The 281,945-nt window shown below is 46.4% G+C and overlaps 106 non-coding genes and 7 pseudogenes across 106 annotated transcripts; all 113 read right to left on the reverse strand.

Moving 5' to 3' along the window:
* Nucleotides 1-5,795: 5,795 nt before the first annotated feature.
* LOC130326860 (U2 spliceosomal RNA) lies at nt 5,796-5,986 on the reverse strand. The gene has a single exon (XR_008871395.1). It is a non-coding gene; the product is annotated as a U2 spliceosomal RNA (small nuclear RNA).
* A 2,090-nt stretch (nt 5,987-8,076) lies between these two features.
* Nucleotides 8,077-8,260, reverse strand: LOC130326927 (U2 spliceosomal RNA). Its single transcript, XR_008871454.1, has one exon. It is a non-coding gene; the product is annotated as a U2 spliceosomal RNA (small nuclear RNA).
* Nucleotides 8,261-9,018: 758 nt separating this feature from the next.
* On the reverse strand, nt 9,019-9,123 carry LOC130326937 (U2 spliceosomal RNA; annotated as a pseudogene).
* Nucleotides 9,124-11,213: 2,090 nt separating this feature from the next.
* LOC130326894 (U2 spliceosomal RNA) lies at nt 11,214-11,404 on the reverse strand. The gene has a single exon (XR_008871426.1). It is a non-coding gene; the product is annotated as a U2 spliceosomal RNA (small nuclear RNA).
* A 2,083-nt stretch (nt 11,405-13,487) lies between these two features.
* Nucleotides 13,488-13,678, reverse strand: LOC130326872 (U2 spliceosomal RNA). The gene has a single exon (XR_008871406.1). It is a non-coding gene; the product is annotated as a U2 spliceosomal RNA (small nuclear RNA).
* A 2,086-nt stretch (nt 13,679-15,764) lies between these two features.
* On the reverse strand, nt 15,765-15,952 carry LOC130326928 (U2 spliceosomal RNA). The gene has a single exon (XR_008871455.1). It is a non-coding gene; the product is annotated as a U2 spliceosomal RNA (small nuclear RNA).
* A 693-nt stretch (nt 15,953-16,645) lies between these two features.
* LOC130326936 (U2 spliceosomal RNA) lies at nt 16,646-16,806 on the reverse strand (annotated as a pseudogene).
* A 2,092-nt stretch (nt 16,807-18,898) lies between these two features.
* Nucleotides 18,899-19,089, reverse strand: LOC130326884 (U2 spliceosomal RNA). Its single transcript, XR_008871417.1, has one exon. It is a non-coding gene; the product is annotated as a U2 spliceosomal RNA (small nuclear RNA).
* Nucleotides 19,090-21,182: 2,093 nt separating this feature from the next.
* LOC130326904 (U2 spliceosomal RNA) lies at nt 21,183-21,373 on the reverse strand. Its single transcript, XR_008871435.1, has one exon. It is a non-coding gene; the product is annotated as a U2 spliceosomal RNA (small nuclear RNA).
* Nucleotides 21,374-23,467: 2,094 nt separating this feature from the next.
* On the reverse strand, nt 23,468-23,658 carry LOC130326896 (U2 spliceosomal RNA). Its single transcript, XR_008871428.1, has one exon. It is a non-coding gene; the product is annotated as a U2 spliceosomal RNA (small nuclear RNA).
* Nucleotides 23,659-25,741: 2,083 nt separating this feature from the next.
* Nucleotides 25,742-25,923, reverse strand: LOC130326926 (U2 spliceosomal RNA). Its single transcript, XR_008871453.1, has one exon. It is a non-coding gene; the product is annotated as a U2 spliceosomal RNA (small nuclear RNA).
* Nucleotides 25,924-26,609: 686 nt separating this feature from the next.
* LOC130326941 (U2 spliceosomal RNA) lies at nt 26,610-26,797 on the reverse strand. The gene has a single exon (XR_008871464.1). It is a non-coding gene; the product is annotated as a U2 spliceosomal RNA (small nuclear RNA).
* A 2,083-nt stretch (nt 26,798-28,880) lies between these two features.
* Nucleotides 28,881-29,071, reverse strand: LOC130326946 (U2 spliceosomal RNA). The gene has a single exon (XR_008871466.1). It is a non-coding gene; the product is annotated as a U2 spliceosomal RNA (small nuclear RNA).
* Nucleotides 29,072-31,176: 2,105 nt separating this feature from the next.
* LOC130326908 (U2 spliceosomal RNA) lies at nt 31,177-31,367 on the reverse strand. The gene has a single exon (XR_008871439.1). It is a non-coding gene; the product is annotated as a U2 spliceosomal RNA (small nuclear RNA).
* A 2,091-nt stretch (nt 31,368-33,458) lies between these two features.
* Nucleotides 33,459-33,649, reverse strand: LOC130326920 (U2 spliceosomal RNA). The gene has a single exon (XR_008871450.1). It is a non-coding gene; the product is annotated as a U2 spliceosomal RNA (small nuclear RNA).
* Nucleotides 33,650-35,731: 2,082 nt separating this feature from the next.
* LOC130326932 (U2 spliceosomal RNA) lies at nt 35,732-35,922 on the reverse strand. The gene has a single exon (XR_008871459.1). It is a non-coding gene; the product is annotated as a U2 spliceosomal RNA (small nuclear RNA).
* A 2,078-nt stretch (nt 35,923-38,000) lies between these two features.
* Nucleotides 38,001-38,191, reverse strand: LOC130326945 (U2 spliceosomal RNA). The gene has a single exon (XR_008871465.1). It is a non-coding gene; the product is annotated as a U2 spliceosomal RNA (small nuclear RNA).
* A 2,103-nt stretch (nt 38,192-40,294) lies between these two features.
* LOC130326947 (U2 spliceosomal RNA) lies at nt 40,295-40,485 on the reverse strand. Its single transcript, XR_008871467.1, has one exon. It is a non-coding gene; the product is annotated as a U2 spliceosomal RNA (small nuclear RNA).
* Nucleotides 40,486-42,569: 2,084 nt separating this feature from the next.
* On the reverse strand, nt 42,570-42,760 carry LOC130326948 (U2 spliceosomal RNA). The gene has a single exon (XR_008871468.1). It is a non-coding gene; the product is annotated as a U2 spliceosomal RNA (small nuclear RNA).
* Nucleotides 42,761-50,607: 7,847 nt separating this feature from the next.
* LOC130326949 (U2 spliceosomal RNA) lies at nt 50,608-50,798 on the reverse strand. Its single transcript, XR_008871469.1, has one exon. It is a non-coding gene; the product is annotated as a U2 spliceosomal RNA (small nuclear RNA).
* Nucleotides 50,799-52,892: 2,094 nt separating this feature from the next.
* Nucleotides 52,893-53,083, reverse strand: LOC130326950 (U2 spliceosomal RNA). The gene has a single exon (XR_008871470.1). It is a non-coding gene; the product is annotated as a U2 spliceosomal RNA (small nuclear RNA).
* Nucleotides 53,084-55,174: 2,091 nt separating this feature from the next.
* LOC130326951 (U2 spliceosomal RNA) lies at nt 55,175-55,365 on the reverse strand. Its single transcript, XR_008871471.1, has one exon. It is a non-coding gene; the product is annotated as a U2 spliceosomal RNA (small nuclear RNA).
* Nucleotides 55,366-57,454: 2,089 nt separating this feature from the next.
* Nucleotides 57,455-57,645, reverse strand: LOC130326829 (U2 spliceosomal RNA). Its single transcript, XR_008871367.1, has one exon. It is a non-coding gene; the product is annotated as a U2 spliceosomal RNA (small nuclear RNA).
* Nucleotides 57,646-59,747: 2,102 nt separating this feature from the next.
* LOC130326903 (U2 spliceosomal RNA) lies at nt 59,748-59,938 on the reverse strand. Its single transcript, XR_008871434.1, has one exon. It is a non-coding gene; the product is annotated as a U2 spliceosomal RNA (small nuclear RNA).
* A 2,074-nt stretch (nt 59,939-62,012) lies between these two features.
* LOC130326958 (U2 spliceosomal RNA) lies at nt 62,013-62,203 on the reverse strand. The gene has a single exon (XR_008871477.1). It is a non-coding gene; the product is annotated as a U2 spliceosomal RNA (small nuclear RNA).
* Nucleotides 62,204-64,302: 2,099 nt separating this feature from the next.
* LOC130326952 (U2 spliceosomal RNA) lies at nt 64,303-64,493 on the reverse strand. Its single transcript, XR_008871472.1, has one exon. It is a non-coding gene; the product is annotated as a U2 spliceosomal RNA (small nuclear RNA).
* Nucleotides 64,494-66,576: 2,083 nt separating this feature from the next.
* LOC130326898 (U2 spliceosomal RNA) lies at nt 66,577-66,767 on the reverse strand. Its single transcript, XR_008871430.1, has one exon. It is a non-coding gene; the product is annotated as a U2 spliceosomal RNA (small nuclear RNA).
* A 2,100-nt stretch (nt 66,768-68,867) lies between these two features.
* On the reverse strand, nt 68,868-69,043 carry LOC130326921 (U2 spliceosomal RNA; annotated as a pseudogene).
* A 6,662-nt stretch (nt 69,044-75,705) lies between these two features.
* On the reverse strand, nt 75,706-75,865 carry LOC130326934 (U2 spliceosomal RNA; annotated as a pseudogene).
* A 2,081-nt stretch (nt 75,866-77,946) lies between these two features.
* On the reverse strand, nt 77,947-78,136 carry LOC130326929 (U2 spliceosomal RNA). Its single transcript, XR_008871456.1, has one exon. It is a non-coding gene; the product is annotated as a U2 spliceosomal RNA (small nuclear RNA).
* Nucleotides 78,137-78,829: 693 nt separating this feature from the next.
* LOC130326938 (U2 spliceosomal RNA) lies at nt 78,830-79,017 on the reverse strand. The gene has a single exon (XR_008871460.1). It is a non-coding gene; the product is annotated as a U2 spliceosomal RNA (small nuclear RNA).
* A 2,091-nt stretch (nt 79,018-81,108) lies between these two features.
* LOC130326953 (U2 spliceosomal RNA) lies at nt 81,109-81,299 on the reverse strand. The gene has a single exon (XR_008871473.1). It is a non-coding gene; the product is annotated as a U2 spliceosomal RNA (small nuclear RNA).
* A 2,096-nt stretch (nt 81,300-83,395) lies between these two features.
* LOC130326930 (U2 spliceosomal RNA) lies at nt 83,396-83,585 on the reverse strand. The gene has a single exon (XR_008871457.1). It is a non-coding gene; the product is annotated as a U2 spliceosomal RNA (small nuclear RNA).
* A 693-nt stretch (nt 83,586-84,278) lies between these two features.
* Nucleotides 84,279-84,466, reverse strand: LOC130326939 (U2 spliceosomal RNA). The gene has a single exon (XR_008871462.1). It is a non-coding gene; the product is annotated as a U2 spliceosomal RNA (small nuclear RNA).
* Nucleotides 84,467-86,557: 2,091 nt separating this feature from the next.
* LOC130326954 (U2 spliceosomal RNA) lies at nt 86,558-86,748 on the reverse strand. Its single transcript, XR_008871474.1, has one exon. It is a non-coding gene; the product is annotated as a U2 spliceosomal RNA (small nuclear RNA).
* Nucleotides 86,749-88,830: 2,082 nt separating this feature from the next.
* Nucleotides 88,831-89,021, reverse strand: LOC130326956 (U2 spliceosomal RNA). The gene has a single exon (XR_008871475.1). It is a non-coding gene; the product is annotated as a U2 spliceosomal RNA (small nuclear RNA).
* A 2,087-nt stretch (nt 89,022-91,108) lies between these two features.
* On the reverse strand, nt 91,109-91,301 carry LOC130326931 (U2 spliceosomal RNA). Its single transcript, XR_008871458.1, has one exon. It is a non-coding gene; the product is annotated as a U2 spliceosomal RNA (small nuclear RNA).
* A 6,944-nt stretch (nt 91,302-98,245) lies between these two features.
* On the reverse strand, nt 98,246-98,436 carry LOC130326957 (U2 spliceosomal RNA). Its single transcript, XR_008871476.1, has one exon. It is a non-coding gene; the product is annotated as a U2 spliceosomal RNA (small nuclear RNA).
* Nucleotides 98,437-100,515: 2,079 nt separating this feature from the next.
* Nucleotides 100,516-100,706, reverse strand: LOC130326959 (U2 spliceosomal RNA). Its single transcript, XR_008871478.1, has one exon. It is a non-coding gene; the product is annotated as a U2 spliceosomal RNA (small nuclear RNA).
* Nucleotides 100,707-102,798: 2,092 nt separating this feature from the next.
* Nucleotides 102,799-102,989, reverse strand: LOC130326902 (U2 spliceosomal RNA). The gene has a single exon (XR_008871433.1). It is a non-coding gene; the product is annotated as a U2 spliceosomal RNA (small nuclear RNA).
* A 2,087-nt stretch (nt 102,990-105,076) lies between these two features.
* LOC130326960 (U2 spliceosomal RNA) lies at nt 105,077-105,267 on the reverse strand. Its single transcript, XR_008871479.1, has one exon. It is a non-coding gene; the product is annotated as a U2 spliceosomal RNA (small nuclear RNA).
* Nucleotides 105,268-107,357: 2,090 nt separating this feature from the next.
* LOC130326961 (U2 spliceosomal RNA) lies at nt 107,358-107,548 on the reverse strand. The gene has a single exon (XR_008871480.1). It is a non-coding gene; the product is annotated as a U2 spliceosomal RNA (small nuclear RNA).
* Nucleotides 107,549-109,642: 2,094 nt separating this feature from the next.
* LOC130326982 (U2 spliceosomal RNA) lies at nt 109,643-109,833 on the reverse strand. The gene has a single exon (XR_008871499.1). It is a non-coding gene; the product is annotated as a U2 spliceosomal RNA (small nuclear RNA).
* Nucleotides 109,834-111,931: 2,098 nt separating this feature from the next.
* On the reverse strand, nt 111,932-112,122 carry LOC130326962 (U2 spliceosomal RNA). The gene has a single exon (XR_008871481.1). It is a non-coding gene; the product is annotated as a U2 spliceosomal RNA (small nuclear RNA).
* Nucleotides 112,123-114,214: 2,092 nt separating this feature from the next.
* On the reverse strand, nt 114,215-114,405 carry LOC130326963 (U2 spliceosomal RNA). The gene has a single exon (XR_008871482.1). It is a non-coding gene; the product is annotated as a U2 spliceosomal RNA (small nuclear RNA).
* A 2,097-nt stretch (nt 114,406-116,502) lies between these two features.
* On the reverse strand, nt 116,503-116,678 carry LOC130326923 (U2 spliceosomal RNA; annotated as a pseudogene).
* A 6,662-nt stretch (nt 116,679-123,340) lies between these two features.
* On the reverse strand, nt 123,341-123,500 carry LOC130326935 (U2 spliceosomal RNA; annotated as a pseudogene).
* A 2,081-nt stretch (nt 123,501-125,581) lies between these two features.
* LOC130326964 (U2 spliceosomal RNA) lies at nt 125,582-125,772 on the reverse strand. The gene has a single exon (XR_008871483.1). It is a non-coding gene; the product is annotated as a U2 spliceosomal RNA (small nuclear RNA).
* Nucleotides 125,773-127,856: 2,084 nt separating this feature from the next.
* LOC130326965 (U2 spliceosomal RNA) lies at nt 127,857-128,047 on the reverse strand. The gene has a single exon (XR_008871484.1). It is a non-coding gene; the product is annotated as a U2 spliceosomal RNA (small nuclear RNA).
* A 2,090-nt stretch (nt 128,048-130,137) lies between these two features.
* On the reverse strand, nt 130,138-130,328 carry LOC130326967 (U2 spliceosomal RNA). Its single transcript, XR_008871485.1, has one exon. It is a non-coding gene; the product is annotated as a U2 spliceosomal RNA (small nuclear RNA).
* Nucleotides 130,329-132,407: 2,079 nt separating this feature from the next.
* On the reverse strand, nt 132,408-132,598 carry LOC130326968 (U2 spliceosomal RNA). Its single transcript, XR_008871486.1, has one exon. It is a non-coding gene; the product is annotated as a U2 spliceosomal RNA (small nuclear RNA).
* Nucleotides 132,599-134,689: 2,091 nt separating this feature from the next.
* Nucleotides 134,690-134,880, reverse strand: LOC130326969 (U2 spliceosomal RNA). Its single transcript, XR_008871487.1, has one exon. It is a non-coding gene; the product is annotated as a U2 spliceosomal RNA (small nuclear RNA).
* Nucleotides 134,881-136,990: 2,110 nt separating this feature from the next.
* Nucleotides 136,991-137,181, reverse strand: LOC130326971 (U2 spliceosomal RNA). The gene has a single exon (XR_008871489.1). It is a non-coding gene; the product is annotated as a U2 spliceosomal RNA (small nuclear RNA).
* Nucleotides 137,182-139,255: 2,074 nt separating this feature from the next.
* On the reverse strand, nt 139,256-139,446 carry LOC130326899 (U2 spliceosomal RNA). Its single transcript, XR_008871431.1, has one exon. It is a non-coding gene; the product is annotated as a U2 spliceosomal RNA (small nuclear RNA).
* Nucleotides 139,447-141,541: 2,095 nt separating this feature from the next.
* On the reverse strand, nt 141,542-141,723 carry LOC130326924 (U2 spliceosomal RNA). The gene has a single exon (XR_008871451.1). It is a non-coding gene; the product is annotated as a U2 spliceosomal RNA (small nuclear RNA).
* A 686-nt stretch (nt 141,724-142,409) lies between these two features.
* On the reverse strand, nt 142,410-142,597 carry LOC130326940 (U2 spliceosomal RNA). Its single transcript, XR_008871463.1, has one exon. It is a non-coding gene; the product is annotated as a U2 spliceosomal RNA (small nuclear RNA).
* A 2,096-nt stretch (nt 142,598-144,693) lies between these two features.
* Nucleotides 144,694-144,884, reverse strand: LOC130326972 (U2 spliceosomal RNA). Its single transcript, XR_008871490.1, has one exon. It is a non-coding gene; the product is annotated as a U2 spliceosomal RNA (small nuclear RNA).
* Nucleotides 144,885-146,975: 2,091 nt separating this feature from the next.
* Nucleotides 146,976-147,166, reverse strand: LOC130326973 (U2 spliceosomal RNA). The gene has a single exon (XR_008871491.1). It is a non-coding gene; the product is annotated as a U2 spliceosomal RNA (small nuclear RNA).
* A 2,091-nt stretch (nt 147,167-149,257) lies between these two features.
* Nucleotides 149,258-149,448, reverse strand: LOC130326909 (U2 spliceosomal RNA). Its single transcript, XR_008871440.1, has one exon. It is a non-coding gene; the product is annotated as a U2 spliceosomal RNA (small nuclear RNA).
* Nucleotides 149,449-151,528: 2,080 nt separating this feature from the next.
* On the reverse strand, nt 151,529-151,719 carry LOC130326925 (U2 spliceosomal RNA). Its single transcript, XR_008871452.1, has one exon. It is a non-coding gene; the product is annotated as a U2 spliceosomal RNA (small nuclear RNA).
* Nucleotides 151,720-155,355: 3,636 nt separating this feature from the next.
* On the reverse strand, nt 155,356-155,546 carry LOC130326974 (U2 spliceosomal RNA). Its single transcript, XR_008871492.1, has one exon. It is a non-coding gene; the product is annotated as a U2 spliceosomal RNA (small nuclear RNA).
* A 2,092-nt stretch (nt 155,547-157,638) lies between these two features.
* Nucleotides 157,639-157,829, reverse strand: LOC130326975 (U2 spliceosomal RNA). The gene has a single exon (XR_008871493.1). It is a non-coding gene; the product is annotated as a U2 spliceosomal RNA (small nuclear RNA).
* Nucleotides 157,830-159,921: 2,092 nt separating this feature from the next.
* Nucleotides 159,922-160,112, reverse strand: LOC130326976 (U2 spliceosomal RNA). The gene has a single exon (XR_008871494.1). It is a non-coding gene; the product is annotated as a U2 spliceosomal RNA (small nuclear RNA).
* Nucleotides 160,113-162,214: 2,102 nt separating this feature from the next.
* LOC130326978 (U2 spliceosomal RNA) lies at nt 162,215-162,405 on the reverse strand. Its single transcript, XR_008871495.1, has one exon. It is a non-coding gene; the product is annotated as a U2 spliceosomal RNA (small nuclear RNA).
* Nucleotides 162,406-164,493: 2,088 nt separating this feature from the next.
* On the reverse strand, nt 164,494-164,684 carry LOC130326910 (U2 spliceosomal RNA). The gene has a single exon (XR_008871441.1). It is a non-coding gene; the product is annotated as a U2 spliceosomal RNA (small nuclear RNA).
* A 2,090-nt stretch (nt 164,685-166,774) lies between these two features.
* Nucleotides 166,775-166,965, reverse strand: LOC130326979 (U2 spliceosomal RNA). Its single transcript, XR_008871496.1, has one exon. It is a non-coding gene; the product is annotated as a U2 spliceosomal RNA (small nuclear RNA).
* A 2,080-nt stretch (nt 166,966-169,045) lies between these two features.
* Nucleotides 169,046-169,236, reverse strand: LOC130326980 (U2 spliceosomal RNA). Its single transcript, XR_008871497.1, has one exon. It is a non-coding gene; the product is annotated as a U2 spliceosomal RNA (small nuclear RNA).
* Nucleotides 169,237-171,324: 2,088 nt separating this feature from the next.
* On the reverse strand, nt 171,325-171,515 carry LOC130326981 (U2 spliceosomal RNA). The gene has a single exon (XR_008871498.1). It is a non-coding gene; the product is annotated as a U2 spliceosomal RNA (small nuclear RNA).
* A 2,085-nt stretch (nt 171,516-173,600) lies between these two features.
* LOC130326983 (U2 spliceosomal RNA) lies at nt 173,601-173,791 on the reverse strand. Its single transcript, XR_008871500.1, has one exon. It is a non-coding gene; the product is annotated as a U2 spliceosomal RNA (small nuclear RNA).
* A 2,090-nt stretch (nt 173,792-175,881) lies between these two features.
* Nucleotides 175,882-176,072, reverse strand: LOC130326984 (U2 spliceosomal RNA). Its single transcript, XR_008871501.1, has one exon. It is a non-coding gene; the product is annotated as a U2 spliceosomal RNA (small nuclear RNA).
* Nucleotides 176,073-178,157: 2,085 nt separating this feature from the next.
* LOC130326985 (U2 spliceosomal RNA) lies at nt 178,158-178,348 on the reverse strand. Its single transcript, XR_008871502.1, has one exon. It is a non-coding gene; the product is annotated as a U2 spliceosomal RNA (small nuclear RNA).
* A 2,090-nt stretch (nt 178,349-180,438) lies between these two features.
* On the reverse strand, nt 180,439-180,629 carry LOC130326986 (U2 spliceosomal RNA). The gene has a single exon (XR_008871503.1). It is a non-coding gene; the product is annotated as a U2 spliceosomal RNA (small nuclear RNA).
* Nucleotides 180,630-182,710: 2,081 nt separating this feature from the next.
* Nucleotides 182,711-182,901, reverse strand: LOC130326987 (U2 spliceosomal RNA). Its single transcript, XR_008871504.1, has one exon. It is a non-coding gene; the product is annotated as a U2 spliceosomal RNA (small nuclear RNA).
* Nucleotides 182,902-184,997: 2,096 nt separating this feature from the next.
* LOC130326830 (U2 spliceosomal RNA) lies at nt 184,998-185,188 on the reverse strand. Its single transcript, XR_008871368.1, has one exon. It is a non-coding gene; the product is annotated as a U2 spliceosomal RNA (small nuclear RNA).
* Nucleotides 185,189-187,276: 2,088 nt separating this feature from the next.
* On the reverse strand, nt 187,277-187,467 carry LOC130326831 (U2 spliceosomal RNA). Its single transcript, XR_008871369.1, has one exon. It is a non-coding gene; the product is annotated as a U2 spliceosomal RNA (small nuclear RNA).
* Nucleotides 187,468-192,591: 5,124 nt separating this feature from the next.
* LOC130326832 (U2 spliceosomal RNA) lies at nt 192,592-192,782 on the reverse strand. Its single transcript, XR_008871370.1, has one exon. It is a non-coding gene; the product is annotated as a U2 spliceosomal RNA (small nuclear RNA).
* Nucleotides 192,783-194,885: 2,103 nt separating this feature from the next.
* Nucleotides 194,886-195,076, reverse strand: LOC130326833 (U2 spliceosomal RNA). Its single transcript, XR_008871371.1, has one exon. It is a non-coding gene; the product is annotated as a U2 spliceosomal RNA (small nuclear RNA).
* A 2,093-nt stretch (nt 195,077-197,169) lies between these two features.
* Nucleotides 197,170-197,360, reverse strand: LOC130326835 (U2 spliceosomal RNA). The gene has a single exon (XR_008871372.1). It is a non-coding gene; the product is annotated as a U2 spliceosomal RNA (small nuclear RNA).
* A 2,092-nt stretch (nt 197,361-199,452) lies between these two features.
* On the reverse strand, nt 199,453-199,643 carry LOC130326837 (U2 spliceosomal RNA). Its single transcript, XR_008871374.1, has one exon. It is a non-coding gene; the product is annotated as a U2 spliceosomal RNA (small nuclear RNA).
* A 2,096-nt stretch (nt 199,644-201,739) lies between these two features.
* Nucleotides 201,740-201,930, reverse strand: LOC130326838 (U2 spliceosomal RNA). The gene has a single exon (XR_008871375.1). It is a non-coding gene; the product is annotated as a U2 spliceosomal RNA (small nuclear RNA).
* A 2,094-nt stretch (nt 201,931-204,024) lies between these two features.
* Nucleotides 204,025-204,215, reverse strand: LOC130326839 (U2 spliceosomal RNA). The gene has a single exon (XR_008871376.1). It is a non-coding gene; the product is annotated as a U2 spliceosomal RNA (small nuclear RNA).
* A 2,095-nt stretch (nt 204,216-206,310) lies between these two features.
* On the reverse strand, nt 206,311-206,501 carry LOC130326840 (U2 spliceosomal RNA). The gene has a single exon (XR_008871377.1). It is a non-coding gene; the product is annotated as a U2 spliceosomal RNA (small nuclear RNA).
* A 2,096-nt stretch (nt 206,502-208,597) lies between these two features.
* LOC130326841 (U2 spliceosomal RNA) lies at nt 208,598-208,788 on the reverse strand. The gene has a single exon (XR_008871378.1). It is a non-coding gene; the product is annotated as a U2 spliceosomal RNA (small nuclear RNA).
* A 2,093-nt stretch (nt 208,789-210,881) lies between these two features.
* LOC130326842 (U2 spliceosomal RNA) lies at nt 210,882-211,072 on the reverse strand. Its single transcript, XR_008871379.1, has one exon. It is a non-coding gene; the product is annotated as a U2 spliceosomal RNA (small nuclear RNA).
* Nucleotides 211,073-213,153: 2,081 nt separating this feature from the next.
* On the reverse strand, nt 213,154-213,344 carry LOC130326843 (U2 spliceosomal RNA). The gene has a single exon (XR_008871380.1). It is a non-coding gene; the product is annotated as a U2 spliceosomal RNA (small nuclear RNA).
* A 2,090-nt stretch (nt 213,345-215,434) lies between these two features.
* On the reverse strand, nt 215,435-215,625 carry LOC130326844 (U2 spliceosomal RNA). The gene has a single exon (XR_008871381.1). It is a non-coding gene; the product is annotated as a U2 spliceosomal RNA (small nuclear RNA).
* A 2,084-nt stretch (nt 215,626-217,709) lies between these two features.
* LOC130326846 (U2 spliceosomal RNA) lies at nt 217,710-217,900 on the reverse strand. Its single transcript, XR_008871382.1, has one exon. It is a non-coding gene; the product is annotated as a U2 spliceosomal RNA (small nuclear RNA).
* Nucleotides 217,901-220,003: 2,103 nt separating this feature from the next.
* On the reverse strand, nt 220,004-220,194 carry LOC130326847 (U2 spliceosomal RNA). The gene has a single exon (XR_008871383.1). It is a non-coding gene; the product is annotated as a U2 spliceosomal RNA (small nuclear RNA).
* Nucleotides 220,195-222,274: 2,080 nt separating this feature from the next.
* Nucleotides 222,275-222,465, reverse strand: LOC130326849 (U2 spliceosomal RNA). The gene has a single exon (XR_008871385.1). It is a non-coding gene; the product is annotated as a U2 spliceosomal RNA (small nuclear RNA).
* Nucleotides 222,466-224,558: 2,093 nt separating this feature from the next.
* Nucleotides 224,559-224,744, reverse strand: LOC130326918 (U2 spliceosomal RNA). The gene has a single exon (XR_008871448.1). It is a non-coding gene; the product is annotated as a U2 spliceosomal RNA (small nuclear RNA).
* Nucleotides 224,745-230,223: 5,479 nt separating this feature from the next.
* On the reverse strand, nt 230,224-230,353 carry LOC130326942 (U2 spliceosomal RNA; annotated as a pseudogene).
* Nucleotides 230,354-232,438: 2,085 nt separating this feature from the next.
* On the reverse strand, nt 232,439-232,629 carry LOC130326970 (U2 spliceosomal RNA). The gene has a single exon (XR_008871488.1). It is a non-coding gene; the product is annotated as a U2 spliceosomal RNA (small nuclear RNA).
* A 2,083-nt stretch (nt 232,630-234,712) lies between these two features.
* LOC130326850 (U2 spliceosomal RNA) lies at nt 234,713-234,903 on the reverse strand. The gene has a single exon (XR_008871386.1). It is a non-coding gene; the product is annotated as a U2 spliceosomal RNA (small nuclear RNA).
* Nucleotides 234,904-237,003: 2,100 nt separating this feature from the next.
* LOC130326851 (U2 spliceosomal RNA) lies at nt 237,004-237,194 on the reverse strand. Its single transcript, XR_008871387.1, has one exon. It is a non-coding gene; the product is annotated as a U2 spliceosomal RNA (small nuclear RNA).
* A 2,085-nt stretch (nt 237,195-239,279) lies between these two features.
* On the reverse strand, nt 239,280-239,470 carry LOC130326852 (U2 spliceosomal RNA). The gene has a single exon (XR_008871388.1). It is a non-coding gene; the product is annotated as a U2 spliceosomal RNA (small nuclear RNA).
* Nucleotides 239,471-241,559: 2,089 nt separating this feature from the next.
* Nucleotides 241,560-241,750, reverse strand: LOC130326853 (U2 spliceosomal RNA). Its single transcript, XR_008871389.1, has one exon. It is a non-coding gene; the product is annotated as a U2 spliceosomal RNA (small nuclear RNA).
* A 2,085-nt stretch (nt 241,751-243,835) lies between these two features.
* Nucleotides 243,836-244,026, reverse strand: LOC130326854 (U2 spliceosomal RNA). Its single transcript, XR_008871390.1, has one exon. It is a non-coding gene; the product is annotated as a U2 spliceosomal RNA (small nuclear RNA).
* A 2,086-nt stretch (nt 244,027-246,112) lies between these two features.
* On the reverse strand, nt 246,113-246,303 carry LOC130326855 (U2 spliceosomal RNA). Its single transcript, XR_008871391.1, has one exon. It is a non-coding gene; the product is annotated as a U2 spliceosomal RNA (small nuclear RNA).
* Nucleotides 246,304-248,383: 2,080 nt separating this feature from the next.
* Nucleotides 248,384-248,574, reverse strand: LOC130326857 (U2 spliceosomal RNA). Its single transcript, XR_008871392.1, has one exon. It is a non-coding gene; the product is annotated as a U2 spliceosomal RNA (small nuclear RNA).
* A 2,097-nt stretch (nt 248,575-250,671) lies between these two features.
* Nucleotides 250,672-250,863, reverse strand: LOC130326913 (U2 spliceosomal RNA). The gene has a single exon (XR_008871443.1). It is a non-coding gene; the product is annotated as a U2 spliceosomal RNA (small nuclear RNA).
* A 2,086-nt stretch (nt 250,864-252,949) lies between these two features.
* Nucleotides 252,950-253,141, reverse strand: LOC130326907 (U2 spliceosomal RNA). The gene has a single exon (XR_008871438.1). It is a non-coding gene; the product is annotated as a U2 spliceosomal RNA (small nuclear RNA).
* A 2,092-nt stretch (nt 253,142-255,233) lies between these two features.
* Nucleotides 255,234-255,424, reverse strand: LOC130326858 (U2 spliceosomal RNA). The gene has a single exon (XR_008871393.1). It is a non-coding gene; the product is annotated as a U2 spliceosomal RNA (small nuclear RNA).
* Nucleotides 255,425-257,508: 2,084 nt separating this feature from the next.
* On the reverse strand, nt 257,509-257,699 carry LOC130326836 (U2 spliceosomal RNA). The gene has a single exon (XR_008871373.1). It is a non-coding gene; the product is annotated as a U2 spliceosomal RNA (small nuclear RNA).
* Nucleotides 257,700-259,783: 2,084 nt separating this feature from the next.
* LOC130326915 (U2 spliceosomal RNA) lies at nt 259,784-259,974 on the reverse strand. Its single transcript, XR_008871445.1, has one exon. It is a non-coding gene; the product is annotated as a U2 spliceosomal RNA (small nuclear RNA).
* A 2,101-nt stretch (nt 259,975-262,075) lies between these two features.
* Nucleotides 262,076-262,266, reverse strand: LOC130326859 (U2 spliceosomal RNA). The gene has a single exon (XR_008871394.1). It is a non-coding gene; the product is annotated as a U2 spliceosomal RNA (small nuclear RNA).
* A 2,096-nt stretch (nt 262,267-264,362) lies between these two features.
* LOC130326861 (U2 spliceosomal RNA) lies at nt 264,363-264,553 on the reverse strand. The gene has a single exon (XR_008871396.1). It is a non-coding gene; the product is annotated as a U2 spliceosomal RNA (small nuclear RNA).
* A 2,097-nt stretch (nt 264,554-266,650) lies between these two features.
* On the reverse strand, nt 266,651-266,841 carry LOC130326862 (U2 spliceosomal RNA). Its single transcript, XR_008871397.1, has one exon. It is a non-coding gene; the product is annotated as a U2 spliceosomal RNA (small nuclear RNA).
* A 2,094-nt stretch (nt 266,842-268,935) lies between these two features.
* Nucleotides 268,936-269,126, reverse strand: LOC130326863 (U2 spliceosomal RNA). The gene has a single exon (XR_008871398.1). It is a non-coding gene; the product is annotated as a U2 spliceosomal RNA (small nuclear RNA).
* A 2,070-nt stretch (nt 269,127-271,196) lies between these two features.
* On the reverse strand, nt 271,197-271,387 carry LOC130326848 (U2 spliceosomal RNA). The gene has a single exon (XR_008871384.1). It is a non-coding gene; the product is annotated as a U2 spliceosomal RNA (small nuclear RNA).
* Nucleotides 271,388-273,464: 2,077 nt separating this feature from the next.
* On the reverse strand, nt 273,465-273,655 carry LOC130326864 (U2 spliceosomal RNA). Its single transcript, XR_008871399.1, has one exon. It is a non-coding gene; the product is annotated as a U2 spliceosomal RNA (small nuclear RNA).
* A 2,088-nt stretch (nt 273,656-275,743) lies between these two features.
* On the reverse strand, nt 275,744-275,934 carry LOC130326865 (U2 spliceosomal RNA). Its single transcript, XR_008871400.1, has one exon. It is a non-coding gene; the product is annotated as a U2 spliceosomal RNA (small nuclear RNA).
* Nucleotides 275,935-278,025: 2,091 nt separating this feature from the next.
* LOC130326866 (U2 spliceosomal RNA) lies at nt 278,026-278,216 on the reverse strand. The gene has a single exon (XR_008871401.1). It is a non-coding gene; the product is annotated as a U2 spliceosomal RNA (small nuclear RNA).
* A 2,090-nt stretch (nt 278,217-280,306) lies between these two features.
* LOC130326868 (U2 spliceosomal RNA) lies at nt 280,307-280,497 on the reverse strand. The gene has a single exon (XR_008871402.1). It is a non-coding gene; the product is annotated as a U2 spliceosomal RNA (small nuclear RNA).
* Nucleotides 280,498-281,945: the final 1,448 nt, after the last annotated feature.

Raw genomic sequence — 281,945 nt, forward strand, 5'->3', positions numbered from 1 at the left:
TCCACACCCCCCTCTCTCACAGGCCACTCGCACAACCCACTCTCTCCCCACCCCTCAAAAAATTTACAACCACTCTTCCCAACATTAAGCTTAAACCCACTCATTAAACAGAAACACTCAATCAATAACTTAGCACGCCTTACCCCTGCCATTGACTTACATACAACAGTAACATCATCCATGTAACCAATCACTCGCATATCCTTCCCATGACTACCAGGTATTTCTATACCCCGCATCACCTTATCTCTCCTAATCATCCCCAACAAAGGCTCAATCATACAAATAAAAAGAATTGGCGACAGGGGACACCCCTGCCGCACTCCAGATTTTATACTCACCTCCCTACTCAGAAAACCATTGACCTGAATCTTACTATAAATGTCCCTATACAAACATTCAATCCACTTCACCATTCTGTCCGGCACATTCATCCTCCTCAAAACCCTAAACAATAAATCATGCACCACCCTATCATACGCTTTTTCAAAATCCACCGTAACAACAGCCACACCTTGCTTCCTAGTTTTACAGTCCCACAATACATCCCTCAGACCTAACAGACATTCAGAAATCCTACGATCAGGCACTGCACACATTTGCTCCTCACCTACCATACAATCAATCACATCCTTTAACCTATTCGCAATAACTTTAGCAATAATTTTGTAATCACAATTCAAGAGCGCTATAGGCCTCCAATTTTTAAGATCCCTCTTATCCCCTTTTTTAAACAATAACACAGTCACACTCTCACTCATACTTTTAGATAACTTCCCTCTCCTAAGTACTTCCTTACACACCTCCCATACATAATCCCCTAACATATCCCAAAACACAAGATAAAATTCCACAGGCAAACCATCACTCCCTGCCACCTTTCCTTTCTTCATCCCATTCACAGCATCCTCCACCTCACTCTTCCTCACATCCTCTTCCATAAAGAACCCATCAATTTCATCCAAACGCTTATCCACATATCCCAAACATTCCTCCTCTAGAGTCACGTCCCGCTCCTTCTCCGTGAATAAATCAGAATAAAACTTCCACACTTCCTCTAACACCTCATCCTTACCAAAGACCTCTACCCCATCATTCGTAAAAACACTCATCATCTCAGTTTTTTTACTGAATGCCTTTTTAAAGAAAAATTTGCTACATTTCTCATCCTTCTCTTTCACTTCAACCCTAGCCTGTGCAATAATCTTCCTTCCATTCCTCTCCAGACACTCATTCACACTTCCACGAGCTTCCTCAATCTCCTTCTCAACACTCATCCCCAAACGCCTCAATTCATACAAATACTCTAACCTTCTTTGCCATCTCTCATACTCTTCTCTATCTTTCCTCCCTTTCTCACACCCTTTTTTAATAAAAAACCTTTTAGTCTCTAACTTCACCCACTCCCACCACTCAACCACACTATAAAATGCATCCTTCCTCAACACCCATCCATCAAAACGCTCCCTATATTCTTGTAATACACATTCATTATCCAATAAAGACACATTCAACTTCCAAACACCCTTTCCATACTCACTTAGACCACCACCTTTTACCACACACTCAATCCAGGCATGATCCGTGAACGGTAACCTCCTCCGTCTGAAATTAGAAACAGACATTAGTTTTGAGACAAAAATGAAATCAATACGCGAACTTGTATTGTTAGAAAAATATGTATAACCGATAGTACCATCATTATGGGCAACAAAGGAATCCTTTAACCCAAATAAATTTACAATCTCTTTAAGCTGCTTACTAGTACTGTCTAAACCAGACCCACCACCCACCGTAGTACTACTCCTATCCCCCTCTGTTATTATACAATTGAAATCCCCTATAAGGAACACATCATCCCTCCCACTCAAAAAGAAATATAATTTCTCAAACACCTCCCCTCTTTCCTTCCTCCCAGTTGGAGCATAAACATTAATTACTTTATATGTGAAACCCCTGAAAATAAAATGCACTAATAATACCCTACCCGGAACAATATGGACAACTTTTTTAACAACAAACTCATTACTTTTGAACAAAATCCCCACCCCCGAATTACGTTCCATTGAACCAGACCATACCGATTGCCCATAAGGCCAGGAGATATTTGGCTCCCCATCCAAGCAGCACTCCTGGAGACCTAGAACATCAAAAGAATATCTAGAAAGTAAATCAAAAATGGCGGATCTCCTTTCTAAAGATCTAATACTGCGGACATTTAGAGAACCAATTGTTAAACTCATTCAAACATTTGAAGGAAAAAAAGGAAATACAAAATCAAGCATTATCAAAAGGAGGCCTAGCCTTTCCCCGACCTCTACCCTTATTTTTTGCCTCCCCTTCCTTAAACTTAAGAGTCTTTGTCAATTTTTTGACTGAACATTCCTCCAAATAACCTGTGCCCAGGGAGGATAAAGAGGAGTCAGAATCAATCTGACATGACGACCCTCCACCTGCCTCCTCCCTTCCCGGGCTAGGAAAGTCCTCAATCCTTTGACTCTGAGGAGTCGGACAGTCATCCTCCGATTCTTCCACCGGCATCTTTCTCTTCAAGGATTCTTTGTCCACAGTCATCTCCTCTGGGGGATCAGAGGCCTCCGAAACAGATGCCCCCGAAACAGACTCCGCCTTCTCCCCCTCTGCCACCAAAGCATCCGGAACAGACCTAGAAATGGAAGGAAAAACAGGGGCAGACTCTGCTTCACTGGTCAGCACGCTAACCTCTGCATCGCCTGCCCTGGCAGCATTGGAGTCCTCAGGAACTGTCCCACCTCGAAGAGCCATTGCATATGATCGGGGTGCCCCGGACTGGTAAGTGGGGCAACTCCTAGCCAGGTGATCCGAAGAACCACAGAAATGACACTTGCGTTTCTCGGGACAGTCTGCAGTGCGGTGATCAGGCTTGTGGCAGTTCCTGCAAACCTGCCCGGTTGTACAGTTCTCTCTGGTATGACCAAAGCAAAAACAGTCCCGGCAAAAACTTGGCATCCCCGGGTAGTGCAGAAACCCCCTGTTGTTCCCTATCGCAAAGTTCTGCGGGGGGTGACAAAAACCTTCAGCACCACCCTCGGGGGCAGGCCTAAACTCCACCCAAAAACGTCTCATGCCTGTGAAAGTCCCCAGGATGTTATTTTTCCTCTCCGCACCAGAAACAGACACACAATACCTTCTTAGAAAGGTCTGGATCTCCTCATCCCGCACAAAAGGGTTGTACATATGCACTACCACTGGAACTTTCTTAGGCCGAGCCTCGCAGGAAATGAATCGGATCCCTTGTAGGTCAGGGTGAGAAGCATTCTCCTTACTCCGGTAGAGACAGGTACGGAGATCATCCAGGTTGTAGAAGGTCACGTCAAAGAATCCTTGGCTGGGAAAGACCTGGACACAGAAGATGGAAGCATGCGGCATCCTCAGCACTCCCTCCACGACCTTCTGCTGGACATGCAAAATCCCGTAGGCACTCCTCTTTTCCTCCTCGATAAACAGCCGTACTGTATTAGGAGCGTTCGGCGCATTAGCCATCCTCTCCGGCAGACCCGTCCTCCGATGATCACCTTCCCGTTATCCTGGGACTAAGCCCTCTCCCCAATAGCAGCAGGTGGGTGAAGCCCAGGCAATAAACCTGGGCGATCCCACAAGGCCGAGGAGAGGGGTACCCGAATACCTTAGGGCAAGACACTTGATCTTAGCCAAAAGGCCGAGAAGCGATAACCGTGAAAGGGGCGGGCCCAACAAGGTGCCCTTCATGGGCACTATCACTGCTTGCTGTCAGGGAGGCTGCCAGACAATTTTCCATGCACACTCTGGGCTGGGGGGCAGTCAACCACCAGTACACACAGCAGAACCTAAACCCATACCATTATTGCTAAGCAGCAAGACAGGGGCCCATTGCACTCCCACGGGGCCTTTTTAAATGCAATCCATAACCCGGATTTGCCAGGAACCCTTCTTACTCCTCCTACTTGCATGTGACACTGGGCTTAGGATCTGCATAGGAAACACACACACAAGCACACACCTACCTTTGTTGCCTGCAGATGCCTCCTTGGCTGTCCCCAAACGGTATCAAACCAACACCCACGGGAAGCTGTAAGCATAGAGGACATGCCTGCACCCCATTGGACTTACCTGTGTGGGTTAAACCCGGGTTATTTGACAACCTATGGCGGTGATGGTTCTGCTCAGGCAGAGCAGTGCTGATGCTCCTCATAAAGCTGTCGCTGCTGTGAAGGTTCTAGGTGACATCACAAATCCCTATGGTTACATACACAACAAAGCTGGGTTGTTGTTGTTTACACTCTGCAAGGCCTGTGGAAGTGAGTGACATCATAGCACTGTAGTTCTGAGGGTTCTAGATGGATGCAACAATCTCCTGTTGCTTCTATGAAGGCCATAATAGACGACATCACCAAACAGCTCCATAGTCACATACACAGCAAAGGAGAGATGTTGTTTACACCTAGTGATGTCAGTGGTATTGAGTGACATCACAGCACAGTGCTAAGGCTCCTGGGCCTGGACACAGCAGCGGCTGCAATATCTCAACGGAGAATACGTTTATATATATGTGTGTGTGTGCGCGTATATATATATATATATATATATATATATATATATATATATTTCTCCGCCGAAATCACTTTTAAACCCATTTCCACCTTTTTTTCCCTTCTCTTCCTCTTACTTTTTTTTCACGTTTTTTTACGTTTTTCTCCTTTTCGCCTCTTTTCTGGGCGTATTATTCTTCTTTTTCTTCTTTTTTTTCGTCTAATGCATACCCCATCAGTGCAGCAATGCTTATTCAATACCGCCAGCAGATGGAGACACTGGGGGATAATTTTCTAAGGATTTATACTGATTTTTCCTGTCTGAATTTGTCGCACAGAAAGTTGCAGGCCAAATATGTGTGACATTTCTGCGACTTTAGCTTCTAGAGCATTTTTACAACATTATACATAGGTGCTGAATACATAAAAAGCGACTGTTCAGCGACAGACAAGTCGCATCGGCTGAAAGTAGGCCAGAATGTCAGTCCATGTTGGAGCAGGTTTAGATACAGTCTAAAGTATAGATCTCAAAGTCTGTGCACAGAATTTAGCAAGGGCCTCGCACCTTCTGATGCATCAGGTAGGTGCACAATAGCATAGCCTAACCCTCTGTACTTTGGTCTATATTGATGCGGGACATAGACAGCCAGCTGATGACCAATCCATTAGTGCAATGGATGGCTGGAAGCATTTGTCTTTGCCTTTGCAATACCACAGAAGCAATGCATGGTCAATGTACAGCAATGACACACCTGTGTGAACAGCCAGGAGACCCCCCCCCCCCCATGTTATGTTACATAGTTACATAGTTAGTACGGTCGAAAAAAGACATATGTCCATCAAGTTCAACCAGGGAATTAAGGGGTAGGGGTGTGGCGCGATATTGGGGAAGGGATGAGATTTTATATTTCTTCATAAGCATTAATCTTATTTTGTCAATTAGGAACATTCAGCACCCACCCGCTATCAAGGCAGCTGCCTATCATGTCATGCCCTACCTGCACAGGTGTGCTGGCTACTCAAATGATCCAATTAAGGAGGCCATTTAGTCAGCAGCAGCAGAAGTCCTGTGCCTGGACGCTCCAACAGCGGCCAGACACAAGCAGAAGCAGAAGCAGCAGAAGCAGCAGCAGCACCACCTTTTGTTTTTTGGCTGCAGCAGCAGCAAGGCCCACAGGGCTGGCTAGCTGGCTAGCCAGCAAGCAGGTAGCAATGAAAGTAGGAATCTTTCTTTTTAACCCTGTAAGGGGGTGGTGCACTGTACCCGAAGATACTGCCATATCGGGTCAATGCATAGGGCGACGGAAGCAAGCTTCGAAATCGGCCCCCGTTCTCAAAAATCCATTTAATATATGGTCCCCAGATAGGGGACGTATCAGATATTAAACTGATAAGAACAGATACTACACTTGATCTTAGCCAAAAGGCCGAGAAGCGATAACCGTGAAAGGGGCGGGCCCAACAAGGTGCCCTTCATGGGCACTATCACTGCTTGCTGTCAGGGAGGCTGCCAGACAATTTTCCATGCACACTCTGGGCTGGGGGGCAGTCAACCACCAGTACACACAGCAGAACCTAAACCCATACCATTATTGCTAAGCAGCAAGACAGGGGCCCATTGCACTCCCACGGGGCCTTTTTAAATGCAATCCATAACCCGGATTTGCCAGGAACCCTTCTTACTCCTCCTACTTGCATGTGACACTGGGCTTAGGATCTGCATAGGAAACACACACACAAGCACACACCTACCTTTGTTGCCTGCAGATGCCTCCTTGGCTGTCCCCAAACGGTATCAAACCAACACCCACGGGAAGCTGTAAGCATAGAGGACATGCCTGCACCCCATTGGACTTACCTGTGTGGGTTAAACCCGGGTTATTTGACAACCTATGGCGGTGATGGTTCTGCTCAGGCAGAGCAGTGCTGATGCTCCTCATAAAGCTGTCGCTGCTGTGAAGGTTCTAGGTGACATCACAAATCCCTATGGTTACATACACAACAAAGCTGGGTTGTTGTTGTTTACACTCTGCAAGGCCTGTGGAAGTGAGTGACATCATAGCACTGTAGTTCTGAGGGTTCTAGATGGATGCAACAATCTCCTGTTGCTTCTATGAAGGCCATAATAGACGACATCACCAAACAGCTCCATAGTCACATACACAGCAAAGGAGAGATGTTGTTTACACCTAGTGATGTCAGTGGTATTGAGTGACATCACAGCACAGTGCTAAGGCTCCTGGGCCTGGACACAGCAGCGGCTGCAATATCTCAACGGAGAATACGTTTATATATATGTGTGTGTGTGCGCGTATATATATATATATATATATATATATATATATATATATATATTTCTCCGCCGAAATCACTTTTAAACCCATTTCCACCTTTTTTTCCCTTCTCTTCCTCTTACTTTTTTTTCACGTTTTTTTACGTTTTTCTCCTTTTCGCCTCTTTTCTGGGCGTATTATTCTTCTTTTTCTTCTTTTTTTTCGTCTAATGCATACCCCATCAGTGCAGCAATGCTTATTCAATACCGCCAGCAGATGGAGACACTGGGGGATAATTTTCTAAGGATTTATACTGATTTTTCCTGTCTGAATTTGTCGCACAGAAAGTTGCAGGCCAAATATGTGTGACATTTCTGCGACTTTAGCTTCTAGAGCATTTTTACAACATTATACATAGGTGCTGAATACATAAAAAGCGACTGTTCAGCGACAGACAAGTCGCATCGGCTGAAAGTAGGCCAGAATGTCAGTCCATGTTGGAGCAGGTTTAGATACAGTCTAAAGTATAGATCTCAAAGTCTGTGCACAGAATTTAGCAAGGGCCTCGCACCTTCTGATGCATCAGGTAGGTGCACAATAGCATAGCCTAACCCTCTGTACTTTGGTCTATATTGATGCGGGACATAGACAGCCAGCTGATGACCAATCCATTAGTGCAATGGATGGCTGGAAGCATTTGTCTTTGCCTTTGCAATACCACAGAAGCAATGCATGGTCAATGTACAGCAATGACACACCTGTGTGAACAGCCAGGAGACACCCCCCCCCCCCCATGTTATGTTACATAGTTACATAGTTAGTACGGTCGAAAAAAGACATATGTCCATCAAGTTCAACCAGGGAATTAAGGGGTAGGGGTGTGGCGCGATATTGGGGAAGGGATGAGATTTTATATTTCTTCATAAGCATTAATCTTATTTTGTCAATTAGGAACATTCAGCACCCACCCGCTATCAAGGCAGCTGCCTATCATGTCATGCCCTACCTGCACAGGTGTGCTGGCTACTCAAATGATCCAATTAAGGAGGCCATTTAGTCAGCAGCAGCAGAAGTCCTGTGCCTGGACGCTCCAACAGCGGCCAGACACAAGCAGAAGCAGAAGCAGCAGAAGCAGCAGCAGCACCACCTTTTGTTTTTTGGCTGCAGCAGCAGCAAGGCCCACAGGGCTGGCTAGCTGGCTAGCCAGCAAGCAGGTAGCAATGAAAGTAGGAATCTTTCTTTTTAACCCTGTAAGGGGGTGGTGCACTGTACCCGAAGATACTGCCATATCGGGTCAATGCATAGGGCGACGGAAGCAAGCTTCGAAATCGGCCCCCGTTCTCAAAAATCCATTTAATATATGGTCCCCAGATAGGGGACGTATCAGATATTAAACTGATAAGAACAGATTTTTTTTTTTTTTTTTTTTTTAAAGCCGAGGAACGTGCTTTCGATTCACCCAAAGTGCAAGAAAAAGTGCAAACGTGTTACACTAAAAAAACGTGCACAAAGGATGCGGTCTATCGCAAGCCCTTCTCCGATAGGAGAGAGGCCCCCCAACAAACCTTACCCTTCGCCTCCGGACCAAAAGGTACCTGCGAGGTTCCAGGTTCGATGTCCCTTTTCGCCGAAGCTACTAGGGGACCACAAATGCTCCCGGCATCCCCCTTGGCGTTAGCCAAGGTATCTGCCCGCAGAGCCGATTACGGTAGGTACCCTGCCAAAGCAGGAGTACCCGGGGTGTTTGCAGGGAGGTGCGGAACCTAATGGCCACACACACCTCCCCTAGACCGCCAGGAGGGACACCCAGAAGGGCTACCGCATCCTGACCAATCCTGTGAACACACAACACGCAAAAAGTGACACAGTGAGACAAAAAAGAAATAAATAAGTGAATGTGTGCAGATATACTGCCCGGACATCCGGCCGGATCTATAAAAATTTCTCTGATCCTAGCCAGAAGGCCGGGAATCAAGAGGTGAGTGCCACAAGGTGAAGAGATTATGGTGCCCGTGCTTCAACTCAGTGAGTCTATCCTCCCAGTGAGTTTCGGCACCTCGGGGTCACCACTCCCCGAGGCACAAAAGTACCTCGGCTCTAGACCCTCTCAGCCTCATGGCGAGACCCGGAGGGAACAGGTCACATCGGGGCAGCCGTCGAGCTGATTCCTCAGAACCAGCCCCGGAAAGCCCTGGTACACCTGGTACACCTGCATCCTCCATGCACCACCCATCCCCACCAGCATGAAAAACTGATAAGAACAGATACTACACTTGATCTTAGCCAAAAGGCCGAGAAGCGATAACCGTGAAAGGGGCGGGCCCAACAAGGTGCCCTTCATGGGCACTATCACTGCTTGCTGTCAGGGAGGCTGCCAGACAATTTTCCATGCACACTCTGGGCTGGGGGGCAGTCAACCACCAGTACACACAGCAGAACCTAAACCCATACCATTATTGCTAAGCAGCAAGACAGGGGCCCATTGCACTCCCACGGGGCCTTTTTAAATGCAATCCATAACCCGGATTTGCCAGGAACCCTTCTTACTCCTCCTACTTGCATGTGACACTGGGCTTAGGATCTGCATAGGAAACACACACACAAGCACACACCTACCTTTGTTGCCTGCAGATGCCTCCTTGGCTGTCCCCAAACGGTATCAAACCAACACCCACGGGAAGCTGTAAGCATAGAGGACATGCCTGCACCCCATTGGACTTACCTGTGTGGGTTAAACCCGGGTTATTTGACAACCTATGGCGGTGATGGTTCTGCTCAGGCAGAGCAGTGCTGATGCTCCTCATAAAGCTGTCGCTGCTGTGAAGGTTCTAGGTGACATCACAAATCCCTATGGTTACATACACAACAAAGCTGGGTTGTTGTTGTTTACACTCTGCAAGGCCTGTGGAAGTGAGTGACATCATAGCACTGTAGTTCTGAGGGTTCTAGATGGATGCAACAATCTCCTGTTGCTTCTATGAAGGCCATAATAGACGACATCACCAAACAGCTCCATAGTCACATACACAGCAAAGGAGAGATGTTGTTTACACCTAGTGATGTCAGTGGTATTGAGTGACATCACAGCACAGTGCTAAGGCTCCTGGGCCTGGACACAGCAGCGGCTGCAATATCTCAACGGAGAATACGTTTATATATATGTGTGTGTGTGCGCGTATATATATATATATATATATATATATATATATATATATATATATTTCTCCGCCGAAATCACTTTTAAACCCATTTCCACCTTTTTTTCCCTTCTCTTCCTCTTACTTTTTTTTCACGTTTTTTTACGTTTTTCTCCTTTTCGCCTCTTTTCTGGGCGTATTATTCTTCTTTTTCTTCTTTTTTTTCGTCTAATGCATACCCCATCAGTGCAGCAATGCTTATTCAATACCGCCAGCAGATGGAGACACTGGGGGATAATTTTCTAAGGATTTATACTGATTTTTCCTGTCTGAATTTGTCGCACAGAAAGTTGCAGGCCAAATATGTGTGACATTTCTGCGACTTTAGCTTCTAGAGCATTTTTACAACATTATACATAGGTGCTGAATACATAAAAAGCGACTGTTCAGCGACAGACAAGTCGCATCGGCTGAAAGTAGGCCAGAATGTCAGTCCATGTTGGAGCAGGTTTAGATACAGTCTAAAGTATAGATCTCAAAGTCTGTGCACAGAATTTAGCAAGGGCCTCGCACCTTCTGATGCATCAGGTAGGTGCACAATAGCATAGCCTAACCCTCTGTACTTTGGTCTATATTGATGCGGGACATAGACAGCCAGCTGATGACCAATCCATTAGTGCAATGGATGGCTGGAAGCATTTGTCTTTGCCTTTGCAATACCACAGAAGCAATGCATGGTCAATGTACAGCAATGACACACCTGTGTGAACAGCCAGGAGACCCCCCCCCCCCCATGTTATGTTACATAGTTACATAGTTAGTACGGTCGAAAAAAGACATATGTCCATCAAGTTCAACCAGGGAATTAAGGGGTAGGGGTGTGGCGCGATATTGGGGAAGGGATGAGATTTTATATTTCTTCATAAGCATTAATCTTATTTTGTCAATTAGGAACATTCAGCACCCACCCGCTATCAAGGCAGCTGCCTATCATGTCATGCCCTACCTGCACAGGTGTGCTGGCTACTCAAATGATCCAATTAAGGAGGCCATTTAGTCAGCAGCAGCAGAAGTCCTGTGCCTGGACGCTCCAACAGCGGCCAGACACAAGCAGAAGCAGAAGCAGCAGAAGCAGCAGCAGCACCACCTTTTGTTTTTTGGCTGCAGCAGCAGCAAGGCCCACAGGGCTGGCTAGCTGGCTAGCCAGCAAGCAGGTAGCAATGAAAGTAGGAATCTTTCTTTTTAACCCTGCAAGGGGGTGGTGCACTGTACCCGAAGATACTGCCATATCGGGTCAATGCATAGGGCGACGGAAGCAAGCTTCGAAATCGGCCCCCGTTCTCAAAAATCCATTTAATATATGGTCCCCAGATAGGGGACGTATCAGATATTAAACTGATAAGAACAGATACTACACTTGATCTTAGCCAAAAGGCCGAGAAGCGATAACCGTGAAAGGGGCGGGCCCAACAAGGTGCCCTTCATGGGCACTATCACTGCTTGCTGTCAGGGAGGCTGCCAGACAATTTTCCATGCACACTCTGGGCTGGGGGGCAGTCAACCACCAGTACACACAGCAGAACCTAAACCCATACCATTATTGCTAAGCAGCAAGACAGGGGCCCATTGCACTCCCACGGGGCCTTTTTAAATGCAATCCATAACCCGGATTTGCCAGGAACCCTTCTTACTCCTCCTACTTGCATGTGACACTGGGCTTAGGATCTGCATAGGAAACACACACACAAGCACACACCTACCTTTGTTGCCTGCAGATGCCTCCTTGGCTGTCCCCAAACGGTATCAAACCAACACCCACGGGAAGCTGTAAGCATAGAGGACATGCCTGCACCCCATTGGACTTACCTGTGTGGGTTAAACCCGGGTTATTTGACAACCTATGGCGGTGATGGTTCTGCTCAGGCAGAGCAGTGCTGATGCTCCTCATAAAGCTGTCGCTGCTGTGAAGGTTCTAGGTGACATCACAAATCCCTATGGTTACATACACAACAAAGCTGGGTTGTTGTTGTTTACACTCTGCAAGGCCTGTGGAAGTGAGTGACATCATAGCACTGTAGTTCTGAGGGTTCTAGATGGATGCAACAATCTCCTGTTGCTTCTATGAAGGCCATAATAGACGACATCACCAAACAGCTCCATAGTCACATACACAGCAAAGGAGAGATGTTGTTTACACCTAGTGATGTCAGTGGTATTGAGTGACATCACAGCACAGTGCTAAGGCTCCTGGGCCTGGACACAGCAGCGGCTGCAATATCTCAACGGAGAATACGTTTATATATATGTGTGTGTGTGCGCGTATATATATATATATATATATATATATATATATATATATATATATTCTCCGCCAAAATCACTTTTAAACCCATTTCCACCTTTTTTTCCCTTCTCTTCCTCTTACTTTTTTTTCACGTTTTTTTACGTTTTTCTCCTTTTCGCCTCTTTTCTGGGCGTATTATTCTTCTTTTTCTTCTTTTTTTTCGTCTAATGCATACCCCATCAGTGCAGCAATGCTTATTCAATACCGCCAGCAGATGGAGACACTGGGGGATAATTTTCTAAGGATTTATACTGATTTTTCCTGTCTGAATTTGTCGCACAGAAAGTTGCAGGCCAAATATGTGTGACATTTCTGCGACTTTAGCTTCTAGAGCATTTTTACAACATTATACATAGGTGCTGAATACATAAAAAGCGACTGTTCAGCGACAGACAAGTCGCATCGGCTGAAAGTAGGCCAGAATGTCAGTCCATGTTGGAGCAGGTTTAGATACAGTCTAAAGTATAGATCTCAAAGTCTGTGCACAGAATTTAGCAAGGGCCTCGCACCTTCTGATGCATCAGGTAGGTGCACAATAGCATAGCCTAACCCTCTGTACTTTGGTCTATATTGATGCGGGACATAGACAGCCAGCTGATGACCAATCCATTAGTGCAATGGATGGCTGGAAGCATTTGTCTTTGCCTTTGCAATACCACAGAAGCAATGCATGGTCAATGTACAGCAATGACACACCTGTGTGAACAGCCAGGAGACCCCCCCATGTTATGTTACATAGTTACATAGTTAGTACGGTCGAAAAAAGACATATGTCCATCAAGTTCAACCAGGGAATTAAGGGGTAGGGGTGTGGCGCGATATTGGGGAAGGGATGAGATTTTATATTTCTTCATAAGCATTAATCTTATTTTGTCAATTAGGAACATTCAGCACCCACCCGCTATCAAGGCAGCTGCCTATCATGTCATGCCCTACCTGCACAGGTGTGCTGGCTACTCAAATGATCCAATTAAGGAGGCCATTTAGTCAGCAGCAGCAGAAGTCCTGTGCCTGGACGCTCCAACAGCGGCCAGACACAAGCAGAAGCAGAAGCAGCAGAAGCAGCAGCAGCACCACCTTTTGTTTTTTGGCTGCAGCAGCAGCAAGGCCCACAGGGCTGGCTAGCTGGCTAGCCAGCAAGCAGGTAGCAATGAAAGTAGGAATCTTTCTTTTTAACCATGTAAGGGGGTGGTGCACTGTACCCGAAGATACTGCCATATCGGGTCAATGCATAGGGCGACGGAAGCAAGCTTCGAAATCGGCCCCCGTTCTCAAAAATCCATTTAATATATGGTCCCCAGATAGGGGACGTATCAGATATTAAACTGATAAGAACAGATACTACACTTGATCTTAGCCAAAAGGCCGAGAAGCGATAACCGTGAAAGGGGCGGGCCCAACAAGGTGCCCTTCATGGGCACTATCACTGCTTGCTGTCAGGGAGGCTGCCAGACAATTTTCCATGCACACTCTGGGCTGGGGGGCAGTCAACCACCAGTACACACAGCAGAACCTAAACCCATACCATTATTGCTAAGCAGCAAGACAGGGGCCCATTGCACTCCCACGGGGCCTTTTTAAATGCAATCCATAACCCGGATTTGCCAGGAACCCTTCTTACTCCTCCTACTTGCATGTGACACTGGGCTTAGGATCTGCATAGGAAACACACACACAAGCACACACCTACCTTTGTTGCCTGCAGATGCCTCCTTGGCTGTCCCCAAACGGTATCAAACCAACACCCACGGGAAGCTGTAAGCATAGAGGACATGCCTGCACCCCATTGGACTTACCTGTGTGGGTTAAACCCGGGTTATTTGACAACCTATGGCGGTGATGGTTCTGCTCAGGCAGAGCAGTGCTGATGCTCCTCATAAAGCTGTCGCTGCTGTGAAGGTTCTAGGTGACATCACAAATCCCTATGGTTACATACACAACAAAGCTGGGTTGTTGTTGTTTACACTCTGCAAGGCCTGTGGAAGTGAGTGACATCATAGCACTGTAGTTCTGAGGGTTCTAGATGGATGCAACAATCTCCTGTTGCTTCTATGAAGGCCATAATAGACGACATCACCAAACAGCTCCATAGTCACATACACAGCAAAGGAGAGATGTTGTTTACACCTAGTGATGTCAGTGGTATTGAGTGACATCACAGCACAGTGCTAAGGCTCCTGGGCCTGGACACAGCAGCGGCTGCAATATCTCAACGGAGAATACGTTTATATATATGTGTGTGTGTGCGCGTATATATATATATATATATATATATATATATATATATATTTCTCCGCCGAAATCACTTTTAAACCCATTTCCACCTTTTTTTCCCTTCTCTTCCTCTTACTTTTTTTTCACGTTTTTTTACGTTTTTCTCCTTTTCGCCTCTTTTCTGGGCGTATTATTCTTCTTTTTCTTCTTTTTTTTCGTCTAATGCATACCCCATCAGTGCAGCAATGCTTATTCAATACCGCCAGCAGATGGAGACACTGGGGGATAATTTTCTAAGGATTTATACTGATTTTTCCTGTCTGAATTTGTCGCACAGAAAGTTGCAGGCCAAATATGTGTGACATTTCTGCGACTTTAGCTTCTAGAGCATTTTTACAACATTATACATAGGTGCTGAATACATAAAAAGCGACTGTTCAGCGACAGACAAGTCGCATCGGCTGAAAGTAGGCCAGAATGTCAGTCCATGTTGGAGCAGGTTTAGATACAGTCTAAAGTATAGATCTCAAAGTCTGTGCACAGAATTTAGCAAGGGCCTCGCACCTTCTGATGCATCAGGTAGGTGCACAATAGCATAGCCTAACCCTCTGTACTTTGGTCTATATTGATGCGGGACATAGACAGCCAGCTGATGACCAATCCATTAGTGCAATGGATGGCTGGAAGCATTTGTCTTTGCCTTTGCAATACCACAGAAGCAATGCATGGTCAATGTACAGCAATGACACACCTGTGTGAACAGCCAGGAGACACCCCCCCCCCCCCATGTTATGTTACATAGTTACATAGTTAGTACGGTCGAAAAAAGACATATGTCCATCAAGTTCAACCAGGGAATTAAGGGGTAGGGGTGTGGCGCGATATTGGGGAAGGGATGAGATTTTATATTTCTTCATAAGCATTAATCTTATTTTGTCAATTAGGAACATTCAGCACCCACCCGCTATCAAGGCAGCTGCCTATCATGTCATGCCCTACCTGCACAGGTGTGCTGGCTACTCAAATGATCCAATTAAGGAGGCCATTTAGTCAGCAGCAGCAGAAGTCCTGTGCCTGGACGCTCCAACAGCGGCCAGACACAAGCAGAAGCAGAAGCAGCAGAAGCAGCAGCAGCACCACCTTTTGTTTTTTGGCTGCAGCAGCAGCAAGGCCCACAGGGCTGGCTAGCTGGCTAGCCAGCAAGCAGGTAGCAATGAAAGTAGGAATCTTTCTTTTTAACCCTGTAAGGGGGTGGTGCACTGTACCCGAAGATACTGCCATATCGGGTCAATGCATAGGGCGACGGAAGCAAGCTTCGAAATAGGCCCCCGTTCTCAAAAATCCATTTAATATATGGTCCCCAGATAGGGGACGTATCAGATATTAAACTGATAAGAACAGATTTTTTTTTTTTTTTTTTTTTTATCTAAAGCCGAGGAACGTGCTTTCGATTCACCCAAAGTGCAAGAAAAAGTGCAAACGTGTTACACTAAAAAAACGTGCACAAAGGATGCAGTCTATCGCAAGCCCTTCTCCGATAGGAGAGAGGCCCCCCAACAAACCTTACCCTTCGCCTCCGGACCAAAAGGTACCTGCGAGGTTCCAGGTTCAATGTCCCTTTTCGCCGAAGCTACTAGGGGACCACAAATGCTCCCGGCATCCCCCTTGGCGTTAGCCAAGGTATCTGCCCGCAGAGCCGATTACGGTAGGTACCCTGCCAAAGCAGGAGTACCCGGGGTGTTTGCAGGGAGGTGCGGAACCTAATGGCCACACACACCTCCCCTAGACCGCCAGGAGGGACACCCAGAAGGGCTACCGCATCCTGACCAATCCTGTGAACACACAACACGCAAAAAGTGACACAGTGAGACAAAAAAGAAATAAATAAGTGAATGTGTGCAGATATACTGCCCGGACATCCGGCCGGATCTATAAAAATTTCTCTGATCCTAGCCAGAAGGCCGGGAATCAAGAGGTGAGTGCCACAAGGTGAAGAGATTATGGTGCCCGTGCTTCAACTCAGTGAGTCTATCCTCCCAGTGAGTTTCGGCACCTCGGGGTCACCACTCCCCGAGGCACAAAAGTACCTCGGCTCTAGACCCTCTCAGCCTCATGGCGAGACCCGGAGGGAACAGGTCACATCGGGGCAGCCGTCGAGCTGATTCCTCAGAACCAGCCCCGGAAAGCCCTGGTACACCTGCATCCTCCATGCACCACCCATCCCCACCAGCATGAAAAACTGATAAGAACAGATACTACACTTGATCTTAGCCAAAAGGCCGAGAAGCGATAACCGTGAAAGGGGCGGGCCCAACAAGGTGCCCTTCATGGGCACTATCACTGCTTGCTGTCAGGGAGGCTGCCAGACAATTTTCCATGCACACTCTGGGCTGGGGGGCAGTCAACCACCAGTACACACAGCAGAACCTAAACCCATACCATTATTGCTAAGCAGCAAGACAGGGGCCCATTGCACTCCCACGGGGCCTTTTTAAATGCAATCCATAACCCGGATTTGCCAGGAACCCTTCTTACTCCTCCTACTTGCATGTGACACTGGGCTTAGGATCTGCATAGGAAACACACACACAAGCACACACCTACCTTTGTTGCCTGCAGATGCCTCCTTGGCTGTCCCCAAACGGTATCAAACCAACACCCACGGGAAGCTGTAAGCATAGAGGACATGCCTGCACCCCATTGGACTTACCTGTGTGGGTTAAACCCGGGTTATTTGACAACCTATGGCGGTGATGGTTCTGCTCAGGCAGAGCAGTGCTGATGCTCCTCATAAAGCTGTCGCTGCTGTGAAGGTTCTAGGTGACATCACAAATCCCTATGGTTACATACACAACAAAGCTGGGTTGTTGTTGTTTACACTCTGCAAGGCCTGTGGAAGTGAGTGACATCATAGCACTGTAGTTCTGAGGGTTCTAGATGGATGCAACAATCTCCTGTTGCTTCTATGAAGGCCATAATAGACGACATCACCAAACAGCTCCATAGTCACATACACAGCAAAGGAGAGATGTTGTTTACACCTAGTGATGTCAGTGGTATTGAGTGACATCACAGCACAGTGCTAAGGCTCCTGGGCCTGGACACAGCAGCGGCTGCAATATCTCAACGGAGAATACGTTTATATATATGTGTGTGTGTGCGCGTATATATATATATATATATATATATATATATATATATATATATTTCTCCGCCGAAATCACTTTTAAACCCATTTCCACCTTTTTTTCCCTTCTCTTCCTCTTACTTTTTTTTCACGTTTTTTTACGTTTTTCTCCTTTTCGCCTCTTTTCTGGGCGTATTATTCTTCTTTTTCTTCTTTTTTTTCGTCTAATGCATACCCCATCAGTGCAGCAATGCTTATTCAATACCGCCAGCAGATGGAGACACTGGGGGATAATTTTCTAAGGATTTATACTGATTTTTCCTGTCTGAATTTGTCGCACAGAAAGTTGCAGGCCAAATATGTGTGACATTTCTGCGACTTTAGCTTCTAGAGCATTTTTACAACATTATACATAGGTGCTGAATACATAAAAAGCGACTGTTCAGCGACAGACAAGTCGCATCGGCTGAAAGTAGGCCAGAATGTCAGTCCATGTTGGAGCAGGTTTAGATACAGTCTAAAGTATAGATCTCAAAGTCTGTGCACAGAATTTAGCAAGGGCCTCGCACCTTCTGATGCATCAGGTAGGTGCACAATAGCATAGCCTAACCCTCTGTACTTTGGTCTATATTGATGCGGGACATAGACAGCCAGCTGATGACCAATCCATTAGTGCAATGGATGGCTGGAAGCATTTGTCTTTGCCTTTGCAATACCACAGAAGCAATGCATGGTCAATGTACAGCAATGACACACCTGTGTGAACAGCCAGGAGACCCCCCCCCCCCCCCCCATGTTATGTTACATAGTTACATAGTTAGTACGGTCGAAAAAAGACATATGTCCATCAAGTTCAACCAGGGAATTAAGGGGTAGGGGTGTGGCGCGATATTGGGGAAGGGATGAGATTTTATATTTCTTCATAAGCATTAATCTTATTTTGTCAATTAGGAACATTCAGCACCCACCCGCTATCAAGGCAGCTGCCTATCATGTCATGCCCTACCTGCACAGGTGTGCTGGCTACTCAAATGATCCAATTAAGGAGGCCATTTAGTCAGCAGCAGCAGAAGTCCTGTGCCTGGACGCTCCAACAGCGGCCAGACACAAGCAGAAGCAGAAGCAGCAGAAGCAGCAGCAGCACCACCTTTTGTTTTTTGGCTGCAGCAGCAGCAAGGCCCACAGGGCTGGCTAGCTGGCTAGCCAGCAAGCAGGTAGCAATGAAAGTAGGAATCTTTCTTTTTAACCCTGTAAGGGGGTGGTGCACTGTACCCGAAGATACTGCCATATCGGGTCAATGCATAGGGCGACGGAAGCAAGCTTCGAAATCGGCCCCCGTTCTCAAAAATCCATTTAATATATGGTCCCCAGATAGGGGACGTATCAGATATTAAACTGATAAGAACAGATACTACACTTGATCTTAGCCAAAAGGCCGAGAAGCGATAACCGTGAAAGGGGCGGGCCCAACAAGGTGCCCTTCATGGGCACTATCACTGCTTGCTGTCAGGGAGGCTGCCAGACAATTTTCCATGCACACTCTGGGCTGGGGGGCAGTCAACCACCAGTACACACAGCAGAACCTAAACCCATACCATTATTGCTAAGCAGCAAGACAGGGGCCCATTGCACTCCCACGGGGCCTTTTTAAATGCAATCCATAACCCGGATTTGCCAGGAACCCTTCTTACTCCTCCTACTTGCATGTGACACTGGGCTTAGGATCTGCATAGGAAACACACACACAAGCACACACCTACCTTTGTTGCCTGCAGATGCCTCCTTGGCTGTCCCCAAACGGTATCAAACCAACACCCACGGGAAGCTGTAAGCATAGAGGACATGCCTGCACCCCATTGGACTTACCTGTGTGGGTTAAACCCGGGTTATTTGACAACCTATGGCGGTGATGGTTCTGCTCAGGCAGAGCAGTGCTGATGCTCCTCATAAAGCTGTCGCTGCTGTGAAGGTTCTAGGTGACATCACAAATCCCTATGGTTACATACACAACAAAGCTGGGTTGTTGTTGTTTACACTCTGCAAGGCCTGTGGAAGTGAGTGACATCATAGCACTGTAGTTCTGAGGGTTCTAGATGGATGCAACAATCTCCTGTTGCTTCTATGAAGGCCATAATAGACGACATCACCAAACAGCTCCATAGTCACATACACAGCAAAGGAGAGATGTTGTTTACACCTAGTGATGTCAGTGGTATTGAGTGACATCACAGCACAGTGCTAAGGCTCCTGGGCCTGGACACAGCAGCGGCTGCAATATCTCAACGGAGAATACGTTTATATATATGTGTGTGTGTGCGCGTATATATATATATATATATATATATATATATATATATATATATATATTTCTCCGCCGAAATCACTTTTAAACCCATTTCCACCTTTTTTTCCCTTCTCTTCCTCTTACTTTTTTTTCACGTTTTTTTACGTTTTTCTCCTTTTCGCCTCTTTTCTGGGCGTATTATTCTTCTTTTTCTTCTTTTTTTTCGTCTAATGCATACCCCATCAGTGCAGCAATGCTTATTCAATACCGCCAGCAGATGGAGACACTGGGGGATAATTTTCTAAGGATTTATACTGATTTTTCCTGTCTGAATTTGTCGCACAGAAAGTTGCAGGCCAAATATGTGTGACATTTCTGCGACTTTAGCTTCTAGAGCATTTTTACAACATTATACATAGGTGCTGAATACATAAAAAGCGACTGTTCAGCGACAGACAAGTCGCATCGGCTGAAAGTAGGCCAGAATGTCAGTCCATGTTGGAGCAGGTTTAGATACAGTCTAAAGTATAGATCTCAAAGTCTGTGCACAGAATTTAGCAAGGGCCTCGCACCTTCTGATGCATCAGGTAGGTGCACAATAGCATAGCCTAACCCTCTGTACTTTGGTCTATATTGATGCGGGACATAGACAGCCAGCTGATGACCAATCCATTAGTGCAATGGATGGCTGGAAGCATTTGTCTTTGCCTTTGCAATACCACAGAAGCAATGCATGGTCAATGTACAGCAATGACACACCTGTGTGAACAGCCAGGAGACCCCCCCCCCCCCCATGTTATGTTACATAGTTACATAGTTAGTACGGTCGAAAAAAGACATATGTCCATCAAGTTCAACCAGGGAATTAAGGGGTAGGGGTGTGGCGCGATATTGGGGAAGGGATGAGATTTTATATTTCTTCATAAGCATTAATCTTATTTTGTCAATTAGGAACATTCAGCACCCACCCGCTATCAAGGCAGCTGCCTATCATGTCATGCCCTACCTGCACAGGTGTGCTGGCTACTCAAATGATCCAATTAAGGAGGCCATTTAGTCAGCAGCAGCAGAAGTCCTGTGCCTGGACGCTCCAACAGCGGCCAGACACAAGCAGAAGCAGAAGCAGCAGAAGCAGCAGCAGCACCACCTTTTGTTTTTTGGCTGCAGCAGCAGCAAGGCCCACAGGGCTGGCTAGCTGGCTAGCCAGCAAGCAGGTAGCAATGAAAGTAGGAATCTTTCTTTTTAACCCTGTAAGGGGGTGGTGCACTGTACCCGAAGATACTGCCATATCGGGTCAATACATAGGGCGACGGAAGCAAGCTTCGAAATCGGCCCCCGTTCTCAAAAATCCATTTAATATATGGTCCCCAGATAGGGGACGTATCAGATATTAAACTGATAAGAACAGATACTACACTTGATCTTAGCCAAAAGGCCGAGAAGCGATAACCGTGAAAGGGGCGGGCCCAACAAGGTGCCCTTCATGGGCACTATCACTGCTTGCTGTCAGGGAGGCTGCCAGACAATTTTCCATGCACACTCTGGGCTGGGGGGCAGTCAACCACCAGTACACACAGCAGAACCTAAACCCATACCATTATTGCTAAGCAGCAAGACAGGGGCCCATTGCACTCCCACGGGGCCTTTTTAAATGCAATCCATAACCCGGATTTGCCAGGAACCCTTCTTACTCCTCCTACTTGCATGTGACACTGGGCTTAGGATCTGCATAGGAAACACACACACAAGCACACACCTACCTTTGTTGCCTGCAGATGCCTCCTTGGCTGTCCCCAAACGGTATCAAACCAACACCCACGGGAAGCTGTAAGCATAGAGGACATGCCTGCACCCCATTGGACTTACCTGTGTGGGTTAAACCCGGGTTATTTGACAACCTATGGCGGTGATGGTTCTGCTCAGGCAGAGCAGTGCTGATGCTCCTCATAAAGCTGTCGCTGCTGTGAAGGTTCTAGGTGACATCACAAATCCCTATGGTTACATACACAACAAAGCTGGGTTGTTGTTGTTTACACTCTGCAAGGCCTGTGGAAGTGAGTGACATCATAGCACTGTAGTTCTGAGGGTTCTAGATGGATGCAACAATCTCCTGTTGCTTCTATGAAGGCCATAATAGACGACATCACCAAACAGCTCCATAGTCACATACACAGCAAAGGAGAGATGTTGTTTACACCTAGTGATGTCAGTGGTATTGAGTGACATCACAGCACAGTGCTAAGGCTCCTGGGCCTGGACACAGCAGCGGCTGCAATATCTCAACGGAGAATACGTTTATATATATGTGTGTGTGTGCGCGTATATATATATATATATATATATATATATATATATATATATATATTTCTCCGCCGAAATCACTTTTAAACCCATTTCCACCTTTTTTTCCCTTCTCTTCCTCTTACTTTTTTTTCAAGTTTTTTTACGTTTTTCTCCTTTTCGCCTCTTTTCTGGGCGTATTATTCTTCTTTTTCTTCTTTTTTTTCGTCTAATGCATACCCCATCAGTGCAGCAATGCTTATTCAATACCGCCAGCAGATGGAGACACTGGGGGATAATTTTCTAAGGATTTATACTGATTTTTCCTGTCTGAATTTGTCGCACAGAAAGTTGCAGGCCAAATATGTGTGACATTTCTGCGACTTTAGCTTCTAGAGCATTTTTACAACATTATACATAGGTGCTGAATACATAAAAAGCGACTGTTCAGCGACAGACAAGTCGCATCGGCTGAAAGTAGGCCAGAATGTCAGTCCATGTTGGAGCAGGTTTAGATACAGTCTAAAGTATAGATCTCAAAGTCTGTGCACAGAATTTAGCAAGGGCCTCGCACCTTCTGATGCATCAGGTAGGTGCACAATAGCATAGCCTAACCCTCTGTACTTTGGTCTATATTGATGCGGGACATAGACAGCCAGCTGATGACCAATCCATTAGTGCAATGGATGGCTGGAAGCATTTGTCTTTGCCTTTGCAATACCACAGAAGCAATGCATGGTCAATGTACAGCAATGACACACCTGTGTGAACAGCCAGGAGACCCCCCCCCCCCCCCCCATGTTATGTTACATAGTTACATAGTTAGTACGGTCGAAAAAAGACATATGTCCATCAAGTTCAACCAGGGAATTAAGGGGTAGGGGTGTGGCGCGATATTGGGGAAGGGATGAGATTTCGTATTTCTTCATAAGCATTAATCTTATTTTGTCAATTAGGAACATTCAGCACCCACCCGCTATCAAGGCAGCTGCCTATCATGTCATGCCCTACCTGCACAGGTGTGCTGGCTACTCAAATGATCCAATTAAGGAGGCCATTTAGTCAGCAGCAGCAGAAGTCCTGTGCCTGGACGCTCCAACAGCGGCCAGACACAAGCAGAAGCAGAAGCAGCAGAAGCAGCAGCAGCACCACCTTTTGTTTTTTGGCTGCAGCAGCAGCAAGGCCCACAGGGCTGGCTAGCTGGCTAGCCAGCAAGCAGGTAGCAATGAAAGTAGGAATCTTTCTTTTTAACCCTGTAAGGGGGTGGTGCACTGTACCCGAAGATACTGCCATATCGGGTCAATGCATAGGGCGACGGAAGCAAGCTTCGAAATCGGCCCCCGTTCTCAAAAATCCATTTAATATATGGTCCCCAGATAGGGGACGTATCAGATATTAAACTGATAAGAACAGATACTACACTTGATCTTAGCCAAAAGGCCGAGAAGCGATAACCGTGAAAGGGGCGGGCCCAACAAGGTGCCCTTCATGGGCACTATCACTGCTTGCTGTCAGGGAGGCTGCCAGACAATTTTCCATGCACACTCTGGGCTGGGGGGCAGTCAACCACCAGTACACACAGCAGAACCTAAACCCATACCATTATTGCTAAGCAGCAAGACAGGGGCCCATTGCACTCCCACGGGGCCTTTTTAAATGCAATCCATAACCCGGATTTGCCAGGAACCCTTCTTACTCCTCCTACTTGCATGTGACACTGGGCTTAGGATCTGCATAGGAAACACACACACAAGCACACACCTACCTTTGTTGCCTGCAGATGCCTCCTTGGCTGTCCCCAAACGGTATCAAACCAACACCCACGGGAAGCTGTAAGCATAGAGGACATGCCTGCACCCCATTGGACTTACCTGTGTGGGTTAAACCCGGGTTATTTGACAACCTATGGCGGTGATGGTTCTGCTCAGGCAGAGCAGTGCTGATGCTCCTCATAAAGCTGTCGCTGCTGTGAAGGTTCTAGGTGACATCACAAATCCCTATGGTTACATACACAACAAAGCTGGGTTGTTGTTGTTTACACTCTGCAAGGCCTGTGGAAGTGAGTGACATCATAGCACTGTAGTTCTGAGGGTTCTAGATGGATGCAACAATCTCCTGTTGCTTCTATGAAGGCCATAATAGACGACATCACCAAACAGCTCCATAGTCACATACACAGCAAAGGAGAGATGTTGTTTACACCTAGTGATGTCAGTGGTATTGAGTGACATCACAGCACAGTGCTAAGGCTCCTGGGCCTGGACACAGCAGCGGCTGCAATATCTCAACGGAGAATACGTTTATATATATGTGTGTGTGTGCGCGTATATATATATATATATATATATATATATATATATATATATATTTCTCCGCCGAAATCACTTTTAAACCCATTTCCACCTTTTTTTCCCTTCTCTTCCTCTTACTTTTTTTTCACGTTTTTTTACGTTTTTCTCCTTTTCGCCTCTTTTCTGGGCGTATTATTCTTCTTTTTCTTCTTTTTTTTCGTCTAATGCATACCCCATCAGTGCAGCAATGCTTATTCAATACCGCCAGCAGATGGAGACACTGGGGGATAATTTTCTAAGGATTTATACTGATTTTTCCTGTCTGAATTTGTCGCACAGAAAGTTGCAGGCCAAATATGTGTGACATTTCTGCGACTTTAGCTTCTAGAGCATTTTTACAACATTATACATAGGTGCTGAATACATAAAAAGCGACTGTTCAGCGACAGACAAGTCGCATCGGCTGAAAGTAGGCCAGAATGTCAGTCCATGTTGGAGCAGGTTTAGATACAGTCTAAAGTATAGATCTCAAAGTCTGTGCACAGAATTTAGCAAGGGCCTCGCACCTTCTGATGCATCAGGTAGGTGCACAATAGCATAGCCTAACCCTCTGTACTTTGGTCTATATTGATGCGGGACATAGACAGCCAGCTGATGACCAATCCATTAGTGCAATGGATGGCTGGAAGCATTTGTCTTTGCCTTTGCAATACCACAGAAGCAATGCATGGTCAATGTACAGCAATGACACACCTGTGTGAACAGCCAGGAGACCCCCCCCCCCCCCCCATGTTATGTTACATAGTTACATAGTTAGTACGGTCGAAAAAAGACATATGTCCATCAAGTTCAACCAGGGAATTAAGGGGTAGGGGTGTGGCGCGATATTGGGGAAGGGATGAGATTTCGTATTTCTTCATAAGCATTAATCTTATTTTGTCAATTAGGAACATTCAGCACCCACCCGCTATCAAGGCAGCTGCCTATCATGTCATGCCCTACCTGCACAGGTGTGCTGGCTACTCAAATGATCCAATTAAGGAGGCCATTTAGTCAGCAGCAGCAGAAGTCCTGTGCCTGGACGCTCCAACAGCGGCCAGACACAAGCAGAAGCAGAAGCAGCAGAAGCAGCAGCAGCACCACCTTTTGTTTTTTGGCTGCAGCAGCAGCAAGGCCCACAGGGCTGGCTAGCCAGCAAGCAGGTAGCAATGAAAGTAGGAATCTTTCTTTTTAACCCTGTAAGGGGGTGGTGCACTGTACCCGAAGATACTGCCATATCGGGTCAATGCATAGGGCGACGGAAGCAAGCTTCGAAATCGGCCCCCGTTCTCAAAAATCCATTTAATATATGGTCCCCAGATAGGGGACGTATCAGATATTAAACTGATAAGAACAGATTTTTTTTTTTTTTTTTTCTAAAGCCGAGGAACGTGCTTTCGATTCACCCAAAGTGCAAGAAAAAGTGCAAACGTGTTACACTAAAAAAAACGTGCACAAAGGATGCGGTCTATCGCAAGCCCTTCTCCGATAGGAGAGAGGCCCCCCAACAAACCTTACCCTTCGCCTCCGGACCAAAAGGTACCTGCGAGGTTCCAGGTTCGATGTCCCTTTTCGCCGAAGCTACTAGGGGACCACAAATGCTCCCGGCATCCCCCTTGGCGTTAGCCAAGGTATCTGCCCGCAGAGCCGATTACGGTAGGTACCCTGCCAAAGCAGGAGTACCCGGGGTGTTTGCAGGGAGGTGCGGAACCTAATGGCCACACACACCTCCCCTAGACCGCCAGGAGGGACACCCAGAAGGGCTACCGCATCCTGACCAATCCTGTGAACACACAACACGCAAAAAGTGACACAGTGAGACAAAAAAGAAATAAATAAGTGAATGTGTGCAGATATACTGCCCGGACATCCGGCCGGATCTATAAAAATTTCTCTGATCCTAGCCAGAAGGCCGGGAATCAAGAGGTGAGTGCCACAAGGTGAAGAGATTATGGTGCCCGTGCTTCAACTCAGTGAGCCTATCCTCCCAGTGAGTTTCGGCACCTCGGGGTCACCACTCCCCGAGGCACAAAAGTACCTCGGCTCTAGACCCTCTCAGCGAGACCCGGAGGGAACAGGTCACATCGGGGCAGCCGTCGAGCTGATTCCTCAGAACCAGCCCCGGAAAGCCCTGGTACACCTGCATCCTCCATGCAGCACCCATCCCCACCAGCCCCATACCGGCGTTACTGTCCACCGGCATGAAAAACTGATAAGAACAGATACTACACTTGATCTTAGCCAAAAGGCCGAGAAGCGATAACCGTGAAAGGGGCGGGCCCAACAAGGTGCCCTTCATGGGCACTATCACTGCTTGCTGTCAGGGAGGCTGCCAGACAATTTTCCATGCACACTCTGGGCTGGGGGGCAGTCAACCACCAGTACACACAGCAGAACCTAAACCCATACCATTATTGCTAAGCAGCAAGACAGGGGCCCATTGCACTCCCACGGGGCCTTTTTAAATGCAATCCATAACCCGGATTTGCCAGGAACCCTTCTTACTCCTCCTACTTGCATGTGACACTGGGCTTAGGATCTGCATAGGAAACACACACACAAGCACACACCTACCTTTGTTGCCTGCAGATGCCTCCTTGGCTGTCCCCAAACGGTATCAAACCAACACCCACGGGAAGCTGTAAGCATAGAGGACATGCCTGCACCCCATTGGACTTACCTGTGTGGGTTAAACCCGGGTTATTTGACAACCTATGGCGGTGATGGTTCTGCTCAGGCAGAGCAGTGCTGATGCTCCTCATAAAGCTGTCGCTGCTGTGAAGGTTCTAGGTGACATCACAAATCCCTATGGTTACATACACAACAAAGCTGGGTTGTTGTTGTTTACACTCTGCAAGGCCTGTGGAAGTGAGTGACATCATAGCACTGTAGTTCTGAGGGTTCTAGATGGATGCAACAATCTCCTGTTGCTTCTATGAAGGCCATAATAGACGACATCACCAAACAGCTCCATAGTCACATACACAGCAAAGGAGAGATGTTGTTTACACCTAGTGATGTCAGTGGTATTGAGTGACATCACAGCACAGTGCTAAGGCTCCTGGGCCTGGACACAGCAGCGGCTGCAATATCTCAACGGAGAATACGTTTATATATATGTGTGTGTGTGCGCGTATATATATATATATATATATATATATATATATATATATATATATTTCTCCGCCGAAATCACTTTTAAACCCATTTCCACCTTTTTTTCCCTTCTCTTCCTCTTACTTTTTTTTCACGTTTTTTTACGTTTTTCTCCTTTTCGCCTCTTTTCTGGGCGTATTATTCTTCTTTTTCTTCTTTTTTTTCGTCTAATGCATACCCCATCAGTGCAGCAATGCTTATTCAATACCGCCAGCAGATGGAGACACTGGGGGATAATTTTCTAAGGATTTATACTGATTTTTCCTGTCTGAATTTGTCGCACAGAAAGTTGCAGGCCAAATATGTGTGACATTTCTGCGACTTTAGCTTCTAGAGCATTTTTACAACATTATACATAGGTGCTGAATACATAAAAAGCGACTGTTCAGCGACAGACAAGTCGCATCGGCTGAAAGTAGGCCAGAATGTCAGTCCATGTTGGAGCAGGTTTAGATACAGTCTAAAGTATAGATCTCAAAGTCTGTGCACAGAATTTAGCAAGGGCCTCGCACCTTCTGATGCATCAGGTAGGTGCACAATAGCATAGCCTAACCCTCTGTACTTTGGTCTATATTGATGCGGGACATAGACAGCCAGCTGATGACCAATCCATTAGTGCAATGGGTGGCTGGAAGCATTTGTCTTTGCCTTTGCAATACCACAGAAGCAATGCATGGTCAATGTACAGCAATGACACACCTGTGTGAACAGCCAGGAGACCCCCCCCCCCCCCATGTTATGTTACATAGTTACATAGTTAGTACGGTCGAAAAAAGACATATGTCCATCAAGTTCAACCAGGGAATTAAGGGGTAGGGGTGTGGCGCGATATTGGGGAAGGGATGAGATTTTGTATTTCTTCATAAGCATTAATCTTATTTTGTCAATTAGGAACATTCAGCACCCACCCGCTATCAAGGCAGCTGCCTATCATGTCATGCCCTACCTGCACAGGTGTGCTGGCTACTCAAATGATCCAATTAAGGAGGCCATTTAGTCAGCAGCAGCAGAAGTCCTGTGCCTGGACGCTCCAACAGCGGCCAGACACAAGCAGAAGCAGAAGCAGCAGAAGCAGCAGCAGCACCACCTTTTGTTTTTTGGCTGCAGCAGCAGCAAGGCCCACAGGGCTGGCTAGCCAGCAAGCAGGTAGCAATGAAAGTAGGAATCTTTCTTTTTAACCCTGTAAGGGGGTGGTGCACTGTACCCGAAGATACTGCCATATCGGGTCAATGCATAGGGCGACAGAAGCAAGCTTCGAAATCGGCCCCCGTTCTCAAAAATCCATTTAATATATGGTCCCCAGATAGGGGACGTATCAGATATTAAACTGATAAGAACAGATACTACACTTGATCTTAGCCAAAAGGCCGAGAAGCGATAACCGTGAAAGGGGCGGGCCCAACAAGGTGCCCTTCATGGGCACTATCACTGCTTGCTGTCAGGGAGGCTGCCAGACAATTTTCCATGCACACTCTGGGCTGGGGGGCAGTCAACCACCAGTACACACAGCAGAACCTAAACCCATACCATTATTGCTAAGCAGCAAGACAGGGGCCCATTGCACTCCCACGGGGCCTTTTTAAATGCAATCCATAACCCGGATTTGCCAGGAACCCTTCTTACTCCTCCTACTTGCATGTGACATGGGCTTAGGATCTGCATAGGAAACACACACACAAGCACACACCTACCTTTGTTGCCTGCAGATGCCTCCTTGGCTGTCCCCAAACGGTATCAAACCAACACCCACGGGAAGCTGTAAGCATAGAGGACATGCCTGCACCCCATTGGACTTACCTGTGTGGGTTAAACCCGGGTTATTTGACAACCTATGGCGGTGATGGTTCTGCTCAGGCAGAGCAGTGCTGATGCTCCTCATAAAGCTGTCGCTGCTGTGAAGGTTCTAGGTGACATCACAAATCCCTATGGTTACATACACAACAAAGCTGGGTTGTTGTTGTTTACACTCTGCAAGGCCTGTGGAAGTGAGTGACATCATAGCACTGTAGTTCTGAGGGTTCTAGATGGATGCAACAATCTCCTGTTGCTTCTATGAAGGCCATAATAGACGACATCACCAAACAGCTCCATAGTCACATACACAGCAAAGGAGAGATGTTGTTTACACCTAGTGATGTCAGTGGTATTGAGTGACATCACAGCACAGTGCTAAGGCTCCTGGGCCTGGACACAGCAGCGGCTGCAATATCTCAACGGAGAATACGTTTATATATATGTGTGTGTGTGCGCGTATATATATATATATATATATATATATATATATATATATATATTTCTCCGCCGAAATCACTTTTAAACCCATTTCCACCTTTTTTTCCCTTCTCTTCCTCTTACTTTTTTTTCACGTTTTTTTACGTTTTTCTCCTTTTCGCCTCTTTTCTGGGCGTATTATTCTTCTTTTTCTTCTTTTTTTTCATCTAATTCTTTTTTTTCATCTAATGCATACCCCATCAGTGCAGCAATGCTTATTCAATACCGCCAGCAGATGGAGACACTGGGGGATAATTTTCTAAGGATTTATACTGATTTTTCCTGTCTGAATTTGTCGCACAGAAAGTTGCAGGCCAAATATGTGTGACATTTCTGCGACTTTAGCTTCTAGAGCATTTTTACAACATTATACATAGGTGCTGAATACATAAAAAGCGACTGTTCAGCGACAGACAAGTCGCATCGGCTGAAAGTAGGCCAGAATGTCAGTCCATGTTGGAGCAGGTTTAGATACAGTCTAAAGTATAGATCTCAAAGTCTGTGCACAGAATTTAGCAAGGGCCTCGCACCTTCTGATGCATCAGGTAGGTGCACAATAGCATAGCCTAACCCTCTGTACTTTGGTCTATATTGATGCGGGACATAGACAGCCAGCTGATGACCAATCCATTAGTGCAATGGATGGCTGGAAGCATTTGTCTTTGCCTTTGCAATACCACAGAAGCAATGCATGGTCAATGTACAGCAATGACACACCTGTGTGAACAGCCAGGAGACCCCCCCCCCCCCATGTTATGTTACATAGTTACATAGTTAGTACGGTCGAAAAAAGACATATGTCCATCAAGTTCAACCAGGGAATTAAGGGGTAGGGGTGTGGCGCGATATTGGGGAAGGGATGAGATTTTATATTTCTTCATAAGCATTAATCTTATTTTGTCAATTAGGAACATTCAGCACCCACCCGCTATCAAGGCAGCTGCCTATCATGTCATGCCCTACCTGCACAGGTGTGCTGGCTACTCAAATGATCCAATTAAGGAGGCCATTTAGTCAGCAGCAGCAGAAGTCCTGTGCCTGGACGCTCCAACAGCGGCCAGACACAAGCAGAAGCAGAAGCAGCAGAAGCAGCAGCAGCACCACCTTTTGTTTTTTGGCTGCAGCAGCAGCAAGGCCCACAGGGCTGGCTAGCTGGCTAGCCAGCAAGCAGGTAGCAATGAAAGTAGGAATCTTTCTTTTTAACCCTGTAAGGGGGTGGTGCACTGTACCCGAAGATACTGCCATATCGGGTCAATGCATAGGGCGACGGAAGCAAGCTTCGAAATCGGCCCCCGTTCTCAAAAATCCATTTAATATATGGTCCCCAGATAGGGGACGTATCAGATATTAAACTGATAAGAACAGATACTACACTTGATCTTAGCCAAAAGGCCGAGAAGCGATAACCGTGAAAGGGGCGGGCCCAACAAGGTGCCCTTCATGGGCACTATCACTGCTTGCTGTCAGGGAGGCTGCCAGACAATTTTCCATGCACACTCTGGGCTGGGGGGCAGTCAACCACCAGTACACACAGCAGAACCTAAACCCATACCATTATTGCTAAGCAGCAAGACAGGGGCCCATTGCACTCCCACGGGGCCTTTTTAAATGCAATCCATAACCCGGATTTGCCAGGAACCCTTCTTACTCCTCCTACTTGCATGTGACACTGGGCTTAGGATCTGCATAGGAAACACACACACAAGCACACACCTACCTTTGTTGCCTGCAGATGCCTCCTTGGCTGTCCCCAAACGGTATCAAACCAACACCCACGGGAAGCTGTAAGCATAGAGGACATGCCTGCACCCCATTGGACTTACCTGTGTGGGTTAAACCCGGGTTATTTGACAACCTATGGCGGTGATGGTTCTGCTCAGGCAGAGCAGTGCTGATGCTCCTCATAAAGCTGTCGCTGCTGTGAAGGTTCTAGGTGACATCACAAATCCCTATGGTTACATACACAACAAAGCTGGGTTGTTGTTGTTTACACTCTGCAAGGCCTGTGGAAGTGAGTGACATCATAGCACTGTAGTTCTGAGGGTTCTAGATGGATGCAACAATCTCCTGTTGCTTCTATGAAGGCCATAATAGACGACATCACCAAACAGCTCCATAGTCACATACACAGCAAAGGAGAGATGTTGTTTACACCTAGTGATGTCAGTGGTATTGAGTGACATCACAGCACAGTGCTAAGGCTCCTGGGCCTGGACACAGCAGCGGCTGCAATATCTCAACGGAGAATACGTTTATATATATGTGTGTGTGTGCGCGTATATATATATATATATATATATATATATATATATATATATATATTTCTCCGCCGAAATCACTTTTAAACCCATTTCCACCTTTTTTTCCCTTCTCTTCCTCTTACTTTTTTTTCACGTTTTTTTACGTTTTTCTCCTTTTCGCCTCTTTTCTGGGCGTATTATTCTTCTTTTTCTTCTTTTTTTTCGTCTAATGCATACCCCATCAGTGCAGCAATGCTTATTCAATACCGCCAGCAGATGGAGACACTGGGGGATAATTTTCTAAGGATTTATACTGATTTTTCCTGTCTGAATTTGTCGCACAGAAAGTTGCAGGCCAAATATGTGTGACATTTCTGCGACTTTAGCTTCTAGAGCATTTTTACAACATTATACATAGGTGCTGAATACATAAAAAGCGACTGTTCAGCGACAGACAAGTCGCATCGGCTGAAAGTAGGCCAGAATGTCAGTCCATGTTGGAGCAGGTTTAGATACAGTCTAAAGTATAGATCTCAAAGTCTGTGCACAGAATTTAGCAAGGGCCTCGCACCTTCTGATGCATCAGGTAGGTGCACAATAGCATAGCCTAACCCTCTGTACTTTGGTCTATATTGATGCGGGACATAGACAGCCAGCTGATGACCAATCCATTAGTGCAATGGATGGCTGGAAGCATTTGTCTTTGCCTTTGCAATACCACAGAAGCAATGCATGGTCAATGTACAGCAATGACACACCTGTGTGAACAGCCAGGAGACCCCCCCCCCCCCCATGTTATGTTACATAGTTACATAGTTAGTACGGTCGAAAAAAGACATATGTCCATCAAGTTCAACCAGGGAATTAAGGGGTAGGGGTGTGGCGCGATATTGGGGAAGGGATGAGATTTTATATTTCTTCATAAGCATTAATCTTATTTTGTCAATTAGGAACATTCAGCACCCACCCGCTATCAAGGCAGCTGCCTATCATGTCATGCCCTACCTGCACAGGTGTGCTGGCTACTCAAATGATCCAATTAAGGAGGCCATTTAGTCAGCAGCAGCAGAAGTCCTGTGCCTGGACGCTCCAACAGCGGCCAGACACAAGCAGAAGCAGAAGCAGCAGAAGCAGCAGCAGCACCACCTTTTGTTTTTTGGCTGCAGCAGCAGCAAGGCCCACAGGGCTGGCTAGCTGGCTAGCCAGCAAGCAGGTAGCAATGAAAGTAGGAATCTTTCTTTTTAACCCTGTAAGGGGGTGGTGCACTGTACCCGAAGATACTGCCATATCGGGTCAATGCATAGGGCGACGGAAGCAAGCTTCGAAATCGGCCCCCGTTCTCAAAAATCCATTTAATATATGGTCCCCAGATAGGGGACGTATCAGATATTAAACTGATAAGAACAGATACTACACTTGATCTTAGCCAAAAGGCCGAGAAGCGATAACCGTGAAAGGGGCGGGCCCAACAAGGTGCCCTTCATGGGCACTATCACTGCTTGCTGTCAGGGAGGCTGCCAGACAATTTTCCATGCACACTCTGGGCTGGGGGGCAGTCAACCACCAGTACACACAGCAGAACCTAAACCCATACCATTATTGCTAAGCAGCAAGACAGGGGCCCATTGCACTCCCACGGGGCCTTTTTAAATGCAATCCATAACCCGGATTTGCCAGGAACCCTTCTTACTCCTCCTACTTGCATGTGACACTGGGCTTAGGATCTGCATAGGAAACACACACACAAGCACACACCTACCTTTGTTGCCTGCAGATGCCTCCTTGGCTGTCCCCAAACGGTATCAAACCAACACCCACGGGAAGCTGTAAGCATAGAGGACATGCCTGCACCCCATTGGACTTACCTGTGTGGGTTAAACCCGGGTTATTTGACAACCTATGGCGGTGATGGTTCTGCTCAGGCAGAGCAGTGCTGATGCTCCTCATAAAGCTGTCGCTGCTGTGAAGGTTCTAGGTGACATCACAAATCCCTATGGTTACATACACAACAAAGCTGGGTTGTTGTTGTTTACACTCTGCAAGGCCTGTGGAAGTGAGTGACATCATAGCACTGTAGTTCTGAGGGTTCTAGATGGATGCAACAATCTCCTGTTGCTTCTATGAAGGCCATAATAGACGACATCACCAAACAGCTCCATAGTCACATACACAGCAAAGGAGAGATGTTGTTTACACCTAGTGATGTCAGTGGTATTGAGTGACATCACAGCACAGTGCTAAGGCTCCTGGGCCTGGACACAGCAGCGGCTGCAATATCTCAACGGAGAATACGTTTATATATATGTGTGTGTGTGCGCGTATATATATATATATATATATATATATATATATATATTTCTCCGCCGAAATCACTTTTAAACCCATTTCCACCTTTTTTTCCCTTCTCTTCCTCTTACTTTTTTTTCACGTTTTTTTACGTTTTTCTCCTTTTCGCCTCTTTTCTGGGCGTATTATTCTTCTTTTTCTTCTTTTTTTTCGTCTAATGCATACCCCATCAGTGCAGCAATGCTTATTCAATACCGCCAGCAGATGGAGACACTGGGGGATAATTTTCTAAGGATTTATACTGATTTTTCCTGTCTGAATTTGTCGCACAGAAAGTTGCAGGCCAAATATGTGTGACATTTCTGCGACTTTAGCTTCTAGAGCATTTTTACAACATTATACATAGGTGCTGAATACATAAAAAGCGACTGTTCAGCGACAGACAAGTCGCATCGGCTGAAAGTAGGCCAGAATGTCAGTCCATGTTGGAGCAGGTTTAGATACAGTCTAAAGTATAGATCTCAAAGTCTGTGCACAGAATTTAGCAAGGGCCTCGCACCTTCTGATGCATCAGGCAGGTGCACAATAGCATAGCCTAACCCTCTGTACTTTGGTCTATATTGATGCGGGACATAGACAGCCAGCTGATGACCAATCCATTAGTGCAATGGATGGCTGGAAGCATTTGTCTTTGCCTTTGCAATACCACAGAAGCAATGCATGGTCAATGTACAGCAATGACACACCTGTGTGAACAGCCAGGAGACCCCCCCCCCCCCATGTTATGTTACATAGTTACATAGTTAGTACGGTCGAAAAAAGACATATGTCCATCAAGTTCAACCAGGGAATTAAGGGGTAGGGGTGTGGCGCGATATTGGGGAAGGGATGAGATTTTATATTTCTTCATAAGCATTAATCTTATTTTGTCAATTAGGAACATTCAGCACCCACCCGCTATCAAGGCAGCTGCCTATCATGTCATGCCCTACCTGCACAGGTGTGCTGGCTACTCAAATGATCCAATTAAGGAGGCCATTTAGTCAGCAGCAGCAGAAGTCCTGTGCCTGGACGCTCCAACAGCGGCCAGACACAAGCAGAAGCAGAAGCAGCAGAAGCAGCAGCAGCACCACCTTTTGTTTTTTGGCTGCAGCAGCAGCAAGGCCCACAGGGCTGGCTAGCTGGCTAGCCAGCAAGCAGGTAGCAATGAAAGTAGGAATCTTTCTTTTTAACCCTGTAAGGGGGTGGTGCACTGTACCCGAAGATACTGCCATATCGGGTCAATGCATAGGGCGACGGAAGCAAGCTTCGAAATCGGCCCCCGTTCTCAAAAATCCATTTAATATATGGTCCCCAGATAGGGGACGTATCAGATATTAAACTGATAAGAACAGATACTACACTTGATCTTAGCCAAAAGGCCGAGAAGCGATAACCGTGAAAGGGGCGGGCCCAACAAGGTGCCCTTCATGGGCACTATCACTGCTTGCTGTCAGGGAGGCTGCCAGACAATTTTCCATGCACACTCTGGGCTGGGGGGCAGTCAACCACCAGTACACACAGCAGAACCTAAACCCATACCATTATTGCTAAGCAGCAAGACAGGGGCCCATTGCACTCCCACGGGGCCTTTTTAAATGCAATCCATAACCCGGATTTGCCAGGAACCCTTCTTACTCCTCCTACTTGCATGTGACACTGGGCTTAGGATCTGCATAGGAAACACACACACAAGCACACACCTACCTTTGTTGCCTGCAGATGCCTCCTTGGCTGTCCCCAAACGGTATCAAACCAACACCCACGGGAAGCTGTAAGCATAGAGGACATGCCTGCACCCCATTGGACTTACCTGTGTGGGTTAAACCCGGGTTATTTGACAACCTATGGCGGTGATGGTTCTGCTCAGGCAGAGCAGTGCTGATGCTCCTCATAAAGCTGTCGCTGCTGTGAAGGTTCTAGGTGACATCACAAATCCCTATGGTTACATACACAACAAAGCTGGGTTGTTGTTGTTTACACTCTGCAAGGCCTGTGGAAGTGAGTGACATCATAGCACTGTAGTTCTGAGGGTTCTAGATGGATGCAACAATCTCCTGTTGCTTCTATGAAGGCCATAATAGACGACATCACCAAACAGCTCCATAGTCACATACACAGCAAAGGAGAGATGTTGTTTACACCTAGTGATGTCAGTGGTATTGAGTGACATCACAGCACAGTGCTAAGGCTCCTGGGCCTGGACACAGCAGCGGCTGCAATATCTCAACGGAGAATACGTTTATATATATGTGTGTGTGTGCGCATATATATATATATATATATATATATATATATATATATATATATATTTCTCCGCCGAAATCACTTTTAAACCCATTTCCACCTTTTTTTCCCTTCTCTTCCTCTTACTTTTTTTTCACGTTTTTTTACGTTTTTCTCCTTTTCGCCTCTTTTCTGGGCGTATTATTCTTCTTTTTCTTCTTTTTTTTCGTCTAATGCATACCCCATCAGTGCAGCAATGCTTATTCAATACCGCCAGCAGATGGAGACACTGGGGGATAATTTTCTAAGGATTTATACTGATTTTTCCTGTCTGAATTTGTCGCACAGAAAGTTGCAGGCCAAATATGTGTGACATTTCTGCGACTTTAGCTTCTAGAGCATTTTTACAACATTATACATAGGTGCTGAATACATAAAAAGCGACTGTTCAGCGACAGACAAGTCGCATCGGCTGAAAGTAGGCCAGAATGTCAGTCCATGTTGGAGCAGGTTTAGATACAGTCTAAAGTATAGATCTCAAAGTCTGTGCACAGAATTTAGCAAGGGCCTCGCACCTTCTGATGCATCAGGTAGGTGCACAATAGCATAGCCTAACCCTCTGTACTTTGGTCTATATTGATGCGGGACATAGACAGCCAGCTGATGACCAATCCATTAGTGCAATGGATGGCTGGAAGCATTTGTCTTTGCCTTTGCAATACCACAGAAGCAATGCATGGTCAATGTACAGCAATGACACACCTGTGTGAACAGCCAGGAGACCCCCCCCCCATGTTATGTTACATAGTTACATAGTTAGTACGGTCGAAAAAAGACATATGTCCATCAAGTTCAACCAGGGAATTAAGGGGTAGGGGTGTGGTGCGATATTGGGGAAGGGATGAGATTTTATATTTCTTCATAAGCATTAATCTTATTTTGTCAATTAGGAACATTCAGCACCCACCCGCTATCAAGGCAGCTGCCTATCATGTCATGCCCTACCTGCACAGGTGTGCTGGCTACTCAAATGATCCAATTAAGGAGGCCATTTAGTCAGCAGCAGCAGAAGTCCTGTGCCTGGACGCTCCAACAGCGGCCAGACACAAGCAGAAGCAGAAGCAGCAGCAGCACCACCTTTTGTTTTTTGGCTGCAGCAGCAGCAAGGCCCACAGGGCTGGCTAGCTGGCTAGCCAGCAAGCAGGTAGCAATGAAAGTAGGAATCTTTCTTTTTAACCCTGTAAGGGGGTGGTGCACTGTACCCGAAGATACTGCCATATCGGGTCAATGCATAGGGCGACGGAAGCAAGCTTCGAAATCGGCCCCCGTTCTCAAAAATCCATTTAATATATGGTCCCCAGATAGGGGACGTATCAGATATTAAACTGATAAGAACAGATACTACACTTGATCTTAGCCAAAAGGCCGAGAAGCGATAACCGTGAAAGGGGCGGGCCCAACAAGGTGCCCTTCATGGGCACTATCACTGCTTGCTGTCAGGGAGGCTGCCAGACAATTTTCCATGCACACTCTGGGCTGGGGGGCAGTCAACCACCAGTACACACAGCAGAACCTAAACCCATACCATTATTGCTAAGCAGCAAGACAGGGGCCCATTGCACTCCCACGGGGCCTTTTTAAATGCAATCCATAACCCGGATTTGCCAGGAACCCTTCTTACTCCTCCTACTTGCATGTGACACTGGGCTTAGGATCTGCATAGGAAACACACACACAAGCACACACCTACCTTTGTTGCCTGCAGATGCCTCCTTGGCTGTCCCCAAACGGTATCAAACCAACACCCACGGGAAGCTGTAAGCATAGAGGACATGCCTGCACCCCATTGGACTTACCTGTGTGGGTTAAACCCGGGTTATTTGACAACCTATGGCGGTGATGGTTCTGCTCAGGCAGAGCAGTGCTGATGCTCCTCATAAAGCTGTCGCTGCTGTGAAGGTTCTAGGTGACATCACAAATCCCTATGGTTACATACACAACAAAGCTGGGTTGTTGTTGTTTACACTCTGCAAGGCCTGTGGAAGTGAGTGACATCATAGCACTGTAGTTCTGAGGGTTCTAGATGGATGCAACAATCTCCTGTTGCTTCTATGAAGGCCATAATAGACGACATCACCAAACAGCTCCATAGTCACATACACAGCAAAGGAGAGATGTTGTTTACACCTAGTGATGTCAGTGGTATTGAGTGACATCACAGCACAGTGCTAAGGCTCCTGGGCCTGGACACAGCAGCGGCTGCAATATCTCAACGGAGAATACGTTTATATATATGTGTGTGTGTGCGCGTATATATATATATATATATATATATATATATATATATATATATATATATATATATATTTCTCCGCCGAAATCACTTTTAAACCCATTTCCACCTTTTTTTCCCTTCTCTTCCTCTTACTTTTTTTTCACGTTTTTTTACGTTTTTCTCCTTTTCGCCTCTTTTCTGGGCGTATTATTCTTCTTTTTCTTCTTTTTTTTCGTCTAATGCATACCCCATCAGTGCAGCAATGCTTATTCAATACCGCCAGCAGATGGAGACACTGGGGGATAATTTTCTAAGGATTTATACTGATTTTTCCTGTCTGAATTTGTCGCACAGAAAGTTGCAGGCCAAATATGTGTGACATTTCTGCGACTTTAGCTTCTAGAGCATTTTTACAACATTATACATAGGTGCTGAATACATAAAAAGCGACTGTTCAGCGACAGACAAGTCGCATCGGCTGAAAGTAGGCCAGAATGTCAGTCCATGTTGGAGCAGGTTTAGATACAGTCTAAAGTATAGATCTCAAAGTCTGTGCACAGAATTTAGCAAGGGCCTCGCACCTTCTGATGCATCAGGTAGGTGCACAATAGCATAGCCTAACCCTCTGTACTTTGGTCTATATTGATGCGGGACATAGACAGCCAGCTGATGACCAATCCATTAGTGCAATGGATGGCTGGAAGCATTTGTCTTTGCCTTTGCAATACCACAGAAGCAATGCATGGTCAATGTACAGCAATGACACACCTGTGTGAACAGCCAGGAGACCCCCCCCCCCCCCATGTTATGTTACATAGTTACATAGTTAGTACGGTCGAAAAAAGACATATGTCCATCAAGTTCAACCAGGGAATTAAGGGGTAGGGGTGTGGCGCGATATTGGGGAAGGGATGAGATTTTATATTTCTTCATAAGCATTAATCTTATTTTGTCAATTAGGAACATTCAGCACCCACCCGCTATCAAGGCAGCTGCCTATCATGTCATGCCCTACCTGCACAGGTGTGCTGGCTACTCAAATGATCCAATTAAGGAGGCCATTTAGTCAGCAGCAGCAGAAGTCCTGTGCCTGGACGCTCCAACAGCGGCCAGACACAAGCAGAAGCAGAAGCAGCAGAAGCAGCAGCAGCACCACCTTTTGTTTTTTGGCTGCAGCAGCAGCAAGGCCCACAGGGCTGGCTAGCTGGCTAGCCAGCAAGCAGGTAGCAATGAAAGTAGGAATCTTTCTTTTTAACCCTGTAAGGGGGTGGTGCACTGTACCCGAAGATACTGCCATATCGGGTCAATGCATAGGGCGACGGAAGCAAGCTTCGAAATCGGCCCCCGTTCTCAAAAATCCATTTAATATATGGTCCCCAGATAGGGGACGTATCAGATATTAAACTGATAAGAACAGATACTACACTTGATCTTAGCCAAAAGGCCGAGAAGCGATAACCGTGAAAGGGGCGGGCCCAACAAGGTGCCCTTCATGGGCACTATCACTGCTTGCTGTCAGGGAGGCTGCCAGACAATTTTCCATGCACACTCTGGGCTGGGGGGCAGTCAACCACCAGTACACACAGCAGAACCTAAACCCATACCATTATTGCTAAGCAGCAAGACAGGGGCCCATTGCACTCCCACGGGGCCTTTTTAAATGCAATCCATAACCCGGATTTGCCAGGAACCCTTCTTACTCCTCCTACTTGCATGTGACACTGGGCTTAGGATCTGCATAGGAAACACACACACAAGCACACACCTACCTTTGTTGCCTGCAGATGCCTCCTTGGCTGTCCCCAAACGGTATCAAACCAACACCCACGGGAAGCTGTAAGCATAGAGGACATGCCTGCACCCCATTGGACTTACCTGTGTGGGTTAAACCCGGGTTATTTGACAACCTATGGCGGTGATGGTTCTGCTCAGGCAGAGCAGTGCTGATGCTCCTCATAAAGCTGTCGCTGCTGTGAAGGTTCTAGGTGACATCACAAATCCCTATGGTTACATACACAACAAAGCTGGGTTGTTGTTGTTTACACTCTGCAAGGCCTGTGGAAGTGAGTGACATCATAGCACTGTAGTTCTGAGGGTTCTAGATGGATGCAACAATCTCCTGTTGCTTCTATGAAGGCCATAATAGACGACATCACCAAACAGCTCCATAGTCACATACACAGCAAAGGAGAGATGTTGTTTACACCTAGTGATGTCAGTGGTATTGAGTGACATCACAGCACAGTGCTAAGGCTCCTGGGCCTGGACACAGCAGCGGCTGCAATATCTCAACGGAGAATACGTTTATATATATGTGTGTGTGTGCGCGTATATATATATATATATATATATATATATATATATATATATATTTCTCCGCCTAAATCACTTTTAAACCCATTTCCACCTTTTTTTCCCTTCTCTTCCTCTTACTTTTTTTTCACGTTTTTTTACGTTTTTCTCCTTTTCGCCTCTTTTCTGGGCGTATTATTCTTCTTTTTCTTCTTTTTTTTCGTCTAATGCATACCCCATCAGTGCAGCAATGCTTATTCAATACCGCCAGCAGATGGAGACACTGGGGGATAATTTTCTAAGGATTTATACTGATTTTTCCTGTCTGAATTTGTCGCACAGAAAGTTGCAGGCCAAATATGTGTGACATTTCTGCGACTTTAGCTTCTAGAGCATTTTTACAACATTATACATAGGTGCTGAATACATAAAAAGCGACTGTTCAGCGACAGACAAGTCGCATCGGCTGAAAGTAGGCCAGAATGTCAGTCCATGTTGGAGCAGGTTTAGATACAGTCTAAAGTATAGATCTCAAAGTCTGTGCACAGAATTTAGCAAGGGCCTCGCACCTTCTGATGCATCAGGTAGGTGCACAATAGCATAGCCTAACCCTCTGTACTTTGGTCTATATTGATGCGGGACATAGACAGCCAGCTGATGACCAATCCATTAGTGCAATGGATGGCTGGAAGCATTTGTCTTTGCCTTTGCAATACCACAGAAGCAATGCATGGTCAATGTACAGCAATGACACACCTGTGTGAACAGCCAGGAGACCCCCCCCCCCCCCCATGTTATGTTACATAGTTACATAGTTAGTACGGTCGAAAAAAGACATATGTCCATCAAGTTCAACCAGGGAATTAAGGGGTAGGGGTGTGGCGCGATATTGGGGAAGGGATGAGATTTTATATTTCTTCATAAGCATTAATCTTATTTTGTCAATTAGGAACATTCAGCACCCACCCGCTATCAAGGCAGCTGCCTAACATGTCATGCCCTACCTGCACAGGTGTGCTGGCTACTCAAATGATCCAATTAAGGAGGCCATTTAGTCAGCAGCAGCAGAAGTCCTGTGCCTGCACGCTCCAACAGCGGCCAGACACAAGCAGAAGCAGCAGAAGCAGCAGCAGCACCACCTTTTGTTTTTTGGCTGCAGCAGCAGCAAGGCCCACAGGGCTGGCTAGCTGGCTAGCCAGCAAGCAGGTAGCAATGAAAGTAGGAATCTTTCTTTTTAACCCTGTAAGGGGGTGGTGCACTGTACCCGAAGATACTGCCATATCGGGTCAATGCATAGGGCGACGGAAGCAAGCTTCGAAATCGGCCCCCGTTCTCAAAAATCCATTTAATATATGGTCCCCAGATAGGGGACGTATCAGATATTAAACTGATAAGAACAGATACTACACTTGATCTTAGCCAAAAGGCCGAGAAGCGATAACCGTGAAAGGGGCGGGCCCAACAAGGTGCCCTTCATGGGCACTATCACTGCTTGCTGTCAGGGAGGCTGCCAGACAATTTTCCATGCACACTCTGGGCTGGGGGGCAGTCAACCACCAGTACACACAGCAGAACCTAAACCCATACCATTATTGCTAAGCAGCAAGACAGGGGCCCATTGCACTCCCACGGGGCCTTTTTAAATGCAATCCATAACCCGGATTTGCCAGGAACCCTTCTTACTCCTCCTACTTGCATGTGACACTGGGCTTAGGATCTGCATAGGAAACACACACACAAGCACACACCTACCTTTGTTGCCTGCAGATGCCTCCTTGGCTGTCCCCAAACGGTATCAAACCAACACCCACGGGAAGCTGTAAGCATAGAGGACATGCCTGCACCCCATTGGACTTACCTGTGTGGGTTAAACCCGGGTTATTTGACAACCTATGGCGGTGATGGTTCTGCTCAGGCAGAGCAGTGCTGATGCTCCTCATAAAGCTGTCGCTGCTGTGAAGGTTCTAGGTGACATCACAAATCCCTATGGTTACATACACAACAAAGCTGGGTTGTTGTTGTTTACACTCTGCAAGGCCTGTGGAAGTGAGTGACATCATAGCACTGTAGTTCTGAGGGTTCTAGATGGATGCAACAATTGGGGATTTTCCTAGTATTATGACGGAAAATATGGATTTTATAAAAGACAGGAGGCGAGCATTATATGCATTGTTCTTCTTTACTGCAGACATATAGCAGCCCATAAACAGTTAAATTCCACAAGAAAAAACTTTACACACAATGTGAAACGTACAGGTGTGACCACCTAACTTGCTAGATAAATGTAACCAATGAGAATACAGGATCCCATATATAAGGTTCAGGTAAAGCATATTCTTCCTCTTCTTTGTGCGGATAGATAAGTTCAACATAAAGTCCAATAAGTAAGGTCCAACTGAAAAATTTTCTGTAACTTCGAAAAACTGTAGAATGACTGAATAGGGTTGTATACAATTTGGACTCCTTCAATGATGTAATTGGAGGAAAACTTGAGAGAGGAAAGAGGTCATCATCCAAAAGAATATAAATTGAAGAACGTAGGTCGACATCCCTGGTTGATTAATAAGCTGAAATATATCAAAATATAATAGTTAGAAGGGTGGTAGAGGGAGGGATAATGCTCGCCTCCTGTCTTTTATAAAATCCATATTTTCCGTCATAATACTAGGAAAATCCCCAATTTTATAACAAGACAGGAGGCTCGCATTATATGCATGTTTAAAGTTATCGAATTATATTCAACAAACAAAAAATAATAATCAATTATAGTAATGACATAGATATATGGGAATCAGGTCTATAATAAAAGGTTTTAAAAGTTGAATCTGAAGACCAATTAGCTGCCTTCAGAAGGTCTGATAAAGAGCCACCTGTTTGAATTATTTTAGTGGATACTGCTCCTCTAACAGAATGAGCCCCAAATACCGAAGTATCGATACCAGCCATACACATGACGTTTCTGACCCATCTAGCTAGAGTTGCAGAAGAAACAGGTAAATGAGGTTTACAGAAGGAAATGAGTAATTGAGAACAAGCAGAATGTCGAAGTGTTAAAGTTCTAGTCTCATATGCTTGAAGACATTTGACTACACAAAGTTTGTCGTTATGAGGAAAGGATGGATAAAACACCTGACGAATATTAGTTTTTGTCCTTTTATATATAAAGAAGATAACTCCTTGAGGGGAGAATTGTCTTTGAGATACATCAAGAATTCTGACATCAGAAATCCTTTTAATGGATATTAGACAGAGTAACGTAGTTAATTTAAAAGACAGAAGTTTTAACGAAAGAGTATCATTATCTTGCCACGAATTAAATAATTCTAAAATTAAATTGACATCCCAAGTAGATTGATATTTGGGAGTGGGTGGACGTTTAAAACGCATGCCTTTTAGAAGTTTACATACAATCGGATGTTTCCCAATGGGGAGAGTATTTACTGGAGAGTGATAGAAAGATATGGCTGATCGGTACAGGTTCAACGTACGATACGCTTTTCCTGAATCAAAAGAAGCCGATAGATAATTCAAGATACAGGGAATAGGTGCCGATATGGGATCCAGATCCCGTTGTAGGCACCAATCAGACCAAAGTCTCCAGGCTGATCTATAAGCGATCCTGGTGCCTGGAGCCCATGCTTCTGATAAAATGTCTCTAGTTGATTGAGAAAGTACGTACTCCGAGGGGATTGGCCTGAAATTAACCAAGCTACAAGTTGAAGTTGTTGCGACACAATCAGTGGATGTGGATTCCCTAGGGGGTCTAACAACAAATTGTTGAGATTGGGTAAGATCCTTGGATAATCTATTAACATCCCCAATATTTGGGGGAACCAAGGTTGTGATGGCCACCACGGAGTTATTAGTACTACCGAAGCTTTCTGAATTGAGATCTGGAAAAGTAACCTGGGGATCAGAATGAAGGGGGGAAACGCATATAGTCTCTGATTTGGCCAAATTTGTATGAGAGCATCTGTCCCTAATGATTCGGGATCCGGGCGCCAACTGAAGAATCTTTGAATCTGACGATTCAGTCTGGAAGCGAACAGGTCCAAGTATAGAGGACCCCACAAAAGATGAAGTTGGTGAAATATAGAAGGATCTAATCTCCAATCGCTGTAATCCTTGAGATAGCGGGAATTCCAATCGGCTATTATATTGGAAAGGCCCGGGATGTACTCTGCTTTGAGAATGATCTCCCTGTCCAAACAAAAATGCCATAGGTCTTTGGCAATGCTCGCCAACATAGGGGAATTCGTTCCTCCTAAACGATTGATATATTGGACCGCTGAAATATTGTCCATGCGTAAAAGTATACAACAATGGGTTCTGTCCCCCACAAAACTCTTGAGGGCAAAGAATCCGGCCATCAATTCCAGACAATTGATGTGGATTTGAGATTCCTGGATGGACCATTTGCCACCCGTGGATAGGTGGCCACAACGAGCTCCCCATCCAGTTAGGCTTGCGTCTGATTCCAGAATTAGATCTGGCAGGGGGTTGAAAATGGTCTTCCCATTCCATTCCTGGATATGGTGCAGCCACCAAATTAACTCTTCCTTCGCTTCTGAAGATAGTTGGATCTCGTCTGAGTATCCCAAGCCTTCTCTCAAGTGCTGAATTTTTAGACGTTGAAGAGCTCGATAGTGTAACGGGGCCGGAAAGATGGCCTGAATTGATGCAGATAAGAGACCCACAATTCAAGCTATGGCTCGAAGAGAAATTAGGTTTTTGTTGAGTAATGATCGAATTTCCCTGCGAATCGTCTTCAATTTCTTCAATGGAAGGCTCAATAGAGCCGTCTGAGAATTGATCAAGAAACCCAGAAATTCCATTTCCTGAGAAGGAACAAGAATGGATTTGTCTTGGTTTATTAAGAATCCGAGATTTGATAACAGATCCAGAGTCCAATTCATATGGAGAATGGCTAATTGGTATGAACTTGCCATAATGAGAATGTCGTCCAAATAAATTATGAGACGAACACCTCTGGATCGTAATAGTGCTATTATTGGTTTCATCAATTTGGTGAAACACCAAGGGGCCGATGAAAGGCCGAAGGGAAGACAAGTGAACTGCCATTTGTTCCCTTTCCAAACAAATTGAAGAAACGGTTGGGAAATAGGATGAATTGGTACCGTGAGGTAAGCATCTTTTAGATCGACTTTTATCATCCAATCGTTTTCCCATAACATGTCTCTTAGAAGATGGATGCCCTCCATCTTGAAATGGCGATATATTACTAAATTGTTTAATGTTTTTAAATTTATTACTGGGCGATAGCCAGCATCCTTCTTTTTCACTAGAAAAAGATTGCTTACATAACCTGGAAAATTTAGGGGTACCTGAATAATGGCTTGTTTGGTCAGAAGGTCTTTTATTTCCAATTCTATAAGATTTTGATCCTCCACAGAAAAATGAATGGGAGGAGGAGGAAGAGTTTGAGATGGAATAGTAATGAATTCTATCAGATAACCCTTTGTTGTATTGATAATCCATTGGTCGGAAGATATCCTTTCCCAAAAATGGGAAAAATGTAGGAGTCTTCCGCCCACTGGGGGAAGGAAAGAAGTTGTTAATTGTGCACTTACCTGTTGGTCTGGAACGGGTGTTGAATCTTTGTCCCCTTGGTCTCCATGTTCGACCTCGATAAGGGAAAAAGGGTTGGGGTTGAGGTTGTGGTTGGGGAGGGGGGATGGAATAGGCAGCTCTGTCTGTGTAAGCGGGGCCTCTATATTGTGCTCTGAATTGAGTGTGACGGCCGGGAAAACGACCCCTGTTTCTCCCGGCCCTTCCAAAAACCCTAGTGGGAAAGACTTTTTTCAATGACACCTGGGCTTTGTCCAGTGTGGAAAATAAGCCCACGTACTTAGAAATTTCTTTGATAAAATTGTCACCGAAAAGGTGATTATCCACATCCGTGGATGTAGGAGTGGGAGCCAAATAGGTTAGCTGTGGGTCTAATTTTAATAAAATAGATCGTCTTCTCTCTATACAGAAGGCCTCATTTATGCTACCGAACAAGCAAATAGTCCTTTGTATCCATCCCCTAAGGGAGTCATTGTTAATAGGGTTGCCAGTTTTAAATGCCTCTTCGGACATTTCCATAATACGAGTCAATGGGCCCAGTAAATCTAAGAACTTATCCTGACACAGTTTAAAACTGCGGTCAATTCCTTTAATAGGATTTTTTCCCGATTTTTGTATGAATCTAGATAAAATAGGATCAATATCGGGAGTAGCTGAGGAAGCTGTGGATAAAGTGGGACGTGGGCACTCGGCCCTAAGTTTATTCCTGGCTTTATTGTCCATGTTTTTACGTAGCCAAAGACAAATAAATTTGTCTACCTCAGCAGATGGGGTCCACTCTCCGGATCTGGGGTGAACTATTTGGGAGGGATCAAAGTAAGGAATGCCTTGACTATCTACCACCTTAGAACTAGAAGGTGTACTGTCATCACAATAAACATCACCCTCAATTTCAGTAGGTAAGTATGAGGGGTCATTTCCATCCGTAAAATCGGAGTCATCAACAAGTTCCCCATCATCTCGTTCTCCATTATAATATTCATAGGTTTCATCGTAAACATATTCCTCAGATATAGGTATATCAGATGTAATATTAACCCGTGTATCATTATACTCCTCCCGGGTAGAGGGTCCTGGATGTTGTGTGGTAACATCAGTATGACTGCACTTTTTAAGCAGATTATCATCATCATTTTGACCTTTTTCTTTGAAAATAGTTTTTCTATGTTTTTTAGGTAATAGGTCATCATGGGAAGAAAGTCTCTTTTTTGTATGACTATGGGAACTCAGGGATTGGTGTGCCAGTTGTGCTGAAGATTGAGATATCGCTCTGGCTACAGAGTCTGCAATGGTTTCTTGAACCGCTGCCATGGCATTATTAACGGCAGTGTGCACAGATCTAGAGACTGAATGGTCCACCAATAATTGTAGTTGGTCATTGATAATAATGTCAGAATTAGAGGACTTTTGCTGTTCAGTAGACATAGTGAAATAGTAGGGCACTTAGTATAATTATTTCCAAAATTAATATATGTTGAAATTAATATATGTGAATATCCAGGAAATAATTAATTAAATATATATAAGTAAATTGTAATACTGTAGTCCTAAAAAGGACAAGATAAGACAGAAACCCCCGAGAATAAAGTAAAAATTATTATTCTAAAGACAGTATATCACTATTGTGAGGAGAAGTGTCACAGGGAGGATTCCTGTCAGGCGAGCAGCGCGCGTCTGACAGGAAAGGCTCGAGCGCAGCAAGTGAGAACCACTTGCGCCGAGTTCTCGCGAGACTTAGAAGCAGTCTCGTACAGGGGAAACTGAGGAGGTGCGCGATGTATTAATGGCCGCCGGAGAGTAGCGGGACCACAAGAGCGCACGACAAAGGTAATGTATAGTCAAATTAACCGGAAAGTTAAGATAAAGAAAATAAAAATGAATGTTTAAATCTATACCCGCAGCCGGACAAGGGATAGTAATGGCGTAAGACAGGAAAGATAGATAGACAGAGAATACAGTAGTAATGGAAGGAAAATATCTACTAGAATATATAATTGTATGTTATAAAATTGAATGTACACAGTGATACTTATCTGGCTGCAAGCAGCAAAGAAGAGGAAGAATATGCTTTACCTGAACCTTATATATGGGATCCTGTATTCTCATTGGTTACATTTATCTAGCAAGTTAGGTGGTCACACCTGTACGTTTCACATTGTGTGTAAAGTTTTTTCTTGTGGAATTTAACTGTTTATGGGCTGCTATATGTCTGCAGTAAAGAAGAACAATGCATATAATGCGAGCCTCCTGTCTTGTTATAAAATCTCCTGTTGCTTCTATGAAGGCCATAATAGACGACATCACCAAACAGCTCCATAGTCACATACACAGCAAAGGAGAGATGTTGTTTACACCTAGTGATGTCAGTGGTATTGAGTGACATCACAGCACAGTGCTAAGGCTCCTGGGCCTGGACACAGCAGCGGCTGCAATATCTCAACGGAGAATACGTTTATATATATGTGTGTGTGTGCGCGTATATATATATATATATATATATATATATATATATATATATATATTTCTCCGCCGAAATCACTTTTAAACCCATTTCCACCTTTTTTTCCCTTCTCTTCCTCTTACTTTTTTTTCAAGTTTTTTTACGTTTTTCTCCTTTTCGCCTCTTTTCTGGGCGTATTATTCTTCTTTTTCTTCTTTTTTTTCGTCTAATGCATACCCCATCAGTGCAGCAATGCTTATTCAATACCGCCAGCAGATGGAGACACTGGGGGATAATTTTCTAAGGATTTATACTGATTTTTCCTGTCTGAATTTGTCGCACAGAAAGTTGCAGGCCAAATATGTGTGACATTTCTGCGACTTTAGCTTCTAGAGCATTTTTACAACATTATACATAGGTGCTGAATACATAAAAAGCGACTGTTCAGCGACAGACAAGTCGCATCGGCTGAAAGTAGGCCAGAATGTCAGTCCATGTTGGAGCAGGTTTAGATACAGTCTAAAGTATAGATCTCAAAGTCTGTGCACAGAATTTAGCAAGGGCCTCGCACCTTCTGATGCATCAGGTAGGTGCACAATAGCATAGCCTAACCCTCTGTACTTTGGTCTATATTGATGCGGGACATAGACAGCCAGCTGATGACCAATCCATTAGTGCAATGGATGGCTGGAAGCATTTGTCTTTGCCTTTGCAATACCACAGAAGCAATGCATGGTCAATGTACAGCAATGACACACCTGTGTGAACAGCCAGGAGACCCCCCCCCCCCCCCCATGTTATGTTACATAGTTACATAGTTAGTACGGTCGAAAAAAGACATATGTCCATCAAGTTCAACCAGGGAATTAAGGGGTAGGGGTGTGGCGCGATATTGGGGAAGGGATGAGATTTTATATTTCTTCATAAGCATTAATCTTATTTTGTCAATTAGGAACATTCAGCACCCACCCGCTATCAAGGCAGCTGCCTATCATGTCATGCCCTACCTGCACAGGTGTGCTGGCTACTCAAATGATCCAATTAAGGAGGCCATTTAGTCAGCAGCAGCAGAAGTCCTGTGCCTGGACGCTCCAACAGCGGCCAGACACAAGCAGAAGCAGAAGCAGCAGAAGTAGCAGCAGCACCACCTTTTGTTTTTTGGCTGCAGCAGCAGCAAGGCCCACAGGGCTGGCTAGCTGGCTAGCCAGCAAGCAGGTAGCAATGAAAGTAGGAATCTTTCTTTTTAACCCTGTAAGGGGGTGGTGCACTGTACCCGAAGATACTGCCATATCGGGTCAATGCATAGGGCGACGGAAGCAAGCTTCGAAATCGGCCCCCGTTCTCAAAAATCCATTTAATATATGGTCCCCAGATAGGGGACGTATCAGATATTAAACTGATAAGAACAGATACTACACTTGATCTTAGCCAAAAGGCCGAGAAGCGATAACCGTGAAAGGGGCGGGCCCAACAAGGTGCCCTTCATGGGCACTATCACTGCTTGCTGTCAGGGAGGCTGCCAGACAATTTTCCATGCACACTCTGGGCTGGGGGGCAGTCAACCACCAGTACACACAGCAGAACCTAAACCCATACCATTATTGCTAAGCAGCAAGACAGGGGCCCATTGCACTCCCACGGGGCCTTTTTAAATGCAATCCATAACCCGGATTTGCCAGGAACCCTTCTTACTCCTCCTACTTGCATGTGACACTGGGCTTAGGATCTGCATAGGAAACACACACACAAGCACACACCTACCTTTGTTGCCTGCAGATGCCTCCTTGGCTGTCCCCAAACGGTATCAAACCAACACCCACGGGAAGCTGTAAGCATAGAGGACATGCCTGCACCCCATTGGACTTACCTGTGTGGGTTAAACCCGGGTTATTTGACAACCTATGGCGGTGATGGTTCTGCTCAGGCAGAGCAGTGCTGATGCTCCTCATAAAGCTGTCGCTGCTGTGAAGGTTCTAGGTGACATCACAAATCCCTATGGTTACATACACAACAAAGCTGGGTTGTTGTTGTTTACACTCTGCAAGGCCTGTGGAAGTGAGTGACATCATAGCACTGTAGTTCTGAGGGTTCTAGATGGATGCTACAATCTCCTGTTGCTTCTATGAAGGCCATAATAGACGACATCACCAAACAGCTCCATAGTCACATACACAGCAAAGTAGAGATGTTGTTTACACCTAGTGATGTCAGTGGTATTGAGTGACATCACAGCACAGTGCTAAGGCTCCTGGGCCTGGACACAGCAGCGGCTGCAATATCTCAACGGAGAATACGTTTATATATATGTGTGTGTGTGCGCGTATATATATATATATATATATATATATATATATATATATATATATTTCTCCGCCGAAATCACTTTTAAACCCATTTCCACCTTTTTTTCCCTTCTCTTCCTCTTACTTTTTTTTCACTTTTTTTACGTTTTTCTCCTTTTCGCCTCTTTTCTGGGCGTATTATTCTTCTTTTTCTTCTTTTTTTTCGTCTAATGCATACCCCATCAGTGCAGCAATGCTTATTCAATACCGCCAGCAGATGGAGACACTGGGGGATAATTTTCTAAGGATTTATACTGATTTTTCCTGTCTGAATTTGTCGCACAGAAAGTTGCAGGCCAAATATGTGTGACATTTCTGCGACTTTAGCTTCTAGAGCATTTTTACAACATTATACATAGGTGCTGAATACATAAAAAGCGACTGTTCAGCGACAGACAAGTCGCATCGGCTGAAAGTAGGCCAGAATGTCAGTCCATGTTGGAGCAGGTTTAGATACAGTCTAAAGTATAGATCTCAAAGTCTGTGCACAGAATTTAGCAAGGGCCTCGCACCTTCTGATGCATCAGGTAGGTGCACAATAGCATAGCCTAACCCTCTGTACTTTGGTCTATATTGATGCGGGACATAGACAGCCAGCTGATGACCAATCCATTAGTGCAATGGATGGCTGGAAGCATTTGTCTTTGCCTTTGCAATACCACAGAAGCAATGCATGGTCAATGTACAGCAATGACACACCTGTGTGAACAGCCAGGAGACCCCCCCCCCCCCCCCCCATGTTATGTTACATAGTTACATAGTTAGTACGGTCGAAAAAAGACATATGTCCATCAAGTTCAACCAGGGAATTAAGGGGTAGGGGTGTGGCGCGATATTGGGGAAGGGATGAGATTTTATATTTCTTCATAAGCATTAATCTTATTTTGTCAATTAGGAACATTCAGCACCCACCCGCTATCAAGGCAGCTGCCTATCATGTCATGCCCTACCTGCACAGGTGTGCTGGCTACTCAAATGATCCAATTAAGGAGGCCATTTAGTCAGCAGCAGCAGAAGTCCTGTGCCTGGACGCTCCAACAGCGGCCAGACACAAGCAGAAGCAGAAGCAGCAGAAGCAGCAGCAGCACCACCTTTTGTTTTTTGGCTGCAGCAGCAGCAAGGCCCACAGGGCTGGCTAGCTGGCTAGCCAGCAAGCAGGTAGCAATGAAAGTAGGAATCTTTCTTTTTAACCCTGTAAGGGGGTGGTGCACTGTACCCGAAGATACTGCCATATCGGGTCAATGCATAGGGCGACGGAAGCAAGCTTCGAAATCGGCCCCCGTTCTCAAAAATCCATTTAATATATGGTCCCCAGATAGGGGACGTATCAGATATTAAACTGATAAGAACAGATACTACACTTGATCTTAGCCAAAAGGCCGAGAAGCGATAACCGTGAAAGGGGCGGGCCCAACAAGGTGCCCTTCATGGGCACTATCACTGCTTGCTGTCAGGGAGGCTGCCAGACAATTTTCCATGCACACTCTGGGCTGGGGGGCAGTCAACCACCAGTACACACAGCAGAACCTAAACCCATACCATTATTGCTAAGCAGCAAGACAGGGGCCCATTGCACTCCCACGGGGCCTTTTTAAATGCAATCCATAACCCGGATTTGCCAGGAACCCTTCTTACTCCTCCTACTTGCATGTGACACTGGGCTTAGGATCTGCATAGGAAACACACACACAAGCACACACCTACCTTTGTTGCCTGCAGATGCCTCCTTGGCTGTCCCCAAACGGTATCAAACCAACACCCACGGGAAGCTGTAAGCATAGAGGACATGCCTGCACCCCATTGGACTTACCTGTGTGGGTTAAACCCGGGTTATTTGACAACCTATGGCGGTGATGGTTCTGCTCAGGCAGAGCAGTGCTGATGCTCCTCATAAAGCTGTCGCTGCTGTGAAGGTTCTAGGTGACATCACAAATCCCTATGGTTACATACACAACAAAGCTGGGTTGTTGTTGTTTACACTCTGCAAGGCCTGTGGAAGTGAGTGACATCATAGCACTGTAGTTCTGAGGGTTCTAGATGGATGCAACAATCTCCTGTTGCTTCTATGAAGGCCATAATAGACGACATCACCAAACAGCTCCATAGTCACATACACAGCAAAGGAGAGATGTTGTTTACACCTAGTGATGTCAGTGGTATTGAGTGACATCACAGCACAGTGCTAAGGCTCCTGGGCCTGGACACAGCAGCGGCTGCAATATCTCAACGGAGAATACGTTTATATATATGTGTGTGTGTGTGCGCGTATATATATATATATATATATATATATATATATATATATATATATTTCTCCGCCGAAATCACTTTTAAACCCATTTCCACCTTTTTTTCCCTTCTCTTCCTCTTACTTTTTTTTCACGTTTTTTTACGTTTTTCTCCTTTTCGCCTCTTTTCTGGGCGTATTATTCTTCTTTTTCTTCTTTTTTTTCGTCTAATGCATACCCCATCAGTGCAGCAATGCTTATTCAATACCGCCAGCAGATGGAGACACTGGGGGATAATTTTCTAAGGATTTATACTGATTTTTCCTGTCTGAATTTGTCGCACAGAAAGTTGCAGGCCAAATATGTGTGACATTTCTGCGACTTTAGCTTCTAGAGCATTTTTACAACATTATACATAGGTGCTGAATACATAAAAAGCGACTGTTCAGCGACAGACAAGTCGCATCGGCTGAAAGTAGGCCAGAATGTCAGTCCATGTTGGAGCAGGTTTAGATACAGTCTAAAGTATAGATCTCAAAGTCTGTGCACAGAATTTAGCAAGGGCCTCGCACCTTCTGATGCATCAGGTAGGTGCACAATAGCATAGCCTAACCCTCTGTACTTTGGTCTATATTGATGCGGGACATAGACAGCCAGCTGATGACCAATCCATTAGTGCAATAGATGGCTGGAAGCATTTGTCTTTGCCTTTGCAATACCACAGAAGCAATGCATGGTCAATGTACAGCAATGACACACCTGTGTGAACAGCCAGGAGACCCCCCCCCCCCATGTTATGTTACATAGTTACATAGTTAGTACGGTCGAAAAAAGACATATGTCCATCAAGTTCAACCAGGGAATTAAGGGGTAGGGGTGTGGCGCGATATTGGGGAAGGGATGAGATTTTATATTTCTTCATAAGCATTAATCTTATTTTGTCAATTAGGAACATTCAGCACCCACCCGCTATCAAGGCAGCTGCCTATCATGTCATGCCCTACCTGCACAGGTGTGCTGGCTACTCAAATGATCCAATTAAGGAGGCCATTTAGTCAGCAGCAGCAGAAGTCCTGTGCCTGGACGCTCCAACAGCGGCCAGACACAAGCAGAAGCAGAAGCAGCAGAAGCAGCAGCAGCACCACCTTTTGTTTTTTGGCTGCAGCAGCAGCAAGGCCCACAGGGCTGGCTAGCTGGCTAGCCAGCAAGCAGGTAGCAATGAAAGTAGGAATCTTTCTTTTTAACCCTGTAAGGGGGTGGTGCACTGTACCCGAAGATACTGCCATATCGGGTCAATGCATAGGGCGACGGAAGCAAGCTTCGAAATCGGCCCCCGTTCTCAAAAATCCATTTAATATATGGTCCCCAGATAGGGGACGTATCAGATATTAAACTGATAAGAACAGATACTACACTTGATCTTAGCCAAAAGGCCGAGAAGCGATAACCGTGAAAGGGGCGGGCCCAACAAGGTGCCCTTCATGGGCACTATCACTGCTTGCTGTCAGGGAGGCTGCCAGACAATTTTCCATGCACACTCTGGGCTGGGGGGCAGTCAACCACCAGTACACACAGCAGAACCTAAACCCATACCATTATTGCTAAGCAGCAAGACAGGGGCCCATTGCACTCCCACGGGGCCTTTTTAAATGCAATCCATAACCCGGATTTGCCAGGAACCCTTCTTACTCCTCCTACTTGCATGTGACACTGGGCTTAGGATCTGCATAGGAAACACACACACAAGCACACACCTACCTTTGTTGCCTGCAGATGCCTCCTTGGCTGTCCCCAAACGGTATCAAACCAACACCCACGGGAAGCTGTAAGCATAGAGGACATGCCTGCACCCCATTGGACTTACCTGTGTGGGTTAAACCCGGGTTATTTGACAACCTATGGCGGTGATGGTTCTGCTCAGGCAGAGCAGTGCTGATGCTCCTCATAAAGCTGTCGCTGCTGTGAAGGTTCTAGGTGACATCACAAATCCCTATGGTTACATACACAACAAAGCTGGGTTGTTGTTGTTTACACTCTGCAAGGCCTGTGGAAGTGAGTGACATCATAGCACTGTAGTTCTGAGGGTTCTAGATGGATGCAACAATCTCCTGTTGCTTCTATGAAGGCCATAATAGACGACATCACCAAACAGCTCCATAGTCACATACACAGCAAAGGAGAGATGTTGTTTACACCTAGTGATGTCAGTGGTATTGAGTGACATCACAGCACAGTGCTAAGGCTCCTGGGCCTGGACACAGCAGCGGCTGCAATATCTCAACGGAGAATACGTTTATATATATATGTGTGTGTGTGCGCGTATATATATATATATATATATATATATATATATATATATATATATATATATATTTCTCCGCCGAAATCACTTTTAAACCCATTTCCACCTTTTTTTCCCTTCTCTTCCTCTTACTTTTTTTTCACGTTTTTTTACGTTTTTCTCCTTTTCACCTCTTTTCTGGGCGTATTATTCTTCTTTTTCTTCTTTTTTTTCGTCTAATGCATACCCCATCAGTGCAGCAATGCTTATTCAATACCGCCAGCAGATGGAGACACTGGGGGATAATTTTCTAAGGATTTATACTGATTTTTCCTGTCTGAATTTGTCGCACAGAAAGTTGCAGGCCAAATATGTGTGACATTTCTGCGACTTTAGCTTCTAGAGCATTTTTACAACATTATACATAGGTGCTGAATACATAAAAAGCGACTGTTCAGCGACAGACAAGTCGCATCGGCTGAAAGTAGGCCAGAATGTCAGTCCATGTTGGAGCAGGTTTAGATACAGTCTAAAGTATAGATCTCAAAGTCTGTGCACAGAATTTAGCAAGGGCCTCGCACCTTCTGATGCATCAGGTAGGTGCACAATAGCATAGCCTAACCCTCTGTACTTTGGTCTATATTGATGCGGGACATAGACAGACAGCTGATGACCAATCCATTAGTGCAATGGATGGCTGGAAGCATTTGCCTTTGCAATACCACAGAAGCAATGCATGGTCAATGTACAGCAATGACACACCTGTGTGAACAGCCAGGAGACCCCCCCCATGTTATGTTACATAGTTACATAGTTAGTACGGTCGAAAAAAGACATATGTCCATCAAGTTCAACCAGGGAATTAAGGGGTAGGGGTGTGGCGCGATATTAGGGAAGGGATGAGATTTTATATTTCTTCATAAGCATTAATCTTATTTTGTCAATTAGGAACATTCAGCACCCACCCGCTATCAAGGCAGCTGCCTATCATGTCATGCCCTACCTGCACAGGTGTGCTGGCTACTCAAATGATCCAATTAAGGAGGCCATTTAGTCAGCAGCAGCAGAAGTCCTGTGCCTGGACGCTCCAACAGCGGCCAGACACAAGCAGAAGCAGAAGCAGCAGAAGCAGCAGCAGCACCACCTTTTGTTTTTTGGCTGCAGCAGCAGCAAGGCCCACAGGGCTGGCTAGCTGGCTAGCCAGCAAGCAGGTAGCAATGAAAGTAGGAATCTTTCTTTTTAACCCTGTAAGGGGGTGGTGCACTGTACCCGAAGATACTGCCATATCGGGTCAATGCATAGGGCGACGGAAGCAAGCTTCGAAAACGGCCCCCGTTCTCAAAAATCCATTTAATATATGGTCCCCAGATAGGGGACGTATCAGATATTAAACTGATAAGAACAGATACTACACTTGATCTTAGCCAAAAGGCCGAGAAGCGATAACCGTGAAAGGGGCGGGCCCAACAAGGTGCCCTTCATGGGCACTATCACTGCTTGCTGTCAGGGAGGCTGCCAGACAATTTTCCATGCACACTCTGGGCTGGGGGGCAGTCAACCACCAGTACACACAGCAGAACCTAAACCCATACCATTATTGCTAAGCAGCAAGACAGGGGCCCATTGCACTCCCACGGGGCCTTTTTAAATGCAATCCATAACCCGGATTTGCCAGGAACCCTTCTTACTCCTCCTACTTGCATGTGACACTGGGCTTAGGATCTGCATAGGAAACACACACACAAGCACACACCTACCTTTGTTGCCTGCAGATGCCTCCTTGGCTGTCCCCAAACGGTATCAAACCAACACCCACGGGAAGCTGTAAGCATAGAGGACATGCCTGCACCCCATTGGACTTACCTGTGTGGGTTAAACCCGGGTTATTTGACAACCTATGGCGGTGATGGTTCTGCTCAGGCAGAGCAGTGCTGATGCTCCTCATAAAGCTGTCGCTGCTGTGAAGGTTCTAGGTGACATCACAAATCCCTATGGTTACATACACAACAAAGCTGGGTTGTTGTTGTTTACACTCTGCAAGGCCTGTGGAAGTGAGTGACATCATAGCACTGTAGTTCTGAGGGTTCTAGATGGATGCAACAATCTCCTGTTGCTTCTATGAAGGCCATAATAGACGACATCACCAAACAGCTCCATAGTCACATACACAGCAAAGGAGAGATGTTGTTTACACCTAGTGATGTCAGTGGTATTGAGTGACATCACAGCACAGTGCTAAGGCTCCTGGGCCTGGACACAGCAGCGGCTGCAATATCTCAACGGAGAATACGTTTATATATATGTGTGTGTGTGTGCGCGTATATATATATATATATATATATATATATATATATATATATATATATATATATTCTCCGCCGAAATCACTTTTAAACCCATTTCCACCTTTTTTTCCCTTCTCTTCCTCTTACTTTTTTTTCACGTTTTTTTACGTTTTTCTCCTTTTCGCCTCTTTTCTGGGCGTATTATTCTTCTTTTTCTTCTTTTTTTTCGTCTAATGCATACCCCATCAGTGCAGCAATGCTTATTCAATACCGCCAGCAGATGGAGACACTGGGGGATAATTTTCTAAGGATTTATACTGATTTTTCCTGTCTGAATTTGTCGCACAGAAAGTTGCAGGCCAAATATGTGTGACATTTCTGCGACTTTAGCTTCTAGAGCATTTTTACAACATTATACATAGGTGCTGAATACATAAAAAGCGACTGTTCAGCGACAGACAAGTCGCATCGGCTGAAAGTAGGCCAGAATGTCAGTCCATGTTGGAGCAGGTTTAGATACAGTCTAAAGTATAGATCTCAAAGTCTGTGCACAGAATTTAGCAAGGGCCTCGCACCTTCTGATGCATCAGGTAGGTGCACAATAGCATAGCCTAACCCTCTGTACTTTGGTCTATATTGATGCGGGACATAGACAGCCAGCTGATGACCAATCCATTAGTGCAATGGATGGCTGGAAGCATTTGTCTTTGCCTTTGCAATACCACAGAAGCAATGCATGGTCAATGTACAGCAATGACACACCTGTGTGAACAGCCAGGAGACCCCCCCCCCCCCCCCATGTTATGTTACATAGTTACATAGTTAGTACGGTCGAAAAAAGACATATGTCCATCAAGTTCAACCAGGGAATTAAGGGGTAGGGGTGTGGCGCGATATTGGGGAAGGGATGAGATTTTATATTTCTTCATAAGCATTAATCTTATTTTGTCAATTAGGAACATTCAGCACCCACCCGCTATCAAGGCAGCTGCCTATCATGTCATGCCCTACCTGCACAGGTGTGCTGGCTACTCAAATGATCCAATTAAGGAGGCCATTTAGTCAGCAGCAGCAGAAGTCCTGTGCCTGGACGCTCCAACAGCGGCCAGACACAAGCAGAAGCAGAAGCAGCAGAAGCAGCAGCAGCACCACCTTTTGTTTTTTGGCTGCAGCAGCAGCAAGGCCCACAGGGCTGGCTAGCTGGCTAGCCAGCAAGCAGGTAGCAATGAAAGTAGGAATCTTTCTTTTTAACCCTGTAAGGGGGTGGTGCACTGTACCCGAAGATACTGCCATATCGGGTCAATGCATAGGGCGACGGAAGCAAGCTTCGAAATCGGCCCACGTTCTCAAAAATCCATTTAATATATGGTCCCCAGATAGGGGACGTATCAGATATTAAACTGATAAGAACAGATACTACACTTGATCTTAGCCAAAAGGCCGAGAAGCGATAACCGTGAAAGGGGCGGGCCCAACAAGGTGCCCTTCATGGGCACTATCACTGCTTGCTGTCAGGGAGGCTGCCAGACAATTTTCCATGCACACTCTGGGCTGGGGGGCAGTCAACCACCAGTACACACAGCAGAACCTAAACCCATACCATTATTGCTAAGCAGCAAGACAGGGGCCCATTGCACTCCCACGGGGCCTTTTTAAATGCAATCCATAACCCGGATTTGCCAGGAACCCTTCTTACTCCTCCTACTTGCATGTGACACTGGGCTTAGGATCTGCATAGGAAACACACACACAAGCACACACCTACCTTTGTTGCCTGCAGATGCCTCCTTGGCTGTCCCCAAACGGTATCAAACCAACACCCACGGGAAGCTGTAAGCATAGAGGACATGCCTGCACCCCATTGGACTTACCTGTGTGGGTTAAACCCGGGTTATTTGACAACCTATGGCGGTGATGGTTCTGCTCAGGCAGAGCAGTGCTGATGCTCCTCATAAAGCTGTCGCTGCTGTGAAGGTTCTAGGTGACATCACAAATCCCTATGGTTACATACACAACAAAGCTGGGTTGTTGTTGTTTACACTCTGCAAGGCCTGTGGAAGTGAGTGACATCATAGCACTGTAGTTCTGAGGGTTCTAGATGGATGCAACAATCTCCTGTTGCTTCTATGAAGGCCATAATAGACGACATCACCAAACAGCTCCATAGTCACATACACAGCAAAGTAGAGATGTTGTTTACACCTAGTGATGTCAGTGGTATTGAGTGACATCACAGCACAGTGCTAAGGCTCCTGGGCCTGGACACAGCAGCGGCTGCAATATCTTAACGGAGAATACGTTTATATATATGTGTGTGTGTGCGCGTATATATATATATATATATATATATATATATATATATATATATATTCTCCGCCGAAATCACTTTTAAGCCCATTTCCACCTTTTTTTCCCTTCTCTTCCTCTTACTTTTTTTTTCACGTTTTTTTACGTTTTTCTCCTTTTCGCCTCTTTTCTGGGCGTATTATTCTTCTTTTTCTTCTTTTTTTTCGTCTAATGCATACCCCATCAGTGCAGCAATGCTTATTCAATACCGCCAGCAGATGGAGACACTGGGGGATAATTTTCTAAGGATTTATACTGATTTTTCCTGTCTGAATTTGTCGCACAGAAAGTTGCAGGCCAAATATGTGTGACATTTCTGCGACTTTAGCTTCTAGAGCATTTTTACAACATTATACATAGGTGCTGAATACATAAAAAGCGACTGTTCAGCGACAGACAAGTCGCATCGGCTGAAAGTAGGCCAGAATGTCAGTCCATGTTGGAGCAGGTTTAGATACAGTCTAAAGTATAGATCTCAAAGTCTGTGCACAGAATTTAGCAAGGGCCTCGCACCTTCTGATGCATCAGGTAGGTGCACAATAGCATAGCCTAACCCTCTGTACTTTGGTCTATATTGATGCGGGACATAGACAGCCAGCTGATGACCAATCCATTAGTGCAATGGATGGCTGGAAGCATTTGTCTTTGCCTTTGCAACACCACAGAAGCAATGCATGGTCAATGTACAGCAATGACACACCTGTGTGAACAGCCAGGAGACCCCCCCCCCCCATGTTATGTTACATAGTTACATAGTTAGTACGGTCGAAAAAAGACATATGTCCATCAAGTTCAACCAGGGAATTAAGGGGTAGGGGTGTGGCGCGATATTGGGGAAGGGATGAGATTTTATATTTCTTCATAAGCATTAATCTTATTTTGTCAATTAGGAACATTCAGCACCCACCCGCTATCAAGGCAGCTGCCTATCATGTCATGCCCTACCTGCACAGGTGTGCTGGCCACTCAAATGATCCAATTAAGGAGGCCATTTAGTCAGCAGCAGCAGAAGTCCTGTGCCTGGACGCTCCAACAGCGGCCAGACACAAGCAGAAGCAGCAGCAGCACCACCTTTTGTTTTTTGGCTGCAGCAGCAGCAAGGCCCACAGGGCTGGCTAGCTGGCTAGCCAGCAAGCAGGTAGCAATGAAAGTAGGAATCTTTCTTTTTAACCCTGTAAGGGGGTGGTGCACTGTACCCGAAGATACTGCCATATCGGGTCAATGCATAGGGCGACGGAAGCAAGCTTCAAAATCGGCCCCCGTTCTCAAAAATCCATTTAATATATGGTCCCCAGATAGGGGACGTATCAGATATTAAACTGATAAGAACAGATACTACACTTGATCTTAGCCAAAAGGCCGAGAAGCGATAACCGTGAAAGGGGCGGGCCCAACAAGGTGCCCTTCATGGGCACTATCACTGCTTGCTGTCAGGGAGGCTGCCAGACAATTTTCCATGCACACTCTGGGCTGGGGGGCAGTCAACCACCAGTACACACAGCAGAACCTAAACCCATACCATTATTGCTAAGCAGCAAGACAGGGGCCCATTGCACTCCCACGGGGCCTTTTTAAATGCAATCCATAACCCGGATTTGCCAGGAACCCTTCTTACTCCTCCTACTTGCATGTGACACTGGGCTTAGGATCTGCATAGGAAACACACACACAAGCACACACCTACCTTTGTTGCCTGCAGATGCCTCCTTGGCTGTCCCCAAACGGTATCAAACCAACACCCACGGGAAGCTGTAAGCATAGAGGACATGCCTGCACCCCATTGGACTTACCTGTGTGGGTTAAACCCGGGTTATTTGACAACCTATGGCGGTGATGGTTCTGCTCAGGCAGAGCAGTGCTGATGCTCCTCATAAAGCTGTCGCTGCTGTGAAGGTTCTAGGTGACATCACAAATCCCTATGGTTACATACACAACAAAGCTGGGTTGTTGTTGTTTACACTCTGCAAGGCCTGTGGAAGTGAGTGACATCATAGCACTGTAGTTCTGAGGGTTCTAGATGGATGCAACAATCTCCTGTTGCTTCTATGAAGGCCATAATAGACGACATCACCAAACAGCTCCATAGTCACATACACAGCAAAGGAGAGATGTTGTTTACACCTAGTGATGTCAGTGGTATTGAGTGACATCACAGCACAGTGCTAAGGCTCCTGGGCCTGGACACAGCAGCGGCTGCAATATCTCAACGGAGAATATGTTTATATATATGTGTGTGTGTGTGCGCGTATATATATATATATATATATATATATATATATATATATATATATATATATATTCTCCGCCGAAATCACTTTTAAACCCATTTCCACCTTTTTTTCCCTTCTCTTCCTCTTACTTTTTTTTCAAGTTTTTTTACGTTTTTCTCCTTTTTGCCTCTTTTCTGGGCGTATTATTCTTCTTTTTCTTCTTTTTTTTCGTCTAATGCATACCCCATCAGTGCAGCAATGCTTATTCAATACCGCCAGCAGATGGAGACACTGGGGGATAATTTTCTAAGGATTTATACTGATTTTTCCTGTCTGAATTTGTCGCACAGAAAGTTGCAGGCCAAATATGTGTGACATTTCTGCGACTTTAGCTTCTAGAGCATTTTTACAACATTATACATAGGTGCTGAATACATAAAAAGCGACTGTTCAGCGACAGACAAGTCGCATCGGCTGAAAGTAGGCCAGAATGTCAGTCCATGTTGGAGCAGGTTTAGATACAGTCTAAAGTATAGATCTCAAAGTCTGTGCACAGAATTTAGCAAGGGCCTCGCACCTTCTGATGCATCAGGTAGGTGCACAATAGCATAGCCTAACCCTCTGTACTTTGGTCTATATTGATGCGGGACATAGACAGCCAGCTGATGACCAATCCATTAGTGCAATGGATGGCTGGAAGCATTTGTCTTTGCCTTTGCAATACCACAGAAGCAATGCATGGTCAATGTACAGCAATGACACACCTGTGTGAACAGCCAGGAGACCCCCCCCCCCCCATGTTATGTTACATAGTTACATAGTTAGTACGGTCGAAAAAAGACATATGTCCATCAAGTTCAACCAGGGAATTAAGGGGTAGGGGTGTGGCGCGATATTGGGGAAGGGATGAGATTTTATATTTCTTCATAAGCATTAATCTTATTTTGTCAATTAGGAACATTCAGCACCCACCCGCTATCAAGGCAGCTGCCTATCATGTCATGCCCTACCTGCACAGGTGTGCTGGCTACTCAAATGATCCAATTAAGGAGGCCATTTAGTCAGCAGCAGCAGAAGTCCTGTGCCTGGACGCTCCAACAGCGGCCAGACACAAGCAGAAGCAGAAGCAGCAGAAGCAGCAGCAGCACCACCTTTTGTTTTTTGGCTGCAGCAGCAGCAAGGCCCACAGGGCTGGCTAGCTGGCTAGCCAGCAAGCAGGTAGCAATGAAAGTAGGAATCTTTCTTTTTAACCCTGTAAGGGGGTGGTGCACTGTACCCGAAGATACTGCCATATCGGGTCAATGCATAGGGCGACGGAAGCAAGCTTCGAAATCGGCCCCCGTTCTCAAAAATCCATTTAATATATGGTCCCCAGATAGGGGACGTATCAGATATTAAACTGATAAGAACAGATACTACACTTGATCTTAGCCAAAAGGCCGAGAAGCGATAACCGTGAAAGGGGCGGGCCCAACAAGGTGCCCTTCATGGGCACTATCACTGCTTGCTGTCAGGGAGGCTGCCAGACAATTTTCCATGCACACTCTGGGCTGGGGGGCAGTCAACCACCAGTACACACAGCAGAACCTAAACCCATACCATTATTGCTAAGCAGCAAGACAGGGGCCCATTGCACTCCCACGGGGCCTTTTTAAATGCAATCCATAACCCGGATTTGCCAGGAACCCTTCTTACTCCTCCTACTTGCATGTGACACTGGGCTTAGGATCTGCATAGGAAACACACACACAAGCACACACCTACCTTTGTTGCCTGCAGATGCCTCCTTGGCTGTCCCCAAACGGTATCAAACCAACACCCACGGGAAGCTGTAAGCATAGAGGACATGCCTGCACCCCATTGGACTTACCTGTGTGGGTTAAACCCGGGTTATTTGACAACCTATGGCGGTGATGGTTCTGCTCAGGCAGAGCAGTGCTGATGCTCCTCATAAAGCTGTCGCTGCTGTGAAGGTTCTAGGTGACATCACAAATCCCTATGGTTACATACACAACAAAGCTGGGTTGTTGTTGTTTACACTCTGCAAGGCCTGTGGAAGTGAGTGACATCATAGCACTGTAGTTCTGAGGGTTCTAGATGGATGCAACAATCTCCTGTTGCTTCTATGAAGGCCATAATAGACGACATCACCAAACAGCTCCATAGTCACATACACAGCAAAGTAGAGATGTTGTTTACACCTAGTGATGTCAGTGGTATTGAGTGACATCACAGCACAGTGCTAAGGCTCCTGGGCCTGGACACAGCAGCGGCTGCAATATCTCAACGGAGAATACGTTTATATATATGTGTGTGTGTGCGCGTATATATATATATATATATATATATATATATATATATTTCTCCGCCGAAATCACTTTTAAGCCCATTTCCACCTTTTTTTCCCTTCTCTTCCTCTTACTTTTTTTTTTCACGTTTTTTTAAGTTTTTCTCCTTTTCGCCTCTTTTCTGGGCGTATTATTCTTCTTTTTCTTCTTTTTTTTCGTCTAATGCATACCCCATCAGTGCAGCAATGCTTATTCATTACCGCCAGCAGATGGAGACACTGGGGGATAATTTTCTAAGGATTTATACTGATTTTTCCTGTCTGAATTTGTCGCACAGAAAGTTGCAGGCCAAATATGTGTGACATTTCTGCGACTTTAGCTTCTAGAGCATTTTTACAACATTATACATAGGTGCTGAATACATAAAAAGCGACTGTTCAGCGACAGACAAGTCGCATCGGCTGAAAGTAGGCCAGAATGTCAGTCCATGTTGGAGCAGGTTTAGATACAGTCTAAAGTATAGATCTCAAAGTCTGTGCACAGAATTTAGCAAGGGCCTCGCACCTTCTGATGCATCAGGTAGGTGCACAATAGCATAGCCTAACCCTCTGTACTTTGGTCTATATTGATGCGGGACATAGACAGCCAGCTGATGACCAATCCATTAGTGCAATGGATGGCTGGAAGCATTTGTCTTTGCCTTTGCAATACCACAGAAGCAATGCATGGTCAATGTACAGCAATGACACACCTGTGTGAACAGCCAGGAGACCCCCCCCCCCCATGTTATGTTACATAGTTACATAGTTAGTACGGTCGAAAAAAGACATATGTCCATCAAGTTCAACCAGGGAATTAAGGGGTAGGGGTGTGGCGCGATATTGGGGAAGGGATGAGATTTTATATTTCTTCATAAGCATTAATCTTATTTTGTCAATTAGGAACATTCAGCACCCACCCGCTATCAAGGCAGCTGCCTATCATGTCATGCCCTACCTGCACAGGTGTGCTGGCTACTCAAATGATCCAATTAAGGAGGCCATTTAGTCAGCAGCAGCAGAAGTCCTGTGCCTGGACGCTCCAACAGCGGCCAGACACAAGCAGAAGCAGAAGCAGCAGAAGCAGCAGCAGCACCACCTTTTGTTTTTTGGCTGCAGCAGCAGCAAGGCCCACAGGGCTGGCTAGCTGGCTAGCCAGCAAGCAGGTAGCAATGAAAGTAGGAATCTTTCTTTTTAACCCTGTAAGGGGGTGGTGCACTGTACCCGAAGATACTGCCATATCGGGTCAATGCATAGGGCGACGAAAGCAAGCTTCAAAATCGGCCCCCGTTCTCAAAAATCCATTTAATATATGGTCCCCAGATAGGGGACGTATCAGATATTAAACTGATAAGAACAGATACTACACTTGATCTTAGCCAAAAGGCCGAGAAGCGATAACCGTGAAAGGGGTGGGCCCAACAAGGTGCCCTTCATGGGCACTATCACTGCTTGCTGTCAGGGAGGCTGCCAGACAATTTTCCATGCACACTCTGGGCTGGGGGGCAGTCAACCACCAGTACACACAGCAGAACCTAAACCCATACCATTATTGCTAAGCAGCAAGACAGGGGCCCATTGCACTCCCACGGGGCCTTTTTAAATGCAATCCATAACCCGGATTTGCCAGGAACCCTTCTTACTACTCCTACTTGCATGTGACACTGGGCTTAGGATCTGCATAGGAAACACACACACAAGCACACACCTACCTTTGTTGCCTGCAGATGCCTCCTTGGCTGTCCCCAAACGGTATCAAACCAACACCCACGGGAAGCTGTAAGCATAGAGGACATGCCTGCACCCCATTGGACTTACCTGTGTGGGTTAAACCCGGGTTATTTGACAACCTATGGCGGTGATGGTTCTGCTCAGGCAGAGCAGTGCTGATGCTCCTCATAAAGCTGTCGCTGCTGTGAAGGTTCTAGGTGACATCACAAATCCCTATGGTTACATACACAACAAAGCTGGGTTGTTGTTGTTTACACTCTGCAAGGCCTGTGGAAGTGAGTGACATCATAGCACTGTAGTTCTGAGGGTTCTAGATGGATGCAACAATCTCCTGTTGCTTCTATGAAGGCCATAATAGACGACATCACCAAACAGCTCCATAGTCACATACACAGCAAAGGAGAGATGTTGTTTACACCTAGTGATGTCAGTGGTATTGAGTGACATCACAGCACAGTGCTAAGGCTCCTGGGCCTGGACACAGCAGCGGCTGCAATATCTCAACGGAGAATACGTTTATATATATGTGTGTGTGTGTGCGCGTATATATATATATATATATATATATATATATATATATATATTTCTCCGCCGAAATCACTTTTAAACCCATTTCCACCTTTTTTTCCCTTCTCTTCCTCTTACTTTTTTTTCACGTTTTTTTACGTTTTTCTCCTTTTCGCCTCTTTTCTGGGCGTATTATTCTTCTTTTTCTTCTTTTTTTTCGTCTAATGCATACCCCATCAGTGCAGCAATGCTTATTCAATACCGCCAGCAGATGGAGACACTGGGGGATAATTTTCTAAGGATTTATACTGATTTTTCCTGTCTGAATTTGTCGCACAGAAAGTTGCAGGCCAAATATGTGTGACATTTCTGCGACTTTAGCTTCTAGAGCATTTTTACAACATTATACATAGGTGCTGAATACATAAAAAGCGACTGTTCAGCGACAGACAAGTCGCATCGGCTGAAAGTAGGCCAGAATGTCAGTCCATGTTGGAGCAGGTTTAGATACAGTCTAAAGTATAGATCTCAAAGTCTGTGCACAGAATTTAGCAAGGGCCTCGCACCTTCTGATGCATCAGGTAGGTGCACAATAGCATAGCCTAACCCTCTGTACTTTGGTCTATATTGATGCGGGACATAGACAGCCAGCTGATGACCAATCCATTAGTGCAATGGATGGCTGGAAGCATTTGTCTTTGCCTTTGCAATACCACAGAAGCAATGCATGGTCAATGTACAGCAATGACACACCTGTGTGAACAGCCAGGAGACCCCCCCCCCCCCCCCATGTTATGTTACATAGTTACATAGTTAGTACGGTCGAAAAAAGACATATGTCCATCAAGTTCAACCAGGGAATTAAGGGGTAGGGGTGTGGCGCGATATTGGGGAAGGGATGAGATTTTATATTTCTTCATAAGCATTAATCTTATTTTGTCAATTAGGAACATTCAGCACCCACCCGCTATCAAGGTAGCTGCCTATCATGTCATGCCCTACCTGCACAGGTGTGCTGGCTACTCAAATGATCCAATTAAGGAGGCCATTTAGTCAGCAGCAGCAGAAGTCCTGTGTCTGGACGCTCCAACAGCGGCCAGACACAAGCAGAAGCAGAAGCAGCAGAAGCAGCAGAAGCAGCAGCAGCACCACCTTTTGTTTTTTGGCTGCAGCAGCAGCAAGGCCCACAGGGCTGGCTAGCTGGCTAGCCAGCAAGCAGGTAGCAATGAAAGTAGGAATCTTTCTTTTTAACCCTGTAAGGGGGTGGTGCACTGTACCCGAAGATACTGCCATATCGGGTCAATGCATAGGGCGACGGAAGCAAGCTTCGAAATCGGCCCCCGTTCTCAAAAATCCATTTAATATATGGTCCCCAGATAGGGGACGTATCAGATATTAAACTGATAAGAACAGATTTTTTTTGATTGAAAGAGCTTTATTTTCCGTTCAGTCATTACAAGTCGTACAATAAATTACAGTCACACAAAGCATGATAGTACAATACACAGCAAAGGTTCCCTAAGCTATACATCGCACACCATGCTACTCTAACATTCAGCTCAATCCTGCAATAGAAAAGCACAAGAGATCAAACAAAAACCAAATAATACAATCTGTGATCGGGGTAGGGGTGTGGGCGACTATGTGGGGGTAGGGAGGGGGCGGATCACAGGGCCAAACTGTTGGGCTGTATCTTCAGGGAGACATGGGAGAAGGAGAGGGGTCTTCACTCCTCTTCTTCCTCATCAACGGCCGAGCTGTCCAAGATGGAATAGTCTCTAAGCAGGTTCTTGATGAACCTGCGGCAGTCCCGGACGGACATGTTTTCCCTGTTGATCACGAGGCGGTTCCTGGAGAGCCACACTGCGTCCTTAAAACAGTTCATAAGGCGCCAGGCCTCCTGGATGGCCTCCACGTCGTGGGTCCCAGGGAACAGGCCGTAAAGCACCGAATGGTACGATAGGCAGCTCCTGGGCACTGAGTCTCTGAGTTCATGTTCTAGGGCGTCCAACAGACCCTGTGCAAAGGGGCACTGCCAAAACACGTGGAAAGATGTTTCCTCCACGTAGGGGCAACGGGGGCAGTACCGGGTCTTGCACAGGTTGCGGGCATGCATGAATGACCTGAGAGAGAGACCTCCCATGACGGCCATCCACGACAAGTCCTTGTGTCCATTGGTAAGCCGCTTTGAGGCCACATTGTTCCAAACTGTCTCTGCAGTGGCTGCGGGGAGTCCCGGAACCAGCTCGGTCGAGTCCTTAGCTCGGATGAGCTTGTGGATTGTCTTTGGCTTCCATAGGTCTGGTTTCAGTCCTTCCAGCTGGTGCTCCCTCACAAACCGGACAACATCCCCATAGAACCAGGGAGTGTTCCAGTTGTAAGGGATGGAGCTGTCCCACTTGTCCCAGCCCAGCTGTCTCCAGAGGGGCATGAGAAGCAAGCGAGACATGGACCTGCCCGCTGAGCCAGTCTTTTCTACAAGAGTCCGCTGCACCGTGACACATGCAAAGGAGGCCCTCAGCAGAGCGGGGATGTCGGGTATTCCCTTCCCACCCTTGCGGGGTTCCTTGTACATCACGGTCCTCTTGACTCTGTCCATTTTGCCCCAGACGAAGCCAAACACTGTCCGGGTGATGGCCTTGCAAACGGTGGTATGGGGAGGCCAGGCCTGTGCGGTATATTGGAGCACAGGCAAAACTTCACTCCGCAGGACAAGTGCCTTGCCTTCCATCGTGAGCTTTCTGGAGCTCCACAGTCCGATCTTTGAGTTTATCCTTCCTAGTCGGTCTTGCCAAGACTTAAGGGCCGCTCCTTCCTTCCCGAACCAGACTCCAAGAATTTGAATGAAGTCCGGCTTAATAGTAAAGGGGAAGGGGGCGGAAGAAGCCAGGTGCCACTCCCCGAAGAGCATGGCCTCCGACTTCCCGCAGTTGACTTTTGCCCCCGAAGCTCTGCCGAAGTCCTCGCAGGTCTGGACGAGTGCAGTCACCGAACGCTGGTCAGCGCAGAAGACGGTCACGTCGTCCATGTAGAGCGAGCACTTGACCTCGTGGCGATCTGGTCCTGGTGCGGTGATCCCTCTGATCTCTCCATTCTGCCGGATAGTCTCAGCGAAGAGCTCTATAACACAAACAAAAAGGAGAGGTGAAAGAGGGCAGCCTTGTCTAACCCCTGAAAGAATGGAAAAGGGGTCAGTCTTCCAGCCGTTCACCAACACCGTGCTGTAAATGTCAAAATACATAACGTTAACAAAAGAGCAAAACATCTTCCCCAGACCCAGCCTGCGCAAAACCCTGTCCATGAATGCGTGGGAGACACGGTCGAACGCCTTCTCCTGATCTAAGCTGACCAGGGCGGCGCGGCCCCCGCGGTCCTGGATGTAATGGACCGTGTCTCTCACAAGGGCAAGGCTGTCGGCAATCCTGCGGCCAGGAATGCTGCAGGTCTGGTCCGGATGGACGATCTGCCCCATGACAGGTTTCAGCCTGTTGGCCAGCACCTTGGCGAGGATCTTGTAGTCCACGTTCAGGAGAGAGATGGGACGCCAGTTTTTCAGGTCACATCTCTCCCCCTTCCGCTTATACAAGATCGTGATCATCCCTTCCCTCAACGACGGAGGCATTCTGCCCCCCACCACCATCTCCTCGTACACCTCCAACAGGTCCGGACAGATCAGGTCACCCAGCGCTACGTAGAGCTCGGCCGGGAGACCGTCACTGCCCGGGGTCCTGCCGGGCTTAAAGGATTTAGCGGCAGAGAGCAGCTCCCCCACCGTCAAGGGATCGTCCATAGCCGCCGCACCTGCGGGATCAACAACGTTAGTGACACCTGACAGGAACCTCTCGGCGGCTTCGGGGTCGGATGACTTGGGGGCGTAGAGGTTGCTGTAGAAGTCGTGGACGACCCCCATCACTTCCTCCTTGCCGCTCCTCATGTGTCCGGTCTCATCTCGTAGCTCAGTCAGGGGCGTGTGGCCGGCATGGAGCTTCCTGAAAAAGAAAGAGTTACATTTCTCACCCTTCTCCAGGTTCTCCACCTTGGAACGAAAGACGATTCGCTTGGATTCCTCCTCAAAGTGCCTTTTCAAGCTCTTTTTGGTCTCCTCCAGCTCCTCCCTGACGTCCCAGCCACACTGGAGCAGGTCCTGCAGGGACCGCAGCTCGCGCTGCAGTTTCCTCAAGTCCCACTTCTTCGCACACGCCTGTTGTCTGCCTTTTGCCTGAAAGAAACAACGGAATTCGACTTTAACATATTCCCACCAATCGCTGATGCACTTGAACAGACATTTGTCATTTCGCCATACAAGGTACGCATCCCTAAGTTCCTCCATGACCTCCCTCTGCTCCAACAGGGCACAATTCAACTTCCAGGAGCCCGGGCCAGGTGGGAATCCATGGCCCAGAGTCCCCCGGAATCGAATGGCCCTGTGGTCAGAGAAGAAGCAGGGGACCATAGAGTACGACACCTTTCTGACTGCTCTCGAAGTGAAGATGAAGTCTATCCGAGAACGGAGCGAGCCATCGGGGCGGCTCCACGTATAGTTTACGGAGCCGTTCCCGATGGACCCGACAACGTCCTGCAAGGATGCCTCCGTCACCATCTCAATCAGCAGTTTAGACGTCACGTCCAGGTTGGCGGATGTGCCAGAACTGCGCCCGTCCACCTCAATGGGGCAGTTGAAGTCACCACCCAACACTACTGCTCTAGTGGTGGCGAGTTCAGCCCGCAGGGCCTGGAGAACCTCCAGTCGGACATCCCTCTCAGGGGAGGCATACACGTTGATGAGCCGCACGGGCTCACCCGCCCAGGAACCGTCTGCGACAAGAAGTCTGCCACAGACGAGCTCCCGGACGGAATCAAGTGCAAAGTTACCTCCCCTGATCAGGATGGCCACCCCCGCAGACCTATTGTCGCCCCCACCAGACCAGTAGGAAGGGCCGTGAGGCCACTGCCTGGCCAGATGGTTGTAAGACCTAGAAGCAGACAAAGCACATTCCTGCAACATGTAAACATCACACCTCTGGGAATCTAAGAACGTAAGAACAGTCTGAAATCTAAACCAAGCTCTAATACTCCTCACATTAATGCAGAAGATGTTGAGATCAGCCATGGGAATAAAAAGAGAGGTTAGTTCTGATACTAGTTACCAGTCTGGTCGGACGGGTCCTCTTCTCTGGCGCCTGTCGGCTCCTGTGGCTTCTCGTAGCGCCCTTCCAAGAACTCGTCGTAGACCGTGTTGGACGGAGTGTCCAGGATTTTCTTAACCTCTGGGTCCTGCAGCAGCTCCTCCATAGATTGAGCTTGGACTGGCTCTGCTTGGACCTGCTCCACTTGGGCCTGCTCCATCACCTCCTCTCCTTCTGAAGCCTCAAGGCCCTCGCAGACCTGCTCCATATCCTCCTCCTCATCTGAAGCTTGAGGGGTTTCGCAGGTCTCGATTATCTTTCTTTTGTGGGACTCTTCTGATACGTTGTCCCTTCCTTTCCTCTTCCTCTGTATGGTACCTGGGGGAGGAAGCACAGGAAAGTCCTCCGAAGGGCGGGCACCAGCAGCTGGAGGGGGGTTAGGTGCTGCTGGGCCAGGAGAGAAAGGAGGCTGGGTGGGGCGGGGGGCAGGAGAGAGTGCCCGGGCAGGGGAGGATGGGGCAGGGGTGGGCCGGGCAGGGGAGGACGGGGCAGGGGGTGGGCCGGGCAGGGGAGGACGGGGCAGGGGTGGGCCGGGCAGGGGAGGACGGGGCAGGGGTGGGCCGGGGTGGGGTACGGGGGGCAGGGGTGGGCCGGGGTGGGGTACGGGGGGCAGGGGTGGGGCGGGATGGGGCAGGAGGGGCGGGGGTGGGACGGGATGGGGCAGGAGGGGCAGGGGTGGGACGGGATGGGGCAGGAGGGGCAGGGGTGGGACGGGATGGGGCAGGGGTGGGGCGGGATGGGGCAGGAGATGGGGCGGGAGGGGCAGGGGATGGGGCGGGAGGGGCAGGGGAGGGGCGGGACGGGGCAGGGGTGGTGGCTTTCGCCTTCTTACCCTCCTTGGTCGGCTTGGCCATCCGTGGTGTTGGCTCCGGAGCTGGGGCTGGCTTCGGTGCTCTCGCTGCCACAGATGCCCATGTTCTCTCCCTCTGGGGGCAGTCCTTGTAGCTGTGGGCTGCCAGTCCGCAGAGGTTGCAGGTCTTGCTCTTGGGGCAGTCCTTGGTCGTGTGACCTGTCACACGGCAATACCTGCAGGCATCCTCCGTACAGTCCTTGCCCTCGTGGCCCATCTTGCCACATCTCCTGCAGGTCTGCGGCATGTCCGGGTAGAAGATAAGTCCTGTGGAGTTGCCCAAGGAAAATGTCGTTGGCAGGTGCTGTAGTCCGTCTGGAGAAGCAGGGTTCTTGTTGAGTCTGACGACCACAGACCACTTGCAGGTCCAGTATCCGAGTGAGTTCAGGATGCGGGTGGGCTCCCTCACCACGGTGCAGAAGCGCTTCAGGAAGGTCGAGATGTCCGTGCCTGGGGTGTGTGGGTTCCGCATTGAGACCGTCACCCGCCTCTCCTCTCTTTGAATAAGGCAGTTGCCCACAAAGCGAGAGAAAGGGGATTCGGGACTCGCCGCTTTCACCACCTCCCAGTATCTTCTACAGGTCCCAATGGTGGCAAAGGTGATGTAGAAGATTCCCGAAAAGAAGGTTGCTATTCCCAGGGTGTCAGCCGTGGGGAAGCCTTGATCCGCCAGCATCTTCTTGCAGAACACGTCGTGGGACATGTCCGGCACCCTTCCGTCCACGGGCTTGAGCTTCAAGGCAACAGTCTGCCTCATCCAGGGCTCCAGGGTTGGAGCTTCCAGGTTAGGAATTCTGCCGCCCTTCTGCCTTGCCGTGGTGGAGGTTGAAGCTTGCTGTGGTTGGGGCTGGACCTCCAGGCCTTGCCCTGCAGCCTCCTGGGTGGACTTGCTGGTTGAGGCCATGGCTTCTTCCAGCAGGCTCTTTTCCGCTTCCTTGCTTGCTTGTGGAGAGAGGCTTCGCAAAGTCTTCTTTCCCGGGTGGGAGGAGCTATGCAGATCCGGTCCCGGTGGGAGGAGCTATGCAAATCCTTCTCCAGAGGCAGCGAGTTTCTTCGAAAAGATTCTGCGCCGCCTTCCTCTTCGCCGCTGTTCCGGAATTCACCGCCGATTCCCTTCTTCCAGGTTCTTCGTCGGCTTCTTCCGGAGCTGCAGTCTTCAAGATCTTCTCCTTCTTCAGATGTTCCGAGGCAGGCAGGAGACGATCTTCAGGTGGTATGCTCTAGAGAAATGCGGTTCTAATAAGAACGAAAAGTACTGCAATCGTACTACGCAAAATCTCTACCACAATGCTTGGAGTTCTTCAGACCGTAGTGATCATGGTATCTCCCCTGCCAGGTAAGAACAGATTTTTTTTATCTAAAGCCGAGGAACGTGCTTTCGATTCACCCAAAGTGCAAGAAAAAGTGCAAACGTGTTACACTAAAAAAACGTGCACAAAGGATGCGGTCTATCGCAAGCCCTTCTCCGATAGGAGAGAGGCCCCCCAACAAACCTTACCCTTCGCCTCCGGACCAAAAGGTACCTGCGAGGTTCCAGGTTCGATGTCCCTTTTCGCCGAAGCTACTAGGGGACCACAAATGCTCCCGGCATCCCCCTTGGCGTTAGCCAAGGTATCTGCCCGCAGAGCCGATTACGGTAGGTACCCTGCCAAAGCAGGAGTACCCGGGGTGTTTGCAGGGAGGTGCGGAACCTAATGGCCACACACACACCTCCCCTAGACCGCCAGGAGGGACACCCAGAAGGGCTACCGCATCCTGACCAATCCTGTGAACACACAACACGCAAAAAGTGACACAGTGAGACAAAAAAGAAATAAATAAGTGAATGTGTGCAGATATACTGCCCGGACATCCGGCCGGATCTATAAAAATTTCTCTGATCCTAGCCAGAAGGCCGGGAATCAAGAGGTGAGTGCCACAAGGTGAAGAGATTATGGTGCCCGTGCTTCAACTCAGTGAGTCTATTCTCCCAGTGAGTTTCGGCACCTCGGGGTCACCACTCCCCGAGGCACAAAAGTACCTCGGCTCTAGACCCTCTCAGCCTCATGGCGAGACCCGGAGGGAACAGGTCACATCGGGGCAGCCGTCGAGCTGATTCCTCAGAACCAGCCCCGGAAAGCCCTGGTACACCTGCATCCTCCATGCAGCACCCATCCCCACCAGCATGAAAACTGATAAGAACAGATACTACACTTGATCTTAGCCAAAAGGCCGAGAAGCGATAACCGTGAAAGGGGCGGGCCCAACAAGGTGCCCTTCATGGGCACTATCACTGCTTGCTGTCAGGGAGGCTGCCAGACAATTTTCCATGCACACTCTGGGCTGGGGGGCAGTCAACCACCAGTACACACAGCAGAACCTAAACCCATACCATTATTGCTAAGCAGCAAGACAGGGACCCATTGCACTCCCACGGGGCCTTTTTAAATGCAATCCATAACCCGGATTTGCCAGGAACCCTTCTTACTCCTCCTACTTGCATGTGACACTGGGCTTAGGATCTGCATAGGAAACACACACACAAGCACACACCTACCTTTGTTGCCTGCAGATGCCTCCTTGGCTGTCCCCAAACGGTATCAAACCAACACCCACGGGAAGCTGTAAGCATAGAGGACATGCCTGCACCCCATTGGACTTACCTGTGTGGGTTAAACCCGGGTTATTTGACAACCTATGGCGGTGATGGTTCTGCTCAGGCAGAGCAGTGCTGATGCTCCTCATAAAGCTGTCGCTGCTGTGAAGGTTCTAGGTGACATCACAAATCCCTATGGTTACATACACAACAAAGCTGGGTTGTTGTTGTTTACACTCTGCAAGGCCTGTGGAAGTGAGTGACATCATAGCACTGTAGTTCTGAGGGTTCTAGATGGATGCAACAATTTCCTGTTGCTTCTATGAAGGCCATAATAGACGACATCACCAAACAGCTCCATAGTCACATACACAGCAAAGGAGAGATGTTGTTTACACCTAGTGATGTCAGTGGTATTGAGTGACATCACAGCACAGTGCTAAGGCTCCTGGGCCTGGACACAGCAGCGGCTGCAATATCTCAACGGAGAATACGTTTATATATATGTGTGTGTGTGCGCGTATATATATATATATATATATATATATATATATATTTCTCCGCCGAAATCACTTTTAAACCCATTTCCACCTTTTTTTCCCTTCTCTTCCTCTTACTTTTTTTTCACGTTTTTTTACGTTTTTCTCCTTTTCGCCTCTTTTCTGGGCGTATTATTCTTCTTTTTCTTCTTTTTTTTCGTCTAATGCATACCCCATCAGTGCAGCAATGCTTATTCAATACCGCCAGCAGATGGAGACACTGGGGGATAATTTTCTAAGGATTTATACTGATTTTTCCTGTCTGAATTTGTCGCACAGAAAGTTGCAGGCCAAATATGTGTGACATTTCTGCGACTTTAGCTTCTAGAGCATTTTTACAACATTATACATAGGTGCTGAATACATAAAAAGCGACTGTTCAGCGACAGACAAGTCGCATCGGCTGAAAGTAGGCCAGAATGTCAGTCCATGTTGGAGCAGGTTTAGATACAGTCTAAAGTATAGATCTCAAAGTCTGTGCACAGAATTTAGCAAGGGCCTCGCACCTTCTGATGCATCAGGTAGGTGCACAATAGCATAGCCTAACCCTCTGTACTTTGGTCTATATTGATGCGGGACATAGACAGCCAGCTGATGACCAATCCATTAGTGCAATGGATGGCTGGAAGCATTTGTCTTTGCCTTTGCAATACCACAGAAGCAATGCATGGTCAATGTACAGCAATGACACACCTGTGTGAACAGCCAGGAGACCCCCCCCCCCCCCATGTTATGTTACATAGTTACATAGTTAGTACGGTCGAAAAAAGACATATGTCCATCAAGTTCAACCAGGGAATTAAGGGGTAGGGGTGTGGCGCGATATTGGGGAAGGGATGAGATTTTATATTTCTTCATAAGCATTAATCTTATTTTGTCAATTAGGAACATTCAGCACCCACCCGCTATCAAGGCAGCTGCCTATCATGTCATGCCCTACCTGCACAGGTGTGCTGGCTACTCAAATGATCCAATTAAGGAGGCCATTTAGTCAGCAGCAGCAGAAGTCCTGTGCCTGGACGCTCCAACAGCGGCCAGACACAAGCAGAAGCAGAAGCAGCAGAAGCAGCAGCAGCACCACCTTTTGTTTTTTGGCTGCAGCAGCAGCAAGGCCCACAGGGCTGGCTAGCTGGCTAGCCAGCAAGCAGGTAGCAATGAAAGTAGGAATCTTTCTTTTTAACCCTGTAAGGGGGTGGTGCACTGTACCCGAAGATACTGCCATATCGGGTCAATGCATAGGGCGACGGAAGCAAGCTTCGAAATCGGCCCCCGTTCTCAAAAATCCATTTAATATATGGTCCCCAGATAGGGGACGTATCAGATATTAAACTGATAAGAACAGATTTTTTTTTTTTTTTTTTTTTTTTATCTAAAGCCGAGGAACGTGCTTTCGATTCACCCAAAGTGCAAGAAAAAGTGCAAACGTGTTACACTAAAAAAACGTGCACAAAGGATGCGGTCTATCGCAAGCCCTTCTCCGATAGGAGAGAGGCCCCCCAACAAACCTTACCCTTCGCCTCCGGACCAAAAGGTACCTGCGAGGTTCCAGGTTCGATGTCCCTTTTCGCCGAAGCTACTAGGGGACCACAAATGCTCCCGGCATCCCCCTTGGCGTTAGCCAAGGTATCTGCCCGCAGAGCCGATTACGGTAGGTACCCTGCCAAAGCAGGAGTACCCGGGGTGTTTGCAGGGAGGTGCGGAACCTAATGGCCACACACACCTCCCCTAGACCGCCAGGAGGGACACCCAGAAGGGCTACCGCATCCTGACCAATCCTGTGAACACACAACACGCAAAAAGTGACACAGTGAGACAAAAAAGAAATAAATAAGTGAATGTGTGCAGATATACTGCCCGGACATCCGGCCGGATCTATAAAAAATTTCTCTGATCCTAGCCAGAAGGCCGGGAATCAAGAGGTGAGTGCCACAAGGTGAAGAGATTATGGTGCCCGTGCTTCAACTCAGTGAGCCTATTCTCCCAGTGAGTTTCGGCACCTCGGGGTCACCACTCCCCGAGGCACAAAGTACCTCGGCTCTAGACCCTCTCAGCCTCATGGCGAGACCCGGAGGGAACAGGTCACATCGGGGCAGCCGTCGAGCTGATTCCTCAGAACCAGCCCCGGAAAGCCCTGGTACACCTGCATCCTCCATGCAGCACCCATCCCCACCAGCCCCATACCGGCGTTACTGTCCACCGGCATGAAAAACTGATAAGAACAGATACTACACTTGATCTTAGCCAAAAGGCCGAGAAGCGATAACCGTGAAAGGGGCGGGCCCAACAAGGTGCCCTTCATGGGCACTATCACTGCTTGCTGTCAGGGAGGCTGCCAGACAATTTTCCATGCACACTCTGGGCTGGGGGGCAGTCAACCACCAGTACACAAAGCAGAACCTAAACCCATACCATTATTGCTAAGCAGCAAGACAGGGGCCCATTGCACTCCCACGGGGCCTTTTTAAATGCAATCCATAACCCGGATTTGCCAGGAACCCTTCTTACTCCTCCTACTTGCATGTGACACTGGGCTTAGGATCTGCATAGGAAACACACACACAAGCACACACCTACCTTTGTTGCCTGCAGATGCCTCCTTGGCTGTCCCCAAACGGTATCAAACCAACACCCACGGGAAGCTGTAAGCATAGAGGACATGCCTGCACCCCATTGGACTTACCTGTGTGGGTTAAACCCGGGTTATTTGACAACCTATGGCGGTGATGGTTCTGCTCAGGCAGAGCAGTGCTGATGCTCCTCATAAAGCTGTCGCTGCTGTGAAGGTTCTAGGTGACATCACAAATCCCTATGGTTACATACACAACAAAGCTGGGTTGTTGTTGTTTACACTCTGCAAGGCCTGTGGAAGTGAGTGACATAATAGCACTGTAGTTCTGAGGGTTCTAGATGGATGCAACAATCTCCTGTTGCTTCTATGAAGGCCATAATAGACGACATCACCAAACAGCTCCATAGTCACATACACAGCAAAGGAGAGATGTTGTTTACACCTAGTGATGTCAGTGGTATTGAGTGACATCACAGCACAGTGCTAAGGCTCCTGGGCCTGGACACAGCAGCGGCTGCAATATCTCAACGGAGAATACGTTTATATATATATGTGTGTGTGTGCGCGTATATATATATATATATATATATATATATATATATATATATTTCTCCGCCGAAATCACTTTTAAACCCATTTCCACCTTTTTTTCCCTTCTCTTCCTCTTACTTTTTTTTCACGTTTTTTTACGTTTTTCTCCTTTTCGCCTCTTTTCTGGGCGTATTATTCTTCTTTTTCTTCTTTTTTTTCGTCTAATGCATACCCCATCAGTGCAGCAATGCTTATTCAATACCGCCAGCAGATGGAGACACTGGGGGATAATTTTCTAAGGATTTATACTGATTTTTCCTGTCTGAATTTGTCGCACAGAAAGTTGCAGGCCAAATATGTGTGACATTTCTGCGACTTTAGCTTCTAGAGCATTTTTACAACATTATACATAGGTGCTGAATACATAAAAAGCGACTGTTCAGCGACAGACAAGTCGCATCGGCTGAAAGTAGGCCAGAATGTCAGTCCATGTTGGAGCAGGTTTAGATACAGTCTAAAGTATAGATCTCAAAGTCTGTGCACAGAATTTAGCAAGGGCCTTGCACCTTCTGATGCATCAGGTAGGTGCACAATAGCATAGCCTAACCCTCTGTACTTTGGTCTATATTGATGCGGGACATAGACAGCCAGCTGATGACCAATCCATTAGTGCAATGGATGGCTGGAAGCATTTGTCTTTGCCTTTGCAATACCACAGAAGCAATGCATGGTCAATGTACAGCAATGACACACCTGTGTGAACAGCCAGGAGACCCCCCCCCCCCCCCCATGTTATGTTACATAGTTACATAGTTAGTACGGTCGAAAAAAGACATATGTCCATCAAGTTCAACCAGGGAATTAAGGGGTAGGGGTGTGGCGCGATATTGGGGAAGGGATGAGATTTTATATTTCTTCATAAGCATTAATCTTATTTTGTCAATTAGGAACATTCAGCACCCACCCGCTATCAAGGCAGCTGCCTATCATGTCATGCCCTACCTGCACAGGTGTGCTGGCTACTCAAATGATCCAATTAAGGAGGCCATTTAGTCAGCAGCAGCAGAAGTCCTGTGCCTGGACGCTCCAACAGCGGCCAGACACAAGCAGAAGCAGAAGCAGCAGAAGCAGCAGCAGCACCACCTTTTGTTTTTTGGCTGCAGCAGCAGCAAGGCCCACAGGGCTGGCTAGCTGGCTAGCCAGCAAGCAGGTAGCAATGAAAGTAGGAATCTTTCTTTTTAACCCTGTAAGGGGGTGGTGCACTGTACCCGAAGATACTGCCATATCGGGTCAATGCATAGGGCGACGGAAGCAAGCTTCGAAATCGGCCCCCGTTCTCAAAAATCCATTTAATATATGGTCCCCAGATAGGGGACGTATCAGATATTAAACTGATAAGAACAGATACTACACTTGATCTTAGCCAAAAGGCCGAGAAGCGATAACCGTGAAAGGGGCGGGCCCAACAAGGTGCCCTTCATGGGCACTATCACTGCTTGCTGTCAGGGAGGCTGCCAGACAATTTTCCATGCACACTCTGGGCTGGGGGGCAGTCAACCACCAGTACACACAGCAGAACCTAAACCCATACCATTATTGCTAAGCAGCAAGACAGGGGCCCATTGCACTCCCACGGGGCCTTTTTAAATGCAATCCATAACCCGGATTTGCCAGGAACCCTTCTTACTCCTCCTACTTGCATGTGACACTGGGCTTAGGATCTGCATAGGAAACACACACACAAGCACACACCTACCTTTGTTGCCTGCAGATGCCTCCTTGGCTGTCCCCAAACGGTATCAAACCAACACCCACGGGAAGCTGTAAGCATAGAGGACATGCCTGCACCCCATTGGACTTACCTGTGTGGGTTAAACCCGGGTTATTTGACAACCTATGGCGGTGATGGTTCTGCTCAGGCAGAGCAGTGCTGATGCTCCTCATAAAGCTGTCGCTGCTGTGAAGGTTCTAGGTGACATCACAAATACCTATGGTTACATACACAACAAAGCTGGGTTGTTGTTGTTTACACTCTGCAAGGCCTGTGGAAGTGAGTGACATAATAGCACTGTAGTTCTGAGGGTTCTAGATGGATGCAACAATCTCCTGTTGCTTCTATGAAGGCCATAATAGACGACATCACCAAACAGCTCCATAGTCACATACACAGCAAAGGAGAGATGTTGTTTACACCTAGTGATGTCAGTGGTATTGAGTGACATCACAGCACAGTGCTAAGGCTCCTGGGCCTGGACACAGCAGCGGCTGCAATATCTCAACGGAGAATACGTTTATATATATATGTGTGTGTGTGCGCGTATATATATATATATATATATATATATATATATATATATATATATATTTCTCCGCCGAAATCACTTTTAAACCCATTTCCACCTTTTTTTCCCTTCTCTTCCTCTTACTTTTTTTTCACGTTTTTTTACGTTTTTCTCCTTTTCGCCTCTTTTCTGGGCGTATTATTCTTCTTTTTCTTCTTTTTTTTCGTCTAATGCATACCCCATCAGTGCAGCAATGCTTATTCAATACCGCCAGCAGATGGAGACACTGGGGGATAATTTTCTAAGGATTTATACTGATTTTTCCTGTCTGAATTTGTCGCACAGAAAGTTGCAGGCCAAATATGTGTGACATTTCTGCGACTTTAGCTTCTAGAGCATTTTTACAACATTATACATAGGTGCTGAATACATAAAAAGCGACTGTTCAGCGACAGACAAGTCGCATCGGCTGAAAGTAGGCCAGAATGTCAGTCCATGTTGGAGCAGGTTTAGATACAGTCTAAAGTATAGATCTCAAAGTCTGTGCACAGAATTTAGCAAGGGCCTCGCACCTTCTGATGCATCAGGTAGGTGCACAATAGCATAGCCTAACCCTCTGTACTTTGGTCTATATTGATGCGGGACATAGACAGCCAGCTGATGACCAATCCATTAGTGCAATGGATGGCTGGAAGCATTTGTCTTTGCCTTTGCAATACCACAGAAGCAATGCATGGTCAATGTACAGCAATGACACACCTGTGTGAACAGCCAGGAGACCCCCCCCCCCCCCCATGTTATGTTACATAGTTACATAGTTAGTACGGTCGAAAAAAGACATATGTCCATCAAGTTCAACCAGGGAATTAAGGGGTAGGGGTGTGGCGCGATATTGGGGAAGGGATGAGATTTTATATTTCTTCATAAGCATTAATCTTATTTTGTCAATTAGGAACATTCAGCACCCACCCGCTATCAAGGCAGCTGCCTATCATGTCATGCCCTACCTGCACAGGTGTGCTGGCTACTCAAATGATCCAATTAAGGAGGCCATTTAGTCAGCAGCAGCAGAAGTCCTGTGCCTGGACGCTCCAACAGCGGCCAGACACAAGCAGAAGCAGAAGCAGCAGAAGCAGCAGCAGCACCACCTTTTGTTTTTTGGCTGCAGCAGCAGCAAGGCCCACAGGGCTGGCTAGCTGGCTAGCCAGCAAGCAGGTAGCAATGAAAGTAGGAATCTTTCTTTTTAACCCTGTAAGGGGGTGGTGCACTGTACCCGAAGATACTGCCATATCGGGTCAATGCATAGGGCGACGGAAGCAAGCTTCGAAATCGGCCCCCGTTCTCAAAAATCCATTTAATATATGGTCCCCAGATAGGGGACGTATCAGATATTAAACTGATAAGAACAGATTTTTTTTTTTTTTTTTTTTTTTTATCTAAAGCCGAGGAACGTGCTTTCGATTCACCCAAAGTGCAAGAAAAAGTGCAAACGTGTTACACTAAAAAAACGTGCACAAAGGATGCGGTCTATCGCAAGCCCTTCTCCGATAGGAGAGAGGCCCCCCAACAAACCTTACCCTTCGCCTCCGGACCAAAAGGTACCTGCGAGGTTCCAGGTTCGATGTCCCTTTTCGCCGAAGCTACTAGGGGACCACAAATGCTCCCGGCATCCCCCTTGGCGTTAGCCAAGGTATCTGCCCGCAGAGCCGATTACGGTAGGTACCCTGCCAAAGCAGGAGTACCCGGGGTGTTTGCAGGGAGGTGCGGAACCTAATGGCCACACACACCTCCCCTAGACCGCCAGGAGGGACACCCAGAAGGGCTACCGCATCCTGACCAATCCTGTGAACACACAACACGCAAAAAGTGACACAGTGAGACAAAAAAGAAATAAATAAGTGAATGTGTGCAGATATACTGCCCGGACATCCGGCCGGATCTATAAAAAATTTCTCTGATCCTAGCCAGAAGGCCGGGAATCAAGAGGTGAGTGCCACAAGGTGAAGAGATTATGGTGCCCGTGCTTCAACTCAGTGAGCCTATTCTCCCAGTGAGTTTCGGCACCTCGGGGTCACCACTCCCCGAGGCACAAAGTACCTCGGCTCTAGACCCTCTCAGCCTCATGGCGAGACCCGGAGGGAACAGGTCACATCGGGGCAGCCGTCGAGCTGATTCCTCAGAACCAGCCCCGGAAAGCCCTGGTACACCTGCATCCTCCATGCAGCACCCATCCCCACCAGCCCCATACCGGCGTTACTGTCCACCGGCATGAAAAACTGATAAGAACAGATACTACACTTGATCTTAGCCAAAAGGCCGAGAAGCGATAACCGTGAAAGGGGCGGGCCCAACAAGGTGCCCTTCATGGGCACTATCACTGCTTGCTGTCAGGGAGGCTGCCAGACAATTTTCCATGCACACTCTGGGCTGGGGGGCAGTCAACCACCAGTACACAAAGCAGAACCTAAACCCATACCATTATTGCTAAGCAGCAAGACAGGGGCCCATTGCACTCCCACGGGGCCTTTTTAAATGCAATCCATAACCCGGATTTGCCAGGAACCCTTCTTACTCCTCCTACTTGCATGTGACACTGGGCTTAGGATCTGCATAGGAAACACACACACAAGCACACACCTACCTTTGTTGCCTGCAGATGCCTCCTTGGCTGTCCCCAAACGGTATCAAACCAACACCCACGGGAAGCTGTAAGCATAGAGGACATGCCTGCACCCCATTGGACTTACCTGTGTGGGTTAAACCCGGGTTATTTGACAACCTATGGCGGTGATGGTTCTGCTCAGGCAGAGCAGTGCTGATGCTCCTCATAAAGCTGTCGCTGCTGTGAAGGTTCTAGGTGACATCACAAATCCCTATGGTTACATACACAACAAAGCTGGGTTGTTGTTGTTTACACTCTGCAAGGCCTGTGGAAGTGAGTGACATAATAGCACTGTAGTTCTGAGGGTTCTAGATGGATGCAACAATCTCCTGTTGCTTCTATGAAGGCCATAATAGACGACATCACCAAACAGCTCCATAGTCACATACACAGCAAAGGAGAGATGTTGTTTACACCTAGTGATGTCAGTGGTATTGAGTGACATCACAGCACAGTGCTAAGGCTCCTGGGCCTGGACACAGCAGCGGCTGCAATATCTCAACGGAGAATACGTTTATATATATATGTGTGTGTGTGCGCGTATATATATATATATATATATATATATATATATATATATATTTCTCCGCCGAAATCACTTTTAAACCCATTTCCACCTTTTTTTCCCTTCTCTTCCTCTTACTTTTTTTTCACGTTTTTTTACGTTTTTCTCCTTTTCGCCTCTTTTCTGGGCGTATTATTCTTCTTTTTCTTCTTTTTTTTCGTCTAATGCATACCCCATCAGTGCAGCAATGCTTATTCAATACCGCCAGCAGATGGAGACACTGGGGGATAATTTTCTAAGGATTTATACTGATTTTTCCTGTCTGAATTTGTCGCACAGAAAGTTGCAGGCCAAATATGTGTGACATTTCTGCGACTTTAGCTTCTAGAGCATTTTTACAACATTATACATAGGTGCTGAATACATAAAAAGCGACTGTTCAGCGACAGACAAGTCGCATCGGCTGAAAGTAGGCCAGAATGTCAGTCCATGTTGGAGCAGGTTTAGATACAGTCTAAAGTATAGATCTCAAAGTCTGTGCACAGAATTTAGCAAGGGCCTTGCACCTTCTGATGCATCAGGTAGGTGCACAATAGCATAGCCTAACCCTCTGTACTTTGGTCTATATTGATGCGGGACATAGACAGCCAGCTGATGACCAATCCATTAGTGCAATGGATGGCTGGAAGCATTTGTCTTTGCCTTTGCAATACCACAGAAGCAATGCATGGTCAATGTACAGCAATGACACACCTGTGTGAACAGCCAGGAGACCCCCCCCCCCCCCCCATGTTATGTTACATAGTTACATAGTTAGTACGGTCGAAAAAAGACATATGTCCATCAAGTTCAACCAGGGAATTAAGGGGTAGGGGTGTGGCGCGATATTGGGGAAGGGATGAGATTTTATATTTCTTCATAAGCATTAATCTTATTTTGTCAATTAGGAACATTCAGCACCCACCCGCTATCAAGGCAGCTGCCTATCATGTCATGCCCTACCTGCACAGGTGTGCTGGCTACTCAAATGATCCAATTAAGGAGGCCATTTAGTCAGCAGCAGCAGAAGTCCTGTGCCTGGACGCTCCAACAGCGGCCAGACACAAGCAGAAGCAGAAGCAGCAGAAGCAGCAGCAGCACCACCTTTTGTTTTTTGGCTGCAGCAGCAGCAAGGCCCACAGGGCTGGCTAGCTGGCTAGCCAGCAAGCAGGTAGCAATGAAAGTAGGAATCTTTCTTTTTAACCCTGTAAGGGGGTGGTGCACTGTACCCGAAGATACTGCCATATCGGGTCAATGCATAGGGCGACGGAAGCAAGCTTCGAAATCGGCCCCCGTTCTCAAAAATCCATTTAATATATGGTCCCCAGATAGGGGACGTATCAGATATTAAACTGATAAGAACAGATACTACACTTGATCTTAGCCAAAAGGCCGAGAAGCGATAACCGTGAAAGGGGCGGGCCCAACAAGGTGCCCTTCATGGGCACTATCACTGCTTGCTGTCAGGGAGGCTGCCAGACAATTTTCCATGCACACTCTGGGCTGGGGGGCAGTCAACCACCAGTACACACAGCAGAACCTAAACCCATACCATTATTGCTAAGCAGCAAGACAGGGGCCCATTGCACTCCCACGGGGCCTTTTTAAATGCAATCCATAACCCGGATTTGCCAGGAACCCTTCTTACTCCTCCTACTTGCATGTGACACTGGGCTTAGGATCTGCATAGGAAACACACACACAAGCACACACCTACCTTTGTTGCCTGCAGATGCCTCCTTGGCTGTCCCCAAACGGTATCAAACCAACACCCACGGGAAGCTGTAAGCATAGAGGACATGCCTGCACCCCATTGGACTTACCTGTGTGGGTTAAACCCGGGTTATTTGACAACCTATGGCGGTGATGGTTCTGCTCAGGCAGAGCAGTGCTGATGCTCCTCATAAAGCTGTCGCTGCTGTGAAGGTTCTAGGTGACATCACAAATCCCTATGGTTACATACACAACAAAGCTGGGTTGTTGTTGTTTACACTCTGCAAGGCCTGTGGAAGTGAGTGACATCATAGCACTGTAGTTCTAAGGGGTCTAGATGGATGCAACAATCTCCTGTTGCTTCTATGAAGGCCATAATAGACGACATCACCAAACAGCTCCATAGTCACATACACAGCAAAGGAGAGATGTTGTTTACACCTAGTGATGTCAGTGGTATTGAGTGACATCACAGCACAGTGCTAAGGCTCCTGGGCCTGGACACAGCAGCGGCTGCAATATCTCAACGGAGAATACGTTTATATATATGTGTGTGTGTGCGCGTATATATATATATATATATATATATATATATATATATATTTCTCCGCCGAAATCACTTTTAAACCCATTTCCACCTTTTTTTCCCTTCTCTTCCTCTTACTTTTTTTTCACGTTTTTTTACGTTTTTCTCCTTTTCGCCTCTTTTCTGGGCGTATTATTCTTCTTTTTCTTCTTTTTTTTTCGTCTAATGCATACCCCATCAGTGCAGCAATGCTTATTCAATACCGCCAGCAGATGGAGACACTGGGGGATAATTTTCTAAGGATTTATACTGATTTTTCCTGTCTGAATTTGTCGCACAGAAAGTTGCAGGCCAAATATGTGTGACATTTCTGCGACTTTAGCTTCTAGAGCATTTTTACAACATTATACATAGGTGCTGAATACATAAAAAGCGACTGTTCAGCGACAGACAAGTCGCATCGGCTGAAAGTAGGCCAGAATGTCAGTCCATGTTGGAGCAGGTTTAGATACAGTCTAAAGTATAGATCTCAAAGTCTGTGCACAGAATTTAGCAAGGGCCTCGCACCTTCTGATGCATCAGGTAGGTGCACAATAGCATAGCCTAACCCTCTGTACTTTGGTCTATATTGATGCGGGACATAGACAGCCAGCTGATGACCAATCCATTAGTGCAATGGATGGCTGGAAGCATTTGTCTTTGCCTTTGCAATACCACAGAAGCAATGCATGGTCAATGTACAGCAATGACACACCTGTGTGAACAGCCAGGAGACCCCCTTTCCCCCCCCCCCATGTTATGTTACATAGTTACATAGTTAGTACGGTCGAAAAAAGACATATGTCCATCAAGTTCAACCAGGGAATTAAGGGGTAGGGGTGTGGCGCGATATTGGGGAAGGGATGAGATTTTATATTTCTTCATAAGCATTAATCTTATTTTGTCAATTAGGAACATTCAGCACCCACCCGCTATCAAGGCAGCTGCCTATCATGTCATGCCCTACCTGCACAGGTGTGCTGGCTACTCAAATGATCCAATTAAGGAGGCCATTTAGTCAGCAGCAGCAGAAGTCCTGTGCCTGGACGCTCCAACAGCAGCCAGACACAAGCAGAAGCAGAAGCAGCAGCAGCACCACCTTTTGTTTCTTGGCTGCAGCAGCAGCAAGGCCCACAGGGCTGGCTAGCTGGCTAGCCAGCAAGCAGGTAGCAATGAAAGTAGGAATCTTTCTTTTTAACCCTGTAAGGGGGTGGTGCACTGTACCCGAAGATACTGCCATATCGGGTCAATGCATAGGGCGACGGAAGCAAGCTTCGAAATCGGCCCCCGTTCTCAAAAATCCATTTAATATATGGTCCCCAGATAGGGGACGTATCAGATATTAAACTGATAAGAACAGATACTACACTTGATCTTAGCCAAAAGGCCGAGAAGCGATAACCGTGAAAGGGGCGGGCCCAACAAGGTGCCCTTCATGGGCACTATCACTGCTTGCTGTCAGGGAGGCTGCCAGACAATTTTCCATGCACACTCTGGGCTGGGGGGCAGTCAACCACCAGTACACACAGCAGAACCTAAACCCATACCATTATTGCTAAGCAGCAAGACAGGGGCCCATTGCACTCCCACGGGGCCTTTTTAAATGCAATCCATAACCCGGATTTGCCAGGAACCCTTCTTACTCCTCCTACTTGCATGTGACACTGGGCTTAGGATCTGCATAGGAAACACACACACAAGCACACACCTACCTTTGTTGCCTGCAGATGCCTCCTTGGCTGTCCCCAAACGGTATCAAACCAACACCCACGGGAAGCTGTAAGCATAGAGGACATGCCTGCACCCCATTGGACTTACCTGTGTGGGTTAAACCCGGGTTATTTGACAACCTATGGCGGTGATGGTTCTGCTCAGGCAGAGCAGTGCTGATGCTCCTCATAAAGCTGTCGCTGCTGTGAAGGTTCTAGGTGACATCACAAATCCCTATGGTTACATACACAACAAAGCTGGGTTGTTGTTGTTTACACTCTGCAAGGCCTGTGGAAGTGAGTGACATCATAGCACTGTAGTTCTGAGGGTTCTAGATGGATGCAACAATCTCCTGTTGCTTCTATGAAGGCCATAATAGACGACATCACCAAACAGCTCCATAGTCACATACACAGCAAAGGAGAGATGTTGTTTACACCTAGTGATGTCAGTGGTATTGAGTGACATCACAGCACAGTGCTAAGGCTCCTGGGCCTGGACACAGCAGCGGCTGCAATATCTCAACGGAGAATACGTTTATATATATGTGTGTGTGTGCGCGTATATATATATATATATATATATATATATATATATATATATATTTCTCCGCCGAAATCACTTTTAAACCCATTTCCACCTTTTTTTCCCTTCTCTTCCTCTTACTTTTTTTTCACGTTTTTTTACGTTTTTCTCCTTTTCGCCTCTTTTCTGGGCGTATTATTCTTCTTTTTCTTCTTTTTTTTTGTCTAATGCATACCCCATCAGTGCAGCAATGCTTATTCAATACCGCCAGCAGATGGAGACACTGGGGGATAATTTTCTAAGGATTTATACTGATTTTTCCTGTCTGAATTTGTCGCACAGAAAGTTGCAGGCCAAATATGTGTGACATTTCTGCGACTTTAGCTTCTAGAGCATTTTTACAACATTATACATAGGTGCTGAATACATAAAAAGCGACTGTTCAGCGACAGACAAGTCGCATCGGCTGAAAGTAGGCCAGAATGTCAGTCCATGTTGGAGCAGGTTTAGATACAGTCTAAAGTATAGATCTCAAAGTCTGTGCACAGAATTTAGCAAGGGCCTCGCACCTTCTGATGCATCAGGTAGGTGCACAATAGCATAGCCTAACCCTCTGTACTTTGGTCTATATTGATGCGGGACATAGACAGCCAGCTGATGACCAATCCATTAGTGCAATGGATGGCTGGAAGCATTTGTCTTTGCCTTTGCAATACCACAGAAGCAATGCATGGTCAATGTACAGCAATGACACACCTGTGTGAACAGCCAGGAGACCCCCCCCCCCCATGTTATGTTACATAGTTACATAGTTAGTACGGTCGAAAAAAGACATATGTCCATCAAGTTCAACCAGGGAATTAAGGGGTAGGGGTGTGGCGCGATATTGGGGAAGGGATGAGATTTTATATTTCTTCATAAGCATTAATCTTATTTTGTCAATTAGGAACATTCAGCACCCACCCGCTATCAAGGCAGCTGCCTATCATGTCATGCCCTACCTGCACAGGTGTGCTGGCTACTCAAATGATCCAATTAAGGAGGCCATTTAGTCAGCAGCAGCAGAAGTCCTGTGCCTGGACGCTCCAACAGCGGCCAGACACAAGCAGAAGCAGAAGCAGCAGAAGCAGCAGCAGCACCACCTTTTGTTTTTTGGCTGCAGCAGCAGCAAGGCCCACAGGGCTGGCTAGCTGGCTAGCCAGCAAGCAGGTAGCAATGAAAGTAGGAATCTTTCTTTTTAACCCTGTAAGGGGGTGGTGCACTGTACCCGAAGATACTGCCATATCGGGTCAATGCATAGGGCGACGGAAGCAAGCTTCGAAATCGGCCCCCGTTCTCAAAAATCCATTTAATATATGGTCCCCAGATAGGGGACGTATCAGATATTAAACTGATAAGAACAGATTTTTTTTTTTTTTTTTATAAACCTTCAGGTTTAGACTAAACACCACTTAGATAACGCGTCATTTTTGACTCATGGTGAAGTCTAACTCATCATTAGGTCATTCTTTATTTGTTCAAAGCAAATTCAAAACAAATTCAAATACCATCACCATTACACCCTTACAACATGTCTCCACTTCAAAAATTTCCATATCCCCTCTGCATCTATTTCACCTAATTTCTTTTTATCACGTAAATAAACGGTGTACAACCTATCCAGAATCATTCTTAAACTTCCTTCCACAGTCACATCTTTTCTCTTAAACACATATAAATTTCTAACATCCCACAAGACTTCCTTCACAATCGCCAACAACACAAACAACACTCTTTCATTCTTTCTTCCAATCATACTAAGACCAAACATCACAATCTCATATGACAACCTATTTATCCCAGTCAACTCCTTACACAACGGACCTATCCCTCTCCATACATTCTGAGCCATGTCACAATTCCAAATCACATGCATCACACTTTCAACCCCACTACAATCTTCCCTCGGACATATTTCACTCCTTCCAATACCTCTATTCCTTTGGAACTCTCTTACTGGTAAGGCTCCATGCAAACACTGCCATCCTATCTCTCTCTGTCTATTTGATATTCCATCTGTCATTAAACTCTTCCACACCTTAGACACATCCTGGCCTCTTACCATATTAATCGGACACTCCACCTCACTTGCGGCGACATACCCAAACACATTCTTCTTACTTTCAAACAACTCCTTTCTCACACCAATCAACCTATAACTCTCCAAAAACTTTTCCACATACAAATACCAACTCGGGCACACAAACGCATAAGGCACTCTCAAATCTCTCTCCAGCCAACCTAATTTGCATAACACACGCCCACCTAAATATCTCAACATACATGCAAAATTCTTTTCTCCTCTCATCATCCTTCTAACCGCAAACACCACATTCACCCCCAAATACACATCTAGATTTGGAAATCCCATTCCACCCTTACTACCATCCTTCATCACAACTTCTCTCCTCACTCTTTCCACTTTTGTACCCCAAAAAAACACAAACAAAATTCTTTTTAACTTCCTTAAAACCATATAACTTGGCGGAAACACTATTGCCACATACAATAAAATAGGCAATATTACACTTTTCACAACCAGCACTTTCCCAACCATAGACAAATCTCTCAACCTCCAAAGACTCAATTTTTTGGACACTCTCTTCTCTACATCATCCCAACTTTCTCTCCCATCCAATCTTTCATCCATTTTAACACCTAAAACCTGAATACCACCTTCAATATTATTCATACCCACATCCTCACTTCCTTGCATACTACCAAAACATTTATACTCACTTTTGTCCCAATTCACCTTAAACCCAGACGCTCCACAAAACAATCCAACTAGTAACTTTGCCCTTCTCATAACAGCCACAGACTCTCCCAAAATACACACATCATCCATGTAGGCCAAAACTTTGACTTCTCTCCCACCACTCCCTGGAATTTTTAACCCTCTAACACACTTATCCCGCCGCAACATCTCTAATAATGGCTCCATAGCACATATAAAAGCCATAGGGGACAACGGACAACCCTGCCTTACACCAGAACATACTTTCACCTTCTCAGACATCCAACCATTTATCAAAACCTTACTATATACTCCATCATACAGCATCCTTACAACATTTACAAAATCACCCGGGAATCCCATTCTCACTAATACTCTAAACAAAAACCTATGTGACAGACGATCAAACGCCTTTTCAAAATCTATCGACATCACTCTAACCTCCTGTTTCCTACTCATACTATCCCATAACAAATCTCTCAACAAACACAAATTTTCATTTATTCTTCTCCCAGGCACTCCACACACTTGTTCTTCTCCAATCACCTGCTCAACCACATCTCTCATCCTATTTGTAATTATTTTAGCAAACACCTTATAATCTACATTCAACAAAGTTATCGGCCTCCAATTCCTCACATCATTCACATCACCTTTCTTATAAATCAACACAACCACTCCACTCTTCATACTTTCCACCATTCTCTCATTCCTCCACATATACCTATACACTTCCACCAAATCATCCTTCACAACATCCCAAATCCAAGCATAAAATTCAACAGGCAACCCATCCTCTCCAGGCGTTTTATTTCTTGACATACCATCCACAGTCCTCTTCACTTCCTCCTCTCCAATCTCTCTCATCAGAGTCCCATATTCACTACCATCCACCCTCTTATCAAGCACTCTCAACACTTCATCCTGCAAGTCCTCTTCACAATCTTTTACCGCATACAACTCTTCATAAAAATTTTTAACCACTCCCAACACAGCTTTACCTTTAACCAGACAGCCATCATCATCATACACTCTTACCATATCCTCTCTCTTCCCAATAACTTTTTTAAAGAAATATCTTGAACATTTCTCATCTTTCTCTAACTTATCAAGTTTTGCTTGATACATCAACTCTTTACCTTTCTCATTCAACCAATTTTTTAGATCACTCTTCACAACCTCAATCTGCTCACCCACACTCCAGCCATACTTCTTTAACTTATTGAGAAACACCAATCTTTTATTCAACCATTCATACTTCTTCTTCCTCCCAGCATTCCGCTTATATCCCTCTCTTTTAAAGAAAACTTTTGTTTGACCCTTAACCCATTCCCACCAACACAATATATCAGGAAAATCATTCTTTTTCTTACACCAACCCCTATACTTATTAACATATCTATCATACACTCCTTCCACTTCCAACAATTTAACATTTAATTTCCATACACCCCTCCCACTCACACAATCTGCATCCAATACTAACTCACAACACACATACTCATGATCTGAATATCCTACTTTTTCTTGCATATAATTCTTACATAACACACCCTTAGACACAAAACACATATCTAGTCTGGAACTATGACTTCCACTATCGGAATAATATGTATCTAACAAAGGACACACTCCACACGCTTCAGCCACATCCTTTAACTTAAAGTCACACACCATACTTTTAAGAATATTCCCAGATACATCCACATTCCCCTTAATTTCACAGTTGAAATCCCCCACCCACACCAAAGGTATTTTACCCGGCAGAAACCTCTTAATTACCTCCAACAACCCCACCCGCTCCTCCCTCCTTACCGGCGCATACACATTTATCAACCTAAATTTAACCCCCTGCACCTTAACCTCCACCATGATACACCTCCCCTCCTCTATTACCACATAACTACAAACTTCAAACTTAAAGCTCTTAAAAAGCACCCCTACCCCATCATTCCTATTATGCCCAGACACCGACCAAACAGCAGGACCATAAGCCCATTCTCCCTTCCCCGGAATATCATTTAGCCCACATTCCTGCAAACAAATAATGTCCGCTTTTTTCCCTGCCAAGTCCTCCAAAATTACTGTCCTTCTTACTTTACTTCTAAAGACTCTAACGTTTATAGAACCGACTAAAAAAGACATACCACCATCTTAACAACCCTAAGGAAGAATTTGACAGAAAAGAAGAAAGTTATTTAAGTAGCTTTCCTCAGCGGTGTGGGAGAAGCTTCTCCCGCAGAGCACGCATCCATGTCGCTCTCAGATAGCGGTTGATACCGATTGTCCGTAGCCACCAGCGTCGACTCCATCTGTCCACCAGAAAGCTTCCTGGCCGTCTTCTTGGGGGGACGAAAAAGATCAAAGTCATCCTCTCTCTCTCTATGTCTCTCCTCACGGTCTTCACCCTCAGAAGAAGACCACTCTTCAATTTGCGGCGACTCCTCAGCCGGGGGACTGGGAGCATCCTCAATCTCCCCTTCTTCCACTTGCACCGCCATTTGCTCCTCCTCCACCACCACTTGCTCCTCCACCACCTTCACTTGCTCCTCTACCACCACAGGACTCTGTACCTCTCCAATAATAACGCTCTCTCTTGCAGGAACCACTGCAGCCGCAGCTGCAGCTGCCCTCCTCCTCTCCACCATTTCCTCTTCCATTCTCCTCTCCTCCTCCCTCCTCTTCAACACTGGACAGTTCTTGTACACATGGCCAGCTTCCCCACATAGGTCACAGGTCCTCGGGTGTGGACATGCACCCGCCTCATGCCCCGGTTGCTTACAGTTCCTGCATTTCTTACTGCCAGGGCAGGCCTCCTTCACATGTCCAAACAATAGACAATTTCTACAGAAAGATGGCTGTCCGTAGTAATAGAGATAACCTCTGAAACCAGCAATGGTAAAGTTCGCCGGAGGGTGCTTAACGCCTCCAATGCAATCTCCATCAAGCCGCAACTTCACAAAGAACTTATACGTGCCATTAAATACACCAATGCTGCTTGTCTGCTTAGTACCACCAGCAATAGACTCACAATAGATGCTCAAGAAGTTCTTAATCATAGAGACATCAACAAACGGATTGTACATGTGGATAAACAAAGTCTTTGTCCCCATTTCAAAAAGGGGATAAAAGGACACATCCCGCAAAACCTCACTTCCACTGTTCCGTTTTAAGCACTCATAAAAGTTCTGGCAGTCAGCATCATATAAGAAGGACACGTCATAAATACCTTGGCGCTTGTTCTCCTGGACACAAAAGAGGTCGCTCAAGGAAAATCCTGCCAGTCGCTCCACAATGGTATGGCCGATGTATTCAATGCTGTTTCTTAGACGATCCGTGGTTAGCACCTTGATGCGTACGGTCTTCTCCACTGCAGACATGTTGGATCCAGCCATCTTTCCAAATCTGTCGGTAACGAGTACCACAGTCTTGATCACCTACGCAGCTAGTCGCGGCGCAGTTCACTCGCACCCTCAGCGCCGACCGAGGCAATAAACCCCGATCTTAGCCAAAAGGCCGAGAAGCGATAACCGTGAAAGGGGCGGGCCCAACAAGGTGCCCTTCATGGGCACTATCACTGCTTGCTGTCAGGGAGGCTGCCAGACAATTTTCCATGCACACTCTGGGCTGGGGGGCAGTCAACCACCAGTACACACAGCAGAACCTAAACCCATACCATTATTGCTAAGCAGCAAGACAGGGGCCCATTGCACTCCCACGGGGCCTTTTTAAATGCAATCCATAACCCGGATTTGCCAGGAACCCTTCTTACTCCTCCTACTTGCATGTGACAGTGGGCTTAGGATCTGCATAGGAAACACACACACAAGCACACACCTACCTTTGTTGCCTGCAGATGCCTCCTTGGCTGTCCCCAAACGGTATCAAACCAACACCCACGGGAAGCTGTAAGCATAGAGGACATGCCTGCACCCCATTGGACTTACCTGTGTGGGTTAAACCCGGGTTATTTGACAACCTATGGCGGTGATGGTTCTGCTCAGGCAGAGCAGTGCTGATGCTCCTCATAAAGCTGTCGCTGCTGTGAAGGTTCTAGGTGACATCACAAATCCCTATGGTTACATACACAACAAAGCTGGGTTGTTGTTGTTTACACTCTGCAAGGCCTGTGGAAGTGAGTGACATCATAGCACTGTAGTTCTGAGGGTTCTAGATGGATGCAACAATCTCCTGTTGCTTCTATGAAGGCCATAATAGACGACATCACCAAACAGCTCCATAGTCACATACACAGCAAAGGAGAGATGTTGTTTACACCTAGTGATGTCAGTGGTATTGAGTGACATCACAGCACAGTGCTAAGGCTCCTGGGCCTGGACACAGCAGCGGCTGCAATATCTCAACGGAGAATACGTTTATATATATGTGTGTGTGTGCGCGTATATATATATATATATATATATATATATATATATATATATATATATTTCTCCGCCGAAATCACTTTTAAACCCATTTCCACCTTTTTTTCCCTTCTCTTCCTCTTACTTTTTTTTCACGTTTTTTTACGTTTTTCTCCTTTTCGCCTCTTTTCTGGGCGTATTATTCTTCTTTTTCTTCTTTTTTTTCGTCTAATGCATACCCCATCAGTGCAGCAATGCTTATTCAATACCGCCAGCAGATGGAGACACTGGGGGATAATTTTCTAAGGATTTATACTGATTTTTCCTGTCTGAATTTGTCGCACAGAAAGTTGCAGGCCAAATATGTGTGACATTTCTGCGACTTTAGCTTCTAGAGCATTTTTACAACATTATACATAGGTGCTGAATACATAAAAAGCGACTGTTCAGCGACAGACAAGTCGCATCGGCTGAAAGTAGGCCAGAATGTCAGTCCATGTTGGAGCAGGTTTAGATACAGTCTAAAGTATAGATCTCAAAGTCTGTGCACAGAATTTAGCAAGGGCCTCGCACCTTCTGATGCATCAGGTAGGTGCACAATAGCATAGCCTAACCCTCTGTACTTTGGTCTATATTGATGCGGGACATAGACAGCCAGCTGATGACCAATCCATTAGTGCAATGGATGGCTGGAAGCATTTGTCTTTGCCTTTGCAATACCACAGAAGCAATGCATGGTCAATGTACAGCAATGACACACCTGTGTGAACAGCCAGGAGACCCCCCCCCCCCCCATGTTATGTTACATAGTTACATAGTTAGTACGGTCGAAAAAAGACATATGTCCATCAAGTTCAACCAGGGAATTAAGGGGTAGGGGTGTGGCGCGATATTGGGGAAGGGATGAGATTTTATATTTCTTCATAAGCATTAATCTTATTTTGTCAATTAGGAACATTCAGCACCCACCCGCTATCAAGGCAGCTGCCTATCATGTCATGCCCTACCTGCACAGGTGTGCTGGCTACTCAAATGATCCAATTAAGGAGGCCATTTAGTCAGCAGCAGCAGAAGTCCTGTGCCTGGACGCTCCAACAGCGGCCAGACACAAGCAGAAGCAGAAGCAGCAGCAGCACCACCTTTTGTTTTTTGGCTGCAGCAGCAGCAAGGCCCACAGGGCTGGCTAGCTGGCTAGCCAGCAAGCAGGTAGCAATGAAAGTAGGAATCTTTCTTTTTAACCCTGTAAGGGGGTGGTGCACTGTACCCGAAGATACTGCCATATCGGGTCAATGCATAGGGCGACGGAAGCAAGCTTCGAAATCGGCCCCCGTTCTCAAAAATCCATTTAATATATGGTCCCCAGATAGGGGACGTATCAGATATTAAACTGATAAGAACAGATACTACACTTGATCTTAGCCAAAAGGCCGAGAAGCGATAACCGTGAAAGGGGCGGGCCCAACAAGGTGCCCTTCATGGGCACTATCACTGCTTGCTGTCAGGGAGGCTGCCAGACAATTTTCCATGCACACTCTGGGCTGGGGGGCAGTCAACCACCAGTACACACAGCAGAACCTAAACCCATACCATTATTGCTAAGCAGCAAGACAGGGGCCCATTGCACTCCCACGGGGCCTTTTTAAATGCAATCCATAACCCGGATTTGCCAGGAACCCTTCTTACTCCTCCTACTTGCATGTGACACTGGGCTGAGGATCTGCATAGGAAACACACACACAAGCACACACCTACCTTTGTTGCCTGCAGATGCCTCCTTGGCTGTCCCCAAACGGTATCAAACCAACACCCACGGGAAGCTGTAAGCATAGAGGACATGCCTGCACCCCATTGGACTTACCTGTGTGGGTTAAACCCGGGTTATTTGACAACCTATGGCGGTGATGGTTCTGCTCAGGCAGAGCAGTGCTGATGCTCCTCATAAAGCTGTCGCTGCTGTGAAGGTTCTAGGTGACATCACAAATCCCTATGGTTACATACACAACAAAGCTGGGTTGTTGTTGTTTACACTCTGCAAGGCCTGTGGAAGTGAGTGACATCATAGCACTGTAGTTCTGAGGGTTCTAGATGGATGCAACAATCTCCTGTTGCTTCTATGAAGGCCATAATAGACGACATCACCAAACAGCTCCATAGTCACATACACAGCAAAGGAGAGATGTTGTTTACACCTAGTGATGTCAGTGGTATTGAGTGACATCACAGCACAGTGCTAAGGCTCCTGGGCCTGGACACAGCAGCGGCTGCAATATCTCAACGGAGAATACGTTTATATATATGTGTGTGTGTGCGCGTATATATATATATATATATATATATATATATTTCTCCGCCGAAATCACTTTTAAACCCATTTCCACCTTTTTTTCCCTTCTCTTCCTCTTACTTTTTTTTCACGTTTTTTTACGTTTTTCTCCTTTTCGCCTCTTTTCTGGGCGTATTATTCTTCTTTTTCTTCTTTTTTTTCGTCTAATGCATACCCCATCAGTGCAGCAATGCTTATTCAATACCGCCAGCAGATGGAGACACTGGGGGATAATTTTCTAAGGATTTATACTGATTTTTCCTGTCTGAATTTGTCGCACAGAAAGTTGCAGGCCAAATATGTGTGACATTTCTGCGACTTTAGCTTCTAGAGCATTTTTACAACATTATACATAGGTGCTGAATACATAAAAAGCGACTGTTCAGCGACAGACAAGTCGCATCGGCTGAAAGTAGGCCAGAATGTCAGTCCATGTTGGAGCAGGTTTAGATACAGTCTAAAGTATAGATCTCAAAGTCTGTGCACAGAATTTAGCAAGGGCCTCGCACCTTCTGATGCATCAGGTAGGTGCACAATAGCATAGCCTAACCCTCTGTACTTTGGTCTATATTGATGCGGGACATAGACAGCCAGCTGATGACCAATCCATTAGTGCAATGGATGGCTGGAAGCATTTGTCTTTGCCTTTGCAATACCACAGAAGCAATGCATGGTCAATGTACAGCAATGACACACCTGTGTGAACAGCCAGGAGACCCCCCCCCCCCCCCCATGTTATGTTACATAGTTACATAGTTAGTACGGTCGAAAAAAGACATATGTCCATCAAGTTCAACCAGGGAATTAAGGGGTAGGGGTGTGGCGCGATATTGGGGAAGGGATGAGATTTTATATTTCTTCATAAGCATTAATCTTATTTTGTCAATTAGGAACATTCAGCACCCACCCGCTATCAAGGCAGCTGCCTATCATGTCATGCCCTACCTGCACAGGTGTGCTGGCTACTCAAATGATCCAATTAAGGAGGCCATTTAGTCAGCAGCAGCAGAAGTCCTGTGCCTGGACGCTCCAACAGCGGCCAGACACAAGCAGAAGCAGAAGCAGCAGAAACAGCAGCAGCACCACCTTTTGTTTTTTGGCTGCAGCAGCAGCAAGGCCCACAGGGCTGGCTAGCTGGCTAGCCAGCAAGCAGGTAGCAATGAAAGTAGGAATCTTTCTTTTTAACCCTGTAAGGGGGTGGTGCACTGTACCCGAAGATACTGCCATATCGGGTCAATGCATAGGGCGACGGAAGCAAGCTTCGAAATCGGCCCCCGTTCTCAAAAATCCATTTAATATATGGTCCCCAGATAGGGGACGTATCAGATATTAAACTGATAAGAACAGATACTACACTTGATCTTAGCCAAAAGGCCGAGAAGCGATAACCGTGAAAGGGGCGGGCCCAACAAGGTGCCCTTCATGGGCACTATCACTGCTTGCTGTCAGGGAGGCTGCCAGACAATTTTCCATGCACACTCTGGGCTGGGGGGCAGTCAACCACCAGTACACACAGCAGAACCTAAACCCATACCATTATTGCTAAGCAGCAAGACAGGGGCCCATTGCACTCCCACGGGGCCTTTTTAAATGCAATCCATAACCCGGATTTGCCAGGAACCCTTCTTACTCCTCCTACTTGCATGTGACACTGGGCTTAGGATCTGCATAGGAAACACACACAAGCACACACCTACCTTTGTTGCCTGCAGATGCCTCCTTGGCTGTCCCCAAACGGTATCAAACCAACACCCACGGGAAGCTGTAAGCATAGAGGACATGCCTGCACCCCATTGGACTTACCTGTGTGGGTTAAACCCGGGTTATTTGACAACCTATGGCGGTGATGGTTCTGCTCAGGCAGAGCAGTGCTGATGCTCCTCATAAAGCTGTCGCTGCTGTGAAGGTTCTAGGTGACATCACAAATCCCTATGGTTACATACACAACAAAGCTGGGTTGTTGTTGTTTACACTCTGCAAGGCCTGTGGAAGTGAGTGACATCATAGCACTGTAGTTCTGAGGGTTCTAGATGGATGCAACAATCTCCTGTTGCTTCTATGAAGGCCATAATAGATGACATCACCAAACAGCTCCATAGTCACATACACAGCAAAGGAGAGATGTTGTTTACACCTAGTGATGTCAGTGGTATTGAGTGACATCACAGCACAGTGCTAAGGCTCCTGGGCCTGGACACAGCAGCGGCTGCAATATCTCAACGGAGAATACGTTTATATATATGTGTGTGTGTGCGCGTATATATATATATATATATATATATATATATATATATATATATATATATTTCTCCGCCGAAATCACTTTTAAACCCATTTCCACCTTTTTTTCCCTTCTCTTCCTCTTACTTTTTTTTCAAGTTTTTTTACGTTTTTCTCCTTTTCGCCTCTTTTCTGGGCGTATTATTCTTCTTTTTCTTCTTTTTTTTCGTCTAATGCATACCCCATCAGTGCAGCAATGCTTATTCAATACCGCCAGCAGATGGAGACACTGGGGGATAATTTTCTAAGGATTTATACTGATTTTTCCTGTCTGAATTTGTCGCACAGAAAGTTGCAGGCCAAATATGTGTGACATTTCTGCGACTTTAGCTTCTAGAGCATTTTTACAACATTATACATAGGTGCTGAATACATAAAAAGCGACTGTTCAGCGACAGACAAGTCGCATCGGCTGAAAGTAGGCCAGAATGTCAGTCCATGTTGGAGCAGGTTTAGATACAGTCTAAAGTATAGATCTCAAAGTCTGTGCACAGAATTTAGCAAGGGCCTCGCACCTTCTGATGCATCAGGTAGGTGCACAATAGCATAGCCTAACCCTCTGTACTTTGGTCTATATTGATGCGGGACATAGACAGCCAGCTGATGACCAATCCATTAGTGCAATGGATGGCTGGAAGCATTTGTCTTTGCCTTTGCAATACCACAGAAGCAATGCATGGTCAATGTACAGCAATGACACACCTGTGTGAACAGCCAGGAGACCCCCCCCCCCCCATGTTATGTTACATAGTTACATAGTTAGTACGGTCGAAAAAAGACATATGTCCATCAAGTTCAACCAGGGAATTAAGGGGTAGGGGTGTGGCGCGATATTGGGGAAGGGATGAGATTTTATATTTCTTCATAAGCATTAATCTTATTTTGTCAATTAGGAACATTCAGCACCCACCCGCTATCAAGGCAGCTGCCTATCATGTCATGCCCTACCTGCACAGGTGTGCTGGCTACTCAAATGATCCAATTAAGGAGGCCATTTAGTCAGCAGCAGCAGAAGTCCTGTGCCTGGACGCTCCAACAGCGGCCAGACACAAGCAGAAGCAGAAGCAGCAGAAGCAGCAGCAGCACCACCTTTTGTTTTTTGGCTGCAGCAGCAGCAAGGCCCACAGGGCTGGCTAGCTGGCTAGCCAGCAAGCAGGTAGCAATGAAAGTAGGAATCTTTCTTTTTAACCCTGTAAGGGGGTGGTGCACTGTACCCGAAGATACTGCCATATCAGGTCAATGCATAGGGCGACGGAAGCAAGCTTCGAAATCGGCCCCCGTTCTCAAAAATCCATTTAATATATGGTCCCCAGATAGGGGACGTATCAGATATTAAACTGATAAGAACAGATACTACACTTGATCTTAGCCAAAAGGCCGAGAAGCGATAACCGTGAAAGGGGCGGGCCCAACAAGGTGCCCTTCATGGGCACTATCACTGCTTGCTGTCAGGGAGGCTGCCAGACAATTTTCCATGCACACTCTGGGCTGGGGGGCAGTCAACCACCAGTACACACAGCAGAACCTAAACCCATACCATTATTGCTAAGCAGCAAGACAGGGGCCCATTGCACTCCCACGGGGCCTTTTTAAATGCAATCCATAACCCGGATTTGCCAGGAACCCTTCTTACTCCTCCTACTTGCATGTGACACTGGGCTTAGGATCTGCATAGGAAACACACACACAAGCACACACCTACCTTTGTTGCCTGCAGATGCCTCCTTGGCTGTCCCCAAACGGTATCAAACCAACACCCACGGGAAGCTGTAAGCATAGAGGACATGCCTGCACCCCATTGGACTTACCTGTGTGGGTTAAACCCGGGTTATTTGACAACCTATGGCGGTGATGGTTCTGCTCAGACAGAGCAGTGCTGATGCTCCTCATAAAGCTGTCGCTGCTGTGAAGGTTCTAGGTGACATCACAAATCCCTATGGTTACATACACAACAAAGCTGGGTTGTTGTTGTTTACACTCTGCAAGGCCTGTGGAAGTGAGTGACATCATAGCACTGTAGTTCTGACGGTTCTAGATGGATGCAACAATCTCCTGTTGCTTCTATGAAGGCCATAATAGACGACATCACCAAACAGCTCCATAGTCACATACACAGCAAAGGAGGGATGTTGTTTACACCTAGTGATGTCAGTGGTATTGAGTGACATCACAGCACAGTGCTAAGGCTCCTGGGCCTGGACACAGCAGCGGCTGCAATATCTCAACGGAGAATACGTTTATATATATGTGTGTGTGTGCGCGTATATATATATATATATATATATATATATATATATATATATATATTTCTCCGCCGAAATCACTTTTAAACCCATTTCCACCTTTTTTTCCCTTCTCTTCCTCTTACTTTTTTTTCACGTTTTTTTAAGTTTTTCTCCTTTTCGCCTCTTTTCTGGGCGTATTATTCTTCTTTTTCTTCTTTTTTTTCGTCTAATGCATACCCCATCAGTGCAGCAATGCTTATTCAATACCGCCAGCAGATGGAGACACTGGGGGATAATTTTCTAATGATTTATACTGATTTTTCCTGTCTGAATTTGTCGCACAGAAAGTTGCAGGCCAAATATGTGTGACATTTCTGCGACTTTAGCTTCTAGAGCATTTTTACAACATTATACATAGGTGCTGAATACATAAAAAGCGACTGTTCAGCGACAGACAAGTCGCATCGGCTGAAAGTAGGCCAGAATGTCAGTCCATGTTGGAGCAGGTTTAGATACAGTCTAAAGTATAGATCTCAAAGTCTGTGCACAGAATTTAGCAAGGGCCTCGCACCTTCTGATGCATCAGGTAGGTGCACAATAGCATAGCCTAACCCTCTGTACTTTGGTCTATATTGATGCGGGACATAGACAGCCAGCTGATGACCAATCCATTAGTGCAATGGATGGCTGGAAGCATTTGTCTTTGCCTTTGCAATACCACAGAAGCAATGCATGGTCAATGTACAGCAATGACACACCTGTGTGAACAGCCAGGAGACCCCCCCCCCATGTTATGTTACATAGTTACATAGTTAGTACGGTCGAAAAAAGACATATGTCCATCAAGTTCAACCAGGGAATTAAGGGGTAGGGGTGTGGCGCGATATTGGGGAAGGGATGAGATTTTATATTTCTTCATAAGCATTAATCTTATTTTGTCAATTAGGAACATTCAGCACCCACCCGCTATCAAGGCAGCTGCCTATCATGTCATGCCCTACCTGCACAGGTGTGCTGGCTACTCAAATGATCCAATTAAGGAGGCCATTTAGTCAGCAGCAGCAGAAGTCCTGTGCCTGGACGCTCCAACAGCGGCCAGACACAAGCAGAAGCAGAAGCAGCAGAAGCAGCAGCAGCACCACCTTTTGTTTTTTGGCTGCAGCAGCAGCAAGGCCCACAGGGCTGGCTAGCTGGCTAGCCAGCAAGCAGGTGGCAATGAAAGTAGGAATCTTTCTTTTTAACCCTGTAAGGGGGTGGTGCACTGTACCCGAAGATACTGCCATATCGGGTCAATGCATAGGGCGACGGAAGCAAGCTTCGAAATCGGCCCCCGTTCTCAAAAATCCATTTAATATATGGTCCCCAGATAGGGGACGTATCAGATATTAAACTGATAAGAACAGATACTACACTTGATCTTAGCCAAAAGGCCGAGAAGCGATAACCGTGAAAGGGGCGGGCCCAACAAGGTGCCCTTCATGGGCACTATCACTGCTTGCTGTCAGGGAGGCTGCCAGACAATTTTCCATGCACACTCTGGGCTGGGGGGCAGTCAACCACCAGTACACACAGCAGAACCTAAACCCATACCATTATTGCTAAGCAGCAAGACAGGGGCCCATTGCACTCCCACGGGGCCTTTTTAAATGCAATCCATAACCCGGATTTGCCAGGAACCCTTCTTACTACTCCTACTTGCATGTGACACTGGGCTTAGGATCTGCATAGGAAACACACACACAAGCACACACCTACCTTTGTTGCCTGCAGATGCCTCCTTGGCTGTCCCCAAACGGTATCAAACCAACACCCACGGGAAGCTGTAAGCATAGAGGACATGCCTGCACCCCATTGGACTTACCTGTGTGGGTTAAACCCGGGTTATTTGACAACCTATGGCGGTGATGGTTCTGCTCAGGCAGAGCAGTGCTGATGCTCCTCATAAAGCTGTCGCTGCTGTGAAGGTTCTAGGTGACATCACAAATCCCTATGGTTACATACACAACAAAGCTGGGTTGTTGTTGTTTACACTCTGCAAGGCCTGTGGAAGTGAGTGACATCATAGCACTGTAGTTCTGAGGGTTCTAGATGGATGCAACAATCTCCTGTTGCTTCTATGAAGGCCATAATAGACGACATCACCAAACAGCTCCATAGTCACATACACAGCAAAGGAGAGATGTTGTTTACACCTAGTGATGTCAGTGGTATTGAGTGACATCACAGCACAGTGCTAAGGCTCCTGGGCCTGGACACAGCAGCGGCTGCAATATCTCAACGGAGAATACGTTTATATATATGTGTGTGTGTGCGCGTATATATATATATATATATATATATATATATATATATATATATATTCTCCGCCGAAATCACTTTTAAACCCATTTCCACCTTTTTTTCCCTTCTCTTCCTCTTACTTTTTTTTCACGTTTTTTTACGTTTTTCTCCTTTTCGCCTCTTTTCTGGGCGTATTATTCTTCTTTTTCTTCTTTTTTTTCGTCTAATGCATACCCCATCAGTGCAGCAATGCTTATTCAATACCGCCAGCAGATGGAGACACTGGGGGATAATTTTCTAAGGATTTATACTGATTTTTCCTGTCTGAATTTGTCGCACAGAAAGTTGCAGGCCAAATATGTGTGACATTTCTGCGACTTTAGCTTCTAGAGCATTTTTACAACATTATACATAGGTGCTGAATACATAAAAAGCGACTGTTCAGCGACAGACAAGTCGCATCGGCTGAAAGTAGGCCAGAATGTCAGTCCATGTTGGAGCAGGTTTAGATACAGTCTAAAGTATAGATCTCAAAGTCTGTGCACAGAATTTAGCAAGGGCCTCGCACCTTCTGATGCATCAGGTAGGTGCACAATAGCATAGCCTAACCCTCTGTACTTTGGTCTATATTGATGCGGGACATAGACAGCCAGCTGATGACCAATCCATTAGTGCAATGGATGGCTGGAAGCATTTGTCTTTGCCTTTGCAATACCACAGAAGCAATGCATGGTCAATGTACAGCAATGACACACCTGTGTGAACAGCCAGGAGACCCCCCCCCCCCCCATGTTATGTTACATAGTTACATAGTTAGTACGGTCGAAAAAAGACATATGTCCATCAAGTTCAACCAGGGAATTAAGGGGTAGGGGTGTGGCGCGATATTGGGGAAGGGATGAGATTTTATATTTCTTCATAAGCATTAATCTTATTTTGTCAATTAGGAACATTCAGCACCCACCCGCTATCAAGGCAGCTGCCTATCATGTCATGCCCTACCTGCACAGGTGTGCTGGCTACTCAAATGATCCAATTAAGGAGGCCATTTAGTCAGCAGCAGCAGAAGTCCTGTGCCTGGACGCTCCAACAGCGGCCAGACACAAGCAGAAGCAGAAGCAGCAGAAGCAGCAGCAGCACCACCTTTTGTTTTTTGGCTGCAGCAGCAGCAAGGCCCACAGGGCTGGCTAGCTGGCTAGCCAGCAAGCAGGTAGCAATGAAAGTAGGAATCTTTCTTTTTAACCCTGTAAGGGGGTGGTGCACTGTACCCGAAGATACTGCCATATCGGGTCAATGCATAGGGCGACGGAAGCAAGCTTCGAAATCGGCCCCCGTTCTCAAAAATCCATTTAATATATGGTCCCCAGATAGGGGACGTATCAGATATTAAACTGATAAGAACAGATACTACACTTGATCTTAGCCAAAAGGCCGAGAAGCGATAACCGTGAAAGGGGCGGGCCCAACAAGGTGCCCTTCATGGGCACTATCACTGCTTGCTGTCAGGGAGGCTGCCAGACAATTTTCCATGCACACTCTGGGCTGGGGGGCAGTCAACCACCAGTACACACAGCAGAACCTAAACCCATACCATTATTGCTAAGCAGCAAGACAGGGGCCCATTGCACTCCCACGGGGCCTTTTTAAATGCAATCCATAACCCGGATTTGCCAGGAACCCTTCTTACTCCTCCTACTTGCATGTGACACTGGGCTTAGGATCTGCATAGGAAACACACACACAAGCACACACCTACCTTTGTTGCCTGCAGATGCCTCCTTGGCTGTCCCCAAACGGTATCAAACCAACACCCACGGGAAGCTGTAAGCATAGAGGACATGCCTGCACCCCATTGGACTTACCTGTGTGGGTTAAACCCGGGTTATTTGACAACCTATGGCGGTGATGGTTCTGCTCAGGCAGAGCAGTGCTGATGCTCCTCATAAAGCTGTCGCTGCTGTGAAGGTTCTAGGTGACATCACAAATCCCTATGGTTACATACACAACAAAGCTGGGTTGTTGTTGTTTACACTCTGCAAGGCCTGTGGAAGTGAGTGACATCATAGCACTGTAGTTCTGAGGGTTCTAGATGGATAGAACAATCTCCTGTTGCTTCTATGAAGGCCATAATAGACGACATCACCAAACAGCTCCATAGTCACATACACAGCAAAGGAGAGATGTTGTTTACACCTAGTGATGTCAGTGGTATTGAGTGACATCACAGCACAGTGCTAAGGCTCCTGGGCCTGGACACAGCAGCGGCTGCAATATCTCAACGGAGAATACGTTTATATATATGTGTGTGTGTGCGCGTATATATATATATATATATATATATATATATATATATATATATATATTTCTCCGCCGAAATCACTTTTAAACCCATTTCCACCTTTTTTTCCCTTCTCTTCCTCTTACTTTTTTTTCACGTTTTTTTACGTTTTTCTCCTTTTCGCCTCTTTTCTGGGCGTATTATTCTTCTTTTTCTTCTTTTTTTTCGTCTAATGCATACCCCATCAGTGCAGCAATGCTTATTCAATACTGCCAGCAGATGGAGACACTGGGGGATAATTTTCTAAGGATTTATACTGATTTTTCCTGTCTGAATTTGTCGCACAGAAAGTTGCAGGCCAAATATGTGTGACATTTCTGTGACTTTAGCTTCTAGAGCATTTTTACAACATTATACATAGGTGCTGAATACATAAAAAGCGACTGTTCAGCGACAGACAAGTCGCATCGGCTGAAAGTAGGCCAGAATGTCAGTCCATGTTGGAGCAGGTTTAGATACAGTCTAAAGTATAGATCTCAAAGTCTGTGCACAGAATTTAGCAAGGGCCTCGCACCTTCTGATGCATCAGGTAGGTGCACAATAGCATAGCCTAACCCTCTGTACTTTGGTCTATATTGATGCGGGACATAGACAGCCAGCTGATGACCAATCCATTAGTGCAATGGATGGCTGGAAGCATTTGTCTTTGCCTTTGCAATACCACAGAAGCAATGCATGGTCAATGTACAGCAATGACACACCTGTGTGAACAGCCAGGAGACCCCCCCCCCCCCCCATGTTATGTTACATAGTTACATAGTTAGTACGGTCGAAAAAAGACATATGTCCATCAAGTTCAACCAGGGAATTAAGGGGTAGGGGTGTGGCGCGATATTGGGGAAGGGATGAGATTTTATATTTCTTCATAAGCATTAATCTTATTTTGTCAATTAGGAACATTCAGCACCCACCCGCTATCAAGGCAGCTGCCTATCATGTCATGCCCTACCTGCACAGGTGTGCTGGCTACTCAAATGATCCAATTAAGGAGGCCATTTAGTCAGCAGCAGCAGAAGTCCTGTGCCTGGACGCTCCAACAGCGGCCAGACACAAGCAGAAGCAGAAGCAGCAGAAGCAGCAGCAGCACCACCTTTTGTTTTTTGGCTGCAGCAGCAGCAAGGCCCACAGGGCTGGCTAGCTGGCTAGCCAGCAAGCAGGTAGCAATGAAAGTAGGAATCTTTCTTTTTAACCCTGTAAGGGGGTGGTGCACTGTACCCGAAGATACTGCCATATCGGGTCAATGCATAGGGCGACGGAAGCAAGCTTCGAAATCGGCCCCCGTTCTCAAAAATCCATTTAATATATGGTCCCCAGATAGGGGACATATCAGATATTAAACTGATAAGAACAGATACTACACTTGATCTTAGCCAAAAGGCCGAGAAGCGATAACCGTGAAAGGGGCGGGCCCAACAAGGTGCCCTTCATGGGCACTATCACTGCTTGCTGTCAGGGAGGCTGCCAGACAATTTTCCATGCACACTCTGGGCTGGGGGGCAGTCAACCACCAGTACACACAGCAGAACCTAAACCCATACCATTATTGCTAAGCAGCAAGACAGGGGCCCATTGCACTCCCACGGGGCCTTTTTAAATGCAATCCATAACCCGGATTTGCCAGGAACCCTTCTTACTCCTCCTACTTGCATGTGACACTGGGCTTAGGATCTGCATAGGAAACACACACACAAGCACACACCTACCTTTGTTGCCTGCAGATGCCTCCTTGGCTGTCCCCAAACGGTATCAAACCAACACCCACGGGAAGCTGTAAGCATAGAGGACATGCCTGCACCCCATTGGACTTACCTGTGTGGGTTAAACCCGGGTTATTTGACAACCTATGGCGGTGATGGTTCTGCTCAGGCAGAGCAGTGCTGATGCTCCTCATAAAGCTGTCGCTGCTGTGAAGGTTCTAGGTGACATCACAAATCCCTATGGTTACATACACAACAAAGCTGGGTTGTTGTTGTTTACACTCTGCAAGGCCTGTGGAAGTGAGTGACATCATAGCACTGTAGTTCTGAGGGTTCTAGATGGATGCAACAATCTCCTGTTGCTTCTATGAAGGCCATAATAGACGACATCACCAAACAGCTCCATAGTCACATACACAGCAAAGGAGAGATGTTGTTTACACCTAGTGATGTCAGTGGTATTGAGTGACATCACAGCACAGTGCTAAGGCTCCTGGGCCTGGACACAGCAGCGGCTGCAATATCTCAACGGAGAATACGTTTATATATATGTGTGTGTGTGCGCGTATATATATATATATATATATATATATATATATATATATATATATATATATATTCTCCGCCGAAATCACTTTTAAACCCATTTCCACCTTTTTTTCCCTTCTCTTCCTCTTACTTTTTTTTCACGTTTTTTTACGTTTTTCTCCTTTTCGCCTCTTTTCTGGGCGTATTATTCTTCTTTTTCTTCTTTTTTTTCGTCTAATGCATACCCCATCAGTGCAGCAATGCTTATTCAATACCGCCAGCAGATGGAGACACTGGGGGATAATTTTCTAAGGATTTATACTGATTTTTCCTGTCTGAATTTGTCGCACAGAAAGTTGCAGGCCAAATATGTGTGACATTTCTGCGACTTTAGCTTCTAGAGCATTTTTACAACATTATACATAGGTGCTGAATACATAAAAAGCGACTGTTCAGCGACAGACAAGTCGCATCGGCTGAAAGTAGGCCAGAATGTCAGTCCATGTTGGAGCAGGTTTAGATACAGTCTAAAGTATAGATCTCAAAGTCTGTGCACAGAATTTAGCAAGGGCCTCGCACCTTCTGATGCATCAGGTAGGTGCACAATAGCATAGCCTAACCCTCTGTACTTTGGTCTATATTGATGCGGGACATAGACAGCCAGCTGATGACCAATCCATTAGTGCAATGGATGGCTGGAAGCATTTGTCTTTGCCTTTGCAATACCACAGAAGCAATGCATGGTCAATGTACAGCAATGACACACCTGTGTGAACAGCCAGGAGACCCCCCCCCCCCCCATGTTATGTTACATAGTTACATAGTTAGTACGGTCGAAAAAAGACATATGTCCATCAAGTTCAACCAGGGAATTAAGGGGTAGGGGTGTGGCGCGATATTGGGGAAGGGATGAGATTTTATATTTCTTCATAAGCATTAATCTTATTTTGTCAATTAGGAACATTCAGCACCCACCCGCTATCAAGGCAGCTGCCTATCATGTCATGCCCTACCTGCACAGGTGTGCTGGCTACTCAAATGATCCAATTAAGGAGGCCATTTAGTCAGCAGCAGCAGAAGTCCTGTGCCTGGACGCTCCAACAGCGGCCAGACACAAGCAGAAGCAGAAGCAGCAGAAGCAGCAGCAGCACCACCTTTTGTTTTTTGGCTGCAGCAGCAGCAAGGCCCACAGGGCTGGCTAGCTGGCTAGCCAGCAAGCAGGTAGCAATGAAAGTAGGAATCTTTCTTTTTAACCCTGTAAGGGGGTGGTGCACTGTACCCGAAGATACTGCCATATCGGGTCAATGCATAGGGCGACGGAAGCAAGCTTCGAAATCGGCCCCCGTTCTCAAAAATCCATTTAATATATGGTCCCCAGATAGGGGACGTATCAGATATTAAACTGATAAGAACAGATACTACACTTGATCTTAGCCAAAAGGCCGAGAAGCGATAACCGTGAAAGGGGCGGGCCCAACAAGGTGCCCTTCATGGGCACTATCACTGCTTGCTGTCAGGGAGGCTGCCAGACAATTTTCCATGCACACTCTGGGCTGGGGGGCAGTCAACCACCAGTACACACAGCAGAACCTAAACCCATACCATTATTGCTAAGCAGCAAGACAGGGGCCCATTGCACTCCCACGGGGCCTTTTTAAATGCAATCCATAACCCGGATTTGCCAGGAACCCTTCTTACTCCTCCTACTTGCATGTGACACTGGGCTTAGGATCTGCATAGGAAACACACACACAAGCACACACCTACCTTTGTTGCCTGCAGATGCCTCCTTGGCTGTCCCCAAACGGTATCAAACCAACACCCACGGGAAGCTGTAAGCATAGAGGACATGCCTGCACCCCATTGGACTTACCTGTGTGGGTTAAACCCGGGTTATTTGACAACCTATGGCGGTGATGGTTCTGCTCAGGCAGAGCAGTGCTGATGCTCCTCATAAAGCTGTCGCTGCTGTGAAGGTTCTAGGTGACATCACAAATCCCTATGGTTACATACACAACAAAGCTGGGTTGTTGTTGTTTACACTCTGCAAGGCCTGTGGAAGTGAGTGACATCATAGCACTGTAGTTCTGAGGGTTCTAGATGGATGCAACAATCTCCTGTTGCTTCTATGAAGGCCATAATAGACGACATCACCAAACAGCTCCATAGTCACATACACAGCAAAGGAGAGATGTTGTTTACACCTAGTGATGTCAGTGGTATTGAGTGACATCACAGCACAGTGCTAAGGCTCCTGGGCCTGGACACAGCAGCGGCTGCAATATCTCAACGGAGAATACGTTTATATATATGTGTGTGTGTGCGCGTATATATATATATATATATATATATATATATATATATATATATATTTCTCCGCCGAAATCACTTTTAAACCCATTTCCACCTTTTTTTCCCTTCTCTTCCTCTTACTTTTTTTTCAAGTTTTTTTACGTTTTTCTCCTTTTCGCCTCTTTTCTGGGCGTATTATTCTTCTTTTTCTTCTTTTTTTTCGTCTAATGCATACCCCATCAGTGCAGCAATGCTTATTCAATACCGCCAGCAGATGGAGACACTGGGGGATAATTTTCTAAGGATTTATACTGATTTTTCCTGTCTGAATTTGTCGCACAGAAAGTTGCAGGCCAAATATGTGTGACATTTCTGCGACTTTAGCTTCTAGAGCATTTTTACAACATTATACATAGGTGCTGAATACATAAAAAGCGACTGTTCAGCGACAGACAAGTCGCATCGGCTGAAAGTAGGCCAGAATGTCAGTCCATGTTGGAGCAGGTTTAGATACAGTCTAAAGTATAGATCTCAAAGTCTGTGCACAGAATTTAGCAAGGGCCTCGCACCTTCTGATGCATCAGGTAGGTGCACAATAGCATAGCCTAACCCTCTGTACTTTGGTCTATATTGATGCGGGACATAGACAGCCAGCTGATGACCAATCCATTAGTGCAATGGATGGCTGGAAGCATTTGTCTTTGCCTTTGCAATACCACAGAAGCAATGCATGGTCAATGTACAGCAATGACACACCTGTGTGAACAGCCAGGAGACCCCCCCCCCCCCCCATGTTATGTTACATAGTTACATAGTTAGTACGGTCGAAAAAAGACATATGTCCATCAAGTTCAACCAGGGAATTAAGGGGTAGGGGTGTGGTGCGATATTGGGGAAGGGATGAGATTTTATATTTCTTCATAAGCATTAATCTTATTTTGTCAATTAGGAACATTCAGCACCCACCCGCTATCAAGGCAGCTGCCTATCATGTCATGCCCTACCTGCACAGGTGTGCTGGCTACTCAAATGATCCAATTAAGGAGGCCATTTAGTCAGCAGCAGCAGAAGTCCTGTGCCTGGACGCTCCAACAGCGGCCAGACACAAGCAGAAGCAGAAGCAGCAGAAGCAGCAGCAGCACCACCTTTTGTTTTTTGGCTGCAGCAGCAGCAAGGCCCACAGGGCTGGCTAGCTGGCTAGCCAGCAAGCAGGTAGCAATGAAAGTAGGAATCTTTCTTTTTAACCCTGTAAGGGGGTGGTGCACTGTACCCGAAGATACTGCCATATCGGGTCAATGCATAGGGCGACGGAAGCAAGCTTCGAAATCGGCCCCCGTTCTCAAAAATCCATTTAATATATGGTCCCCAGATAGGGGACGTATCAGATATTAAACTGATAAGAACAGATACTACACTTGATCTTAGCCAAAAGGCCGAGAAGCGATAACCGTGAAAGGGGCGGGCCCAACAAGGTGCCCTTCATGGGCACTATCACTGCTTGCTGTCAGGGAGGCTGCCAGACAATTTTCCATGCACACTCTGGGCTGGGGGGCAGTCAACCACCAGTACACACAGCAGAACCTAAACCCATACCATTATTGCTAAGCAGCAAGACAGGGGCCCATTGCACTCCCACGGGGCCTTTTTAAATGCAATCCATAACCCGGATTTGCCAGGAACCCTTCTTACTCCTCCTACTTGCATGTGACACTGGGCTTAGGATCTGCATAGGAAACACACACACAAGCACACACCTACCTTTGTTGCCTGCAGATGCCTCCTTGGCTGTCCCCAAACGGTATCAAACCAACACCCACGGGAAGCTGTAAGCATAGAGGACATGCCTGCACCCCATTGGACTTACCTGTGTGGGTTAAACCCGGGTTATTTGACAACCTATGGCGGTGATGGTTCTGCTCAGGCAGAGCAGTGCTGATGCTCCTCATAAAGCTGTCGCTGCTGTGAAGGTTCTAGGTGACATCACAAATCCCTATGGTTACATACACAACAAAGCTGGGTTGTTGTTGTTTACACTCTGCAAGGCCTGTGGAAGTGAGTGACATCATAGCACTGTAGTTCTGAGGGTTCTAGATGGATGCAACAATCTCCTGTTGCTTCTATGAAGGCCATAATAGACGACATCACCAAACAGCTCCATAGTCACATACACAGCAAAGGAGAGATGTTGTTTACACCTAGTGATGTCAGTGGTATTGAGTGACATCACAGCACAGTGCTAAGGCTCCTGGGCCTGGACACAGCAGCGGCTGCAATATCTCAACGGAGAATACGTTTATATATATGTGTGTGTGTGCGCGTATATATATATATATATATATATATATATATATATATATATATATATTTCTCCGCCGAAATCACTTTTAAACCCATTTCCACCTTTTTTTCCCTTCTCTTCCTCTTACTTTTTTTTCAAGTTTTTTTACGTTTTTCTCCTTTTCGCCTCTTTTCTGGGCGTATTATTCTTCTTTTTCTTCTTTTTTTTCGTCTAATGCATACCCCATCAGTGCAGCAATGCTTATTCAATACCGCCAGCAGATGGAGACACTGGGGGATAATTTTCTAAGGATTTATACTGATTTTTCCTGTCTGAATTTGTCGCACAGAAAGTTGCAGGCCAAATATGTGTGACATTTCTGCGACTTTAGCTTCTAGAGCATTTTTACAACATTATACATAGGTGCTGAATACATAAAAAGCGACTGTTCAGCGACAGACAAGTCGCATCGGCTGAAAGTAGGCCAGAATGTCAGTCCATGTTGGAGCAGGTTTAGATACAGTCTAAAGTATAGATCTCAAAGTCTGTGCACAGAATTTAGCAAGGGCCTCGCACCTTCTGATGCATCAGGTAGGTGCACAATAGCATAGCCTAACCCTCTGTACTTTGGTCTATATTGATGCGGGACATAGACAGCCAGCTGATGACCAATCCATTAGTGCAATGGATGGCTGGAAGCATTTGTCTTTGCCTTTGCAATACCACAGAAGCAATGCATGGTCAATGTACAGCAATGACACACCTGTGTGAACAGCCAGGAGACCCCCCCCCCCCCCCCCCATGTTATGTTACATAGTTACATAGTTAGTACGGTCGAAAAAAGACATATGTCCATCAAGTTCAACCAGGGAATTAAGGGGTAGGGGTGTGGCGCGATATTGGGGAAGGGATGAGATTTTATATTTCTTCATAAGCATTAATCTTATTTTGTCAATTAGGAACATTCAGCACCCACCCGCTATCAAGGCAGCTGCCTATCATGTCATGCCCTACCTGCACAGGTGTGCTGGCTACTCAAATGATCCAATTAAGGAGGCCATTTAGTCAGCAGCAGCAGAAGTCCTGTGCCTGGACGCTCCAACAGCGGCCAGACACAAGCAGAAGCAGAAGCAGCAGAAGCAGCAGCAGCACCACCTTTTGTTTTTTGGCTGCAGCAGCAGCAAGGCCCACAGGGCTGGCTAGCTGGCTAGCCAGCAAGCAGGTAGCAATGAAAGTAGGAATCTTTCTTTTTAACCCTGTAAGGGGGTGGTGCACTGTACCCGAAGATACTGCCATATCGGGTCAATGCATAGGGCGACGGAAGCAAGCTTCGAAATCGGCCCCCGTTCTCAAAAATCCATTTAATATATGGTCCCCAGATAGGGGACGTATCAGATATTAAACTGATAAGAACAGATTTTTTTTGATTGAAAGAGCTTTATTTTCCGTTCAGTCATTACAAGTCGTACAATAAATTACAGTCACACAAAGCATGATAGTACAATACACAGCAAAGGTTCCCTAAGCTATACATCGCACACCATGCTACTCTAACATTCAGCTCAATCCTGCAATAGAAAGGCACAAGAGATCAAACAAAAACCAATTAATACAATCTGTGATCGGGGTAGGGGTGTGGGCGACTATGTGGGGGTAGGGAGGGGGCGGATCACAGGGCCAAACTGTTGGGCTGTATCTTCAGGGAGACATGGGAGAAGGAGAGGGGTCTTCACTCCTCTTCTTCCTCATCAACGGCCGAGCTGTCCAAGATGGAATAGTCTCTAAGCAGGTTCTTGATGAACCTGCGGCAGTCCCGGACGGACATGTTTTCCCTGTTGATCACGAGGCGGTTCCTGGCAAGCCACACTGCGTCCTTAAAACAGTTCATAAGGCGCCAGGCCTCCTGGATGGCCTCCACGTCGTGGGTCCCAGGGAACAGGCCGTAAAGCACCGAATGGTACGATAGGCAGCTCCTGGGCACTGAGTCTCTGAGTTCATGTTCTAGGGCGTCCAACAGACCCTGTGCAAAGGGGCACTGCCAAAACACGTGGAAAGATGTTTCCTCCACGTAGGGGCAACGGGGGCAGTACCGGGTCTTGCACAGGTTGCGGGCATGCATGAATGACCTGAGAGAGAGACCTCCCATGACGGCCATCCACGACAAGTCCTTGTGTCCATTGGTAGGCCGCTTTGAGGCCACATTGTTCCAAACTGTCTCTGCAGTGGCTGCGGGGAGTCCCGGAACCAGCTCGGTCAAGTCCTTAGCTCGGATGAGCTTGTGGATTGTCTTCGGCTTCCATAGGTCGGGTTTCAGTCCTTCCAGCTGGTGCTCCCTCACAAACCGGACAACATCCCCATAGAACCAGGGAGTGTTCCAATTGTAAGGGATGGAGCTGTCCCACTTGTCCCAGCCCAGCTGTCTCCAGAGGGGCATGAGAAGCAAGCGAGACATGGACCTGCCCGCTGAGCCAGTCTTTTCAACAAGAGTCCGCTGCACCGTGACACATGCAAAGGAGGCCCTCAGCAGAGCGGGGATGTCGGGTATTCCCTTCCCACCCTTGCGGGGTTCCTTGTACATCACGGTCCTCTTGACTCTGTCCATTTTGCCCCAGACGAAGCCAAACACTGTCCGGGTGATGGCCTTGCAAACGGTGGTATGGGGAGGCCAGGCCTGTGCGGTATATTGGAGCACAGGCAAAACTTCACTCCGCAGGACAAGTGCCTTGCCTTCCATCGTGAGCTTTCTGGAGCTCCACAGTCCGATCTTTGAGTTTATCCTTCCTAGTCGGTCTTGCCAAGACTTAAGGGCCGCTCCTTCCTTCCCGAACCAGACTCCAAGAATTTGAATGAAGTCCGGCTTAATAGTAAAGGGGAAGGGGGCGGAAGAAGCCAGGTGCCACTCCCCGAAGAGCATGGCCTCCGACTTCCCGCAGTTGACTTTTGCCTCCGAAGCTCTGCCGAAGTCCTCGCAGGTCTGGACGAGTGCAGTCACCGAACGCTGGTCAGCGCAGAAGACGGTCACGTCGTCCATGTAGAGCGAGCACTTGACCTCGTGGCGATCTGGTCCTGGTGCGGTGATCCCTCTGATCTCTCCATTCTGCCGGATAGTCTCAGCGAAGAGCTCTATAACACAAACAAAAAGGAGAGGTGAAAGAGGGCAGCCTTGTCTAACCCCTGAAAGAATAGGAAAGGGGTCAGTCTTCCAGCCGTTCACCAACACCGTGCTGTAAATGTCAAAATACATAACGTTAACAAAAGAGCAAAACATCTTCCCCAGACCCAGCCTGCGCAAAACCCTGTCCATGAATGCGTGGGAGACACGGTCGAACGCCTTCTCCTGATCTAAGCTGACCAGGGCGGCGCGGCCCCCGCGGTCCTGGATGTAATGGACCGTGTCTCTCACAAGGGCAAGGCTGTCGGCAATCCTGCGGCCAGGAATGCTGCAGGTCTGGTCCGGATGGACGATCTGCCCCATGACAGGTTTCAGCCTGTTGGCCAGCACCTTGGCGAGGATCTTGTAGTCCACGTTCAGGAGAGAGATGGGACGCCAGTTTTTCAGGTCACATCTCTCCCCCTTCCGCTTATACAAGATCGTGATCATCCCTTCCCTCAACGACGGAGGCATTCTGCCCCCCACCACCATCTCCTCGTACACCTCCAACAGGTCCGGACAGATCAGGTCACCCAGCGCTACGTAGAGCTCGGCCGGGAGACCGTCACTGCCCGGGGTCCTGCCGGGCTTAAAGGATTTAGCGGCAGAGAGCAGCTCCCCCACCGTCAAGGGATCGTCCATAGCCGCCGCACCTGCGGGATCAACAACGTTAGTGACACCTGACAGGAACCTCTCGGCGGCTTCGGGGTCGGATGACTTGGGGGCGTAGAGGTTGCTGTAGAAGTCGTGGACGACCCCCATCACTTCCTCCTTGCCGCTCCTCATGTGTCCGGTCTCATCTCGTAGCTCAGTCAGGGGCGTGTGGCCGGCATGGAGCTTCCTGAAAAAGAAAGAGTTACATTTCTCACCCTTCTCCAGGTTCTCCACCTTGGAACGAAAGACGATTCGCTTGGATTCCTCCTCAAAGTGCCTTTTCAAGCTCTTTTTGGTCTCCTCCAGCTCCTCCCTGACGTCCCAGCCACACTGGAGCAGGTCCTGCAGGGACCGCAGCTCGCGCTGCAGTTTCCTCAAGTCCCACTTCTTCGCACACGCCTGTTGTCTGCCTTTTGCCTGAAAGAAACAACGGAATTCGACTTTAACATATTCCCACCAATCGCTGATGCACTTGAACAGACATTTGTCATTTCGCCATACAAGGTACGCATCCCTAAGTTCCTCCATGACCTCCCTCTGCTCCAACAGGGCACAATTCAACTTCCAGGAGCCCGGGCCAGGTGGGAATCCATGGCCCAGAGTCCCCCGGAATCGAATGGCCCTGTGGTCAGAGAAGAAGCAGGGGACCATAGAGTACGACACCTTTCTGACTGCTCTCGAAGTGAAGATGAAGTCTATCCGAGAACGGAGCGAGCCATCGGGGCGGCTCCACGTATAGTTTACGGAGCCGTTCCCGATGGACCCGACAACGTCCTGCAAGGATGCCTCCGTCACCATCTCAATCAGCAGTTTAGACGTCACGTCCAGGTTGGCGGATGTGCCAGAACTGCGCCCGTCCACCTCAATGGGGCAGTTGAAGTCACCACCCAACACTACTGCTCTAGTGGTGGCGAGTTCAGCCCGCAGGGCCTGGAGAACCTCCAGTCGGACATCCCTCTCAGGGGAGGCATACACGTTGATGAGCCGCACGGGCTCACCCGCCCAGGAACCGTCTGCGACAAGAAGTCTGCCACAGACGAGCTCCCGGACGGAATCAAGTGCAAAGTTACCTCCCCTGATCAGGATGGCCACCCCCGCAGACCTATTGTCGCCCCCACCAGACCAGTAGGAAGGGCCGTGAGGCCACTGCCTGGCCAGATGGTTGTAAGACCTAGAAGCAGACAAAGCACATTCCTGCAACATGTAAACATCACACCTCTGGGAATCTAAGAACGTAAGAACAGTCTGAAATCTAAACCAAGCTCTAATACTCCTCACATTAATGCAGAAGATGTTGAGATCAGCCATGGGAATAAAAAGAGAGGTTAGTTCTGATACTAGTTACCAGTCTGGTCGGACGGGTCCTCTTCTCTGGCGCCTGTCGGCTCCTGTGGCTTCTCGTAGCGCCCTTCCAAGAACTCGTCGTAGACCGTGTTGGACGGAGTGTCCAGGATTTTCTTAACCTCTGGGTCCTGCAGCAGCTCCTCCATAGATTGAGCTTGGACTGGCTCTGCTTGGACCTGCTCCACTTGGGCCTGCTCCATCACCTCCTCTCCTTCTGAAGCCTCAAGGCCCTCGCAGACCTGCTCCATATCCTCCTCCTCATCTGAAGCTTGAGGGGTTTCGCAGGTCTCGATTATCTTTCTTTTGTGGGACTCTTCTGATACGTTGTCCCTTCCTTTCCTCTTCCTCTGTATGGTACCTGGGGGAGGAAGCACAGGAAAGTCCTCCGAAGGGCGGGCACCAGCAGCTGGAGGGGGGTTAGGTGCTGCTGGGCCAGGAGAGAAAGGAGGCTGGGTGGGGCGGGGGGCAGGAGAGAGTGCCCGGGCAGGGGAGGATGGGGCAGGGGTGGGCCGGGCAGGGGAGGACGGGGCAGGGGGTGGGCCGGGCAGGGGAGGACGGGGCAGGGGTGGGCCGGGCAGGGGAGGACGGGGCAGGGGTGGGCCGGGGTGGGGTACGGGGGGCAGGGGTGGGCCGGGGTGGGGTACGGGGGGCAGGGGTGGGGCGGGATGGGGCAGGAGGGGCGGGGGTGGGACGGGATGGGGCAGGAGGGGCAGGGGTGGGACGGGATGGGGCAGGAGGGGCAGGGGTGGGACGGGATGGGGCAGGGGTGGGGCGGGATGGGGCAGGAGATGGGGCGGGAGGGGCAGGGGATGGGGCGGGAGGGGCAGGGGAGGGGCGGGACGGGGCAGGGGTGGTGGCTTTCGCCTTCTTACCCTCCTTGGTCGGCTTGGCCATCCGTGGTGTTGGCTCCGGAGCTGGGGCTGGCTTCGGTGCTCTCGCTGCCACAGATGCCCATGTTCTCTCCCTCTGGGGGCAGTCCTTGTAGCTGTGGGCTGCCAGTCCGCAGAGGTTGCAGGTCTTGCTCTTGGGGCAGTCCTTGGTCGTGTGACCTGTCACACGGCAATACCTGCAGGCATCCTCCGTACAGTCCTTGCCCTCGTGGCCCATCTTGCCACATCTCCTGCAGGTCTGCGGCATGTCCGGGTAGAAGATAAGTCCTGTGGAGTTGCCCAAGGAAAATGTCGTTGGCAGGTGCTGTAGTCCGTCTGGAGAAGCAGGGTTCTTGTTGAGTCTGACGACCACAGACCACTTGCAGGTCCAGTATCCGAGTGAGTTCAGGATGCGGGTGGGCTCCCTCACCACGGTGCAGAAGCGCTTCAGGAAGGTCGAGATGTCCGTGCCTGGGGTGTGTGGGTTCCGCATTGAGACCGTCACCCGCCTCTCCTCTCTTTGAATAAGGCAGTTGCCCACAAAGCGAGAGAAAGGGGATTCGGGACTCGCCGCTTTCACCACCTCCCAGTATCTTCTACAGGTCCCAATGGTGGCAAAGGTGATGTAGAAGATTCCCGAAAAGAAGGTTGCTATTCCCAGGGTGTCAGCCGTGGGGAAGCCTTGATCCGCCAGCATCTTCTTGCAGAACACGTCGTGGGACATGTCCGGCACCCTTCCGTCCACGGGCTTGAGCTTCAAGGCAACAGTCTGCCTCATCCAGGGCTCCAGGGTTGGAGCTTCCAGGTTAGGAATTCTGCCGCCCTTCTGCCTTGCCGTGGTGGAGGTTGAAGCTTGCTGTGGTTGGGGCTGGACCTCCAGGCCTTGCCCTGCAGCCTCCTGGGTGGACTTGCTGGTTGAGGCCATGGCTTCTTCCAGCAGGCTCTTTTCCGCTTCCTTGCTTGCTTGTGGAGAGAGGCTTCGCAAAGTCTTCTTTCCCGGGTGGGAGGAGCTATGCAGATCCGGTCCCGGTGGGAGGAGCTATGCAAATCCTTCTCCAGAGGCAGCGAGTTTCTTCGAAAAGATTCTGCGCCGCCTTCCTCTTCGCCGCTGTTCCGGAATTCACCGCCGATTCCCTTCTTCCAGGTTCTTCGTCGGCTTCTTCCGGAGCTGCAGTCTTCAAGATCTTCTCCTTCTTCAGATGTTCCGAGGCAGGCAGGAGACGATCTTCAGGTGGTATGCTCTAGAGAAATGCGGTTCTAATAAGAACGAAAAGTACTGCAATCGTACTACGCAAAATCTCTACCACAATGCTTGGAGTTCTTCAGACCGTAGTGATCATGGTATCTCCCCTGCCAGGTAAGAACAGATTTTTTTTATCTAAAGCCGAGGAACGTGCTTTCGATTCACCCAAAGTGCAAGAAAAAGTGCAAACGTGTTACACTAAAAAAACGTGCACAAAGGATGCGGTCTATCGCAAGCCCTTCTCCGATAGGAGAGAGGCCCCCCAACAAACCTTACCCTTCGCCTCCGGACCAAAAGGTACCTGCGAGGTTCCAGGTTCGATGTCCCTTTTCGCCGAAGCTACTAGGGGACCACAAATGCTCCCGGCATCCCCCTTGGCGTTAGCCAAGGTATCTGCCCGCAGAGCCGATTACGGTAGGTACCCTGCCAAAGCAGGAGTACCCGGGGTGTTTGCAGGGAGGTGCGGAACCTAATGGCCACACACACACCTCCCCTAGACCGCCAGGAGGGACACCCAGAAGGGCTACCGCATCCTGACCAATCCTGTGAACACACAACACGCAAAAAGTGACACAGTGAGACAAAAAAGAAATAAATAAGTGAATGTGTGCAGATATACTGCCCGGACATCCGGCCGGATCTATAAAAATTTCTCTGATCCTAGCCAGAAGGCCGGGAATCAAGAGGTGAGTGCCACAAGGTGAAGAGATTATGGTGCCCGTGCTTCAACTCAGTGAGTCTATTCTCCCAGTGAGTTTCGGCACCTCGGGGTCACCACTCCCCGAGGCACAAAAGTACCTCGGCTCTAGACCCTCTCAGCCTCATGGCGAGACCCGGAGGGAACAGGTCACATCGGGGCAGCCGTCGAGCTGATTCCTCAGAACCAGCCCCGGAAAGCCCTGGTACACCTGCATCCTCCATGCAGCACCCATCCCCACCAGCATGAAAACTGATAAGAACAGATACTACACTTGATCTTAGCCAAAAGGCCGAGAAGCGATAACCGTGAAAGGGGCGGGCCCAACAAGGTGCCCTTCATGGGCACTATCACTGCTTGCTGTCAGGGAGGCTGCCAGACAATTTTCCATGCACACTCTGGGCTGGGGGGCAGTCAACCACCAGTACACACAGCAGAACCTAAACCCATACCATTATTGCTAAGCAGCAAGACAGGGACCCATTGCACTCCCACGGGGCCTTTTTAAATGCAATCCATAACCCGGATTTGCCAGGAACCCTTCTTACTCCTCCTACTTGCATGTGACACTGGGCTTAGGATCTGCATAGGAAACACACACACAAGCACACACCTACCTTTGTTGCCTGCAGATGCCTCCTTGGCTGTCCCCAAACGGTATCAAACCAACACCCACGGGAAGCTGTAAGCATAGAGGACATGCCTGCACCCCATTGGACTTACCTGTGTGGGTTAAACCCGGGTTATTTGACAACCTATGGCGGTGATGGTTCTGCTCAGGCAGAGCAGTGCTGATGCTCCTCATAAAGCTGTCGCTGCTGTGAAGGTTCTAGGTGACATCACAAATCCCTATGGTTACATACACAACAAAGCTGGGTTGTTGTTGTTTACACTCTGCAAGGCCTGTGGAAGTGAGTGACATCATAGCACTGTAGTTCTGAGGGTTCTAGATGGATGCAACAATTTCCTGTTGCTTCTATGAAGGCCATAATAGACGACATCACCAAACAGCTCCATAGTCACATACACAGCAAAGGAGAGATGTTGTTTACACCTAGTGATGTCAGTGGTATTGAGTGACATCACAGCACAGTGCTAAGGCTCCTGGGCCTGGACACAGCAGCGGCTGCAATATCTCAACGGAGAATACGTTTATATATATGTGTGTGTGTGCGCGTATATATATATATATATATATATATATATATATATTTCTCCGCCGAAATCACTTTTAAACCCATTTCCACCTTTTTTTCCCTTCTCTTCCTCTTACTTTTTTTTCACGTTTTTTTACGTTTTTCTCCTTTTCGCCTCTTTTCTGGGCGTATTATTCTTCTTTTTCTTCTTTTTTTTCGTCTAATGCATACCCCATCAGTGCAGCAATGCTTATTCAATACCGCCAGCAGATGGAGACACTGGGGGATAATTTTCTAAGGATTTATACTGATTTTTCCTGTCTGAATTTGTCGCACAGAAAGTTGCAGGCCAAATATGTGTGACATTTCTGCGACTTTAGCTTCTAGAGCATTTTTACAACATTATACATAGGTGCTGAATACATAAAAAGCGACTGTTCAGCGACAGACAAGTCGCATCGGCTGAAAGTAGGCCAGAATGTCAGTCCATGTTGGAGCAGGTTTAGATACAGTCTAAAGTATAGATCTCAAAGTCTGTGCACAGAATTTAGCAAGGGCCTCGCACCTTCTGATGCATCAGGTAGGTGCACAATAGCATAGCCTAACCCTCTGTACTTTGGTCTATATTGATGCGGGACATAGACAGCCAGCTGATGACCAATCCATTAGTGCAATGGATGGCTGGAAGCATTTGTCTTTGCCTTTGCAATACCACAGAAGCAATGCATGGTCAATGTACAGCAATGACACACCTGTGTGAACAGCCAGGAGACCCCCCCCCCCCCCATGTTATGTTACATAGTTACATAGTTAGTACGGTCGAAAAAAGACATATGTCCATCAAGTTCAACCAGGGAATTAAGGGGTAGGGGTGTGGCGCGATATTGGGGAAGGGATGAGATTTTATATTTCTTCATAAGCATTAATCTTATTTTGTCAATTAGGAACATTCAGCACCCACCCGCTATCAAGGCAGCTGCCTATCATGTCATGCCCTACCTGCACAGGTGTGCTGGCTACTCAAATGATCCAATTAAGGAGGCCATTTAGTCAGCAGCAGCAGAAGTCCTGTGCCTGGACGCTCCAACAGCGGCCAGACACAAGCAGAAGCAGAAGCAGCAGAAGCAGCAGCAGCACCACCTTTTGTTTTTTGGCTGCAGCAGCAGCAAGGCCCACAGGGCTGGCTAGCTGGCTAGCCAGCAAGCAGGTAGCAATGAAAGTAGGAATCTTTCTTTTTAACCCTGTAAGGGGGTGGTGCACTGTACCCGAAGATACTGCCATATCGGGTCAATGCATAGGGCGACGGAAGCAAGCTTCGAAATCGGCCCCCGTTCTCAAAAATCCATTTAATATATGGTCCCCAGATAGGGGACGTATCAGATATTAAACTGATAAGAACAGATACTACACTTGATCTTAGCCAAAAGGCCGAGAAGCGATAACCGTGAAAGGGGCGGGCCCAACAAGGTGCCCTTCATGGGCACTATCACTGCTTGCTGTCAGGGAGGCTGCCAGACAATTTTCCATGCACACTCTGGGCTGGGGGGCAGTCAACCACCAGTACACACAGCAGAACCTAAACCCATACCATTATTGCTAAGCAGCAAGACAGGGGCCCATTGCACTCCCACGGGGCCTTTTTAAATGCAATCCATAACCCGGATTTGCCAGGAACCCTTCTTACTCCTCCTACTTGCATGTGACACTGGGCTTAGGATCTGCATAGGAAACACACACACAAGCACACACCTACCTTTGTTGCCTGCAGATGCCTCCTTGGCTGTCCCCAAACGGTATCAAACCAACACCCACGGGAAGCTGTAAGCATAGAGGACATGCCTGCACCCCATTGGACTTACCTGTGTGGGTTAAACCCGGGTTATTTGACAACCTATGGCGGTGATGGTTCTGCTCAGGCAGAGCAGTGCTGATGCTCCTCATAAAGCTGTCGCTGCTGTGAAGGTTCTAGGTGACATCACAAATCCCTATGGTTACATACACAACAAAGCTGGGTTGTTGTTGTTTACACTCTGCAAGGCCTGTGGAAGTGAGTGACATCATAGCACTGTAGTTCTGAGGGTTCTAGATGGATGCAACAATCTCCTGTTGCTTCTATGAAGGCCATAATAGACGACATCACCAAACAGCTCCATAGTCACATACACAGCAAAGGAGAGATGTTGTTTACACCTAGTGATGTCAGTGGTATTGAGTGACATCACAGCACAGTGCTAAGGCTCCTGGGCCTGGACACAGCAGCGGCTGCAATATCTCAACGGAGAATACGTTTATATATATGTGTGTGTGTGCGCGTATATATATATATATATATATATATATATATATATATTTCTCCGCCGAAATCACTTTTAAACCCATTTCCACCTTTTTTTCCCTTCTCTTCCTCTTACTTTTTTTTCACGTTTTTTTACGTTTTTCTCCTTTTCGCCTCTTTTCTGGGCGTATTATTCTTCTTTTTCTTCTTTTTTTTCGTCTAATGCATACCCCATCAGTGCAGCAATGCTTATTCAATACCGCCAGCAGATGGAGACACTGGGGGATAATTTTCTAAGGATTTATACTGATTTTTCCTGTCTGAATTTGTCGCACAGAAAGTTGCAGGCCAAATATGTGTGACATTTCTGCGACTTTAGCTTCTAGAGCATTTTTACAACATTATACATAGGTGCTGAATACATAAAAAGCGACTGTTCAGCGACAGACAAGTCGCATCGGCTGAAAGTAGGCCAGAATGTCAGTCCATGTTGGAGCAGGTTTAGATACAGTCTAAAGTATAGATCTCAAAGTCTGTGCACAGAATTTAGCAAGGGCCTCGCACCTTCTGATGCATCAGGTAGGTGCACAATAGCATAGCCTAACCCTCTGTACTTTGGTCTATATTGATGCGGGACATAGACAGCCAGCTGATGACCAATCCATTAGTGCAATGGATGGCTGGAAGCATTTGTCTTTGCCTTTGCAATACCACAGAAGCAATGCATGGTCAATGTACAGCAATGACACACCTGTGTGAACAGCCAGGAGACCCCCCCCCCCCCCCATGTTATGTTACATAGTTACATAGTTAGTACGGTCGAAAAAAGACATATGTCCATCAAGTTCAACCAGGGAATTAAGGGGTAGGGGTGTGGCGCGATATTGGGGAAGGGATGAGATTTTATATTTCTTCATAAGCATTAATCTTATTTTGTCAATTAGGAACATTCAGCACCCACCCGCTATCAAGGCAGCTGCCTATCATGTCATGCCCTACCTGCACAGGTGTGCTGGCTACTCAAATGATCCAATTAAGGAGGCCATTTAGTCAGCAGCAGCAGAAGTCCTGTGCCTGGACGCTCCAACAGCGGCCAGACACAAGCAGAAGCAGAAGCAGCAGAAGCAGCAGCAGCACCACCTTTTGTTTTTTGGCTGCAGCAGCAGCAAGGCCCACAGGGCTGGCTAGCTGGCTAGCCAGCAAGCAGGTAGCAATGAAAGTAGGAATCTTTCTTTTTAACCCTGTAAGGGGGTGGTGCACTGTACCCGAAGATACTGCCATATCGGGTCAATGCATAGGGCGACGGAAGCAAGCTTCGAAATCGGCCCCCGTTCTCAAAAATCCATTTAATATATGGTCCCCAGATAGGGGACGTATCAGATATTAAACTGATAAGAACAGATACTACACTTGATCTTAGCCAAAAGGCCGAGAAGCGATAACCGTGAAAGGGGCGGGCCCAACAAGGTGCCCTTCATGGGCACTATCACTGCTTGCTGTCAGGGAGGCTGCCAGACAATTTTCCATGCACACTCTGGGCTGGGGGGCAGTCAACCACCAGTACACACAGCAGAACCTAAACCCATACCATTATTGCTAAGCAGCAAGACAGGGGCCCATTGCACTCCCACGGGGCCTTTTTAAATGCAATCCATAACCCGGATTTGCCAGGAACCCTTCTTACTCCTCCTACTTGCATGTGACACTGGGCTTAGGATCTGCATAGGAAACACACACACAAGCACACACCTACCTTTGTTGCCTGCAGATGCCTCCTTGGCTGTCCCCAAACGGTATCAAACCAACACCCACGGGAAGCTGTAAGCATAGAGGACATGCCTGCACCCCATTGGACTTACCTGTGTGGGTTAAACCCGGGTTATTTGACAACCTATGGCGGTGATGGTTCTGCTCAGGCAGAGCAGTGCTGATGCTCCTCATAAAGCTGTCGCTGCTGTGAAGGTTCTAGGTGACATCACAAATCCCTATGGTTACATACACAACAAAGCTGGGTTGTTGTTGTTTACACTCTGCAAGGCCTGTGGAAGTGAGTGACATAATAGCACTGTAGTTCTGAGGGTTCTAGATGGATGCAACAATCTCCTGTTGCTTCTATGAAGGCCATAATAGACGACATCACCAAACAGCTCCATAGTCACATACACAGCAAAGGAGAGATGTTGTTTACACCTAGTGATGTCAGTGGTATTGAGTGACATCACAGCACAGTGCTAAGGCTCCTGGGCCTGGACACAGCAGCGGCTGCAATATCTCAACGGAGAATACGTTTATATATATATGTGTGTGTGTGCGCGTATATATATATATATATATATATATATATATATATATATATATTTCTCCGCCGAAATCACTTTTAAACCCATTTCCACCTTTTTTTCCCTTCTCTTCCTCTTACTTTTTTTTCACGTTTTTTTACGTTTTTCTCCTTTTCGCCTCTTTTCTGGGCGTATTATTCTTCTTTTTCTTCTTTTTTTTCGTCTAATGCATACCCCATCAGTGCAGCAATGCTTATTCAATACCGCCAGCAGATGGAGACACTGGGGGATAATTTTCTAAGGATTTATACTGATTTTTCCTGTCTGAATTTGTCGCACAGAAAGTTGCAGGCCAAATATGTGTGACATTTCTGCGACTTTAGCTTCTAGAGCATTTTTACAACATTATACATAGGTGCTGAATACATAAAAAGCGACTGTTCAGCGACAGACAAGTCGCATCGGCTGAAAGTAGGCCAGAATGTCAGTCCATGTTGGAGCAGGTTTAGATACAGTCTAAAGTATAGATCTCAAAGTCTGTGCACAGAATTTAGCAAGGGCCTCGCACCTTCTGATGCATCAGGTAGGTGCACAATAGCATAGCCTAACCCTCTGTACTTTGGTCTATATTGATGCGGGACATAGACAGCCAGCTGATGACCAATCCATTAGTGCAATGGATGGCTGGAAGCATTTGTCTTTGCCTTTGCAATACCACAGAAGCAATGCATGGTCAATGTACAGCAATGACACACCTGTGTGAACAGCCAGGAGACCCCCCCCCCCCCCCCCCCATGTTATGTTACATAGTTACATAGTTAGTACGGTCGAAAAAAGACATATGTCCATCAAGTTCAACCAGGGAATTAAGGGGTAGGGGTGTGGCGCGATATTGGGGAAGGGATGAGATTTTATATTTCTTCATAAGCATTAATCTTATTTTGTCAATTAGGAACATTCAGCACCCACCCGCTATCAAGGCAGCTGCCTATCATGTCATGCCCTACCTGCACAGGTGTGCTGGCTACTCAAATGATCCAATTAAGGAGGCCATTTAGTCAGCAGCAGCAGAAGTCCTGTGCCTGGACGCTCCAACAGCGGCCAGACACAAGCAGAAGCAGCAGAAGCAGCAGCAGCACCACCTTTTGTTTTTTGGCTGCAGCAGCAGCAAGGCCCACAGGGCTGGCTAGCTGGCTAGCCAGCAAGCAGGTAGCAATGAAAGTAGGAATCTTTCTTTTTAACCCTGTAAGGGGGTGGTGCACTGTACCCGAAGATACTGCCATATCGGGTCAATGCATAGGGCGACGGAAGCAAGCTTCGAAATCGGCCCCCGTTCTCAAAAATCCATTTAATATATGGTCCCCAGATAGGGGACGTATCAGATATTAAACTGATAAGAACAGATACTACACTTGATCTTAGCCAAAAGGCCGAGAAGCGATAACCGTGAAAGGGGCGGGCCCAACAAGGTGCCCTTCATGGGCACTATCACTGCTTGCTGTCAGGGAGGCTGCCAGACAATTTTCCATGCACACTCTGGGCTGGGGGGCAGTCAACCACCAGTACACACAGCAGAACCTAAACCCATACCATTATTGCTAAGCAGCAAGACAGGGGCCCATTGCACTCCCACGGGGCCTTTTTAAATGCAATCCATAACCCGGATTTGCCAGGAACCCTTCTTACTCCTCCTACTTGCATGTGACACTGGGCTTAGGATCTGCATAGGAAACACACACACAAGCACACACCTACCTTTGTTGCCTGCAGATGCCTCCTTGGCTGTCCCCAAACGGTATCAAACCAACACCCACGGGAAGCTGTAAGCATAGAGGACATGCCTGCACCCCATTGGACTTACCTGTGTGGGTTAAACCCGGGTTATTTGACAACCTATGGCGGTGATGGTTCTGCTCAGGCAGAGCAGTGCTGATGCTCCTCATAAAGCTGTCGCTGCTGTGAAGGTTCTAGGTGACATCACAAATCCCTATGGTTACATACACAACAAAGCTGGGTTGTTGTTGTTTACACTCTGCAAGGCCTGTGGAAGTGAGTGACATCATAGCACTGTAGTTCTGAGGGTTCTAGATGGATGCAACAATCTCCTGTTGCTTCTATGAAGGCCATAATAGACGACATCACCAAACAGCTCCATAGTCACATACACAGCAAAGGAGAGATGTTGTTTACACCTAGTGATGTCAGTGGTATTGAGTGACATCACAGCACAGTGCTAAGGCTCCTGGGCCTGGACACAGCAGCGGCTGCAATATCTCAACGGAGAATACGTTTATATATATGTGTGTGTGTGCGCGTATATATATATATATATATATATATATATATATTTCTCCGCCGAAATCACTTTTAAACCCATTTCCACCTTTTTTTCCCTTCTCTTCCTCTTACTTTTTTTTCAAGTTTTTTTACGTTTTTCTCCTTTTCGCCTCTTTTCTGGGCGTATTATTCTTCTTTTTCTTCTTTTTTTTCGTCTAATGCATACCCCATCAGTGCAGCAATGCTTATTCAATACCGCCAGCAGATGGAGACACTGGGGGATAATTTTCTAAGGATTTATACTGATTTTTCCTGTCTGAATTTGTCGCACAGAAAGTTGCAGGCCAAATATGTGTGACATTTCTGCGACTTTAGCTTCTAGAGCATTTTTACAACATTATACATAGGTGCTGAATACATAAAAAGCGACTGTTCAGCGACAGACAAGTCGCATCGGCTGAAAGTAGGCCAGAATGTCAGTCCATGTTGGAGCAGGTTTAGATACAGTCTAAAGTATAGATCTCAAAGTCTGTGCACAGAATTTAGCAAGGGCCTCGCACCTTCTGATGCATCAGGTAGGTGCACAATAGCATAGCCTAACCCTCTGTACTTTGGTCTATATTGATGCGGGACATAGACAGCCAGCTGATGACCAATCCATTAGTGCAATGGATGGCTGGAAGCATTTGTCTTTGCCTTTGCAATACCACAGAAGCAATGCATGGTCAATGTACAGCAATGACACACCTGTGTGAACAGCCAGGAGACCCCCCCCCCCCCCATGTTATGTTACATAGTTACATAGTTAGTACGGTCGAAAAAAGACATATGTCCATCAAGTTCAACCAGGGAATTAAGGGGTAGGGGTGTGGCGCGATATTGGGGAAGGGATGAGATTTTATATTTCTTCATAAGCATTAATCTTATTTTGTCAATTAGGAACATTCAGCACCCACCCGCTATCAAGGCAGCTGCCTATCATGTCATGCCCTACCTGCACAGGTGTGCTGGCTACTCAAATGATCCAATTAAGGAGGCCATTTAGTCAGCAGCAGCAGAAGTCCTGTGCCTGGACGCTCCAACAGCGGCCGGACACAAGCAGAAGCAGAAGCAGCAGAAGCAGCAGCAGCACCACCTTTTGTTTTTTGGCTGCAGCAGCAGCAAGGCCCACAGGGCTGGCTAGCTGGCTAGCCAGCAAGCAGGTAGGAATGAAAGTAGGAATCTTTCTTTTTAACCCTGTAAGGGGGTGGTGCACTGTACCCGAAGATACTGCCATATCGGGTCAATGCATAGGGCGACGGAAGCAAGCTTCGAAATCGGCCCCCGTTCTCAAAAATCCATTTAATATATGGTCCCCAGATAGGGGACGTATCAGATATTAAACTGATAAGAACAGATACTACACTTGATCTTAGCCAAAAGGCCGAGAAGCGATAACCGTGAAAGGGGCGGGCCCAACAAGGTGCCCTTCATGGGCACTATCACTGCTTGCTGTCAGGGAGGCTGCCAGACAATTTTCCATGCACACTCTGGGCTGGGGGGCAGTCAACCACCAGTACACACAGCAGAACCTAAACCCATACCATTATTGCTAAGCAGCAAGACAGGGGCCCATTGCACTCCCACGGGGCCTTTTTAAATGCAATCCATAACCCGGATTTGCCAGGAACCCTTCTTACTCCTCCTACTTGCATGTGACACTGGGCTTAGGATCTGCATAGGAAACACACACACAAGCACACACCTACCTTTGTTGCCTGCAGATGCCTCCTTGGCTGTCCCCAAACGGTATCAAACCAACACCCACGGGAAGCTGTAAGCATAGAGGACATGCCTGCACCCCATTGGACTTACCTGTGTGGGTTAAACCCGGGTTATTTGACAACCTATGGCGGTGATGGTTCTGCTCAGGCAGAGCAGTGCTGATGCTCCTCATAAAGCTGTCGCTGCTGTGAAGGTTCTAGGTGACATCACAAATCCCTATGGTTACATACACAACAAAGCTGGGTTGTTGTTTTTTACACTCTGCAAGGCCTGTGGAAGTGAGTGACATCATAGCACTGTAGTTCTGAGGGTTCTAGATGGATGCAACAATCTCCTGTTGCTTCTATGAAGGCCATAATAGACGACATCACCAAACAGCTCCATAGTCACATACACAGCAAAGGAGAGATGTTGTTTACACCTAGTGATGTCAGTGGTATTGAGTGACATCACAGCACAGTGCTAAGGCTCCTGGGCCTGGACACAGCAGCGGCTGCAATATCTCAACGGAGAATACGTTTATATATATGTGTGTGTGTGCGCGTATATATATATATATATATATATATATATATATATATATATATTTCTCCGCCGAAATCACTTTTAAACCCATTTCCACCTTTTTTTCCCTTCTCTTCCTCTTACTTTTTTTTCACGTTTTTTTACGTTTTTCTCCTTTTCGCCTCTTTTCTGGGTGTATTATTCTTCTTTTTCTTCTTTTTTTTCGTCTAATGCATACCCCATCAGTGCAGCAATGCTTATTCAATACCGCCAGCAGATGGAGACACTGGGGGATAATTTTCTAAGGATTTATACAGATTTTTCCTGTCTGAATTTGTCGCACAGAAAGTTGCAGGCCAAATATGTGTGACATTTCTGCGACTTTAGCTTCTAGAGCATTTTTACAACATTATACATAGGTGCTGAATACATAAAAAGCGACTGTTCAGCGACAGACAAGTCGCATCGGCTGAAAGTAGGCCAGAATGTCAGTCCATGTTGGAGCAGGTTTAGATACAGTCTAAAGTATAGATCTCAAAGTCTGTGCACAGAATTTAGCAAGGGCCTCGCACCTTCTGATGCATCAGGTAGGTGCACAATAGCATAGCCTAACCCTCTGTACTTTGGTCTATATTGATGCGGGACATAGACAGCCAGCTGATGACCAATCCATTAGTGCAATGGATGGCTGGAAGCATTTGTCTTTGCCTTTGCAATACCACAGAAGCAATGCATGGTCAATGTACAGCAATGACACACCTGTGTGAACAGCCAGGAGACCCCCCCCCCCCCCCCATTTTATGTTACATAGTTACATAGTTAGTACGGTCGAAAAAAGACATATGTCCATCAAGTTCAACCAGGGAATTAAGGGGTAGGGGTGTGGCGCGATATTGGGGAAGGGATGAGATTTTATATTTCTTCATAAGCATTAATCTTATTTTGTCAATTAGGAACATTCAGCACCCACCCGCTATCAAGGCAGCTGCCTATCATGTCATGCCCTACCTGCACAGGTGTGCTGGCTACTCAAATGATCCAATTAAGGAGGCCATTTAGTCAGCAGCAGCAGAAGTCCTGTGCCTGGACGCTCCAACAGCGGCCAGACACAAGCAGAAGCAGAAGCAGCAGAAGCAGCAGCAGCACCACCTTTTGTTTTTTGGCTGCAGCAGCAGCAAGGCCCACAGGGCTGGCTAGCTGGCTAGCCAGCAAGCAGGTAGCAATGAAAGTAGGAATCTTTCTTTTTAACCCTGTAAGGGGGTGGTGCACTGTACCCGAAGATACTGCCATATCGGGTCAATGCATAGGGCGACGGAAGCAAGCTTCGAAATCGGCCCCCGTTCTCAAAAATCCATTTAATATATGGTCCCCAGATAGGGGACGTATCAGATATTAAACTGATAAGAACAGATACTACACTTGATCTTAGCCAAAAGGCCGAGAAGCGATAACCGTGAAAGGGGCGGGCCCAACAAGGTGCCCTTCATGGGCACTATCACTGCTTGCTGTCAGGGAGGCTGCCAGACAATTTTCCATGCACACTCTGGGCTGGGGGGCAGTCAACCACCAGTACACACAGCAGAACCTAAACCCATACCATTATTGCTAAGCAGCAAGACAGGGGCCCATTGCACTCCCACGGGGCCTTTTTAAATGCAATCCATAACCCGGATTTGCCAGGAACCCTTCTTACTCCTCCTACTTGCATGTGACACTGGGCTTAGGATCTGCATAGGAAACACACACACAAGCACACACCTACCTTTGTTGCCTGCAGATGCCTCCTTGGCTGTCCCCAAACGGTATCAAACCAACACCCACGGGAAGCTGTAAGCATAGAGGACATGCCTGCACCCCATTGGACTTACCTGTGTGGGTTAAACCCGGGTTATTTGACAACCTATGGCGGTGATGGTTCTGCTCAGGCAGAGCAGTGCTGATGCTCCTCATAAAGCTGTCGCTGCTGTGAAGGTTCTAGGTGACATCACAAATCCCTATGGTTACATACACAACAAAGCTGGGTTGTTGTTGTTTACACTCTGCAAGGCCTGTGGAAGTGAGTGACATCATAGCACTGTAGTTCTGAGGGTTCTAGATGGATGCAACAATCTCCTGTTGCTTCTATGAAGGCCATAATAGACGACATCACCAAACAGCTCCATAGTCACATACACAGCAAAGGAGAGATGTTGTTTACACCTAGTGATGTCAGTGGTATTGAGTGACATCACAGCACAGTGCTAAGGCTCCTGGGCCTGGACACAGCAGCGGCTGCAATATCTCAACGGAGAATACGTTTATATATATGTGTGTGTGTGCGCGTATATATATATATATATATATATATATATATATATATATATATATATATATTTCTCCGCCGAAATCACTTTTAAACCCATTTCCACCTTTTTTTCCCTTCTCTTCCTCTTACTTTTTTTTCACGTTTTTTTACGTTTTTCTCCTTTTCGCCTCTTTTCTGGGCGTATTATTCTTCTTTTTCTTCTTTTTTTTCGTCTAATGCATACCCCATCAGTGCAGCAATGCTTATTCAATACCGCCAGCAGATGGAGACACTGGGGGATAATTTTCTAAGGATTTATACTGATTTTTCCTGTCTGAATTTGTCGCACAGAAAGTTGCAGGCCAAATATGTGTGACATTTCTGCGACTTTAGCTTCTAGAGCATTTTTACAACATTATACATAGGTGCTGAATACATAAAAAGCGACTGTTCAGCGACAGACAAGTCGCATCGGCTGAAAGTAGGCCAGAATGTCAGTCCATGTTGGAGCAGGTTTAGATACAGTCTAAAGTATAGATCTCAAAGTCTGTGCACAGAATTTAGCAAGGGCCTCGCACCTTCTGATGCATCAGGTAGGTGCACAATAGCATAGCCTAACCCTCTGTACTTTGGTCTATATTGATGCGGGACATAGACAGCCAGCTGATGACCAATCCATTAGTGCAATGGATGGCTGGAAGCATTTGTCTTTGCCTTTGCAATACCACAGAAGCAATGCATGGTCAATGTACAGCAATGACACACCTGTGTGAACAGCCAGGAGACCCCCCCCCCCCCCCCCCATGTTATGTTACATAGTTACATAGTTAGTACGGTCGAAAAAAGACATATGTCCATCAAGTTCAACCAGGGAATTAAGGGGTAGGGGTGTGGCGCGATATTGGGGAAGGGATGAGATTTTATATTTCTTCATAAGCATTAATCTTATTTTGTCAATTAGGAACATTCAGCACCCACCCGCTATCAAGGCAGCTGCCTATCATGTCATGCCCTACCTGCACAGGTGTGCTGGCTACTCAAATGATCCAATTAAGGAGGCCATTTAGTCAGCAGCAGCAGAAGTCCTGTGCCTGGACGCTCCAACAGCGGCCAGACACAAGCAGAAGCAGAAGCAGCAGAAGCAGCAGAAGCAGCAGCAGCACCACCTTTTGTTTTTTGGCTGCAGCAGCAGCAAGGCCCACAGGGCTGGCTAGCTGGCTAGCCAGCAAGCAGGTAGCAATGAAAGTAGGAATCTTTCTTTTTAACCCTGTAAGGGGGTGGTGCACTGTACCCGAAGATACTGCCATATCGGGTCAATGCATAGGGCGACGGAAGCAAGCTTCGAAATCGGCCCCCGTTCTCAAAAATCCATTTAATATATGGTCCCCAGATAGGGGACGTATCAGATATTAAACTGATAAGAACAGATACTACACTTGATCTTAGCCAAAAGGCCGAGAAGCGATAACCGTGAAAGGGGCGGGCCCAACAAGGTGCCCTTCATGGGCACTATCACTGCTTGCTGTCAGGGAGGCTGCCAGACAATTTTCCATGCACACTCTGGGCTGGGGGGCAGTCAACCACCAGTACACACAGCAGAACCTAAACCCATACCATTATTGCTAAGCAGCAAGACAGGGGCCCATTGCACTCCCACGGGGCCTTTTTAAATGCAATCCATAACCCGGATTTGCCAGGAACCCTTCTTACTCCTCCTACTTGCATGTGACACTGGGCTTAGGATCTGCATAGGAAACACACACACAAGCACACACCTACCTTTGTTGCCTGCAGATGCCTCCTTGGCTGTCCCCAAACGGTATCAAACCAACACCCACGGGAAGCTGTAAGCATAGAGGACATGCCTGCACCCCATTGGACTTACCTGTGTGGGTTAAACCCGGGTTATTTGACAACCTATGGCGGTGATGGTTCTGCTCAGGCAGAGCAGTGCTGATGCTCCTCATAAAGCTGTCGCTGCTGTGAAGGTTCTAGGTGACATCACAAATCCCTATGGTTACATACACAACAAAGCTGGGTTGTTGTTGTTTACACTCTGCAAGGCCTGTGGAAGTGAGTGACATCATAGCACTGTAGTTCTGAGGGTTCTAGATGGATGCAACAATCTCCTGTTGCTTCTATGAAGGCCATAATAGACGACAACACCAAACAGCTCCATAGTCACATACACAGCAAAGGAGAGATGTTGTTTACACCTAGTGATGTCAGTGGTATTGAGTGACATCACAGCACAGTGCTAAGGCTCCTGGGCCTGGACACAGCAGCGGCTGCAATATCTCAACGGAGAATACGTTTATATATATGTGTGTGTGTGCGCGTATATATATATATATATATATATATATATATATATATATATATTTCTCCGCCGAAATCACTTTTAAACCCATTTCCACCTTTTTTTCCCTTCTCTTCCTCTTACTTTTTTTTCACGTTTTTTTTACGTTTTTCTCCTTTTCGCCTCTTTTCTGGGCGTATTATTCTTCTTTTTCTTCTTTTTTTTCGTCTAATGCATACCCCATCAGTGCAGCAATGCTTATTCAATACCGCCAGCAGATGGAGACACTGGGGGATAATTTTCTAAGGATTTATACTGATTTTTCCTGTCTGAATTTGTCGCACAGAAAGTTGCAGGCCAAATATGTGTGACATTTCTGCGACTTTAGCTTCTAGAGCATTTTTACAACATTATACATAGGTGCTGAATACATAAAAAGCGACTGTTCAGCGACAGACAAGTCGCATCGGCTGAAAGTAGGCCAGAATGTCAGTCCATGTTGGAGCAGGTTTAGATACAGTCTAAAGTATAGATCTCAAAGTCTGTGCACAGAATTTAGCAAGGGCCTCGCACCTTCTGATGCATCAGGTAGGTGCACAATAGCATAGCCTAACCCTCTGTACTTTGGTCTATATTGATGCGGGACATAGACAGCCAGCTGATGACCAATCCATTAGTGCAATGGATGGCTGGAAGCATTTGTCTTTGCCTTTGCAATACCACAGAAGCAATGCATGGTCAATGTACAGCAATGACACACCTGTGTGAACAGCCAGGAGACCCCCCCCCCCCCCCATGTTATGTTACATAGTTACATAGTTAGTACGGTCGAAAAAAGACATATGTCCATCAAGTTCAACCAGGGAATTAAGGGGTAGGGGTGTGGCGCGATATTGGGGAAGGGATGAGATTTTATATTTCTTCATAAGCATTAATCTTATTTTGTCAATTAGGAACATTCAGCACCCACCCGCTATCAAGGCAGCTGCCTATCATGTCATGCCCTACCTGCACAGGTGTGCTGGCTACTCAAATGATCCAATTAAGGAGGCCATTTAGTCAGCAGCAGCAGAAGTCCTGTGCCTGGACGCTCCAACAGCGGCCAGACACAAGCAGAAGCAGAAGCAGCAGAAGCACCACCTTTTGTTTTTTGGCTGCAGCAGCAGCAAGGCCCACAGGGCTGGCTAGCTAGCAAGCAGGTAGCAATGAAAGTAGGAATCTTTCTTTTTAACCCTGTAAGGGCGTGGTGCACTGTACCCGAAGATACTGCCATATCGGGTCAATGCATAGGGCGACGGAAGCAAGCTTCGAAATCGGCCCCCGTTCTCAAAAATCCATTTAATATATGGTCCCCAGATAGGGGACGTATCAGATATTAAACTGATAAGAACAGATACTACACTTGATCTTAGCCAAAAGGCCGAGAAGCGATAACCGTGAAAGGGGCGGGCCCAACAAGGTGCCCTTCATGGGCACTATCACTGCTTGCTGTCAGGGAGGCTGCCAGACAATTTTCCATGCACACTCTGGGCTGGGGGGCAGTCAACCACCAGTACACACAGCAGAACCTAAACCCATACCATTATTGCTAAGCAGCAAGACAGGGGCCCATTGCACTCCCACGGGGCCTTTTTAAATGCAATCCATAACCCGGATTTGCCAGGAACCCTTCTTACTCCTCCTACTTGCATGTGACACTGGGCTTAGGATCTGCATAGGAAACACACACACAAGCACACACCTACCTTTGTTGCCTGCAGATGCCTCCTTGGCTGTCCCCAAACGGTATCAAACCAACACCCACGGGAAGCTGTAAGCATAGAGGACATGCCTGCACCCCATTGGACTTACCTGTGTGGGTTAAACCCGGGTTATTTGACAACCTATGGCGGTGATGGTTCTGCTCAGGCAGAGCAGTGCTGATGCTCCTCATAAAGCTGTCGCTGCTGTGAAGGTTCTAGGTGACATCACAAATCCCTATGGTTACATACACAACAAAGCTGGGTTGTTGTTGTTTACACTCTGCAAGGCCTGTGGAAGTGAGTGACATCATAGCACTGTAGTTCTGAGGGTTCTAGATGGATGCAACAATCTCCTGTTGCTTCTATGAAGGCCATAATAGACGACATCACCAAACAGCTCCATAGTCACATACACAGCAAAGGAGAGATGTTGTTTACACCTAGTGATGTCAGTGGTATTGAGTGACATCACAGCACAGTGCTAAGGCTCCTGGGCCTGGACACAGCAGCGGCTGCAATATCTCAACGGAGAATACGTTTATATATATGTGTGTGTGTGCGCGTATATATATATATATATATATATATATATATATATATATATATATATATTTCTCCGCCGAAATCACTTTTAAACCCATTTCCACCTTTTTTTCCCTTCTCTTCCTCTTACTTTTTTTTCACGTTTTTTTACGTTTTTCTCCTTTTCGCCTCTTTTCTGGGCGTATTATTCTTCTTTTTCTTCTTTTTTTTCGTCTAATGCATACCCCATCAGTGCAGCAATGCTTATTCAATACCGCCAGCAGATGGAGACGCTGGGGGATAATTTTCTAAGGATTTATACTGATTTTTCATGTCTGAATTTGTCGCACAGAAAGTTGCAGGCCAAATATGTGTGACATTTCTGCGACTTTAGCTTCTAGAGCATTTTTACAACATTATACATAGGTGCTGAATACATAAAAAGCGACTGTTCAGCGACAGACAAGTCGCATCGGCTGAAAGTAGGCCAGAATGTCAGTCCATGTTGGAGCAGGTTTAGATACAGTCTAAAGTATAGATCTCAAAGTCTGTGCACAGAATTTAGCAAGGGCCTCGCACCTTCTGATGCATCAGGTAGGTGCACAATAGCATAGCCTAACCCTCTGTACTTTGGTCTATATTGATGCGGGACATAGACAGCCAGCTGATGACCAATCCATTAGTGCAATGGATGGCTGGAAGCATTTGTCTTTGCCTTTGCAATACCACAGAAGCAATGCATGGTCAATGTACAGCAATGACACACCTGTGTGAACAGCCAGGAGACCCCCCCCTCCCCCATGTTATGTTACATAGTTACATAGTTAGTACGGTCAAAAAAAGACATATGTCCATCAAGTTCAACCAGGGAATTAAGGGGTAGGGGTGTGGCGCGATATTGGGGAAGGGATGAGATTTTATATTTCTTCATAAGCATTAATCTTATTTTGTCAATTAGGAACATTCAGCACCCACCCGCTATCAAGGCAGCTGCCTATCATGTCATGCCCTACCTGCACAGGTGTGCTGGCTACTCAAATGATCCAATTAAGGAGGCCATTTAGTCAGCAGCAGCAGAAGTCCTGTGCCTGGACGCTCCAACAGCGGCCAGACACAAGCAGAAGCAGAAGCAGCAGAAGCAGCAGCAGCACCACCTTTTGTTTTTTGGCTGCAGCAGCAGCAAGGCCCACAGGGCTGGCTAGCTGGCTAGCCAGCAAGCAGGTAGCAATGAAAGTAGGAATCTTTCTTTTTAACCCTGTAAGGGGGTGGTGCACTGTACCCGAAGATACTGCCATATCGGGTCAATGCATAGGGCGACGGAAGCAAGCTTCGAAATCGGCCCCCGTTCTCAAAAATCCATTTAATATATGGTCCCCAGATAGGGGACGTATCAGATATTAAACTGATAAGAACAGATTTTTTTTTATCTAAAGCCGAGGAACGTGCTTTCGATTCACCCAAAGTGCAAGAAAAAGTGCAAACGTGTTACACTAAAAAAACGTGCACAAAGGATGCGGTCTATCGCAAGCCCTTCTCCGATAGGAGAGAGGCCCCCCAACAAACCTTACCCTTCGCCTCCGGACCAAAAGGTACCTGCGAGGTTCCAGGTTCGATGTCCCTTTTCGCCGAAGCTACTAGGGGACCACAAATGCTCCCGGCATCCCCCTTGGCGTTAGCCAAGGTATCTGCCCGCAGAGCCGATTACGGTAGGTACCCTGCCAAAGCAGGAGTACCCGGGGTGTTTGCAGGGAGGTGCGGAACCTAATGGCCACACACACCTCCCCTAGACCGCCAGGAGGGACACCCAGAAGGGCTACCGCATCCTGACCAATCCTGTGAACACACAACACGCAAAAAGTGACACAGTGAGACAAAAAAGAAATAAATAAGTGAATGTGTGCAGATATACTGCCCGGACATCCGGCCGGATCTATAAAAAATTTCTCTGATCCTAGCCAGAAGGCCGGGAATCAAGAGGTGAGTGCCACAAGGTGAAGAGATTATGGTGCCCGTGCTTCAACTCAGTGAGCCTATTCTCCCAGTGAGTTTCGGCACCTCGGGGTCACCACTCCCCGAGGCACAAAGTACCTCGGCTCTAGACCCTCTCAGCCTCATGGCGAGACCCGGAGGGAACAGGTCACATCGGGGCAGCCGTCGAGCTGATTCCTCAGAACCAGCCCCGGAAAGCCCTGGTACACCTGCATCCTCCATGCAGCACCCATCCCCACCAGCCCCATACCGGCGTTACTGTCCACCGGCATGAAAAACTGATAAGAACAGATACTACACTTGATCTTAGCCAAAAGGCCGAGAAGCGATAACCGTGAAAGGGGCGGGCCCAACAAGGTGCCCTTCATGGGCACTATCACTGCTTGCTGTCAGGGAGGCTGCCAGACAATTTTCCATGCACACTCTGGGCTGGGGGGCAGTCAACCACCAGTACACACAGCAGAACCTAAACCCATACCATTATTGCTAAGCAGCAAGACAGGGGCCCATTGCACTCCCACGGGGCCTTTTTAAATGCAATCCATAACCCGGATTTGCCAGGAACCCTTCTTACTCCTCCTACTTGCATGTGACACTGGGCTTAGGATCTGCATAGGAAACACACACACAAGCACACACCTACCTTTGTTGCCTGCAGATGCCTCCTTGGCTGTCCCCAAACGGTATCAAACCAACACCCACGGGAAGCTGTAAGCATAGAGGACATGCCTGCACCCCATTGGACTTACCTGTGTGGGTTAAACCCGGGTTATTTGACAACCTATGGCGGTGATGGTTCTGCTCAGGCAGAGCAGTGCTGATGCTCCTCATAAAGCTGTCGCTGCTGTGAAGGTTCTAGGTGACATCACAAATCCCTATGGTTACATACACAACAAAGCTGGGTTGTTGTTGTTTACACTCTGCAAGGCCTGTGGAAGTGAGTGACATCATAGCACTGTAGTTCTGAGGGTTCTAGATGGATGCAACAATCTCCTGTTGCTTCTATGAAGGCCATAATAGACGACATCACCAAACAGCTCCATAGTCACATACACAGCAAAGGAGAGATGTTGTTTACACCTAGTGATGTCAGTGGTATTGAGTGACATCACAGCACAGTGCTAAGGCTCCTGGGCCTGGACACAGCAGCGGCTGCAATATCTCAACGGAGAATACGTTTATATATATGTGTGTGTGTGCGCGTATATATATATATATATATATATATATATATATATATATATATATATATTTCTCCGCCGAAATCACTTTTAAACCCATTTCCACCTTTTTTTCCCTTCTCTTCCTCTTACTTTTTTTTCACGTTTTTTTACGTTTTTCTCCTTTTCGCCTCTTTTCTGGGCGTATTATTCTTCTTTTTCTTCTTTTTTTTCGTCTAATGCATACCCCATCAGTGCAGCAATGCTTATTCAATACCGCCAGCAGATGGAGACACTGGGGGATAATTTTCTAAGGATTTATACTGATTTTTCCTGTCTGAATTTGTCGCACAGAAAGTTGCAGGCCAAATATGTGTGACATTTCTGCGACTTTAGCTTCTAGAGCATTTTTACAACATTATACATAGGTGCTGAATACATAAAAAGCGACTGTTCAGCGACAGACAAGTCGCATCGGCTGAAAGTAGGCCAGAATGTCAGTCCATGTTGGAGCAGGTTTAGATACAGTCTAAAGTATAGATCTCAAAGTCTGTGCACAGAATTTAGCAAGGGCCTCGCACCTTCTGATGCATCAGGTAGGTGCACAATAGCATAGCCTAACCCTCTGTACTTTGGTCTATATTGATGCGGGACATAGACAGCCAGCTGATGACCAATCCATTAGTGCAATGGATGGCTGGAAGCATTTGTCTTTGCCTTTGCAATACCACAGAAGCAATGCATGGTCAATGTACAGCAATGACACACCTGTGTGAACAGCCAGGAGACACCCCCCCCCCCCCATGTTATGTTACATAGTTACATAGTTAGTACGGTCGAAAAAAGACATATGTCCATCAAGTTCAACCAGGGAATTAAGGGGTAGGGGTGTGGCGCGATATTGGGGAAGGGATGAGATTTTATATTTCTTCATAAGCATTAATCTTATTTTGTCAATTAGGAACATTCAGCACCCACCCGCTATCAAGGCAGCTGCCTATCATGTCATGCCCTACCTGCACAGGTGTGCTGGCTACTCAAATGATCCAATTAAGGAGGCCATTTAGTCAGCAGCAGCAGAAGTCCTGTGCCTGGACGCTCCAACAGCGGCCAGACACAAGCAGAAGCAGCAGCAGCAGAAGCAGCAGCAGCACCACCTTTTGTTTTTTGGCTGCAGCAGCAGCAAGGCCCACAGGGCTGGCTAGCTGGCTAGCCAGCAAGCAGGTAGCAATGAAAGTAGGAATCTTTCTTTTTAACCCTGTAAGGGGGTGGTGCACTGTACCCGAAGATACTGCCATATCGGGTCAATGCATAGGGCGACGGAAGCAAGCTTCGAAATCGGCCCCCGTTCTCAAAAATCCATTTAATATATGGTCCCCAGATAGGGGACGTATCAGATATTAAACTGATAAGAACAGATACTACACTTGATCTTAGCCAAAAGGCCGAGAAGCGATAACCGTGAAAGGGGCGGGCCCAACAAGGTGCCCTTCATGGGCACTATCACTGCTTGCTGTCAGGGAGGCTGCCAGACAATTTTCCATGCACACTCTGGGCTGGGGGGCAGTCAACCACCAGTACACACAGCAGAACCTAAACCCATACCATTATTGCTAAGCAGCAAGACAGGGGCCCATTGCACTCCCACGGGGCCTTTTTAAATGCAATCCATAACCCGGATTTGCCAGGAACCCTTCTTACTCCTCCTACTTGCATGTGACACTGGGCTTAGGATCTGCATAGGAAACACACACACAAACACACACCTACCTTTGTTGCCTGCAGATGCCTCCTTGGCTGTCCCCAAACGGTATCAAACCAACACCCACGGGAAGCTGTAAGCATAGAGGACATGCCTGCACCCCATTGGACTTACCTGTGTGGGTTAAACCCGGGTTATTTGACAACCTATGGCGGTGATGGTTCTGCTCAGGCAGAGCAGTGCTGATGCTCCTCATAAAGCTGTCGCTGCTGTGAAGGTTCTAGGTGACATCACAAATCCCTATGGTTACATACACAACAAAGCTGGGTTGTTGTTGTTTACACTCTGCAAGGCCTGTGGAAGTGAGTGACATCATAGCACTGTAGTTCTGAGGGTTCTAGATGGATGCAACAATCTCCTGTTGCTTCTATGAAGGCCATAATAGACGACATCACCAAACAGCTCCATAGTCGCATACACAGCAAAGGAGAGATGTTGTTTACACCTAGTGATGTCAGTGGTATTGAGTGACATCACAGCACAGTGCTAAGGCTCCTGGGCCTGGACACAGCAGCGGCTGCAATATCTCAACGGAGAATACGTTTATATATATGTGTGTGTGTGCGCGTATATATATATATATATATATATATATATATATATATATATATATATTCTCCGCCGAAATCACTTTTAAACCCATGTCCACCTTTTTTTCCCTTCTCTTCCTCTTACTTTTTTTTCACGTTTTTTTACGTTTTTCTCCTTTTCGCCTCTTTTCTGGGCGTATTATTCTTCTTTTTCTTCTTTTTTTTCGTCTAATGCATACCCCATCAGTGCAGCAATGCTTATTCAATACCGCCAGCAGATGGAGACACTGGGGGATAATTTTCTAAGGATTTATACTGATTTTTCCTGTCTGAATTTGTCGCACAGAAAGTTGCAGGCCAAATATGTGTGACATTTCTGCGACTTTAGCTTCTAGAGCATTTTTACAACATTATACATAGGTGCTGAATACATAAAAAGCGACTGTTCAGCGACAGACAAGTCGCATCGGCTGAAAGTAGGCCAGAATGTCAGTCCATGTTGGAGCAGGTTTAGATACAGTCTAAAGTATAGATCTCAAAGTCTGTGCACAGAATTTAGCAAGGGCCTCGCACCTTCTGATGCATCAGGTAGGTGCACAATAGCATAGCCTAACCCTCTGTACTTTGGTCTATATTGATGCGGGACATAGACAGCCAGCTGATGACCAATCCATTAGTGCAATGGATGGCTGGAAGCATTTGTCTTTGCCTTTGCAATACCACAGAAGCAATGCATGGTCAATGTACAGCAATGACACACCTGTGTGAACAGCCAGGAGACCCCCCCCCCCCCATGTTATGTTACATAGTTACATAGTTAGTACGGTCGAAAAAAGACATATGTCCATCAAGTTCAACCAGGGAATTAAGGGGTAGGGGTGTGGCGCGATATTGGGGAAGGGATGAGATTTTATATTTCTTCATAAGCATTAATCTTATTTTGTCAATTAGGAACATTCAGCACCCACCCGCTATCAAGGCAGCTGCCTATCATGTCATGCCCTACCTGCACAGGTGTGCTGGCTACTCAAATGATCCAATTAAGGAGGCCATTTAGTCAGCAGCAGCAGAAGTCCTGTGCCTGGATGCTCCAACAGCGGCCAGACACAAGCAGAAGCAGAAGCAGCAGAAGCAGCAGCAGCACCACCTTTTGTTTTTTGGCTGCAGCAGCAGCAAGGCCCACAGGGCTGGCTAGCTGGCTAGCCAGCAAGCAAGTAGCAATGAAAGTAGGAATCTTTCTTTTTAACCCTGTAAGGGGGTGGTGCACTGTACCCGAAGATACTGCCATATCGGGTCAATGCATAGGGCGACGGAAGCAAGCTTCGAAATCGGCCCCCGTTCTCAAAAATCCATTTAATATATGGTCCCCAGATAGGGGACGTATCAGATATTAAACTGATAAGAACAGATACTACACTTGATCTTAGCCAAAAGGCCGAGAAGCGATAACCGTGAAAGGGGCGGGCCCAACAAGGTGCCCTTCATGGGCACTATCACTGCTTGCTGTCAGGGAGGCTGCCAGACAATTTTCCATGCACACTCTGGGCTGGGGGGCAGTCAACCACCAGTACACACAGCAGAACCTAAACCCATACCATTATTGCTAAGCTGCAAGACAGGGGCCCATTGCACTCCCACGGGGCCTTTTTAAATGCAATCCATAACCCGGATTTGCCAGGAACCCTTCTTACTCCTCCTACTTGCATGTGACACTGGGCTTAGGATCTGCATAGGAAACACACACACAAGCACACACCTACCTTTGTTGCCTGCAGATGCCTCCTTGGCTGTCCCCAAACGGTATCAAACCAACACCCACGGGAAGCTGTAAGCATAGAGGACATGCCTGCACCCCATTGGACTTACCTGTGTGGGTTAAACCCGGGTTATTTGACAACCTATGGCGGTGATGGTTCTGCTCAGGCAGAGCAGTGCTGATGCTCCTCATAATGCTGTCGCTGCTGTGAAGGTTCTAGGTGACATCACAAATCCCTATGGTTACATACACAACAAAGCTGGGTTGTTGTTGTTTACACTCTGCAAGGCCTGTGGAAGTGAGTGACATCATAGCACTGTAGTTCTGAGGGTTCTAGATGGATGCAACAATCTCCTGTTGCTTCTATGAAGGCCATAATAGACGACATCACCAAACAGCTCCATAGTCACATACACAGCAAAGGAGAGATGTTGTTTACACCTAGTGATGTCAGTGGTATTGAGTGACATCACAGCACAGTGCTAAGGCTCCTGGGCCTGGACACAGCAGCGGCTGCAATATCTCAACGGAGAATACGTTTATATATATGTGTGTGTGTGCGCGTATATATATATATATATATATATATATATATATATATATATATATTTCTCCGCCGAAATCACTTTTAAACCCATTTCCACCTTTTTTTCCCTTCTCTTCCTCTTACTTTTTTTTCACGTTTTTTTACGTTTTTCTCCTTTTCGCCTCTTTTCTGGGCGTATTATTCTTCTTTTTCTTCTTTTTTTTCGTCTAATGCATACCCCATCAGTGCAGCAATGCTTATTCAATACCGCCAGCAGATGGAGACACTGGGGGATAATTTTCTAAGGATTTATACTGATTTTTCCTGTCTGAATTTGTCGCACAGAAAGTTGCAGGCCAAATATGTGTGACATTTCTGCGACTTTAGCTTCTAGAGCATTTTTACAACATTATACATAGGTGCTGAATACATAAAAAGCGACTGTTCAGCGACAGACAAGTCGCATCGGCTGAAAGTAGGCCAGAATGTCAGTCCATGTTGGAGCAGGTTTAGATACAGTCTAAAGTATAGATCTCAAAGTCTGTGCACAGAATTTAGCAAGGGCCTCGCACCTTCTGATGCATCAGGTAGGTGCACAATAGCATAGCCTAACCCTCTGTACTTTGGTCTATATTGATGCGGGACATAGACAGCCAGCTGATGACCAATCCATTAGTGCAATGGATGGCTGGAAGCATTTGTCTTTGCCTTTGCAATACCACAGAAGCAATGCATGGTCAATGTACAGCAATGACACACCTGTGTGAACAGCCAGGAGACCCCCCCCCCCCCCATGTTATGTTACATAGTTACATAGTTAGTACGGTCGAAAAAAGACATATGTCCATCAAGTTCAACCAGGGAATTAAGGGGTAGGGGTGTGGCGCGATATTGGGGAAGGGATGAGATTTTATATTTCTTCATAAGCATTAATCTTATTTTGTCAATTAGGAACATTCAGCACCCACCCGCTATCAAGGCAGCTGCCTATCATGTCATGCCCTACCTGCACAGGTGTGCTGGCTACTCAAATGATCCAATTAAGGAGGCCATTTAGTCAGCAGCAGCAGAAGTCCTGTGCCTGGACGCTCCAACAGCGGCCAGACACAAGCAGAAGCAGAAGCAGCAGAAGCAGCAGCAGCACCACCTTTTGTTTTTTGGCTGCAGCAGCAGCAAGGCCCACAGGGCTGGCTAGCTGGCTAGCCAGCAAGCAGGTAGCAATGAAAGTAGGAATCTTTCTTTTTAACCCTGTAAGGGGGTGGTGCACTGTACCCGAAGATACTGCCATATTGGGTCAATGCATAGGGCGACGGAAGCAAGCTTCGAAATCGGCCCCCGTTCTCAAAAATCCATTTAATATATGGTCCCCAGATAGGGGACGTATCAGATATTAAACTGATAAGAACAGATACTACACTTGATCTTAGCCAAAAGGCCGAGAAGCGATAACCGTGAAAGGGGCGGGCCCAACAAGGTGCCCTTCATGGGCACTATCACTGCTTGCTGTCAGGGAGGCTGCCAGACAATTTTCCATGCGCACTCTGGGCTGGGGGGCAGTCAACCACCAGTACACACAGCAGAACCTAAACCCATACCATTATTGCTAAGCAGCAAGACAGGGGCCCATTGCACTCCCAAGGGGCCTTTTTAAATGCAATCCATAACCCGGATTTGCCAGGAACCCTTCTTACTCCTCCTACTTGCATGTGACACTGGGCTTAGGATCTGCATAGGAAACACACACACAAGCACACACCTACCTTTGTTGCCTGCAGATGCCTCCTTGGCTGTCCCCAAACGGTATCAAACCAACACCCACGGGAAGCTGTAAGCATAGAGGACATGCCTGCACCCCATTGGACTTACCTGTGTGGGTTAAACCCGGGTTATTTGACAACCTATGGCGGTGATGGTTCTGCTCAGGCAGAGCAGTGCTGATGCTCCTCATAAAGCTGTCGCTGCTGTGAAGGTTCTAGGTGACATCACAAATCCCTATGGTTACATACACAACAAAGCTGGGTTGTTGTTGTTTACACTCTGCAAGGCCTGTGGAAGTGAGTGACATCATAGCACTGTAGTTCTGAGGGTTCTAGATGGATGCAACAATCTCCTGTTGCTTCTATGAAGGCCATAATAGACGACATCACCAAACAGCTCCATAGTCACATACACAGCAAAGGAGAGATGTTGTTTACACCTAGTGATGTCAGTGGTATTGAGTGACATCACAGCACAGTGCTAAGGCTCCTGGGCCTGGACACAGCAGCGGCTGCAATATCTCAACGGAGAATACGTTTATATATATGTGTGTGTGTGCGCGTATATATATATATATATATATATATATATATATATATATATATTTCTCCGCCGAAATCACTTTTAAACCCATTTCCACCTTTTTTTCCCTTCTCTTCCTCTTACTTTTTTTTCACGTTTTTTTACGTTTTTCTCCTTTTCGCCTCTTTTCTGGGCGTATTATTCTTCTTTTTCTTCTTTTTTTTTCGTCTAATGCATACCCCATCAGTGCAGCAATGCTTATTCAATACCGCCAGCAGATGGAGACACTGGGGGATAATTTTCTAAGGATTTATACTGATTTTTCCTGTCTGAATTTGTCGCACAGAAAGTTGCAGGCCAAATATGTGTGACATTTCTGTGACTTTAGCTTCTAGAGCATTTTTACAACATTATACATAGGTGCTGAATACATAAAAAGCGACTGTTCAGCGACAGACAAGTCGCATCGGCTGAAAGTAGGCCAGAATGTCAGTCCATGTTGGAGCAGGTTTAGATACAGTCTAAAGTATAGATCTCAAAGTCTGTGCACAGAATTTAGCAAGGGCCTCGCACCTTCTGATGCATCAGGTAGGTGCACAATAGCATAGCCTAACCCTCTGTACTTTGGTCTATATTGATGCGGGACATAGACAGCCAGCTGATGACCAATCCATTAGTGCAATGGATGGCTGGAAGCATTTGTCTTTGCCTTTGCAATACCACAGAAGCAATGCATGGTCAATGTACAGCAATGACACACCTGTGTGAACAGCCAGGAGACCCCCCCCCCCCCATGTTATGTTACATAGTTACATAGTTAGTACGGTCGGAAAAAAGACATATGTCCATCAAGTTCAACCAGGGAATTAAGGGGTAGGGGTGTGGCGCGATATTGGGGAAGGGATGAGATTTTATATTTCTTCATAAGCATTAATCTTATTTTGTCAATTAGGAACATTCAGCACCCACCCGCTATCAAGGCAGCTGCCTATCATGTCATGCCCTACCTGCACAGGTGTGCTGGCTACTCAAATGATCCAATTAAGGAGGCCATTTAGTCAGCAGCAGCAGAAGTCCTGTGCCTGGACGCTCCAACAGCGGCCAGACACAAGCAGAAGCAGAAGCAGCAGAAGCAGCAGCAGCACCACCTTTTGTTTTTTGGCTGCAGCAGCAGCAAGGCCCACAGGGCTGGCTAGCTGGCTAGCGTAGCAATGAAAGTAGGAATCTTTCTTTTTAACCCTGTAAGGGGGTGGTGCACTGTACCCGAAGATACTGCCATATCGGGTCAATGCATAGGGCGACGGAAGCAAGCTTCGAAATCGGCCCCCGTTCTCAAAAATCCATTTAATATATGGTCCCCAGATAGGGGACGTATCAGATATTAAACTGATAAGAACAGATTTTTTTTTAAGTTAGCCCTCAGAACTCACTCAGAGTTCCAAGATCTTATTTGGAACTCAATTTTGTGTTCATCATCAGGTAACATGTTTTTATTTCTTTTCTTAAACACTAATGAAACAAAATAGAACATTTAAAAACAAAATAAGAAACAACATAAAATAGCAAAACCAAACATTACTTTCTAATTAAGCAAAACCAAATTAGAAGGTCATCCCCTTCCTCCATGCAAACACCATTAGAAAGTCTATCAGTCCTCGACTGATATTGCCATTTGCTATATCTTTCTTAACTTGAGACGCTAACCAGCCTGGAATTTTATACGTTTCAACAAAACGGTTCATGTCTGCCTTGAAAGAAAAATAGACTTTATCCCGAGCTTCTTCCTCCCGGTTCTTCAAGCCTATCTTTAGATCCATCATATCTTTGTCAAACGTTTTTCTTTCTGCTTCCGACAAATTTTCCAACAAACCACCAAGCACACCAAAATACTGCACTGGCACATACACTTCCTCCTCTCTCTTCTTCTTCTGCTCTGTAGGTCTTCTAGTTGGAACCTGCTCCACTTCTGGTTCTTTCACTTCAGCTGGTTCCTCTCTGCTTCTTTTTACAGCTTCCTTTTTCTCTGAATTTTTCTCAGACTTTTTCTTAGGACACGAGCCAAGCAGATGGCCCTCCTCACCACACAGATGGCATTTCCTTTTCTTTTGACAATTTTCCACGTCGTGACCCTCCTCTTGACACTTGAAACACCACAAAAACGTGCAATCCTCCTTTCTGTGACCGTACTGTTTACATTTGCGGCAAAAATCTTGCATGCCAGAAAAATACAGATCCCCGTTCACAGAACCAATTTTAAACCGTCCTGGGGGGATCACTAACTTGCCATCTGCCATTTTAAATTTCACATGGAACCTCCACTTGGTGGTCCATAGTCCATATTGATTAAATACCTTGCCTTTAGGCAGAACACTGTCACAGAATCGAGACAAAAAGGTAACGATATCCTCCTCCGAAGTATATGGGCTATACATCCTTATAGTCACCAATCGTTCTCTACGTGGGAAATGTGGAACTATCTCCACCCCTTTCAAAACCGGACATACCTTCTTTTGCTGCAATATGTTCCAAAATGACTCATAGTCCTCTTCAGAAGCCAGCACCACGTCGTAGTATCCACTTCTGGGAAACTCAAGCATGGATAGGATTTGCTCCCTCTTGACTTCCAGCAACTTAAACAGCACTTCTTCCACGACAAAGACAAGGCCTCTTTCCTTCTTCCGGACATCGAGCAGGGAAATACGAACTCCATTCCGAAGTCTCGCAAAAGGCGGCACGCCTTCCGAAGAAAAACCGCAATCTTCCTCCATGTCCATGATGTCCAGACACCTCCCCCACCGAAGTAGGTAGGTGGGGATCGCCTCCCGTTGTCTGGGGACTAAGCCGGCTCCCTGATAGCAGCAGGGGGGTGAAGTCCCTCCGTTAAGAAGGACGATCCCCCCAGGCAAAGGAGCCGGGTACCCCAGACACCCTCTGGCCAGACCAAGTGAGCAGAACTACACTTGATCTTAGCCAAAAGGCCGAGAAGCGATAACCGTGAAAGGGGCGGGCCCAACAAGGTGCCCTTCATGGGCACTATCACTGCTTGCTGTCAGGGAGGCTGCCAGACAATTTTCCATGCACACTCTGGGCTGGGGGGCAGTCAACCACCAGTACACACAGCAGAACCTAAACCCATACCATTATTGCTAAGCAGCAAGACAGGGGCCCATTGCACTCCCACGGGGCCTTTTTAAATGCAATCCATAACCCGGATTTGCCAGGAACCCTTCTTACTCCTCCTACTTGCATGTGACACTGGGCTTAGGATCTGCATAGGAAACACACACACAAGCACACACCTACCTTTGTTGCCTGCAGATGCCTCCTTGGCTGTCCCCAAACGGTATCAAACCAACACCCACGGGAAGCTGTAAGCATAGAGGACATGCCTGCACCCCATTGGACTTACCTGTGTGGGTTAAACCCGGGTTATTTGACAACCTATGGCGGTGATGGTTCTGCTCAGGCAGAGCAGTGCTGATGCTCCTCATAAAGCTGTCGCTGCTGTGAAGGTTCTAGGTGACATCACAAATCCCTATGGTTACATACACAACAAAGCTGGGTTGTTGTTGTTTACACTCTGCAAGGCCTGTGGAAGTGAGTGACATCATAGCACTGTAGTTCTGAGGGTTCTAGATGGATGCAACAATCTCCTGTTGCTTCTATGAAGGCCATAATAGACGACATCACCAAACAGCTCCATAGTCACATACACAGCAAAGGAGAGATGTTGTTTACACCTAGTGATGTCAGTGGTATTGAGTGACATCACAGCACAGTGCTAAGGCTCCTGGGCCTGGACACAGCAGCGGCTGCAATATCTCAACGGAGAATACGTTTATATATATGTGTGTGTGTGCGCGTATATATATATATATATATATATATATATATATATATATTTCTCCGCCGAAATCACTTTTAAACCCATTTCCACCTTTTTTTCCCTTCTCTTCCTCTTACTTTTTTTTCACGTTTTTTTTACGTTTTTCTCCTTTTCGCCTCTTTTCTGGGCGTATTATTCTTCTTTTTCTTCTTTTTTTCCGTCTAATGCATACCCCATCAGTGCAGCAATGCTTATTCAATACCGCCAGCAGATGGAGACACTGGGGGATAATTTTCTAAGGATTTATATTGATTTTTCCTGTCTGAATTTGTCGCACAGAAAGTTGCAGGCCAAATATGTGTGACATTTCTGCGACTTTAGCTTCTAGAGCATTTTTACAACATTATACATAGGTGCTGAATACATAAAAAGCGACTGTTCAGCGACAGACAAGTCGCATCGGCTGAAAGTAGGCCAGAATGTCAGTCCATGTTGGAGCAGGTTTAGATACAGTCTAAAGTATAGATCTCAAAGTCTGTGCACAGAATTTAGCAAGGGCCTCGCACCTTCTGATGCATCAGGTAGGTGCACAATAGCATAGCCTAACCCTCTGTACTTTGGTCTATATTGATGCGGGACATAGACAGCCAGCTGATGACCAATCCATTAGTGCAATGGATGGCTGGAAGCATTTGTCTTTGCCTTTGCAATACCACAGAAGCAATGCATGGTCAATGTACAGCAATGACACACCTGTGTGAACAGCCAGGAGACCCCCCCCCCCCATGTTATGTTACATAGTTACATAGTTAGTACGGTCGAAAAAAGACATATGTCCATCAAGTTCAACCAGGGAATTAAGGGGTAGGGGTGTGGCGCGATATTGGGGAAGGGATGAGATTTTATATTTCTTCATAAGCATTAATCTTATTTTGTCAATTAGGAACATTCAGCACCCACCCGCTATCAAGGCAGCCTCCTATCATGTCATGCCCTACCTGCACAGGTGTGCTGGCTACTCAAATGATCCAATTAAGGAGGCCATTTAGTCAGCAGCAGCAGAAGTCCTGTGCCTGGACGCTCCAACAGCGGCCAGACACAAGCAGAAGCAGAAGCAGCAGAAGCAGCAGCAGCACCACCTTTTGTTTTTTGGCTGCAGCAGCAGCAAGGCCCACAGGGCTGGCTAGCTGGCTAGCCAGCAAGCAGGTAGCAATGAAAGTAGGAATCTTTCTTTTTAACCCTGTAAGGGGGTGGTGCACTGTACCCGAAGATACTGCCATATCGGGTCAATGCATAGGGCGACGGAAGCAAGCTTCGAAATCGGCCCCCGTTCTCAAAAATCCATTTAATATATGGTCCCCAGATAGGGGACGTATCAGATATTAAACTGATAAGAACAGATACTACACTTGATCTTAGCCAAAAGGCCGAGAAGCGATAACCGTGAAAGGGGCGGGCCCAACAAGGTGCCCTTCATGGGCACTATTACTGCTTGCTGTCAGGGAGGCTGCCAGACAATTTTCCATGCACACTCTGGGCTGGGGGGCAGTCAACCACCAGTACACACAGCAGAACCTAAACCCATACCATTATTGCTAAGCAGCAAGACAGGGGCCCATTGCACTCCCACGGGGCCTTTTTAAATGCAATCCATAACCCGGATTTGCCAGGAACCCTTCTTACTCCTCCTACTTGCATGTGACACTGGGCTTAGGATCTGCATAGGAAACACACACACAAGCACACACCTACCTTTGTTGCCTGCAGATGCCTCCTTGGCTGTCCCCAAACGGTATCAAACCAACACCCACGGGAAGCTGTAAGCATAGAGGACATGCCTGCACCCCATTGGACTTACCTGTGTGGGTTAAACCCGGGTTATTTGACAACCTATGGCGGTGATGGTTCTGCTCAGGCAGAGCAGTGCTGATGCTCCTCATAAAGCTGTCGCTGCTGTGAAGGTTCTAGGTGACATCACAAATCCCTATGGTTACATACACAACAAAGCTGGGTTGTTGTTGTTTACACTCTGCAAGGCCTGTGGAAGTGAGTGACATCATAGCACTGTAGTTCTGAGGGTTCTAGATGGATGCAACAATCTCCTGTTGCTTCTATGAAGGCCATAATAGACGACATCACCAAACAGCTCCATAGTCACATACACAGCAAAGGAGAGATGTTGTTTACACCTAGTGATGTCAGTGGTATTGAGTGACATCACAGCACAGTGCTAAGGCTCCTGGGCCTGGACACAGCAGCGGCTGCAATATCTCAACGGAGAATACGTTTATATATATGTGTGTGTGTGCGCGTATATATATATATATATATATATATATATATATATATATATATATTTCTCCGCCGAAATCACTTTTAAACCCATTTCCACCTTTTTTTCCCTTCTCTTCCTCTTACTTTTTTTTCACGTTTTTTTACGTTTTTCTCCTTTTCGCCTCTTTTCTGGGCGTATTATTCTTCTTTTTCTTCTTTTTTTTCGTCTAATGCATACCCCATCAGTGCAGCAATGCTTATTCAATACCGCCAGCAGATGGAGACACTGGGGGATAATTTTCTAAGGATTTATACTGATTTTTCCTGTCTGAATTTGTCGCACAGAAAGTTGCAGGCCAAATATGTGTGACATTTCTGCGACTTTAGCTTCTAGAGCATTTTTACAACATTATACATAGGTGCTGAATACATAAAAAGCGACTGTTCAGCGACAGACAAGTCGCATCGGCTGAAAGTAGGCCAGAATGTCAGTCCATGTTGGAGCAGGTTTAGATACAGTCTAAAGTATAGATCTCAAAGTCTGTGCACAGAATTTAGCAAGGGCCTCGCACCTTCTGATGCATCAGGTAGGTGCACAATAGCATAGCCTAACCCTCTGTACTTTGGTCTATATTGATGCGGGACATAGACAGCCAGCTGATGACCAATCCATTAGTGCAATGGATGGCTGGAAGCATTTGTCTTTGCCTTTGCAATACCACAGAAGCAATGCATGGTCAATGTACAGCAATGACACACCTGTGTGAACAGCCAGGAGACACCCCCCCCCCCCCATGTTATGTTACATAGTTACATAGTTAGTACGGTCGAAAAAAGACATATGTCCATCAAGTTCAACCAGGGAATTAAGGGGTAGGGGTGTGGCGCGATATTGGGGAAGGGATGAGATTTTATATTTCTTCATAAGCATTAATCTTATTTTGTCAATTAGGAACATTCAGCACCCACCCGCTATCAAGGCAGCTGCCTATCATGTCATGCCCTACCTGCACAGGTGTGCTGGCTACTCAAATGATCCAATTAAGGAGGCCATTTAGTCAGCAGCAGCAGAAGTCCTGTGCCTGGACGCTCCAACAGCGGCCAGACACAAGCAGAAGCAGCAGCAGCAGAAGCAGCAGCAGCACCACCTTTTGTTTTTTGGCTGCAGCAGCAGCAAGGCCCACAGGGCTGGCTAGCTGGCTAGCCAGCAAGCAGGTAGCAATGAAAGTAGGAATCTTTCTTTTTAACCCTGTAAGGGGGTGGTGCACTGTACCCGAAGATACTGCCATATCGGGTCAATGCATAGGGCGACGGAAGCAAGCTTCGAAATCGGCCCCCGTTCTCAAAAATCCATTTAATATATGGTCCCCAGATAGGGGACGTATCAGATATTAAACTGATAAGAACAGATACTACACTTGATCTTAGCCAAAAGGCCGAGAAGCGATAACCGTGAAAGGGGCGGGCCCAACAAGGTGCCCTTCATGGGCACTATCACTGCTTGCTGTCAGGGAGGCTGCCAGACAATTTTCCATGCACACTCTGGGCTGGGGGGCAGTCAACCACCAGTACACACAGCAGAACCTAAACCCATACCATTATTGCTAAGCAGCAAGACAGGGGCCCATTGCACTCCCACGGGGCCTTTTTAAATGCAATCCATAACCCGGATTTGCCAGGAACCCTTCTTACTCCTCCTACTTGCATGTGACACTGGGCTTAGGATCTGCATAGGAAACACACACACAAACACACACCTACCTTTGTTGCCTGCAGATGCCTCCTTGGCTGTCCCCAAACGGTATCAAACCAACACCCACGGGAAGCTGTAAGCATAGAGGACATGCCTGCACCCCATTGGACTTACCTGTGTGGGTTAAACCCGGGTTATTTGACAACCTATGGCGGTGATGGTTCTGCTCAGGCAGAGCAGTGCTGATGCTCCTCATAAAGCTGTCGCTGCTGTGAAGGTTCTAGGTGACATCACAAATCCCTATGGTTACATACACAACAAAGCTGGGTTGTTGTTGTTTACACTCTGCAAGGCCTGTGGAAGTGAGTGACATCATAGCACTGTAGTTCTGAGGGTTCTAGATGGATGCAACAATCTCCTGTTGCTTCTATGAAGGCCATAATAGACGACATCACCAAACAGCTCCATAGTCGCATACACAGCAAAGGAGAGATGTTGTTTACACCTAGTGATGTCAGTGGTATTGAGTGACATCACAGCACAGTGCTAAGGCTCCTGGGCCTGGACACAGCAGCGGCTGCAATATCTCAACGGAGAATACGTTTATATATATGTGTGTGTGTGCGCGTATATATATATATATATATATATATATATATATATATATATATATATTTCTCCGCCGAAATCACTTTTAAACCCATGTCCACCTTTTTTTCCCTTCTCTTCCTCTTACTTTTTTTTCACGTTTTTTTACGTTTTTCTCCTTTTCGCCTCTTTTCTGGGCGTATTATTCTTCTTTTTCTTCTTTTTTTTCGTCTAATGCATACCCCATCAGTGCAGCAATGCTTATTCAATACCGCCAGCAGATGGAGACACTGGGGGATAATTTTCTAAGGATTTATACTGATTTTTCCTGTCTGAATTTGTCGCACAGAAAGTTGCAGGCCAAATATGTGTGACATTTCTGCGACTTTAGCTTCTAGAGCATTTTTACAACATTATACATAGGTGCTGAATACATAAAAAGCGACTGTTCAGCGACAGACAAGTCGCATCGGCTGAAAGTAGGCCAGAATGTCAGTCCATGTTGGAGCAGGTTTAGATACAGTCTAAAGTATAGATCTCAAAGTCTGTGCACAGAATTTAGCAAGGGCCTCGCACCTTCTGATGCATCAGGTAGGTGCACAATAGCATAGCCTAACCCTCTGTACTTTGGTCTATATTGATGCGGGACATAGACAGCCAGCTGATGACCAATCCATTAGTGCAATGGATGGCTGGAAGCATTTGTCTTTGCCTTTGCAATACCACAGAAGCAATGCATGGTCAATGTACAGCAATGACACACCTGTGTGAACAGCCAGGAGACCCCCCCCCCCCCATGTTATGTTACATAGTTACATAGTTAGTACGGTCGAAAAAAGACATATGTCCATCAAGTTCAACCAGGGAATTAAGGGGTAGGGGTGTGGCGCGATATTGGGGAAGGGATGAGATTTTATATTTCTTCATAAGCATTAATCTTATTTTGTCAATTAGGAACATTCAGCACCCACCCGCTATCAAGGCAGCTGCCTATCATGTCATGCCCTACCTGCACAGGTGTGCTGGCTACTCAAATGATCCAATTAAGGAGGCCATTTAGTCAGCAGCAGCAGAAGTCCTGTGCCTGGATGCTCCAACAGCGGCCAGACACAAGCAGAAGCAGAAGCAGCAGAAGCAGCAGCAGCACCACCTTTTGTTTTTTGGCTGCAGCAGCAGCAAGGCCCACAGGGCTGGCTAGCTGGCTAGCCAGCAAGCAAGTAGCAATGAAAGTAGGAATCTTTCTTTTTAACCCTGTAAGGGGGTGGTGCACTGTACCCGAAGATACTGCCATATCGGGTCAATGCATAGGGCGACGGAAGCAAGCTTCGAAATCGGCCCCCGTTCTCAAAAATCCATTTAATATATGGTCCCCAGATAGGGGACGTATCAGATATTAAACTGATAAGAACAGATACTACACTTGATCTTAGCCAAAAGGCCGAGAAGCGATAACCGTGAAAGGGGCGGGCCCAACAAGGTGCCCTTCATGGGCACTATCACTGCTTGCTGTCAGGGAGGCTGCCAGACAATTTTCCATGCACACTCTGGGCTGGGGGGCAGTCAACCACCAGTACACACAGCAGAACCTAAACCCATACCATTATTGCTAAGCTGCAAGACAGGGGCCCATTGCACTCCCACGGGGCCTTTTTAAATGCAATCCATAACCCGGATTTGCCAGGAACCCTTCTTACTCCTCCTACTTGCATGTGACACTGGGCTTAGGATCTGCATAGGAAACACACACACAAGCACACACCTACCTTTGTTGCCTGCAGATGCCTCCTTGGCTGTCCCCAAACGGTATCAAACCAACACCCACGGGAAGCTGTAAGCATAGAGGACATGCCTGCACCCCATTGGACTTACCTGTGTGGGTTAAACCCGGGTTATTTGACAACCTATGGCGGTGATGGTTCTGCTCAGGCAGAGCAGTGCTGATGCTCCTCATAATGCTGTCGCTGCTGTGAAGGTTCTAGGTGACATCACAAATCCCTATGGTTACATACACAACAAAGCTGGGTTGTTGTTGTTTACACTCTGCAAGGCCTGTGGAAGTGAGTGACATCATAGCACTGTAGTTCTGAGGGTTCTAGATGGATGCAACAATCTCCTGTTGCTTCTATGAAGGCCATAATAGACGACATCACCAAACAGCTCCATAGTCACATACACAGCAAAGGAGAGATGTTGTTTACACCTAGTGATGTCAGTGGTATTGAGTGACATCACAGCACAGTGCTAAGGCTCCTGGGCCTGGACACAGCAGCGGCTGCAATATCTCAACGGAGAATACGTTTATATATATGTGTGTGTGTGCGCGTATATATATATATATATATATATATATATATATATATATATATATATATATATATTTCTCCGCCGAAATCACTTTTAAACCCATTTCCACCTTTTTTTCCCTTCTCTTCCTCTTACTTTTTTTTCACGTTTTTTTACGTTTTTCTCCTTTTCGCCTCTTTTCTGGGCGTATTATTCTTCTTTTTCTTCTTTTTTTTCGTCTAATGCATACCCCATCAGTGCAGCAATGCTTATTCAATACCGCCAGCAGATGGAGACACTGGGGGATAATTTTCTAAGGATTTATACTGATTTTTCCTGTCTGAATTTGTCGCACAGAAAGTTGCAGGCCAAATATGTGTGACATTTCTGCGACTTTAGCTTCTAGAGCATTTTTACAACATTATACATAGGTGCTGAATACATAAAAAGCGACTGTTCAGCGACAGACAAGTCGCATCGGCTGAAAGTAGGCCAGAATGTCAGTCCATGTTGGAGCAGGTTTAGATACAGTCTAAAGTATAGATCTCAAAGTCTGTGCACAGAATTTAGCAAGGGCCTCGCACCTTCTGATGCATCAGGTAGGTGCACAATAGCATAGCCTAACCCTCTGTACTTTGGTCTATATTGATGCGGGACATAGACAGCCAGCTGATGACCAATCCATTAGTGCAATGGATGGCTGGAAGCATTTGTCTTTGCCTTTGCAATACCACAGAAGCAATGCATGGTCAATGTACAGCAATGACACACCTGTGTGAACAGCCAGGAGACCCCCCCCCCCCCCCATGTTATGTTACATAGTTACATAGTTAGTACGGTCGAAAAAAGACATATGTCCATCAAGTTCAACCAGGGAATTAAGGGGTAGGGGTGTGGCGCGATATTGGGGAAGGGATGAGATTTTATATTTCTTCATAAGCATTAATCTTATTTTGTCAATTAGGAACATTCAGCACCCACCCGCTATCAAGGCAGCTGCCTATCATGTCATGCCCTACCTGCACAGGTGTGCTGGCTACTCAAATGATCCAATTAAGGAGGCCATTTAGTCAGCAGCAGCAGAAGTCCTGTGCCTGGACGCTCCAACAGCGGCCAGACACAAGCAGAAGCAGAAGCAGCAGAAGCAGCAGCAGCACCACCTTTTGTTTTTTGGCTGCAGCAGCAGCAAGGCCCACAGGGCTGGCTAGCTGGCTAGCCAGCAAGCAGGTAGCAATGAAAGTAGGAATCTTTCTTTTTAACCCTGTAAGGGGGTGGTGCACTGTACCCGAAGATACTGCCATATCGGGTCAATGCATAGGGCGACGGAAGCAAGCTTCGAAATCGGCCCCCGTTCTCAAAAATCCATTTAATATATGGTCCCCAGATAGGGGACGTATCAGATATTAAACTGATAAGAACAGATACTACACTTGATCTTAGCCAAAAGGCCGAGAAGCGATAACCGTGAAAGGGGCGGGCCCAACAAGGTGCCCTTCATGGGCACTATCACTGCTTGCTGTCAGGGAGGCTGCCAGACAATTTTCCATGCACACTCTGGGCTGGGGGGCAGTCAACCACCAGTACACACAGCAGAACCTAAACCCATACCATTATTGCTAAGCAGCAAGACAGGGGCCCATTGCACTCCCACGGGGCCTTTTTAAATGCAATCCATAACCCGGATTTGCCAGGAACCCTTCTTACTACTCCTACTTGCATGTGACACTGGGCTTAGGATCTGCATAGGAAACACACACACAAGCACACACCTACCTTTGTTGCCTGCAGATGCCTCCTTGGCTGTCCCCAAACGGTATCAAACCAACACCCACGGGAAGCTGTAAGCATAGAGGACATGCCTGCACCCCATTGGACTTACCTGTGTGGGTTAAACCCGGGTTATTTGACAACCTATGGCGGTGATGGTTCTGCTCAGGCAGAGCAGTGCTGATGCTCCTCATAAAGCTGTCGCTGCTGTGAAGGTTCTAGGTGACATCACAAATCCCTATGGTTACATACACAACAAAGCTGGGTTGTTGTTGTTTACACTCTGCAAGGCCTGTGGAAGTGAGTGACATCATAGCACTGTAGTTCTGAGGGTTCTAGATGGATGCAACAATCTCCTGTTGCTTCTATGAAGGCCATAATAGACGACATCACCAAACAGCTCCATAGTCACATACACAGCAAAGGAGAGATGTTGTTTACACCTAGTGATGTCAGTGGTATTGAGTGACATCACAGCACAGTGCTAAGGCTCCTGGGCCTGGACACAGCAGCGGCTGCAATATCTCAACGGAGAATACGTTTATATATATGTGTGTGTGTGCGCGTATATATATATATATATATATATATATATATATATATATATATTTCTCCGCCGAAATCACTTTTAAACCCATTTCCACCTTTTTTTCCCTTCTCTTCCTCTTACTTTTTTTTCACGTTTTTTTACGTTTTTCTCCTTTTCGCCTCTTTTCTGGGCGTATTATTCTTCTTTTTCTTCTTTTTTTTCGTCTAATGCATACCCCATCAGTGCAGCAATGCTTATTCAATACCGCCAGCAGATGGAGACACTGGGGGATAATTTTCTAAGGATTTATACTGATTTTTCCTGTCTGAATTTGTCGCACAGAAAGTTGCAGGCCAAATATGTGTGACATTTCTGCGACTTTAGCTTCTAGAGCATTTTTACAACATTATACATAGGTGCTGAATACATAAAAAGCGACTGTTCAGCGACAGACAAGTCGCATCGGCTGAAAGTAGGCCAGAATGTCAGTCCATGTTGGAGCAGGTTTAGATACAGTCTAAAGTATAGATCTCAAAGTCTGTGCACAGAATTTAGCAAGGGCCTCGCACCTTCTGATGCATCAGGTAGGTGCACAATAGCATAGCCTAACCCTCTGTACTTTGGTCTATATTGATGCGGGACATAGACAGCCAGCTGATGACCAATCCATTAGTGCAATGGATGGCTGGAAGCATTTGTCTTTGCCTTTGCAATACCACAGAAGCAATGCATGGTCAATGTACAGCAAGACACACCTGTGTGAACAGCCAGGAGACCCCCCCCCCCCCCATGTTATGTTACATAGTTACATAGTTAGTACGGTCGAAAAAAGACATATGTCCATCAAGTTCAACCAGGGAATTAAGGGGTAGGGGTGTGGCGCGATATTGGGGAAGGGATGAGATTTTATATTTCTTCATAAGCATTAATCTTATTTTGTCAATTAGGAACATTCAGCACCCACCCGCTATCAAGGCAGCTGCCTATCATGTCATGCCCTACCTGCACAGGTGTGCTGGCTACTCAAATGATCCAATTAAGGAGGCCATTTAGTCAGCAGCAGCAGAAGTCCTGTGCCTGGACGCTCCAACAGCGGCCAGACACAAGCAGAAGCAGAAGCAGCAGAAGCAGCAGCAGCACCACCTTTTGTTTTTTGGCTGCAGCAGCAGCAAGGCCCACAGGGCTGGCTAGCTGGCTAGCCAGCAAGCAGGTAGCAATGAAAGTAGGAATCTTTCTTTTTAACCCTGTAAGGGGGTGGTGCACTGTACCCGAAGATACTGCCATATTGGGTCAATGCATAGGGCGACGGAAGCAAGCTTCGAAATCGGCCCCCGTTCTCAAAAATCCATTTAATATATGGTCCCCAGATAGGGGACGTATCAGATATTAAACTGATAAGAACAGATACTACACTTGATCTTAGCCAAAAGGCCGAGAAGCGATAACCGTGAAAGGGGCGGGCCCAACAAGGTGCCCTTCATGGGCACTATCACTGCTTGCTGTCAGGGAGGCTGCCAGACAATTTTCCATGCGCACTCTGGGCTGGGGGGCAGTCAACCACCAGTACACACAGCAGAACCTAAACCCATACCATTATTGCTAAGCAGCAAGACAGGGGCCCATTGCACTCCCAAGGGGCCTTTTTAAATGCAATCCATAACCCGGATTTGCCAGGAACCCTTCTTACTCCTCCTACTTGCATGTGACACTGGGCTTAGGATCTGCATAGGAAACACACACACAAGCACACACCTACCTTTGTTGCCTGCAGATGCCTCCTTGGCTGTCCCCAAACGGTATCAAACCAACACCCACGGGAAGCTGTAAGCATAGAGGACATGCCTGCACCCCATTGGACTTACCTGTGTGGGTTAAACCCGGGTTATTTGACAACCTATGGCGGTGATGGTTCTGCTCAGGCAGAGCAGTGCTGATGCTCCTCATAAAGCTGTCGCTGCTGTGAAGGTTCTAGGTGACATCACAAATCCCTATGGTTACATACACAACAAAGCTGGGTTGTTGTTGTTTACACTCTGCAAGGCCTGTGGAAGTGAGTGACATCATAGCACTGTAGTTCTGAGGGTTCTAGATGGATGCAACAATCTCCTGTTGCTTCTATGAAGGCCATAATAGACGACATCACCAAACAGCTCCATAGTCACATACACAGCAAAGGAGAGATGTTGTTTACACCTAGTGATGTCAGTGGTATTGAGTGACATCACAGCACAGTGCTAAGGCTCCTGGGCCTGGACACAGCAGCGGCTGCAATATCTCAACGGAGAATACGTTTATATATATGTGTGTGTGTGCGCGTATATATATATATATATATATATATATATATATATATATATTTCTCCGCCGAAATCACTTTTAAACCCATTTCCACCTTTTTTTCCCTTCTCTTCCTCTTACTTTTTTTTCACGTTTTTTTACGTTTTTCTCCTTTTCGCCTCTTTTCTGGGCGTATTATTCTTCTTTTTCTTCTTTTTTTTTCGTCTAATGCATACCCCATCAGTGCAGCAATGCTTATTCAATACCGCCAGCAGATGGAGACACTGGGGGATAATTTTCTAAGGATTTATACTGATTTTTCCTGTCTGAATTTGTCGCACAGAAAGTTGCAGGCCAAATATGTGTGACATTTCTGCGACTTTAGCTTCTAGAGCATTTTTACAACATTATACATAGGTGCTGAATACATAAAAAGCGACTGTTCAGCGACAGACAAGTCGCATCGGCTGAAAGTAGGCCAGAATGTCAGTCCATGTTGGAGCAGGTTTAGATACAGTCTAAAGTATAGATCTCAAAGTCTGTGCACAGAATTTAGCAAGGGCCTCGCACCTTCTGATGCATCAGGTAGGTGCACAATAGCATAGCCTAACCCTCTGTACTTTGGTCTATATTGATGCGGGACATAGACAGCCAGCTGATGACCAATCCATTAGTGCAATGGATGGCTGGAAGCATTTGTCTTTGCCTTTGCAATACCACAGAAGCAATGCATGGTCAATGTACAGCAATGACACACCTGTGTGAACAGCCAGGAGACCCCCCCCCCCCCCCCATGTTATGTTACATAGTTACATAGTTAGTACGGTCGAAAAAAGACATATGTCCATCAAGTTCAACCAGGGAATTAAGGGGTAGGGGTGTGGCGCGATATTGGGGAAGGGATGAGATTTTATATTTCTTCATAAGCATTAATCTTATTTTGTCAATTAGGAACATTCAGCACCCACCCGCTATCAAGGCAGCTGCCTATCATGTCATGCCCTACCTGCACAGGTGTGCTGGCTACTCAAATGATCCAATTAAGGAGGCCATTTAGTCAGCAGCAGCAGAAGTCCTGTGCCTGGACGCTCCAACAGCGGCCAGACACAAGCAGAAGCAGAAGCAGCAGAAGCAGCAGCAGCACCACCTTTTGTTTTTTGGCTGCAGCAGCAGCAAGGCCCACAGGGCTGGCTAGCTGGCTAGCCAGCAAGCAGGTAGCAATGAAAGTAGGAATCTTTCTTTTTAACCCTGTAAGGGGGTGGTGCACTGTACCCGAAGATACTGCCATATCGGGTCAATGCATAGGGCGACGGAAGCAAGCTTCGAAATCGGCCCCCGTTCTCAAAAATCCATTTAATATATGGTCCCCAGATAGGGGACGTATCAGATATTAAACTGATAAGAACAGATACTACACTTGATCTTAGCCAAAAGGCCGAGAAGCGATAACCGTGAAAGGGGCGGGCCCAACAAGGTGCCCTTCATGGGCACTATCACTGCTTGCTGTCAGGGAGGCTGCCAGACAATTTTCCATGCACACTCTGGGCTGGGGGGCAGTCAACCACCAGTACACACAGCAGAACCTAAACCCATACCATTATTGCTAAGCAGCAAGACAGGGGCCCATTGCACTCCCACGGGGCCTTTTTAAATGCAATCCATAACCCGGATTTGCCAGGAACCCTTCTTACTCCTCCTACTTGCATGTGACACTGGGCTTAGGATCTGCATAGGAAACACACACACAAGCACACACCTACCTTTGTTGCCTGCAGATGCCTCCTTGGCTGTCCCCAAACGGTATCAAACCAACACCCACGGGAAGCTGTAAGCATAGAGGACATGCCTGCACCCCATTGGACTTACCTGTGTGGGTTAAACCCGGGTTATTTGACAACCTATGGCGGTGATGGTTCTGCTCAGGCAGAGCAGTGCTGATGCTCCTCATAAAGCTGTCGCTGCTGTGAAGGTTCTAGGTGACATCACAAATCCCTATGGTTACATACACAACAAAGCTGGGTTGTTGTTGTTTACACTCTGCAAGGCCTGTGGAAGTGAGTGACATCATAGCACTGTAGTTCTGAGGGTTCTAGATGGATGCAACAATCTCCTGTTGCTTCTATGAAGGCCATAATAGACGACATCACCAAACAGCTCCATAGTCACATACACAGCAAAGGAGAGATGTTGTTTACACCTAGTGATGTCAGTGGTATTGAGTGACATCACAGCACAGTGCTAAGGCTCCTGGGCCTGGACACAGCAGCGGCTGCAATATCTCAACGGAGAATACGTTTATATATATGTGTGTGTGTGCGCGTATATATATATATATATATATATATATATATATATATATTTCTCCGCCGAAATCACTTTTAAACCCATTTCCACCTTTTTTTCCCTTCTCTTCCTCTTACTTTTTTTTCACGTTTTTTTACGTTTTTCTCCTTTTCGCCTCTTTTCTGGGCGTATTATTCTTCTTTTTCTTCTTTTTTTTTCGTCTAATGCATACCCCATCAGTGCAGCAATGCTTATTCAATACCGCCAGCAGATGGAGACACTGGGGGATAATTTTCTAAGGATTTATACTGATTTTTCCTGTCTGAATTTGTCGCACAGAAAGTCGCAGGCCAAATATGTGTGACATTTCTGTGACTTTAGCTTCTAGAGCATTTTTACAACATTATACATAGGTGCTGAATACATAAAAAGCGACTGTTCAGCGACAGACAAGTCGCATCGGCTGAAAGTAGGCCAGAATGTCAGTCCATGTTGGAGCAGGTTTAGATACAGTCTAAAGTATAGATCTCAAAGTCTGTGCACAGAATTTAGCAAGGGCCTCGCACCTTCTGATGCATCAGGTAGGTGCACAATAGCATAGCCTAACCCTCTGTACTTTGGTCTATATTGATGCGGGACATAGACAGCCAGCTGATGACCAATCCATTAGTGCAATGGATGGCTGGAAGCATTTGTCTTTGCCTTTGCAATACCACAGAAGCAATGCATGGTCAATGTACAGCAATGACACACCTGTGTGAACAGCCAGGAGACCCCCCCCCCCCCCATGTTATGTTACATAGTTACATAGTTAGTACGGTCGAAAAAAGACATATGTCCATCAAGTTCAACCAGGGAATTAAGGGGTAGGGGTGTGGCGCGATATTGGGGAAGGGATGAGATTTTATATTTCTTCATAAGCATTAATCTTATTTTGTCAATTAGGAACATTCAGCACCCACCCGCTATCAAGGCAGCTGCCTATCATGTCATGCCCTACCTGCACAGGTGTGCTGGCTACTCAAATGATCCAATTAAGGAGGCCATTTAGTCAGCAGCAGCAGAAGTCCTGTGCCTGGACGCTCCAACAGCGGCCAGACACAAGCAGAAGCAGCAGAAGCAGCAGCAGCACCACCTTTTGTTTTTTGGCTGCAGCAGCAGCAAGGCCCACAGGGCTGGCTAGCTGGCTAGCCAGCAAGCAGGTAGCAATGAAAGTAGGAATCTTTCTTTTTAACCCTGTAAGGGGGTGGTGCACTGTACCCGAAGATACTGCCATATCGGGTCAATGCATAGGGCGACGGAAGCAAGCTTCGAAATCGGCCCCCGTTCTCAAAAATCCATTTAATATATGGTCCCCAGATAGGGGACGTATCAGATATTAAACTGATAAGAACAGATACTACACTTGATCTTAGCCAAAAGGCCGAGAAGCGATAACCGTGAAAGGGGCGGGCCCAACAAGGTGCCCTTCATGGGCACTATCACTGCTTGCTGTCAGGGAGGCTGCCAGACAATTTTCCATGCACACTCTGGGCTGGGGGGCAGTCAACCACCAGTACACACAGCAGAACCTAAACCCATACCATTATTGCTAAGCAGCAAGACAGGGGCCCATTGCACTCCCACGGGGCCTTTTTAAATGCAATCCATAACCCGGATTTGCCAGGAACCCTTCTTACTCCTCCTACTTGCATGTGACACTGGGCTTAGGATCTGCATAGGAAACACACACACAAGCACACACCTACCTTTGTTGCCTGCAGATGCCTCCTTGGCTGTCCCCAAACGGTATCAAACCAACACCCACGGGAAGCTGTAAGCATAGAGGACATGCCTGCACCCCATTGGACTTACCTGTGTGGGTTAAACCCGGGTTATTTGACAACCTATGGCGGTGATGGTTCTGCTCAGGCAGAGCAGTGCTGATGCTCCTCATAAAGCTGTCGCTGCTGTGAAGGTTCTAGGTGACATCACAAATCCCTATGGTTACATACACAACAAAGCTGGGTTGTTGTTGTTTACACTCTGCAAGGCCTGTGGAAGTGAGTGACATCATAGCACTGTAGTTCTGAGGGTTCTAGATGGATGCAACAATCTCCTGTTGCTTCTATGAAGGCCATAATAGACGACATCACCAAACAGCTCCATAGTCACATACACAGCAAAGGAGAGATGTTGTTTACACCTAGTGATGTCAGTGGTATTGAGTGACATCACAGCACAGTGCTAAGGCTCCTGGGCCTGGACACAGCAGCGGCTGCAATATCTCAACGGAGAATACGTTTATATATATGTGTGTGTGTGCGCGTATATATATATATATATATATATATATATATATATATATATATTTCTCCGCCGAAATCACTTTTAAACCCATTTCCACCTTTTTTTCCCTTCTCTTCCTCTTACTTTTTTTTCACGTTTTTTTACGTTTTTCTCCTTTTCGCCTCTTTTCTGGGCGTATTATTCTTCTTTTTCTTCTTTTTTTTCGTCTAATGCATACCCCATCAGTGCAGCAATGCTTATTCAATACCGCCAGCAGATGGAGACACTGGGGGATAATTTTCTAAGGATTTATACTGATTTTTCCTGTCTGAATTTGTCGCACAGAAAGTTGCAGGCCAAATATGTGTGACATTTCTGCGACTTTAGCTTCTAGAGCATTTTTACAACATTATACATAGGTGCTGAATACATAAAAAGCGACTGTTCAGCGACAGACAAGTCGCATCGGCTGAAAGTAGGCCAGAATGTCAGTCCATGTTGGAGCAGGTTTAGATACAGTCTAAAGTATAGATCTCAAAGTCTGTGCACAGAATTTAGCAAGGGCCTCGCACCTTCTGATGCATCAGGTAGGTGCACAATAGCATAGCCTAACCCTCTGTACTTTGGTCTATATTGATGCGGGACATAGACAGCCAGCTGATGACCAATCCATTAGTGCAATGGATGGCTGGAAGCATTTGTCTTTGCCTTTGCAATACCACAGAAGCAATGCATGGTCAATGTACAGCAATGACACACCTGTGTGAACAGCCAGGAGACCCCCCCCCCCCCATGTTATGTTACATAGTTACATAGTTAGTACGGTCGAAAAAAGACATATGTCCATCAAGTTCAACCAGGGAATTAAGGGGTAGGGGTGTGGCGCGATATTGGGGAAGGGATGAGATTTTATATTTCTTCATAAGCATTAATCTTATTTTGTCAATTAGGAACATTCAGCACCCACCCGCTATCAAGGCAGCTGCCTATCATGTCATGCCCTACCTGCACAGGTGTGCTGGCTACTCAAATGATCCAATTAAGGAGGCCATTTAGTCAGCAGCAGCAGAAGTCCTGTGCCTGGACGCTCCAACAGCGGCCAGACACAAGCAGAAGCAGAAGCAGCAGAAGCAGCAGCAGCACCACCTTTTGTTTTTTGGCTGCAGCAGCAGCAAGGCCCACAGGGCTGGCTAGCTGGCTAGCCAGCAAGCAGGTAGCAATGAAAGTAGGAATCTTTCTTTTTAACCCTGTAAGGGGGTGGTGCACTGTACCCGAAGATACTGCCATATCGGGTCAATGCATAGGGCGACGGAAGCAAGCTTCGAAATCGGCCCCCGTTCTCAAAAATCCATTTAATATATGGTCCCCAGATAGGGGACGTATCAGATATTAAACTGATAAGAACAGATACTACACTTGATCTTAGCCAAAAGGCCGAGAAGCGATAACCGTGAAAGGGGCGGGCCCAACAAGGTGCCCTTCATGGGCACTATCACTGCTTGCTGTCAGGGAGGCTGCCAGACAATTTTCCATGCACACTCTGGGCTGGGGGGCAGTCAACCACCAGTACACACAGCAGAACCTAAACCCATACCATTATTGCTAAGCAGCAAGACAGGGGCCCATTGCACTCCCACGGGGCCTTTTTAAATGCAATCCATAACCCGGATTTGCCAGGAACCCTTCTTACTCCTCCTACTTGCATGTGACACTGGGCTTAGGATCTGCATAGGAAACACACACACAAGCACACACCTACCTTTGTTGCCTGCAGATGCCTCCTTGGCTGTCCCCAAACGGTATCAAACCAACACCCACGGGAAGCTGTAAGCATAGAGGACATGCCTGCACCCCATTGGACTTACCTGTGTGGGTTAAACCCGGGTTATTTGACAACCTATGGCGGTGATGGTTCTGCTCAGGCAGAGCAGTGCTGATGCTCCTCATAAAGCTGTCGCTGCTGTGAAGGTTCTAGGTGACATCACAAATCCCTATGGTTACATACACAACAAAGCTGGGTTGTTGTTGTTTACACTCTGCAAGGCCTGTGGAAGTGAGTGACATCATAGCACTGTAGTTCTGAGGGTTCTAGATGGATGCAACAATCTCCTGTTGCTTCTATGAAGGCCATAATAGACGACATCACCAAACAGCTCCATAGTCACATACACAGCAAAGGAGAGATGTTGTTTACACCTAGTGATGTCAGTGGTATTGAGTGACATCACAGCACAGTGCTAAGGCTCCTGGGCCTGGACACAGCAGCGGCTGCAATATCTCAACGGAGAATACGTTTATATATATGTGTGTGTGTGCGCGTATATATATATATATATATATATATATATATATATATATATATATTTCTCCGCCGAAATCACTTTTAAACCCATTTCCACCTTTTTTTCCCTTCTCTTCCTCTTACTTTTTTTTCACGTTTTTTTACGTTTTTCTCCTTTTCGCCTCTTTTCTGGGCGTATTATTCTTCTTTTTCTTCTTTTTTTTCGTCTAATGCATACCCCATCAGTGCAGCAATGCTTATTCAATACCGCCAGCAGATGGAGACACTGGGGGATAATTTTCTAAGGATTTATACTGATTTTTCCTGTCTGAATTTGTCGCACAGAAAGTTGCAGGCCAAATATGTGTGACATTTCTGCGACTTTAGCTTCTAGAGCATTTTTACAACATTATACATAGGTGCTGAATACATAAAAAGCGACTGTTCAGCGACAGACAAGTCGCATCGGCTGAAAGTAGGCCAGAATGTCAGTCCATGTTGGAGCAGGTTTAGATACAGTCTAAAGTATAGATCTCAAAGTCTGTGCACAGAATTTAGCAAGGGCCTCGCACCTTCTGATGCATCAGGTAGGTGCACAATAGCATAGCCTAACCCTCTGTACTTTGGTCTATATTGATGCGGGACATAGACAGCCAGCTGATGACCAATCCATTAGTGCAATGGATGGCTGGAAGCATTTGTCTTTGCCTTTGCAATACCACAGAAGCAATGCATGGTCAATGTACAGCAATGACACACCTGTGTGAACAGCCAGGAGACCCCCCCCATGTTATGTTACATAGTTACATAGTTAGTACGGTCGAAAAAAGACATATGTCCATCAAGTTCAACCAGGGAATTAAGGGGTAGGGGTGTGGCGCGATATTGGGGAAGGGATGAGATTTTATATTTCTTCATAAGCATTAATCTTATTTTGTCAATTAGGAACATTCAGCACCCACCCGCTATCAAGGCAGCTGCCTATCATGTCATGCCCTACCTGCACAGGTGTGCTGGCTACTCAAATGATCCAATTAAGGAGGCCATTTAGTCAGCAGCAGCAGAAGTCCTGTGCCTGGACGCTCCAACAGCGGCCAGACACAAGCAGAAGCAGAAGCAGCAGAAGCAGCAGCAGCACCACCTTTTGTTTTTTGGCTGCAGCAGCAGCAAGGCCCACAGGGCTGGCTAGCTGGCTAGCCAGCAAGCAGGTAGCAATGAAAGTAGGAATCTTTCTTTTTAACCCTGTAAGGGGGTGGTGCACTGTACCCGAAGATACTGCCATATCGGGTCAATGCATAGGGCGACGGAAGCAAGCTTCGAAATCGGCCCCCGTTCTCAAAAATCCATTTAATATATGGTCCCCAGATAGGGGACGTATCAGATATTAAACTGATAAGAACAGATACTACACTTGATCTTAGCCAAAAGGCCGAGAAGCGATAACCGTGAAAGGGGCGGGCCCAACAAGGTGCCCTTCATGGGCACTATCACTGCTTGCTGTCAGGGAGGCTGCCAGACAATTTTCCATGCACACTCTGGGCTGGGGGGCAGTCAACCACCAGTACACACAGCAGAACCTAAACCCATACCATTATTGCTAAGCAGCAAGACAGGGGCCCATTGCACTCCCACGGGGCCTTTTTAAATGCAATCCATAACCCGGATTTGCCAGGAACCCTTCTTACTCCTCCTACTTGCATGTGACACTGGGCTTAGGATCTGCATAGGAAACACACACACAAGCACACACCTACCTTTGTTGCCTGCAGATGCCTCCTTGGCTGTCCCCAAACGGTATCAAACCAACACCCACGGGAAGCTGTAAGCATAGAGGACATGCCTGCACCCCATTGGACTTACCTGTGTGGGTTAAACCCGGGTTATTTGACAACCTATGGCGGTGATGGTTCTGCTCAGGCAGAGCAGTGCTGATGCTCCTCATAAAGCTGTCGCTGCTGTGAAGGTTCTAGGTGACATCACAAATCCCTATGGTTACATACACAACAAAGCTGGGTTGTTGTTGTTTACACTCTGCAAGGCCTGTGGAAGTGAGTGACATCATAGCACTGTAGTTCTGAGGGTTCTAGATGGATGCAACAATCTCCTGTTGCTTCTATGAAGGCCATAATAGACGACATCACCAAACAGCTCCATAGTCACATACACAGCAAAGGAGAGATGTTGTTTACACCTAGTGATGTCAGTGGTATTGAGTGACATCACAGCACAGTGCTAAGGCTCCTGGGCCTGGACACAGCAGCGGCTGCAATATCTCAACGGAGAATACGTTTATATATATGTGTGTGTGTGCGCGTATATATATATATATATATATATATATATATATATATATATATTTCTCCGCCGAAATCACTTTTAAACCCATTTCCACCTTTTTTTCCCTTCTCTTCCTCTTACTTTTTTTTCACGTTTTTTTACGTTTTTCTCCTTTTCGCCTCTTTTCTGGGCGTATTATTCTTCTTTTTCTTCTTTTTTTTCGTCTAATGCATACCCCATCAGTGCAGCAATGCTTATTCAATACCGCCAGCAGATGGAGACACTGGGGGATAATTTTCTAAGGATTTATACTGATTTTTCCTGTCTGAATTTGTCGCACAGAAAGTTGCAGGCCAAATATGTGTGACATTTCTGCGACTTTAGCTTCTAGAGCATTTTTACAACATTATACATAGGTGCTGAATACATAAAAAGCGACTGTTCAGCGACAGACAAGTCGCATCGGCTGAAAGTAGGCCAGAATGTCAGTCCATGTTGGAGCAGGTTTAGATACAGTCTAAAGTATAGATCTCAAAGTCTGTGCACAGAATTTAGCAAGGGCCTCGCACCTTCTGATGCATCAGGTAGGTGCACAATAGCATAGCCTAACCCTCTGTACTTTGGTCTATATTGATGCGGGACATAGACAGCCAGCTGATGACCAATCCATTAGTGCAATGGATGGCTGGAAGCATTTGTCTTTGCCTTTGCAATACCACAGAAGCAATGCATGGTCAATGTACAGCAATGACACACCTGTGTGAACAGCCAGGAGACCCCCCCCCCCCCCCATGTTATGTTACATAGTTACATAGTTAGTACGGTCGAAAAAAGACATATGTCCATCAAGTTCAACCAGGGAATTAAGGGGTAGGGGTGTGGCGCGATATTGGGGAAGGGATGAGATTTTATATTTCTTCATAAGCATTAATCTTATTTTGTCAATTAGGAACATTCAGCACCCACCCGCTATCAAGGCAGCTGCCTATCATGTCATGCCCTACCTGCACAGGTGTGCTGGCTACTCAAATGATCCAATTAAGGAGGCCATTTAGTCAGCAGCAGCAGAAGTCCTGTGCCTGGACGCTCCAACAGCGGCCAGACACAAGCAGAAGCAGAAGCAGCAGAAGCAGCAGCAGCACCACCTTTTGTTTTTTGGCTGCAGCAGCAGCAAGGCCCACAGGGCTGGCTAGCTGGCTAGCCAGCAAGCAGGTAGCAATGAAAGTAGGAATCTTTCTTTTTAACCCTGTAAGGGGGTGGTGCACTGTACCCGAAGATACTGCCATATCGGGTCAATGCATAGGGCGACGGAAGCAAGCTTCGAAATCGGCCCCCGTTCTCAAAAATCCATTTAATATATGGTCCCCAGATAGGGGACGTATCAGATATTAAACTGATAAGAACAGATACTACACTTGATCTTAGCCAAAAGGCCGAGAAGCGATAACCGTGAAAGGGGCGGGCCCAACAAGGTGCCCTTCATGGGCACTATCACTGCTTGCTGTCAGGGAGGCTGCCAGACAATTTTCCATGCACACTCTGGGCTGGGGGGCAGTCAACCACCAGTACACACAGCAGAACCTAAACCCATACCATTATTGCTAAGCAGCAAGACAGGGGCCCATTGCACTCCCACGGGGCCTTTTTAAATGCAATCCATAACCCGGATTTGCCAGGAACCCTTCTTACTCCTCCTACTTGCATGTGACACTGGGCTTAGGATCTGCATAGGAAACACACACACAAGCACACACCTACCTTTGTTGCCTGCAGATGCCTCCTTGGCTGTCCCCAAACGGTATCAAACCAACACCCACGGGAAGCTGTAAGCATAGAGGACATGCCTGCACCCCATTGGACTTACCTGTGTGGGTTAAACCCGGGTTATTTGACAACCTATGGCGGTGATGGTTCTGCTCAGGCAGAGCAGTGCTGATGCTCCTCATAAAGCTGTCGCTGCTGTGAAGGTTCTAGGTGACATCACAAATCCCTATGGTTACATACACAACAAAGCTGGGTTGTTGTTGTTTACACTCTGCAAGGCCTGTGGAAGTGAGTGACATCATAGCACTGTAGTTCTGAGGGTTCTAGATGGATGCAACAATCTCCTGTTGCTTCTATGAAGGCCATAATAGACGACATCACCAAACAGCTCCATAGTCACATACACAGCAAAGGAGAGATGTTGTTTACACCTAGTGATGTCAGTGGTATTGAGTGACATCACAGCACAGTGCTAAGGCTCCTGGGCCTGGACACAGCAGCGGCTGCAATATCTCAACGGAGAATACGTTTATATATATGTGTGTGTGTGCGCGTATATATATATATATATATATATATATATATATATATATATATATTTCTCCGCCGAAATCACTTTTAAACCCATTTCCACCTTTTTTTCCCTTCTCTTCCTCTTACTTTTTTTTCACGTTTTTTTACGTTTTTCTCCTTTTCGCCTCTTTTCTGGGCGTATTATTCTTCTTTTTCTTCTTTTTTTTCGTCTAATGCATACCCCATCAGTGCAGCAATGCTTATTCAATACCGCCAGCAGATGGAGACACTGGGGGATAATTTTCTAAGGATTTATACTGATTTTTCCTGTCTGAATTTGTCGCACAGAAAGTTGCAGGCCAAATATGTGTGACATTTCTGCGACTTTAGCTTCTAGAGCATTTTTACAACATTATACATAGGTGCTGAATACATAAAAAGCGACTGTTCAGCGACAGACAAGTCGCATCGGCTGAAAGTAGGCCAGAATGTCAGTCCATGTTGGAGCAGGTTTAGATACAGTCTAAAGTATAGATCTCAAAGTCTGTGCACAGAATTTAGCAAGGGCCTCGCACCTTCTGATGCATCAGGTAGGTGCACAATAGCATAGCCTAACCCTCTGTACTTTGGTCTATATTGATGCGGGACATAGACAGCCAGCTGATGACCAATCCATTAGTGCAATGGATGGCTGGAAGCATTTGTCTTTGCCTTTGCAATACCACAGAAGCAATGCATGGTCAATGTACAGCAATGACACACCTGTGTGAACAGCCAGGAGACCCCCCCCCCCCCCATGTTATGTTACATAGTTACATAGTTAGTACGGTCGAAAAAAGACATATGTCCATCAAGTTCAACCAGGGAATTAAGGGGTAGGGGTGTGGCGCGATATTGGGGAAGGGATGAGATTTTATATTTCTTCATAAGCATTAATCTTATTTTGTCAATTAGGAACATTCAGCACCCACCCGCTATCAAGGCAGCTGCCTATCATGTCATGCCCTACCTGCACAGGTGTGCTGGCTACTCAAATGATCCAATTAAGGAGGCCATTTAGTCAGCAGCAGCAGAAGTCCTGTGCCTGGACGCTCCAACAGCGGCCAGACACAAGCAGAAGCAGAAGCAGCAGAAGCAGCACCACCTTTTGTTTTTTGGCTGCAGCAGCAGCAAGGCCCACAGGGCTGGCTAGCTGGCTAGCCAGCAAGCAGGTAGCAATGAAAGTAGGAATCTTTCTTTTTAACCCTGTAAGGGGGTGGTGCACTGTACCCGAAGATACTGCCATATCGGGTCAATGCATAGGGCGACGGAAGCAAGCTTCGAAATCGGCCCCCGTTCTCAAAAATCCATTTAATATATGGTCCCCAGATAGGGGACGTATCAGATATTAAACTGATAAGAACAGATACTACACTTGATCTTAGCCAAAAGGCCGAGAAGCGATAACCGTGAAAGGGGCGGGCCCAACAAGGTGCCCTTCATGGGCACTATCACTGCTTGCTGTCAGGGAGGCTGCCAGACAATTTTCCATGCACACTCTGGGCTGGGGGGCAGTCAACCACCAGTACACACAGCAGAACCTAAACCCATACCATTATTGCTAAGCAGCAAGACAGGGGCCCATTGCACTCCCACGGGGCCTTTTTAAATGCAATCCATAACCCGGATTTGCCAGGAACCCTTCTTACTCCTCCTACTTGCATGTGACACTGGGCTTAGGATCTGCATAGGAAACACACACACAAGCACACACCTACCTTTGTTGCCTGCAGATGCCTCCTTGGCTGTCCCCAAACGGTATCAAACCAACACCCACGGGAAGCTGTAAGCATAGAGGACATGCCTGCACCCCATTGGACTTACCTGTGTGGGTTAAACCCGGGTTATTTGACAACCTATGGCGGTGATGGTTCTGCTCAGGCAGAGCAGTGCTGATGCTCCTCATAAAGCTGTCGCTGCTGTGAAGGTTCTAGGTGACATCACAAATCCCTATGGTTACATACACAACAAAGCTGGGTTGTTGTTGTTTACACTCTGCAAGGCCTGTGGAAGTGAGTGACATCATAGCACTGTAGTTCTGAGGGTTCTAGATGGATGCAACAATCTCCTGTTGCTTCTATGAAGGCCATAATAGACGACATCACCAAACAGCTCCATAGTCACATACACAGCAAAGGAGAGATGTTGTTTACACCTAGTGATGTCAGTGGTATTGAGTGACATCACAGCACAGTGCTAAGGCTCCTGGGCCTGGACACAGCAGCGGCTGCAATATCTCAACGGAGAATACGTTTATATATATGTGTGTGTGTGCGCGTATATATATATATATATATATATATATATATATATATATATATATTCTCCGCCGAAATCACTTTTAAACCCATTTCCACCTTTTTTTCCCTTCTCTTCCTCTTACTTTTTTTTCACGTTTTTTTACGTTTTTCTCCTTTTCGCCTCTTTTCTGGGCGTATTATTCTTCTTTTTCTTCTTTTTTTTCGTCTAATGCATACCCCATCAGTGCAGCAATGCTTATTCAATACCGCCAGCAGATGGAGACACTGGGGGATAATTTTCTAAGGATTTATACTGATTTTTCCTGTCTGAATTTGTCGCACAGAAAGTTGCAGGCCAAATATGTGTGACATTTCTGCGACTTTAGCTTCTAGAGCATTTTTACAACATTATACATAGGTGCTGAATACATAAAAAGCGACTGTTCAGCGACAGACAAGTCGCATCGGCTGAAAGTAGGCCAGAATGTCAGTCCATGTTGGAGCAGGTTTAGATACAGTCTAAAGTATAGATCTCAAAGTCTGTGCACAGAATTTAGCAAGGGCCTCGCACCTTCTGATGCATCAGGTAGGTGCACAATAGCATAGCCTAACCCTCTGTACTTTGGTCTATATTGATGCGGGACATAGACAGCCAGCTGATGACCAATCCATTAGTGCAATGGATGGCTGGAAGCATTTGTCTTTGCCTTTGCAATACCACAGAAGCAATGCATGGTCAATGTACAGCAATGACACACCTGTGTGAACAGCCAGGAGACCCCCCCCCCCCCCCATGTTATGTTACATAGTTACATAGTTAGTACGGTCGAAAAAAGACATATGTCCATCAAGTTCAACCAGGGAATTAAGGGGTAGGGGTGTGGCGCGTATTGGGGAAGGGATGAGATTTTATATTTCTTCATAAGCATTAATCTTATTTTGTCAATTAGGAACATTCAGCACCCACCCGCTATCAAGGCAGCTGCCTATCATGTCATGCCCTACCTGCACAGGTGTGCTGGCTACTCAAATGATCCAATTAAGGAGGCCATTTAGTCAGCAGCAGCAGAAGTCCTGTGCCTGGACGCTCCAACAGCGGCCAGACACAAGCAGAAGCAGAAGCAGCAGAAGCAGCAGCAGCACCACCTTTTGTTTTTTGGCTGCAGCAGCAGCAAGGCCCACAGGGCTGGCTAGCTGGCTAGCCAGCAAGCAGGTAGCAATGAAAGTAGGAATCTTTCTTTTTAACCCTGTAAGGGGGTGGTGCACTGTACCCGAAGATACTGCCATATCGGGTCAATGCATAGGGCGACGGAAGCAAGCTTCGAAATCGGCCCCCGTTCTCAAAAATCCATTTAATATATGGTCCCCAGATAGGGGACGTATCAGATATTAAACTGATAAGAACAGATACTACACTTGATCTTAGCCAAAAGGCCGAGAAGCGATAACCGTGAAAGGGGCGGGCCCAACAAGGTGCCCTTCATGGGCACTATCACTGCTTGCTGTCAGGGAGGCTGCCAGACAATTTTCCATGCACACTCTGGGCTGGGGGGCAGTCAACCACCAGTACACACAGCAGAACCTAAACCCATACCATTATTGCTAAGCAGCAAGACAGGGGCCCATTGCACTCCCACGGGGCCTTTTTAAATGCAATCCATAACCCGGATTTGCCAGGAACCCTTCTTACTCCTCCTACTTGCATGTGACACTGGGCTTAGGATCTGCATAGGAAACACACACACAAGCACACACCTACCTTTGTTGCCTGCAGATGCCTCCTTGGCTGTCCCCAAACGGTATCAAACCAACACCCACGGGAAGCTGTAAGCATAGAGGACATGCCTGCACCCCATTGGACTTACCTGTGTGGGTTAAACCCGGGTTATTTGACAACCTATGGCGGTGATGGTTCTGCTCAGGCAGAGCAGTGCTGATGCTCCTCATAAAGCTGTCGCTGCTGTGAAGGTTCTAGGTGACATCACAAATCCCTATGGTTACATACACAACAAAGCTGGGTTGTTGTTGTTTACACTCTGCAAGGCCTGTGGAAGTGAGTGACATCATAGCACTGTAGTTCTGAGGGTTCTAGATGGATGCAACAATCTCCTGTTGCTTCTATGAAGGCCATAATAGACGACATCACCAAACAGCTCCATAGTCACATACACAGCAAAGGAGAGATGTTGTTTACACCTAGTGATGTCAGTGGTATTGAGTGACATCACAGCACAGTGCTAAGGCTCCTGGGCCTGGACACAGCAGCGGCTGCAATATCTCAACGGAGAATACGTTTATATATATGTGTGTGTGTGCGCGTATATATATATATATATATATATATATATATATATATTTCTCCGCCGAAATCACTTTTAAACCCATTTCCACCTTTTTTTCCCTTCTCTTCCTCTTACTTTTTTTTCACGTTTTTTTACGTTTTTCTCCTTTTCGCCTCTTTTCTGGGCGTATTATTCTTCTTTTTCTTCTTTTTTTTCGTCTAATGCATACCCCATCAGTGCAGCAATGCTTATTCAATACCGCCAGCAGATGGAGACACTGGGGGATAATTTTCTAAGGATTTATACTGATTTTTCCTGTCTGAATTTGTCGCACAGAAAGTTGCAGGCCAAATATGTGTGACATTTCTGCGACTTTAGCTTCTAGAGCATTTTTACAACATTATACATAGGTGCTGAATACATAAAAAGCGACTGTTCAGCGACAGACAAGTCGCATCGGCTGAAAGTAGGCCAGAATGTCAGTCCATGTTGGAGCAGGTTTAGATACAGTCTAAAGTATAGATCTCAAAGTCTGTGCACAGAATTTAGCAAGGGCCTCGCACCTTCTGATGCATCAGGTAGGTGCACAATAGCATAGCCTAACCCTCTGTACTTTGGTCTATATTGATGCGGGACATAGACAGCCAGCTGATGACCAATCCATTAGTGCAATGGATGGCTGGAAGCATTTGTCTTTGCCTTTGCAATACCACAGAAGCAATGCATGGTCAATGTACAGCAATGACACACCTGTGTGAACAGCCAGGAGACCCCCCCCCCCCATGTTATGTTACATAGTTACATAGTTAGTACGGTCGAAAAAAGACATATGTCCATCAAGTTCAACCAGGGAATTAAGGGGTAGGGGTGTGGCGCGATATTGGGGAAGGGATGAGATTTTATATTTCTTCATAAGCATTAATCTTATTTTGTCAATTAGGAACATTCAGCACCCACCCGCTATCAAGGCAGCTGCCTATCATGTCATGCCCTACCTGCACAGGTGTGCTGGCTACTCAAATGATCCAATTAAGGAGGCCATTTAGTCAGCAGCAGCAGAAGTCCTGTGCCTGGACGCTCCAACAGCGGCCAGACACAAGCAGAAGCAGAAGCAGCAGAAGCAGCAGCAGCACCACCTTTTGTTTTTTGGCTGCAGCAGCAGCAAGGCCCACAGGGCTGGCTAGCTGGCTAGCCAGCAAGCAGGTAGCAATGAAAGTAGGAATCTTTCTTTTTAACCCTGTAAGGGGGTGGTGCACTGTACCCGAAGATACTGCCATATCGGGTCAATGCATAGGGCGACGGAAGCAAGCTTCGAAATCGGCCCCCGTTCTCAAAAATCCATTTAATATATGGTCCCCAGATAGGGGACGTATCAGATATTAAACTGATAAGAACAGATACTACACTTGATCTTAGCCAAAAGGCCGAGAAGCGATAACCGTGAAAGGGGCGGGCCCAACAAGGTGCCCTTCATGGGCACTATCACTGCTTGCTGTCAGGGAGGCTGCCAGACAATTTTCCATGCACACTCTGGGCTGGGGGGCAGTCAACCACCAGTACACACAGCAGAACCTAAACCCATACCATTATTGCTAAGCAGCAAGACAGGGGCCCATTGCACTCCCACGGGGCCTTTTTAAATGCAATCCATAACCCGGATTTGCCAGGAACCCTTCTTACTCCTCCTACTTGCATGTGACACTGGGCTTAGGATCTGCATAGGAAACACACACACAAGCACACACCTACCTTTGTTGCCTGCAGATGCCTCCTTGGCTGTCCCCAAACGGTATCAAACCAACACCCACGGGAAGCTGTAAGCATAGAGGACATGCCTGCACCCCATTGGACTTACCTGTGTGGGTTAAACCCGGGTTATTTGACAACCTATGGCGGTGATGGTTCTGCTCAGGCAGAGCAGTGCTGATGCTCCTCATAAAGCTGTCGCTGCTGTGAAGGTTCTAGGTGACATCACAAATCCCTATGGTTACATACACAACAAAGCTGGGTTGTTGTTGTTTACACTCTGCAAGGCCTGTGGAAGTGAGTGACATCATAGCACTGTAGTTCTGAGGGTTCTAGATGGATGCAACAATCTCCTGTTGCTTCTATGAAGGCCATAATAGACGACATCACCAAACAGCTCCATAGTCACATACACAGCAAAGGAGAGATGTTGTTTACACCTAGTGATGTCAGTGGTATTGAGTGACATCACAGCACAGTGCTAAGGCTCCTGGGCCTGGACACAGCAGCGGCTGCAATATCTCAACGGAGTATACGTTTATATATATGTGTGTGTGTGCGCGTATATATATATATATATATAATATATATATATATATATATATATTTCTCCGCCGAAATCACTTTTAAACCCATTTCCACCTTTTTTTCCCTTCTCTTCCTCTTACTTTTTTTTCACGTTTTTTTACGTTTTTCTCCTTTTCGCCTCTTTTCTGGGCGTATTATTCTTCTTTTTCTTCTTTTTTTTCGTCTAATGCATACCCCATCAGTGCAGCAATGCTTATTCAATACCGCCAGCAGATGGAGACACTGGGGGATAATTTTCTAAGGATTTATACTGATTTTTCCTGTCTGAATTTGTCGCACAGAAAGTTGCAGGCCAAATATGTGTGACATTTCTGCGACTTTAGCTTCTAGAGCATTTTTACAACATTATACATAGGTGCTGAATACATAAAAAGCGACTGTTCAGCGACAGACAAGTCGCATCGGCTGAAAGTAGGCCAGAATGTCAGTCCATGTTGGAGCAGGTTTAGATACAGTCTAAAGTATAGATCTCAAAGTCTGTGCACAGAATTTAGCAAGGGCCTCGCACCTTCTGATGCATCAGGTAGGTGCACAATAGCATAGCCTAACCCTCTGTACTTTGGTCTATATTGATGCGGGACATAGACAGCCAGCTGATGACCAATCCATTAGTGCAATGGATGGCTGGAAGCATTTGTCTTTGCCTTTGCAATACCACAGAAGCAATGCATGGTCAATGTACAGCAATGACACACCTGTGTGAACAGCCAGGAGACCCCCCCCCCCCCCATGTTATGTTACATAGTTACATAGTTAGTACGGTCGAAAAAAGACATATGTCCATCAAGTTCAACCAGGGAATTAAGGGGTAGGGGTGTGGCGCGATATTGGGGAAGGGATGAGATTTTATATTTCTTCATAAGCATTAATCTTATTTTGTCAATTAGGAACATTCAGCACCCACCCGCTATCAAGGCAGCTGCCTATCATGTCATGCCCTACCTGCACAGGTGTGCTGGCTACTCAAATGATCCAATTAAGGAGGCCATTTAGTCAGCAGCAGCAGAAGTCCTGTGCCTGGACGCTCCAACAGCGGCCAGACACAAGCAGAAGCAGAAGCAGCAGAAGCAGCAGCAGCAGCACCACCACCTTTTGTTTTTTGGCTGCAGCAGCAGCAAGGCCCACAGGGCTGGCTAGCTGGCTAGCCAGCAAGCAGGTAGCAATGAAAGTAGGAATCTTTCTTTTTAACCCTGTAAGGGGGTGGTGCACTGTACCCGAAGATACTGCCATATCGGGTCAATGCATAGGGCGACGGAAGCAAGCTTCGAAATCGGCCCCCGTTCTCAAAAATCCATTTAATATATGGTCCCCAGATAGGGGACGTATCAGATATTAAACTGATAAGAACAGATACTACACTTGATCTTAGCCAAAAGGCCGAGAAGCGATAACCGTGAAAGGGGCGGGCCCAACAAGGTGCCCTTCATGGGCACTATCACTGCTTGCTGTCAGGGAGGCTGCCAGACAATTTTCCATGCACACTCTGGGCTGGGGGGCAGTCAACCACCAGTACACACAGCAGAACCTAAACCCATACCATTATTGCTAAGCAGCAAGACAGGGGCCCATTGCACTCCCACGGGGCCTTTTTAAATGCAATCCATAACCCGGATTTGCCAGGAACCCTTCTTACTCCTCCTACTTGCATGTGACACTGGGCTTAGGATCTGCATAGGAAACACACACACAAGCACACACCTACCTTTGTTGCCTGCAGATGCCTCCTTGGCTGTCCCCAAACGGTATCAAACCAACACCCACGGGAAGCTGTAAGCATAGAGGACATGCCTGCACCCCATTGGACTTACCTGTGTGGGTTAAACCCGGGTTATTTGACAACCTATGGCGGTGATGGTTCTGCTCAGGCAGAGCAGTGCTGATGCTCCTCATAAAGCTGTCGCTGCTGTGAAGGTTCTAGGTGACATCACAAATCCCTATGGTTACATACACAACAAAGCTGGGTTGTTGTTGTTTACACTCTGCAAGGCCTGTGGAAGTGAGTGACATCATAGCACTGTAGTTCTGAGGGTTCTAGATGGATGCAACAATCTCCTGTTGCTTCTATGAAGGCCATAATAGACGACATCACCAAACAGCTCCATAGTCACATACACAGCAAAGGAGAGATGTTGTTTACACCTAGTGATGTCAGTGGTATTGAGTGACATCACAGCACAGTGCTAAGGCTCCTGGGCCTGGACACAGCAGCGGCTGCAATATCTCAACGGAGTATACGTTTATATATATGTGTGTGTGTGCGCGTATATATATATATATATATATATATATATATATATATATATATCTCCGCCGAAATCACTTTTAAACCCATTTCCACCTTTTTTTCCCTTCTCTTCCTCTTACTTTTTTTTCACGTTTTTTTACGTTTTTCTCCTTTTCGCCTCTTTTCTGGGCGTATTATTCTTCTTTTTCTTCTTTTTTTTCGTCTAATGCATACCCCATCAGTGCAGCAATGCTTATTCAATACCGCCAGCAGATGGAGACACTGGGGGATAATTTTCTAAGGATTTATACTGATTTTTCCTGTCTGAATTTGTCGCACAGAAAGTTGCAGGCCAAATATGTGTGACATTTCTGCGACTTTAGCTTCTAGAGCATTTTTACAACATTATACATAGGTGCTGAATACATAAAAAGCGACTGTTCAGCGACAGACAAGTCGCATCGGCTGAAAGTAGGCCAGAATGTCAGTCCATGTTGGAGCAGGTTTAGATACAGTCTAAAGTATAGATCTCAAAGTCTGTGCACAGAATTTAGCAAGGGCCTCGCACCTTCTGATGCATCAGGTAGGTGCACAATAGCATAGCCTAACCCTCTGTACTTTGGTCTATATTGATGCGGGACATAGACAGCCAGCTGATGACCAATCCATTAGTGCAATGGATGGCTGGAAGCATTTGTCTTTGCCTTTGCAATACCACAGAAGCAATGCATGGTCAATGTACAGCAATGACACACCTGTGTGAACAGCCAGGAGACCCCCCCCCCCCCCCATGTTATGTTACATAGTTACATAGTTAGTACGGTCGAAAAAAGACATATGTCCATCAAGTTCAACCAGGGAATTAAGGGGTAGGGGTGTGGCGCGATATTGGGGAAGGGATGAGATTTTATATTTCTTCATAAGCATTAATCTTATTTTGTCAATTAGGAACATTCAGCACCCACCCGCTATCAAGGCAGCTGCCTATCATGTCATGCCCTACCTGCACAGGTGTGCTGGCTACTCAAATGATCCAATTAAGGAGGCCATTTAGTCAGCAGCAGCAGAAGTCCTGTGCCTGGACGCTCCAACAGCGGCCAGACACAAGCAGAAGCAGAAGCAGCAGAAGCAGCAGCAGCACCACCTTTTGTTTTTTGGCTGCAGCAGCAGCAAGGCCCACAGGGCTGGCTAGCTGGCTAGCCAGCAAGCAGGTAGCAATGAAAGTAGGAATCTTTCTTTTTAACCCTGTAAGGGGGTGGTGCACTGTACCCGAAGATACTGCCATATCGGGTCAATGCATAGGGCGACGGAAGCAAGCTTCGAAATCGGCCCCCGTTCTCAAAAATCCATTTAATATATGGTCCCCAGATAGGGGACGTATCAGATATTAAACTGATAAGAACAGATACTACACTTGATCTTAGCCAAAAGGCCGAGAAGCGATAACCGTGAAAGGGGCGGGCCCAACAAGGTGCCCTTCATGGGCACTATCACTGCTTGCTGTCAGGGAGGCTGCCAGACAATTTTCCATGCACACTCTGGGCTGGGGGGCAGTCAACCACCAGTACACACAGCAGAACCTAAACCCATACCATTATTGCTAAGCAGCAAGACAGGGGCCCATTGCACTCCCACGGGGCCTTTTTAAATGCAATCCATAACCCGGATTTGCCAGGAACCCTTCTTACTCCTCCTACTTGCATGTGACACTGGGCTTAGGATCTGCATAGGAAACACACACACAAGCACACACCTACCTTTGTTGCCTGCAGATGCCTCCTTGGCTGTCCCCAAACGGTATCAAACCAACACCCACGGGAAGCTGTAAGCATAGAGGACATGCCTGCACCCCATTGGACTTACCTGTGTGGGTTAAACCCGGGTTATTTGACAACCTATGGCGGTGATGGTTCTGCTCAGGCAGAGCAGTGCTGATGCTCCTCATAAAGCTGTCGCTGCTGTGAAGGTTCTAGGTGACATCACAAATCCCTATGGTTACATACACAACAAAGCTGGGTTGTTGTTGTTTACACTCTGCAAGGCCTGTGGAAGTGAGTGACATCATAGCACTGTAGTTCTGAGGGTTCTAGATGGATGCAACAATCTCCTGTTGCTTCTATGAAGGCCATAATAGACGACATCACCAAACAGCTCCATAGTCACATACACAGCAAAGGAGAGATGTTGTTTACACCTAGTGATGTCAGTGGTATTGAGTGACATCACAGCACAGTGCTAAGGCTCCTGGGCCTGGACACAGCAGCGGCTGCAATATCTCAACGGAGAATACGTTTATATATATGTGTGTGTGTGCGCGTATATATATATATATATATATATATATATTATATATATATTTCTCCGCCGAAATCACTTTTAAACCCATTTCCACCTTTTTTTCCCTTCTCTTCCTCTTACTTTTTTTTCACGTTTTTTTACGTTTTTCTCCTTTTCCCCTCTTTTCTGGGCGTATTATTCTTCTTTTTCTTCTTTTTTTTCGTCTAATGCATACCCCATCAGTGCAGCAATGCTTATTCAATACCGCCAGCAGATGGAGACACTGGGGGATAATTTTCTAAGGATTTATACTGATTTTTCCTGTCTGAATTTGTCGCACAGAAAGTTGCAGGCCAAATATGTGTGACATTTCTGCGACTTTAGCTTCTAGAGCATTTTTACAACATTATACATAGGTGCTGAATACATAAAAAGCGACTGTTCAGCGACAGACAAGTCGCATCGGCTGAGGAGCAATTGATGACATTCTTTCAGTTTCTTAATCAAATTGATGATGACATTAAATTTACCAAAGTGGTTTCCCAGACAGGCCTACAATTCTTGGACACCTGGGTTTATATGGAAGGTAACAACTTAAGGACAGATCTGTATGTAAAAGATACTGACCGTAATAGTTTACTACATTATGACAGCCTACACCCGAGGAGGATGATACGCTCCTTACCCTATAGTCAGTTCTTGCGGGTAAGGAGGATCGTAGAGAGCCCCACTAACCTAGAAAAGAGGTTGAATAACATGGGTCAAAAATTTATGGAGAGGGGATACCCCAGGAAATTGATACGAGAACAGAGACAGAAGGCTGTTAGCAAACATAGAAGTGAACTACTTAATCCTGTCCACAGATCCACTGCACAAAATCGCATACCTTTCATTTCCACCTTTAATGTGTACAGCACGGATGTCGCTAGAATTTTACATAAACACTGGCCTGTCATTTCACATACCTACAGTCAGATACCGGAACTGAGTGTTCCTCCACTGTTATCTTACAGGAGAGTGGCCAACCTGGGGGACAGGTTAGTGAAATCTGATATTACATTGAGAAAACCTGATTTATCCACACAGTTGAAGCCGGGCTGTTACCCCTGCCTGGGTTGTGATAGTTGTGGCCTGATGATGAAGGGGGATATTTTCATACACCCGGTCACACAGATTAAATACAAAATTAGACAACACATGACCTGTAGGACGGACTTCGCAATTTATGTGATCTGTTGCCCCTGTAATCTTTTATATATCGGCGAGACAACAAATGAAGTAAGAATTAGGTTAAACAACCACAAGTCTTCCATTAGGACCAGGAAAGTAGAACTACCAATACCTCGTCATTTTCTGGAGCATGGTCACAAGATCAGTGACCTCAGATTCAGTGTCCTGGAACATGTCCCAGTTCCTAAGAGAGGGGGGGACAGAACCAGGTTACTGAAGCAGAAAGAAATTATATGGATCCACAAGTTAGATACCTTAAGCCCCAAAGGTTTAAATATTGACTTCCCAGTCAGGGTGTTTTTTTGAGGCATGCAAGTTGGAGACGTACTCGGGGATTTGACTCCCCTCTCACACCAGGATTTACCTTGTCGACTTATTGGTAGTAGCATGTTTTTTGTATCAGGAGGTATTAAATACCAATAGAGTGATATTTTTATATTTTTGTATACTCACAAAAGTTTTTTTCACCTACAGACACGTAACATGAGATCCGGTTGAAGATGGGCGAGTCGGTCAACTGAGGCGTGGACTGCGATCATCCCCCATTTCTTTGACCAACAGCCACCACTTTCTTGAACAACAGCCACCACTATGAGTATAATCAGCTATCACCACTTTGTGTATAACCTCTTTCCCCCTGTACGGTTTCTGTGCCTTCCTCCCCCCTTTTTTTTCAGGAGAAGGGATGGTAGTGATTTGTTGTTAAAACGGTCAGGATGTATTTTCTTTGGAAGGACAGATTGACAGGACAGGCCCGGTCATTGGGTGATGGAATCTTTGCTCTACCGTAGAGGCCCATACCTGATGGTTTGAGGACAACAGGGGATTACCCTGAGAACCCTACAAGGGGTCGGTATGGTACATGTCCCTCTTTAGGTCCCTTCCACAAATGCAGGACGAGAAGAATGGACACCGTCCACGGTTAGTGGAACCATCACAAGAGGTAGCGGGACCTGGTGAGCGGTCACCCTGGTGCTCTTTTAAAGATATGCAATACGGCCCCTGTCTATCTGTCCATAGTTTCATAAATGAGTAGATTGGGCTATGGGTGTATGGAGTTTAATTGTTATTTAATCTATTAGCCGACCGTTTATAGATATATGGCCAGATATCCCTTCTCCTGAAAAATGAAAAATGAAAAAGTTAAAAGAAAGGAGGTAAAGAGTGGGGGATTTCATGTGGGCAAGATTGCCCATTTGTAACATGGCAGCCTGAGACACTGTGAATCCTAATGAGCAAGCGCAAAGAGGTGTGGCCAAGATACAGGACCGTGACGAGTTCTCTGATCCAGCGATGTGGGTTGGCTGTTGATGCGGACTGACGACTTCCGGTTTGGCAGGAAGTTGCGATCCGGGACTTGCGCATTCAGTTTGTTTACAAACGAAGGGAATGAAGTGAACAACCATGCGCCATGGGAGGAGTGACGCAGCCAGCAACAGCTGATGACCGCCCACTACACCGGAGATCATGAATATAGGTACACAATCGGGCATTGGAATGGGCATAATTTGTCACTTTTTAGTGGGATTTTGCACTAAATGACTATTGAAAGATGCTTTTTGCTGTATTTGTAATTTTATACACTTACAGATCACTGTGAGTGAGATTGTTTTATCACTGTTTATTATATGACGTCACGGGATTGTGACAGTGTTTGACACCTCCCCCTCATCAATGTGTGCTAATTGAGGGGCTTATGTATATTGTGCATTTTCACTTGTATTTGTGCTTGAGAAAGGCTCTATTGAGGAGCCGAAACGTTGCGCTTTTCTACAGATGTGTGAATAAATACACCCGCACGGGGTTACACGTACTTGGAGTGCCGCTCTCCTTGCTTCGTTTGGTATATATATATATATATATATATATATATATATATATATATTTCTCCGCCGAAATCACTTTTAAACCCATTTCCACCTTTTTTTCCCTTCTCTTCCTCTTACTTTTTTTTCACGTTTTTTTACGTTTTTCTCCTTTTCGCCTCTTTTCTGGGCGTATTATTCTTCTTTTTCTTCTTTTTTTTCGTCTAATGCATACCCCATCAGTGCAGCAATGCTTATTCAATACCGCCAGCAGATGGAGACACTGGGGGATAATTTTCTAAGGATTTATACTGATTTTTCCTGTCTGAATTTGTCGCACAGAAAGTTGCAGGCCAAATATGTGTGACATTTCTGCGACTTTAGCTTCTAGAGCATTTTTACAACATTATACATAGGTGCTGAATACATAAAAAGCGACTGTTCAGCGACAGACAAGTCGCATCGGCTGAAAGTAGGCCAGAATGTCAGTCCATGTTGGAGCAGGTTTAGATACAGTCTAAAGTATAGATCTCAAAGTCTGTGCACAGAATTTAGCAAGGGCCTCGCACCTTCTGATGCATCAGGTAGGTGCACAATAGCATAGCCTAACCCTCTGTACTTTGGTCTATATTGATGCGGGACATAGACAGCCAGCTGATGACCAATCCATTAGTGCAATGGATGGCTGGAAGCATTTGTCTTTGCCTTTGCAATACCACAGAAGCAATGCATGGTCAATGTACAGCAATGACACACCTGTGTGAACAGCCAGGAGACCCCCCCCCCCCCCATGTTATGTTACATAGTTACATAGTTAGTACGGTCGAAAAAAGACATATGTCCATCAAGTTCAACCAGGGAATTAAGGGGTAGGGGTGTGGCGCGATATTGGGGAAGGGATGAGATTTTATATTTCTTCATAAGCATTAATCTTATTTTGTCAATTAGGAACATTCAGCACCCACCCGCTATCAAGGCAGCTGCCTATCATGTCATGCCCTACCTGCACAGGTGTGCTGGCTACTCAAATGATCCAATTAAGGAGGCCATTTAGTCAGCAGCAGCAGAAGTCCTGTGCCTGGACGCTCCAACAGCGGCCAGACACAAGCAGAAGCAGAAGCAGCAGAAGCAGCAGCAGCACCACCACCTTTTGTTTTTTGGCTGCAGCAGCAGCAAGGCCCACAGGGCTGGCTAGCTGGCTAGCCAGCAAGCAGGTAGCAATGAAAGTAGGAATCTTTCTTTTTAACCCTGTAAGGGGGTGGTGCACTGTACCCGAAGATACTGCCATATCGGGTCAATGCATAGGGCGACGGAAGCAAGCTTCGAAATCGGCCCCCGTTCTCAAAAATCCATTTAATATATGGTCCCCAGATAGGGGACGTATCAGATATTAAACTGATAAGAACAGATACTACACTTGATCTTAGCCAAAAGGCCGAGAAGCGATAACCGTGAAAGGGGCGGGCCCAACAAGGTGCCCTTCATGGGCACTATCACTGCTTGCTGTCAGGGAGGCTGCCAGACAATTTTCCATGCACACTCTGGGCTGGGGGGCAGTCAACCACCAGTACACACAGCAGAACCTAAACCCATACCATTATTGCTAAGCAGCAAGACAGGGGCCCATTGCACTCCCACGGGGCCTTTTTAAATGCAATCCATAACCCGGATTTGCCAGGAACCCTTCTTACTCCTCCTACTTGCATGTGACACTGGGCTTAGGATCTGCATAGGAAACACACACACAAGCACACACCTACCTTTGTTGCCTGCAGATGCCTCCTTGGCTGTCCCCAAACGGTATCAAACCAACACCCACGGGAAGCTGTAAGCATAGAGGACATGCCTGCACCCCATTGGACTTACCTGTGTGGGTTAAACCCGGGTTATTTGACAACCTATGGCGGTGATGGTTCTGCTCAGGCAGAGCAGTGCTGATGCTCCTCATAAAGCTGTCGCTGCTGTGAAGGTTCTAGGTGACATCACAAATCCCTATGGTTACATACACAACAAAGCTGGGTTGTTGTTGTTTACACTCTGCAAGGCCTGTGGAAGTGAGTGACATCATAGCACTGTAGTTCTGAGGGTTCTAGATGGATGCAACAATCTCCTGTTGCTTCTATGAAGGCCATAATAGACGACATCACCAAACAGCTCCATAGTCACATACACAGCAAAGGAGAGATGTTGTTTACACCTAGTGATGTCAGTGGTATTGAGTGACATCACAGCACAGTGCTAAGGCTCCTGGGCCTGGACACAGCAGCGGCTGCAATATCTCAACGGAGAATACGTTTATATATATGTGTGTGTGTGCGCGTATATATATATATATATATATATATATATATATATATATATATATATATATTTCTCCGCCGAAATCACTTTTAAACCCATTTCCACCTTTTTTTCCCTTCTCTTCCTCTTACTTTTTTTTCACGTTTTTTTACGTTTTTCTCCTTTTCGCCTCTTTTCTGGGCGTATTATTCTTCTTTTTCTTCTTTTTTTTCGTCTAATGCATACCCCATCAGTGCAGCAATGCTTATTCAATACCGCCAGCAGATGGAGACACTGGGGGATAATTTTCTAAGGATTTATACTGATTTTTCCTGTCTGAATTTGTCGCACAGAAAGTTGCAGGCCAAATATGTGTGACATTTCTGCGACTTTAGCTTCTAGAGCATTTTTACAACATTATACATAGGTGCTGAATACATAAAAAGCGACTGTTCAGCGACAGACAAGTCGCATCGGCTGAAAGTAGGCCAGAATGTCAGTCCATGTTGGAGCAGGTTTAGATACAGTCTAAAGTATAGATCTCAAAGTCTGTGCACAGAATTTAGCAAGGGCCTCGCACCTTCTGATGCATCAGGTAGGTGCACAATAGCATAGCCTAACCCTCTGTACTTTGGTCTATATTGATGCGGGACATAGACAGCCAGCTGATGACCAATCCATTAGTGCAATGGATGGCTGGAAGCATTTGTCTTTGCCTTTGCAATACCACAGAAGCAATGCATGGTCAATGTACAGCAATGACACACCTGTGTGAACAGCCAGGAGACCCCCCCCCCCCCCATGTTATGTTACATAGTTACATAGTTAGTACGGTCGAAAAAAGACATATGTCCATCAAGTTCAACCAGGGAATTAAGGGGTAGGGGTGTGGCGCGATATTGGGGAAGGGATGAGATTTTATATTTCTTCATAAGCATTAATCTTATTTTGTCAATTAGGAACATTCAGCACCCACCCGCTATCAAGGCAGCTGCCTATCATGTCATGCCCTACCTGCACAGGTGTGCTGGCTACTCAAATGATCCAATTAAGGAGGCCATTTAGTCAGCAGCAGCAGAAGTCCTGTGCCTGGACGCTCCAACAGCGGCCAGACACAAGCAGAAGCAGAAGCAGCAGAAGCAGCAGCAGCAGCACCACCACCTTTTGTTTTTTGGCTGCAGCAGCAGCAAGGCCCACAGGGCTGGCTAGCTGGCTAGCCAGCAAGCAGGTAGCAATGAAAGTAGGAATCTTTCTTTTTAACCCTGTAAGGGGGTGGTGCACTGTACCCGAAGATACTGCCATATCGGGTCAATGCATAGGGCGACGGAAGCAAGCTTCGAAATCGGCCCCCGTTCTCAAAAATCCATTTAATATATGGTCCCCAGATAGGGGACGTATCAGATATTAAACTGATAAGAACAGATACTACACTTGATCTTAGCCAAAAGGCCGAGAAGCGATAACCGTGAAAGGGGCGGGCCCAACAAGGTGCCCTTCATGGGCACTATCACTGCTTGCTGTCAGGGAGGCTGCCAGACAATTTTCCATGCACACTCTGGGCTGGGGGGCAGTCAACCACCAGTACACACAGCAGAACCTAAACCCATACCATTATTGCTAAGCAGCAAGACAGGGGCCCATTGCACTCCCACGGGGCCTTTTTAAATGCAATCCATAACCCGGATTTGCCAGGAACCCTTCTTACTCCTCCTACTTGCATGTGACACTGGGCTTAGGATCTGCATAGGAAACACACACACAAGCACACACCTACCTTTGTTGCCTGCAGATGCCTCCTTGGCTGTCCCCAAACGGTATCAAACCAACACCCACGGGAAGCTGTAAGCATAGAGGACATGCCTGCACCCCATTGGACTTACCTGTGTGGGTTAAACCCGGGTTATTTGACAACCTATGGCGGTGATGGTTCTGCTCAGGCAGAGCAGTGCTGATGCTCCTCATAAAGCTGTCGCTGCTGTGAAGGTTCTAGGTGACATCACAAATCCCTATGGTTACATACACAACAAAGCTGGGTTGTTGTTGTTTACACTCTGCAAGGCCTGTGGAAGTGAGTGACATCATAGCACTGTAGTTCTGAGGGTTCTAGATGGATGCAACAATCTCCTGTTGCTTCTATGAAGGCCATAATAGACGACATCACCAAACAGCTCCATAGTCACATACACAGCAAAGGAGAGATGTTGTTTACACCTAGTGATGTCAGTGGTATTGAGTGACATCACAGCACAGTGCTAAGGCTCCTGGGCCTGGACACAGCAGCGGCTGCAATATCTCAACGGAGAATACGTTTATATATATGTGTGTGTGTGCGCGTATATATATATATATATATATATATATATATATATATATATATATATATTTCTCCGCCGAAATCACTTTTAAACCCATTTCCACCTTTTTTTCCCTTCTCTTCCTCTTACTTTTTTTTCACGTTTTTTTACGTTTTTCTCCTTTTCGCCTCTTTTCTGGGCGTATTATTCTTCTTTTTCTTCTTTTTTTTCGTCTAATGCATACCCCATCAGTGCAGCAATGCTTATTCAATACCGCCAGCAGATGGAGACACTGGGGGATAATTTTCTAAGGATTTATACTGATTTTTCCTGTCTGAATTTGTCGCACAGAAAGTTGCAGGCCAAATATGTGTGACATTTCTGCGACTTTAGCTTCTAGAGCATTTTTACAACATTATACATAGGTGCTGAATACATAAAAAGCGACTGTTCAGCGACAGACAAGTCGCATCGGCTGAAAGTAGGCCAGAATGTCAGTCCATGTTGGAGCAGGTTTAGATACAGTCTAAAGTATAGATCTCAAAGTCTGTGCACAGAATTTAGCAAGGGCCTCGCACCTTCTGATGCATCAGGTAGGTGCACAATAGCATAGCCTAACCCTCTGTACTTTGGTCTATATTGATGCGGGACATAGACAGCCAGCTGATGACCAATCCATTAGTGCAATGGATGGCTGGAAGCATTTGTCTTTGCCTTTGCAATACCACAGAAGCAATGCATGGTCAATGTACAGCAATGACACACCTGTGTGAACAGCCAGGAGACCCCCCCCCCCCATGTTATGTTACATAGTTACATAGTTAGTACGGTCGAAAAAAGACATATGTCCATCAAGTTCAACCAGGGAATTAAGGGGTAGGGGTGTGGCGCGATATTGGGGAAGGGATGAGATTTTATATTTCTTCATAAGCATTAATCTTATTTTGTCAATTAGGAACATTCAGCACCCACCCGCTATCAAGGCAGCTGCCTATCATGTCATGCCCTACCTGCACAGGTGTGCTGGCTACTCAAATGATCCAATTAAGGAGGCCATTTAGTCAGCAGCAGCAGAAGTCCTGTGCCTGGACGCTCCAACAGCGGCCAGACACAAGCAGAAGCAGAAGCAGCAGAAGCAGCAGCAGCACCACCTTTTGTTTTTTGGCTGCAGCAGCAGCAAGGCCCACAGGGCTGGCTAGCTGGCTAGCCAGCAAGCAGGTAGCAATGAAAGTAGGAATCTTTCTTTTTAACCCTGTAAGGGGGTGGTGCACTGTACCCGAAGATACTGCCATATCGGGTCAATGCATAGGGCGACGGAAGCAAGCTTCGAAATCGGCCCCCGTTCTCAAAAATCCATTTAATATATGGTCCCCAGATAGGGGACGTATCAGATATTAAACTGATAAGAACAGATACTACACTTGATCTTAGCCAAAAGGCCGAGAAGCGATAACCGTGAAAGGGGCGGGCCCAACAAGGTGCCCTTCATGGGCACTATCACTGCTTGCTGTCAGGGAGGCTGCCAGACAATTTTCCATGCACACTCTGGGCTGGGGGGCAGTCAACCACCAGTACACACAGCAGAACCTAAACCCATACCATTATTGCTAAGCAGCAAGACAGGGGCCCATTGCACTCCCACGGGGCCTTTTTAAATGCAATCCATAACCCGGATTTGCCAGGAACCCTTCTTACTCCTCCTACTTGCATGTGACACTGGGCTTAGGATCTGCATAGGAAACACACACACAAGCACACACCTACCTTTGTTGCCTGCAGATGCCTCCTTGGCTGTCCCCAAACGGTATCAAACCAACACCCACGGGAAGCTGTAAGCATAGAGGACATGCCTGCACCCCATTGGACTTACCTGTGTGGGTTAAACCCGGGTTATTTGACAACCTATGGCGGTGATGGTTCTGCTCAGGCAGAGCAGTGCTGATGCTCCTCATAAAGCTGTCGCTGCTGTGAAGGTTCTAGGTGACATCACAAATCCCTATGGTTACATACACAACAAAGCTGGGTTGTTGTTGTTTACACTCTGCAAGGCCTGTGGAAGTGAGTGACATCATAGCACTGTAGTTCTGAGGGTTCTAGATGGATGCAACAATCTCCTGTTGCTTCTATGAAGGCCATAATAGACGACATCACCAAACAGCTCCATAGTCACATACACAGCAAAGGAGAGATGTTGTTTACACCTAGTGATGTCAGTGGTATTGAGTGACATCACAGCACAGTGCTAAGGCTCCTGGGCCTGGACACAGCAGCGGCTGCAATATCTCAACGGAGAATACGTTTATATATATGTGTGTGTGTGCGCGTATATATATATATATATATATATATATATATATATATATATATTTCTCCGCCGAAATCACTTTTAAACCCATTTCCACCTTTTTTTCCCTTCTCTTCCTCTTACTTTTTTTTCACGTTTTTTTACGTTTTTCTCCTTTTCGCCTCTTTTCTGGGCGTATTATTCTTCTTTTTCTTCTTTTTTTTCGTCTAATGCATACCCCATCAGTGCAGCAATGCTTATTCAATACCGCCAGCAGATGGAGACACTGGGGGATAATTTTCTAAGGATTTATACTGATTTTTCCTGTCTGAATTTGTCGCACAGAAAGTTGCAGGCCAAATATGTGTGACATTTCTGCGACTTTAGCTTCTAGAGCATTTTTACAACATTATACATAGGTGCTGAATACATAAAAAGCGACTGTTCAGCGACAGACAAGTCGCATCGGCTGAAAGTAGGCCAGAATGTCAGTCCATGTTGGAGCAGGTTTAGATACAGTCTAAAGTATAGATCTCAAAGTCTGTGCACAGAATTTAGCAAGGGCCTCGCACCTTCTGATGCATCAGGTAGGTGCACAATAGCATAGCCTAACCCTCTGTACTTTGGTCTATATTGATGCGGGACATAGACAGCCAGCTGATGACCAATCCATTAGTGCAATGGATGGCTGGAAGCATTTGTCTTTGCCTTTGCAATACCACAGAAGCAATGCATGGTCAATGTACAGCAATGACACACCTGTGTGAACAGCCAGGAGACCCCCCCCCCCCCCATGTTATGTTACATAGTTACATAGTTAGTACGGTCGAAAAAAGACATATGTCCATCAAGTTCAACCAGGGAATTAAGGGGTAGGGGTGTGGCGCGATATTGGGGAAGGGATGAGATTTTATATTTCTTCATAAGCATTAATCTTATTTTGTCAATTAGGAACATTCAGCACCCACCCGCTATCAAGGCAGCTGCCTATCATGTCATGCCCTACCTGCACAGGTGTGCTGGCTACTCAAATGATCCAATTAAGGAGGCCATTTAGTCAGCAGCAGCAGAAGTCCTGTGCCTGGACGCTCCAACAGCGGCCAGACACAAGCAGAAGCAGAAGCAGCAGAAGCAGCAGCAGCACCACCACCTTTTGTTTTTTGGCTGCAGCAGCAGCAAGGCCCACAGGGCTGGCTAGCTGGCTAGCCAGCAAGCAGGTAGCAATGAAAGTAGGAATCTTTCTTTTTAACCCTGTAAGGGGGTGGTGCACTGTACCCGAAGATACTGCCATATCGGGTCAATGCATAGGGCGACGGAAGCAAGCTTCGAAATCGGCCCCCGTTCTCAAAAATCCATTTAATATATGGTCCCCAGATAGGGGACGTATCAGATATTAAACTGATAAGAACAGATACTACACTTGATCTTAGCCAAAAGGCCGAGAAGCGATAACCGTGAAAGGGGCGGGCCCAACAAGGTGCCCTTCATGGGCACTATCACTGCTTGCTGTCAGGGAGGCTGCCAGACAATTTTCCATGCACACTCTGGGCTGGGGGGCAGTCAACCACCAGTACACACAGCAGAACCTAAACCCATACCATTATTGCTAAGCAGCAAGACAGGGGCCCATTGCACTCCCACGGGGCCTTTTTAAATGCAATCCATAACCCGGATTTGCCAGGAACCCTTCTTACTCCTCCTACTTGCATGTGACACTGGGCTTAGGATCTGCATAGGAAACACACACACAAGCACACACCTACCTTTGTTGCCTGCAGATGCCTCCTTGGCTGTCCCCAAACGGTATCAAACCAACACCCACGGGAAGCTGTAAGCATAGAGGACATGCCTGCACCCCATTGGACTTACCTGTGTGGGTTAAACCCGGGTTATTTGACAACCTATGGCGGTGATGGTTCTGCTCAGGCAGAGCAGTGCTGATGCTCCTCATAAAGCTGTCGCTGCTGTGAAGGTTCTAGGTGACATCACAAATCCCTATGGTTACATACACAACAAAGCTGGGTTGTTGTTGTTTACACTCTGCAAGGCCTGTGGAAGTGAGTGACATCATAGCACTGTAGTTCTGAGGGTTCTAGATGGATGCAACAATCTCCTGTTGCTTCTATGAAGGCCATAATAGACGACATCACCAAACAGCTCCATAGTCACATACACAGCAAAGGAGAGATGTTGTTTACACCTAGTGATGTCAGTGGTATTGAGTGACATCACAGCACAGTGCTAAGGCTCCTGGGCCTGGACACAGCAGCGGCTGCAATATCTCAACGGAGAATACGTTTATATATATGTGTGTGTGTGCGCGTATATATATATATATATATATATATATATATATATATATATATTTCTCCGCCGAAATCACTTTTAAACCCATTTCCACCTTTTTTTCCCTTCTCTTCCTCTTACTTTTTTTTCACGTTTTTTTACGTTTTTCTCCTTTTCGCCTCTTTTCTGGGCGTATTATTCTTCTTTTTCTTCTTTTTTTTCGTCTAATGCATACCCCATCAGTGCAGCAATGCTTATTCAATACCGCCAGCAGATGGAGACACTGGGGGATAATTTTCTAAGGATTTATACTGATTTTTCCTGTCTGAATTTGTCGCACAGAAAGTTGCAGGCCAAATATGTGTGACATTTCTGCGACTTTAGCTTCTAGAGCATTTTTACAACATTATACATAGGTGCTGAATACATAAAAAGCGACTGTTCAGCGACAGACAAGTCGCATCGGCTGAAAGTAGGCCAGAATGTCAGTCCATGTTGGAGCAGGTTTAGATACAGTCTAAAGTATAGATCTCAAATTCTGTGCACAGAATTTAGCAAGGGCCTCGCACCTTCTGATGCATCAGGTAGGTGCACAATAGCATAGCCTAACCCTCTGTACTTTGGTCTATATTGATGCGGGACATAGACAGCCAGCTGATGACCAATCCATTAGTGCAATGGATGGCTGGAAGCATTTGTCTTTGCCTTTGCAATACCACAGAAGCAATGCATGGTCAATGTACAGCAATGACACACCTGTGTGAACAGCCAGGAGACCCCCCCCCCCCCCCATGTTATGTTACATAGTTACATAGTTAGTACGGTCGAAAAAAGACATATGTCCATCAAGTTCAACCAGGGAATTAAGGGGTAGGGGTGTGGCGCGATATTGGGGAAGGGATGAGATTTTATATTTCTTCATAAGCATTAATCTTATTTTGTCAATTAGGAACATTCAGCACCCACCCGCTATCAAGGCAGCTGCCTATCATGTCATGCCCTACCTGCACAGGTGTGCTGGCTACTCAAATGATCCAATTAAGGAGGCCATTTAGTCAGCAGCAGCAGAAGTCCTGTGCCTGGACGCTCCAACAGCGGCCAGACACAAGCAGAAGCAGAAGCAGCAGAAGCAGCAGCAGCAGCACCACCACCTTTTGTTTTTTGGCTGCAGCAGCAGCAAGGCCCACAGGGCTGGCTAGCTGGCTAGCCAGCAAGCAGGTAGCAATGAAAGTAGGAATCTTTCTTTTTAACCCTGTAAGGGGGTGGTGCACTGTACCCGAAGATACTGCCATATCGGGTCAATGCATAGGGCGACGGAAGCAAGCTTCGAAATCGGCCCCCGTTCTCAAAAATCCATTTAATATATGGTCCCCAGATAGGGGACGTATCAGATATTAAACTGATAAGAACAGATACTACACTTGATCTTAGCCAAAAGGCCGAGAAGCGATAACCGTGAAAGGGGCGGGCCCAACAAGGTGCCCTTCATGGGCACTATCACTGCTTGCTGTCAGGGAGGCTGCCAGACAATTTTCCATGCACACTCTGGGCTGGGGGGCAGTCAACCACCAGTACACACAGCAGAACCTAAACCCATACCATTATTGCTAAGCAGCAAGACAGGGGCCCATTGCACTCCCACGGGGCCTTTTTAAATGCAATCCATAACCCGGATTTGCCAGGAACCCTTCTTACTCCTCCTACTTGCATGTGACACTGGGCTTAGGATCTGCATAGGAAACACACACACAAGCACACACCTACCTTTGTTGCCTGCAGATGCCTCCTTGGCTGTCCCCAAACGGTATCAAACCAACACCCACGGGAAGCTGTAAGCATAGAGGACATGCCTGCACCCCATTGGACTTACCTGTGTGGGTTAAACCCGGGTTATTTGACAACCTATGGCGGTGATGGTTCTGCTCAGGCAGAGCAGTGCTGATGCTCCTCATAAAGCTGTCGCTGCTGTGAAGGTTCTAGGTGACATCACAAATCCCTATGGTTACATACACAACAAAGCTGGGTTGTTGTTGTTTACACTCTGCAAGGCCTGTGGAAGTGAGTGACATCATAGCACTGTAGTTCTGAGGGTTCTAGATGGATGCAACAATCTCCTGTTGCTTCTATGAAGGCCATAATAGACGACATCACCAAACAGCTCCATAGTCACATACACAGCAAAGGAGAGATGTTGTTTACACCTAGTGATGTCAGTGGTATTGAGTGACATCACAGCACAGTGCTAAGGCTCCTGGGCCTGGACACAGCAGCGGCTGCAATATCTCAACGGAGAATACGTTTATATATATGTGTGTGTGTGCGCGTATATATATATATATATATATATATATATATATATATATATATATATATTTCTCCGCCGAAATCACTTTTAAACCCATTTCCACCTTTTTTTCCCTTCTCTTCCTCTTACTTTTTTTTCACGTTTTTTTACGTTTTTCTCCTTTTCGCCTCTTTTCTGGGCGTATTATTCTTCTTTTTCTTCTTTTTTTTCGTCTAATGCATACCCCATCAGTGCAGCAATGCTTATTCAATACCGCCAGCAGATGGAGACACTGGGGGATAATTTTCTAAGGATTTATACTGATTTTTCCTGTCTGAATTTGTCGCACAGAAAGTTGCAGGCCAAATATGTGTGACATTTCTGCGACTTTAGCTTCTAGAGCATTTTTACAACATTATACATAGGTGCTGAATACATAAAAAGCGACTGTTCAGCGACAGACAAGTCGCATCGGCTGAAAGTAGGCCAGAATGTCAGTCCATGTTGGAGCAGGTTTAGATACAGTCTAAAGTATAGATCTCAAAGTCTGTGCACAGAATTTAGCAAGGGCCTCGCACCTTCTGATGCATCAGGTAGGTGCACAATAGCATAGCCTAACCCTCTGTACTTTGGTCTATATTGATGCGGGACATAGACAGCCAGCTGATGACCAATCCATTAGTGCAATGGATGGCTGGAAGCATTTGTCTTTGCCTTTGCAATACCACAGAAGCAATGCATGGTCAATGTACAGCAATGACACACCTGTGTGAACAGCCAGGAGACCCCCCCCCCCCCATGTTATGTTACATAGTTACATAGTTAGTACGGTCGAAAAAAGACATATGTCCATCAAGTTCAACCAGGGAATTAAGGGGTAGGGGTGTGGCGCGATATTGGGGAAGGGATGAGATTTTATATTTCTTCATAAGCATTAATCTTATTTTGTCAATTAGGAACATTCAGCACCCACCCGCTATCAAGGCAGCTGCCTATCATGTCATGCCCTACCTGCACAGGTGTGCTGGCTACTCAAATGATCCAATTAAGGAGGCCATTTAGTCAGCAGCAGCAGAAGTCCTGTGCCTGGACGCTCCAACAGCGGCCAGACACAAGCAGAAGCAGAAGCAGCAGAAGCAGCAGCAGCACCACCTTTTGTTTTTTGGCTGCAGCAGCAGCAAGGCCCACAGGGCTGGCTAGCTGGCTAGCCAGCAAGCAGGTAGCAATGAAAGTAGGAATCTTTCTTTTTAACCCTGTAAGGGGGTGGTGCACTGTACCCGAAGATACTGCCATATCGGGTCAATGCATAGGGCGACGGAAGCAAGCTTCGAAATCGGCCCCCGTTCTCAAAAATCCATTTAATATATGGTCCCCAGATAGGGGACGTATCAGATATTAAACTGATAAGAACAGATACTACACTTGATCTTAGCCAAAAGGCCGAGAAGCGATAACCGTGAAAGGGGCGGGCCCAACAAGGTGCCCTTCATGGGCACTATCACTGCTTGCTGTCAGGGAGGCTGCCAGACAATTTTCCATGCACACTCTGGGCTGGGGGGCAGTCAACCACCAGTACACACAGCAGAACCTAAACCCATACCATTATTGCTAAGCAGCAAGACAGGGGCCCATTGCACTCCCACGGGGCCTTTTTAAATGCAATCCATAACCCGGATTTGCCAGGAACCCTTCTTACTCCTCCTACTTGCATGTGACACTGGGCTTAGGATCTGCATAGGAAACACACACACAAGCACACACCTACCTTTGTTGCCTGCAGATGCCTCCTTGGCTGTCCCCAAACGGTATCAAACCAACACCCACGGGAAGCTGTAAGCATAGAGGACATGCCTGCACCCCATTGGACTTACCTGTGTGGGTTAAACCCGGGTTATTTGACAACCTATGGCGGTGATGGTTCTGCTCAGGCAGAGCAGTGCTGATGCTCCTCATAAAGCTGTCGCTGCTGTGAAGGTTCTAGGTGACATCACAAATCCCTATGGTTACATACACAACAAAGCTGGGTTGTTGTTGTTTACACACTGCAAGGCCTGTGGAAGTGAGTGACATCATAGCACTGTAGTTCTGAGGGTTCTAGATGGATGCAACAATCTCCTGTTGCTTCTATGAAGGCCATAATAGACGACATCACCAAACAGCTCCATAGTCACATACACAGCAAAGGAGAGATGTTGTTTACACCTAGTGATGTCAGTGGTATTGAGTGACATCACAGCACAGTGCTAAGGCTCCTGGGCCTGGACACAGCAGCGGCTGCAATATCTCAACGGAGAATACGTTTATATATATGTGTGTGTGTGCGCGTATATATATATATATATATATATATATATATATATATATATATATTTCTCCGCCGAAATCACTTTTAAACCCATTTCCACCTTTTTTTCCCTTCTCTTCCTCTTACTTTTTTTTCACGTTTTTTTACGTTTTTCTCCTTTTCGCCTCTTTTCTGGGCGTATTATTCTTCTTTTTCTTCTTTTTTTTCGTCTAATGCATACCCCATCAGTGCAGCAATGCTTATTCAATACCGCCAGCAGATGGAGACACTGGGGGATAATTTTCTAAGGATTTATACTGATTTTTCCTGTCTGAATTTGTCGCACAGAAAGTTGCAGGCCAAATATGTGTGACATTTCTGCGACTTTAGCTTCTAGAGCATTTTTACAACATTATACATAGGTGCTGAATACATAAAAAGCGACTGTTCAGCGACAGACAAGTCGCATCGGCTGAAAGTAGGCCAGAATGTCAGTCCATGTTGGAGCAGGTTTAGATACAGTCTAAAGTATAGATCTCAAAGTCTGTGCACAGAATTTAGCAAGGGCCTCGCACCTTCTGATGCATCAGGTAGGTGCACAATAGCATAGCCTAACCCTCTGTACTTTGGTCTATATTGATGCGGGACATAGACAGCCAGCTGATGACCAATCCATTAGTGCAATGGATGGCTGGAAGCATTTGTCTTTGCCTTTGCAATACCACAGAAGCAATGCATGGTCAATGTACAGCAATGACACACCTGTGTGAACAGCCAGGAGACCCCCCCCCCCCCCCATGTTATGTTACATAGTTACATAGTTAGTACGGTCGAAAAAAGACATATGTCCATCAAGTTCAACCAGGGAATTAAGGGGTAGGGGTGTGGCGCGATATTGGGGAAGGGATGAGATTTTATATTTCTTCATAAGCATTAATCTTATTTTGTCAATTAGGAACATTCAGCACCCACCCGCTATCAAGGCAGCTGCCTATCATGTCATGCCCTACCTGCACAGGTGTGCTGGCTACTCAAATGATCCAATTAAGGAGGCCATTTAGTCAGCAGCAGCAGAAGTCCTGTGCCTGGACGCTCCAACAGCGGCCAGACACAAGCAGAAGCAGAAGCAGCAGAAGCAGCAGCAGCACCACCACCTTTTGTTTTTTGGCTGCAGCAGCAGCAAGGCCCACAGGGCTGGCTAGCTGGCTAGCCAGCAAGCAGGTAGCAATGAAAGTAGGAATCTTTCTTTTTAACCCTGTAAGGGGGTGGTGCACTGTACCCGAAGATACTGCCATATCGGGTCAATGCATAGGGCGACGGAAGCAAGCTTCGAAATCGGCCCCCGTTCTCAAAAATCCATTTAATATATGGTCCCCAGATAGGGGACGTATCAGATATTAAACTGATAAGAACAGATACTACACTTGATCTTAGCCAAAAGGCCGAGAAGCGATAACCGTGAAAGGGGCGGGCCCAACAAGGTGCCCTTCATGGGCACTATCACTGCTTGCTGTCAGGGAGGCTGCCAGACAATTTTCCATGCACACTCTGGGCTGGGGGGCAGTCAACCACCAGTACACACAGCAGAACCTAAACCCATACCATTATTGCTAAGCAGCAAGACAGGGGCCCATTGCACTCCCACGGGGCCTTTTTAAATGCAATCCATAACCCGGATTTGCCAGGAACCCTTCTTACTCCTCCTACTTGCATGTGACACTGGGCTTAGGATCTGCATAGGAAACACACACACAAGCACACACCTACCTTTGTTGCCTGCAGATGCCTCCTTGGCTGTCCCCAAACGGTATCAAACCAACACCCACGGGAAGCTGTAAGCATAGAGGACATGCCTGCACCCCATTGGACTTACCTGTGTGGGTTAAACCCGGGTTATTTGACAACCTATGGCGGTGATGGTTCTGCTCAGGCAGAGCAGTGCTGATGCTCCTCATAAAGCTGTCGCTGCTGTGAAGGTTCTAGGTGACATCACAAATCCCTATGGTTACATACACAACAAAGCTGGGTTGTTGTTGTTTACACTCTGCAAGGCCTGTGGAAGTGAGTGACATCATAGCACTGTAGTTCTGAGGGTTCTAGATGGATGCAACAATCTCCTGTTGCTTCTATGAAGGCCATAATAGACGACATCACCAAACAGCTCCATAGTCACATACACAGCAAAGGAGAGATGTTGTTTACACCTAGTGATGTCAGTGGTATTGAGTGACATCACAGCACAGTGCTAAGGCTCCTGGGCCTGGACACAGCAGCGGCTGCAATATCTCAACGGAGAATACGTTTATATATATGTGTGTGTGTGCGCGTATATATATATATATATATATATATATATATATATATATATATAAATATTTCTCCGCCGAAATCACTTTTAAACCCATTTCCACCTTTTTTTCCCTTCTCTTCCTCTTACTTTTTTTTCACGTTTTTTTACGTTTTTCTCCTTTTCGCCTCTTTTCTGGGCGTATTTTTCTTCTTTTTCTTCTTTTATTTCGTCTAATGCATACCCCATCAGTGCAGCAATGCTTATTCAATACCGCCAGCAGATGGAGACACTGGGGGATAATTTTCTAAGGATTTATACTGATTTTTCCTGTCTGAATTTGTCGCACAGAAAGTTGCAGGCCAAATATGTGTGACATTTCTGCGACTTTAGCTTCTAGAGCATTTTTACAACATTATACATAGGTGCTGAATACATAAAAAGCGACTGTTCAGCGACAGACAAGTCGCATCGGCTGAAAGTAGGCCAGAATGTCAGTCCATGTTGGAGCAGGTTTAGATACAGTCTAAAGTATAGATCTCAAAGTCTGTGCACAGAATTTAGCAAGGGCCTCGCACCTTCTGATGCATCAGGTAGGTGCACAATAGCATAGCCTAACCCTCTGTACTTTGGTCTATATTGATGCGGGACATAGACAGCCAGCTGATGACCAATCCATTAGTGCAATGGATGGCTGGAAGCATTTGTCTTTGCCTTTGCAATACCACAGAAGCAATGCATGGTCAATGTACAGCAATGACACACCTGTGTGAACAGCCAGGAGACCCCCCCCCCCCATGTTATGTTACATAGTTACATAGTTAGTACGGTCGAAAAAAGACATATGTCCATCAAGTTCAACCAGGGAATTAAGGGGTAGGGGTGTGGCGCGATATTGGGGAAGGGATGAGATTTTATATTTCTTCATAAGCATTAATCTTATTTTGTCAATTAGGAACATTCAGCACCCACCCGCTATCAAGGCAGCTGCCTATCATGTCATGCCCTACCTGCACAGGTGTGCTGGCTACTCAAATGATCCAATTAAGGAGGCCATTTAGTCAGCAGCAGCAGAAGTCCTGTGCCTGGACGCTCCAACAGCGGCCAGACACAAGCAGAAGCAGAAGCAGCAGAAGCAGCAGCAGCACCACCTTTTGTTTTTTGGCTGCAGCAGCAGCAGCAAGGCCCACAGGGCTGGCTAGCTGGCTAGCCAGCAAGCAGGTAGCAATGAAAGTAGGAATCTTTCTTTTTAACCCTGTAAGGGGGTGGTGCACTGTACCCGAAGATACTGCCATATCGGGTCAATGCATAGGGCGACGGAAGCAAGCTTCGAAATCGGCCCCCGTTCTCAAAAATCCATTTAATATATGGTCCCCAGATAGGGGACGTATCAGATATTAAACTGATAAGAACAGATACTACACTTGATCTTAGCCAAAAGGCCGAGAAGCGATAACCGTGAAAGGGGCGGGCCCAACAAGGTGCCCTTCATGGGCACTATCACTGCTTGCTGTCAGGGAGGCTGCCAGACAATTTTCCATGCACACTCTGGGCTGGGGGGCAGTCAACCACCAGTACACACAGCAGAACCTAAACCCATACCATTATTGCTAAGCAGCAAGACAGGGGCCCATTGCACTCCCACGGGGCCTTTTTAAATGCAATCCATAACCCGGATTTGCCAGGAACCCTTCTTACTCCTCCTACTTGCATGTGACACTGGGCTTAGGATCTGCATAGGAAACACACACACAAGCACACACCTACCTTTGTTGCCTGCAGATGCCTCCTTGGCTGTCCCCAAACGGTATCAAACCAACACCCACGGGAAGCTGTAAGCATAGAGGACATGCCTGCACCCCATTGGACTTACCTGTGTGGGTTAAACCCGGGTTATTTGACAACCTATGGCGGTGATGGTTCTGCTCAGGCAGAGCAGTGCTGATGCTCCTCATAAAGCTGTCGCTGCTGTGAAGGTTCTAGGTGACATCACAAATCCCTATGGTTACATACACAACAAAGCTGGGTTGTTGTTGTTTACACTCTGCAAGGCCTGTGGAAGTGAGTGACATCATAGCACTGTAGTTCTGAGGGTTCTAGATGGATGCAACAATCTCCTGTTGCTTCTATGAAGGCCATAATAGACGACATCACCAAACAGCTCCATAGTCACATACACAGCAAAGGAGAGATGTTGTTTACACCTAGTGATGTCAGTGGTATTGAGTGACATCACAGCACAGTGCTAAGGCTCCTGGGCCTGGACACAGCAGCGGCTGCAATATCTCAACGGAGAATACGTTTATATATATGTGTGTGTGTGCGCGTATATATATATATATATATATATATATATATATATATATATATATATATTTCTCCGCCGAAATCACTTTTAAACCCATTTCCACCTTTTTTTCCCTTCTCTTCCTCTTACTTTTTTTTCACGTTTTTTTACGTTTTTCTCCTTTTCGCCTCTTTTCTGGGCGTATTATTCTTCTTTTTCTTCTTTTTTTTCGTCTAATGCATACCCCATCAGTGCAGCAATGCTTATTCAATACCGCCAGCAGATGGAGACACTGGGGGATAATTTTCTAAGGATTTATACTGATTTTTCCTGTCTGAATTTGTCGCACAGAAAGTTGCAGGCCAAATATGTGTGACATTTCTGCGACTTTAGCTTCTAGAGCATTTTTACAACATTATACATAGGTGCTGAATACATAAAAAGCGACTGTTCAGCGACAGACAAGTCGCATCGGCTGAAAGTAGGCCAGAATGTCAGTCCATGTTGGAGCAGGTTTAGATACAGTCTAAAGTATAGATCTCAAAGTCTGTGCACAGAATTTAGCAAGGGCCTCGCACCTTCTGATGCATCAGGTAGGTGCACAATAGCATAGCCTAACCCTCTGTACTTTGGTCTATATTGATGCGGGACATAGACAGCCAGCTGATGACCAATCCATTAGTGCAATGGATGGCTGGAAGCATTTGTCTTTGCCTTTGCAATACCACAGAAGCAATGCATGGTCAATGTACAGCAATGACACACCTGTGTGAACAGCCAGGAGACCCCCCCCCCCCATGTTATGTTACATAGTTACATAGTTAGTACGGTCGAAAAAAGACATATGTCCATCAAGTTCAACCAGGGAATTAAGGGGTAGGGGTGTGGCGCGATATTGGGGAAGGGATGAGATTTTATATTTCTTCATAAGCATTAATCTTATTTTGTCAATTAGGAACATTCAGCACCCACCCGCTATCAAGGCAGCTGCCTATCATGTCATGCCCTACCTGCACAGGTGTGCTGGCTACTCAAATGATCCAATTAAGGAGGCCATTTAGTCAGCAGCAGCAGAAGTCCTGTGCCTGGACGCTCCAACAGCGGCCAGACACAAGCAGAAGCAGAAGCAGCAGAAGCAGCAGCAGCACCACCTTTTGTTTTTTGGCTGCAGCAGCAGCAAGGCCCACAGGGCTGGCTAGCTGGCTAGCCAGCAAGCAGGTAGCAATGAAAGTAGGAATCTTTCTTTTTAACCCTGTAAGGGGGTGGTGCACTGTACCCGAAGATACTGCCATATCGGGTCAATGCATAGGGCGACGGAAGCAAGCTTCGAAATCGGCCCCCGTTCTCAAAAATCCATTTAATATATGGTCCCCAGATAGGGGACGTATCAGATATTAAACTGATAAGAACAGATACTACACTTGATCTTAGCCAAAAGGCCGAGAAGCGATAACCGTGAAAGGGGCGGGCCCAACAAGGTGCCCTTCATGGGCACTATCACTGCTTGCTGTCAGGGAGGCTGCCAGACAATTTTCCATGCACACTCTGGGCTGGGGGGCAGTCAACCACCAGTACACACAGCAGAACCTAAACCCATACCATTATTGCTAAGCAGCAAGACAGGGGCCCATTGCACTCCCACGGGGCCTTTTTAAATGCAATCCATAACCCGGATTTGCCAGGAACCCTTCTTACTCCTCCTACTTGCATGTGACACTGGGCTTAGGATCTGCATAGGAAACACACACACAAGCACACACCTACCTTTGTTGCCTGCAGATGCCTCCTTGGCTGTCCCCAAACGGTATCAAACCAACACCCACGGGAAGCTGTAAGCATAGAGGACATGCCTGCACCCCATTGGACTTACCTGTGTGGGTTAAACCCGGGTTATTTGACAACCTATGGCGGTGATGGTTCTGCTCAGGCAGAGCAGTGCTGATGCTCCTCATAAAGCTGTCGCTGCTGTGAAGGTTCTAGGTGACATCACAAATCCCTATGGTTACATACACAACAAAGCTGGGTTGTTGTTGTTTACACTCTGCAAGGCCTGTGGAAGTGAGTGACATCATAGCACTGTAGTTCTGAGGGTTCTAGATGGATGCAACAATCTCCTGTTGCTTCTATGAAGGCCATAATAGACGACATCACCAAACAGCTCCATAGTCACATACACAGCAAAGGAGAGATGTTGTTTACACCTAGTGATGTCAGTGGTATTGAGTGACATCACAGCACAGTGCTAAGGCTCCTGGGCCTGGACACAGCAGCGGCTGCAATATCTCAACGGAGAATACGTTTATATATATGTGTGTGTGTGCGCGTATATATATATATATATATATATATATATATATATTTCTCCGCCGAAATCACTTTTAAACCCATTTCCACCTTTTTTTCCCTTCTCTTCCTCTTACTTTTTTTTCACGTTTTTTTACGTTTTTCTCCTTTTCGCCTCTTTTCTGGGCGTATTATTCTTCTTTTTCTTCTTTTTTTTCGTCTAATGCATACCCCATCAGTGCAGCAATGCTTATTCAATACCGCCAGCAGATGGAGACACTGGGGGATAATTTTCTAAGGATTTATACTGATTTTTCCTGTCTGAATTTGTCGCACAGAAAGTTGCAGGCCAAATATGTGTGACATTTCTGCGACTTTAGCTTCTAGAGCATTTTTACAACATTATACATAGGTGCTGAATACATAAAAAGCGACTGTTCAGCGACAGACAAGTCGCATCGGCTGAAAGTAGGCCAGAATGTCAGTCCATGTTGGAGCAGGTTTAGATACAGTCTAAAGTATAGATCTCAAAGTCTGTGCACAGAATTTAGCAAGGGCCTCGCACCTTCTGATGCATCAGGTAGGTGCACAATAGCATAGCCTAACCCTCTGTACTTTGGTCTATATTGATGCGGGACATAGACAGCCAGCTGATGACCAATCCATTAGTGCAATGGATGGCTGGAAGCATTTGTCTTTGCCTTTGCAATACCACAGAAGCAATGCATGGTCAATGTACAGCAATGACACACCTGTGTGAACAGCCAGGAGACCCCCCCCCCCCCCATGTTATGTTACATAGTTACATAGTTAGTACGGTCGAAAAAAGACATATGTCCATCAAGTTCAACCAGGGAATTAAGGGGTAGGGGTGTGGCGCGATATTGGGGAAGGGATGAGATTTTATATTTCTTCATAAGCATTAATCTTATTTTGTCAATTAGGAACATTCAGCACCCACCCGCTATCAAGGCAGCTGCCTATCATGTCATGCCCTACCTGCACAGGTGTGCTGGCTACTCAAATGATCCAATTAAGGAGGCCATTTAGTCAGCAGCAGCAGAAGTCCTGTGCCTGGACGCTCCAACAGCGGCCAGACACAAGCAGAAGCAGAAGCAGCAGAAGCAGCAGCACCACCACCTTTTGTTTTTTGGCTGCAGCAGCAGCAAGGCCCACAGGGCTGGCTAGCTGGCTAGCCAGCAAGCAGGTAGCAATGAAAGTAGGAATCTTTCTTTTTAACCCTGTAAGGGGGTGGTGCACTGTACCCGAAGATACTGCCATATCGGGTCAATGCATAGGGCGACGGAAGCAAGCTTCGAAATCGGCCCCCGTTCTCAAAAATCCATTTAATATATGGTCCCCAGATAGGGGACGTATCAGATATTAAACTGATAAGAACAGATACTACACTTGATCTTAGCCAAAAGGCCGAGAAGCGATAACCGTGAAAGGGGCGGGCCCAACAAGGTGCCCTTCATGGGCACTATCACTGCTTGCTGTCAGGGAGGCTGCCAGACAATTTTCCATGCACACTCTGGGCTGGGGGGCAGTCAACCACCAGTACACACAGCAGAACCTAAACCCATACCATTATTGCTAAGCAGCAAGACAGGGGCCCATTGCACTCCCACGGGGCCTTTTTAAATGCAATCCATAACCCGGATTTGCCAGGAACCCTTCTTACTCCTCCTACTTGCATGTGACACTGGGCTTAGGATCTGCATAGGAAACACACACACAAGCACACACCTACCTTTGTTGCCTGCAGATGCCTCCTTGGCTGTCCCCAAACGGTATCAAACCAACACCCACGGGAAGCTGTAAGCATAGAGGACATGCCTGCACCCCATTGGACTTACCTGTGTGGGTTAAACCCGGGTTATTTGACAACCTATGGCGGTGATGGTTCTGCTCAGGCAGAGCAGTGCTGATGCTCCTCATAAAGCTGTCGCTGCTGTGAAGGTTCTAGGTGACATCACAAATCCCTATGGTTACATACACAACAAAGCTGGGTTGTTGTTGTTTACACTCTGCAAGGCCTGTGGAAGTGAGTGACATCATAGCACTGTAGTTCTGAGGGTTCTAGATGGATGCAACAATCTCCTGTTGCTTCTATGAAGGCCATAATAGACGACATCACCAAACAGCTCCATAGTCACATACACAGCAAAGGAGAGATGTTGTTTACACCTAGTGATGTCAGTGGTATTGAGTGACATCACAGCACAGTGCTAAGGCTCCTGGGCCTGGACACAGCAGCGGCTGCAATATCTCAACGGAGAATACGTTTATATATATGTGTGTGTGTGCGCGTATATATATATATATATATATATATATATATATATATATATATATTTCTCCGCCGAAATCACTTTTAAACCCATTTCCACCTTTTTTTCCCTTCTCTTCCTCTTACTTTTTTTTCACGTTTTTTTACGTTTTTCTCCTTTTCGCCTCTTTTCTGGGCGTATTATTCTTCTTTTTCTTCTTTTTTTTCGTCTAATGCATACCCCATCAGTGCAGCAATGCTTATTCAATACCGCCAGCAGATGGAGACACTGGGGGATAATTTTCTAAGGATTTATACTGATTTTTCCTGTCTGAATTTGTCGCACAGAAAGTTGCAGGCCAAATATGTGTGACATTTCTGCGACTTTAGCTTCTAGAGCATTTTTACAACATTATACATAGGTGCTGAATACATAAAAAGCGACTGTTCAGCGACAGACAAGTCGCATCGGCTGAAAGTAGGCCAGAATGTCAGTCCATGTTGGAGCAGGTTTAGATACAGTCTAAAGTATAGATCTCAAAGTCTGTGCACAGAATTTAGCAAGGGCCTCGCACCTTCTGATGCATCAGGTAGGTGCACAATAGCATAGCCTAACCCTCTGTACTTTGGTCTATATTGATGCGGGACATAGACAGCCAGCTGATGACCAATCCATTAGTGCAATGGATGGCTGGAAGCATTTGTCTTTGCCTTTGCAATACCACAGAAGCAATGCATGGTCAATGTACAGCAATGACACACCTGTGTGAACAGCCAGGAGACCCCCCCCCCATGTTATGTTACATAGTTACATAGTTAGTACGGTCGAAAAAAGACATATGTCCATCAAGTTCAACCAGGGAATTAAGGGGTAGGGGTGTGGCGCGATATTGGGGAAGGGATGAGATTTTATATTTCTTCATAAGCATTAATCTTATTTTGTCAATTAGGAACATTCAGCACCCACCCGCTATCAAGGCAGCTGCCTATCATGTCATGCCCTACCTGCACAGGTGTGCTGGCTACTCAAATGATCCAATTAAGGAGGCCATTTAGTCAGCAGCAGCAGAAGTCCTGTGCCTGGACGCTCCAACAGCGGCCAGACACAAGCAGAAGCAGAAGCAGCAGAAGCAGCAGCAGCACCACCTTTTGTTTTTTGGCTGCAGCAGCAGCAGCAAGGCCCACAGGGCTGGCTAGCTGGCTAGCCAGCAAGCAGGTAGCAATGAAAGTAGGAATCTTTCTTTTTAACCCTGTAAGGGGGTGGTGCACTGTACCCGAAGATACTGCCATATCGGGTCAATGCATAGGGCGACGGAAGCAAGCTTCGAAATCGGCCCCCGTTCTCAAAAATCCATTTAATATATGGTCCCCAGATAGGGGACGTATCAGATATTAAACTGATAAGAACAGATACTACACTTGATCTTAGCCAAAAGGCCGAGAAGCGATAACCGTGAAAGGGGCGGGCCCAACAAGGTGCCCTTCATGGGCACTATCACTGCTTGCTGTCAGGGAGGCTGCCAGACAATTTTCCATGCACACTCTGGGCTGGGGGGCAGTCAACCACCAGTACACACAGCAGAACCTAAACCCATACCATTATTGCTAAGCAGCAAGACAGGGGCCCATTGCACTCCCACGGGGCCTTTTTAAATGCAATCCATAACCCGGATTTGCCAGGAACCCTTCTTACTCCTCCTACTTGCATGTGACACTGGGCTTAGGATCTGCATAGGAAACACACACACAAGCACACACCTACCTTTGTTGCCTGCAGATGCCTCCTTGGCTGTCCCCAAACGGTATCAAACCAACACCCACGGGAAGCTGTAAGCATAGAGGACATGCCTGCACCCCATTGGACTTACCTGTGTGGGTTAAACCCGGGTTATTTGACAACCTATGGCGGTGATGGTTCTGCTCAGGCAGAGCAGTGCTGATGCTCCTCATAAAGCTGTCGCTGCTGTGAAGGTTCTAGGTGACATCACAAATCCCTATGGTTACATACACAACAAAGCTGGGTTGTTGTTGTTTACACTCTGCAAGGCCTGTGGAAGTGAGTGACATCATAGCACTGTAGTTCTGAGGGTTCTAGATGGATGCAACAATCTCCTGTTGCTTCTATGAAGGCCATAATAGACGACATCACCAAACAGCTCCATAGTCACATACACAGCAAAGGAGAGATGTTGTTTACACCTAGTGATGTCAGTGGTATTGAGTGACATCACAGCACAGTGCTAAGGCTCCTGGGCCTGGACACAGCAGCGGCTGCAATATCTCAACGGAGAATACGTTTATATATATGTGTGTGTGTGCGCGTATATATATATATATATATATATATATATATATATATATTTCTCCGCCGAAATCACTTTTAAACCCATTTCCACCTTTTTTTCCCTTCTCTTCCTCTTACTTTTTTTTCACGTTTTTTTACGTTTTTCTCCTTTTCGCCTCTTTTCTGGGCGTATTATTCTTCTTTTTCTTCTTTTTTTTCGTCTAATGCATACCCCATCAGTGCAGCAATGCTTATTCAATACCGCCAGCAGATGGAGACACTGGGGGATAATTTTCTAAGGATTTATACTGATTTTTCCTGTCTGAATTTGTCGCACAGAAAGTTGCAGGCCAAATATGTGTGACATTTCTGCGACTTTAGCTTCTAGAGCATTTTTACAACATTATACATAGGTGCTGAATACATAAAAAGCGACTGTTCAGCGACAGACAAGTCGCATCGGCTGAAAGTAGGCCAGAATGTCAGTCCATGTTGGAGCAGGTTTAGATACAGTCTAAAGTATAGATCTCAAAGTCTGTGCACAGAATTTAGCAAGGGCCTCGCACCTTCTGATGCATCAGGTAGGTGCACAATAGCATAGCCTAACCCTCTGTACTTTGGTCTATATTGATGCGGGACATAGACAGCCAGCTGATGACCAATCCATTAGTGCAATGGATGGCTGGAAGCATTTGTCTTTGCCTTTGCAATACCACAGAAGCAATGCATGGTCAATGTACAGCAATGACACACCTGTGTGAACAGCCAGGAGACCCCCCCCCCATGTTATGTTACATAGTTACATAGTTAGTACGGTCGAAAAAAGACATATGTCCATCAAGTTCAACCAGGGAATTAAGGGGTAGGGGTGTGGCGCGATATTGGGGAAGGGATGAGATTTTATATTTCTTCATAAGCATTAATCTTATTTTGTCAATTAGGAACATTCAGCACCCACCCGCTATCAAGGCAGCTGCCTATCATGTCATGCCCTACCTGCACAGGTGTGCTGGCTACTCAAATGATCCAATTAAGGAGGCCATTTAGTCAGCAGCAGCAGAAGTCCTGTGCCTGGACGCTCCAACAGCGGCCAGACACAAGCAGAAGCAGAAGCAGCAGAAGCAGCAGCAGCACCACCTTTTGTTTTTTGGCTGCAGCAGCAGCAGCAAGGCCCACAGGGCTGGCTAGCTGGCTAGCCAGCAAGCAGGTAGCAATGAAAGTAGGAATCTTTCTTTTTAACCCTGTAAGGGGGTGGTGCACTGTACCCGAAGATACTGCCATATCGGGTCAATGCATAGGGCGACGGAAGCAAGCTTCGAAATCGGCCCCCGTTCTCAAAAATCCATTTAATATATGGTCCCCAGATAGGGGACGTATCAGATATTAAACTGATAAGAACAGATACTACACTTGATCTTAGCCAAAAGGCCGAGAAGCGATAACCGTGAAAGGGGCGGGCCCAACAAGGTGCCCTTCATGGGCACTATCACTGCTTGCTGTCAGGGAGGCTGCCAGACAATTTTCCATGCACACTCTGGGCTGGGGGGCAGTCAACCACCAGTACACACAGCAGAACCTAAACCCATACCATTATTGCTAAGCAGCAAGACAGGGGCCCATTGCACTCCCACGGGGCCTTTTTAAATGCAATCCATAACCCGGATTTGCCAGGAACCCTTCTTACTCCTCCTACTTGCATGTGACACTGGGCTTAGGATCTGCATAGGAAACACACACACAAGCACACACCTACCTTTGTTGCCTGCAGATGCCTCCTTGGCTGTCCCCAAACGGTATCAAACCAACACCCACGGGAAGCTGTAAGCATAGAGGACATGCCTGCACCCCATTGGACTTACCTGTGTGGGTTAAACCCGGGTTATTTGACAACCTATGGCGGTGATGGTTCTGCTCAGGCAGAGCAGTGCTGATGCTCCTCATAAAGCTGTCGCTGCTGTGAAGGTTCTAGGTGACATCACAAATCCCTATGGTTACATACACAACAAAGCTGGGTTGTTGTTGTTTACACTCTGCAAGGCCTGTGGAAGTGAGTGACATCATAGCACTGTAGTTCTGAGGGTTCTAGATGGATGCAACAATCTCCTGTTGCTTCTATGAAGGCCATAATAGACGACATCACCAAACAGCTCCATAGTCACATACACAGCAAAGGAGAGATGTTGTTTACACCTAGTGATGTCAGTGGTATTGAGTGACATCACAGCACAGTGCTAAGGCTCCTGGGCCTGGACACAGCAGCGGCTGCAATATCTCAACGGAGAATACGTTTATATATATGTGTGTGTGTGTGCGCGTATATATATATATATATATATATATATATATATATATATATATATATATTTCTCCGCCGAAATCACTTTTAAACCCATTTCCACCTTTTTTTCCCTTCTCTTCCTCTTACTTTTTTTTCACGTTTTTTTACGTTTTTCTCCTTTTCGCCTCTTTTCTGGGCGTATTATTCTTCTTTTTCTTCTTTTTTTTCGTCTAATGCATACCCCATCAGTGCAGCAATGCTTATTCAATACCGCCAGCAGATGGAGACACTGGGGGATAATTTTCTAAGGATTTATACTGATTTTTCCTGTCTGAATTTGTCGCACAGAAAGTTGCAGGCCAAATATGTGTGACATTTCTGCGACTTTAGCTTCTAGAGCATTTTTACAACATTATACATAGGTGCTGAATACATAAAAAGCGACTGTTCAGCGACAGACAAGTCGCATCGGCTGAAAGTAGGCCAGAATGTCAGTCCATGTTGGAGCAGGTTTAGATACAGTCTAAAGTATAGATCTCAAAGTCTGTGCACAGAATTTAGCAAGGGCCTCGCACCTTCTGATGCATCAGGTAGGTGCACAATAGCATAGCCTAACCCTCTGTACTTTGGTCTATATTGATGCGGGACATAGACAGCCAGCTGATGACCAATCCATTAGTGCAATGGATGGCTGGAAGCATTTGTCTTTGCCTTTGCAATACCACAGAAGCAATGCATGGTCAATGTACAGCAATGACACACCTGTGTGAACAGCCAGGAGACCCCCCCCCCCCCCCCCCATGTTATGTTACATAGTTACATAGTACGGTCGAAAAAAGACATATGTCCATCAAGTTCAACCAGGGAATTAAGGGGTAGGGGTGTGGCGCGATATTGGGGAAGGGATGAGATTTTATATTTCTTCATAAGCATTAATCTTATTTTGTCAATTAGGAACATTCAGCACCCACCCGCTATCAAGGCAGCTGCCTATCATGTCATGCCCTACCTGCACAGGTGTGCTGGCTACTAAAATGATCCAATTAAGGAGGCCATTTAGTCAGCAGCAGCAGAAGTCCTGTGCCTGGACGCTCCAACAGCGGCCAGACACAAGCAGAAGCAGAAGCAGCAGAAGCAGCAGCAGCAGCACCACCACCTTTTGTTTTTTGGCTGCAGCAGCAGCAAGGCCCACAGGGCTGGCTAGCTGGCTAGCCAGCAAGCAGGTAGCAATGAAAGTAGGAATCTTTCTTTTTAACCCTGTAAGGGGGTGGTGCACTGTACCCGAAGATACTGCCATATCGGGTCAATGCATAGGGCGACGGAAGCAAGCTTCGAAATCGGCCCCCGTTCTCAAAAATCCATTTAATATATGGTCCCCAGATAGGGGACGTATCAGATATTAAACTGATAAGAACAGATACTACACTTGATCTTAGCCAAAAGGCCGAGAAGCGATAACCGTGAAAGGGGCGGGCCCAACAAGGTGCCCTTCATGGGCACTATCACTGCTTGCTGTCAGGGAGGCTGCCAGACAATTTTCCATGCACACTCTGGGCTGGGGGGCAGTCAACCACCAGTACACACAACAGAACCTAAACCCATACCATTATTGCTAAGCAGCAAGACAGGGGCCCATTGCACTCCCACGGGGCCTTTTTAAATGCAATCCATAACCCGGATTTGCCAGGAACCCTTCTTACTCCTCCTACTTGCATGTGACACTGGGCTTAGGATCTGCATAGGAAACACACACACAAGCACACACCTACCTTTGTTGCCTGCAGATGCCTCCTTGGCTGTCCCCAAACGGTATCAAACCAACACCCACGGGAAGCTGTAAGCATAGAGGACATGCCTGCACCCCATTGGACTTACCTGTGTGGGTTAAACCCGGGTTATTTGACAACCTATGGCGGTGATGGTTCTGCTCAGGCAGAGCAGTGCTGATGCTCCTCATAAAGCTGTCGCTGCTGTGAAGGTTCTAGGTGACATCACAAATCCCTATGGTTACATACACAACAAAGCTGGGTTGTTGTTGTTTACACTCTGCAAGGCCTGTGGAAGTGAGTGACATCATAGCACTGTAGTTCTGAGGGTTCTAGATGGATGCAACAATCTCCTGTTGCTTCTATGAAGGCCATAATAGACGACATCACCAAACAGCTCCATAGTCACATACACAGCAAAGGAGAGATGTTGTTTACACCTAGTGATGTCAGTGGTATTGAGTGACATCACAGCACAGTGCTAAGGCTCCTGGGCCTGGACACAGCAGCGGCTGCAATATCTCAACGGAGAATACGTTTATATATATGTGTGTGTGTGCGCGTATATATATATATATATATATATATATATATATTTCTCCGCCGAAATCACTTTTAAACCCATTTCCACCTTTTTTTCCCTTCTCTTCCTCTTACTTTTTTTTCACGTTTTTTTACGTTTTTCTCCTTTTCGCCTCTTTTCTGGGCGTATTATTCTTCTTTTTCTTCTTTTTTTTCGTCTAATGCATACCCCATCAGTGCAGCAATGCTTATTCAATACCGCCAGCAGATGGAGACACTGGGGGATAATTTTCTAAGGATTTATACTGATTTTTCCTGTCTGAATTTGTCGCACAGAAAGTTGCAGGCCAAATATGTGTGACATTTCTGCGACTTTAGCTTCTAGAGCATTTTTACAACATTATACATAGGTGCTGAATACATAAAAAGCGACTGTTCAGCGACAGACAAGTCGCATCGGCTGAAAGTAGGCCAGAATGTCAGTCCATGTTGGAGCAGGTTTAGATACAGTCTAAAGTATAGATCTCAAAGTCTGTGCACAGAATTTAGCAAGGGCCTCGCACCTTCTGATGCATCAGGTAGGTGCACAATAGCATAGCCTAACCCTCTGTACTTTGGTCTATATTGATGCGGGACATAGACAGCCAGCTGATGACCAATCCATTAGTGCAATGGATGGCTGGAAGCATTTGTCTTTGCCTTTGCAATACCACAGAAGCAATGCATGGTCAATGTACAGCAATGACACACCTGTGTGAACAGCCAGGAGACCCCCCCCCCCCCCCATGTTATGTTACATAGTTACATAGTTAGTACGGTCGAAAAAAGACATATGTCCATCAAGTTCAACCAGGGAATTAAGGGGTAGGGGTGTGGCGCAATATTGGGGAAGGGATGATATTTTATATTTCTTCATAAGCATTAATCTTATTTTGTCAATTAGGAACATTCAGCACCCACCCGCTATCAAGGCAGCTGCCTATCATGTCATGCCCTACCTGCACAGGTGTGCTGGCTACTCAAATGATCCAATTAAGGAGGCCATTTAGTCAGCAGCAGCAGAAGTCCTGTGCCTGGACGCTCCAACAGCGGCCAGACACAAGCAGAAGCAGAAGCAGCAGAAGCAGCAGCAGCACCACCTTTTGTTTTTTGGCTGCAGCAGCAGCAAGGCCCACAGGGCTGGCTAGCTGGCTAGCCAGCAAGCAGGTAGCAATGAAAGTAGGAATCTTTCTTTTTAACCCTGTAAGGGGGTGGTGCACTGTACCCGAAGATACTGCCATATCGGGTCAATGCATAGGGCGACGGAAGCAAGCTTCGAAATCGGCCCCCGTTCTCAAAAATCCATTTAATATATGGTCCCCAGATAGGGGACGTATCAGATATTAAACTGATAAGAACAGATACTACACTTGATCTTAGCCAAAAGGCCGAGAAGCGATAACCGTGAAAGGGGCGGGCCCAACAAGGTGCCCTTCATGGGCACTATCACTGCTTGCTGTCAGGGAGGCTGCCAGACAATTTTCCATGCACACTCTGGGCTGGGGGGCAGTCAACCACCAGTACACACAGCAGAACCTAAACCCATACCATTATTGCTAAGCAGCAAGACAGGGGCCCATTGCACTCCCACGGGGCCTTTTTAAATGCAATCCATAACCCGGATTTGCCAGGAACCCTTCTTACTCCTCCTACTTGCATGTGACACTGGGCTTAGGATCTGCATAGGAAACACACACACAAGCACACACCTACCTTTGTTGCCTGCAGATGCCTCCTTGGCTGTCCCCAAACGGTATCAAACCAACACCCACGGGAAGCTGTAAGCATAGAGGACATGCCTGCACCCCATTGGACTTACCTGTGTGGGTTAAACCCGGGTTATTTGACAACCTATGGCGGTGATGGTTCTGCTCAGGCAGAGCAGTGCTGATGCTCCTCATAAAGCTGTCGCTGCTGTGAAGGTTCTAGGTGACATCACAAATCCCTATGGTTACATACACAACAAAGCTGGGTTGTTGTTGTTTACACTCTGCAAGGCCTGTGGAAGTGAGTGACATCATAGCACTGTAGTTCTGAGGGTTCTAGATGGATGCAACAATCTCCTGTTGCTTCTATGAAGGCCATAATAGACGACATCACCAAACAGCTCCATAGTCACATACACAGCAAAGGAGAGATGTTGTTTACACCTAGTGATGTCAGTGGTATTGAGTGACATCACAGCACAGTGCTAAGGCTCCTGGGCCTGGACACAGCAGCGGCTGCAATATCTCAACGGAGAATACGTTTATATATATGTGTGTGTGTGCGCGTATATATATATATATATATATATATATATATATATATATATATATATATTTCTCCGCCGAAATCACTTTTAAACCCATTTCCACCTTTTTTTCCCTTCTCTTCCTCTTACTTTTTTTTCACGTTTTTTTACGTTTTTCTCCTTTTCGCCTCTTTTCTGGGCGTATTATTCTTCTTTTTCTTCTTTTTTTTCGTCTAATGCATACCCCATCAGTGCAGCAATGCTTATTCAATACCGCCAGCAGATGGAGACACTGGGGGATAATTTTCTAAGGATTTATACTGATTTTTCCTGTCTGAATTTGTCGCACAGAAAGTTGCAGGCCAAATATGTGTGACATTTCTGCGACTTTAGCTTCTAGAGCATTTTTACAACATTATACATAGGTGCTGAATACATAAAAAGCGACTGTTCAGCGACAGACAAGTCGCATCGGCTGAAAGTAGGCCAGAATGTCAGTCCATGTTGGAGCAGGTTTAGATACAGTCTAAAGTATAGATCTCAAAGTCTGTGCACAGAATTTAGCAAGGGCCTCGCACCTTCTGATGCATCAGGTAGGTGCACAATAGCATAGCCTAACCCTCTGTACTTTGGTCTATATTGATGCGGGACATAGACAGCCAGCTGATGACCAATCCATTAGTGCAATGGATGGCTGGAAGCATTTGTCTTTGCCTTTGCAATACCACAGAAGCAATGCATGGTCAATGTACAGCAATGACACACCTGTGTGAACAGCCAGGAGACCCCCCCCCCCCATGTTATGTTACATAGTTACATAGTTAGTACGGTCGAAAAAAGACATATGTCCATCAAGTTCAACCAGGGAATTAAGGGGTAGGGGTGTGGCGCGATATTGGGGAAGGGATGAGATTTTATATTTCTTCATAAGCATTAATCTTATTTTGTCAATTAGGAACATTCAGCACCCACCCGCTATCAAGGCAGCTGCCTATCATGTCATGCCCTACCTGCACAGGTGTGCTGGCTACTCAAATGATCCAATTAAGGAGGCCATTTAGTCAGCAGCAGCAGAAGTCCTGTGCCTGGACGCTCCAACAGCGGCCAGACACAAGCAGAAGCAGAAGCAGCAGAAGCAGCAGCACCACCACCTTTTGTTTTTTGGCTGCAGCAGCAGCAAGGCCCACAGGGCTGGCTAGCTGGCTAGCCAGCAAGCAGGTAGCAATGAAAGTAGGAATCTTTCTTTTTAACCCTGTAAGGGGGTGGTGCACTGTACCCGAAGATACTGCCATATCGGGTCAATGCATAGGGCGACGGAAGCAAGCTTCGAAATCGGCCCCCGTTCTCAAAAATCCATTTAATATATGGTCCCCAGATAGGGGACGTATCAGATATTAAACTGATAAGAACAGATAAGGTTTCAACAAAATTTTATTGAATAAATAAGAAACCATACAAAATTTAAAATGCAAAATAATAAAAGGTTCACAAAAGTTTTAAAATACAAATAATAAAACCAGTAATAAAAGGAGAAAAAATAAAAATGGCAGGATAAAACATTATACAAATATCATAAAAACTGATTATACTGTTATTTCGTTCCATAGAGGCAGACACCACATGGATGCTGCCTCGCTGGCCCCCAACTGTTTCTTGTCTCTTAGGTAATAGATGTACATCTCACTCAGGGCCAGCTTTATACAGTTTTTAACATCAATAAAATCACGTTTAAAAAGTAAGATGTTCCTAACTTTCCAGATGGCATTTTTAAAACAATTAATAATCATCCAGCAGATCATCTGCTGTTTAAAATTGGGGCAGTTAAAAAGACCGTAAAAGACACATTCGTGATTAAAATCTTTTAGGCCGCAGGCCCACTTCAAAAGTGGGCCTACCTTCCTCCAAAGCTCCCGTGCAAAAGGGCAGTTCCAAAATATGTGCAGCACCGTTTCGTCCACTCCGCAGCCATCTCTCGGGCACTTGGCTCTCGCCACCAGTCCTCGCCTGTGCTGGAACTCACGAGTAGGGAGGCACTGGTGGACGATTGCCCAGGCAAGATCCCTGTGTACATTCGCCAGAAACTTCCCGTACACGTTCCGCCATACCTTTTTGGATCTTGCCTGTGTGAAATTGGACACTGCCAGGGTAACCTCACTCCGCCTGAGGACCTTTGATACCTTTCTCTGGTCCCCCAGTATGTCAGGCTCCAAATCTTGGAGACCTAGGAGCCTGACTGTCTTTTCCAACACCACATAATGTTTTGGGGGACACAGAAGCACCGGAGCGTTCAGAGGGATGCGCAACCATCTTTTAAAAACCATGCCCGCAGCGTACCTTAAAAAGCAGCTAAAAATGCCATCGGATTTAATAATTTTAAAACAGAAACAGAAATACTTTATGTAAAAGAAAGTAAAAAGGTTAGGAACATCTTTCCCACCATTATCTTTACTTTTGTACATAAAATCACGCTTTAATTTCTCCATTTTTGAACCCCATAAAAAGGTAAAAACAATTCTAGTTACTTTTTTAATGTATAAAATAGATGGAGGAAATACCATGGCAATGTATAGCATAATAGGGAGTAAAACCATCTTTATTATTAAAATCTTCCCCTCCATGGTAAGGTTTCTAAGATTCCACATTAAAATCTTCTTCTCCATCTTAGCTATAGCTGAATCCCAGTTAGGGCTCCCATCATTGACCTGGTTAAAAACAATACCTAAAACTTTAATTTGATCCTGTTGCATTGTGACTCCTGGGGTGATGGATGAATCCCAGGAGCCAATATAAAAACAGTCACATTTATCTGTGTTTAGCTTAAAACCAGAGACCTCGCAGAAATAGCTGGTGTTCCTCAATGCCCCCCTCATGGATGGAGAGTCCGGGCACAGTATGGTGACATCATCCATGTACCCCAACACCTTTAGATGGGTCCCTCCTCCACCAGGTATCGGTACGCCTCTTACTACCCAGTCTTTTCTGAGGAGGGCCATCAGTGGTTCGATTGCGCAAATAAAAAGGAGTGGGGACAGGGGGCAGCCCTGTTTGACACCTGATAAAAGAGGAACACCGCTGGTTAAAAAGCCATTAACAGAGACTTGACTAAAACAGGATCGGTATAAAAGCATGATTCGGCTTAAAATCGTTTCAGGCACTGCCATCTTTTTAAGAACTAAAAACAGGTATTCATGGGAGACCCTATCAAAGGCTTTTTCAAAGTCTAAGGATAAAATTGCTACAGTTTGATTTCTATCCTTAAAATACCATAAAACATCTCTTAAAATATTTAGGGATTCAGCTATAGACCTTCCAGGTACCCCACAAACCTGATTTGGGTGAATTAATTTATGAATAAAAGGTTTAAAACGGACAGCTAATAACTTGGCTAAAACTTTATAATCGACATTTAAAAGTGTGATGGGGCGCCAATTTTTTAGCATATCCTTTTCACCTTTTTTAAAAAGTAATGATACAATCCCCCTCCTCCAGGAAGGGGGAAGTTCATTAACAATAAAAGTTTCTTTATACAATAAAACCATATCATCCTTTAAAATATCCCAAAAAGCTAAATAAAATTCGATGGGTAAACCATCTTCCCCAGGGGCCTTCCCACTAGAAAAACTTTTAAAAACAAATAAAAGTTCAACTAAGTTAAGATCACGGGATAAAACCTCCTGGTCTAAAACATCTAGCTTAAAATCAAGGGAATTAAGAACATGTTCTAAAAAGGATGGATTAAGATCTTTCTTATTAAAAAGAAGCTGGTAGAAGTTAAAAACTGCATCTAACATGCCTTTTGGAGTGGATTCACCCTCAAGGTTTTGGATGATATCCCTCCTATTCATCACTTTTTTAAAAAAGAAACGGGAACATTTCTCGCCCTCCTCCAGGTGCTGCACATGTGAGTTAAAAATGATTTGTTTCCCTTTCTTTTCTATGGCATGTTTTATTTCAGTTTTAAGGTTTAAAATATCATTTTCTACATCCATACCAGCTTCTTTCAATTTAAAAAGTACATTTAAACGCATGTTAAGAACATAAAACCACTGTTTTTCCATTTTTGCCTTCTTCTTACCTGCTTTGATAAAAAAAAATCTGATTTTAGATTTGGTGCCCTCCCACCAGTGCAGCATAGGCTCGTGGGGTTTTCTTTGTGATTGCCAGCACTGGTAGGTCCGCACAAACTCCTCTTTTATCTCAGGGTCCTCTAGGAGTGTGGTGTTTAATCTCCAGAGGCCCCTTTTTGCTTTTTGCTCCCCCTCTAGCTCCAGGCCCACCAAGAGGAGCTTATGATCAGAGAAGATATTCTGCTCGAGCGTGCATTTCAGGGGTTTAAAAGCTCTAGAGGAAAAAATAAAATCGATTCTGGAGCTCACTCTTCCATTGGACCATGTGGCGCCCGGGTCCTCCGGCAAGAGATCCTTCCAGCAATCTTTCAAATTAAAATCATCAATAAAATTTTTAAGCAGGTAAGAAGTGCGGTCTTTACGATTAATATCCCCACCCTGCCGGTGTTCCCCATCACGTATGCAGTTAAAATCACCTCCCACCAGCAGGGGAGAAGACCCAACACAAAACAGTGGTAAAATTTCAAATAGTTCTGCCCGATCCTGTTTATCAGGAGGGGCATACACATTTAAAACACGAATTAAAAGTCCATTAAAATATAGATGAATTAAAAGAGCTCTGCCAGGCACAATCTCAGTTACTGTATGAATAGAAAAGGACTGGCCTCGGCAGAGCAGCCCAACACCCACAGAACGACAGTCATTTGCACCGGACCATATGGATGGGCCCAGCTTCCAGTCTTCTTTTAAGTCTTTATAGTCCATTTTACTAGGGATTCCACATTCTTGTAGCAGGCAAAGGTCAAAGTCACATGTCTCTAGATAAGAAAATAAAGCAGCCCTGCGATCAGGGCTCTTTAAGGACCTCACATTGAGTGAGGCAATTTTTACAGGGATAGGCATAGTTTATGGAGAGTCAGTGCTTGGAGAATCAAAGTCAATAATAAGCTGCGTACCGTCATCCCCCGCCTGCGGGGTCATCAGCTCCTTGATGTTCTGAGGGTCGGAGCTTGAGATCGATGATGCCCCGACCCTGAGCTCGCTCTCGTCCGAACTACGGCACGCCGCTTTCCTTTGAATGTCTTCCTCTTCTTCTTCTCTTTGTCTTTTAAATGTCACACTGCTGTCCATATCCTCTGTGTTGCTCTCACTCGATGTAATCTCTGGCCCCCGGCTGATGGATCTGCGTCTTCTTTCATCATTTGACGACTGGAACTGCTGCACAGGGGCCTGTGAGGCCTCTTTTCCGGAACCTTTGCCGCTACCTTGGGAAGTTTTCATCGCTTGTTCCCCAGCAAGCGTTGCTGAGGACTGTTGCTCCAACTTCCCCATCGATCGATGATGGCCAGTTTTACCCACCGGGTCCACTGCTGGCGGGGCAGCAAACCCTGGTTTGGCGCCACTTGTCTTCTTGGCCCTGTCCTGTATAGGCGGAGTAACAGGACCGGGCTCAGACCTGGCCACCTGGCTCCCCTTCCGGCGGGCTTTCACCGGGGCCTCTTCGTCCGGAGCAGGGCGACCCTGGGCCAAGCCAGTACCTGGCTTATGCTGCAATTTTGGGTCCACCTTTGCCCCCACCGAGGCCCGTCGGCTGCCACCCGCCACAGGTGAGCCCCCTTCAGAAGTTTCGGCGGGCTCTTGAGCCAGGTAGGAAGTCGATCGACGTCTTTCAATTTCCCGGGCAGTAAACTCGATTACCCGCCCGGGCTTCGTGGAATCCCCATGGCCTCCCCCTAGCACTACCACCGGTGGGCCCCCCGATGGGGCACCAGAGGTCTTGGGCCTGGACCCATCAGTACCTGCCATCTGGGGTTTGGGCATCTTAAAAAAGGACGTCTTTTGTCCTGTCCCCTCTTTGGGAGGGCCCAGCCTTGACCCACCCATCGTAGTTTTTGCTTTATGGGGACAGGAATTAAAATCGTGATTTTCCTCTCCGCAGAGGTTGCACCTTATCGTATGGCTACATCTTGAGGCTATGTGACCTTCTTGGCCACACCTATTGCAGCGAATCACACGCTCCGCGCCGCAGGTCTCCTGGGTGTGGCCAAACCTCAAGCAATTTCGGCAATACATAGGCATTTGAGGATAGAACAGGAAGCCCCGAACTCTCCCGATGGCAAAATTTGGGGGCGGATGGCAAAGACCCCCAATACCACCGGGATCCTTACGGAGCTTGACCCAGAACTTCCTCTTGCCGTTCCAGAACCGCACGGAGTTCAAGATTTTGTTTGCGAATCGCACCTCTTCGCAGTATCGCCGAAGAAAAGTGGCTATATCCTCCGTGGTCACATGAGGGCTGTGCATAGCCACCACCAACGGTATATGTTCCTCACCATAGAGGAACTGGAACGAAAGACCGTCGAGTCGATCGTCCCTCTGGTCCGCACCAGACAAGGTTGCATAGATGTTATCGCAACACGCCGTGGCCGTGAAGGTGACGGTATACAGGCCACGGCTTTCCTGGTCATTTAGACACAGGATGTCCTCCCTATTGAGGCGGAAGTAGTCAAGAAGAATCACCTCCGCAATGAAGCGGAGGTTCTTCAACTGACGATGGCTCTCCGACACCTCTATGCGGATGGTATTTCGCATCGACATTTCCCCAGAGGGGAAAGCCCAGGAGAACGGCATCTTCCACACCCAGGGACTAAGCCCCTTCCCCAATAGCAGCAGGGGCTCGGAATCCCGCTATAAAAGCGGAACCCTTACCCAAGGCAGAGGTCGGGGGTACCCTAGGTGCTTCCGAAGCTACAGGTAACGCTCAACGTACCAAAAATGCCTTCTGAGACACAAGGTCCCAGAGACAGGGGGATCGCAACCCGTTGTCCGTGGACTAAGCCCGCTCCCCAATAGCAGCAAGGGGGTGAAGTCCCTCCGTAAGGAGAGACAATCCCCCAAGGCCGAGAAGCGGGGTACCACAGACACCTTCCGACCAGACCAAGTGAGCAGATACTACACTTGATCTTAGCCAAAAGGCCGAGAAGCGATAACCGTGAAAGGGGCGGGCCCAACAAGGTGCCCTTCATGGGCACTATCACTGCTTGCTGTCAGGGAGGCTGCCAGACAATTTTCCATGCACACTCTGGGCTGGGGGGCAGTCAACCACCAGTACACACAGCAGAACCTAAACCCATACCATTATTGCTAAGCAGCAAGACAGGGGCCCATTGCACTCCCACGGGGCCTTTTTAAATGCAATCCATAACCCGGATTTGCCAGGAACCCTTCTTACTCCTCCTACTTGCATGTGACACTGGGCTTAGGATCTGCATAGGAAACACACACACAAGCACACACCTACCTTTGTTGCCTGCAGATGCCTCCTTGGCTGTCCCCAAACGGTATCAAACCAACACCCACGGGAAGCTGTAAGCATAGAGGACATGCCTGCACCCCATTGGACTTACCTGTGTGGGTTAAACCCGGGTTATTTGACAACCTATGGCGGTGATGGTTCTGCTCAGGCAGAGCAGTGCTGATGCTCCTCATAAAGCTGTCGCTGCTGTGAAGGTTCTAGGTGACATCACAAATCCCTATGGTTACATACACAACAAAGCTGGGTTGTTGTTGTTTACACTCTGCAAGGCCTGTGGAAGTGAGTGACATCATAGCACTGTAGTTCTGAGGGTTCTAGATGGATGCAACAATCTCCTGTTGCTTCTATGAAGGCCATAATAGACGACATCACCAAACAGCTCCATAGTCACATACACAGCAAAGGAGAGATGTTGTTTACACCTAGTGATGTCAGTGGTATTGAGTGACATCACAGCACAGTGCTAAGGCTCCTGGGCCTGGACACAGCAGCGGCTGCAATATCTCAACGGAGAATACGTTTATATATATGTGTGTGTGTGCGCGTATATATATATATATATATATATATATATATATATATTTCTCCGCCGAAATCACTTTTAAACCCATTTCCACCTTTTTTTCCCTTCTCTTCCTCTTACTTTTTTTTCACGTTTTTTTACGTTTTTCTCCTTTTCGCCTCTTTTCTGGGCGTATTATTCTTCTTTTTCTTCTTTTTTTTCGTCTAATGCATACCCCATCAGTGCAGCAATGCTTATTCAATACCGCCAGCAGATGGAGACACTGGGGGATAATTTTCTAAGGATTTATACTGATTTTTCCTGTCTGAATTTGTCGCACAGAAAGTTGCAGGCCAAATATGTGTGACATTTCTGCGACTTTAGCTTCTAGAGCATTTTTACAACATTATACATAGGTGCTGAATACATAAAAAGCGACTGTTCAGCGACAGACAAGTCGCATCGGCTGAAAGTAGGCCAGAATGTCAGTCCATGTTGGAGCAGGTTTAGATACAGTCTAAAGTATAGATCTCAAAGTCTGTGCACAGAATTTAGCAAGGGCCTCGCACCTTCTGATGCATCAGGTAGGTGCACAATAGCATAGCCTAACCCTCTGTACTTTGGTCTATATTGATGCGGGACATAGACAGCCAGCTGATGACCAATCCATTAGTGCAATGGATGGCTGGAAGCATTTGTCTTTGCCTTTGCAATACCACAGAAGCAATGCATGGTCAATGTACAGCAATGACACACCTGTGTGAACAGCCAGGAGACCCCCCCCCCCCCCCCATGTTATGTTACATAGTTACATAGTTAGTACGGTCGAAAAAAGACATATGTCCATCAAGTTCAACCAGGGAATTAAGGGGTAGGGGTGTGGCGCGATATTGGGGAAGGGATGAGATTTTATATTTCTTCATAAGCATTAATCTTATTTTGTCAATTAGGAACATTCAGCACCCACCCGCTATCAAGGCAGCTGCCTATCATGTCATGCCCTACCTGCACAGGTGTGCTGGCTACTCAAATGATCCAATTAAGAAGGCCATTTAGTCAGCAGCAGCAGAAGTCCTGTGCCTGGACGCTCCAACAGCGGCCAGACACAAGCAGAAGCAGAAGCAGCAGAAGCAGCAGCAGCACCACCTTTTGTTTTTTGGCTGCAGCAGCAGCAAGGCCCACAGGGCTGGCTAGCTGGCTAGCCAGCAAGCAGGTAGCAATGAAAGTAGGAATCTTTCTTTTTAACCCTGTAAGGGGGTGGTGCACTGTACCCGAAGATACTGCCATATCGGGTCAATGCATAGGGCGACGGAAGCAAGCTTCGAAATCGGCCCCCGTTTTTAAAAATCCATTTAATATATGGTCCCCAGATAGGGGACGTATCAGATATTAAACTGATAAGAACAGATACTACACTTGATCTTAGCCAAAAGGCCGAGAAGCGATAACCGTGAAAGGGGCGGGCCCAACAAGGTGCCCTTCATGGGCACTATCACTGCTTGCTGTCAGGGAGGCTGCCAGACAATTTTCCATGCACACTCTGGGCTGGGGGGCAGTCAACCACCAGTACACACAGCAGAACCTAAACCCATACCATTATTGCTAAGCAGCAAGACAGGGGCCCATTGCACTCCCACGGGGCCTTTTTAAATGCAATCCATAACCCGGATTTGCCAGGAACCCTTCTTACTCCTCCTACTTGCATGTGACACTGGGCTTAGGATCTGCATAGGAAACACACACACAAGCACACACCTACCTTTGTTGCCTGCAGATGCCTCCTTGGCTGTCCCCAAACGGTATCAAACCAACACCCACGGGAAGCTGTAAGCATAGAGGACATGCCTGCACCCCATTGGACTTACCTGTGTGGGTTAAACCCGGGTTATTTGACAACCTATGGCGGTGATGGTTCTGCTCAGGCAGAGCAGTGCTGATGCTCCTCATAAAGCTGTCGCTGCTGTGAAGGTTCTAGGTGACATCACAAATCCCTATGGTTACATACACAACAAAGCTGGGTTGTTGTTGTTTACACTCTGCAAGGCCTGTGGAAGTGAGTGACATCATAGCACTGTAGTTCTGAGGGTTCTAGATGGATGCAACAATCTCCTGTTGCTTCTATGAAGGCCATAATAGACGACATCACCAAACAGCTCCATAGTCACATACACAGCAAAGGAGAGATGTTGTTTACACCTAGTGATGTCAGTGGTATTGAGTGACATCACAGCACAGTGCTAAGGCTCCTGGGCCTGGACACAGCAGCGGCTGCAATATCTCAACGGAGAATACGTTTATATATATGTGTGTGTGTGCGCGTATATATATATATATATATATATATATATAAATATTTCTCCGCCGAAATCACTTTTAAACCCATTTCCACCTTTTTTTCCCTTCTCTTCCTCTTACTTTTTTTTCACGTTTTTTTACGTTTTTCTCCTTTTCGCCTCTTTTCTGGGCGTATTTTTCTTCTTTTTCTTCTTTTTTTTCGTCTAATGCATACCCCATCAGTGCAGCAATGCTTATTCAATACCGCCAGCAGATGGAGACACTGGGGGATAATTTTCTAAGGATTTATACTGATTTTTCCTGTCTGAATTTGTCGCACAGAAAGTTGCAGGCCAAATATGTGTGACATTTCTGCGACTTTAGCTTCTAGAGCATTTTTACAACATTATACATAGGTGCTGAATACATAAAAAGCGACTGTTCAGCGACAGACAAGTCGCATCGGCTGAAAGTAGGCCAGAATGTCAGTCCATGTTGGAGCAGGTTTAGATACAGTCTAAAGTATAGATCTCAAAGTCTGTGCACAGAATTTAGCAAGGGCCTCGCACCTTCTGATGCATCAGGTAGGTGCACAATAGCATAGCCTAACCCTCTGTACTTTGGTCTATATTGATGCGGGACATAGACAGCCAGCTGATGACCAATCCATTAGTGCAATGGATGGCTGGAAGCATTTGTCTTTGCCTTTGCAATACCACAGAAGCAATGCATGGTCAATGTACAGCAATGACACACCTGTGTGAACAGCCAGGAGACCCCCCCCCCCCCATGTTATGTTACATAGTTACATAGTTAGTACGGTCGAAAAAAGACATATGTCCATCAAGTTCAACCAGGGAATTAAGGGGTAGGGGTGTGGCGCGATATTGGGGAAGGGATGAGATTTTATATTTCTTCATAAGCATTAATCTTATTTTGTCAATTAGGAACATTCAGCACCCACCCGCTATCAAGGCAGCTGCCTATCATGTCATGCCCTACCTGCACAGGTGTGCTGGCTACTCAAATGATCCAATTAAGGAGGCCATTTAGTCAGCAGCAGCAGAAGTCCTGTGCCTGGACGCTCCAACAGCGGCCAGACACAAGCAGAAGCAGAAGCAGCAGAAGCAGCAGCAGCACCACCTTTTGTTTTTTGGCTGCAGCAGCAGCAGCAAGGCCCACAGGGCTGGCTAGCTGGCTAGCCAGCAAGCAGGTAGCAATGAAAGTAGGAATCTTTCTTTTTAACCCTGTAAGGGGGTGGTGCACTGTACCCGAAGATACTGCCATATCGGGTCAATGCATAGGGCGACGGAAGCAAGCTTCGAAATCGGCCCCCGTTCTCAAAAATCCATTTAATATATGGTCCCCAGATAGGGGACGTATCAGATATTAAACTGATAAGAACAGATACTACACTTGATCTTAGCCAAAAGGCCGAGAAGCGATAACCGTGAAAGGGGCGGGCCCAACAAGGTGCCCTTCATGGGCACTATCACTGCTTGCTGTCAGGGAGGCTGCCAGACAATTTTCCATGCACACTCTGGGCTGGGGGGCAGTCAACCACCAGTACACACAGCAGAACCTAAACCCATACCATTATTGCTAAGCAGCAAGACAGGGGCCCATTGCACTCCCACGGGGCCTTTTTAAATGCAATCCATAACCCGGATTTGCCAGGAACCCTTCTTACTCCTCCTACTTGCATGTGACACTGGGCTTAGGATCTGCATAGGAAACACACACACAAGCACACACCTACCTTTGTTGCCTGCAGATGCCTCCTTGGCTGTCCCCAAACGGTATCAAACCAACACCCACGGGAAGCTGTAAGCATAGAGGACATGCCTGCACCCCATTGGACTTACCTGTGTGGGTTAAACCCGGGTTATTTGACAACCTATGGCGGTGATGGTTCTGCTCAGGCAGAGCAGTGCTGATGCTCCTCATAAAGCTGTCGCTGCTGTGAAGGTTCTAGGTGACATCACAAATCCCTATGGTTACATACACAACAAAGCTGGGTTGTTGTTGTTTACACTCTGCAAGGCCTGTGGAAGTGAGTGACATCATAGCACTGTAGTTCTGAGGGTTCTAGATGGATGCAACAATCTCCTGTTGCTTCTATGAAGGCCGTAATAGACGACATCACCAAACAGCTCCATAGTCACATACACAGCAAAGGAGAGATGTTGTTTACACCTAGTGATGTCAGTGGTATTGAGTGACATCACAGCACAGTGCTAAGGCTCCTGGGCCTGGACACAGCAGCGGCTGCAATATCTCAACGGAGAATACGTTTATATATATGTGTGTGTGTGTGCGCGTATATATATATATATATATATATATATATATATATATATATATATATATTTCTCCGCCGAAATCACTTTTAAACCCATTTCCACCTTTTTTTCCCTTCTCTTCCTCTTACTTTTTTTTCACGTTTTTTTACGTTTTTCTCCTTTTCGCCTCTTTTCTGGGCGTATTATTCTTCTTTTTCTTCTTTTTTTTTCGTCTAATGCATACCCCATCAGTGCAGCAATGCTTATTCAATACCGCCAGCAGATGGAGACACTGGGGGATAATTTTCTAAGGATTTATACTGATTTTTCCTGTCTGAATTTGTCGCACAGAAAGTTGCAGGCCAAATATGTGTGACATTTCTGCGACTTTAGCTTCTAGAGCATTTTTACAACATTATACATAGGTGCTGAATACATAAAAAGCGACTGTTCAGCGACAGACAAGTCGCATCGGCTGAAAGTAGGCCAGAATGTCAGTCCATGTTGGAGCAGGTTTAGATACAGTCTAAAGTATAGATCTCAAAGTCTGTGCACAGAATTTAGCAAGGGCCTCGCACCTTCTGATGCATCAGGTAGGTGCACAATAGCATAGCCTAACCCTCTGTACTTTGGTCTATATTGATGCGGGACATAGACAGCCAGCTGATGACCAATCCATTAGTGCAATGGATGGCTGGAAGCATTTGTCTTTGCCTTTGCAATACCACAGAAGCAATGCATGGTCAATGTACAGCAATGACACACCTGTGTGAACAGCCAGGAGACCCCCCCCCCCCCCCCATGTTATGTTACATAGTTACATAGTTAGTACGGTCGAAAAAAGACATATGTCCATCAAGTTCAACCAGGGAATTAAGGGGTAGGGGTGTGGCGCGATATTGGGGAAGGGATGAGATTTTATATTTCTTCATAAGCATTAATCTTATTTTGTCAATTAGGAACATTCAGCACCCACCCGCTATCAAGGCAGCTGCCTATCATGTCATGCCCTACCTGCACAGGTGTGCTGGCTACTCAAATGATCCAATTAAGGAGGCCATTTAGTCAGCAGCAGCAGAAGTCCTGTGCCTGGACGCTCCAACAGCGGCCAGACACAAGCAGAAGCAGAAGCAGCAGAAGCAGCAGCAGCACCACCTTTTGTTTTTTGGCTGCAGCAGCAGCAAGGCCCACAGGGCTGGCTAGCTGGCTAGCCAGCAAGCAGGTAGCAATGAAAGTAGGAATCTTTCTTTTTAACTCTGTAAGGGGGTGGTGCACTGTACCCGAAGATACTGCCATATCGGGTCAATGCATAGGGCGACGGAAGCAAGCTTCGAAATCGGCCCCCGTTCTCAAAAATCCATTTAATATATGGTCCCCAGATAGGGGACGTATCAGATATTAAACTGATAAGAACAGATACTACACTTGATCTTAGCCAAAAGGCCGAGAAGCGATAACCGTGAAAGGGGCGGGCCCAACAAGGTGCCCTTCATGGGCACTATCACTGCTTGCTGTCAGGGAGGCTGCCAGACAATTTTCCATGCACACTCTGGGCTGGGGGGCAGTCAACCACCAGTACACACAGCAGAACCTAAACCCATACCATTATTGCTAAGCAGCAAGACAGGGGCCCATTGCACTCCCACGGGGCCTTTTTAAATGCAATCCATAACCCAGATTTGCCAGGAACCCTTCTTACTCCTCCTACTTGCATGTGACACTGGGCTTAGGATCTGCATAGGAAACACACACACAAGCACACACCTACCTTTGTTGCCTGCAGATGCCTCCTTGGCTGTCCCCAAACGGTATCAAACCAACACCCACGGGAAGCTGTAAGCATAGAGGACATGCCTGCACCCCATTGGACTTACCTGTGTGGGTTAAACCCGGGTTATTTGACAACCTATGGCGGTGATGGTTCTGCTCAGGCAGAGCAGTGCTGATGCTCCTCATAAAGCTGTCGCTGCTGTGAAGGTTCTAGGTGACATCACAAATCCCTATGGTTACATACACAACAAAGCTGGGTTGTTGTTGTTTACACTCTGCAAGGCCTGTGGAAGTGAGTGACATCATAGCACTGTAGTTCTGAGGGTTCTAGATGGATGCAACAATCTCCTGTTGCTTCTATGAAGGCCATAATAGACGACATCACCAAACAGCTCCATAGTCACATACACAGCAAAGGAGAGATGTTGTTTACACCTAGTGATGTCAGTGGTATTGAGTGACATCACAGCACAGTGCTAAGGCTCCTGGGCCTGGACACAGCAGCGGCTGCAATATCTCAACGGAGAATACGTTTATATATATGTGTGTGTGTGCGCGTATATATATATATATATATATATATATATATATATATATATATATTTCTCCGCCGAAATCACTTTTAAACCCATTTCCACCTTTTTTTCCCTTCTCTTCCTCTTACTTTTTTTTCACGTTTTTTTACGTTTTTCTCCTTTTCGCCTCTTTTCTGGGCGTATTATTCTTCTTTTTCTTCTTTTTTTTCGTCTAATGCATACCCCATCAGTGCAGCAATGCTTATTCAATACCGCCAGCAGATGGAGACACTGGGGGATAATTTTCTAAGGATTTATACTGATTTTTCCTGTCTGAATTTGTCGCACAGAAAGTTGCAGGCCAAATATGTGTGACATTTCTGCGACTTTAGCTTCTAGAGCATTTTTACAACATTATACATAGGTGCTGAATACATAAAAAGCGACTGTTCAGCGACAGACAAGTCGCATCGGCTGAAAGTAGGCCAGAATGTCAGTCCATGTTGGAGCAGGTTTAGATACAGTCTAAAGTATAGATCTCAAAGTCTGTGCACAGAATTTAGCAAGGGCCTCGCACCTTCTGATGCATCAGGTAGGTGCACAATAGCATAGCCTAACCCTCTGTACTTTGGTCTATATTGATGCGGGACATAGACAGCCAGCTGATGACCAATCCATTAGTGCAATGGATGGCTGGAAGCATTTGTCTTTGCCTTTGCAATACCACAGAAGCAATGCATGGTCAATGTACAGCAATGACACACCTGTGTGAACAGCCAGGAGACCCCCCCCCCCCCCCCCATGTTATGTTACATAGTTACATAGTTAGTACGGTCGAAAAAAGACATATGTCCATCAAGTTCAACCAGGGAATTAAGGGGTAGGGGTGTGGCGCGATATTGGGGAAGGGATGAGATTTTATATTTCTTCATAAGCATTAATCTTATTTTGTCAATTAGGAACATTCAGCACCCACCCGCTATCAAGGCAGCTGCCTATCATGTCATGCCCTACCTGCACAGGTGTGCTGGCTACTCAAATGATCCAATTAAGGAGGCCATTTAGTCAGCAGCAGCAGAAGTCCTGTGCCTGGATGCTCCAACAGCGGCCAGACACAAGCAGAAGCAGAAGCAGCAGCAGCACCACCTTTTGTTTTTTGGCTGCAGCAGCAGCAAGGCCCACAGGGCTGGCTAGCTGGCTAGCCAGCAAGCAGGTAGCAATGAAAGTAGGAATCTTTCTTTTTAACCCTGTAAGGGGGTGGTGCACTGTACCCGAAGATACTGCCATATCGGGTCAATGCATAGGGCGACGGAAGCAAGCTTCGAAATCGGCCCCCGTTCTCAAAAATCCATTTAATATATGGTCCCCAGATAGGGGACGTATCAGATATTAAACTGATAAGAACAGATACTACACTTGATCTTAGCCAAAAGGCCGAGAAGCGATAACCGTGAAAGGGGCGGGCCCAACAAGGTGCCCTTCATGGGCACTATCACTGCTTGCTGTCAGGGAGGCTGCCAGACAATTTTCCATGCACACTCTGGGCTGGGGGGCAGTCAACCACCAGTACACACAGCAGAACCTAAACCCATACCATTATTGCTAAGCAGCAAGACAGGGGCCCATTGCACTCCCACGGGGCCTTTTTAAATGCAATCCATAACCCGGATTTGCCAGGAACCCTTCTTACTCCTCCTACTTGCATGTGACACTGGGCTTAGGATCTGCATAGGAAACACACACACAAGCACACACCTACCTTTGTTGCCTGCAGATGCCTCCTTGGCTGTCCCCAAACGGTATCAAACCAACACCCACGGGAAGCTGTAAGCATAGAGGACATGCCTGCACCCCATTGGACTTACCTGTGTGGGTTAAACCCGGGTTATTTGACAACCTATGGCGGTGATGGTTCTGCTCAGGCAGAGCAGTGCTGATGCTCCTCATAAAGCTGTCGCTGCTGTGAAGGTTCTAGGTGACATCACAAATCCCTATGGTTACATACACAACAAAGCTGGGTTGTTGTTGTTTACACTCTGCAAGGCCTGTGGAAGTGAGTGACATCATAGCACTGTAGTTCTGAGGGTTCTAGATGGATGCAACAATCTCCTGTTGCTTCTATGAAGGCCATAATAGACGACATCACCAAACAGCTCCATAGTCACATACACAGCAAAGGAGAGATGTTGTTTACACCTAGTGATGTCAGTGGTATTGAGTGACATCACAGCACAGTGCTAAGGCTCCTGGGCCTGGACACAGCAGCGGCTGCAATATCTCAACGGAGAATACGTTTATATATATGTGTGTGTGTGCGCGTATATATATATATATATATATATATATATATATATATATATATATATATATTTCTCCGCCGAAATCACTTTTAAACCCATTTCCACCTTTTTTTCCCTTCTCTTCCTCTTACTTTTTTTTCACGTTTTTCTCCTTTTCGCCTCTTTTCTGGGCGTATTATTCTTCTTTTTCTTCTTTTTTTTCGTCTAATGCATACCCCATCAGTGCAGCAATGCTTATTCAATACCGCCAGCAGATGGAGACACTGGGGGATAATTTTCTAAGGATTTATACTGATTTTTCCTGTCTGAATTTGTCGCACAGAAAGTTGCAGGCCAAATATGTGTGACATTTCTGCGACTTTAGCTTCTAGAGCATTTTTACAACATTATACATAGGTGCTGAATACATAAAAAGCGACTGTTCAGCGACAGACAAGTCGCATCGGCTGAAAGTAGGCCAGAATGTCAGTCCATGTTGGAGCAGGTTTAGATACAGTCTAAAGTATAGATCTCAAAGTCTGTGCACAGAATTTAGCAAGGGCCTCGCACCTTCTGATGCATCAGGTAGGTGCACAATAGCATAGCCTAACCCTCTGTACTTTGGTCTATATTGATGCGGGACATAGACAGCCAGCTGATGACCAATCCATTAGTGCAATGGATGGCTGGAAGCATTTGTCTTTGCCTTTGCAATACCACAGAAGCAATGCATGGTCAATGTACAGCAATGACACACCTGTGTGAACAGCCAGGAGACCCCCCCCCCCCCATGTTATGTTACATAGTTACATAGTTAGTACGGTCGAAAAAAGACATATGTCCATCAAGTTCAACCAGGGAATTAAGGGGTAGGGGTGTGGCGCGATATTGGGGAAGGGATGAGATTTTATATTTCTTCATAAGCATTAATCTTATTTTGTCAATTAGGAACATTCAGCACCCACCCGCTATCAAGGCAGCTGCCTATCATGTCATGCCCTACCTGCACAGGTGTGCTGGCTACTCAAATGATCCAATTAAGGAGGCCATTTAGTCAGCAGCAGCAGAAGTCCTGTGCCTGGACGCTCCAACAGCGGCCAGACACAAGCAGAAGCAGAAGCAGCAGAAGCAGCAGCAGCACCACCTTTTGTTTTTTGGCTGCAGCAGCAGCAACAAGGCCCACAGGGCTGGCTAGCTGGCTAGCCAGCAAGCAGGTAGCAATGAAAGTAGGAATCTTTCTTTTTAACCCTGTAAGGGGGTGGTGCACTGTACCCGAAGATACTGCCATATCGGGTCAATGCATAGGGCGACGGAAGCAAGCTTCGAAATCGGCCCCCGTTCTCAAAAATCCATTTAATATATGGTCCCCAGATAGGGGACGTATCAGATATTAAACTGATAAGAACAGATACTACACTTGATCTTAGCCAAAAGGCCGAGAAGCGATAACCGTGAAAGGGGCGGGCCCAACAAGGTGCCCTTCATGGGCACTATCACTGCTTGCTGTCAGGGAGGCTGCCAGACAATTTTCCATGCACACTCTGGGCTGGGGGGCAGTCAACCACCAGTACACACAGCAGAACCTAAACCCATACCATTATTGCTAAGCAGCAAGACAGGGGCCCATTGCACTCCCACGGGGCCTTTTTAAATGCAATCCATAACCCGGATTTGCCAGGAACCCTTCTTACTCCTCCTACTTGCATGTGACACTGGGCTTAGGATCTGCATAGGAAACACACACACAAGCACACACCTACCTTTGTTGCCTGCAGATGCCTCCTTGGCTGTCCCCAAACGGTATCAAACCAACACCCACGGGAAGCTGTAAGCATAGAGGACATGCCTGCACCCCATTGGACTTACCTGTGTGGGTTAAACCCGGGTTATTTGACAACCTATGGCGGTGATGGTTCTGCTCAGGCAGAGCAGTGCTGATGCTCCTCATAAAGCTGTCGCTGCTGTGAAGGTTCTAGGTGACATCACAAATCCCTATGGTTACATACACAACAAAGCTGGGTTGTTGTTGTTTACACTCTGCAAGGCCTGTGGAAGTGAGTGACATCATAGCACTGTAGTTCTGAGGGTTCTAGATGGATGCAACAATCTCCTGTTGCTTCTATGAAGGCCGTAATAGACGACATCACCAAACAGCTCCATAGTCACATACACAGCAAAGGAGAGATGTTGTTTACACCTAGTGATGTCAGTGGTATTGAGTGACATCACAGCACAGTGCTAAGGCTCCTGGGCCTGGACACAGCAGCGGCTGCAATATCTCAACGGAGAATACGTTTATATATATGTGTGTGTGTGTGCGCGTATATATATATATATATATATATATATATATATATATATATTTCTCCGCCGAAATCACTTTTAAACCCATTTCCACCTTTTTTTCCCTTCTCTTCCTCTTACTTTTTTTTCACGTTTTTTTACGTTTTTCTCCTTTTCGCCTCTTTTCTGGGCGTATTATTCTTCTTTTTCTTCTTTTTTTTTCGTCTAATGCATACCCCATCAGTGCAGCAATGCTTATTCAATACCGCCAGCAGATGGAGACACTGGGGGATAATTTTCTAAGGATTTATACTGATTTTTCCTGTCTGAATTTGTCGCACAGAAAGTTGCAGGCCAAATATGTGTGACATTTCTGCGACTTTAGCTTCTAGAGCATTTTTACAACATTATACATAGGTGCTGAATACATAAAAAGCGACTGTTCAGCGACAGACAAGTCGCATCGGCTGAAAGTAGGCCAGAATGTCAGTCCATGTTGGAGCAGGTTTAGATACAGTCTAAAGTATAGATCTCAAAGTCTGTGCACAGAATTTAGCAAGGGCCTCGCACCTTCTGATGCATCAGGTAGGTGCACAATAGCATAGCCTAACCCTCTGTACTTTGGTCTATATTGATGCGGGACATAGACAGCCAGCTGATGACCAATCCATTAGTGCAATGGATGGCTGGAAGCATTTGTCTTTGCCTTTGCAATACCACAGAAGCAATGCATGGTCAATGTACAGCAATGACACACCTGTGTGAACAGCCAGGAGACCCCCCCCCCCCCCCCCCATGTTATGTTACATAGTTACATAGTTAGTACGGTCGAAAAAAGACATATGTCCATCAAGTTCAACCAGGGAATTAAGGGGTAGGGGTGTGGCGCGATATTGGGGAAGGGATGAGATTTTATATTTCTTCATAAGCATTAATCTTATTTTGTCAATTAGGAACATTCAGCACCCACCCGCTATCAAGGCAGCTGCCTATCATGTCATGCCCTACCTGCACAGGTGTGCTGGCTACTCAAATGATCCAATTAAGGAGGCCATTTAGTCAGCAGCAGCAGAAGTCCTGTGCCTGGATGCTCCAACAGCGGCCAGACACAAGCAGAAGCAGAAGCAGCAGCAGCACCACCTTTTGTTTTTTGGCTGCAGCAGCAGCAAGGCCCACAGGGCTGGCTAGCTGGCTAGCCAGCAAGCAGGTAGCAATGAAAGTAGGAATCTTTCTTTTTAACCCTGTAAGGGGGTGGTGCACTGTACCCGAAGATACTGCCATATCGGGTCAATGCATAGGGCGACGGAAGCAAGCTTCGAAATCGGCCCCCGTTCTCAAAAATCCATTTAATATATGGTCCCCAGATAGGGGACGTATCAGATATTAAACTGATAAGAACAGATACTACACTTGATCTTAGCCAAAAGGCCGAGAAGCGATAACCGTGAAAGGGGCGGGCCCAACAAGGTGCCCTTCATGGGCACTATCACTGCTTGCTGTCAGGGAGGCTGCCAGACAATTTTCCATGCACACTCTGGGCTGGGGGGCAGTCAACCACCAGTACACACAGCAGAACCTAAACCCATACCATTATTGCTAAGCAGCAAGACAGGGGCCCATTGCACTCCCACGGGGCCTTTTTAAATGCAATCCATAACCCGGATTTGCCAGGAACCCTTCTTACTCCTCCTACTTGCATGTGACACTGGGCTTAGGATCTGCATAGGAAACACACACACAAGCACACACCTACCTTTGTTGCCTGCAGATGCCTCCTTGGCTGTCCCCAAACGGTATCAAACCAACACCCACGGGAAGCTGTAAGCATAGAGGACATGCCTGCACCCCATTGGACTTACCTGTGTGGGTTAAACCCGGGTTATTTGACAACCTATGGCGGTGATGGTTCTGCTCAGGCAGAGCAGTGCTGATGCTCCTCATAAAGCTGTCGCTGCTGTGAAGGTTCTAGGTGACATCACAAATCCCTATGGTTACATACACAACAAAGCTGGGTTGTTGTTGTTTACACTCTGCAAGGCCTGTGGAAGTGAGTGACATCATAGCACTGTAGTTCTGAGGGTTCTAGATGGATGCAACAATCTCCTGTTGCTTCTATGAAGGCCATAATAGACGACATCACCAAACAGCTCCATAGTCACATACACAGCAAAGGAGAGATGTTGTTTACACCTAGTGATGTCAGTGGTATTGAGTGACATCACAGCACAGTGCTAAGGCTCCTGGGCCTGGACACAGCAGCGGCTGCAATATCTCAACGGAGAATACGTTTATATATATGTGTGTGTGTGCGCGTATATATATATATATATATATATATATATATATATATATATATTTCTCCGCCGAAATCACTTTTAAACCCATTTCCACCTTTTTTTCCCTTCTCTTCCTCTTACTTTTTTTTCACGTTTTTCTCCTTTTCGCCTCTTTTCTGGGCGTATTATTCTTCTTTTTCTTCTTTTTTTTCGTCTAATGCATACCCCATCAGTGCAGCAATGCTTATTCAATACCGCCAGCAGATGGAGACACTGGGGGATAATTTTCTAAGGATTTATACTGATTTTTCCTGTCTGAATTTGTCGCACAGAAAGTTGCAGGCCAAATATGTGTGACATTTCTGCGACTTTAGCTTCTAGAGCATTTTTACAACATTATACATAGGTGCTGAATACATAAAAAGCGACTGTTCAGCGACAGACAAGTCGCATCGGCTGAAAGTAGGCCAGAATGTCAGTCCATGTTGGAGCAGGTTTAGATACAGTCTAAAGTATAGATCTCAAAGTCTGTGCACAGAATTTAGCAAGGGCCTCGCACCTTCTGATGCATCAGGTAGGTGCACAATAGCATAGCCTAACCCTCTGTACTTTGGTCTATATTGATGCGGGACATAGACAGCCAGCTGATGACCAATCCATTAGTGCAATGGATGGCTGGAAGCATTTGTCTTTGCCTTTGCAATACCACAGAAGCAATGCATGGTCAATGTACAGCAATGACACACCTGTGTGAACAGCCAGGAGACCCCCCCCCCCCCCCCCCCCCATGTTATGTTACATAGTTACATAGTTAGTACGGTCGAAAAAAGACATATGTCCATCAAGTTCAACCAGGGAATTAAGGGGTAGGGGTGTGGCGCGATATTGGGGAAGGGATGAGATTTTATATTTCTTCATAAGCATTAATCTTATTTTGTCAATTAGGAACATTCAGCACCCACCCGCTATCAAGGCAGCTGCCTATCATGTCATGCCCTACCTGCACAGGTGTGCTGGCTACTCAAATGATCCAATTAAGGAGGCCATTTAGTCAGCAGCAGCAGAAGTCCTGTGCCTGGACGCTCCAACAGCGGCCAGACACAAGCAGAAGCAGAAGCAGCAGAAGCAGCAGCAGCACCACCTTTTGTTTTTTGGCTGCAGCAGCAGCAAGGCCCACAGGGCTGGCTAGCTGGCTAGCCAGCAAGCAGGTAGCAATGAAAGTAGGAATCTTTCTTTTTAACCCTGTAAGGGGGTGGTGCACTGTACCCGAAGATACTGCCATATCGGGTCAATGCATAGGGCGACGGAAGCAAGCTTCGAAATCGGCCCCCGTTCTCAAAAATCCATTTAATATATGGTCCCCAGATAGGGGACGTATCAGATATTAAACTGATAAGAACAGATACTACACTTGATCTTAGCCAAAAGGCCGAGAAGCGATAACCGTGAAAGGGGCGGGCCCAACAAGGTGCCCTTCATGGGCACTATCACTGCTTGCTGTCAGGGAGGCTGCCAGACAATTTTCCATGCACACTCTGGGCTGGGGGGCAGTCAACCACCAGTACACACAGCAGAACCTAAACCCATACCATTATTGCTAAGCAGCAAGACAGGGGCCCATTGCACTCCCACGGGGCCTTTTTAAATGCAATCCATAACCCGGATTTGCCAGGAACCCTTCTTACTCCTCCTACTTGCATGTGACACTGGGCTTAGGATCTGCATAGGAAACACACACACAAGCACACACCTACCTTTGTTGCCTGCAGATGCCTCCTTGGCTGTCCCCAAACGGTATCAAACCAACACCCACGGGAAGCTGTAAGCATAGAGGACATGCCTGCACCCCATTGGACTTACCTGTGTGGGTTAAACCCGGGTTATTTGACAACCTATGGCGGTGATGGTTCTGCTCAGGCAGAGCAGTGCTGATGCTCCTCATAAAGCTGTCGCTGCTGTGAAGGTTCTAGGTGACATCACAAATCCCTATGGTTACATACACAACAAAGCTGGGTTGTTGTTGTTTACACTCTGCAAGGCCTGTGGAAGTGAGTGACATCATAGCACTGTAGTTCTGAGGGTTCTAGATGGATGCAACAATCTCCTGTTGCTTCTATGAAGGCCATAATAGACGACATCACCAAACAGCTCCATAGTCACATACACAGCAAAGGAGAGATGTTGTTTACACCTAGTGATGTCAGTGGTATTGAGTGACATCACAGCACAGTGCTAAGGCTCCTGGGCCTGGACACAGCAGCGGCTGCAATATCTCAACGGAGAATACGTTTATATATATGTGTGTGTGTGCGCGTATATATATATATATATATATATATATATATATATATATATATATTTCTCCGCCGAAATCACTTTTGAACCCATTTCCACCTTTTTTTCCCTTCTCTTCCTCTTACTTTTTTTTTCACGTTTTTCTCCTTTTCGCCTCTTTTCTGGGCGTATTATTCTTCTTTTTCTTCTTTTTTTTCGTCTAATGCATACCCCATCAGTGCAGCAATGCTTATTCAATACCGCCAGCAGATGGAGACACTGGGGGATAATTTTCTAAGGATTTATACTGATTTTTCCTGTCTGAATTTGTCGCACAGAAAGTTGCAGGCCAAATATGTGTGACATTTCTGCGACTTTAGCTTCTAGAGCATTTTTACAACATTATACATAGGTGCTGAATACATAAAAAGCGACTGTTCAGCGACAGACAAGTCGCATCGGCTGAAAGTAGGCCAGAATGTCAGTCCATGTTGGAGCAGGTTTAGATACAGTCTAAAGTATAGATCTCAAAGTCTGTGCACAGAATTTAGCAAGGGCCTCGCACCTTCTGATGCATCAGGTAGGTGCACAATAGCATAGCCTAACCCTCTGTACTTTGGTCTATATTGATGCGGGACATAGACAGCCAGCTGATGACCAATCCATTAGTGCAATGGATGGCTGGAAGCATTTGTCTTTGCCTTTGCAATACCACAGAAGCAATGCATGGTCAATGTACAGCAATGACACACCTGTGTGAACAGCCAGGAGACCCCCCCCCCCCCCCCCATGTTATGTTACATAGTTACATAGTTAGTACGGTCGAAAAAAGACATATGTCCATCAAGTTCAACCAGGGAATTAAGGGGTAGGGGTGTGGCGCGATATTGGGGAAGGGATGAGATTTTATATTTCTTCATAAGCATTAATCTTATTTTGTCAATTAGGAACATTCAGCACCCACCCGCTATCAAGGCAGCTGCCTATCATGTCATGCCCTACCTGCACAGGTGTGCTGGCTACTCAAATGATCCAATTAAGGAGGCCATTTAGTCAGCAGCAGCAGAAGTCCTTGGACGCTCCAACAGCGGCCAGACACAAGCAGAAGCAGAAGCAGCAGAAGCAGCAGCAGCACCACCTTTTGTTTTTTGGCTGCAGCAGCAGCAAGGCCCACAGGGCTGGCTAGCTGGCTAGCCAGCAAGCAGGTAGCAATGAAAGTAGGAATCTTTCTTTTTAACCCTGTAAGGGGGTGGTGCACTGTACCCGAAGATACTGCCATATCGGGTCAATGCATAGGGCGACGGAAGCAAGCTTCGAAATCGGCCCCCGTTCTCAAAAATCCATTTAATATATGGTCCCCAGATAGGGGACGTATCAGATATTAAACTGATAAGAACAGATACTACACTTGATCTTAGCCAAAAGGCCGAGAAGCGATAACCGTGAAAGGGGCGGGCCCAACAAGGTGCCCTTCATGGGCACTATCACTGCTTGCTGTCAGGGAGGCTGCCAGACAATTTTCCATGCACACTCTGGGCTGGGGGGCAGTCAACCACCAGTACACACAGCAGAACCTAAACCCATACCATTATTGCTAAGCAGCAAGACAGGGGCCCATTGCACTCCCACGGGGCCTTTTTAAATGCAATCCATAACCCGGATTTGCCAGGAACCCTTCTTACTCCTCCTACTTGCATGTGACACTGGGCTTAGGATCTGCATAGGAAACACACACACAAGCACACACCTACCTTTGTTGCCTGCAGATGCCTCCTTGGCTGTCCCCAAACGGTATCAAACCAACACCCACGGGAAGCTGTAAGCATAGAGGACATGCCTGCACCCCATTGGACTTACCTGTGTGGGTTAAACCCGGGTTATTTGACAACCTATGGCGGTGATGGTTCTGCTCAGGCAGAGCAGTGCTGATGCTCCTCATAAAGCTGTCGCTGCTGTGAAGGTTCTAGGTGACATCACAAATCCCTATGGTTACATACACAACAAAGCTGGGTTGTTGTTGTTTACACTCTGCAAGGCCTGTGGAAGTGAGTGACATCATAGCACTGTAGTTCTGAGGGTTCTAGATGGATGCAACAATCTCCTGTTGCTTCTATGAAGGCCATAATAGACGACATCACCAAACAGCTCCATAGTCACATACACAGCAAAGGAGAGATGTTGTTTACACCTAGTGATGTCAGTGGTATTGAGTGACATCACAGCACAGTGCTAAGGCTCCTGGGCCTGGACACAGCAGCGGCTGCAATATCTCAACGGAGAATACGTTTATATATATGTGTGTGTGTGCGCGTATATATATATATATATATATATATATATATATATATATATATATTTCTCCGCCGAAATCACTTTTAAACCCATTTCCACCTTTTTTTCCCTTCTCTTCCTCTTACTTTTTTTTCACGTTTTTTTACGTTTTTCTCCTTTTCGCCTCTTTTCTGGGCGTATTATTCTTCTTTTTCTTCTTTTTTTTCGTCTAATGCATACCCCATCAGTGCAGCAATGCTTATTCAATACCGCCAGCAGATGGAGACACTGGGGGATAATTTTCTAAGGATTTATACTGATTTTTCCTGTCTGAATTTGTCGCACAGAAAGTTGCAGGCCAAATATGTGTGACATTTCTGCGACTTTAGCTTCTAGAGCATTTTTACAACATTATACATAGGTGCTGAATACATAAAAAGCGACTGTTCAGCGACAGACAAGTCGCATCGGCTGAAAGTAGGCCAGAATGTCAGTCCCATGTTGGAGCAGGTTTAGATACAGTCTAAAGTATAGATCTCAAAGTCTGTGCACAGAATTTAGCAAGGGCCTCGCACCTTCTGATGCATCAGGTAGGTGCACAATAGCATAGCCTAACCCTCTGTACTTTGGTCTATATTGATGCGGGACATAGACAGCCAGCTGATGACCAATCCATTAGTGCAATGGATGGCTGGAAGCATTTGTCTTTGCCTTTGCAATACCACAGAAGCAATGCATGGTCAATGTACAGCAATGACACACCTGTGTGAACAGCCAGGAGACCCCCCCCCCCCCCCATGTTATGTTACATAGTTACATAGTTAGTACGGTCGAAAAAAGACATATGTCCATCAAGTTCAACCAGGGAATTAAGGGGTAGGGGTGTGGCGCGATATTGGGGGAAGGGATGAGATTTTATATTTCTTCATAAGCATTAATCTTATTTTGTCAATTAGGAACATTCAGCACCCACCCGCTATCAAGGCAGCTGCCTATCATTTCATGCCCTACCTGCACAGGTGTGCTGGCTACTCAAATGATCCAATTAAGGAGGCCATTTAGTCAGCAGCAGCAGAAGTCCTGTGCCTGGACGCTCCAACAGCGGCCAGACACAAGCAGAAGCAGAAGCAGCAGAAGCAGCAGCAGCACCACCTTTTGTTTTTTGGCTGCAGCAGCAGCAGCAAGGCCCACAGGGCTGGCTAGCTGGCTAGCCAGCAAGCAGGTAGCAATGAAAGTAGGAATCTTTCTTTTTAACCCTGTAAGGGGGTGGTGCACTGTACCCGAAGATACTGCCATATCGGGTCAATGCATAGGGCGACGGAAGCAAGCTTCGAAATCGGCCCCCGTTCTCAAAAATCCATTTAATATATGGTCCCCAGATAGGGGACGTATCAGATATTAAACTGATAAGAACAGATACTACACTTGATCTTAGCCCAAAAGGCCGAGAAGCGATAACCGTGAAAGGGGCGGGCCCAACAAGGTGCCCTTCATGGGCACTATCACTGCTTGCTGTCAGGGAGGCTGCCAGACAATTTTCCATGCACACTCTGGGCTGGGGGGCAGTCAACCACCAGTACACACAGCAGAACCTAAACCCATACCATTATTGCTAAGCAGCAAGACAGGGGCCCATTGCACTCCCACGGGGCCTTTTTAAATGCAATCCATAACCCGGATTTGCCAGGAACCCTTCTTACTCCTCCTACTTGCATGTGACACTGGGCTTAGGATCTGCATAGGAAACACACACACAAGCACACACCTACCTTTGTTGCCTGCAGATGCCTCCTTGGCTGTCCCCAAACGGTATCAAACCAACACCCACGGGAAGCTGTAAGCATAGAGGACATGCCTGCACCCCATTGGACTTACCTGTGTGGGTTAAACCCGGGTTATTTGACAACCTATGGCGGTGATGGTTCTGCTCAGGCAGAGCAGTGCTGATGCTCCTCATAAAGCTGTCGCTGCTGTGAAGGTTCTAGGTGACATCACAAATCCCTATGGTTACATACACAACAAAGCTGGGTTGTTGTTGTTTACACTCTGCAAGGCCTGTGGAAGTGAGTGACATCATAGCACTGTAGTTCTGAGGGTTCTAGATGGATGCAACAATCTCCTGTTGCTTCTATGAAGGCCATAATAGACGACATCACCAAACAGCTCCATAGTCACATACACAGCAAAGGAGAGATGTTGTTTTACACCTAGTGATGTCAGTGGTATTGAGTGACATCACAGCACAGTGCTAAGGCTCCTGGGCCTGGAGACAGCAGCGGCTGCAATATCTCAACGGAGAATACGTTTATATATATGTGTGTGTGTGCGCGTATATATATATATATATATATATATATATATATATTTCTCCGCCGAAATCACTTTTAAACCCATTTCCACCTTTTTTTCCCTTCTCTTCCTCTTACTTTTTTTTCACGTTTTTTTACGTTTTTCTCCTTTTCGCCTCTTTTCTGGGCGTATTATTCTTCTTTTTCTTCTTTTTTTTCGTCTAATGCATACCCCATCAGTGCAGCAATGCTTATTCAATACCGCCAGCAGATGGAGACACTGGGGGATAATTTTCTAAGGATTTATACTGATTTTTCCTGTCTGAATTTGTCGCACAGAAAGTTGCAGGCCAAATATGTGTGACATTTCTGCGACTTTAGCTTCTAGAGCATTTTTACAACATTATACATAGGTGCTGAATACATAAAAAGCGACTGTTCAGCGACAGACAAGTCGCATCGGCTGAAAGTAGGCCAGAATGTCAGTCCATGTTGGAGCAGGTTTAGATACAGTCTAAAGTATAGATCTCAAAGTCTGTGCACAGAATTTAGCAAGGGCCTCGCACCTTCTGATGCATCAGGTAGGTGCACAATAGCATAGCCTAACCCTCTGTACTTTGGTCTATATTGATGCGGGACATAGACAGCCAGCTGATGACCAATCCATTAGTGCAATGGATGGCTGGAAGCATTTGTCTTTGCCTTTGCAATACCACAGAAGCAATGCATGGTCAATGTACAGCAATGACACACCTGTGTGAACAGCCAGGAGACCCCCCCCCCCCCCCATGTTATGTTACATAGTTACATAGTTAGTACGGTCGAAAAAAGACATATGTCCATCAAGTTCAACCAGGGAATTAAGGGGTAGGGGTGTGGCGCGATATTGGGGAAGGGATGAGATTTTATATTTCTTCATAAGCATTAATCTTATTTTGTCAATTAGGAACATTCAGCACCCACCCGCTATCAAGGCAGCTGCCTATCATGTCATGCCCTACCTGCACAGGTGTGCTGGCTACTCAAATGATCCAATTAAGGAGGCCATTTAGTCAGCAGCAGCAGAAGTCCTGTGCCTGGACGCTCCAACAGCGGCCAGACACAAGCAGAAGCAGAAGCAGCAGAAGCAGCAGCAGCACCACCTTTTGTTTTTTGGCTGCAGCAGCAGCAGCAAGGCCCACAGGGCTGGCTAGCTGGCTAGCCAGCAAGCAGGTAGCAATGAAAGTAGGAATCTTTCTTTTTAACCCTGTAAGGGGGTGGTGCACTGTACCCGAAGATACTGCCATATCGGGTCAATGCATAGGGCGACGGAAGCAAGCTTCGAAATCGGCCCCCGTTCTCAAAAATCCATTTAATATATGGTCCCCCAGATAGGGGACGTATCAGATATTAAACTGATAAGAACAGATACTACACTTGATCTTAGCCAAAAGGCCGAGAAGCGATAACCGTGAAAGGGGCGGGCCCAACAAGGTGCCCTTCATGGGCACTATCACTGCTTGCTGTCAGGGAGGCTGCCAGACAATTTTCCATGCACACTCTGGGCTGGGGGGCAGTCAACCACCAGTACACACAGCAGAACCTAAACCCATACCATTATTGCTAAGCAGCAAGACAGGGGCCCATTGCACTCCCACGGGGCCTTTTTAAATGCAATCCATAACCCGGATTTGCCAGGAACCCTTCTTACTCCTCCTACTTGCATGTGACACTGGGCTTAGGATCTGCATAGGAAACACACACACAAGCACACACCTACCTTTGTTGCCTGCAGATGCCTCCTTGGCTGTCCCCAAACGGTATCAAACCAACACCCACGGGAAGCTGTAAGCATAGAGGACATGCCTGCACCCCATTGGACTTACCTGTGTGGGTTAAACCCGGGTTATTTGACAACCTATGGCGGTGATGGTTCTGCTCAGGCAGAGCAGTGCTGATGCTCCTCATAAAGCTGTCGCTGCTGTGAAGGTTCTAGGTGACATCACAAATCCCTATGGTTACATACACAACAAAGCTGGGTTGTTGTTGTTTACACTCTGCAAGGCCTGTGGAAGTGAGTGACATCATAGCACTGTAGTTCTGAGGGTTCTAGATGGATGCAACAATCTCCTGTTGCTTCTATGAAGGCCATAATAGACGACATCACCAAACAGCTCCATAGTCACATACACAGCAAAGGAGAGATGTTGTTTACACCTAGTGATGTCAGTGGTATTGAGTGACATCACAGCACAGTGCTAAGGCTCCTGGGCCTGTACACAGCAGCGGCTGCAATATCTCAACGGAGAATATGTTTATATATATGTGTGTGTGTGCGTATATATATATATATATATATATATATATATATATATATATATATTTCTCCGCCGAAATCACTTTTAAACCCATTTCCACCTTTTTTTCCCTTCTCTTCCTCTTACTTTTTTTTCACGTTTTTTTACGTTTTTCTCCTTTCCGCCTCTTTTCTGGGCGTATTATTCTTCTTTTTCTTCTTTTTTTTCGTCTAATGCATACCCCATCAGTGCAGCAATGCTTATTCAATACCGCCAGCAGATGGAGACACTGGGGGATAATTTTCTAAGGATTTATACTGATTTTTCCTGTCTGAATTTGTCGCACAGAAAGTTGCAGGCCAAATATGTGTGACATTTCTGCGACTTTAGCTTCTAGAGCATTTTTACAACATTATACATAGGTGCTGAATACATAAAAAGCGACTGTTCAGCGACAGACAAGTCGCATCGGCTGAAAGTAGGCCAGAATGTCAGTCCATGTTGGAGCAGGTTTAGATACAGTCTAAAGTATAGATCTCAAAGTCTGTGCACAGAATTTAGCAAGGGCCTCGCACCTTCTGATGCATCAGGTAGGTGCACAATAGCATAGCCTAACCCTCTGTACTTTGGTCTATATTGATGCGGGACATAGACAGCCAGCTGATGACCAATCCATTAGTGCAATGGATGGCTGGAAGCATTTGTCTTTGCCTTTGCAATACCACAGAAGCAATGCATGGTCAATGTACAGCAATGACACACCTGTGTGAACAGCCAGGAGACCCCCCCCCCCCCCATGTTATGTTACATAGTTACATAGTTAGTACGGTCGAAAAAAGACATATGTCCATCAAGTTCAACCAGGGAATTAAGGGGTAGGGGTGTGGCGCGATATTGGGGAAGGGATGAGATTTTATATTTCTTCATAAGCATTAATCTTATTTTGTCAATTAGGAACATTCAGCACCCACCCGCTATCAAGGCAGCTGCCTATCATGTCATGCCCTACCTGCACAGGTGTGCTGGCTACTCAAATGATCCAATTAAGGAGGCCATTTAGTCAGCAGCAGCAGAAGTCCTGTGCCTGGATGCTCCAACAGCGGCCAGACACAAGCAGAAGCAGAAGCAGCAGAAGCAGCAGCAGCACCACCTTTTGTTTTTTGGCTGCAGCAGCAGCAGCAAGGCCCACAGGGCTGGCTAGCTGGCTAGCCAGCAAGCAGGTAGCAATGAAAGTAGGAATCTTTCTTTTTAACCCTGTAAGGGGGTGGTGCACTGTACCCGAAGATACTGCCATATCGGGTCAATGCATAGGGCGACGGAAGCAAGCTTCGAAATCGGCCCCCGTTCTCAAAAATCCATTTAATATATGGTCCCCAGATAGGGGACGTATCAGATATTAAACTGATAAGAACAGATACTACACTTGATCTTAGCCAAAAGGCCGAGAAGCGATAACCGTGAAAGGGGCGGGCCCAACAAGGTGCCCTTCATGGGCACTATCACTGCTTGCTGTCAGGGAGGCTGCCAGACAATTTTCCATGCACACTCTGGGCTGGGGGGCAGTCAACCACCAGTACACACAGCAGAACCTAAACCCATACCATTATTGCTAAGCAGCAAGACAGGGGCCCATTGCACTCCCACGGGGCCTTTTTAAATGCAATCCATAACCCGGATTTGCCAGGAACCCTTCTTACTCCTCCTACTTGCATGTGACACTGGGCTTAGGATCTGCATAGGAAACACACACACAAGCACACACCTACCTTTGTTGCCTGCAGATGCCTCCTTGGCTGTCCCCAAACGGTATCAAACCAACACCCACGGGAAGCTGTAAGCATAGAGGACATGCCTGCACCCCATTGGACTTACCTGTGTGGGTTAAACCCGGGTTATTTGACAACCTATGGCGGTGATGGTTCTGCTCAGGCAGAGCAGTGCTGATGCTCCTCATAAAGCTGTCGCTGCTGTGAAGGTTCTAGGTGACATCACAAATCCCTATGGTTACATACACAACAAAGCTGGGTTGTTGTTGTTTACACTCTGCAAGGCCTGTGGAAGTGAGTGACATCATAGCACTGTAGTTCTGAGGGTTCTAGATGGATGCAACAATCTCCTGTTGCTTCTATGAAGGCCATAATAGACGACATCACCAAACAGCTCCATAGTCACATACACAGCAAAGGAGAGATGTTGTTTACACCTAGTGATGTCAGTGGTATTGAGTGACATCACAGCACAGTGCTAAGGCTCCTGGGCCTGGACACAGCAGCGGCTGCAATATCTCAACGGAGAATACGTTTATATATATGTGTGTGTGTGCGCGTATATATATATATATATATATATATATATATATATATATTTCTCCGCCGAAATCACTTTTAAACCCATTTCCACCTTTTTTCCCTTCTCTTCCTCTTACTTTTTTTTCACGTTTTTTTACGTTTTTCTCCTTTTCGCCTCTTTTCTGGGCGTATTATTCTTCTTTTTCTTCTTTTTTTTCGTCTAATGCATACCCCATCAGTGCAGCAATGCTTATTCAATACCGCCAGCAGATGGAGACACTGGGGGATAATTTTCTAAGGATTTATACTGATTTTTCCTGTCTGAATTTGTCGCACAGAAAGTTGCAGGCCAAATATGTGTGACATTTCTGCGACTTTAGCTTCTAGAGCATTTTTACAACATTATACATAGGTGCTGAATACATAAAAAGCGACTGTTCAGCGACAGACAAGTCGCATCGGCTGAAAGTAGGCCAGAATGTCAGTCCATGTTGGAGCAGGTTTAGATACAGTCTAAAGTATAGATCTCAAAGTCTGTGCACAGAATTTAGCAAGGGCCTCGCACCTTCTGATGCATCAGGTAGGTGCACAATAGCATAGCCTAACCCTCTGTACTTTGGTCTATATTGATGCGGGACATAGACAGCCAGCTGATGACCAATCCATTAGTGCAATGGATGGCTGGAAGCATTTGTCTTTGCCTTTGCAATACCACAGAAGCAATGCATGGTCAATGTACAGCAATGACACACCTGTGTGAACAGCCAGGAGACCCCCCCCCCCCCCATGTTATGTTACATAGTTACATAGTTAGTACGGTCGAAAAAAGACATATGTCCATCAAGTTCAACCAGGGAATTAAGGGGTAGGGGTGTGGCGCGATATTGGGGAAGGGATGAAATTTTATATTTCTTCATAAGCATTAATCTTATTTTGTCAATTAGGAACATTCAGCACCCACCCGCTATCAAGGCAGCTGCCTATCATGTCATGCCCTACCTGCACAGGTGTGCTGGCTACTCAAATGATCCAATTAAGGAGGCCATTTAGTCAGCAGCAGCAGAAGTCCTGTGCCTGGACGCTCCAACAGCGGCCAGACACAAGCAGAAGCAGAAGCAGCAGAAGCAGCAGCAGCACCACCTTTTGTTTTTTGGCTGCAGCAGCAGCAAGGCCCACAGGGCTGGCTAGCTGGCTAGCCAGCAAGCAGGTAGCAATGAAAATAGGAATCTTTCTTTTTAACCCTGTAAGGGGGTGGTGCACTGTACCCGAAGATACTGCCATATCGGGTCAATGCATAGGGCGACGGAAGCAAGCTTCGAAATCGGCCCCCGTTCTCAAAAATCCATTTAATATATGGTCCCCAGATAGGGGACATATCAGATATTAAACTGATAAGAACAGATACTACACTTGATCTTAGCCAAAAGGCCGAGAAGCGATAACCGTGAAAGGGGCGGGCCCAACAAGGTGCCCTTCATGGGCACTATCACTGCTTGCTGTCAGGGAGGCTGCCAGACAATTTTCCATGCACACTCTGGGCTGGGGGGCAGTCAACCACCAGTACACACAGCAGAACCTAAACCCATACCATTATTGCTAAGCAGCAAGACAGGGGCCCATTGCACTCCCACGGGGCCTTTTTAAATGCAATCCATAACCCGGATTTGCCAGGAACCCTTCTTACTCCTCCTACTTGCATGTGACACTGGGCTTAGGATCTGCATAGGAAACACACACACAAGCACACACCTACCTTTGTTGCCTGCAGATGCCTCCTTGGCTGTCCCCAAACGGTATCAAACCAACACCCACGGGAAGCTGTAAGCATAGAGGACATGCCTGCACCCCATTGGACTTACCTGTGTGGGTTAAACCCGGGTTATTTGACAACCTATGGCGGTGATGGTTCTGCTCAGGCAGAGCAGTGCTGATGCTCCTCATAAAGCTGTCGCTGCTGTGAAGGTTCTAGGTGACATCACAAATCCCTATGGTTACATACACAACAAAGCTGGGTTGTTGTTGTTTACACTCTGCAAGGCCTGTGGAAGTGAGTGACATCATAGCACTGTAGTTCTGAGGGTTCTAGATGGATGCAACAATCTCCTGTTGCTTCTATGAAGGCCATAATAGACGACATCACCAAACAGCTCCATAGTCACATACACAGCAAAGGAGAGATGTTGTTTACACCTAGTGATGTCAGTGGTATTGAGTGACATCACAGCACAGTGCTAAGGCTCCTGGGCCTGGACACAGCAGCGGCTGCAATATCTCAACGGAGAATACGTTTATATATATGTGTGTGTGTGCGCGTATATATATATATATATATATATATATATATATATATATTTCTCCGCCGAAATCACTTTTAAACCCATTTCCACCTTTTTTCCCTTCTCTTCCTCTTACTTTTTTTTCACGTTTTTTTACGTTTTTCTCCTTTTCGCCTCTTTTCTGGGCGTATTATTCTTCTTTTTCTTCTTTTTTTTCGTCTAATGCATACCCCATCAGTGCAGCAATGCTTATTCAATACCGCCAGCAGATGGAGACACTGGGGGATAATTTTCTAAGGATTTATACTGATTTTTCCTGTCTGAATTTGTCGCACAGAAAGTTGCAGGCCAAATATGTGTGACATTTCTGCGACTTTAGCTTCTAGAGCATTTTTACAACATTATACATAGGTGCTGAATACATAAAAAGCGACTGTTCAGCGACAGACAAGTCGCATCGGCTGAAAGTAGGCCAGAATGTCAGTCCATGTTGGAGCAGGTTTAGATACAGTCTAAAGTATAGATCTCAAAGTCTGTGCACAGAATTTAGCAAGGGCCTCGCACCTTCTGATGCATCAGGTAGGTGCACAATAGCATAGCCTAACCCTCTGTACTTTGGTCTATATTGATGCGGGACATAGACAGCCAGCTGATGACCAATCCATTAGTGCAATGGATGGCTGGAAGCATTTGTCTTTGCCTTTGCAATACCACAGAAGCAATGCATGGTCAATGTACAGCAATGACACACCTGTGTGAACAGCCAGGAGACCCCCCCCCCCCCCATGTTATGTTACATAGTTACATAGTTAGTACGGTCGAAAAAAGACATATGTCCATCAAGTTCAACCAGGGAATTAAGGGGTAGGGGTGTGGCGCGATATTGGGGAAGGGATGAGATTTTATATTTCTTCATAAGCATTAATCTTATTTTGTCAATTAGGAACATTCAGCACCCACCCGCTATCAAGGCAGCTGCCTATCATGTCATGCCCTACCTGCACAGGTGTGCTGGCTACTCAAATGATCCAATTAAGGAGGCCATTTAGTCAGCAGCAGCAGAAGTCCTGTGCCTGGACGCTCCAACAGCGGCCAGACACAAGCAGAAGCAGAAGCAGCAGAAGCAGCAGCAGCACCACCTTTTGTTTTTTGGCTGCAGCAGCAGCAAGGCCCACAGGGCTGGCTAGCTGGCTAGCCAGCAAGCAGGTAGCAATGAAAGTAGGAATCTTTCTTTTTAACCCTGTAAGGGGGTGGTGCACTGTACCCGAAGATACTGCCATATCGGGTCAATGCATAGGGCGACGGAAAAAAGCTTCGAAATCGGCCCCCGTTCTCAAAAATCCATTTAATATATGGTCCCCAGATAGGGGACGTATCAGATATTAAACTGATAAGAACAGATACTACACTTGATCTTAGCCAAAAGGCCGAGAAGCGATAACCGTGAAAGGGGCGGGCCCAACAAGGTGCCCTTCATGGGCACTATCACTGCTTGCTGTCAGGGAGGCTGCCAGACAATTTTCCATGCACACTCTGGGCTGGGGGGCAGTCAACCACCAGTACACACAGCAGAACCTAAACCCATACCATTATTGCTAAGCAGCAAGACAGGGGCCCATTGCACTCCCACGGGGCCTTTTTAAATACAATCCATAACCCGGATTTGCCAGGAACCCTTCTTACTCCTCCTACTTGCATGTGACACTGGGCTTAGGATCTGCATAGGAAACACACACACAAGCACACACCTACCTTTGTTGCCTGCAGATGCCTCCTTGGCTGTCCCCAAACGGTATCAAACCAACACCCACGGGAAGCTGTAAGCATAGAGGACATGCCTGCACCCCATTGGACTTACCTGTGTGGGTTAAACCCGGGTTATTTGACAACCTATGGCGGTGATGGTTCTGCTCAGGCAGAGCAGTGCTGATGCTCCTCATAAAGCTGTCGCTGCTGTGAAGGTTCTAGGTGACATCACAAATCCTTATGGTTACATACACAACAAATCTGGGTTGTTGTTGTTTACACTCTGCAAGGCCTGTGGAAGTGAGTGACATCATAGCACTGTAGTTCTGAGGTTTCTAGATGGATGCAACAATCTCCTGTTGCTTCTATGAAGGCCATAATAGACGACATCACCAAACAGCTCCATAGTCACATACACAGCAAAGGAGAGATGTTGTTTACACCTAGTGATGTCAGTGGTATTGAGTGACATCACAGCACAGTGCTAAGGCTCCTGGGCCTGGACACAGCAGCGGCTGCAATATCTCAACGGAGAATACGTTTATATATATGTGTGTGTGTGCGCGTATATATATATATATATATATATATATATATATATATATATATATATATATTTCTCCGCCGAAATCACTTTTAAACCCATTTCCACCTTTTTTTCCCTTCTCTTCCTCTTACTTTTTTTTCACGTTTTTTTACGTTTTTCTCCTTTTCGCCTCTTTTCTGGGCGTATTATTCTTCTTTTTCTTCTTTTTTTTCGTCTAATGCATACCCCATCAGTGCAGCAATGCTTATTCAATACCGCCAGCAGATGGAGACACTGGGGGATAATTTTCTAAGGATTTATACTGATTTTTCCTGTCTGAATTTGTCGCACAGAAAGTTGCAGGCCAAATATGTGTGACATTTCTGCGACTTTAGCTTCTAGAGCATTTTTACAACATTATACATAGGTGCTGAATACATAAAAAGCGACTGTTCAGCGACAGACAAGTCGCATCGGCTGAAAGTAGGCCAGAATGTCAGTCCATGTTGGAGCAGGTTTAGATACAGTCTAAAGTATAGATCTCAAAGTCTGTGCACAGAATTTAGCAAGGGCCTCGCACCTTCTGATGCATCAGGTAGGTGCACAATAGCATAGCCTAACCCTCTGTACTTTGGTCTATATTGATGCGGGACATAGACAGCCAGCTGATGACCAATCCATTAGTGCAATGGATGGCTGGAAGCATTTGTCTTTGCCTTTGCAATACCACAGAAGCAATGCATGGTCAATGTACAGCAATGACACACCTGTGTGAACAGCCAGGAGACCCCCCCCCCCCCCCATGTTATGTTACATAGTTACATAGTTAGTACGGTCGAAAAAAGACATATGTCCATCAAGTTCAACCAGGGAATTAAGGGGTAGGGGTGTGGCGCGATATTGGGGAAGGGATGAGATTTTATATTTCTTCATAAGCATTAATCTTATTTTGTCAATTAGGAACATTCAGCACCCACCCGCTATCAAGGCAGCTGCCTATCATGTCATGCCCTACCTGCACAGGTGTGCTGGCTACTCAAATGATCCAATTAAGGAGGCCATTTAGTCAGCAGCAGCAGAAGTCCTGTGCCTGGACGCTCCAACAGCGGCCAGACACAAGCAGAAGCAGAAGCAGCAGAAGCAGCAGCAGCACCACCACCTTTTGTTTTTTGGCTGCAGCAGCAGCAAGGCCCACAGGGCTGGCTAGCTGGCTAGCCAGCAAGCAGGTAGCAATGAAAGTAGGAATCTTTCTTTTTAACCCTGTAAGGGGGTGGTGCACTGTACCCGAAGATACTGCCATATCGGGTCAATGCATAGGGCGACGGAAGCAAGCTTCGAAATCGGCCCCCGTTCTCAAAAATCCATTTAATATATGGTCCCCAGATAGGGGACGTATCAGATATTAAACTGATAAGAACAGATACTACACTTGATCTTAGCCAAAAGGCCGAGAAGCGATAACCGTGAAAGGGGCGGGCCCAACAAGGTGCCCTTCATGGGCACTATCACTGCTTGCTGTCAGGGAGGCTGCCAGACAATTTTCCATGCACACTCTGGGCTGGGGGGCAGTCAACCACCAGTACACACAGCAGAACCTAAACCCATACCATTATTGCTAAGCAGCAAGACAGGGGCCCATTGCACTCCCACGGGGCCTTTTTAAATGCAATCCATAACCCGGATTTGCCAGGAACCCTTCTTACTCCTCCTACTTGCATGTGACACTGGGCTTAGGATCTGCATAGGAAACACACACACAAGCACACACCTACCTTTGTTGCCTGCAGATGCCTCCTTGGCTGTCCCCAAACGGTATCAAACCAACACCCACGGGAAGCTGTAAGCATAGAGGACATGCCTGCACCCCATTGGACTTACCTGTGTGGGTTAAACCCGGGTTATTTGACAACCTATGGCGGTGATGGTTCTGCTCAGGCAGAGCAGTGCTGATGCTCCTCATAAAGCTGTCGCTGCTGTGAAGGTTCTAGGTGACATCACAAATCCCTATGGTTACATACACAACAAAGCTGGGTTGTTGTTGTTTACACTCTGCAAGGCCTGTGGAAGTGAGTGACATCATAGCACTGTAGTTCTGAGGGTTCTAGATGGATGCAACAATCTCCTGTTGCTTCTATGAAGGCCATAATAGACGACATCACCAAACAGCTCCATAGTCACATACACAGCAAAGGAGAGATGTTGTTTACACCTAGTGATGTCAGTGGTATTGAGTGACATCACAGCACAGTGCTAAGGCTCCTGGGCCTGGACACAGCAGCGGCTGCAATATCTCAACGGAGAATACGTTTATATATATGTGTGTGTGTGCGCGTATATATATATATATATATATATATATATATATATATATATATATATATTTCTCCGCCGAAATCACTTTTAAACCCATTTCCACCTTTTTTTCCCTTCTCTTCCTCTTACTTTTTTTTCACGTTTTTTTACGTTTTTCTCCTTTTCGCCTCTTTTCTGGGCGTATTATTCTTCTTTTTCTTCTTTTTTTTCGTCTAATGCATACCCCATCAGTGCAGCAATGCTTATTCAATACCGCCAGCAGATGGAGACACTGGGGGATAATTTTCTAAGGATTTATACTGATTTTTCCTGTCTGAATTTGTCGCACAGAAAGTTGCAGGCCAAATATGTGTGACATTTCTGCGACTTTAGCTTCTAGAGCATTTTTACAACATTATACATAGGTGCTGAATACATAAAAAGCGACTGTTCAGCGACAGACAAGTCGCATCGGCTGAAAGTAGGCCAGAATGTCAGTCCATGTTGGAGCAGGTTTAGATACAGTCTAAAGTATAGATCTCAAAGTCTGTGCACAGAATTTAGCAAGGGCCTCGCACCTTCTGATGCATCAGGTAGGTGCACAATAGCATAGCCTAACCCTCTGTACTTTGGTCTATATTGATGCGGGACATAGACAGCCAGCTGATGACCAATCCATTAGTGCAATGGATGGCTGGAAGCATTTGTCTTTGCCTTTGCAATACCACAGAAGCAATGCATGGTCAATGTACAGCAATGACACACCTGTGTGAACAGCCAGGAGACCCCCCCCCCCCCCCATGTTATGTTACATAGTTACATAGTTAGTACGGTCGAAAAAAGACATATGTCCATCAAGTTCAACCAGGGAATTAAGGGGTAGGGGTGTGGCGCGATATTGGGGAAGGGATGAGATTTTATATTTCTTCATAAGCATTAATCTTATTTTGTCAATTAGGAACATTCAGCACCCACCCGCTATCAAGGCAGCTGCCTATCATGTCATGCCCTACCTGCACAGGTGTGCTGGCTACTCAAATGATCCAATTAAGGAGGCCATTTAGTCAGCAGCAGCAGAAGTCCTGTGCCTGGACGCTCCAACAGCGGCCAGACACAAGCAGAAGCAGAAGCAGCAGAAGCAGCAGCAGCACCACCTTTTGTTTTTTGGCTGCAGCAGCAGCAAGGCCCACAGGGCTGGCTAGCTGGCTAGCCAGCAAGCAGGTAGCAATGAAAGTAGGAATCTTTCTTTTTAACCCTGTAAGGGGGTGGTGCACTGTACCCGAAGATACTGCCATATCGGGTCAATGCATAGGGCGACGGAAGCAAGCTTCGAAATCGGCCCCCGTTCTCAAAAATCCATTTAATATATGGTCCCCAGATAGGGGACGTATCAGATATTAAACTGATAAGAACAGATACTACACTTGATCTTAGCCAAAAGGCCGAGAAGCGATAACCGTGAAAGGGGCGGGCCCAACAAGGTGCCCTTCATGGGCACTATCACTGCTTGCTGTCAGGGAGGCTGCCAGACAATTTTCCATGCACACTCTGGGCTGGGGGGCAGTCAACCACCAGTACACACAGCAGAACCTAAACCCATACCATTATTGCTAAGCAGCAAGACAGGGGCCCATTGCACTCCCACGGGGCCTTTTTAAATGCAATCCATAACCCGGATTTGCCAGGAACCCTTCTTACTCCTCCTACTTGCATGTGACACTGGGCTTAGGATCTGCATAGGAAACACACACACAAGCACACACCTACCTTTGTTGCCTGCAGATGCCTCCTTGGCTGTCCCCAAACGGTATCAAACCAACACCCACGGGAAGCTGTAAGCATAGAGGACATGCCTGCACCCCATTGGACTTACCTGTGTGGGTTAAACCCGGGTTATTTGACAACCTATGGCGGTGAGTGATGGTTCTGCTCAGGCAGAGCAGTGCTGATGCTCCTCATAAAGCTGTCGCTGCTGTGAAGGTTCTAGGTGACATCACAAATCCCTATGGTTACATACACAACAAAGCTGGGTTGTTGTTGTTTACACTCTGCAAGGCCTGTGGAAGTGAGTGACATCATAGCACTGTAGTTCTGAGGGTTCTAGATGGATGCAACAATCTCCTGTTGCTTCTATGAAGGCCATAATAGACGACATCACCAAACAGCTCCATAGTCACATACACAGCAAAGGAGAGATGTTGTTTACACCTAGTGATGTCAGTGGTATTGAGTGACATCACAGCACAGTGCTAAGGCTCCTGGGCCTGGACACAGCAGCGGCTGCAATATCTCAACGGAGAATACGTTTATATATATGTGTGTGTGTGCGCGTATATATATATATATATATATATATATATATATATATATATATTTCTCCGCCGAAATCACTTTTAAACCCATTTCCACCTTTTTTTCCCTTCTCTTCCTCTTACTTTTTTTTCACGTTTTTTTACGTTTTTCTCCTTTTCGCCTCTTTTCTGGGCGTATTATTCTTCTTTTTCTTCTTTTTTTTCGTCTAATGCATACCCCATCAGTGCAGCAATGCTTATTCAATACCGCCAGCAGATGGAGACACTGGGGGATAATTTTCTAAGGATTTATACTGATTTTTCCTGTCTGAATTTGTCGCACAGAAAGTTGCAGGCCAAATATGTGTGACATTTCTGCGACTTTAGCTTCTAGAGCATTTTTACAACATTATACATAGGTGCTGAATACATAAAAAGCGACTGTTCAGCGACAGACAAGTCGCATCGGCTGAAAGTAGGCCAGAATGTCAGTCCATGTTGGAGCAGGTTTAGATACAGTCTAAAGTATAGATCTCAAAGTCTGTGCACAGAATTTAGCAAGGGCCTCGCACCTTCTGATGCATCAGGTAGGTGCACAATAGCATAGCCTAACCCTCTGTACTTTGGTCTATATTGATGCGGGACATAGACAGCCAGCTGATGACCAATCCATTAGTGCAATGGATGGCTGGAAGCATTTGTCTTTGCCTTTGCAATACCACAGAAGCAATGCATGGTCAATGTACAGCAATGACACACCTGTGTGAACAGCCAGGAGACCCCCCCCCCCCCCCATGTTATGTTACATAGTTACATAGTTAGTACGGTCGAAAAAAGACATATGTCCATCAAGTTCAACCAGGGAATTAAGGGGTAGGGGTGTGGCGCGATATTGGGGAAGGGATGAGATTTTATATTTCTTCATAAGCATTAATCTTATTTTGTCAATTAGGAACATTCAGCACCCACCCGCTATCAAGGCAGCTGCCTATCATGTCATGCCCTACCTGCACAGGTGTGCTGGCTACTCAAATGATCCAATTAAGGAGGCCATTTAGTCAGCAGCAGCAGAAGTCCTGTGCCTGGACGCTCCAACAGCGGCCAGACACAAGCAGAAGCAGAAGCAGCAGAAGCAGCAGCAGCACCACCACCTTTTGTTTTTTGGCTGCAGCAGCAGCAAGGCCCACAGGGCTGGCTAGCTGGCTAGCCAGCAAGCAGGTAGCAATGAAAGTAGGAATCTTTCTTTTTAACCCTGTAAGGGGGTGGTGCACTGTACCCGAAGATACTGCCATATCGGGTCAATGCATAGGGCGACGGAAGCAAGCTTCGAAATCGGCCCCCGTTCTCAAAAATCCATTTAATATATGGTCCCCAGATAGGGGACGTATCAGATATTAAACTGATAAGAACAGATACTACACTTGATCTTAGCCAAAAGGCCGAGAAGCGATAACCGTGAAAGGGGCGGGCCCAACAAGGTGCCCTTCATGGGCACTATCACTGCTTGCTGTCAGGGAGGCTGCCAGACAATTTTCCATGCACACTCTGGGCTGGGGGGCAGTCAACCACCAGTACACACAGCAGAACCTAAACCCATACCATTATTGCTAAGCAGCAAGACAGGGGCCCATTGCACTCCCACGGGGCCTTTTTAAATGCAATCCATAACCCGGATTTGCCAGGAACCCTTCTTACTCCTCCTACTTGCATGTGACACTGGGCTTAGGATCTGCATAGGAAACACACACACAAGCACACACCTACCTTTGTTGCCTGCAGATGCCTCCTTGGCTGTCCCCAAACGGTATCAAACCAACACCCACGGGAAGCTGTAAGCATAGAGGACATGCCTGCACCCCATTGGACTTACCTGTGTGGGTTAAACCCGGGTTATTTGACAACCTATGGCGGTGATGGTTCTGCTCAGGCAGAGCAGTGCTGATGCTCCTCATAAAGCTGTCGCTGCTGTGAAGGTTCTAGGTGACATCACAAATCCCTATGGTTACATACACAACAAAGCTGGGTTGTTGTTGTTTACACTCTGCAAGGCCTGTGGAAGTGAGTGACATCATAGCACTGTAGTTCTGAGGGTTCTAGATGGATGCAACAATCTCCTGTTGCTTCTATGAAGGCCATAATAGACGACATCACCAAACAGCTCCATAGTCACATACACAGCAAAGGAGAGATGTTGTTTACACCTAGTGATGTCAGTGGTATTGAGTGACATCACAGCACAGTGCTAAGGCTCCTGGGCCTGGACACAGCAGCGGCTGCAATATCTCAACGGAGAATACGTTTATATATATGTGTGTGTGTGCGCGTATATATATATATATATATATATATATATATATATATATATATATATTTCTCCGCCGAAATCACTTTTAAACCCATTTCCACCTTTTTTTCCCTTCTCTTCCTCTTACTTTTTTTTCACGTTTTTTTACGTTTTTCTCCTTTTCGCCTCTTTTCTGGGCGTATTATTCTTCTTTTTCTTCTTTTTTTTCGTCTAATGCATACCCCATCAGTGCAGCAATGCTTATTCAATACCGCCAGCAGATGGAGACACTGGGGGATAATTTTCTAAGGATTTATACTGATTTTTCCTGTCTGAATTTGTCGCACAGAAAGTTGCAGGCCAAATATGTGTGACATTTCTGCGACTTTAGCTTCTAGAGCATTTTTACAACATTATACATAGGTGCTGAATACATAAAAAGCGACTGTTCAGCGACAGACAAGTCGCATCGGCTGAAAGTAGGCCAGAATGTCAGTCCATGTTGGAGCAGGTTTAGATACAGTCTAAAGTATAGATCTCAAAGTCTGTGCACAGAATTTAGCAAGGGCCTCGCACCTTCTGATGCATCAGGTAGGTGCACAATAGCATAGCCTAACCCTCTGTACTTTGGTCTATATTGATGCGGGACATAGACAGCCAGCTGATGACCAATCCATTAGTGCAATGGATGGCTGGAAGCATTTGTCTTTGCCTTTGCAATACCACAGAAGCAATGCATGGTCAATGTACAGCAATGACACACCTGTGTGAACAGCCAGGAGACCCCCCCCCCCCCCCATGTTATGTTACATAGTTACATAGTTAGTACGGTCGAAAAAAGACATATGTCCATCAAGTTCAACCAGGGAATTAAGGGGTAGGGGTGTGGCGCGATATTGGGGAAGGGATGAGATTTTATATTTCTTCATAAGCATTAATCTTATTTTGTCAATTAGGAACATTCAGCACCCACCCGCTATCAAGGCAGCTGCCTATCATGTCATGCCCTACCTGCACAGGTGTGCTGGCTACTCAAATGATCCAATTAAGGAGGCCATTTAGTCAGCAGCAGCAGAAGTCCTGTGCCTGGACGCTCCAACAGCGGCCAGACACAAGCAGAAGCAGAAGCAGCAGAAGCAGCAGCAGCACCACCTTTTGTTTTTTGGCTGCAGCAGCAGCAAGGCCCACAGGGCTGGCTAGCTGGCTAGCCAGCAAGCAGGTAGCAATGAAAGTAGGAATCTTTCTTTTTAACCCTGTAAGGGGGTGGTGCACTGTACCCGAAGATACTGCCATATCGGGTCAATGCATAGGGCGACGGAAGCAAGCTTCGAAATCGGCCCCCGTTCTCAAAAATCCATTTAATATATGGTCCCCAGATAGGGGACGTATCAGATATTAAACTGATAAGAACAGATACTACACTTGATCTTAGCCAAAAGGCCGAGAAGCGATAACCGTGAAAGGGGCGGGCCCAACAAGGTGCCCTTCATGGGCACTATCACTGCTTGCTGTCAGGGAGGCTGCCAGACAATTTTCCATGCACACTCTGGGCTGGGGGGCAGTCAACCACCAGTACACACAGCAGAACCTAAACCCATACCATTATTGCTAAGCAGCAAGACAGGGGCCCATTGCACTCCCACGGGGCCTTTTTAAATGCAATCCATAACCCGGATTTGCCAGGAACCCTTCTTACTCCTCCTACTTGCATGTGACACTGGGCTTAGGATCTGCATAGGAAACACACACACAAGCACACACCTACCTTTGTTGCCTGCAGATGCCTCCTTGGCTGTCCCCAAACGGTATCAAACCAACACCCACGGGAAGCTGTAAGCATAGAGGACATGCCTGCACCCCATTGGACTTACCTGTGTGGGTTAAACCCGGGTTATTTGACAACCTATGGCGGTGATGGTTCTGCTCAGGCAGAGCAGTGCTGATGCTCCTCATAAAGCTGTCGCTGCTGTGAAGGTTCTAGGTGACATCACAAATCCCTATGGTTACATACACAACAAAGCTGGGTTGTTGTTGTTTACACTCTGCAAGGCCTGTGGAAGTGAGTGACATCATAGCACTGTAGTTCTGAGGGTTCTAGATGGATGCAACAATCTCCTGTTGCTTCTATGAAGGCCATAATAGACGACATCACCAAACAGCTCCATAGTCACATACACAGCAAAGGAGAGATGTTGTTTACACCTAGTGATGTCAGTGGTATTGAGTGACATCACAGCACAGTGCTAAGGCTCCTGGGCCTGGACACAGCAGCGGCTGCAATATCTCAACGGAGAATACGTTTATATATATATGTGTGTGTGTGCGCGTATATATATATATATATATTTCTCCGCCGAAATCACTTTTAAACCCATTTCCACCTTTTTTTCCCTTCTCTTCCTCTTACTTTTTTTTCACGTTTTTTTTACGTTTTTCTCCTTTTCGCCTCTTTTCTGGGCGTATTATTCTTCTTTTTCTTCTTTTTTTTCGTCTAATGCATACCCCATCAGTGCAGCAATGCTTATTCAATACCGCCAGCAGATGGAGACACTGGGGGATAATTTTCTAAGGATTTATACAGATTTTTCCTGTCTGAATTTGTCGCACAGAAAGTTGCAGGCCAAATATGTGTGACATTTCTGCGACTTTAGCTTCTAGAGCATTTTTACAACATTATACATAGGTGCTGAATACATAAAAAGCGACTGTTCAGCGACAGACAAGTCGCATCGGCTGAAAGTAGGCCAGAATGTCAGTCCATGTTGGAGCAGGTTTAGATACAGTCTAAAGTATAGATCTCAAAGTCTGTGCACAGAATTTAGCAAGGGCCTCGCACCTTCTGATGCATCAGGTAGGTGCACAATAGCATAGCCTAACCCTCTGTACTTTGGTCTATATTGATGCGGGACATAGACAGCCAGCTGATGACCAATCCATTAGTGCAATGGATGGCTGGAAGCATTTGTCTTTGCCTTTGCAATACCACAGAAGCAATGCATGGTCAATGTACAGCAATGACACACCTGTGTGAACAGCCAGGAGACCCCCCCCCCCCCCCCATGTTATGTTACATAGTTACATAGTTAGTACGGTCGAAAAAAGACATATGTCCATCAAGTTCAACCAGGGAATTAAGGGGTAGGGGTGTGGCGCGATATTGGGGAAGGGATGAGATTTTATATTTCTTCATAAGCATTAATCTTATTTTGTCAATTAGGAACATTCAGCACCCACCCGCTATCAAGGCAGCTGCCTATCATGTCATGCCCTACCTGCACAGGTGTGCTGGCTACTCAAATGATCCAATTAAGGAGGCCATTTAGTCAGCAGCAGCAGAAGTCCTGTGCCTGGACGCTCCAACAGCGGCCAGACACAAGCAGAAGCAGAAGCAGCAGAAGCAGCAGAAGCAGCACCTTTTGTTTTTTGGCTGCAGCAGCAGCAAGGCCCACAGGGCTGGCTAGCTGGCTAGCCAGCAAGCAGGTAGCAATGAAAGTAGGAATCTTTCTTTTTAACCCTGTAAGGGGGTGGTGCACTGTACCCGAAGATACTGCCATATCGGGTCAATGCATAGGGCGACGGAAGCAAGCTTCGAAATCGGCCCCCGTTCTCAAAAATCCATTTAATATATGGTCCCCAGATAGGGGACATATCAGATATTAAACTGATAAGAACAGATACTACACTTGATCTTAGCCAAAAGGCCGAGAAGCGATAACCGTGAAAGGGGCGGGCCCAACAAGGTGCCCTTCATGGGCACTATCACTGCTTGCTGTCAGGGAGGCTGCCAGACAATTTTCCATGCACACTCTGGGCTGGGGGGCAGTCAACCACCAGTACACACAGCAGAACCTAAACCCATACCATTATTGCTAAGCAGCAAGACAGGGGCCCATTGCACTCCCACGGGGCCTTTTTAAATGCAATCCATAACCCGGATTTGCCAGGAACCCTTCTTACTCCTCCTACTTGCATGTGACACTGGGCTTAGGATCTGCATAGGAAACACACACACAAGCACACACCTACCTTTGTTGCCTGCAGATGCCTCCTTGGCTGTCCCCAAACGGTATCAAACCAACACCCACGGGAAGCTGTAAGCATAGAGGACATGCCTGCACCCCATTGGACTTACCTGTGTGGGTTAAACCCGGGTTATTTGACAACCTATGGCGGTGATGGTTCTGCTCAGGCAGAGCAGTGCTGATGCTCCTCATAAAGCTGTCGCTGCTGTGAAGGTTCTAGGTGACATCACAAATCCCTATGGTTACATACACAACAAAGCTGGGTTGTTGTTGTTTACACTCTGCAAGGCCTGTGGAAGTGAGTGACATCATAGCACTGTAGTTCTGAGGGTTCTAGATGGATGCAACAATCTCCTGTTGCTTCTATGAAGGCCATAATAGACGACATCACCAAACAGCTCCATAGTCACATACACAGCAAAGGAGAGATGTTGTTTACACCTAGTGATGTCAGTGGTATTGAGTGACATCACAGCACAGTGCTAAGGCTCCTGGGCCTGGACACAGCAGCGGCTGCAATATCTCAACGGAGAATACGTTTATATATATGTGTGTGTGTGCGCGTATATATATATATATATATATATATATATTTCTCCGCCGAAATCACTTTTAAACCCATTTCCACCTTTTTTTCCCTTCTCTTCCTCTTACTTTTTTTTCACGTTTTTTTACGTTTTTCTCCTTTTCGCCTCTTTTCTGGGCGTATTATTCTTCTTTTTCTTCTTTTTTTTCGTCTAATGCATACCCCATCAGTGCAGCAATGCTTATTCAATACCGCCAGCAGATGGAGACACTGGGGGATAATTTTCTAAGGATTTATACTGATTTTTCCTGTCTGAATTTGTCGCACAGAAAGTTGCAGGCCAAATATGTGTGACATTTCTGCGACTTTAGCTTCTAGAGCATTTTTACAACATTATACATAGGTGCTGAATACATAAAAAGCGACTGTTCAGCGACAGACAAGTCGCATCGGCTGAAAGTAGGCCAGAATGTCAGTCCATGTTGGAGCAGGTTTAGATACAGTCTAAAGTATAGATCTCAAAGTCTGTGCACAGAATTTAGCAAGGGCCTCGCACCTTCTGATGCATCAGGTAGGTGCACAATAGCATAGCCTAACCCTCTGTACTTTGGTCTATATTGATGCGGGACATAGACAGCCAGCTGATGACCAATCCATTAGTGCAATGGATGGCTGGAAGCATTTGTCTTTGCCTTTGCAATACCACAGAAGCAATGCATGGTCAATGTACAGCAATGACACACCTGTGTGAACAGCCAGGAGACCCCCCCCCCCCCCCCATGTTATGTTACATAGTTACATAGTTAGTACGGTCGAAAAAAGACATATGTCCATCAAGTTCAACCAGGGAATTAAGGGGTAGGGGTGTGGCGCGATATTGGGGAAGGGATGAGATTTTATATTTCTTCATAAGCATTAATCTTATTTTGTCAATTAGGAACATTCAGCACCCACCCGCTATCAAGGCAGCTGCCTATCATGTCATGCCCTACCTGCACAGGTGTGCTGGCTACTCAAATGATCCAATTAAGGAGGCCATTTAGTCAGCAGCAGCAGAAGTCCTGTGCCTGGACGCTCCAACAGCGGACAGACACAAGCAGAAGCAGAAGCAGCAGAAGCAGCAGCAGCACCACCTTTTGTTTTTTGGCTGCAGCAGCAGCAAGGCCCACAGGGCTGGCTAGCTGGCTAGCCAGCAAGCAGGTAGCAATGAAAGTAGGAATCTTTCTTTTTAACCCTGTAAGGGGGTGGTGCACTGTACCCGAAGATACTGCCATATCGGGTCAATGCATAGGGCGACGGAAGCAAGCTTCGAAATCGGCCCCCGTTCTCAAAAATCCATTTAATATATGGTCCCCAGATAGGGGACGTATCAGATATTAAACTGATAAGAACAGATACTACACTTGATCTTAGCCAAAAGGCCGAGAAGCGATAACCGTGAAAGGGGCGGGCCCAACAAGGTGCCCTTCATGGGCACTATCACTGCTTGCTGTCAGGGAGGCTGCCAGACAATTTTCCATGCACACTCTGGGCTGGGGGGCAGTCAACCACCAGTACACACAGCAGAACCTAAACCCATACCATTATTGCTAAGCAGCAAGACAGGGGCCCATTGCACTCCCACTGGGCCTTTTTAAATGCAATCCATAACCCGGATTTGCCAGGAACCCTTCTTACTCCTCCTACTTGCATGTGACACTGGGCTTAGGATCTGCATAGGAAACACACACACAAGCACACACCTACCTTTGTTGCCTGCAGATGCCTCCTTGGCTGTCCCCAAACGGTATCAAACCAACACCCACGGGAAGCTGTAAGCATAGAGGACATGCCTGCACCCCATTGGACTTACCTGTGTGGGTTAAACCCGGGTTATTTGACAACCTATGGCGGTGATGGTTCTGCTCAGGCAGAGCAGTGCTGATGCTCCTCATAAAGCTGTCGCTGCTGTGAAGGTTCTAGGTGACATCACAAATCCCTATGGTTACATACACAACAAAGCTGGGTTGTTGTTGTTTACACTCTGCAAGGCCTGTGGAAGTGAGTGACATCATAGCACTGTAGTTCTGAGGGTTCTAGATGGATGCAACAATCTCCTGTTGCTTCTATGAAGGCCATAATAGACGACATCACCAAACAGCTCCATAGTCACATACACAGCAAAGGAGAGATGTTGTTTACACCTAGTGATGTCAGTGGTATTGAGTGACATCACAGCACAGTGCTAAGGCTCCTGGGCCTGGACACAGCAGCGGCTGCAATATCTCAACGGAGAATACGTTTATATATATGTGTGTGTGTGCGCGTGTATATATATATATATATATATATATATATATATATATATATTTCTCCGCCGAAATCACTTTTAAACCCATTTCCACCTTTTTTTCCCTTCTCTTCCTCTTACTTTTTTTTCACGTTTTTTTACGTTTTTCTCCTTTTCGCCTCTTTTCTGGGCGTATTATTCTTCTTTTTCTTCTTTTTTTTCGTCTAATGCATACCCCATCAGTGCAGCAATGCTTATTCAATACCGCCAGCAGATGGAGACACAGGGGGATAATTTTCTAAGGATTTATACTGATTTTTCCTGTCTGAATTTGTCGCACAGAAAGTTGCAGGCCAAATATGTGTGACATTTCTGCGACTTTAGCTTCTAGAGCATTTTTACAACATTATACATAGGTGCTGAATACATAAAAAGCGACTGTTCAACGACAGACAAGTCGCATCGGCTGAAAGTAGGCCAGAATGTCAGTCCATGTTGGAGCAGGTTTAGATACAGTCTAAAGTATAGATCTCAAAGTCTGTGCACAGAATTTAGCAAGGGCCTCGCACCTTCTGATGCATCAGGTAGGTGCACAATAGCATAGCCTAACCCTCTGTACTTTGGTCTATATTGATGCGGGACATAGACAGCCAGCTGATGACCAATCCATTAGTGCAATGGATGGCTGGAAGCATTTGTCTTTGCCTTTGCAATACCACAGAAGCAATGCATGGTCAATGTACAGCAATGACACACCTGTGTGAACAGCCAGGAGACCCCCCCCCCCCCCATGTTATGTTACATAGTTACATAGTTAGTACGGTCGAAAAAAGACATATGTCCATCAAGTTCAACCAGGGAATTAAGGGGTAGGGGTGTGGCGCGATATTGGGGAAGGGATGAGATTTTATATTTCTTCATAAGCATTAATCTTATTTTGTCAATTAGGAACATTCAGCACCCACCCGCTATCAAGGCAGCTGCCTATCATGTCATGCCCTACCTGCACAGGTGTGCTGGCTACTCAAATGATCCAATTAAGGAGGCCATTTAGTCAGCAGCAGCAGAAGTCCTGTGCCTGGACGCTCCAACAGCGGCCAGACACAAGCAGAAGCAGAAGCAGCAGAAGCAGCAGCAGCACCACCTTTTGTTTTTTGGCTGCAGCGCAGCAAGGCCCACAGGGCTGGCTAGCTGGCTAGCCAGCAAGCAGGTAGCAATGAAAGTAGGAATCTTTCTTTTTAACCCTGTAAGGGGGTGGTGCACTGTACCCGAAGATACTGCCATATCGGGTCAATGCATAGGGCGACGGAAGCAAGCTTCGAAATCGGCCCCCGTTCTCAAAAATCCATTTAATATATGGTCCCCAGATAGGGGACGTATCAGATATTAAACTGATAAGAACAGATACTACACTTGATCTTAGCCAAAAGGCCGAGAAGCGATAACCGTGAAAGGGGCGGGCCCAACAAGGTGCCCTTCATGGGCACTATCACTGCTTGCTGTCAGGGAGGCTGCCAGACAATTTTCCATGCACACTCTTGGCTGGGGGGCAGTCAACCACCAGTACACACAGCAGAACCTAAACCCATACCATTATTGCTAAGCAGCAAGACAGGGGCCCATTGCACTCCCACGGGGCCTTTTTAAATGCAATCCATAACCCGGATTTGCCAGGAACCCTTCTTACTCCTCCTACTTGCATGTGACACTGGGCTTAGGATCTGCATAGGAAACACACACACAAGCACACACCTACCTTTGTTGCCTGCAGATGCCTCCTTGGCTGTCCCCAAACGGTATCAAACCAACACCCACGGGAAGCTGTAAGCATAGAGGACATGCCTGCACCCCATTGGACTTACCTGTGTGGGTTAAACCCGGGTTATTTGACAACCTATGGCGGTGATGGTTCTGCTCAGGCAGAGCAGTGCTGATGCTCCTCATAAAGCTGTCGCTGCTGTGAAGGTTCTAGGTGACATCACAAATCCCTATGGTTACATACACAACAAAGCTGGGTTGTTGTTGTTTACACTCTGCAAGGCCTGTGGAAGTGAGTGACATCATAGCACTGTAGTTCTGAGGGTTCTAGATGGATGCAACAATCTCCTGTTGCTTCTATGAAGGCCATAATAGACGACATCACCAAACAGCTCCATAGTCACATACACAGCAAAGGAGAGATGTTGTTTACACCTAGTGATGTCAGTGGTATTGAGTGACATCACAGCACAGTGCTAAGGCTCCTGGGCCTGGACACAGCAGCGGCTGCAATATCTCAACGGAGAATACGTTTATATATATGTGTGTGTGTGCGCGTATATATATATATATATATATATATATATATATATATATATATATTTCTCCGCCGAAATCACTTTTAAACCCATTTCCACCTTTTTTTCCCTTCTCTTCCTCTTACTTTTTTTTCACGTTTTTTTACGTTTTTCTCCTTTTCGCCTCTTTTCTGGGCGTATTATTCTTCTTTTTCTTCTTTTTTTTCGTCTAATGCATACCCCATCAGTGCAGCAATGCTTATTCAATACCGCCAGCAGATGGAGACACTGGGGGATAATTTTCTAAGGATTTATACTGATTTTTCCTGTCTGAATTTGTCGCACAGAAAGTTGCAGGCCAAATATGTGTGACATTTCTGCGACTTTAGCTTCTAGAGCATTTTTACAACATTATACATAGGTGCTGAATACATAAAAAGCGACTGTTCAGCGACAGACAAGTCGCATCGGCTGAAAGTAGGCCAGAATGTCAGTCCATGTTGGAGCAGGTTTAGATACAGTCTAAAGTATAGATCTCAAAGTCTGTGCACAGAATTTAGCAAGGGCCTCGCACCTTCTGATGCATCAGGTAGGTGCACAATAGCATAGCCTAACCCTCTGTACTTTGGTCTATATTGATGCGGGACATAGACAGCCAGCTGATGACCAATCCATTAGTGCAATGGATGGCTGGAAGCATTTGTCTTTGCCTTTGCAATACCACAGAAGCAATGCATGGTCAATGTACAGCAATGACACACCTGTGTGAACAGCCAGGAGACCCCCCCCCCCCCCATGTTATGTTACATAGTTACATAGTTAGTACGGTCGAAAAAAGACATATGTCCATCAAGTTCAACCAGGGAATTAAGGGGTAGGGGTGTGGCGCGATATTGGGGAAGGGATGAGATTTTATATTTCTTCATAAGCATTAATCTTATTTTGTCAATTAGGAACATTCAGCACCCACCCGCTATCAAGGCAGCTGCCTATCATGTCATGCCCTACCTGCACAGGTGTGCTGGCTACTCAAATGATCCAATTAAGGAGGCCATTTAGTCAGCAGCAGCAGAAGTCCTGTGCCTGGACGCTCCAACAGCGGCCAGACACAAGCAGAAGCAGAAGCAGCAGAAGCAGCAGCAGCACCACCTTTTGTTTTTTGGCTGCAGCAGCAGCAAGGCCCACAGGGCTGGCTAGCTGGCTAGCCAGCAAGCAGGTAGCAATGAAAGTAGGAATCTTTCTTTTTAACCCTGTAAGGGGGTGGTGCACTGTACCCGAAGATACTGCCATATCGGGTCAATGCATAGGGCGACGGAAGCAAGCTTCGAAATCGGCCCCCGTTCTCAAAAATCCATTTAATATATGGTCCCCAGATAGGGGACGTATCAGATATTAAACTGATAAGAACAGATACTACACTTGATCTTAGCCAAAAGGCCGAGAAGCGATAACCGTGAAAGGGGCGGGCCCAACAAGGTGCCCTTCATGGGCACTATCACTGCTTGCTGTCAGGGAGGCTGCCAGACAATTTTCCATGCACACTCTGGGCTGGGGGGCAGTCAACCACCAGTACACACAGCAGAACCTAAACCCATACCATTATTGCTAAGCAGCAAGACAGGGGCCCATTGCACTCCCACGGGGCCTTTTTAAATGCAATCCATAACCCGGATTTGCCAGGAACCCTTCTTACTCCTCCTACTTGCATGTGACACTGGGCTTAGGATCTGCATAGGAAACACACACACAAGCACACACCTACCTTTGTTGCCTGCAGATGCCTCCTTGGCTGTCCCCAAACGGTATCAAACCAACACCCACGGGAAGCTGTAAGCATAGAGGACATGCCTGCACCCCATTGGACTTACCTGTGTGGGTTAAACCCGGGTTATTTGACAACCTATGGCGGTGATGGTTCTGCTCAGGCAGAGCAGTGCTGATGCTCCTCATAAAGCTGTCGCTGCTGTGAAGGTTCTAGGTGACATCACAAATCCCTATGGTTACATACACAACAAAGCTGGGTTGTTGTTGTTTACACTCTGCAAGGCCTGTGGAAGTGAGTGACATCATAGCACTGTAGTTCTGAGGGTTCTAGATGGATGCAACAATCTCCTGTTGCTTCTATGAAGGCCATAATAGACGACATCACCAAACAGCTCCATAGTCACATACACAGCAAAGGAGAGATGTTGTTTACACCTAGTGATGTCAGTGGTATTGAGTGACATCACAGCACAGTGCTAAGGCTCCTGGGCCTGGACACAGCAGCGGCTGCAATATCTCAACGGAGAATACGTTTATATATATGTGTGTGTGTGCGCGTATATATATATATATATATATATATATATATATATATATATTTCTCCGCCGAAATCACTTTTAAACCCATTTCCACCTTTTTTTCCCTTCTCTTCCTCTTACTTTTTTTTCACGTTTTTTTACGTTTTTCTCCTTTTCGCCTCTTTTCTGGGCGTATTATTCTTCTTTTTCTTCTTTTTTTTTCGTCTAATGCATACCCCATCAGTGCAGCAATGCTTATTCAATACCGCCAGCAGATGGAGACACTGGGGGATAATTTTCTAAGGATTTATACTGATTTTTCCTGTCTGAATTTGTCGCACAGAAAGTTGCAGGCCAAATATGTGTGACATTTCTGCGACTTTAGCTTCTAGAGCATTTTTACAACATTATACATAGGTGCTGAATACATAAAAAGCGACTGTTCAGCGACAGACAAGTCGCATCGGCTGAAAGTAGGCCAGACTGTCAGTCCATGTTGGAGCAGGTTTAGATACAGTCTAAAGTATAGATCTCAAAGTCTGTGCACAGAATTTAGCAAGGGCCTCGCACCTTCTGATGCATCAGGTAGGTGCACAATAGCATAGCCTAACCCTCTGTACTTTGGTCTATATTGATGCGGGACATAGACAGCCAGCTGATGACCAATCCATTAGTGCAATGGATGGCTGGAAGCATTTGTCTTTGCCTTTGCAATACCACAGAAGCAATGCATGGTCAATGTACAGCAATGACACACCTGTGTGAACAGCCAGGAGACCCCCCCCCCCCCCCCATGTTATGTTACATAGTTACATAGTTAGTACGGTCGAAAAAAGACATATGTCCATCAAGTTCAACCAGGGAATTAAGGGGTAGGGGTGTGGCGCGATATTGGGGAAGGGATGAGATTTTATATTTCTTCATAAGCATTAATCTTATTTTGTCAATTAGGAACATTCAGCACCCACCCGCTATCAAGGCAGCTGCCTATCATGTCATGCCCTACCTGCACAGGTGTGCTGGCTACTCAAATGATCCAATTAAGGAGGCCATTTAGTCAGCAGCAGCAGAAGTCCTGTGCCTGGACGCTCCAACAGCGGCCAGACACAAGCAGAAGCAGAAGCAGCAGAAGCAGCAGCAGCACCACCTTTTGTTTTTTGGCTGCAGCAGCAGCAAGGCCCACAGGGCTGGCTAGCTGGCTAGCCAGCAAGCAGGTAGCAATGAAAGTAGGAATCTTTCTTTTTAACCCTGTAAGGGGGTGGTGCACTGTACCCGAAGATACTGCCATATCGGGTCAATGCATAGGGCGACGGAAGCAAGCTTCGAAATCGGCCCCCGTTCTCAAAAATCCATTTAATATATGGTCCCCAGATAGGGGACGTATCAGATATTAAACTGATAAGAACAGATACTACACTTGATCTTAGCCAAAAGGCCGAGAAGCGATAACCGTGAAAGGGGCGGGCCCAACAAGGTGCCCTTCATGGGCACTATCACTGCTTGCTGTCAGGGAGGCTGCCAGACAATTTTCCATGCACACTCTGGGCTGGGGGGCAGTCAACCACCAGTACACACAGCAGAACCTAAACCCATACCATTATTGCTAAGCAGCAAGACAGGGGCCCATTGCACTCCCACGGGGCCTTTTTAAATGCAATCCATAACCCGGATTTGCCAGGAACCCTTCTTACTCCTCCTACTTGCATGTGACACTGGGCTTAGGATCTGCATAGGAAACACACACACAAGCACACACCTACCTTTGTTGCCTGCAGATGCCTCCTTGGCTGTCCCCAAACGGTATCAAACCAACACCCACGGGAAGCTGTAAGCATAGAGGACATGCCTGCACCCCATTGGACTTACCTGTGTGGGTTAAACCCGGGTTATTTGACAACCTATGGCGGTGATGGTTCTGCTCAGGCAGAGCAGTGCTGATGCTCCTCATAAAGCTGTCGCTGCTGTGAAGGTTCTAGGTGACATCACAAATCCCTATGGTTACATACACAACAAAGCTGGGTTGTTGTTGTTTACACTCTGCAAGGCCTGTGGAAGTGAGTGACATCATAGCACTGTAGTTCTGAGGGTTCTAGATGGATGCAACAATCTCCTGTTGCTTCTATGAAGGCCATAATAGACGACATCACCAAACAGCTCCATAGTCACATACACAGCAAAGGAGAGATGTTGTTTACACCTAGTGATGTCAGTGGTATTGAGTGACATCACAGCACAGTGCTAAGGCTCCTGGGCCTGGACACAGCAGCGGCTGCAATATCTCAACGGAGAATACGTTTATATATATGTGTGTGTGTGCGCGTATATATATATATATATATATATATATATATATATATATATATATATTTCTCCGCCGAAATCACTTTTAAACCCATTTCCACCTTTTTTTCCCTTCTCTTCCTCTTACTTTTTTTTCACGTTTTTTTACGTTTTTCTCCTTTTCGCCTCTTTTCTGGGCGTATTATTCTTCTTTTTCTTCTTTTTTTTCGTCTAATGCATACCCCATCAGTGCAGCAATGCTTATTCAATACCGCCAGCAGATGGAGACACTGGGGGATAATTTTCTAAGGATTTATACTGATTTTTCCTGTCTGAATTTGTCGCACAGAAAGTTGCAGGCCAAATATGTGTGACATTTCTGCGACTTTAGCTTCTAGAGCATTTTTACAACATTATACATAGGTGCTGAATACATAAAAAGCGACTGTTCAGCGACAGACAAGTCGCATCGGCTGAAAGTAGGCCAGAATGTCAGTCCATGTTGGAGCAGGTTTAGATACAGTCTAAAGTATAGATCTCAAAGTCTGTGCACAGAATTTAGCAAGGGCCTCGCACCTTCTGATGCATCAGGTAGGTGCACAATAGCATAGCCTA

This window comes from Hyla sarda, unplaced genomic scaffold (assembly GCF_029499605.1).
Source record: "Hyla sarda isolate aHylSar1 unplaced genomic scaffold, aHylSar1.hap1 scaffold_289, whole genome shotgun sequence".
Classification (NCBI taxonomy): Eukaryota; Metazoa; Chordata; class Amphibia; order Anura; family Hylidae; genus Hyla; species Hyla sarda.